Source organism: Sciurus carolinensis, chromosome 16, assembly GCF_902686445.1.
Source record: "Sciurus carolinensis chromosome 16, mSciCar1.2, whole genome shotgun sequence".
Taxonomy (NCBI): Eukaryota; Metazoa; Chordata; class Mammalia; order Rodentia; family Sciuridae; genus Sciurus; species Sciurus carolinensis.
In genome coordinates, this window is record NC_062228.1 from 49,956,028 (window position 1) to 50,235,971 (window position 279,944).

General features: G+C 51.0%; 11 protein-coding genes, 1 long non-coding RNA gene and 3 other non-coding genes across 29 annotated transcripts in view; 6 read left to right on the forward strand and 9 right to left on the reverse strand.

Annotated features, from left to right (window-relative positions):
- Positions 1-15,072: 15,072 nt before the first annotated feature.
- Positions 15,073-34,558, reverse strand: C16H19orf47 (chromosome 16 C19orf47 homolog). Of its 5 annotated transcripts, none has more exons than XM_047530007.1 (11): positions 34,451-34,558; positions 32,536-32,653; positions 30,317-30,368; positions 25,929-26,016; positions 25,707-25,821; positions 24,877-24,958; positions 21,048-21,185; positions 19,665-19,814; positions 17,929-17,999; positions 15,999-16,347; positions 15,073-15,355 (listed from the first exon to the last, which is right to left on the reverse strand). In XM_047530007.1, exons 2-11 carry the CDS (start codon positions 32,578-32,580, stop codon positions 15,258-15,260), a joined length of 1,188 nt encoding a protein of 395 aa, XP_047385963.1. In that variant the 5' UTR covers positions 32,581-32,653; positions 34,451-34,558; the 3' UTR covers positions 15,073-15,257. The 5 variants fall into 5 exon arrangements, with proteins under 5 accessions (XP_047385963.1, XP_047385962.1, XP_047385959.1 ...); XM_047530006.1 differs by having other exon boundaries at positions 19,665-19,817; XM_047530003.1 differs by lacking the exon at positions 15,073-15,355 and having other exon boundaries at positions 15,362-16,347.
- A 159-nt stretch (positions 34,559-34,717) lies between these two features.
- On the forward strand, positions 34,718-54,178 carry Pld3 (phospholipase D family member 3). Of its 5 annotated transcripts, none has more exons than XM_047529461.1 (13): positions 34,720-34,838; positions 44,902-44,934; positions 45,824-45,915; positions 46,020-46,094; positions 46,182-46,324; positions 46,769-46,952; positions 48,916-49,036; positions 49,114-49,241; positions 50,309-50,509; positions 51,938-52,077; positions 52,644-52,809; positions 53,483-53,582; positions 53,676-54,178. In XM_047529461.1, exons 3-13 carry the CDS (start codon positions 45,889-45,891, stop codon positions 53,861-53,863), a joined length of 1,473 nt encoding a protein of 490 aa, XP_047385417.1. In that variant the 5' UTR covers positions 34,720-34,838; positions 44,902-44,934; positions 45,824-45,888; the 3' UTR covers positions 53,864-54,178. The 5 variants fall into 5 exon arrangements, with proteins under 5 accessions (XP_047385420.1, XP_047385417.1, XP_047385419.1 ...); XM_047529463.1 differs by lacking the exon at positions 34,720-34,838 and adding an exon at positions 43,036-43,092; XM_047529464.1 differs by lacking the exon at positions 44,902-44,934 and having other exon boundaries at positions 34,718-34,838.
- A 705-nt stretch (positions 54,179-54,883) lies between these two features.
- On the reverse strand, positions 54,884-60,141 carry Hipk4 (homeodomain interacting protein kinase 4). Its single transcript, XM_047529832.1, has 4 exons — positions 59,677-60,141; positions 57,533-57,889; positions 55,741-56,592; positions 54,884-55,336 (listed from the first exon to the last, which is right to left on the reverse strand). Exons 1-4 carry the CDS (start codon positions 60,139-60,141, stop codon positions 55,157-55,159), a joined length of 1,854 nt encoding a protein of 617 aa, XP_047385788.1. The 3' UTR covers positions 54,884-55,156.
- Positions 60,142-62,435: 2,294 nt separating this feature from the next.
- Prx (periaxin) lies at positions 62,436-73,590 on the reverse strand. Its single transcript, XM_047530076.1, is given in 8 exon segments — positions 62,436-65,413; positions 65,416-66,297; positions 66,300-66,447; positions 67,003-67,199; positions 71,039-71,195; positions 73,117-73,241; positions 73,366-73,461; positions 73,547-73,590. Coding segments are annotated over 6 exon segments (4,221 nt in total). The 5' UTR covers positions 73,144-73,241; positions 73,366-73,461; positions 73,547-73,590; the 3' UTR covers positions 62,436-62,603.
- A 9,278-nt stretch (positions 73,591-82,868) lies between these two features.
- Positions 82,869-85,821, reverse strand: Sertad1 (SERTA domain containing 1). Its single transcript, XM_047529140.1, has 2 exons — positions 85,666-85,821; positions 82,869-83,950 (listed from the first exon to the last, which is right to left on the reverse strand). The coding sequence occupies exon 2, from the start codon at positions 83,945-83,947 to the stop codon at positions 83,216-83,218; it is 732 nt and encodes a 243-aa protein (XP_047385096.1). The 5' UTR covers positions 83,948-83,950; positions 85,666-85,821; the 3' UTR covers positions 82,869-83,215.
- A 6,753-nt stretch (positions 85,822-92,574) lies between these two features.
- Sertad3 (SERTA domain containing 3) lies at positions 92,575-96,490 on the reverse strand. The gene is made up of 2 exons (XM_047528945.1): positions 96,325-96,490; positions 92,575-93,745 (listed from the first exon to the last, which is right to left on the reverse strand). Exon 2 carries the CDS (start codon positions 93,737-93,739, stop codon positions 93,143-93,145), a length of 597 nt encoding a protein of 198 aa, XP_047384901.1. The 5' UTR covers positions 93,740-93,745; positions 96,325-96,490; the 3' UTR covers positions 92,575-93,142.
- A 1,462-nt stretch (positions 96,491-97,952) lies between these two features.
- Blvrb (biliverdin reductase B) lies at positions 97,953-116,017 on the reverse strand. The gene is made up of 5 exons (XM_047528671.1): positions 115,774-116,017; positions 107,422-107,586; positions 107,193-107,282; positions 102,889-103,017; positions 97,953-99,297 (listed from the first exon to the last, which is right to left on the reverse strand). Exons 1-5 carry the CDS (start codon positions 115,850-115,852, stop codon positions 99,140-99,142), a joined length of 621 nt encoding a protein of 206 aa, XP_047384627.1. The 5' UTR covers positions 115,853-116,017; the 3' UTR covers positions 97,953-99,139.
- Positions 116,018-117,332: 1,315 nt separating this feature from the next.
- Positions 117,333-192,109, forward strand: Sptbn4 (spectrin beta, non-erythrocytic 4). Of its 2 annotated transcripts, XM_047529002.1 has the most exons (36): positions 117,333-117,431; positions 119,919-120,105; positions 131,820-131,971; positions 133,244-133,417; positions 136,688-136,779; positions 137,552-137,632; positions 139,267-139,382; positions 141,433-141,545; positions 141,632-141,819; positions 141,893-142,010; positions 142,284-142,442; positions 143,200-143,502; positions 144,229-144,379; positions 147,446-148,382; positions 149,721-149,858; positions 152,503-153,253; positions 154,648-154,850; positions 158,341-158,431; positions 161,915-162,061; positions 163,522-163,785; positions 174,961-175,185; positions 176,060-176,149; positions 177,796-178,074; positions 178,166-178,296; positions 179,134-179,338; positions 179,731-180,111; positions 181,505-181,749; positions 184,770-184,908; positions 185,004-185,088; positions 185,438-185,634; positions 186,408-187,027; positions 188,046-188,118; positions 188,705-188,997; positions 190,175-190,348; positions 190,498-190,540; positions 191,067-192,109. In XM_047529002.1, exons 2-36 carry the CDS (start codon positions 119,934-119,936, stop codon positions 191,223-191,225), a joined length of 7,689 nt encoding a protein of 2,562 aa, XP_047384958.1. In that variant the 5' UTR covers positions 117,333-117,431; positions 119,919-119,933; the 3' UTR covers positions 191,226-192,109. The 2 variants fall into 2 exon arrangements, 1 of the variants encoding a protein (XP_047384958.1); XR_007105452.1 differs by lacking the exon at positions 188,705-188,997 and having other exon boundaries at positions 191,067-191,164.
- Trnag-ccc (transfer RNA glycine (anticodon CCC)) lies at positions 146,519-146,591 on the reverse strand. The gene has a single exon. It is a non-coding gene; the product is annotated as a tRNA-Gly (tRNA).
- Trnam-cau (transfer RNA methionine (anticodon CAU)) lies at positions 173,377-173,450 on the reverse strand. Its single transcript has one exon. It is a non-coding gene; the product is annotated as a tRNA-Met (tRNA).
- Positions 192,110-192,489: 380 nt separating the features above from the next.
- On the forward strand, positions 192,490-203,723 carry Shkbp1 (SH3KBP1 binding protein 1). Its single transcript, XM_047528479.1, has 18 exons — positions 192,490-192,616; positions 192,851-192,904; positions 193,017-193,062; positions 193,169-193,242; positions 193,779-193,837; positions 194,074-194,154; positions 195,128-195,289; positions 195,379-195,469; positions 195,565-195,755; positions 196,329-196,444; positions 197,148-197,235; positions 197,317-197,433; positions 199,076-199,246; positions 201,017-201,172; positions 201,589-201,685; positions 202,627-202,805; positions 203,086-203,200; positions 203,306-203,723. Exons 1-18 carry the CDS (start codon positions 192,531-192,533, stop codon positions 203,535-203,537), a joined length of 2,115 nt encoding a protein of 704 aa, XP_047384435.1. The 5' UTR covers positions 192,490-192,530; the 3' UTR covers positions 203,538-203,723.
- Positions 203,724-207,353: 3,630 nt separating this feature from the next.
- On the forward strand, positions 207,354-234,098 carry Ltbp4 (latent transforming growth factor beta binding protein 4). Of its 4 annotated transcripts, none has more exons than XM_047528470.1 (33): positions 207,354-207,532; positions 209,325-209,383; positions 209,556-209,691; positions 209,965-210,074; positions 214,891-215,082; positions 215,253-215,500; positions 215,577-215,679; positions 216,048-216,122; positions 216,210-216,332; positions 216,798-216,962; positions 217,614-217,763; positions 217,882-218,013; positions 218,728-218,859; positions 218,945-219,070; positions 219,801-219,926; positions 220,401-220,643; positions 221,110-221,235; positions 221,324-221,443; positions 222,244-222,372; positions 222,784-222,909; positions 223,305-223,427; positions 223,617-223,748; positions 225,331-225,462; positions 225,543-225,668; positions 226,983-227,129; positions 228,362-228,628; positions 228,909-228,980; positions 229,198-229,326; positions 229,537-229,683; positions 230,705-230,857; positions 231,715-232,095; positions 232,459-232,611; positions 233,691-234,098. In XM_047528470.1, the coding sequence occupies exons 1-33, from the start codon at positions 207,369-207,371 to the stop codon at positions 233,843-233,845; spliced, it is 4,902 nt and encodes a 1,633-aa protein (XP_047384426.1). In that variant the 5' UTR covers positions 207,354-207,368; the 3' UTR covers positions 233,846-234,098. The 4 variants fall into 4 exon arrangements, with proteins under 4 accessions (XP_047384426.1, XP_047384427.1, XP_047384428.1 ...); XM_047528471.1 differs by having other exon boundaries at positions 209,351-209,383; positions 209,566-209,691; XM_047528472.1 differs by lacking the exon at positions 207,354-207,532 and adding an exon at positions 209,055-209,108 and having other exon boundaries at positions 209,566-209,691.
- Positions 234,099-255,787: 21,689 nt separating this feature from the next.
- On the forward strand, positions 255,788-255,858 carry Trnaa-agc (transfer RNA alanine (anticodon AGC)). The gene has a single exon. It is a non-coding gene; the product is annotated as a tRNA-Ala (tRNA).
- A 1,632-nt stretch (positions 255,859-257,490) lies between these two features.
- Positions 257,491-266,233, forward strand: LOC124967564 (uncharacterized). The gene is made up of 3 exons (XR_007105549.1): positions 257,491-257,531; positions 261,581-261,990; positions 265,475-266,233. It is a non-coding gene; the product is annotated as an uncharacterized LOC124967564 (long non-coding RNA).
- Positions 259,115-279,944, reverse strand: part of Numbl (NUMB like endocytic adaptor protein) — a 24,788-nt gene continuing 3,958 nt past the window's right edge. For 2 of the 3 annotated variants that reach the window (XM_047529998.1, XM_047530000.1), the window contains exons 3-10: positions 278,102-278,241; positions 276,918-276,992; positions 276,754-276,828; positions 275,587-275,727; positions 266,551-266,740; positions 264,364-264,669; positions 261,871-261,993; positions 259,115-261,162 (exon numbers count right to left, since the gene is read on the reverse strand). In XM_047529998.1, coding sequence (XP_047385954.1) covers positions 260,501-261,162; positions 261,871-261,993; positions 264,364-264,669; positions 266,551-266,740; positions 275,587-275,727; positions 276,754-276,828; positions 276,918-276,992; positions 278,102-278,241 — 1,712 coding nt within the window. In that variant the 3' untranslated portion in view covers positions 259,115-260,500. The remainder of the gene's footprint in view (positions 261,163-261,870; positions 261,994-264,363; positions 264,670-266,550; positions 266,741-275,586; positions 275,728-276,753; positions 276,829-276,917; positions 276,993-278,101; positions 278,242-279,944) is intronic. The other variant, XM_047529999.1, reaches the window with a different exon arrangement.

The window sequence follows — 279,944 nt, forward strand, 5'->3', positions numbered from 1 at the left end:
CCCAGCCCAGAATGTGGTTTTACTAAGATTAAAAGCTCTGTACTGGTCTGATTTTTATTACGCATCTGAACTGGTCAACTCATGAAAAATTGAAATGAACAACTAAAGCAACATCCTAGCCTTTATTGAAGAATTTCCATGTATCAGGCACAGTATTAGGAACTATATCCACAACATTTTAAATTTTTCTTTCTTTTTTGCTTTTTGTTTGTTGTTGTTTTTTGGTTTTTGGTACCAAGGATTGAACCCGGAGGTGCTTAACCACTGAGCCACATTCCCAGCCCCTTTCTATATTTTATTTAGAAACAGGGTCTCACTGAGTTGCTTAGGGCCTCTCTAAATTGCTGAGGTTGGTCTTGAATTTGAGATCCTCCTGCTTCAGCCTCCCAAGTCACTGGGATTATAGGCATGTGCTACCACACCCAGCTCCACAACGTTTTTAAGTGTTCCTCTGGCAGAAGTCTCTAAGGCTGATTTTGCAGAAGTAAACACAGACTCAGAGAGGAACAATCTCCTGCTAAAGATCACACAGCCAAAACGTCATGATTCCCAGATTATCCTCAAAGATGTCTCAGGCCAAGCCCAACCTTCTACCCGCAGCACTGTGGGTCCAGATTTGAGATACAGCAAAGTCTCATTTGTGTTAAGCTAAAGTACATAATTTGAAAATAGTGAAATACTTAAAACTACCCTATTATGAAAAATTAAAATATCAACCACTTTTTAAAATATCATCAAGAAGGGCAGGGGCTGGGAGATAGCTCAGTCGGTAGAGTGCTTGCCTTGTAAGCACAAGGCCCTGGTTCGATCCCCAGCACCAAAAAAAAAAAAAAAAAAAGAAGAAGAATAAGGGGGACTCTGAGAAAAAGCTCACACAGGCAAGAATCCCCTTCTACCCTCTTGGGTGGACAGCGGCTGCCACCGTGGGTAAAGGAGACCCCAACAAGCCAAGGGGCAAAATGTCCTCATACGCCTTCTCCGTGCATACCTGCTGGGAAGAGCACAAGAAGAAGCACCCGGACTCTTCTGTCAACTTCACCAAATTCTCCAGGAAATGGAAGACCATGTCTGCAAAGGAAAAGTCGAAATTGAAGATATGGCAAAGAGTGGCAAAGCCTGCTATGATAGGGGGAGGAACGTAATTTTTCATCAGGAGGATGAGGAATAAATGGCTGTCCTGTAACCATGCGTGTGGGGTGTGTGCATGCTCAGGCAACTGTTTTGCTAAGAATGTGAATTCAAGTGCAGCTCAACATTAGCTTCAGTATAAAAACTGTACAGATTTTTGTATAGTTGATAAGATTCTTTGTAAATACTTTTATTTAAAACATGCAGATTGTAGCTTTTTGAAGGGCTACTACATACAGTTAGATTCTAAAGCTTCTGGTGTTGAATGTTCCTAAATATTTAATTGTTTCTTGTGTATGGTAGCACAGCAGACTGGTAGGAATTAGTATCAGTAGTAAATTTTGGGTTTTTTAAGATGTTGGATTTTGGGTTTTTTTTTTTTTTAAGTTTGTAATAAAATTATATTTAAAAATGTCATCAAGAAGGGAAGTACCATTTGCCTCTAATCCCAGCTTCTTGGGAAACTGAGGCAGGAGAATCATGAGTTCAAGGCCAGCCTGGATATCTTTGTGAGACCTGTCTTATAATGAAATAAATAGGGCTGGGATGTAGTTCAGTGTACAGAACCCCTGGGTTCAATCCCTAGTACTGCAAAAACAGGAAATAATTTCACAGATACTGGGGTGATGTATTAATTCTATTCACAGTAGTGCCACAAGATGGCGCCACATGAGCTGGCCAACCCTGCTTAAACCCGCTGACTAGGTATCAAGAATAATCGTGGGGACCTTTGTCCCCTCTGTGTTACTTCAACATTCACTGTACAAAAGGAAGTTCTCATAAGACACCTAAATGCAACATTTGATTCTAAACTGCATTTCCCACCCCAGGTGGGGCAGTAACAATAAGGAACATTATTCAGACAGCTGATGAAACTGGAGCATGAATTGTGGATTTGAGTACTGTTTCTGTGTTAAATTTGTTTTTCTTGTTGCTTTTGTTTTGTTTTGTTGTGATGTTAGGGATGTGCTAGCTAGGCAAAGGCTCTACCACTGAGCTACCTCCCCGGCCCAATTTCTTGATTTCAATAGCTGTGTTGTACTTAGGAAAGAGAATGTTCTTGGACTACGATGCTCAGTGGTAGAGCACTTGCCTAGAGTGCGGACAGGCTCTGGGTTCCTTCCCGAGATCCCCGCGAAAAATAGAGAATGTCCAAGGTAAAGGGCGCAGTTTCTGACTTAACTCTCAAATGTTTTATATCAGGATATGCGTCTATGTGTGACTCCTTGGGGAGGGGAGAAGTGACAACAGCAAGACAAGCAGAGCAAATTACATAAACACTGGCAAATCAGCGTATAGATGTGCTGCTTTTCTTTTTTCTCCTTTTTGGTACTGGAGATTTTACCCAGGGCTCTTAGTCGCTGAGCCACATCCCCAGTCCTTTTTGGTTCTGCTTAGAGTCAGGGTCTAATTGAGCTGCTTAGGGCCTCGCTAAGTTGCTGAGGCTGGCCTTGAACTTGCCCTCATTCGGTCTCGGCCTCCTGAGTCACTGGGATTAAAGGTGTGCACCACCATGCGCAGCTTGTTCCTGCCTCTCCTCTAAACGTTTACAATTATATTAAATTTTTAAAAATCAAAAAACCTTTTTTTTTTCTTTAAATAACCTATAAGAATGTCATTACAGGTTTTTTCAGTGGTGGTGCCAATGCCAGTGCTGAAAATCATCAGTTTTGGAGATAAAGCTAGATAACACTATGTGCCCCGCACTGTTTTAAGCCCTTTATGCACATTGACTCATTCAGTTCTCACAATCATTCTGTGGGGGAGGTGCTATTATTAATCCTCCCATCTTAGTGAAGAAGTTGAAACATAGGTCGAGTAATTTGTTCAAGATTACACAGTTGAGCTGGGCACAGTGGCGCATGCCTGTAGTCCCAGCAGTTTGGGAGGTTGAAGCAGGAGGACTACGAGTTCAAAGCCAGCCTCAGAAACGTAGCAAGACCCTAAGCAACTCAGTGAGACCCTGTCTCTAAATAAAATAGGGCTGGGTTGTGGCTCAGTGGTCCAGGGTCCCTGAGTTCGATCCTGGGTGCCCCCACCCAAAAAAAAAAGATCACACAGTTGTAGCGCTTAATTCTTAAATAATAACACCGTCAAGAAGGTCATACAATGGGACTGGGGTTGTGGCTCAGTGGTAGAGCACTTGCCTAGCATGTGTGAGGCACTGGGTTTGATTCTCAGCACCACATATAAATAAATGAATAAAATAAAGGTCTACCAACATCTAAAAAAGAAATATATATAATGTGTATATATACATATATATATATATATATATATATATATATAATTTTTTTTTAAGCCAAACAAGCCAGATGCAGGATTCAGGAGGCTAAAGCAGGAGGATCACAAGTTCCAGGCTGTAGCAAGACCCTATCTCAGGGAAGAAAAAAAAAAAAGAGGTAAGAGAGCTGAGATGTGGCTCAGTAGCAGAGAGCACCTGGGTTCAATCCCCAGGACCATTAAAAACAAAAACCGAACAAGGGGCTAGGGTGTGCTCAGGGGCGTGTGCGCTTAGCACATATGGGCCCTAAGCTCAATCCCCAGCACAAAAAAGCAAAAATTATATGGCAAAGAAGGCCAAATAGTCTCCAGAATACATGATACAAAATATGAAGGGGTAGAAAAGGCAGCTTGAGGGGAAGACTTTGCTACAACAAATGTAGGTTGATGTGTTCTGAATCCACTGCCTCAAACTAACATTCAATCCATACCCAGTTTAGCCAAAATAAAACAGGGGAAAAATAAAATAAATAAAATAGGGAGATAATGTGACTGCTGATGATGCGAGTGAACCCACTAACCATTATTATAGAGGAAAAATCAGAATGCCCCTCAAACAAACCTGGTTATTCTATTTTTTTAAAAATATTTTTTAGTTGTTGATGGACCTTTATTTTTATTTATTTATTTACTTACTTACTTACTTATATGTGGTGCTGAGAATGGAACCCAGTGCCTCACACATGCTAGGCAAGCGCTCTACCACTGAGCTACAACCCCAGCCCAAACCTGGTTATTCTTAATGTCTACTTTTAAATACACAAATGGCATAAATTCAAAGCTTTAAAACATAGGAAATTCCCTTTGACCTTTGCGATTTTATCCCTGGGCATTTACCCTATGGGCATGTTCACACATGAACAAAATATGATGTGCATAAGAGGCACTGTCCACGAGAGCGAAGCATCAGGACACCAGCCATCCCAGCGGCCAGTGCGATGCCAGTTAAACACACCACAGTGCAGCCACTTGAGGGGATACTAGGCAGTTATTTTTAAAGGAAGTTCTTTCCAATAAGCATGCTAAAAGGCATTTACCACTATTAGCCATCAGGGAAACAAATGCATATCAAAACCACAATAATAAGCTACCACTCTGCACCAGGATAACTATAATAAAAAATTCATGAAGGCACAGTGGCACCTGCCTGTGATCCCAGCAGTCTTGAGATGCTGAAACAGGAAGAGCAGAAGTTTGAGGCCAGCCTCGGCAATCTAGTGAGACCCTAAGGAACTTAGTGGGACCTGTCTTAAAAAAATAAAAAAGGAGTCAGGTGCCGTGGTGCACGCCTGTAATCCTAGCAGCTTGGGAGGCTGAGGTAGGAGGACTGCAAGTTCAAAGCCAGTCTCAGCAATTTAGTGAGGCCCTAAGCAACTCAGCAAGACCCTGTCTCAAAATAAAATATAAAAAGTGCTGGGGATGTGGCTCAGAGGTTATGAGCCCCTGGAGTCAATCCCAGGAAGGAAGGAAGAAAGGAAGCAAGGGAGGGAGGGAAGGAGGAAAGAAAGAAGCTCATTGGTAAAGCACCCTGCATTAGATCCCTAGAACCCCCAGAAAATTTCAAATAAGTACTAGGGATATAGCTCAGTGGCCAAGCATGTGCTAAGCATGCTTGCTTGAGACCCTGGGTTGGATCCCCAGCACCACAAAAACAAACAAAACAAAAAATACTTAAGTAATAATAAATATCAGCAAGAATGTAGAGAAATTGGAGCCCTCGCACACTCCTGATAGAAAGGTAAAACGGTACAGCCACTTTAGAAAACAGTCTAGCATTCCCTCAAATGGTTAAAAATAGAATTACTAATGAGCCATCCATTTCAATTCTGGTATCTTCCCCAAAGAATTAAAATAGGAGCTGGGGATGTAGTTCAGTGGTAGAGTACTTACCTAGCACGTGCAGGCCCTGGGTTCCATCCCCAGACACGCACACACGCACAAATTGAAAACATGTCCAAGACAGAGCTGGGAGCAGCGGCACATGTCTATAATCCCAGTAGCTCTGGAGGCTGAGGCAGGAGGACTGCAAGTTCAAAGCCAGCCTCAGCAACTTAGCGAGGCCCTAAGCAACTCAACGAGACCCTGTCTCTAATAAAATAAAATATAAAAAAGGACTGGAGATGTGGCTCAGTGGTTAAGCGCCTCTGGGTTCAATCCCCAGTACCAAAAAAAAAGAAGAAAAATAAACTGTCCAAGATAGGATAGATGGCACATGCCTGGAACCCTCGGACTTGGGAGGCTGAAACAGGAGACCACATGTTCAAGGCCAGCCTCAGCAACTGAGGGATACCCTATCTCACAATAAAAACTAAAAAGGGCTGAGGATATAGTTTAGTGGTAAATCACTCCTAGACCCAATCACCAGTACCAGGGCCTAGAGTTGTGGCTCAGTGTTAGAGCCACATAAAAACAAATAAATATAGGTATTGTGTCCATCTACAACCAAAAATGTATTTTAAAAAAATCACCAATACCACAAGAAAAAAAGTGTCGGTACAACTGTCACATGAATGCTCATAGTAGTAGTATTATTCATGATAGCCCAAAGTGTAACAACCCAAATCAGATAGATGTCCATCAACTGATGAATGGATAAACAAACTGATATACATTCCATACAATGGAATATTATTCAGCCATATAAAGGAATACACGCTAAAACCTGGATGAACCTTGAAAACATGCTACATAAAATAAGCCATATATTGTACAATTCATTTATATATGTTTGGAATAGGCAAATCTATAGAGATGAAAAACAGATTAATGGTTGCCTCAGACTGGAGGAGGGGCAAGGATGGAAGACTTGGGGAATGATGTTTAGAGGGTGCAGGATTTGGGGGTAATGAAATGTCCTAAAATTGATTGGTGATTGCTGCCCAGCTCTGAATAACTAAAAGCCAATGAATTGTGTACTTTAAATAGGTGAATTGTCTGGCATGCAAATTATGTATCAATACAGCTGTTTAAAAGGAAGCTGTTTACATACTGATATGAAATGATCTCCAAAATATATTAAGTGAAAAAAAGTAATATGCAAAACTATTATTTATGCAACAGACTGAGTGGGAAAATACACTGTGTGTAAAGGTACAGGATATTTCTGGAAGGACACAGAAAACTCCAGTGACAGTGATTGCCTCTAGGATGGGAAACTGGGCAACTGAGGGACCCAGAGTAAGAGACGGAATTGCGAATTTTAAATAAAACACACCTAGGAAAGTATAAAGAATAACAATGAACAACCATGTGCCCACCAACTGCCTTTATTTTTTTTAACTTTTTTCTACCGGGTATGAACCCAGGAGTGCTTTACCACACTGAGCTACATCCTTAGACCTTTTTATCTTTGTTATTTTGAGAAAGGGTCTCACTAAGTTCTGAGGGTCTCACTAAATTGCTGGTCTTGAACTTGTGATCCTCCTGACTCAGTCCCCCAGTCTCTGGGATTACATGTGTGTGGCACCATGCCCAGGCCTCACCACCTGACTTTAAAGGTGGTGCATACCTGTAATCTCAGCTATTCAGGAGGCTGAGTTAAAGGATCGTAAGTTCAAGACCAGGTTCAGCAACTTAGCAAAACCTTGTCTCAAAATAAAAATAAAAGGGCTTGGGATGTAGCTCAGTGGTAGAGCACTTACCTAGCATGAGTGAAGCCCAGTTCAATACCCAGTAACACAGACACACACACAAAATGTCTTTACTATACTGTTGTTGAATCTTCATGTGACCTTCTCCAATCACATCCCACCTATCTCTGGAGGGAACTATTGTCCTATATTTGGGGTTTATCATTCCCATGCATTTTATACATTCACTATACTTTAAGTATTCCTAATCAATATTGCATGTTTAAACTATACATATTCATCTACAATTGCTTTTTTCATTTTTTTTGGTATATTCATATTGATATATGCAATTTAGTTTGTTTTCATTGCGTATAATATTCCACCCAATAGATAATAATCCAACATTGATGTCTAATTTTTCCAAGATGGAATGCATGTCTCATCCCACATGCTCTTATTACAATGACCCTGACACTCTTCTCACTGACTGGTAAGGTTTATGATCCCTCCCTTGAATTTGAGTGGGCCAGTCACTGTGGCAAAAGTAGAGTGCTGTGATTTCCAATGCTACATTAGAAGAGATAATAGTTTCCTCTGACTCTTGAGAAGCTCCCTCTTGGAACCTAGCTGTCATGTTTTAAGAAAGCGCAGGCCACATGGAGAAGCCATGCATAGGCTGAGGTTCCAGCTTAGGAACAGCACTGGTTAACCACCAGATGTGTGAAGAATCTTTTTTTAAAATTTTTTTAATTGTTGATGAATCTTCATTTTGTTTTTTATTTATCTGCGGTGCTGAGAATCAAACTCAGTGCCTCACACATGCTAGGCAAGTGCTCTTAACACTGAGCCACAACCCCAGTCCTGTGAAGAATCTTTAAGAGGACATCAACCCCAGCTAACATCTTACTGCAAACGCGGGACAGCCTACAAGTGGCAACAACCCTGCTGAACCCAGTCAACTGCCACTACCATAAAGATCTTAAAAAATGATCACTGTCTCAGGCAACTAAGATGTGGGTGATTCGTTCGGCATTAGGCAATGGACACGTCACAGTCTGTCCATTCTCCAGCTGATGGATATTTAGGTTGCTTCCAAGTTTATACTACTACAAATAGCACTTCTATAAATACTCATGCATGTCTCTCTGTGTGTGGAAGTTTCTCCAGGGGATAGTCCTAGGAAAACCATTGCTGGGTTAGAGAAGAGAGTATGTCAACTTCAACTTTACCAAGGCCCATCAAATTATTTCCAAAGCACTGGGCACAAACTTGTGTCCCAACAGCAGCGTACTCTCATTACTCCAAATCCTCCCGACACTTGAGGCATAGATTTTTGCCAGTCTATTGAACACAGAATGGTCTCACTGTGTAATTTTTTTCTTTCCCCAGCACTGGGTATTGAACCCAAGGATGTTCAACCATTGAGCTACATTCCCCAGCCCTTTTTTTTGTTTGTTTGTTTTTGAGACAGGGTCTCATTAAGTTGCTGAGGCTGGCCTTGAACTTGAAATCTTCCAGCTCAACCTCCTGAGTTGCTGAGATGACAGGTATGCACCACCATGTCTAGCAGTGTATGTCCTTTTGAACCTTTGCATTTTACCCTGTTTGCATGAATTAATTCAAAATAAGTACTTCAATGTATGTGAATAAGTGCCTTTCTGTTTTAAACATGTGGTATATATTTGGGTGCCAGACTAAGGTTTCATTTTTCAAAAAAAGTTGTTCTAGTAGCAAAAACTACATCTCACACCTAGACATTGGTGTCTCTCTCTCTTTTGTTTTTTTAGTGCTGGCGCAAAACCCAGGGCCTCATGCATACTAACCATGCACTTTACCACTGAGCTACACCGCCAGTCCCAAGATCTTCATTTCTTTTTTTTTTTTTTTTTTGGTGCTGGGGATCGAACTCAGGGCCTTGTGCTTGCAAGGCAAGCACTCTACCAGCTGAGCTATTTCCCCAGCCCCCAAGATCTTCATTTCTGATACTGCTCAGCAATAAAAGAAATTGGGCTTCTTGAAGAAATGGTCAACTCTGGAAATAGGGCAGGAAATATACAAGATGAACTGGAGCATCATGTATTGCCAGAAGGTAAGGCTGTGTGGAAAAACAAAAGCCAGGTGTGGGGGCGCACACCTGTAATCCCAGAGGCTTGGGAGGCTGAGGCAGGAGGATCATGAGTTCAAGGCCAGACTCAGAAACTTAGGGAGGCCCTAAGCAACTCAGTGAGACCCTATCTCTAAATAAAATGTAAAAAGGGAGTAGGGATGTGGCTCAGTGGTTAAGTGCCCCGGGGTTCAATCCCCAGTACCCCCCCCCAAAAAAAAAAGAAACTCAGGGAGACCCTGTCTCAAAATAAAAAATAAAATGGGTGGAAGTACATCAAGTCAAAGGGACACAATAGCCACTGAAAGCACCAGTGGCCAAACCCAGAGTAATGCAAAAAAAAAAAAAAAAAAAAAAAAAGTCATATGGGTTTATAACTTAAAATAAATATCCATGAGTCTGGATAAATAAATAAATTGCTGGTCAGGTATGGTGGTACCTGCCCATAATCCCAGAGACCTAGGACTCCACAGCAGGAGGATCACAAGTCTGAGACCACTCTTGACAATTTGGTGAGACCTTGTCTCAAAATAAAACATAAACCAGGGGCTGGGAATATAGTTCAGAGGTAGAGCGTCCCCACTTAAATTAATGAATTAAGAATCCCCAGGTTTTTGTTTGTTTGTTTTTACTTTTTTGTGGTGTGGTACTGGGGATTGAACCCAGGGCACTTTACCACTGAGCTACATCTCCAGCTGTTTAATTTTTATTTTGAGACAGGATCTTTTCAAGTTGTTGAGGGTGGCCTCAAGCTTACCATCCTCCTGCCTCAGTCTCCAGAGTCACTGGGATTATGGGTGTGCACCACAGTCCCAGCCCAGTTTAAAAATAATTCATAAAATATTAAATTAGGGGCTGGAGCTGGGGCTCAGTGGCAGAGAGCCTGCCTAGCACGTGTGAGGCACTGGGTTTGATCCTCAGCACCACATATAAATAAATGAATAAAATAAAGGTCCATCAACATCTAAAAAATTATTTTTAAAAAATTAAATTAAATCACTGAGTAAATTAATAAATCAGAAGACGGATCTTGTAGAGTTCCATATAATTTACACGGGTACTTTGCCCTCAAGAAGGAGAGTGCAGGGCTGGCATTGTGGCTCAGTGGTGGGCTCTGGGGCTGATCTTCAGCACCACATAAATACAAACAAACAAATAAAGGTACTGTGTCCATCTGCAACTTAAAACATATATTTAGGGGGGAAAAAAAAAAGGAGAGCACAACACCTCCTCCAGCTCCTTAGGTGTGGACTGTGCGGAGTGTTTTCCTTGCAAAAATCACAAGATGTAAAGGGAGAAAGAAGAGTAACTTTACAAAGCAAGGAACTTGACAACAGTGTTAACGCGGGCTGAGTGTGAACCCTTGATATGACGACGAAGTGGCACTGGATCGGTAAGGTCTTCGGAAGAGCACCTGACCCCAGTCTAATCTTGAAAACACATCAGGTGAATTCCAATCAAGAGGCATCCTATAATTACCTGACCAGCACGTTTCAAAACTATCAAGGTCATCACCCAAACCAAGCAGTCTGAGAAACTGTGCGGCTAAGAGAAGCCTAAGGAGACATGCAGTTCCTTATTTGGTGACAATGTCAAATTTGACAAAGTAAATGTAATATGGTATCCTGAATGGGATCCTGGAACAGAAGACATGAGATAAAACTAAGGCCACTGGAACAAACTTTGGACTTTAGTTAATACTAATGAGTCAACATTGGTACATTAATTGTAACAAATGTACCATGCCAAGGTACTATGTTAATAACAGGGAAAATTGGGGACAGGACATATGGCAACTCTCTGTACTATCTTCTCAATTTTTCTAGAACTCTAAAAGTACTTCAAAAAATACTAAGGCCTATTATTAAAAAAATGAAAGAAAGAAGGGAAGAAGAAATGGAAGAAAGGAAGAAAAAAAAAAGATTTTGCTGTCTCAAGTCTGTGAAGTTCTGGTTTGGAGTTCAAGGTAGGGAAATGTCTCTTCTCTGGGACTCTCAGACCTTCCAAGGCAGGTCTATAGAAGCAGTGTTACCAAACTAAGTCAGCTCAGGTTCCCAAAGCAGGGGTCAAGGTCATGGCAGCTCAACTCCTAGCTCATCTCAGGCACTAGAGGAAGGGACAGGGAATGGCCTGCACCCTGACTGCCTTGCACGGGTTCTGCAAGTTCCTGTTTTGTTTAGTACCCACTGATGTGAGCCACCAAAGGAGATGACATGTCCAGAGGGGACTTCATCCCAAGACCACCACCCAAACAGAATCATTCTGCTGGACTGTCTCGGAACTGGCCCTGGCCCTGGCCCTGGGCTCCTGTCTCTTCATCTGCTCACCTGATGAGAACAGGAAGGCCTGCCCTTCATGGTGCTGCCCTTGCGATTCAACAAGCCCACTGACTTAGCCAGACGCTCATTTAGTACTTCCTAGCACGAAGGTAGTGGTCAGGGCTAGCTCTTAGCATCACTGACCCAATTTCTCAAGGAAGTCTCTGATTAGAAGAGTCCAAATGCTTTTCATTCCTTTTTATCTTTATTTTTATTTATTTATTTATTTTATTTATTTTTTTTGTGGTGCTGGGAATTGAACCCGTGGCCTTGTGCTTACAAGGCAAGCACTTTACCAACTGAGCTATCTCCCCAGCCCTATTATTATTATTATTATTATATTTTTTATTTTTTTTTTTTGGCAGTACTCGGGATTGAACCCAGGGGTGCAGCTATATTGAGCTCCATCCCCAGCCCTTTTTATTTTGTATTTTGAGACAGGGTCTCACTGAGTTGTCAGGCTGGCCTTGAACTTGTGATCTTCCTGCCTCAGCCTTCCAAGTAGCTGGATTATAAGTGTGCAACCACTGCATCCATCTTTTCCTTTTTTTTTTTTTAATTGTTTTTTGTAGTCCCAGGTGGACAGCATGCCTTCATTTTTTTTTTTTTTTTTTTTAATGTGGTGCTAAGGTTCCAACCCAGTGCCTCACACATGCCAGGTAAGCACTCTGTCACTGAGCTACAGCCCCAGCCCCTTTCATTCCTTTTTGAAATGGGGTGGTCACTATAAAAGTATGCCACCTGAAGAACACCAATAATCTTGGGGGACAGCCTAGCCTAGGTCAGATCTGCTATTTATCCACCATCGGTATTTGCACTTTAAGGATGTCATTGGAGCAGGGCACAGAGGTGCAGGCCTGTAATCCCACTACTCCAGAGGCTAAGGCAGGAGGATTGCAATTCAAGGGCAGCCACGGCAACCTAACAAGACTTCGGTGGTAGAACACTTTTCTGGCAGGCATCAGTCCTTTGGTTCAACGCCCAGAAGCTTAAAAAAAAAAAAAAACCTAGGCCTGCATGGTGGTGCACGTCTACAACCCAGCACTCAAGAAGCTGAGGCAGAAGGATCACAGGTTCAAGGCCAGCTGGGTAACCTAGCAAGACCGGGTCTCAAAGTAAAAAACAAAAAGGGTTGGGGATGGAGTTTGGTGGTAGAGAGCCTCTGGGTTCAAGCCCCAGCACCACCACCAAAAAAAGATCACTGGAGTTCTTCAAATTCCCCCCAGAACTGATCCCACATGTCATTTGTCAGCACTACTGACAGCAAAAAATGGGAAACAATGTGAATTTGCTTTTAAAAGGAACTGGTTAAATGAGACTGTTAGTATGTGTGTGTGCTTGTTTGTGTGTACTGTCCTTTCTCTGGCCTATGTATGTATTGTATATGTAGCTTGTGTGTGAGAGAGAGACATACAGCTCTGTAATGCTCACATAAGAAATCAGAAAACTTGGTGACCTCTGAGGAAGGGATGGGGTGCTAGGAGACATGGGAAGACTCTCACTCTCGTTCTTCTACCTTTTCCATTTTGAACCATGTGAGTATATTACTTATGCTCAAAAATGCTTAATAGAATCAGGAAAAGAATGGTCCAGCCCTGTGGGGCACAGCTGTTGGGGTTGATTTGGTGGAATCTCCGTCAAGGGCATGGGACCCTGCAGCCCTGAAGAGGCTGGGAGGTGGAGAAGGCGTCAGTTCTGGTTGTTCAGCAGACAGTGGCAGGACAGGGCGGGACTCCCAAGGCCAATGGCATCTTAGAGCTACAAATGCTTCCTATGAGAAGTTGATGGGGTGTTGGGGACATGTTCACACAGATAACGCTTAGTCACTGTTCTAGGGATGGGGCTGGGGCTCAGTGGTAGAGCGTTTGCCTAGCACGTGTGAGGCACTGGGTTTGATCCTCAGCGCCAATTAAAAATAAATAAATAAAATAAAGGTATTGTGTCCACCTTCAACTAAAAAAATTAAAAATAAATAAATAAATGAAACCAATGTCCTAGGACCCTGCCCCTCCCCCAAAGGGTCACGTTTCAAACATGGAATGGAGGGTCAAGGTTAAGGATCCTAGAGTCAGCTCCCTGAGGCTAACCCATCCAGGCAAATGCCAGCTGGCTGAGGCCTTCAGCAATTCGCTGCCCTCTGTGAGCCTCTGTAAAAAGCAACAATGGCAGAACTTACCTGTGGTGCAGGTGAGCCTTATGTGTAAGTGAGCTAGGTATGTTTTTCTATCATGTAGTTCCTATTAAACATCAAGAAATCACAAGGGCTGGGGTGTAGCTCAGTGGTACAGCACTTGTCTCGCATGTGTGAGTTCACAGGTTCAATCCCCAGGACCACAAAAGAAAACAAATAAAATAAAATAAAAATAAACACGTAAATGATGAGATCTAGCCTGATTGTCACTGGCTCTCTTAGATCTCTTCCAAACCCCCTGCCCCGTCCTGGGATGACTCCTTTATCAGATCCTGTCCTCTCAATGGCAAAGGGGCCACCCAGTCTCCTCTGGGGCCCTCTGGATCTTTTGCTCTTTCCAGTTGGTATTGCTGGGCCCTCGGCTTTGACTCCAGCCTACAACCTGCCAGGTACCACCCTTTCCACATGATCAGAACGAAGCTGCCGGCTTCCCAGCCTGCTCTTCTCTCCTGCCTCCCCGTCTCTGGCAACAGCTACACCCCAGAGTCCCAGGGATAAAGTCTGGGCGGGACCATGAGTCCCTTCTTCCAATCCGTGTCTGCTGCCATTCCTCCACAGCACACCCCAATCACTGGTTTCTCTGCTGCCCCACTGCCATGGCCTCAGGACAGGCCACCTTCATTTCCCACCTGGAAGCCTCGGGGCCAACACCTCTGTCCTTCCAATAAGGCACTCTCCTCACAGCAACCAGTGCCACCAGTTGTCACACAAGGCAACTCAGTTCACTGCCCAGCTTCAAGCCTCCAAAACTCAACGTCCTCAGCCTAAGTCCTCAACCTGAGTCCCAAAGCCCCAGAGCATCTGCTTTCTGTCTACCCGTCCCCACCTCGTGGTGGACAGGCACCCCTCACCTGCAGCCCCATGGTCTTCTTCATGTTCCTGGACCCATCTCAAGGCCTTTGCCCCCAGTTGTCCCTATGCTAGAATGTTCCTCCTGAACTCCACAGTCACTTCTATTCCAGTTCAGCCCACATGTCACCTCTCTGAAAGGCTTTCCCATCCCCTACACCTGCAGTGGCCCTGGCCACTTTCTCCCATCCCTCCAAATTTTTGGACAGCACCATCCTGTGGCCACCCTCTCCCTCCATAGGGAGGTTAAGCACGAGGCCACCTGTTAGGAAGGCCGGGCACAGAGGCGGGCTGCAGAGTTGGGGGGTGAACAACTGAATCAACAGGAACTCATTTCCTCACAAATGGAGCCCACAGTTTGGACAGTTGCAATGGGCAGAGAGGCAGAAACAGGTGGAATTGTGGGGGGAGGGGCGGAGTGGCAGAAGAGTGGCAGCACACTGGGGGAGGAGGTGGCCTGACTGAATGGTGACTGTGACCATTATGCCCCTTCTCGAGGCCCACACGTGTGCAGGAGCTTGACCTTCAGAGACAGAGCCCAACCCTTGGCCTGGCCCCCTACCCACACCAGGCTTGGAGTGAAAACCAGACCTGTAGCTCACCCTGAAGGAGGGGAGAGAAACGGTGTGGAAGTCACAAAAATATATTAAAACAGCCATTGTCTTCTCTCTCCAAACTGGCCTCCCTTCCCAATGCTCCTTGCCCACCGCCCACCACAGACTTTTAGGGAAAAACATGCCCAGGGCAGGAAATGGAGATGCCCAGGTGTAGCCCAGGGCCTGGGAGGTCCCTTCAGTGGGTGTAGAGGGCAGCTAACAGTCTCTAGAGGCTCGACGCCACCGTCGACGAGGGGGCCGCTGGGAGGCCGGAGGTGCAGGAGGGTCAGGCAGGACGCAGCGGACAGTCGGGCCTTGCCACAGGGACAGAAAACAGAAGAGAAATGAACAGAGTGAAGAGGAAGAAAGAGCAGTTACAGCAAGGGGGAGGGGCAGAGGAGGGAGAAAAGCTGGGTGTGGGGAGGAGGGAGACCCCCAGGGACACCCACTCGAGTGTGGCAGGCGAAAGAGCTAAGGAGCTGGGGTTTGAGGCAGCACTGCTGCTGAGAGGAAGGAAGGGGCCGCAGGAGGGACGAACGGCACTTGGCACTTGGAAGAGGTAGAAAAGTGGATCCTGCCAAGGCCGTGGCCAGAGAGTGGGGAACAGAGGGCGGGCAAGGAGTCCCAGAGCCCGTGGAGCAGTGGTGCCATCCCGCGTGCTCAGGCCCAGTGTGCGTGCTGAGGGAGACAAGCAGTGTCACCAGGAGCTGGCAGGTGGGCAGGCAGGCCCTCGAGGGCAGCTCTGAAGGGGCCAGGAGAGGGGCCGAGGCACGCCGGCAATTCTGCCATCTGCGCCCGGCCCGCACGTGGGCTAGAAGGTCCTGCGGCCCAGTCTTTTGAACACGCTCACAGTGCCTGCGTGGTCCATCTGGGCACCAAGGCCCTCAGTGGAGCTGCTCCCCCGGGGCCCCACCAGAGTCCTCTTAATGGTGACCTTGACCTCAGCCGAGGACTTACTCTTGGTGCTTGTGACCTGGCTGTCCTGGGCCTCAGGCACAAGGGTGGCCTTGCCCAGTCTCTGAATGATGCTGACTTTGGACAGGGACTCCGGCTTCCTCTCAAGTGCAGGGCGTGAGGAAAGAGTCAGGCGACGCACTGTTGGGGTAGCAGCCGTTGTCACTGAGCTTGTGGCCTTGGCTTTGACAGTCAGTGCTGGCTGGGGACTGGCCTGGGCTGGGCCCCGTCCTAGCTTCTTGAGGACCCCAGCATACTGCAGGACAGAGCTGCTGCTGTCATTGTCACTGTCCCACGCCAGATCCTCATCCAACTCTGGGGTGGCCCCGAGGCGACTGAAAACTCCTGTGGGCTGTGGACATCAAAGACGGGACAGTGAGTCACTTAGTCACTCAACATACTGCCTTCCTGGAACTCACCGTTGGAAGAAACCTTTCAGTGACACCCTAGTTAGTGGTGGCAGTCATGGGGGGTGAGGATGACAGGGGAGAAGAGCCCAGAGGAAGCACCCAGCCTTGCCCGGAAGTTCAGGGAAGGCTCCCTGGAAGAGGACACAGCTGAGCTGCGACCTGAACAGTGAAAGAAGCGGGTCCAATGACACAGGGGTGTGCCACACAGATGGACGACACTGGCAAGCTCTACGGGGAGCATGCGGAAAGTCACCAGGCCATTTACTCAGCAAATGTACCCGGAACCCCAACTCTGGACCTGGCCCTAAACCGAGCAGTGCTGGGGATACAGAGATGGCCAGACAGTCCAGGCCTGCTCCCAAGGGCTCAGTCCAGTGGGGAAGACAGGCTTGGCCCCAAAGTATGACACCAATAACTGTAAGCAGGACAGTGAGGCGTTCCGTAGGAGCAGTGCTGGGGGAGGAGCTAGGCACAGCTCACCCCACTTAGAGTTCAGAGGGACTTCCCAAACTCCAGCTTTCCAGCCGGCCCTGCAGGATGAGTGAGCAGAGGGATGCCTAGGACAGGAACAATGACACTGATCGAGCATTCACTGTGTGACAAACCCTCAACATGGCTGGATCCTTCAGCCACGTGACGCTGAGCGTGATTACCGCCCCTGTGGTAAGATTCTAGGAGGTGAGAGACAGCCAGAGCAGTTGCACCTGGGGAGCAAGGGAGGGAGGGAAGAGGCACAGTCAAGGACATCAAAGGTTCACTGAAGGTGACACGGGCTCACCACATACCCGATGCCCTCGCCATGCGGACTCTCACTCATGCCTCATGACCACCCTATGAGCGGTACTGTATAGATGAGAACCTGAGGCACAAAGGGCTTAAGAGAATGTCCAAGGTGACCTCGCCAGCCACAGTGGATCCAGGTGTGCTCTGAACCACACACCACACCTGGGGCCCGGGAACTGCAGCCCATTGCAAGATGGTGGGCTCCGACACAGGTACAGGGAAGAGCCGCAGAGGGTTTCCAGCAGGAGGAAGCCAGCCCGTGCTGGGGGCAGCATGCCCTGCTGCTGCGGAGACAGGAGCTGCAGGGGGTTAACAGCAGCTGTTGAGAACAGTTCGGAGGTTGTCACCCTATCCAGGCAGGGAGAGGTGGCAGCAGAGGTAGACAGGTAGTCACCGAACTCAGGGACTAACTGGAATGGAGGTAGGGGACATCCCTGAGGAGGGGTCCTAAAAGAGGAATGGCGTTGGAGGAAGATGCTGAGGATGGTTTGGGACAATGAGGACAGGAGGCAACCAGCAGAAATCAGGACAGATTAGGACCAGGGCTGGAAAGAAAGACACAGAGAGACACCAGGGCAGAAGACAAAGGGGAAAGACAGCGAGCAAAGATGGGAGCAGGCTAGGAAGGTGGGGAGACGGTGCCAGGGCCCAGAATGGGTGAGATGCAGGAGAATCAGGAACGACATCCAGGGAAGACAAGAGCTTTCCAGTCCCGAGAGGCTCCACCAGCCCCAACTCACTTTATTCCCGGTTGTCGTGTCTGCCTTAGTCTCAGCACCGAGGCGGTCAAACACAGACGTTCTGTGGACACCTGCAATGGAAATGAAGCCATGAGACAGTACCTGTAGAGCAGCCCTGGGGACCCAGGCCCAAGCTGAGCAAGACAGGCACTGAGGCAAGCACGCCGAGGCCAGCAGACACTAGCCAGCCCTGCTGTGGCAGGGACAGCCGGTGCCGTGTCAGGCTTTGCACCTATACTGTTGGTATTGTTGACCTTCACCCATACACATCTGGCTTGAGTCAATGTGGAAAGGTCATCGCAAACCCACAGCCTGACACCCCAAACTCCTTACACCTTAGTACAAGTTCATGAAGTGTGTGTAGGGAAGAGTCCTTAATCCCTATTCGTTCCTTTCTCTTTGGGAGTCCTGGGACACTCTGATGAATGGTAATGAGTCCTCTCACCAAATAATAAGTGAAATCTCTACTGATGGGGTGTTTACTAAATCATGGTCCATAAATACTATGGAAACAAATGACCATTAAAATGGAATGAAGAGCCAGGCACAGTGGTACACACCTGTAATCCCAGCAACTCAGGAAGCTGAGGCAGGAGAATCACAAGTTCAAGACCAGTCTGGGCAACTTAGTGAGACCATCTCAACATAAAAAAAAATTTTTTAAATATTTTTTTAGTTATAGAGGAACCCAATACCTTTATTTTATTTACTTTATTTTTATGTGGTGCTGAGGATTGAACCCAGTGCCTCACATGTGCTATGCAAGTGCTCTACTACTGAGCTAAAACCCCAGCCATCAACATAAAATTTTTAAAAGGGCTGGAGACATGGTTCAGTAGTACAGTAGTAGAGCACCTGGCTAGCATGCTTGAGGCTCTGGGCTCAATCCCCAATACCAAAAATAAACAAATTTTTAAAAAGTAAGATGATGCTATTTGTGTTAAAGAAACAAAAATTTAAAAAAATAAAAAAAAAAAGAAAAAGAAAAAAAAATGTCCATATATGTGCAGATGCATACAAGTTCACAGATGTTGCCCTGGGCAGGTTAACAGCAGCCATGGAATACAGAAGTGATAGGGAACAGTCTTTTTACTATATGATTCTGCACCATCTGAAAGTTTTCCACGAGAACAAACACAACATTCTTTTTTTTTTTTTTTTTTTTGGTACCAGGGATTGAACACAAGGGCACTTAGCCACTGAGTCACATTCCTAGCCCTCCTTTTTTAAATTTTGAAACAGGTAAGGTGATGAGCCCTACAGGGGAGCTGAGGTTTGTCTTTGAACTTGTGGTCCTCCTACCTCAGCCTCCCGAGTTGCTGGGATTACAGGCCTGCACCACTGCCCTTGGCCTCAAAGGCAACATTCTAAAACAATCCTACCATAATGAAGCTCGTCTTCATGCCACCAGCCCCAGTGTGCACTGGGTCTCACTCGGATTTCTCCGGCTCATTGTGACAGTGCCTGCTTTGGGGCACCTGCCAGGCATGGGCATTCACTTTCCAGGCAGCCATCACGGACTCCTTGCCCATGCCCCTCAGGAGCCTGGCTACGCCAACTGCAGGATGACAGGGCACAGGTAATGTGTTCCCCTCCTCTATGGCCACTGCTGCTGTCCCCTTGGCCCGAGGCCCCCCGAGTCCATGAGTCTACTTCTCAGCCACCACCTCCAGGGCATGGTGGACGTCTACGATGTAGCCAAGGGGAAACGGTCTCCAGGCCACACAGGCCAGTACCTTTTGCCGCCTGCTGCTGCTCTAGGATCTTGCGGGTCCGAGGGGTGGTGCCCTTGGGCATGTTGATGATGTATTTCCCCTCCATCTCAGCAGTGACCCGGCGACGCTTGGTGGGAACACCCAGGCTTTCCTCCTCCCTGCGGGCCAGGGCTGCTGAAGGAGGAGAGCAAGGGCCAGACATCAGGCAAAGGGTGCACATGTCCTTTAGCTCCACATTCGCATGACTGGACTCTCTTAGTGCCCAGTGGTACCCATCACCACCAACTGAGCCCTGAGGAACCCAAAGGTCTGGGATCTCCAGGCAGCAGTGGGCATCCCAGGCTCTCTGTGGTTCACCCAAGTTCAGGCCAAAAGCCCTCGGATGGGGATCCTTCTGGGTGATGGGAAGGCTCTACACTTTCACAACTGTGCTTGGTTTTTTTTTTTTTCCTTTTTCTGATGCTCGCTTTATAACAACTAATAAAGTTGTATACTCAGCACTTGGGCATTGTACATAACTATATTACACTTTAATTAAAAAAAAAAATTCCTCAGATGTGTCCAGGGGTAAAAGTGCCAGTCACCATTATTTTAATTCCTTATAAACTAACTGTAGCCTTCTTATTTGTGGCACATAGATCAAGGCCAGAGGGGACATGGCACTTCTAAACAAACAAGGCAAAGGGGAGCCCATGTGACAGGTGGAAAGGATATGATGAAACTGACCTGGGAAAAATGCAGTCTCTCCCTGGCCTCAGTTTCCACAGAGCCAATGACACCACAATGTGGGGCCAGGGCCAAACAAGGCACAAGAGAATGGCAGAGGAGGGCTTGGGTGTCCAAAGGCTTGAGTCCCACTCTCAGCTTTTAAGCTGAGACTGGGAAGGAGGAACATGGGGCAGCCACAGAAAACCCTTAGCAGAGTGCGCCAAGTCCAGGGAACGTCAGGGGCAGAGGCCTACTATAAGGAGGAGGCCAGAGAGGTACTAAGCCAGAGTGGACTTCATTATCAGAAATGGGAAGCCTGGAGGATTGCAGACACAGGCTCAGACGGAGGTCTTAAAGGATTTCTGACTGCTGGAAGGAGCAGCAGGTTCTTTACCTTTGACCCCAGGCACTAAGCACAGGGTCAGCACTAATGGGGCTCAATAAACAGCTGCTAGAACAGACTGAGCCACCGAGTGCAAGGGCAAAGCACACCTGCTTCAAGCCATTCTCCCAGCTGGAGACATGGAAAGTGAGCCCCACCTGACCAAGTTCACACAGGTGACTTAAGTCCAAAGGTTTTGAACACACTGCAGTCTTCGAAGCACCTTGTGATGTTGGGGACAGACCCCCTAAATACCTTCTGCCAACACATATTTCACCTCCAGCTCTGCCCACCACCTGCCCGAGTCCCCTCACCAGCAGCCTTGGCACTCTTTGCTGCCATCTTGTTGGACACGGTGACGGAGATCTTGGAAGTGCTGGTGTCTGGCCGTCTGGCGGGAGTGCTGGGTGGGGAATCATGGTTCAAGCTGTTGGCGATCATTCGGGAGGCGGCTGAGGGGAGAAAGGAGGGGAGTTCAGTCAGGGGGGGGCCCTGAAGCCGGCAGTCTCAGGCCAGAGTGGAGAAGGCGGGCACTGGACTGCATGAGGAAGGGGCAGCCCAGGTCACTCTGCGGCTGCACTCTCCACATGATGGGAATGCTTGCAGGGGGCTTCACCTTCCCGGTGAAGCTCACCCCTCCCAATGCCCTAGACCAGACTGGTTCCCATCACACTACCCAGCCCTGTGCTGAGCTCACTCCTCCCCTCCCCACGCTGCCTCGGCCATGACAGTCTCCAGGATCTTCCTCACCTAGCAAGTGGGTGCCTCCTTGGGGCATTTACAGTTCCTCCTTCCTAGAATGCTGCTCCCCAAGTACCAACAGGCTCACTCGTCTCTTCACTCAGGTCTCCGCTCAGCAGCTCCTCAGTCAGCACCCCATCACCTCGACTGCCCCCACGCGCACTGTACTTTCTTTTTCTTACAGCCTTTAATGCTGCTTGATAGTCAATGACATCTGTGTACTGGCGCACCCCCCGCAAGACTGCGTGCTCTGTGAGGAGGCATGGTCTGTAACCTCAGTGTCCCCCGTGCCTAAAATGGTTTCTGTCCTTCGTACGTCCTCAGTGAACGTCTACTGAAGAGAGGAGCACCGTCACTGACACCAACATTCCCACCGCACGGGACCCGCCACGCACCAACTAGTTCTACAGATGAGGGAACAGGGACTCGGGAGGGGAGTCGCTCAGCCAGGCCCTTGAGCAATGTGGGTCTGGCTCCAGTTGTGCTGGGGCAAGAAAGGTGGCCGCCTTCTGGCGATGGGTGGGCAGGCTCTGGCAGTCTGTCGCCTGTGGAGCAGGAGGGGGCATGCCTGGGGCGCGAGGGTGGGAGCTATAGCATGCCCACCGGAGGGCCAACCCCAGAAGGAAGAAGACGGTTTTGCCTGGGGTGTAGTTGCTGCTAGTTCTAGGGTTCTTGGGGAGCCCCTGCAGGGGAGGGAAGAGGGAAAATCTTCATGCTACCATTGCTTTCTGGCAAGTCCCAGCAGCCTCACCTCAACCCCCACCTCCCCCAACTGGCTTTCAAATCGTATTTTAGGGGGTTGTTTTTTCCAGGTGCTGGGGATGGAATCCAGGGCCCTGTGCTTGCTAGGCAAGCACTTTGCCCCTGAGCTACATCCCCATCCCCAGACTTCAGTATTTTGTCCCACTACCCTCCCAAAGTCTTCTTTTCTTGTTAGGAACTTTCTTGCCCATAATGATCCTCAACACACTGTTATAATTATCTATTGCTTTTTTTTTTTTTTTTTTTTTGCGGTACTGGGGATCGAACTCAGGGCCTTGTGCTTGCAAGGCAAGCACTCTACCAGCTGAGCTATCTCCCCAGCCCTATCTATTGCTTTTTTAAAAAAATTTTTAGTTGTAGATGGACACAATACCTTTATTTTATTTTTATGTGGTGCTGAGGATTAAATCCAGTGTCTCACGCATGCTAGGCAAGTGCTCTACCACTGAGCTACGATCACAGCCCAATTGCTTATTTTTTAAAAAACAATAACTATAGCATATAGAAAACTATATTAAACCTACACAGGCCATTTAATAAAAGGTGATCCCCACCACCCCCAGCACCCAGGTCTGGAAGCAAAGCGACACTTGTCCCCCAAAATCCTAGAACTAGAGCTGGGCATGTTAATGCAAACCTACAATCCCAGCAACTTGGGAGACTGAGGCAGAAGGATTCTAAGTTTGAGGTCAGCCTGGGCAACTTGGTGAGACCCTATCTCAAAAATAAAACAAAAAAGGCTGGGAATGTAGTTCAGTGGTAGAGAAGCCCTGGGTCCAATCCCCAGTGCCACACACACAAACAAACAGGTCCCAGTCCTTCCCTATCAGACCATCTCCCTCTCTCCAGGGAGAAATGGCTAGTTTCAATCCTGCTCTCTTCTCTGCTAAGGCTGTGGAATCTACCCACGGTCAATTTTCCAAAGATATCTCTCCAGCTGTTCCTTCAGCTGGATGGGGTGGCATTATGACCAGCAGCTGCAAACTCGTAGGCTGTGTAGAATCTGTCCCAGCGCAGCCTCCACTCATAGCACTTTACCTGGCCAGGTGCGCTGTGATCAGGACCTTCTGCAATAAAAGGAAGGCAGCTGACAGGGCCCTGCTTCTTGTACTGACACAGAGGGATGCATATTGCCAACAGAGGCCAGAGACTTGCTGCTTTATCACCACGACAGCCAAGCACTGTTTGAGTGGAGGTAAAACCACTCTGTGTTGGCTCCACTGAATTTTTGCTTTATTATTGTTTTGAGATGGGCTCTAGTTATGTTGTCCAGGCTGGTCTTCAACTACGGGGCTCAAGCAATCTCCCTGCCTCAGTCTCCCAAGTTGCTGGGACTACAGGCATGCTTCAGTCTGCCTGGTTTTCATTGAACTTGAGTTGTAGTCAGGATGTCAGAGTACAAAGAACTGTCCTCCCTCCTGCCCCATAGAGATGACGTGGTGGATGCTATGAAGTGCACACAAGGGATCTTAGTAGGCATGCTGTTTTGGAGAACTCTTCCCCACCCATTTCTTTCTTACTTTGCCTGTTTCCCCTTCTCAACTGCCTACTTCTTTCACTAGTTCTTAGTCTCACTAAGTTGCCCAGGCTGGCTTTGAACGTGGGATCCTACTGCCTCAGTCTCCCAAGTAGCTGGGATTATAGGTGTGCACAACCTGGCTAATTTTATTTTAAACTATTAATGACATTCAGAAGGTATGAAAATGTCATCATTGAAGATTTGAAAGGATACTGGGGTTGTAGTTCAGTGACCAAGTACTTGCCTAGCATGCATGAGGCACTGGATTTGATCCTCAGCACTGCATAAAAGTAAGTATATAAATTGAAGGTATTGTGTCCATCTACAGCTTAAAAAATTTTTTTTGAAATTCTGGCAAAAATAATCTATGCTATCAGGGCAGTGATACCCCAGAGAGGGGAAGTGACTGGGAAGACCTCAGGGGGATTCTGGGAGGCCGGTCATGATTGTTTCTGCGTTTGGATGCTGGCAACACAGGAGTCCTGCACGTAAGTCATTCAGTTATACCATGATGACCAAACCTTTTCCTGTATATATGCTGTGGGACTATTGTAAAAATCCTCACTGATTTGTTCAGCTTCCCTGAATCCATGCCTTTGGGTTGGCCCTGCCTACACTGATTCTGGCCTTAGCATGTGCTTACTCTAGCCAACTGGGAAGAGCAAATATTACGCAAGCAGAGGCTAAAGATGTCCTTTGCACACTGAGGACTCCCTCTTATACTGCTTTTGAGAACCCTGTAACAAATCTGCAGTGAATAAAAAAGCACTGTAAGAACAGTCACTCACTACCCAGTTTATTTTTCTCCCTTAAAGGGGGATGCAGATAGCTGGGCACTGTGGCACATGCCTGTAATCCCAGCAACGTGGGAAGCTGAGGGAGGAGGCCAGCCTGGACAACTGAGCAAGACCCTGTCTCAAACTAATAAAAAGGGATGGAGGTGTAGCTCAATGGCAGAGGTCCCCTGGACTCGACCCCCAGTCCTGCAAAATAGAAGAAGGCCTGAGATGGCTTTGCTTCCACCTCTGCAAAATACAGAAGTGAAGCGATGGATAATGGGTGTGTCCTTTTTGCTGATAAGAGTGTGAAGAGAAAAAGAGGCCTGAATAAGGAAGACTCACCACTAGAGGCACCACGGCGCAGCTCGCCTGGGAGCGGGCTGGGGCTACAGGGCACCGACTCAGTGGCAGCTTTACACATGTCCTGTAAAAAACAGGGACCTGGGTTAGCACAACAGAACCAGGGACAGGGAGATCTGAGCAACATGCAGAAGGACCAGAACCTGACTGCCAGAGAAGGTTAAGTTCAAACATTTCCTTCGTGACCAGGAAAAAGCATCATTCACACCCAAACTGAGGGACATCCCACAAAGTATCTGACCAGTACGCTTTGAAGCTATCCAGGAAGAGGGCTGAGGCTGCAGCTCAGTGGTAGAGTGCTTGCCTTGCACAAGACCCTGTGTTCAACCCCGCCAAAAAAAAAAAAAAAAGCGCCAGGGTTGGGCTTGGGGTGTGACTCAGTGGTACAGCACCTGCCTAGTATGCACAAGGCCCTGGGTTACACCTCCAGCACTGCAAAATCAAAGCAAAACAAAACAAAACCCTGCTGTCCTAGGAACAGATGGGGTTCTAGAAATGGAGGATGATAATGGGGAAGATGAGAATTCACAATAATGACAAAAGTTAGAGCCTTTACTGAGGCTCTGCTTCAGGCAGAGTACACTGTGCTAGCCCAACCACACTTCGAGATGAGTCACCTCTCTGCTTTTTATAGGCGAGAACATAAGAGGCTGAGAGGTTAGGCCGTATGTTACAGTCACATAGCAAATGGCTGAATCAGCCTCAGAACCCAAGTCCACCTGCCTGTGCTCCCAGGTCTCCTGCTGGATCTGCGTCTGCCCCTCCACTGCCATGCCAAACCCAGGGACAGAGCAGGTAGGCAGAGCACCCACCTGGCGGTGTACCACCTTGGCATGCTTTAGGATGGCAATGATGTCACCCACCACAGTCACGCCCAGCTCATTCATGATTTCCTTGTTGAGATCCAGCAGCATGCTCTTTTGGATCCTGCAGGGAAGGGTCAGCAGTGAGGCCCAAGGTGGGCCAACGTCAGGGGAGAGCCAGTTCCCTGCCTCCCCCCACCAAGTTCAGCCCTATCCCCTCAGCCACCTCACCTATTATCCACAAACATCACAGCATAATTAACAGCAGGTCCTGGAGGAATGCCGGCTTCCTTAAAGAACTGGATCCACTCGGAAGTGGCTGGGGAGTTGAAGAGAGTTTGTTATTCATGTGATTCTCTTGAGGGAAGAGCAGTGGCGAAACCGCAACAGCAGTGGCTCCCTCGGGTGACAAGCTCACCACCTCCAGGCCTCGCGCTGAGTGCTCTGCACACACCATGGGAGGAAGCCGTCCCCTGACCACCCCGAGTTAAGCGCTATTAAGACGCTCCCACGTGCCAAGGAGGAAGCGAAACCTAGGCTGGGAGAGGTTGGGCCCCCCACCCCAGGGCACAAAGCTAACCAGGAACGGAGGGCCCAAACCTTCCACCTTCTCCGCAGCTCTGCCCTGCCCTCGAGCTGCGAGGGCAATCCCGGCACTTGGGCAATGACTAATTTGCAAGACCTGGGACCTGGGGTTCTCTGCCCTTCCCCTCCTCAAGCCAGGGAAAAGGGTCACAGAGCCAGCCCACAAGCTTCAGCAAGCCCCTGCCCGCCACAGGAGCAGCACTGCCTCAGAAAGAGGTATGCAAGGAGCCAGCATAAGCTCTGGAGTCTGGGTTCAAATCCCAGCTCCGCCACTTCCTGGCTAAGGCAAGTCAGTGCTCAGCGCCTCGGTTTCCTCATCTATAAATTTGGGAAAATACTCTACACTTAACAAGTATCGACTGTGTACTTGGCACAGTTGAGGTTCTGTTCCAAGCACTGGGAGTACCACAGGGGACAAAATGCAGTCTGTTCTCATGGAGCTGACATTTTAGTGGTGGCAGCACCAACATCCTTGGGTGACTGTGCAGACTCAATGAGAAAATCCACATAAAGGCCTTTAAATGGTTATTGGTCCAGAAGACATCCTCACCCAGTCTTATATTTTTATTATTTATGTATTTATTTATTTATTATTACTGTTATTACTAGTCTTCCTCCCTCTCACCACCACTGAACATGAGCAGCAGAGAGCACACAGTACTGGCCTGAGAGTTCCATCCCCAGCGCCAAAGAAACGACAAAACAAAAAACCACGGAGCCATGGGCAGACTCCACCATGAAGCATATTATTCCTCAACTTCTTTTCCTGACCCTGACTTGTCAGGCCAGGTGGGAGATAAGATCAGTGATTCCAAGGGCTCAGGGTGTGGCTCAGTGGTAAGGTGATGAAAGCCCTGGTTCAACACAACAAAACAAAAACACACAAGATCAACAGTTCCTTGCAGGGTGTGCTCAGTGACTATAATCCCAGTGGCTCGGGAGGCTGAGGCAGGAGGATCACAAATTCAAGGTCAGCCTCAGCAATTTAGTGAGACCCTAAGCAACTTAGGGAGACCCTGTTTTAAAATAAAAATTCAAAAATAAATAAATAAATAAATAAACAAGGGCTGAGGATGTAGCTCAGTGGTTAGGCACCCCTAGGTTCAATTCCCTGGTACAAAAAGAAAAAAAAAAAGTTTCTAAGTAGGACATTTTATTTTTCACATTTTAATACCTCTGAAATGAAGATCTACCTCATAATTGATAGTGTGCCAGTGTCACTGGCAACTTCTTTTTCTTTCGTGTGACAACGGTACACCTAACGATTCATGCTATTTTAGATTAGAAAAGATTTGGGTCAGGCTTGGCAGGGCACATCTGTAATTCCAGCAGCTCAGGAGGCTGAGGCAGGAGGATTGCACGTTCCAGGCCAGCCTCAGCAATTCAGTGAGGCCCTAAGCAACCGAGCAAGACCCTGTCTCAAAATAAAACATACAAAAGGCTAGGGACGCGGCTCAGTGGTTACGTGCCCCTAGGTTCAATGCCCGGTACAAAAACAAAAAAGATTTAGTACTCCTTCACTCACTCTCCTTTTAAAACTGAGCTCAGAGTGGAGAAAAAGACACCCCAGGATCAGACTCTGCATGGGTGGCATGCAGGACCATGGGTCACACCTTGCCCAGGAGGACTCTGCCCAGCCACTATCTTTCAGGACACTAGTGGCCTAAGCCCTGGGGGCTAGAGAACAGGCAAGGAGCCCATGACCTGAAGGCTTCCTCCACCAGCCCACAGGCAAAAGGAGAGGTTGCCCTCTCTGCACAGGCGCTATCCACCTGCCTCGCCACAGGGCTCTGGGTGCCATCAGCCCACGTGGGCACCTGTGTCTACGCATCAAAAAGCACCACGTGATGATTCCACTCCCTCAAAATGTCTGCAGCAGGCAAATTCAGAGACAGAGCAGATTAGTGGTGGCCAGGAACTGGGAGGAAAGGAAGGGTGGGTGCTAACGGGCATGAGGTTTTCTTGGAGGGTAATAAACAGGTTTTGAAATTGACTGTGGTAATGGCTGTACCACTCTGTGAATAGAGTCTAGAAAAAACATTAAATGTGTACACTTTAAATGGTAAAATGTATGATCTATGAATTGTATCTTAATTATTCTGTCTGTTCTTAAGCAAGGAAAAAGCATCACATAGGTTGGAAGTAACTCTCTGCCTGAGAAAAAGTCTGTAATTTTAACCATAAGATTATTGAAACCCAGTGTCCAAGGAACTGCACAATGCCCCACATCCAGCACACACCATCACCTCGTGTATTACTAAGAAGGAAAACAAGCCGCCAATTAAACCCTCATAAACCGCTGGTTGTTAAGTTGTAGCCCAGCTTCAGAAATGTTAACTGGGCAACAATGTGTCTTGGAATGGGTGTGAGGGTGCTTGCTGCACACACCAGGAGACAGATACAAGAAAATCCATGGCAGGGCTGGAGTTGTAGATCAGTGGTAGAGTGCTTACCTAGCATGTGTGAGTCACTGGGATCAATTCTCAGCACCACATATAAATAAATAAATAAATAAATAAATAAATAGTCCATCAATGACTAAAAAAAAAAAATTAAAAGAAAAAAATATCCATGACAACATGTCTGTCAGAGTTTCAGCCCTTGATGGTGGCATTAAAAACAAACTGCCACCTGGTGAAATACTACACAGCAGTGAAAAAGAAAGGACAACAGTTATGATCAGTCACAGAGATGACCCTCAAATGTGTTTCACAAAGGAAGTCAGACACCAAAGAACATACAGTGAGACTTTGTTGCATAAGTTAAAAACCCTAGTACAGGAGTTGGGAGTGTAGCTCAGTGGTGGAGTGCTTGCTAGCATGTACCAGGTTCAATCCCCAGCACTGCCAAAAAACAAAAACAAAAACAAAAACAAAAAAATCTGTTGTATGTTTCCACTAGTGAAACTACTACACATAGAAAGGTAAGGAAAAATGTCCACAAAAGATCAGAGAGTGGTTTACTCCACTTCCACCTGGAGGAGGGGTAGGACCAAGGCAGGACCCTCAGACATCTGGCAATATTTCCCTTCCTAACACAGAAGGTTAGAGGGAGTTTGGTTTTTCAGTCATTTTATTGTACTATGTATAGGCTAATAGATTTTCTTAAAGCAAACACACCCATGTAACCAGTACTCTGATCAAGATATAAAATATTCCTAATACCCCAGATTCTCTTGGGTTTTCCCTGTTGCCACTATTCCCTCTTCCCAAGGGCAACCACTACCTTCTAAAACAATGGGTTGGTTTGCCAGCTTCCATGCTGTATTTAAATGGGATTCTAAAGGATATACTCAGATATTTGCTTTTTGTTTTAAAACCATAGGAGCCAGGTGTGGTGACACATGCCTATGATCCCAGTGACTCAGGAGGCTGAGACAGGAGAAGCTCATGTTTAAGGTCAGCCTTAGCAACTTAGAGAGACCCTCAGCAACGCAGCAAGACTCTCAAAATTTAAAACTAAAAAAGGACCAGGGAAGTAGTTCAGTGATTAAGCACTCCTGGGTTTAAGTTCCAGTACCAAAAACAAAAACAAATATCATGTTAATATGATTTTTTGTACTTCACTATATGTATAGTAAATCTCAAAATTCTCCAAAGCAACCATTTAATTCCTGTGTCCTGGCAATCCTGAAATTCAGAGCGTAAAGAAAATCAGGTGATACAGTTCATGAAAATCACAACGGTTAATATTTTTTGAGATCTTATGTTCAAGAAATGACCTGTGGTAATCTCTAAATGCCAGGAATCAAGGAGTATTATTATCTCCATTTCAGAGGTGAGAAAACCAAGGCTCTGAGAGCCATGTAGGAGATCTGCCAGACTTCATAACGCAAGTTCTTTACGGCTAAAATACGCAGTCAGTAGATCCAGATACACAGAAGGGGCAGGCGGCCTTGAACTGGCCCCAGCCCTGCCCCCAACCTTCATCAGAGTACAGCTGTCCCTGCCAGTGTCCCAGGCCTCCCTGCCCCTCCCAGACCATACCTCAGAAAGGGCAGTGGGGAGAGGGGGCCATGCAGAGGTCAGACTCACCCATAGTCACTGAGACCATTGTCTCCCTGGCCCCGACCCTGCTCCCTGGAGCCTGGAAGAGAGAATGAAAGAAGGCCCATGAGTCGCCACCACTGTGCGCATATGTCCCTCTCCTGGTGCCTGCCTGCCTGCCTGCCTGCCAGGGGAGCATTCCTGGGCTAGGGGCTCACAGTCCAGGAATAGCCCAGAGCAACTGGCAGAACGTCAGCCTCGAAGAGAGCTGCCACATCTATTGCTTGTGCCTGGGACAAGTCACAGGGACAGCCAATGTCTACAGCTCCGATCACACACACCGCAAAGGTCTGACTAGAATAGCAATGGGACAGAAAAAGACACCTCCTGCCCCAAAAAATTCACCATAAACACCCGATCACTCAACCATCTAAACAAGATTTACTGAGAACCTACTGTGTGAGGCGCTTAGAACACTGAGATGAACAAAACATGAAGCCTAGCATGAGGCTGGGGACGGGGAAGGAAGACGAGAGTCAACAAGCAAAACAGCTAACAGTGCAGTGTGTTCAAAGCTGTCAGTGTTACGGAGAAAACATGTAGGGCTTGGGAAGGGACATCACACTCTTCAATAGGTGATCAGAGAAGACCTAAAGTGACATGTAGAGACCTGAAAAGGGGAGGGAGGGAGCTGCGTGGTTTTACAGAGACGGTCCAGTGAGTCCAGTGCCTGAGCCAGGAGCTCTGCTGGCAGGTCTGAAGGGTGAGGAGCCAATGTGGCTGCAATGGAGTGAGCCAGAGCAGCAGGGGACGGGTCGGACAGGAGCGGGGCCAGAGAAATGGAAAGCCAATTCCACTTGGATAAGACCAGCAGATGCTGAAAGGCATGAAAGACACATCAGCACCAATGGAAACTCCAGGCATGAAAGGCAGTGAAGAAAGACAAGGAAATGACGTTCTCACATGCTCCCTGCCTCCGGGACCACCTGGCCACGCTGGCCTAGGCCAAGCTTACTTCCTCTCTTCCACTCTCTGCCTTCTCCATTCACTCTGCACCCTTTGACCAGGCTCAGTGCCAATACTGAGGCTTCTCCCTCATCCCTCCCTTCTGACGGTGTAACAGAGAGGTCAAGAGTAAGGACTCTGGAGCCAGGCATGGTGACACAACACACCTGCAATCCCAGCAACTTGGGAGGCTGAGGCAGAAGGACTGTAAGTTTGAGGGCAGCCTCAGCAACTTATGTCTTAAAATAAAAAATAAAAAGGGCTGGAGATGCAGCTCGCTTATAGAGTGGCTGAGTACCACAGAGGGGGAAAAAAAGGAAAAAAGAAGAGTAAGGACTCTGGAACTAGACTGCGGGGGGTCAACTCTAGCTCTACCACTCACTAGCTGTGTGGCCTTGGCAGGTTACTTCTGCAGTCCAGTCTCAGGTCCCCATCTGTGCACTGGTGTGGCACAGATGTTACTTCCCTGGAGGACTGTTGGGAGGGTGCAGTGGGCTTCTATGTACAAAGGCCTGGGAGGGACTAAGACAGGACTTGGTGCATACTACAAGGCCTGGAAGGGGCGCTCCTGGACTCATCCTCTGGTCTCCCAGGGGCTTTACCTGCCTCTCAGTTTTGTTTTGTTTCACTTTGAGATGGGGCCTCACTACGTTGTCCAGGCTGGTCTTGAACTCCTGGGCTCAAGTGATCCTCCCACCGTAGCCTGCCTGAGTAGCTGGGACTACAGGCATGTGCCTCTGATCCCAGCTTGCCTCCCAGTTTCCACACAGGATGTCACGTGTGCCTGGAATGCCTATCTCCCATCATCCTCCTGGCAAGCTCTTCTTCCCTCTGTTGGCTATCCCCTGCTTTGGGAAGCTTTCCCTAAATTCCTACATATGAGACTCTCTCCTCTACCCTGCTTAGTGTTTATCTCGCCCTTTTCTGGCTTCTGCTGATTCGGATTGATGAATATGACCAGACGTCACTCTGCCCTGCACCTGACACTCATATTCACTTTCCCTTCTAGATTTTACCACTGGACAAAGACAATACAACATGTATCCCTCAAACAGCAGGGCATGGAGAGACTTCAGTAAGCTGGACAGAACAGCAGCTCACAAACCAAGCACTAACTATGAACCAGGACCAAAGCCAAGCATCATACTCATGCCTCACAACAGCCTCAGGAGCAAAGACTATGATTAGCCCTATTTTAATCAATCAAAAAACTGACTCACTAAGGAGCAGTCATTTATCAAATGTCACATCTAGCAACTGACCTTACTGGGATTCAAAAACAAGTTCTCCCTGATTCCGATGCCCATGGAGTAAGGTCCTTTTGAGTGTTTTCTACATGCCAGGAACACAGTATATAGTCAGTGACTTCCCACAGCCAGCCTGGGAAAAAAAGTAAAAATGAGCAAAAAAGTAAAAAAACAAATGACAGCAGCAGGTTTAAGGTTCACACAGCAAACTAACAGCAGGGCTAGGAACTGAACTCAGGCTGGGGTTAATGCCAAACAAGGCGCTGTGGTCTGTCTCTGCAACATCTCAACTAATGCTTATCTGAATTCTTTTTTTTTTTTAATTTTTCTTTTCTGAATCCTTCGAGTACTGATATTCTTTCCCACTATTGTGGAATTCCCTCTTAAACTCAATATCCTTTTTCTATGACCTTTAAAAGCTCATCTCCAGTGCATTCTTCATAGTTGAAATCAACAAAATTTTTTAAAAATTTAAAGAAATTAACAAAATAGAAATTTTTAAAATTAGCAGCTCCCAAAACTCAAGTCATTACTATGTACCAGATTCCATGTGCTCACCCTTAGATTTGGATCTAAATCCCAATTTTACCTCTTCCTAACCCTGGGCAAGTAGCTCAACCTTTCTGGAACTCATTTTCCTCAAGTGTACAATAAGAGTACCTATTGTTAAAGGAGTTAGAGGGATTAAATGAACCAATAAACTTGAAGCTCTTGGAACAATATTCAGCAAGTGGTAAGTGTGTAACAAAAAAAAAAATAAATCTTCAGTAAGCTAGGTTCAGGGTGAGACATGTCAGTTTCATGCCAAATGTGAGTAGGAAACCAATTTATAAGACTATTTGATCAGAAATTGAGGCAGAGGATTACAAGTTCAAGGCCAGCCTGGACAACTTTGCAAGACCCTGTCTCAACATAAAAAAAGTAAAAGGGCTGGCATATAACTCAGTGATAGAACGTATGCCTACCTGGGGGGCCCTGGGTTCAATCTCCATTACTACCAAAAAAACAAAAACAAAAATAAAAAACTATTTGATGGAATCCACCAGAATCTAACAACATGAACTCACAGAATATAAATTATCCTCTTTTCGGTTACATTTCACTCACTGTCTACAATTTAATGAACTGTTCTGTTTCCATTGTATTTCAGATTGTTTTCCTTCTCCTGGCAAGCAATGTTAGTTTTCCATTAGAACAGAAATGAAAATTTTCTTCTCAAATTAATGACAGAGGAACATGCACCAATCATTTTCAAACAAATTAAAAATCTATACTACAAGACTGGGCAAAATTAGCCAGATAAGGAGTAGCAGAATGTCGATTTTCCCAGCTGTGATTCTGTTTTTCCTATTGCTTTCTCTGAGATTCCTTCCTCCTCTACTTTATTGGAATTCCCAGTTACACCAATGACTCTCTGAATCATTACCATTATAGTCCCAATCTACTGAGCTCTTGCTATGCTAAATGCTTTCCATACACAGCTCATCACAATACGCAAAACGACCGTAAGATATCGAGACTATCAGCGCTGGAGACTGCGCTTCAGGGAGGTGAAGGCACGGGCCCACTGCCACACAGAGGAGCTGGGACTTGAACCCAAATCAGCAGGCCTCCAAGTCCAACAATCTCTTCAGCCCAACGAAACATCATCAATGCCAACAACAATGGTATAGAAAGGCAGCGAGCACTAGGTACAAGCTCTGAGCTGGGGCCGCGACAGGCAAGAGCTAACTTCTCATTCAATCCATAGAGCGGGTGCTACAGTCCTATTCTGACCCCCATTCTACAGAGGAGGAAACTGAGGCTCAGAGAAAGACATCACTCGTCCGGAGTCGCACAGCGGAGTCCAGACTGTGATTCCAGAGCCCGGAACGCCCTCCGAGCACACCGCATTCGGCCCAGGCCCACCTCCCCGCGGCCCTTGCCTCACCTGGCCTACCGGCCCCGCGCCCATTCGCCCCGCCCGCCGTCCCTCCCGGCGGCGCCAACTGTCAGACACTCCTCTTTCGTCCCGGATCGCCCGCCCCGGAAGTCCGCCCTCGGCGCCGGAAGACTGACGGACCGATCGTGACCGCTCTAGCCCGCCGGGCCGTCACCAGCGAGAGAACGGCGGGTCGTCACGTGATCGAGCCCTGTCTCCCTGACGTTTTCCTCCGCTCGACGCTAGCGAGGAGCTCGGCCAATGAGAAAGGCGCAGGCCCGGCCCCCGCCTTCCCGCAGTCCAGCAGGAATGCGCCTGCGCGCAGGTGGGGCAGGAAGGCGGGGCTCCAGCCTAGAAGGTGCGTGCGGGGTCCTGGAGTGGAAGACCTGGAGTGCAGGTACTGCGCCATCCGAGGCACGGCGCCTCCGCTGCCCTCCTTGTATTATCTTCTTTTCTATAATGCACCCCTCCTCTTATGTCGTCCTTGTTCTTTTTATGGCACCCATTTCTTCTCATGCCGTACCCCACTTAAATCGTCACCATTCCCCTTGTGTTGCCATCACCCTCCTTCCGTAACCACCAATCCCTTTAATTCGCTTTCCTTCCTCTTAAGTCCTCATTGCCATGATAGGTACAGTTGCTCTCTTTAAGTCGTCATCGCTTTATGTCGCCTGCATCCCTCTTTTTTGCCGTTTCACCTTTCTGAAATCCTCACTTCTAAATCGTCACCTTCGCACACCCCTATCACCATGGCCCCCTTAGACATTTATCGCCCTTTCCTTATGTCATCGTTCCTCCCCTGCCACCATTGCTCCTTTGACAGTCGCCATCTGTGCTTCATGCTCCTAGTTTTCTCCATAAAAAGACCACTGGCCTCACAGTTGATTCTCTTCCCTCATTTTCTCCATCATTTCCAGAGGTCGGTTTCATATTCCACCATACAGGGTACAGAGTTTGTCATTTGGGGTGTGTCAGTACCCGGACTCCACCTCTAAACCCTGGGGTAACCTGGACCAGCTTATCACTCCTCTCCAATCCCTTTTTCCTCATCTGTGAAATACACACAAGGACACCCATGCCAAGGATGAGTGTGGAGAATCTGCAAATTAATTCTTATGACATGCTCAGCTTGACATGATGTTTGGGCTCCTATTGTCATTAACCATGTCATCTGCGTCCAGTCACCTTCATCACCTTCTCAGGATGGATCCTCCCCCTTCCCAGCTGCACTCATTCCTGTGGTGTCTTCCCTCCTCATTGTTGTGACATGCTCTGCCACGGCAGCCACACCACCTCTGGATCTTCAAATTAACCTCACATCTGCCATGATTACCACACATGAACCTTGCTTCTGTAAATACTTAATCCTTGTCTCTTTATTTTGTTGGATTGAGTGACCCCACCCCCAAAATGAGAGCATTTAGCTAGAACTGTGGGAGTAGAGTTTGGCAGGGGAGACTATAGTTATTTTAGACTCAGATCTCCTGGGTCTTAGTCCCAGATTTAGCAGTCCTGAGTCCTCAGAGAGCCTGAGTCTTATTCACTCATCTTATCTTAGGCAAAGTAGTACAGTGGTTAGCGGTGTGAGCCTTGGGGCTGAAACACCCTGGTTCACTTTAGCACTTAGCACTTAGTACTTAAAGAGCTGCATGACTTTGGGCATGTGGCTTAACCTAACTCTGCCTCAGTGTATCTGCAATACAGAATGAAGACCCAAGTTATTCATTCAACATGTTTCTCAAGCATGTGCTGTGTGTTCAACACAGTGCTGGGCTTTGGAGACAAATCAGTGAACAAAATAGAAAAATCTGTACCACCATGCCTGGCTAGCCTGTGGTTTTATATAGGATGGTGAAATAGCCAGGCTCTGTGGCACACGTCTGTAATCCCAGCAGCTCGGGAGGCTGAGGCAGGAGGATCTCAAGTTCAAAACCAGCCTCAGCAATTTAGCAAGGCCTTGAGCAACTTAGCAAGATCCTGTCTCTAAATAAAATTTTAAAAAAGGCTGGAGATGTGGCTCAGTGTTAAGTACCCTGGCCCTGGTACCAAAATAAATAAATAAATAGATAAATAAGATGGTCTGGGAAAGTTTTCTGACATTTTAACAAAAACTTGCAGGAGAGGAGAGAGTGGTGTGGCTATCTCAGGGAAGGGCGTTCTAGGCTTAGAGAACAGCAAATGCAAAGGCCCTGAGGTAGGAAAGTACCCGGAATATGTAAGGAGTAGCAGAAGGCCAGTGAGAGGGAGATTTGTGAGGCCTCATTAGCCACAGAGAAGACTGGCTTTTATTCTGAGTGAGGTGGGAGCCACAGGAGGATTTGGAGCAGAGGAGGAACACAGTCCAATGTGACATGAAGCTCGCCCTGAGCACCAGCAGCTCCAGAACTTCTACCCAGGATGGATTGGCAAGAGGCGGCCTTGTTGAAAAGATATCCTTTATATTTGGACAAAGCTTCAAATACCCCCATCAGATTTTTGGAGGGGGAGTGGGGTATTGGTGATGTTTTTGAGAGGCAAAAGCCACTACTGGTTCATGGTATCAGGGAGGGCAGGTGGGTGGGCAGCTAGGATCTACAGATTATAAACAAAAGGAAAGGCAGTTGTCATGGGGCCTCTGTCCCTGGAACCCTGAGACAGCCTGGGTTCGAATCCTGGCTCACCGTTTCCTAACACGTAGCCAACCATGCTACGTGTCAGCCTTTAGTTCTCTTGTCTGTTAAGTGAGATTTTAGAAAGGACTGTTGTGAAAATTAAGGATAGAAAGTTCTCTGAGCAAAGCTGCTCCTAATGTGGGAGCCTATCCTGTCCCCCACACCCTGCACCTTCACAGGCTCACACCTCCCTGAGGGTAGCTGGGTCCGTCGCAGGAGGTGATGACAGGAGATCTGCTGCATTTTATCTGCTCGTGAATTGGTTTCAGCAGTGTACTGTCCTCAAACGGGACTGAGTTCTGGGTTCAGATTCCCCAGCTGACCAACCAGTACTGCTTCCCTGAATCCTGACACCCATCTGAAAAACAGGGGTGGTGATAATATTCCTTGCCGAGACTCGTCCTGTGTTATTTTTTTAACTAGAACGCTACCAGTTTCAGTTGCGATGCCACTTTCCCTCCACTGCTTTATTTTTCTCCAAGTCATGTACCATATATTACTCCTTCATTCTTGCTTACCCAGGAGAATTTCATTATTAGAGGGATTTTCTTTTCTTTTTGGGAGGGGTACTGGGGATTGAACCCAGGGGCACTTGACCACTGAGCCACATCCCCAACCCTTTTTATATTTTATTTAGAGACGGGGTCTTGCTGAGTTACTAGGGCTGGCTTTGAACTTGCAATCCTCCTGCCTCAGCTTCCTGAACTGCTAGGATTACAGGCATGTGCCACCACACCCCAGCTTGTATGGCTTGTATCCCCATTTTTGAGAGGAGGGTTTGTCAATGAGTGGTCACTGAATAAGTGTAGTTGACTGAATAGATGAATGAGCTGACCTCCGAACACCTGGTAGGTACTGTTCCTATGCTCACTGGTGCTAGGGACACAGTGGTCATGGAGATGACCTGGCCCTGCCTCATAGAACTCATTAGCCCAGTGAAAGAGATAGACATGTCACCAGGTAGTGCCAGCCCAGAGAGATCAGGGCCAAGATGAAGGAGACAGGGGCAGAGTGTCAGGAATGGGATGGGGAGGGACTGGGGACTGTGGGACCCCCTGAGGAGATGCCTAATCCAGCCGTAGGGGTTAAGGGGTGTTCCGTGGAGGAGGCGGATCGTGGGCTGAGGCGGGTGTGCCGCGTGGAGAGGAGGGAAAGGTGCGGCCAGCAGGAGAAGCAGCACTGAGGGTTGGTGATGTGTGTGGCTGCAGTGAGAAAATGAACTAAAGCAAAGCCAGGAGAAGATCATCCCAGGCCCGGAGCACAGTGGGGAGCTGGGACTGTGTTCTGAGGATGCTGGGGAGCCACACAGAGTTTCTGAGCTGGGATGGACAAGTCAGGTTCAGATGGAAGGAGGCTTGGAAGGTTTAGTTAAAGCTGGGAGCCGTGGGAGGTGACCAAAGTGAGGACCCAGGTGGCAGAGGCCAGGTTGGAGCTGGGCGAGGGGTGGGTGGGGAGGGATCATCAGGAGGCCAAGTGGGGTCTTGGACAAGGCCCAGGACTGAAAGAGTCAGGGATGGCTTCCTGGAAGAAGTGGCATCCAGGCGGAGACCTGAAGAACGAGTGGGAGAACTCTCCTTGAAATGAATACCCGAGGCTGGGGCTCAGTGGCGGAGCACTTGCCTAGCGTGTGTGAGGCACTGGGTTCCATCCTCAGCACCACATGTAAATAAATGAATGAAATAAGGTTCATTAACATCTAAAAAAAATTTATTTTTTTAAATGAATATCTGGGCTGGGCACAGTGGTGCATGCCTGTAATCCATTGGGGATGGTTTTTGGACTTATTTAATTGTTTTTCAGACCAAGTATCCTCTCTCCCTACAGGGGTACTTATCTTAAAGGGTTCTTTGAAATAAAAGATCTGTTTTTTAAAAAAAGAAAACTGTTTGCCAAAACTAGAGTACTGTTTTCTGTAGAACTGGCCATCAACTATTGATTGTTCAGTCCAAAAGGATCTGTCCCATCAAGTGAAAGAATGAGTGGGATAATTTTCCTTAAAATGAATACCTGGACCGGGCACAGTAGCACACACCTATAATCCTAGCGGCTCAAGAGGCTGAGGCGGGAGGATTGAGAGTTCTAAACCAGCCTCAGCAAAACAAGGTGCTAAATAAAATACAAAATAGGGCTGGGGATGTGGCTCAGTGGTCAAGTGCCCCTGCGTTCAATCCCCGGTACCAAAAAGTAAAAATAAAAATTAAAAAATTAAAAAACTTGAGGATATTTTTGTCTTAAACCATTTGGAAGACCTGTCAATTTCTCGATGATTCATATACGCCTCAGCAGTGCCTTGCTCTTTTTTTTTAAATTGTTTTTTCTTAGTATACTTGACAGTAGAATCCATTTTGATAACATTATACAAGTATGGAATATATCTTATTCTAATTAGGACCCCATTCTTGTGGATGGACAAAATGCTGGGGTCCACTTAGGTATTTTTGAATGTGCCCTGCTCTTTATTTTCTGCTGGCTTGACTCCACCTTGAACTTCCCCCGCTGTCAGCTGACATGCAATTATCTGCACCCACCCAATCTGGTCTGGGCCTAGAACACAAGCCGGTTATCATTGTGAATAAAACAAGTGTCATTCAGTCTATAAAGACATCTAGGAAAGTCTTCCCTCAAAGTTTTCTATTCTCCTGTATTTCTTCTGCTTTCAACAAACATTTATGGAGAGATTCCAGTGTGCAAGGCCCTGAGAGAAAGGAATAAATCAGATACAGACTGTAGCTCTTTCAGGGGCACGTGAATCTCTTATTGGTGATGGCAGTGTGTACACGGTACTAGGGTCGGTCACACAGACCTAACCAACCAGCATGTATCAGGATTGAACTTGGAGTCTGCTGTTCATGATCTCATTGACCTTTTTTAATTTAATTTTTGTGTGTGTGTATTAGGGACTAAACCCAGGGGCACTTTACAACTGAGCTACATCCCTAGCCCTTTATATTTTTATTTTGACACAGGGTCTTGCCAGATTGTCCAGGCTGACCTGAAACTTGGGATCCTTGTGCCTCAGCCTCTAGAGTCGCTGGGATTACAGGCATGCAGCACCAGGCCAGCTTGATCTCATTGATTCTTCCCAACAATGTGATGTTGGTATTATTTATCTCCAGTTGATCAGAGAATGAAAGGGGCTCAGAGATGGGAGTCTCTTATTCAGAACCAAGCCCTGAGCCAGCAGGGCTGTGGACTCGCCCACGTAACCATTTGGAGATCCCCGTTTAATAGATGAGGCCAGCAGAGATCAAAGAAGTAAAGCCCATCCATGCCCAAGGTCACTTGGGAAGAAAGTGGCAAAGGCTTTGAACTTGAACTCTTAGATCCCAAGTGCTGCTGGTGAAGGAGAGATCAAAGCTCCCACGGTCACTCTCGCAGGGACGTGGGATGCTCAGGAAGCACATATCTGAAAAGCCCAGAGGGTTTTGCTTCCTCCTTTTCTGTGGGCTGTGGTATCACACCTCAAGGAGGCCATGACCACAAGCCAAGGGGCCTCAGGGGTATTCTGTGGGCTGGAAGGGGACAGGCTTCCTGGCTGTGGTGTGCTCCACATCATCAAGACAGCAGAGCACAAGGATTATCCTGGCTGGGTTGCGCAGGAGCCCTGTGAGGGTTCTGGGGTCCTGGGAACACAGGCACCAAGGAGGGCTAAGCAGAAACGCCAATACCCACCACAGGGTCTAATTCAGTTTTACTGCTTAACCCATCTGAGGGTGGAGGGAGCCAGATTCCTTCTCCCTGTACAGGCTGGGATGCCCAGCTAGGAGCCCGGGCCTCATTATAATTTAATTTCTATAGAAATTATGCATATTCAAGCCAAACTTGATGGTACACACCCCTTTTTTTCTTTAGCCACACTGGGAATTGAACCTAGGGGTACTCTACCACTGAGCCCAAAAGTTCCCAGCCCTTTTTATTTTTTATTTTGACACAGGGCTTCTCTAAGTTGGCTAGGCTGGCCTTGAACTTGCTATCCTCCTGCCTCAGCCTCCCAAGTTGCTGGGGTTACTGGTGTGAGCCACCACACCTGGCTTCAGTGGCTCTTCTTACACTTGACCTTTTTTGGGGGGTGGCACTGTGGGTGAAACACAAGGCCTCGCACATGCTAGGCAAGCTCGTCATCTTGAATTTTATATGTTCAAAACCACACCCCTGATCTTTTCCCCAGACATACTCCTCCTTAGTCTTCCCCTGACCAGAGCACCTCTGTTCTTCCCTTGGCACAGGCCAAAACCCTTAGAGCCGTCTGGATGCCTTCCTTGTTCTGAACACACACCCAGTACAGAAACCCCAGCCGATCCACAGTCAGAAAATATCCAGAACCCACCTGTCCTCCCCTGGGTGTCCCCATGGTCCTGTCCACCCTCATCTGCCTGAGTGCTCCCAGCAGCCTCCCTGGCCCCGCACAGCCAGGGGGAGCCATGAAAACCTGTGCTAGCGTCTTAGCGCTGCGGTAATGACAGCTTGAAACAAAGAAACTGTGTTCTCCCAGTTTCGGAGGCCAGAAATCTAAAATCTCAAGGTGGTGGTGGCAGGGCCACACTCCCACCAAAAGATTTAGGGGAGAGTCTGTCCCTTGCCTTGCTGAGTTTCTGATGGCTCCCTGTATCCCTGGGCTCGTGGCCACATCACCCCCATCTCAGCTTCCCTGGTCACATGCCTCCTAGTTATATTCTGTCTCATAAGGACATTTGTCACTGTGTTTAGGGCCTACCCAAATAATCCAGGATGATCTCATCTCAAGATCCTAAATTTAATGACATCTACTTTTTTCAAATAAGGTCACACAAGTTTCAGAGGTTATGCCACTGGTCATATCTTTTTTTTTTTTTTTTTTTTTTTATTCTGGGGATAGAACCCAGGGGCCCTCACTATTGAGATACATCCCCAGCACTGTTTATTTTTTATTTTGAGATAGGGTCTCACAAAGTTGCCCAGGCTGGCCTCAAATTGGGATCCTCCTGCCCCAGCCTCCCAGTTGCTGCAATTACACAGGTTTGTGCCACTGTGCCCTGCTCAGACATATCTTTTTTCAAAGCCACCATTCAACCCACTGCTGCACCCCATATGCACCTAATTCTCCTGGGAACACACCTTGACCCTGTCCTACTCTCCACAGTCCAAGTGGCCCTGCAGGATCTGGCTCTGTCACGTCTCTGACTCATTTCCCTCTCTCCCCAGCCTGTTCCACCACAGATACACTGTCCTCCTCGCGCTTCCCATCCACACCTGGCCAGCTCCTGCCTTGGCCTTGGTACTGACCCTTTCTCCCCCGGAAGTCCATGTAGTACCCTCCCTCCTTCCCTGAAGTTTTTCTCTGGTATTCCCAACTCAGTGAGGCCTTACTGACCTCCTTGTTAAAATGGCACACCATTCCACCCCACCCCTCTTCCCCAATTCTCCACAGCAGATATTGCCTCCTAGAATATTCCATTCATCTTCAGCATCTAGGGGGCAAGTGTTGGCTCCACGAACCCAGGGATACCAAGATGTTCATATGTTCAAATCCCTTGTATAAAATGAGGTACGACTTGCATACAACATACCCACATCCTCCTGTACACTTCAAATCTTCTCTAGATGTAGTATCTAATACAATGTAAATGCTACCAAAATAATGGTTATACTGTATTGTTGGGGAATAATGGCAATGAAAAAGTCTATACATGATCAGTACAAACATGATGTTTTTGTAATATTTCCAATCCACAGTTGGATGAATCAGCAGATACAGAACCCATGAATACCGAGGGCCAATTTAGTATCTTACTGGTTGTGTCTTCCCTCGTGTCTGTTTTATTCACAGCTATGTCCCTCAGTGCCTGAAACAACACTTGGTGCACAGCAGATACTTAATAAATATGTGTGAAATTAATGAACCTAATGAAAAAGACACTATTTTCACCATGCCCATTTTGCAGAAAGGGAAACTGAGGCTTGGAGGCATTACCACTTCTCCTAAGTCAAAAAGTCATGCAGAAGTACTGAAGCTCAGGTTCAGTTAAGTATCTGACTCCAGCACCCACCCTTTTAACTGCCTTGCCAATCTAATCAGATCTAAACTGCCACTCTGTGGTATTAGGAAGGTCTTTGGTATATTGTTTTGATTAAAAAAAAAAAATAGAACTACAATTAGATACCCATCCTTACAGACCCGTAACCACTGTACAACTTGAAAGCCAAAGGGCGCTTACAATGTGAATAGTGCGTCTGTTCTCTTCCTGTCCTTGGCCTATCCTGGCCATTCCAGTTCCCAATGCCCCTCTGTTTTATTTTTATTCATCGTGGCTCCCCTAATTTCACTTCACCTGCTGTTTCAACCCCACATTCTTAAATAAAACATTTCTCACCAATGCCTTCAAAAATTGAAGTCTGATATCTCCTGCCCCCCCCTCCCCACGACACTCTGGCCCACTGTTACCTTCTGGTTCTGATAGCCTCCTCAGTTTCAGATAACCTTGGGCTATTGCCCTTTTTCTTGCAGGATCCTTTTTAACCCATCCCTCTTTGGTAAAGGAAGAGTTCTGGAATTCTGCCCTCCACTATTGAGATCAGATGCTAATGGAGAGGGGTTTTCCAGTTACTCCTTCAGATCTGGGCTGGATCTTAGAGTGAGGGGAGACCCTAGCTACCTTTTTGAGATTTTCTTCTTCTTCTAAAAAAAAGAAAGCAAGCATTGCATTCCTCTAATTAAAAAAAAAAAAAAAAAAAAAACTAAAACCAGCAACACCTGTGTTCAATTTATACTTTTTTTTTTTTTTTTTTTCCTGGTACCAGGTATTGAATCTAGGGGTACTTAACCACTGAGCCACATCCCCAACCCTTTTTCATGATTTTTATTTTGAGCCAGGGTCTTGCTAAGTTGCTTAGGGCGTCCCTATGTTGCTGAAGCTAGCTTTGGATTTGTGATCCTCCTGCCTCAGCCTCCCTGGTTGCTTGGATTACAAGCCTGTGCCTCCGCACCCGGCTATACTTATTTCTTAACCTGTTCTGAGATGTTTTCTATAATTCTCTGTAAGTAACATTTCATAATTTTCATAATTTGAAAATATTTCATAATTTTCAAAAAGAAAACAGTCCTAGTACTGTGGCATAGGCCTGTAATCCCTGCTACCCTCAAAGTTGAGGCAGGAGGATGGCAAGTTCTCAAAATTTTAAAAAGCTCAGTGGCAGAGTGCTTGCCTGCCATGAAACCCTGGGTTCAATCCCAAACACTGCCAAAAACAAAATAAAATTTAAAAAAGGAAATAAAGAGGAAGAAAGGAAATAGATTTATAAAAGAAAATAGATTTATTAAAAAAAAAAAAAGAAGAAGAAGCAATTCCGAAACCCTCCCCAAATCCCACTCTTTTTTAGGCAACCACTTGTGACCCTTGTTTCTCTCAATAATATTCCTTTTCTGCAGGTATCTGTTGACTTCCTGTGTGTTTAAGACACGGGTTGAGAGGAGAGAGAAGGGAGGGGGAAAGGGGTCTCCAATTTATTTCTACAGCTGTGGCTTTAAATCCTGCTTGGGAGATATGAGATTGGATCCAGAAGCCTAGACCTCAAAAATATTTTTGTCTTAATCCCTATAAAAATATCAGTTGGCTTGAAAAAAAAAAAAAATCAAACACTGTAATCCACACAGACTCCGACAGAAAATCTACCACTACCTTCCTCCACCTCTCTTCCCATCCCTAGCGTGGGCTGGGTCTTCTGCTGATTTTGTCGCTTCATCTCCAAATTAGGCTATTCAACCTTGATTTTCCCCATCTTATTTTATAAACGTTTTAATTATTAATTTTTATGTATTTATTTCTTGACTAGGTAATGCATGCCCACGGTACAAAAATTCACAAGGTTTGTAGACCAGAAAAGATGTGGGGTCCCCATTTTTCTGTGGTCTTCCTGCCCCTCCTGGGGGATTGGGGTGGAGTGTGGCAAAGTCCATCCCCCAGCCACACACGCCCCTACCCGGGCCAGGTTGGCGGACTGCATCTGGGGGGCCGAGCCCCCCTTTTCGCTGCAGTGAGTTGGGGCTGCCGCTCGCACTGCGCAGACTCCCCGCTGCAGTGGGCGGGGCCTATGGGACCCCGCCCCTCTCCTCCTTACCTCCCGCCCCTGCTCAGCCTGTTGGGGCAGAAGCTGGGGCCCCGCGGAGGTAGCAGCAGACGCCTGCCGAGTAAGGCCGAGGTCCTTCAGGGGAAGGGTGTGCGGGGGATGGGCTAAGCGGTGGTGGGGAGGCCCTGGTGGTCCTGGGCTCGGAGCCTGAGCTGCCTTTTGGGGTGGGTACCTAAGGGCGCGGGCAGAGGAGCCACCTGGAAAGTGCCCTGAGTGGTCCCCAGGGTTAAAAAAAAACAGGCACAAAGACTAGGGGCTCCGCAGACCCCATCCAGGGCAGTCTTTTGGAGAATGTCTAGATTAGAGCTCAGAGGAGGGATAAAGGAGGGTGCTAGTGGGGAGCAGCGTGGTGGCAAGTGGGGGGGGGGGCAGGGTGGACGCCAAAGGCGGGCAGGGGTAATACAGTGATGTGAAGAAAGCAGAGGCATTGAATCTTAAGGGATTTCGAAATCCCTGCTGACCAGCGACCAGCTTCCTCTTTTGGGGGTGGCAGGCATGGTGCCAAGGGCCCCCGTGATCATGGGCAGAGGGACTCAGTGAATCCCACAAGCCCAAGACTAATCTGCCTTCTGTGATGTCCCTCAAAAGCCCAGAACAACCCACACAGTGCCTGCTTTTGTTCCCCCAGTTCGGAGACCCTGACACACCCACCTTTCCTCCCGGGCTCCGCATATCCCATAGCTGCAAAGCAAGATGAAGCCTAAATTGATGTACCAGGAGGTAGGTGGATGGGGACTAGTGGGGATGGGCTGGGTGCAGTGGAGGGTTGGAGACCCTCGGAGCCACGCTGTCGCCCCCCTCCCATCCCCATCCCCATCTCCCAGCTGAAGGTGCCTGTTGAGGAGCCAGCCAACGAGCTGCCCATGAATGAGATTGAGGCATGGAAGGCTGCCGAGAAGGTAGGAGCCCTCCGCTACGCTTGATCTATCTCAGGGGTGGGTCGAGCTGCCCACCATGGGTGGCTGACTGCCTCCTCTTCCCCACAGAAAGCCCGCTGGGTCCTGCTAGTCCTCATCCTGGCGGTGGTGGGCTTCGGCGCCCTGATGACTCAGCTGTTTCTATGGGAATACGGGGACTTGCATCTCTTTGGGCCCAACCAGCGCCCAGCCCCCTGCTATGACCCCTGCGAGTAAGTGGGAAGGGGAAGCTGGATGGAGGGGAGGAACCCTGTGAGGTTAGGGACACTTGAACACACCCTAAGCAGGACCTGCACCCAGCTGCACCCAATGCAGTGAGAGAGGGAAGAGATTGCAGGAACCCAAGTGCATGCCCACCCCGCTTTCCCCCACACGCAGTTTCCATGACAGCCACAGCGTCATCTTCTATGCAGGTCTGTGAACAAATAGACAAGCAAAGCACACCATCTTCCATCCACATCTGTGAACGAAGACATCCACTCACGCAGTCTTCCTACCACATCTCTGAACAGATAAATGCCCAGACACAATCACGAGTAGAAGCACAAACACAAATACACACAGCCTTCTTTCCATGTCCCTGGGCAGACAGGTGAGCGCTCATCCCAGCCAGTCCTCTCCAGGCTCATGGCTGATACTGTCCCCACCACCCCCAGAGCAGTGCTGGTGGAGAGCATTCCTGAGGGCCTGGACTTCCCCAATGCCACCACGAGCAACCCCTCTACTAGCCAGGCTTGGCTGGGCCTGCTCGCCGGTGCTCACAGCAGCCTGGACATCGCCTCCTTCTACTGGACCCTTACCAACAATGACACCCACACGCAGGAGCCCTCTGCCCAGCAGGTACCTGGTAGCCTGGGCCCTGGCTGGCAATGGAGGGTGGTGGTAATGGGAAGAACAAAGGGGTTTCCCCTGATGCCCCAGGAACAGATGGGCATGTCTCATGTGGCAGATTGGACACAGGTGTTTGGAAGCAACTGTCTGCACGTGGCCTTCTGGACTGAGGCCGTTTGTCACGATCATCTGGAGGCCTCTGAATGTCAGGGTGCGGGTTTGGTTACGAGGAATTAGCGTGGCAGATGTCACTTGTCCACAAGCTGTCCTGACCCCCTCACACAAAAAAGTAGAAGAGAAAGGCAAGTAACAACCTAGCCTTGAGTCAGGCTGCCACCTCCTAGCTGTGTGACCTTGGGCGGGTCACCTCTCCTCTCAAACTTCAGATTCCTTATTTGTAAAATGGGACCAACAGCTGGGCATGCCTGTAAACCCAGTCACGTGGGAGGCTGAGGCAGGAGGATGGAGTTCAGCCTCAGCAATTGCTCGAGGCCCTAAGCAACTCAGTGAGACCCTGTCTCTAAATAAAATATATAAAAGGCCTAGGGATGGACTCAGTGGTTAAGCACCCCTGGGGGTCAATCCCTGGTGCCTAAAAAGTAATAAAATAAAATGGGGCCAACATATAGCACCTATTTGTGCAAATTTTAGCACAGTGCCTGGCACAGAATCTGCCCTTTGTGAGCATTGTCATTAAGACACCCTCATTACGGGCCGGGCTTGATGGCACACCTGCAGTCCCAGGGATTTGGGAGGCTGAGGTGGGGGGATCATAAGTTTGAGGCCAGGCTGGGTAAGTTAGTGAAACCCTGTCTCCAAATAAAAAAATAAAAAGGGCTGGGGTTGTAGCTCAGTGGTAGAGCACCCTGGGGTTCAGTAGTCAGTACTATTAAAAAAAAAAAAAAACACACACACACACACAGAAATTCTCATTAGGTTTGCAGACAAACTTTAAAAATCAAAAAAGCTTCATAACTTGAAACAACCTAGGTAGATAACCCCTACTGTTGAAAACCATGAGCACGTGATCCTTCTGATTTCTTCCCCCTGCTGCCTCTGTTTGTGAGAGGTAGACTTAAAATTTACTAAAATCTCAGGGGGCCTTAAATACTACCTTAAAAAATAAAGTTAAAAACCGTATGAATTGCCAAGCATGGTGACACACACCTGTACTCCTAGTGACTAGGGGGGCTGAGGCAAAAGGATCCCAAGTTTGAGTTCAGCCTCAGCAACTTGATGAGACCTTGTCTCAAAATACAAAATAAAAATGGCTGGGGGTGTAGCTCAGTGGTAACATGCCCCTCAGTTCAATCCTCAGTACTGCAGAAGACAAAAACCATATGAGCTCACACCCTTTGGGGGCCCCCGCTGAAGTGGATTGGAGCACCCACCTGGAAGCAGATTGCTCAGGTTCCAATTTCCTTTCACCGCTGCATTCTCCAATTCTGTTTCCTCTTCTGCACCTGGGGGATTGTAAGCAGCTCTGCTTCAGGGTTGTGAGAATTCAGTGAGATCAGGCATAAAGGGGCCTAGGGTGGGGGCTGGTGTACAGAAGGCACCAGGGAATTGTTGGTTCTTTCTGTCATTGGGGTCAGTGTGCCTCAGTCGGTAGTTTCCTGGACCCCCGCAGCCGGAGCTTGCCCCAGTGCCCTGTGTGATGCCTGGAGACCCCTGCATTGACATTTCCAATGTGCTGCATCTTGGGAAGGTCCCTGGAGGGGCAGAAGGTTCAGAGAATCCTGGGGGCACAGATCTGAGCAGCCAGTGACTTAAAGAGGTAGATGTTTAAGACAGATAAAGAAGCGTTTGAATATTTTCATTTGTAAGGGTTTTTTAATTTATACAGGCAAACGTAAAACCTATTGATTATTAATCATATCTCAAAGCCAGAGCTCCAAACAATGCCGTTGAGGTGCCTTGTGGGTTTGACACTCTGGCTGGCCCCACTCCTCCAAAACTCCCCTCCCTGCAGGGTGAGGAGGTCCTCCGGCAACTGCAGACCCTGGCGCCTCGAGGGGTGAAGGTGCGCGTCGCTGTGAGCAAGCCCAATGGGCCCCAGCCACAGGCGGACCTGCAGACCCTGCTGCAGAGCGGTGAGCAGGGCGTGGCAGGGGTGGCAGGCCCGGTGCTGCCCACCTTGGCCCCTGACTACTGCCCCTGTCCGTCACAGGTGCCCAGGTCCGCATGGTGGACATGCAGAAGCTGACCCACGGCGTCCTGCACACCAAGTTCTGGGTGGTGGACCAGACCCACTTCTACCTGGGCAGTGCTAACATGGACTGGCGCTCACTGACCCAGGTCTGCATGCATCCCGCCCACCTTCCCTCCTAGACGCCTCCCTGTCTGCTGATCATCCAGCCTCTAGCTGTACCCCTCCACGGTCCAGCATCCTCTCTGCCCATTCTCTGCAGTAGTTTCCTTCCTGCCTCATACTAGAGCTCCCTAAATATTCCCCTTGCCAGCCCTCTGTTGCTCTCCCCCTGGGGTTCCCTCTGGTCCCTGATGGCAGCTGCCAACTGCATACAGGGCATTCAAGGCCCTGTCTACCCATTTGGCCTTCAGTACACATTCCCTGCATGCCTGTTCTGAACCCAGCTCTATCCTGGGTGGTGCTGGGAGCATGTGCTAACAGGTGGACGTCACTGGAACTCCAGTTCAGTATGGAGCCTGACCTGTCACCAGGCAGTGAGCCCAGAGGGCTCAGGGATGGAATGGGGGAAATAACTGTGGAAGCCCACAGGAGACATCTGACCCAAAGTGGGATGTGAAGAGAGTTTTCCCCAAGAAGGTGATAACTAATCTGATATCTAGAGGATCAACAGGAATTGGCACAAGACAGGGAAGAGGAAATCAGCTTAGGCAGTGATGTGAGGGTAAGAGAAGACAGGACATGAACTCACTAATTCATTTCAATGAATAGTTCTCCAAATCCCTAGTCTTATCAATTACGCAGGGAGCTGCTGAAGATACTGTGACTGAGACATCTCTGTGCCTGTCCTTCCCACTGGGGAGATGGGTTTGTCACCAGAAAGAATGGTGAGGGAAGAATACTAGGAGAGCCAGGGGGGTGCATGGGCAGTTCAGGGAGGCTTCCTGGAGGAGGAAACACATCAGCCTGGACCTAAGAATGAGCAGGAGCTGGCTCTGTGCAGGGTTGAAGCTGCAGCACATGCAAAAGTTCAGGAAACCTGGAACTCTGGAATAACTAAATGATTTTCTTCAAAACTCAAGTTCACGCCTATGAATTTCAGTCGGGGTGGGATGGGGGAAACAGTGGGCAGAGCACAGCTATTCAGTGTAGGGGAGCAGACCAAGAAGCAGACTGGTCTGGGGGTGTCCCTGGACTCAGTACTGCCCTCCCGCAGGTCAAGGAGCTAGGCATAGTCATGTACAACTGCAGCTGCCTGGCTCGAGACTTGACCAAGATCTTCGAGGCCTACTGGTTCCTGGGCCAGGCAGGCAGCTCCATCCCGTCCACCTGGCCCCGACCCTATGATACCCGCTACAACCAAGAGACACCAATGGAGATCTGCCTCAATGGAACCCCTGCTCTGGCCTACCTGGCGGTGAGTCTGGGAAAAGCAGGACCTGTCACGTCCTGGCTTGTGTCACCCAGAGCCTCCGGCTAGCCCTGCCTGGTGATTTGGGGGGAGGGGTGTCCTGACTTACTGGCCCCCACCCCTGCTCACTCTGCTTCCTCAGAGGCCCTGGGTCTGTGTCTCAACTTCCTTGAACCTTGGTTTCACTAAGAAAATGGGTCTCCTAGTATTTCCAACATCTGGGTAGGGGATAACCGGTTTCACGCACACCAAGCTCTCCATGTGGTCCAGGGCAGCCACAGGCAGTTCTTTCCATTTAAATTCTTTAAAATTAGAGGCAGATGTGGAGTCGCACGCCTATAATCCCAGAGTCCCAGAGACTCGGGAGGCTGAGGCAGGAGGATCACCAGCTCAAAGCCAGTCTTAAAATAAGCATTACAAGATGTGCATCATGTATAAGTGATTAGAACAGTAAAAAAAAGAAAAAGAAAAACCAGATCAGTGATTAAGTGCCCCTGGGTTCAATTCCCGGTACCCAAACAAATAAATAAAATCTATGAATTAATTTATATTAAACATAATGAACAACTCAAATCCTCAGTCACATGAGTCACATTTCAAGTGCTCAGTAGCCACATGTGGCAAGTGGCTACCACGTTGGACAGTGTGGATGCAGGACATTTCTGTCACCTTAGAAGGTTCTGTCAGGCGGCCCTGACTCTTCCGGTAGTGGATGCGGAGCACTTTAGATAAGGGGCTGCTGTATTAGCTGCTGATATTGTCTCTAGTTGGGGGGCCACCTGGATCCTCCGAGCAAGTCACCTGGCTAAGACCTGAGTTACCGTGGGAGCTTGGTTCATTGGGGTCCTCAGCTACAGTGGTCTCCACGGAGTCAGGGCTTCCTCCATGTCCACTTCCCCTTCTAGAGCCTCAGTTTCCTCACCTATTCTGAAGATTGAAGGAGCTAGCCGAAGGGCCTGGGGTTGCACTAGACATTGAGTTGCCCAGTCAGAGCCGGCTAGGAGACAGGGAAGAAGAGTGGGATAGAGCTGAGGTCCTCAAACCTGTGTGTACCCCAGAATCTCTTGATGCTGCACTCTGGTTCAGGATACTGTGTGCAGAAAGGCACAGGAATTTGCATTGTACAAGTTTCCAAGTGATGTTACTGCTGGTGGATCAGAGAAGTGCCAGGTCAGAGCATAAATTCTGGGACCAGGCATCCTGGTCTCAAATCCTGGGTCCATTTATCAGCTGTGTGACCTTAAGCAACAGCTGTCTGTTCTTAAGCAGAACCTGTCTGGTTCTGTCTCCTCACCTGAAACAGAGCAAGCCTCTCTCCCCTGCGCGGAGGCTGAGAATTCAGATCTACAAGACTAGGCTCATGGTGAGCTGTCCCTATACAGGATCCACTGTGACCTGGCAGGAAAATTGTCTTGACTCTCCCTTCACCCCCAGAGTGCACCCCCACCCTTGTGTCCGAGCGGACGCACCCCAGACCTGAAGGCCCTGCTCAATGTGGTGGACAGCGCCCGGAGTTTCATCTACATTGCGGTCATGAACTACCTGCCCACCATGGAGTTCTCCCACCCGCGCAGGTAACGCTGGGCACGTGGACAGGGCGGCTGGGGCAGGGAGTCCCTGCGCGGGCGGGCAGAGGGGTGATGGCTCCATGGGAACCCCCAGCAGAGGAGAGACGGGGAGGTCACAGGAGACAGGGCTGGTGCCTGAGGCGGGAGAAAAAGGGGTTACCAGGGGGTGAGGATGCGGGTGGGGGGAAGCATGGGTGTCGGGCCGGGGCAGGAGCAGGCTGGAGGCCTGCGGCAGGGGTGCCGGGGAGGGGCAGCGAGGCAGGGGCACAAACTGGAAATGGGAGGAGGGTCTGGGGAGAAGGCCAGGGGTCCTGGGCTTGGGGCACAGGGCTGGGTGTGATCTGGGATCCGGGGGATGGTGGCTGGAGGGCGGTGAGGTGGAAGGCCGGGCTTGGGGTGCAGTATGGACAGCAGGAGCAGGAGACCAGGGAGCAGTGGAGGCGGGAACGGGGCTGGGAGTCCACGACGGGCGCTCCAGAGGTCCGGGGCCTCTGGAGTCGACGCAGGGCCCAAGCGGGGGTCCCGAGGCTGAGGACGGAGCCTGTGGAAACGGCCGCCCCGCTCTCCCCCAGGTTCTGGCCTGCCATCGACGACGGGCTCCGGCGGGCTGCCTACGAGCGGGGCGTCAAGGTGCGCCTGCTCATCAGCTGCTGGGGACACTCTGAGCCCTCCATGCGGTCCTTCCTGCTCTCCCTGGCCGCCCTGCGGGACAACCACACCCACTCCGACATCCAGGTGGTGAGCACCCACCCCGGACCACCCACCTCGGCCCCCGTGCAGGGCAGTGCTAGGGACACAGCCCACATGGAGCTTTCGTGACATCTGACGAGGAAGACCCAGAGCCAGCCATGCCGTGAGGGAGGAACCATGGGTCATGGCTGAATGGGGAAGCACTACTTCTCTGAGGCTGAGGGGTCAAGGGGTCAAGGAAGACTTTTTGGAAAAGTAGACACCCAGCTGGGTGTGTTGGCCCACGCCTGTAATCCCAGCTGCCTGGGAGGCTGAGGCAGGAGGATCCCAAGGTCGAGGCCAGCCTTGGCAATTTAGAAGAGACCATGTCTCTTCTAAAAATAAAAAGGACTGGGGATGGAGCTCAGTGGTAGAGTGGATTCGATTCCCAGGACTGAAAAAAGAAAAGGATGGAAGGAAGGGAGGGAGGGAAAAGAGCATAAGAGATGAGATTTCGGGGCTGAACGGGAGTCACTCCAGGGAGAGCAGGGCTGCAGGTGGGACAAGGTCCTCCCTTCAGCCGGCATTACTAAGGACCCACTATGCTGGGCCCTGCTTTGGCCGCAGGGATCCCCCAGGCCTGCAGACCTGGTTACACACCTGTCTGATCCTGGGGCTTCTCTGACTCCTCACCTGCATCTCATGCTCATGCCATCCCCCACCCCTGCCATATTCTCTGCAGAAACTCTTTGTGGTCCCTGCGGATGAGGCCCAGGCCCGAATCCCGTATGCCCGTGTCAACCACAACAAGTACATGGTGACTGAGCGTGCCACCTACATTGGTGAGTGTCCCGAGTACCTCCAGGGATCTGAAGAAGGGAAGTCCCTGCACCAGGGCCTGGCCACCACAGGGCCTTACTCTCCGCCCTCCCTAGGAACCTCCAACTGGTCTGGCAGCTACTTCACGGAGACGGCGGGCACCTCGCTGCTGGTGACGCAGAATGGGCGCGGTGGCCTGCGCAGCCAGCTGGAGGCTGTTTTCCTGAGGGACTGGGACTCCCCTTATAGCCACGACCTGGACACCGCAGCAGACAGTGTGGGCAATGCCTGTCGCCTGCTGTGAGGCCTGATCCAGAGGACAGGCTGAGGCCTGCGAGGCCCCATGGCCCCAGATGCTCTGGGTCCTGGTCCCTGTCCCCGTGACCCCGCTTCTGTCTGCCCCATCGTGGCTCCACAGGCTCTCCCCTGCGCTCCCGCCTCTACCTCCACCCCCAGTGGCCTGATGCTGTGGCCCCGGGACCTAGCAGAGCTGGGGGAGGGATCAGCCCCCAAAGGAGTGGGGGTGCATGCTGGGCCTGGATCCCTGGCCCACCCCCCTTTCCAGGGCAAAGAGGGCCCAAGATTATAATAAGAAGTAAATAATTGTCTGTATAGCCTGCGCCTGATTGAGTGGTGTGAGATGGGGTGTAGGGTAGGGACGGCTGGCATGGGCCTCTGCTGAGGCCCATGGTTCACCACACAGTGGGCTGATATGTGCTAAGCCCTCAGTGTGTGACCAGTGTGGCCTGGCATGTGCCACACACGGGCTGGCGTGTGCTCAGCATGCGGCGTGACCATGTGGCCTGGCACGGACTGAGCACCTGTGTAGCCAGCATGGGGTGGCATGTGCTAACACTGAGCATGCTCCCAGGTGATCAGCCTGGGCGGAGCCATCACCGTCCCAAGGGTGGCTGGACAGCATGCTGGATGCTGGAGCGCTGCCCGGCCTGAACCCGCTCCTGCCAGGCGCACTCCCACTTAGCACATGCCGAGCACGGGTGAGTGCATGCCCAGCCCAGAACACGAGGACGGACGAGGCACCGAGAGCCTCGGCATTTGGCGAACTCAGATGAGCGTGTGCTGAACACAGGGCGTTCTCAGGGGAGGTTCCTAGGTGCCCAGCGCTTGGCATGTTCAGGGAACCGATAGTGTGCCAAGCTCTCCTTGCAGCGCCGTAGCCTCCTGTGTGAGCCGCCTGGGCACTGCATCGCAGAGCCACGTCCTGGGTGCCAGCCTCGGACCCCACCCTGCGCTGGTGTGGGCCTCAGGCAGTGAGGACAGGCGGAGGCAGGACTGCCGAACGTTTCTTTATTGAACTAGACGGAGGCAGCGGGGCCAAGGGCGAGCTCAGGGCCAGTGGGGTGCAGCCTTCTTCCTGCCGTCCCTGGCCAAGGGGGCCATGAGCCAGACCCTGAGGGCCACCTGTGGGTGGTGCAGGCATGCACTATGGGTGGGGATATGGGGAATTTCTGGATAATTATCTTTTCTGTAAGAATAATTTGTGGGTTCAGGGGTGGCACTGTGGAGCAGTTCAGATCGAGAGGGATGCCAGCCCAGCTAGCGCAGCCCCCAGCAGCAGGCAGGGGGGGCCTTGCCATCAGTGGTGCCCGCCAACGTGCTGCAGAAAGCTGGTGGCCCGGGGCGGACCATGCGGGTGGGGGTGGCGGGCTGGGAGCCCCTGAGCCCGTGGCCCCCTGACTCCCTCCAGGGTCCAGTCGGGCTCGCTCAGCCATTCTCCAGGACAGCTGCTGGGGTCGAAGAGCTCAGGGCCTGACCTCTGTGGGGACAAGAGAGGGCTATCAGCAAGTGGTGCTGGTGCCTGCCAGGCCTGAGTCCCATCTTCCTGAGCGGGGCAAGCATGCACTAAGGGCTTGTCCAGTCTGGGCCTTGGCTTCTCCTAGGAGGTCACTGGGTCACAGCCTGAAGGTAGGGTAGTATGGCAGAGCCATGTCCTGTCCTGAGGGTGTTTGTGTGCTGAGCTTGATGTTGACTGGTCCTTATGTCCAAAACCTGGGTTAGTGTGCCAAGTCTTGTCACATCCTGAGGGTGGGTCAGTGTGTGTCTGTACCAGCTGCAGGTGTGCGGGAGGCCAGGCCTGTTACCTGTGCCCCCGTCTTGGAGCCGGCTCGAGGGGAGGCCCTGACCCAGCACTGCCACCCGCCACCCACCCGGCTGGCTTACCTCAGCGTCCATGGCCATGTCCTTGATGTTGGGCCCATCTCCCTCCCGCTGCGGGATGGCGGGCGGCTCAGCAGAGGCCCCTTGGCACTCTCCTTCCTCCCAGCCACTTCCCCGGCAGGGCCCGTCGTCCTCGGGCGAGGCCTGGCTCAGCCGGATGAGGTTGCTGAAGTTGGAGTCGGACTTGGAGCCCGCAGGCGGCTTGCGGGCCTTGTGGCGGCCTGCCAGGCGACTGCCGTAAAAAGCCAGGATGGGCTCTGGGCCAGAGTCAGCCACCCGGCGGCCAGTGGTGGCTGCCTTGAGAGGGGCCAGCATGTCGGAGACCACGTCGGGCCGGGTCTCCCCCCACAGCCCGCGCCCGGCCTCCTGCAGGCTCAGGTCATCCAGCTGGTCGATGGCTCTCTGTACGGCCGGGGCCTTCTCCTCCCGGAAGAAGGTCCCACTGCCCGCCACACCGCCCAGGCCCACGGCTGTCTCCTCCTCCTCAGCCAGACGGTAGTAAGGGGGCCCGTCTTCTGTGGTGGCCACGACGGGTGGGGGTGGCTTGCCCTCCACCTGCAGCGAGAGGCGGCAGCCACGCAGGGAGAGCTGGTAGTACCGCGTGGTCTCGTGGGCGCTGCGCAGCTGCTGCATGGACACGAAGGGGTGGCGCAGGGCCGCACTGGGGCTGATGCGCTCGTGGGACTCCCACGTCAGCATGCGCTTGATCAGTTCCACCATGCTCTTGAGGTCCGCGTGCTCGGCCAGCGCCTCCCGGTCCGGGAAGGTCAGCCGGCTGGCAGCCCCACCGCCATTCACTGTCTCGATCTGGTCCAAGGACTTGAGCATGTACTTGCGACGCTCCAGTGGGCGCACCTGGTAGGGCATGGGGACATCGGGTTGGCCTGCATCTGGCCTGGAGCCCCAGACACGCCCCTTCCCTACCTTTGACCCCGGACTTCCAGTTCTGCCCGGGATCTGATTGGGGCTCTCCTGCTGCTCAGACAGACACACCGGATCCCTCCCATCAGATGCCTTCTTGTCTAATCCAAGCCTCTCCTGCCACTGCCGGAAGGACACCTGACTGCTTGTTTTTCCTGCTCTCACCTCCCCAGAGCCCTCAGTGACCCAGGCTCCACACCTCACCCCAGCCCTCCAGCCCTCTCCAGAGCCTGGCTTCAGCCCCTACCAGCTGCCGCCCTAAACCTCTAGTCCTCCCTGGAAATGCAGGTCCCTCTTGCTGCTGCAGCCTCCACTCCGGATCCTGGCTCTCCAGACCTCTCAGGGGTCAAATCCAGACCCTTACACACGAGTTTGACAACCCCCAGCATGGAGCCATCAGAGGAACTGCCATACTTTTTCAGTTCCACCTTGGATCTCACCCAGATCCTTCTTGCTATGAAAGCTGCCATAGCTGGCCCCGAACTTCTGGTCCCCTCTGCCACCTAACCCAGATTCTCTTGCTACACAGGTTTGATGACTACCACTCTAGAGGTAGCAGACGGACTGCCCTCAAGTTCTCGTCCCACCTGGCGTCTCACTCACATCCCTCTTTCTGTTGGAACTCACACCAAACCCCACACCCCACAGTTTCAGTTTGGCTTAACCCAAATCCCTCATTGCTACACAAGATGCTGAGCCCAGAGCCCAATTTCCAGTCCCTCTTTTGGTCTCTCCCAGCTCTTTCTGTGACAAGCCTCACAGCTGATCCCCCAAGTTTCGAGTCCTCCCCTGAGGTCTAACCTAGATTGTTCTTGATGTAGCAGCGCCCCCGCCGCCCCCTGCCAGCGCACGCCCTCACCCCACCTGCCCCTACCTTGGTCTCAGCCAGGTAGTCAGCTGAGGACTTGAGCTGCCAGGGGTTGGCGGCATCGGGGTGGGGGTTCCGCTTGAAGAAGTGGTGGGCCTTGCGGGAGGCGTGCAGCAGGTGCGGCTTGGGCAGACCCTGGGTCTCACAGATGTAGCGCACCTGATCATACTCGTTGTTGCCCGGGTAGAGGGGCCAGCCCAGGTGCAGTTCAGCCATGACGCAGCCCAGCGACCACACGTCGACCTTCTCACAGAAGGGCAGCCCCAGCAGAATCTCAGGGGCCCGGTAGAAGCGGGACTGGATGTACGGCTCCTTCACGTAGCGCACCTCACTGAAAATGCTGGCTGAGCCGAAGTCAATCACCTGTTGAGGGGAGGGGCAGGTGGCTGGCGGAGCAGCAGGCAGCCACTTGGGCCTCCCCTGGTCTCTCTCACCTGGAGTCCGTTTGCATAGGTTTGGACTGTCTCTGTCCCTGTGAGACTTCATTTCTTGTGTGTGTCCCTATCTCCATGTCTTCTAGCCCTTCTCTCTGGTTTGCGTGTCTGGCTCTGTGTCTGACTCTCTGCCCCAGAACTTGTGCCTAGGGCTGGGGGTGTAGCTCAGTGGTAGAGCCCTTGCCTACATGTGCTTGGCCCTGGGTTCCACCCCCAGCACCAAAAGGAGAACAAAACTCCTGCCTGTGAGGGTTTGGATGCCCCTCTTCCCCTTACCCCACACCTTGCTTGGCCCCACCTTCTAAACAGACCCAGAGTCTGCTTACTCTGCCTTGCGTCTGCAGCCCCCACCCTGGTCCTCTCCCTGATTGTCCCCTGCCTCAGATTAACAGCCCATCCTCCTTACTGGTCTCCCTGCACCACCTGTGCACCCTCCATTCTGCCCCTTGACTGCATCCAGAGGAATCTCGTGGCCACCTGAGTCAGATCGCTGCCTCCCCTGCCTACGTCCACATCCCTGGATAAAAGCCAGGAACCTCGTCATGCTTCACAAGGCCCGGGATCCGCCCTGCCACTTCTCTGCCTTCACCTGCACCCCGCTGACCCTCCAGCCACATGGACTCCTCACTGTCCCTTAAGCCAGACACGTCCCTGGCTCAGGGCATGGTTTCCCTCTGCCTGGGATGCTCTTCCCCACGAGGCTCCTTCCCCTCCTTTAGGTCACTTCTCCATGGGGCCTCCCTGGCCATCCTGTCAGGCGGCAGCCCCACCCTCCCGTGCCCCCTAGCGCTCTGCTTTTTGCCTACTCTTAACACCAAGTCGCGTTATTTTACTCTTCTATCAAGTTCATCTGTTTTTCTCCCCAACTAAGGATACCAGTTTCGCGAGGTCAGGATTTTGTCAGCTTTGTTCAATGTTCTGTGTCTCCAGAGGCCCAGGACAGTGCCTGGGACCCAGCAGGGGCCCGGGCAGTCAGTGAACAAATGGGCTTCAAATCCCCGCCATTCCTCATTCCTCTCTCTCTCCCCCGATGGTGACGGCAATGGAACCCAGAGCCTTACGCTTGCTAGGCAGATGCTCCACCGAACCACAACCCCCGTCCGCCCGGTTTTTCTTTGCAACTGCTTCTTCATGGCTTGTCTCTTGTCTCTGTGTCCCTCTCTGTCTTCATCTCTTTGTCACCCACTAGAAAGACACCACCCGAAGGCCCGGTCTTCTGTCTTCACCACCAGGCCCTGTTGACACCCCGCCGGGCCCTGGGTCTGTGACAGGTACTTGGGGATCTCGGGACCTGCACTGTCTTTCACCTTGTCTCTGGGTAAAGTCATTCGCCATTTTCATGCTGAATTTCCAGGACCCTCTCTCTCTCTGTTGAGCCCTTGACTTCCCCTGAGTTTCTTTACTTTTGATTCAGCTATCCCTGACTTTCCATTCGCAAGAGGCAGTATCATGAAACAGTCATTAATCTGAACTCGGAGCCCCGACCTGTGGGATCTACTCCCTGAGAGCTTGGTGACTGTCCCCACCATTAGAACGGCAGCCCCACAAGGACAGGCCAGGCCAGAGGGACTGAGAATGGAACAGGAGGGGGAGGCCTCAGGTCTGGGATGGAGAGATGGAGGGATGTGGGTCATCAGGAGGGGAGAGCTGGGGGCCATGAGGTGAGATGACAGAGACCTCCGTGCCCGAAGGGTGCCCCCGGGCAGCCGCGCTCACCTTGACCCTGAAGGGGCAGCGGGTCTGGTCCACCAGCATGATGTTCTCGGGCTTGAGGTCGGCGTGGATGATGGCCAGCTCCTTGAGCCGCGCCAGGGCTCGGAGCACCTGCAGGGTGACCGTCCGGATGTGACGGGCAGGGAGGGGTGCGAAGTTGTTCTCCTTCTGGAACTCGAAGAGGTTTTGCTCCAGCAGCTCGAAGACCAGGTAGAACTTGAGGGCGTCATGGAAGAATTCGAGGAAGCGGATGATGTGGGCCTCGTCGGGGTCCAGGCCCCGCATGCAGCGCAGCAGCTTCAGCTCGTTCTTGATGATGCGGCTGCGGTAGGCGTCGTTCTTGAGGATCTTGATGGCCACCATCTCGCCCGTGCTTCGTCGCCAGCCCTTGGCCACCTCCCCAAAGGTGCCCTTGCCCAGCACCTCAATGATGTCATAGCAGTCGGTCTCCGACTGGATGGTGGCCATGGTGGCCCTGCTGCCGGACACTGCCCTGCCCTGACACCGGAACCACAGGCTCTGCCTCCGAGGTCTCCCGCCTCTCCGACGGCCCCGCGGCCCCCCCAGTGGGGGAAAGAGAACTGCGCTCGTGCCTCCCCCTACAAGATGGGTCCCCACCTCCCTGGCACCCCTCGGCCCCCTCGGCCACACGACAAGTCTACCAGGGGCTGCACCCCTCCCCCAAAGCCCTCCTGGCTTGGGATGAGGGGCCCCAGGCCCCCCAAATGGGTTCCAGCGTTGCTGAGTGCCTCTGGTTCTGTTGTTGGAGACCTGAGCCCCGGGCTGGAGTGGGGGGTGGGGTGCCAGGCTGGGCCCCCTCCCCCACCCAGCGGCGGAACCCTGGAGAGGCTGGCTGAGGAAGGGTTGACCCAGGGACTCTGATCACAGGTCTACAGGCACGGGGGCTTACCTGCAGGCGGGTGAGGAGAGGCAGACGTTTGGAGTTAGGGGGATGTGTGTCTGTGTGTGTGTGTGTGTGTGTGTGTGTGTGGCCAGAAAGCACCTGCCCCCCACCTGGGGCTGGGAGGTGTGACTGGGACAGAGCCAGGTTGTGAAAGGTCCCGGACACAGGCTAAGAAGTCTGGATTTTTTTTTTCCTGAGGGCACTGGGGAGCCACAGAAGGGCTTGGAGCAAGGGAGGCTAGGATCTGAGTGTCAGGAACAAAGTGGAGGGGGCAAGAGTGGAGGCCCCAAACCCAGAGAGGAGACCAGGGCAGGGCCCAGGTGGGAAAGGTTGGGGAACGGCACAGGAGGGCAGGCCAAATTGGGTGAAAAGGAGGAATCGGAGCAGGGCAAGGCCCAGCGCAGTCTCTGAGGTGGGAACATGGAGAAGGAGCAGTTTGGGGGAGAAGATGCTGGGGCCAGATTAAGAAGTAAACATTAAGACGTTTCAGCACAAAATAGAGTAGGAATTGTACGGAAGAGAGAATCCAGGCACAAAGAAGTGGGGTCGTTTGTTTGTTTTTTGGTACCAGGGACCGAACCTAGGGATGCTTAACCACTGGGGCACATCCCCAGCCCTTTTGAGTTTTTGTTTTGAGACAGGGTCTCACTAAGTTGCTGAGGCTGACCTCAAACTTGTGATCCTTCTGCTTCAGCGTCCTGAGTAGCTGGAATTACAGGTGTACACCACCGTGTCTGGCCCAAAGAAGTTTTTAAAATACCTAAAAAGTCACTCAGTGCGGTGCCAGAGAGAGGCTTTGACCCTGAGGTCAGTCGAGCTCTGAAACGCGCCCCCCCAACAGCCTCCGAGTGTCCAAGGAGGGAGGCTGCAGAGGCCACTGGCTCCTCAGGTGGATGCAGGAGAGAGTCTGGGAATTGCCAGCACAGAGTGAGGCCTGGAAGCCACAGGAGAAAGGGGACAAAGCCCAGAGAGGGAGTGGGGGTGGACCAGCGCCTGGGAGGAGCCCTGGGGACCCAGGGGCAGGAGGAGAAAGAGTTGCCGGGAAGGGAGACAAGAGCCAGTGTCAGGAGATACACGTTCCCTTGGGCAGCCAGGAAAAACGGCAGGGGAAGCCACAGAGAAGCCCCTGCGAATGCCAAGGGGCAAATGAAGCGGAGGGCAAACCAGCCTGCGGTGTGTGCGGGGCTGGCTGGCTGGAAGAAGGTGCTCTAGCGAGTGGGGCCTGTGTCCCTCGTCCCGAGACGGGAGCGGGAGGTGTGAGGGACCGGGCAGGGTAGTGTCCTGCTATATCACGACAGAAACGTGCGTAGTACGAAGGCCCCGGTGGGGGCTCAGATCCTGAGTGGGGACTGGGCGGAGGGGCGGGTGGCTCAGGATCCCAAGGCCCAGCGCTGACAGGTGGCAGCCAGGTATTTGGTGTGGCGGTTCTGAATCCATGGTTCTGAGGAGAGACCAGGACTGGCCTTCCTGGGTGGGGCCAGGTGGATGGGGCAGTCAAACCAGCCTGACAGGAAAGAAGGCAGGGTGTCCAGGACTGTGCAGGGAGCAGGGCAGCCCTGGTAGGAGTGGGTCCCCCAGGACAGCAGATTCCCTGGCAAAGAGGCCGGTCCCCTGCTGAGCTCTGCTGGGGAACTACCCCAAGTCCTCCCAAAGGCCTCTGGGGACTCTGAAGGGCTCCAGCAGGCCCCCTTCCACCAGGGCTATCTAACACTGGGGTGGCCTGATTCTCCCTCGCACCCCAGGATCCCCCAGCATGGGTTCAAGTTCCCGGCCCCCAGGACCCGCTTTCTCTTCCCCGTCCCACCGCCTCCACTCCCACCGCACACACAGAGGAAACCGGACACGTGGCTACCTTTGGATTATTTTATTCACATGGCTTGGAATGATACAGGCACTCCTGCCGAGGAGAGGCCCAGGCCTCCGCCCTGCCCTGGTCAAGTCGCCCACCTCCTGGCCCTCTGAGGGTTAGTGCTAGTTATCTCACACACAAAACGAGGGGAGGGGATGTCTCCGTCTGCCCAGGGCTTCAGACGGCAGCAGCCTGGGCCCCCTCCATCCTGGTGGGGCCTGGAGCCCCTGTCTCAGAAAACCCCACACTGGGCAGGCGGACCCTGAACCCACCCTCTTCCTGGTCCCCACTTCCACTCCGGGCCTTAGGGCTTAGAGACACCCTGGGGAAGCGGAACTTGGGCGACTTCTCCCCAACAGGGGACTTGGAGGCTGCATCGCCCTCCTGTCCCCTAGAGGCCTTTGAAGGGGCTGCTAGGCCCACGCGGGGCAAGCGGACCCTGACCCGGCCCCGGCGTCCCGAGACCCCTTCCCCACCGCCCTCCTCTTCCTCCTCCTCGGGGCTGGGGGAACCTTCTCTGGGGACAGACTCACTCTGGCTGAAGCCCACCCGGGGGAGCCTGAGCTTGGGGCTTTTGGCCTTCTCACCCTCCTCCACCCCCTCCTTGGCTCGCACCAGGCCAAACCGGGGCAGCCGCACCTTAAGTTTCTGGGCAGTGTCTCCGTCACCCCCTGCCACCTGGTACTCGGCGTGGCTGCCCACAGCAGGTGGTGAGAGCTCCACTTCTGGCAGAGAGAGGCGGAAGGTGTGCTCGGCCCCTTGGGACTGGTCCTCAGTCCCCTCTCCCCTGGCTCCTGCCCCGAGTGTGGGCAGCTTCAGCCTCGCACCCCCCTCCCCTGTGGCCACCTCAGGCGCCTGGGCCTCCCGGTTCAGCCCCACGTCCAACTCGAGCTGGGGCACGGTCACAGTGGGCATCTTGAAGATGCCTTCACCCACTAACAGCTCACCACCTGCCACCTGGCTTCCAGGTAGAGACAGGCTCACCTGGGGCACCTGGACTTTGTAGCCCGCTGGGCCTTCTGCTGGAGGGGTCATGCTCTTGGCCTGCTGCCCTGGGGTGCCCGCCTCCCCAAAGCTGGTTAGTTCTACCTGGGGCAGGGAGATGCCCAGTGGAGGCATCCTCAGCACCCCCTCATGGCCCTCAGTGGCCACTGGCCCTGTCGTGGACACCTGCAGACCTGATGACCTCACTCCACTCACTGTCACTGCTCCTTCTGCCCCCGCTTCCTCCTGGGTCCCCAGGGTGACCAACTCCACCTCAGGGATCTTAAGCTGCCCAGCTACGGACCCTGGCTTTTCCCCAGGGCTGATGGGCCCACCCTGGACTTCTGCTTCCTTCCCTCGGGCCAGCCCAAAAGAGGGCATCTTCAGCTTGGGCATCTTGACCTTCCCATCCCAGCCCCAGCCCTTGCCCTCCAACTCAGCTATCCCCGGCGCTAGTTCTCCCGGCTCAGCGTCCCGGCCTTTGACCCCAAACTTGGGCAGAGCAAACCTGGGCCCCTTGAGCTTGACATCGGCCCCTGCCACCTCCACCTTGCCCGAGGGCAGATGGGCATCCAGACCGATCTGTGGAATTGACAGATCGAGGGCAGGCAGCAGGCCTCCCTCCCCCGCCTCTTTGGCCTCAGCTTCGGTCCCCATCCGTGCCTTGGGGAGTGAGATAGCAAACTTGGACACCTTCAGCTTGGTGGCTCGTCCAGCCCCCTCAGCCTCTGCCTTGGCCACCTTTGGCCCTGAGAGTCCAAACTTGGGCAGGGAGAACTTGGAGGAGGGTTTGGCCTTCATTTCCATCATCTCTGGTCGTCCTTCCTCAGCTTCCACCGTGGGCAGCTGAGGAGTGACAATCTCAACAGAGGGCACTCGGAAGCCCACTTCCCCAACCCCTGCTGCTGCCTGGGGACCCTCTGGCTGCTCCACCTTGCCCACTTTGGCCGCCTGAACCTGTCCCTCGAGGCCGAGGGCCCCTGGCAGGTCTAGTTCCACAGAAGGCAGAGTGAGAGAGGGGACACCCACACGGGCCTCATCGCGCACCTCTGGCTGCAGACAGGGAAGTGTCACCAGCTTTCCCGAGACCTCCGCCCCTGCCTCGCCTGGTCTGCCTTGGGACGGAGACCCCACTCTCCCCAACTTGGGCATGGTCATCTTGGGCATCTTGAAGCCAAACTCTGTCCCCTCTGCCTGCTCTGCCCCAGCAGCTTTTAGCTTCATCTCCGGTGCCTTGGGAGCTGCCAGCTGTACATCTGGTACCTTTGGCACTTGCATTTCTGGCAGCCGAATCTCTGACACTTTGGGCAGCTGCACCTCTGGGAGCTGCACATCGGGCACGGTCATCTCGGGCACTTTGGGAAGTTTCATCTCTGACACTTTGGGTAGCTGCACCTCCGGAAGTCGGACCTCGGGCACGGCCATCTCAGGCACCTTGGGGAGCTTCATCTCTGACACTTTGGGTAGCTGTACCTCTGGAAGTCGAACCTCTGGCACAACCATCTCGGGCATCTTCGGGAGCTTCATCTCGGACACTTTGGGCAGCTGCACCTCCGGAAGTCGGACCTCGGGCACGGCCATCTCGGGCACCTTGGGGAGCTTCATCTCGGACACCTTGGGCAGCTGCACTTCTGGCAGGTGCACGTCGGGCACGGCCATCTCGGGCACCTTCGGGAGTTTCATCTCAGGGAGCTTCATCTCGGGCACCTTTGGGAGTTTCATCTCTGGAACCTTCGGGAGCTGCACTTCTGGCAGGTGCACGTCAGGCACGGCCATCTCGGGCACCTTGGGGAGCTTCATCTCGGGGAGTTTCATCTCTGGAACCTTCGGGAGCTGCACTTCTGGCAGGTGCACGTCAGGCACGGCCATCTCGGGCACCTTAGGGAGCTTCATCTCGGGGACTTTCATCTCTGGTACTTTGGGCAGCTGCACCTCTGGGAGTCGAACCTCAGGCACAGCCACCTCGGGCACCTTGGGGAGTTTCATCTCTGACACTTTGGGAGCTGCACCTCTGGGAGTCGCACGTCCGGGAGGGCTGCCTCAGGCATTTTGGGGAGCTTGATCTCAGGGACCTTGGGGAGCTTCACTTCAGGCCCTTTGGGCACCTTGACCTCAGGCCCTGCGACTCCGATGCCAAAGGAGGGCATTTTGATGGTGGGCAGTTTCAACTTGCTCTCAACAATGGCTTCAGGGGCAGAGGGCCGGGGCTCCAGAAGAGAAAGCCCAAAGGTGGGCATTCGAAGTCTGGGACCCTTCACCCTGGCCTCCGGACTGCCCTTGGTCACCTTGGCCTCAGCAACTTCTTTCCCTCGGGTCCCGAATCGGGGGAAACTGAGGCGGGGCATCTTCAGGGCCACCTCAGGCACCTCTCCCCTGGCCTCTGCCTCTTTGCCTGGCAAGGCCAGGTCCACCCCCACGGTAGGTGCTGCTACATCCAAGGTGGGCACCGTCACCGTCACCGCCCCTTCCCGGGTCTCCAGGCAAGGAAGTGTGGGCAAAGTGGGTAGTGAGGGCAAGGTGGGCAGCTCCACTTGGGGAACCTGGATCCCTACGGCTGGAGGCTCCACAACAGGTGCAGCAGGGGCTCCCAGCCCAAGGGTGGGCAGGTGGAGGGCTAAGCCACTGGGTGCCTCTGCTGAGGGGGCCACCTTGGGGGCTGAGACCTGAGGGACACCCACCTCAGCACCTGGCAGCCGGGGTCCAACCAGCTCCACCTGAGGGGCTGTGAAACGGGCTCCTGCTGCCACCTCTGCCTCTGCCTTGGCCTTCCTGGGGGGAGGAGCAGCAGCAGCCAACCGGGCTACCTGGGCCTCTTCGGCCACTTCTCTTACACGCAGCCGAGGCAGCTGGAGGCGCCGGCGGGCAGGGGCAGCTGGGACAGGACCTTGACAGCCTCAGCTTTGAGGCCTCGACGCAGACGGGAGAACTTGGGAAAGGAGAACTCGACGTCAACGGGGGCCAGGTCTGCAGGGGCCCCCAGGGCCCCGGGCACCACCACCATCTTCTTCTTCTTCACGGGGGACAGACTCTGGATGTTCTGGGGAGAGAGGAGAGAGGCAGGAGGCGGTGGGACAGTGGGAGGCCGGGAGAAAACAGGAAGAGCCCCACCGGTATTGTACCAGGATGGAGATATTCTGGGTAGAGTGTCTTGTCCCCCAAAACCATCCCCACTTCCTGCCTGTCATTTCACCCCCAGAAAGCAAAGACATTCATTCAGAATCAACAGGAGTATGGGAACTGGGACCCAAGACGTCTAGGTCCTTATCTAGGAATTTCCCCAGCACCCTCATGGTACAGATGGGGATACAGCAGCACTCAGGCTGGAACCTGGCCTTCCTGGTTCCAAATACCCGCTAATTGGCCTGAATCCGATGGTGGGAATATCTCTTCAAGACGGTAGAGGACCAAGGTCTGAGATAGGTGGAGCCCCCTCCCCGAGGGAGGAGTTTAAGGACAAAGAACGAGGGTAGGGTTAGCGTTACGTTAGTGACAAGACAGAGGGCAAGGATGGCCCACGCCGGAGTGGGGCTCACGGCGCAGAGACAGGATCGCTGGGGCTATCCAGGACCGGGGCCGGGCTAAGCACGCGTACCAGCTTGGCCACCTTGGCCCGCGGCCCCTTGATCTCGTAGCCAGCCACGGTCCCGGGCCGCAGCGCCAGGTCTCCGGTGGGCACAGTGCGCTTCAGGCAGAAGGAGACCTTGTAAGGTTCGGCGCATTGCAGCAGGCGAAGTGCGTCCTCGTACTTGAAGTTCTCAAAGAACACGCGGGCGCTCAGGAGCTGGTCCCCTGCAGGCGAGGTGGAGGTAGGCAGGGCGTGGGCATCTCCCTGCTCCGCCCGGGTCTGGTTCCACCCACTTCCATGGAGCCAGTGCAACGAGGCCCCGCCCCAAGTTCTAGCCCTCCTATCCGGAGCGCAGGCTTGAGAGGTGTCCCACCCCGACCAGGGCGCAGACCCTGATGACGCAGCCCCGCCCCCGCTTTAGCGCCGCCTCGCCCGCTCTGCGCTGAGCAAACCCACAACGCTCAAGTCTCGCTGGTCGCCTTTCCACTCTCCTGCCCCATCCCCACCACTCAGATGATGACGGAGAGAACAAAATCAGAAGGTAACTTCCGCAAGTTCCCACACCAACTGTTTCTAGGGATGGACTGTCCTCACTTCTGGCTCAGGTCAGTCCCTCGGCTGCCTTCCCAGCGATTCTCCTCTTTTCCCACATCACCTTGTGCCCCCCCCCTTTTTTTCTACATTATCCTATCAACATACCAACATGCTGCTTCTCCCATAAGAAAGGATGTCTTGGAGCTGGGGTTGTGGTTTAGTGGTAGAGCGCTCGCTCCCCTAGCATGTGTGAGGCACTGGGTTCACTTCTCAGCACCACATATAAATAATGAATAAAATAAAGGTCTATATCTAAAAAACTATTTTAAAAAAAGAATAGAAAGAATGTCTTGACCTCACAGCCTGGAGCACCTTCCCCATAGAGCTGTTTACCTCGAGGGCAAAAATACAGTGGCATTACTACAATTCTGCAATCCTACTTTCCACCCTTCTCCTAGTGACCTGCCTGGCCCCACATACCTGAACTGCTCCTCTCAAGGTACCAGGCAGCGACCCCCGTGCAGTTTAGTAGTCCAACCCAGACTTCAATGCTTGGACCATTCTCCATTGGACCCAACTTTACTTTTTCCTCACCTACTTGCTTCAGTTGGTTTTGGGGGTGTCACACCCTTGACCTCTCTGGAGGTTCCTTCTCAGCCTCTGTGGATGGTTCCTTCCCATTCTTCCTGAAATTTTTTTCTTTCACACTTGGAATTGAACCCACGGGGCACTCTACCAGTGAGTGACACCCCCCCCCTTTCTTTTTATTTTGAGACAGTCTCAGGAAGTTCCTGAGGCTAGCCTTGACCTTGTGATTCTCCTACTTCAGCTTTCCAAGTAACTGGGATTACAGCGTGCGACACCACACCCAGTTCATCTTCCTGAGCTCTTTTTTCCCTTCTTTCTTTTTTTTTGGTAGTGGGGATATTGATTATTGAACTCAGGGGCACTTTACCACTGAGTCCTTTTTTAAAATATTTTTAAGTTGTCAATGGACCTGTATATTTTATTTATTTATATGTGGTGCTGAGAATGGAACCCAGTGCCTCACACATACTAGGCAAGCACTCTACCAGTGAGCCCCAAGCCCAGCCCCTCCTTTTTCTTTTTTTCTTTTTAATATTTTTTAGTTGTAGAGAGAGACAATACCTTTATTTATTTTTATGTGCTGCTGAGGATTGAAACCCAGCGCCTCACATGTGCTAGGTAAGCACTCTACCACTGAGTGACAATGCCAGCCCCCATCCTTTTTCTTTTTTGAGACATGATCACATTAAGTTGCTGAGGCTAGCCTCAAACTTGGGATCCTCCTGTTTCAGCCTCCCAGGTTGCTGGGATTACAGGCATGTGCCACCACGCCCAGCCATCTTCCTGAACTCTTAAAGACACACTGTCTCAGGGCTCAGGCCTTGGACCTCTTCTCTTGACCATATACATGCACCACTCTCCACTGGGGAATCTTGGGAAGCTCATCCAGATACAGGAGTTCAAGGATCATAGGTCTGCTGACAGCTCCCAAGTGCATCTCTTCAGTCAAGCGCTCCCTCCTCCACTCTGGACTAAGAGTAAGACCCCTCTGTATCTGCATGGGATTGGTTCCAGGTCCTCTCCTCCTAGATATCAAAAATCTATGGATCAGCTGGGGATATAGCTCAGTTGGAAGAGTGCCTGCCTCGAATTTACAAGGCCCTGGGTTCAATCCCCAGCATCACACACACACCCACACACACACAAAAATTATGGATTTTTTTCAAGTCTTTATGTAAAACAGCATAATATTTTCATATAAGCTACATACATCCTCCCACATATATAAAATCAGATCTAGATTACTTGTAATAGCTAATGCAATGTAAATGGTATAAATAGTTGTTACACTGTTTAGGGAATAATGACAAGAAAACGTCTGATACGTTCAGGTGCAATTTTTAAAAATATTTTCAATCTTTGGTTAACTCCTCAGATGCAGAACCCAAAAATACAGAGGTTGGACTGTGTATCCAACTGCCACTCTGCATCACCTGGGTGTCCAACAGATACCTCTCATTTAAGAGATCCAAACTGCATACCTGGTCTCCTTTTCCAAACAAGCACCAGCCCTCAGTGTTCTCCATTTGCAGGACTAGCAGCTTCATCCTCAGGTCAAAAATCCCTGGATGCATCCTTGACCCCTCTCTCCATCACATCCCACATCCAATCCTGAAGGTTTCTCTCTTCACCTCCAACAACGCTATTTTAGTCCTGAGCATCACCATCTCTTACCTGGATAATCGAAGTAGCCACCTTGTTCTCCCTGCTCCCAACCCTGTCCCCTATGGTCTGTTGTTAATGTAGCAGTCTGACATGTTTCATTCCTGTTCCTCCTCTGCTTACAACACTCACAGAATAAAATTCAAAGTCTCCCCAGCAGCTCAGGGAGGCTCCCGAGTTCTTAGCCAGCATCAGCACTTAGTGAGGCCCTAAGCAACTCAGTGAGACCCTGTCTCTAAAATAAATTTTAAAAGGGATGGGCATGTGGCTCAGTGGTTAAGCACCCCTGGGTCAATCTCTGTTACAAAGGGGGAAAAAAAGTCTCTGAATAAATAAGAATTAGTCAGTCTCACCATGGCCTATAAAGTCTTTCAGAACTGCTCCCTCGCACCTCTCCGACATCGTGTCTTACCCTTCACTTATTGCATACGCTGGTTTCCATGTACTTCCTCCAACTAAGCATGCTCCCACCTTGGGATGTTTGCTCTGGCTGTTCCCTCTGCCTGGAATGCTTTTTCCAGATGTCCACATAGCTTGTTTCCTTACTTCCTTGCACACTGCCACCCTTCCTAGCCCACCTTGTGTCAAAATGCAGTTTTCTCCAGGCATCTGTAGCACATACTCCCTTTAATTTACCAGAGAGTTTACTTATTTTAACTGTCCCCACTAGATCATAAATTCCAAGTGCAGGGATCATAAGTGCAGGGACTACTGTCTATTTGTTCACTACTGCAGTCCAAGCACCTACGTAATGCCTGAAATAGAAGGCCCTTAATAAAGAGTTGCTTTATGAATAAATATGAGCTTCACTCACATTTCCTAAAACATCCCTTGCTTACTGAACTCCCCTCTCCAACCTCTCCAAGTTATTAACTCCTTTTCTCCTGCCCCAACACTCAAATATTAGCAATTACTTAGTGCTTACCATGTGCTACTTAGCTGTGTGTTGTCTTCAAATACTGACTAATTTAATCTACATAATAAACCCATGAGGTCAGTACTAGTTATTCCCATTTTAAAGATGAGAAAATGGAGGCACAGAAAGATCACGAGCTAGTGAAGGGGGGATCTGGGATTCAAACTCAGACAATGAGCCTGCAGAGTCCACTCTGAACAATCACAAATACCAACGAAGCCCCTGTGGGCCCCAGGCCCTGAGCCCCGCCTACTTAACGCCACGCCCACAACCTCCAAGTGTCAGTTTCAACCTCTGGGTCAAAGGCAGATTCCTAGCTCCACCCCCGCAGGCCGGCCCCGCCCACGCCCCGGCCGCGCCCACCTTCCTGTAGGCTGAGGCTCCTGGCGGCGGGTGAGTCCTCGCGCAGCTCGCGGACGAAGATTCCCTCTTTGCCGCCGCCCGCTACGTTGATGCCGCTGACTCCGGTCTGCGCCTCGGTTTCCACAATAATCTCCACCAACTCCGCTCGCCTCAGCTCCTGCAGACGGCGGCGAGGGGTCGCCATGGGACTCCAGGCTAGACCTCGTCCGGAGGTCGCCCTCGCGCTTAAAAGCGGCTCTGAGGCGGGTTCTCGGGGCACATGCCCCTAGGCGCGGCCCAGGCTGGACGTCCGGGCCACTCATCCCGCACCTCTTAGCACGCGCGCGGGCGGCACTACAGTTAAACAGCTCGGCGGGCGGGAGCGCCCCTGCGAGCCCCCACTGCTGCCGTCCCAGGGGCGGGGTTAGAAGAGGCGGGACGCGGTGGGGCTGGACCAGGTAGTGGGACCGGGCCGTTGGGGAACCCGGGACTAGGAGTTTGAGTGGCATCAGAGAGCACTGTCAAGGTAGGGAGCAAATGGAGTGTGGCAGAGTGCCGGAGATGAGGAGAATGGCCGCAGTTTAGGTTTCTTTTGGGGGTTGGGGCAGTGACCTATATTCTAAGGGTGGGATTGAACCATGACGAAAGGACTCTAATAACAGCAGAATAAGAGGTGAGGTTGAGGATGGGATTCCTACGAAAGGGTTGAACCCTTAAGCCGTGCAGGATGAGGGAATGAGGAGTGGGACTTGCCCCCTGGCCCTGCAGGCTTGAATGTGTGTGACTGTGCTCATTTGTGGACTCTATAACCTCAAGACCTGCATAACGCCCACCAGAGAGGGAATCTAACCAAGTGTGGGGTGGGGGTCGGTGCGTGGGTAAATGAATGGTGGACCAACAGTCGTGGTATTCCTGGTATTTACTGTAAATGGTGCAGACTGGCCCTGGCCCAGCAGCACACTGTGTGATTGACATCGTTCCCAGAAGAGGAAGTGAGAGACCTGACTTCTGTCTAGGAATCCAATCTGCCGTGTGTCTCTGGGGAGCACCTTGCCCTCCCTGAACCCGTTTCTCTGCTGTGTACTAGAGGGAGTCTGTGACTGTGAGCTGTGACCTAAAGGAGCACGGATCAGAGGGAACAGGACAGGGCATTGAGACCAGTAAGTACTGGAATTGAATTTAGGGCTTGAAGCCGGGAAAGCAGTTCTGGGCCAGATGCCCCACTGCAGTGGCTCCAAGAGGCTAGAGGACTGGGCGGGGCAATGCCAGGAGTAGGAGGAGCTGGACAGGGCGGCCTGGCATAGCTGACCATCCCCACCCTTTGACTGTGCAGGCCCTGCTCTAAGCACTGCTCTGTTCAGCCTCTCATTTCATCCCCACCATGGCCTTGGGCAGTCACAGAGGAGGACCCTGAAGCCCAGAAAGGTAGTAAGTCTTGCCTGATGTTACACAGCAAGTTAAACAGTTGGGCCTTGACCTTGGGTCTGTGGTCCCAGAACCCACAGGCCATCCTGAAGACAGTGACCCCCCTCGCCTGCCACCCCCAGCCTCAGCTTGGCTCCTATAAAGCCGACCTGCCCTGTGCCTGCATACAGTGGGGCACAGTCAATGCCATCGCCCCATTTCCATAATAACCAGAGTATCTACCATTAGAGGAGGATTCCTCAGTGCCAGACTCTGCAGATGGCCTAAGGGTGAGTGCTCAGACCATTACCCTGTTTCACCAATGGGGAATTGGAGGCTCAAAGAGACGAGGTCACGTGTCCAGGACTGCACTGCTGAAGTGGTGGGCAGTGGGATTGAGCCCATAGGTCCAGATGCTTGTCTTTAACCCCTATACTACACTGCCTCTTCTGATGAAGGTTTCCCGCTAGGTTTCCTTAGCTATTCTCAACTCCTTATGAACCAGTGAATCAGCCGTTTTGCATCCATCTGTACCAGACACTACACTGAGCACTTCACATCATTATTATTTGCCCCTCGATTACATTTCCATTTCACAGATGGGGAGACTGAGGTACAGAGAAGCCAGGAAGTGCCTCCTTGCTGTCCTAGTCTGTGCTCCCCTAACATACCCTGCAGGACCTGGGGGCACTCACCTCAGCACTCCGGCTCCTGGCCTCCATGGCACCGCTGGGGGACACCTGAGCCCCAGGCTCCTGCTTCCTCTCCCCCTTCTGCTGCAGAACCAACTTCAGTTCTGCATGGAGCAGCTGCCTCTGAGGCCTGGGGGACAGGGATGGAGGTTTGAGGCCAGGAGGGGATGAGTGATACAAGCCCAGCTACAGGGGAAGGGCAAGGTGAGCATCAGAAGGAAAGAAGGGCCCTGCACCCCAGCTGTCCCCTCACCGCTGCCTGGGCACAGGTATTCCCTCCTAACAGGAGCCCGGTCCGAGGTGCCACACAGCTGTCGGCAGGGCTCCCTGCCTTCCGCTGGGGTCTTGCTGCCTGCCAGAAAAGATCAAGGCATGAGGCTCCAGGTAGGCAGAAAGGGGCAAGGAGGGGCGTGTGGCACCAGCCAGGGCTCACCTGAGGGTCACCTTCAGCTCCGTGGGCCTCCTGGGTCCGGGGCTCTAAGAAGAATAACGGGAGCAGTATTATCAGCTAACACCCACTGTTGCTTCCAGAGTGTGTGACCCTCCCTACTCTCTGTCAATGTCCGGTCCCAATAATGCAGGTGGGGACACTGAGGTTCAGAAGACCTTTCCAGACAGCTGGAAAACAAACAGTAAAGTTCAAGCTGACTCCTAGGCCTGTTCAACTGCAGAACCCCAGGGCCAACCACCTGGACCAAACACAAGATGACAGTCACTCCCACGTGCTCCCAGGGAGCACAGCCCCTCACCTCCTGGTGCTTTTTTATAAAGTGGGGAGGAGCAGCACGCCCACCTTGAGGGGCTGTCCTGTGGATCAAATGACTTCATAGGTATAAAGTGGCCCGCAGGAGGCAGGTGCTTATAAGTGCTTGCTATTATAACTCTAAGACTGTCCTATGGTCCTGACCTGTGTCCTGTCCCATAGGCATCGTTGCACATGGATCTCAGAACAGCTCGGTGAGGTCAGTACTGTACTGAGCCTCTTGCAGAGGAGACACCTGAGGCCGGGGCAGGCAGGCATATACCCGGTGCATATATGGCCGAGCTGGGACTTGAGCTTGTCTGACATCTCTAGCCCCTTATATGGCTAACTAATGGTTATTGAGTGGTTATTATTTGCCATTCCTTGGGCCGAGACCTTCACCTTCTACCTCACCCTGTCCCCTCAGAGAGGCCAAGAGAACTTGGGGCGCACACGTAGGGAGGAGGAGCAGAGCTAGGGGTCACATGCAGCCCTTGGCCAGGCTCTCCTGGGAAATGGGCCCCAGATACTGTCTCCCCACCCCCAACTCCTGGCCTGTCCTCACAGCCCCCACCTGGCATGCCAACACGCCAACCCCTGCTGCAGAGGGAAAGGTCAGACCTCACGCGGCACATTCCCTCACACAATGGCCCATCTGCTGGGCCCCAGGCCACATTCCACCCTGCCCACCCACCCACGGCTGCACCAATGGCCCTTCATAGCCCACCAGCAGCCAGGACAGAGGACACAGGGACCCCCTCAACATCCCGCAGCAACCACTCCACTGGCGGGACCCCCACAGTGTTGGAGGGCCCCTTCCTGGATCTCCTAGGGGTCCTGGTTTTCTGTGTTCATTCCCAGCCTCCCCTCTGAGCCCCGACCCCTCCGAGTAGGGTCAGATCTCTCCCAGTGCTGGCTCTCGTATCTGGGTGTGTTCCTCTGAACTAGAGCCCTGCGTTAGCAACCACGGGCCTCAATGTCACCCTGGATGACGGTGGCTGTTACAAGGGTGGAAACCAAGGCTCAGAGGGAAAAGTGTCCTGTCCAGAGTTAGATAACCAGGAAGGGGCAGAGCTAGGCCTGTGCCCTGACCCTACTTAGTACCTAACTTGCGCTGATAGTTCTGAGACCCGAGCCACAAAACAGGACGAGGGGCAGGGGGACTGTGAATGCATTTCAGAGTGACCCCATTGGTGCCAGACCTGGCTGCCTTGATCCCAGGGGACCCCCCATTTTACTGAGGCAGAAGGGAGTTAAGAGGCAGGACTTCACAAGTGAGCCCAGGTATGAAAGCTAACCAGGTCCATGACACAGCACAGGATCCTGAGCTGGGGCGTGCGGGGAGATGGCCGTGCAGGCGGTGGCCGATGTTGGGGAGGGTCCCTGGGTGGCAAGCTCTCTGCTCTAGGCACTGGCAGTGAGAGTCACACCCAGAACCTGATACAGGAAACCCAAGCAGGGCAGGGACAAGAGAGTGCCCTCCTTCCTCTTCCCTACTGGGACAGCTGCCCAGCCGAGGTTATATTTAGCTCAGAAGTGCCCTTCCTGAGCCACATACCCAGCTCCTGGGGTGGGGTGGGGGCAGCTTCGGAAGGAAACCCACTCCACCCCAGGCACTCTGTGTTCCCAGTGATGCCCATCCTAGCAGGCGGGGGTAGCGGGTGGGTAGACTCTCTGGGAGTCCCTGACTTGTGTCAAGGGAAGATCTAATGGGGTCCCCTGGTGAATCAAGGCGAGGCAGAGCCTTCTAGTTGCCAATAGCCCATTTCTCGAATGGTGACTGAGACCCTGTCCTGGTTCATGCCTGACTTCCCAGAATTTGCAAAGTTCCTATTTCTTGAGCACTTACTATGTGCTTGGGCTCATTCAATCCCCCTAACACCTCCATGAGGCAGGTACAACTTAGATATCCACTTAGATGCTACTGAGGCTCTTCAGAGTGCTGGGAGTGAGGACTTATCATCTGAGCCCTGCCCTCCAGCTGAGCTAGGTCCACTGAGGAGTCTACTGAAGGCTTTGCCCTTCCAGCCAGCCCTCCTTCCTCAATGGCTGCCACCAACCTCATTTGGGAATTCTGAGTCTCAGCTTCCCCAGTCACCTGTGACCTGGTGTCCTCAGCAGTGGGAGTTGGGGGTGACCCAACTCGTCCTGGCACATGGACATTATCTGAGGCCACCCAGTGGGGCCAAGGGGGCATGTAAGCAGTGGCCTCGGCTGCCTTAGTGAGTCCCTGTTACAGCACTTGCCAGGTGTGAAAACAGGCAAAGTCCTTCTCACCCAGGGCCTCAGTTTCTTATCTGTAAAATGGTGCCAGTAAAAATGGCTCTGAAGATTTGTGAGAGAAGAGCAGGTCCTTAGAACATCCCAGTATAAAATGCTCATTAACAGGGTGTATCTGGGAGGCGCTGCATCTCTCAGGGTCTCACATCCAGCCTTTGCTCCCCAACAGCCCCCACCTTCCCCCCAAACCAAAGGGGAACTTTGGGACAGAGGCAAAATCCAGCCAGCTTGGGCACCATCCTCCCACCAGGAAGATCACCACCACCATGCTGGGCGCGGTGCCGCAGGCCTGTAATCCAGCGGCTCAGGAGGCTGAGGCAGGAGGATTACAGGTGAAAGCCAGCCTCAGCAACTTAGCAAGGCCCTAAGCAACTCAGTGAGACCCTGTCTCTAAAATACAAAAAAGGGCTGGGGATGTGGCTCAGTGGTTAAGCGCCCCTGGGTTCCATCCCCAGTACCAAAAAATAAATAAATAAATAAAAAAAAAAAACAACAAAAAAAACCCACCACCACCACCTCTCCAGCATCCTATTCCAGAACCAGAAAGCCTCCCCAGCTCTTCACTGAGAGTAACTCATTTACTCTCATTCCATCCTGTGAGGTGGCCTCTGGCAGCCCATTTTAGAGATGAGCAAGTGGAGGCACAAAGGCTGCACAGCCAGAAAGAGGGGGGCAGTTGGATTCAGGACTGGCTCCAAAGTCCTGCTTCCGGGGCCTCAGGCACCCTCCCAGACCTCCCAGGCCCTGGGTCTCGTTCCCACAGATTCTCAGCCTGGCCCGGGGAGGACACTGGCTGGCTGATCTCTTACCGCTGGGCCTCCAGACACAATCGAGAGCTCCCGGTCCGTCTGTTCAGTTCCCAGCCCTAGGCTGGGGGGGAAAAGGAATGGGGAGGGGTAGGAGGGAAAGACCCCAGCCATTGGCTGCTGCAATATGATGTCACCAGAGGGTGGGTGGTGGGGAAACAAACATCCCTTCTCCAGCTACATCCATGTGCAAGGGGTGGGGACCGGCGGCCACCGCCTATCCCTGGCCTGAGCCCGGAGCCCCACTTCTGAATCTGCACCTTGTCCCTCCAACTTGGAGACTCAGCACCCCACCCCCACTGGCTCCTGGCCCCACACAGGGCCCTCATGTTTCCCGGGGTCCCCAAGACAAACTCCTTCCTGCCCTCTCCCTCACAATTTTAGTTCGAATCCCAGTTTGGCCACTCCTGGTTGCACGACCTCCTTCCAGCAAGTCACAGCTTCTTGTGGGCCTCAGTGTCCCCATATCTAAAATGGAGCTTGTAACAGAGCAAGCACTGCCTGTACATGTTTTGTTATTGTTACACAAATTAAAGGGCCAGCTGGTCTTCTCAGGGGGCTTGGGAACCCTTCTGGTAAGACTGGGCACAGCAGAACCCTACTTCTCTGTTAATGAAGTTGCTATCTGGGGGCACCTTCCATGTGCTAAACACTACGCGGAGCACCCAAAGCTCTGCTTCCAATGTACGCGGAGCACCCAAAGCTCTGCTTCCAATGTAAGGAGGGTTCATTAGACCCAATATTTAGCTACAGGAGGTGGTGGAGCCAGGCTTCTGCTGGACCCTAAAGACCCTGCTACACGCTCCTATCCCTCCAATTCACAGACAAGGAGACAGAGAAGGTCAGTGACTCACCCAAGGTAGCACGGCAGGTAATTGGCAGTGGCCCAGCTTTTAATCCAGACCTGCCCAACTCCCAAACCAAGGCCACCAGGCCTCACCCCGATCCTCTGGCCCCTGACCCGGCCCCCAGCCTGCCTGACTCACCAGACCCCGGGGGGCGGCACAGGGAGCACAGGTATCCCCACATGCCCCTCGCACCACCCGGCTGCCGCCTCGGATGCTCGTGGCTTTCTGAGCCTGGGCCTGGGGCTGGGCTGGGCTGAGGCTGGGGGATTACCCCCAAAGCACGAGTCAGCAGCTTCTGCCCCATTGTCCCACCAGGCGCCAGCACCAGGCCCTCGGGTGCACCCGGGCCCTCACGCCAGCCTGGGTGCCCCTCTGTGGACCTGTCCCCCACCCTGCCCCTAGGGGTTGGGGACTACTCTTGAGGGTGTGGGGTGCAGAAACGGGATGGCTAGAGCCCAGAATACTGGGGCCTCCCCTTCTCTCTGAAATGCCCCCTGCCCACTCAGCCACCAGGGAAGCAGGAATGTGCTGAGCTCTGGGAAATGCCTTCCCGGCCTGGCAGCCACCAACGGTAGGGGTGTGGCCGGAACCCCGCCAGCACCCTCCTCCTGAGCTGGGCGGGTGGAAGGGCCCTGTGCTCAGGGCTGCCCTCAGGCCTGAGACCCTTGCTTTATTGCAACCTCTTCCTCTCATTCATCCACCTCAAGCTTCATGTGTTCATTTCCTCATTCAAGAGACATTCACAAGCCCTTGCCCAGTGGCAGGTGCTTTGGGGCCACCAACAGACCCACATCTACCCCGGGGGGGGGGCAGACTCCGGGAAAGATTCCTGTAAAGCTAACTTCGAAAGTCAAACAGGAGGTTGAGGCTGAGGGAGAGGGCAGAGGAGAGGGTTCCGGGCAGAGGGTCTCTGTGATGGGGAATCCCAGGCGGAGTGGTCAGGGAGGGCTTCCTGGAGGAAGTGCCGTTTGGGCTGAACCTGTAGGATACATAGGAGTTAATACAGAGCAATGGTGGTGAATGAATGAGAGGTAGAGGGAATACCTGGCATTGGCCCTTTGAGAATGTGGTTAACTGAGAGACTGGGGGTGTGGGGGGGGGCAAGCAGAGGTCTAGGGCTCAGCCAGGCAATGAGGAAGGACTGAGACTTTGTACTGGTCAGCTATGGAAGGGACACTGTGGAACTGAGTTTGTTGTTTTTAGTACTGAAAAGGGGCTGAAGTACCAGGGGCGCTGGGCGTGGTGGTGCACACCTGTAATCCTCAAGACTTGGGAGGCTGAGGCAAGAAGATCCCAAGTTCAAGCCAGCCTCAGCAACTTAGCAAGGCCCTAAGCAACTCAGTGAGAGCCTGTCTCTAAATAAAATATAAAAACGGGCTGGGGATGTGGCTCAGTGGTTAAACACCCCTGGTTCAATCCCTGGTACAAACAAAACACTCTGTCACTGAGCTACATCCCCAGGCCTGTATTTTATTTTGAACAGCATCTTGCTAAGTTGCCTCAAAGGTGTAATCCTCCTGCCTCATACTCCCCAGTTGCTGGGGTTACAGGTCTGTGCCACCAATCCCTCGCTCAAGGTGATCTGTTCAGTGCTTGATGGTGGACACAGTTTGAGCTACAGGCCAGGCCAGTGCGAGGATGAAAATCGGCCTCTCTCTGCTCGCCAAACAGAAAATAGAGCTTGGACACACTGTCCTCTGTGTCTCTCACAGCAGAGAGCCTTGCTGTCCCCAGTCTTAGGGAAAGAGCTTCAGTCTCTAGTCATTAAATATGAAGCGAAAGAGCTGGAGTGGAGGTCATAGCACTTGACTAGCCCGTGCAAGGCCCTCAGTTCCACCCCAGTACAGAAAAAAGGAGAAGCCACAGCAGCAGCAGCGGGGTGGCACTGATATGTCCCAGCACTCAGGAGGTCGAGGCCGGAGAAGTACTGGATCCCAGGAGTTTGAGACCAGCCTGACAACACAGCAGATGTGGTGAGACCACATCTTAAAAAATAAACAAAAATTGATGCTAGCTGTACATTTTTTGTCCTTCCTCAGATTAAAGAAAGCCCCTTTCCTGGTTTGCCATGGGTTTTTATCGTGGATGGCATGTCTGTCTAGGTCTTGGTTCCTCTCTTTCTCTCTGTCCTTATTCCTTGTCTCTGTCTCATACCATGCCTGTTCTCTCTCTCTTTCGGTCTGTACTGCTTTCTCACCCACGGGGGTGTGGCCATGGGAAGTTGAGTTTAGGGGGTGGCACCAGTGTCCTGGTTCCGGTCAAGGCCACCTCAGTAAACACAGGACATCCTGTGGGGCTGGGGAAGGAGGTAGAAGTGGCTCCTCATGGACCAACCTCTCTGAATCCAGCCTGAGCGGAGGAGGAGCTTCAGCCTGCCCTGCCCTGCCCCACGGCTGGGCCCCACCAGTCCAGCTGGGGGGTCACTGATGTCTCCCTCACCCCCAACCCTTCCTGCCCATTCCCCCTCGGCTCCAGACCCGTGGCCCAACAGCTTCCTTACCTCCCTTTAGGGTCCCCCACACCCGTCACACCCACCGTAGCCCTTCCTGACCTCCAGCATCAACCCAGACCTGCTTTTTCCCCTGGTCACAGTCCCAGAGGACTATTTCCTGGCCCCTTGGTTAAAACCCTGAGCCTCTTCCTAGATCCCTGTTCCAGCCAAACCCAGAAACTTAGAGAACCCTGAAGATGTGTAGGGCCCCTCACCCCTTGCATATGCTATTTCCCTTTCCCCAGAATGGCCTCCCTTTGGGGTGGGTACTATTATTGTTCCAGTTTACAGATGAGGACTTGGAGGCCCAGAGAAGTTTAAGAGCCAGAGTGGCAAAGCTGGGTTAAACCCAGGAGGTCTGGATTTCAAGCATGACCTCTTCTCTTTCAAGCACAGCAGCTCACTGACTCAATACCATCTGTGAGCATCGTTTCTGTAGCACGTTTTCCCCTGTGTCTCTTTGGTCACTGATGCCCCCTTTCTCCAGTGCCTCTGGGTAGAGTTGTACAGGTTGTGCACTGCACATTGGTTCCATATTTAAGAGGTTTGTTCCAGGTACTATGCATTCACATACTTATTATGACAATTTTCTGACAGATGGAGGTCAAGTGCCTGGAGGAAGGGTGTGTCTTTTGCACAAAAGCACCATAAGGGCTAGATCACCCCTGATCCCATCGCCTTGGCATCTCGGGTATATGATGGGCTTGGGCCTGAGGACCTGCTCCTCTTTCTCCGCATCTGACCCCCTGGATGACTTCGTAGACTCTGGTGTGCCACTCCACCCTCAGGCTCGACCCTAGGAGGCCACACCACGTCAGCCAGCAGATTCCAGGGCCCCACCATTCCGAACTGAGTCGCCAGTCCTGGCGCTGCCACTGCTTTTTACAGAGCCTTTGTGTATTCTGGCCATGACACCCCCCAGGCCAGCTTCCTTCTACAGGAATTCACAGGGAACCCCACCACACACTTCCCTGACACCCGGGAGGGTGCGAGCCACTGCCCTGGGCCACCTTCTCCTCACTCCTTCCCTTCTTTTTTCCTTCCCTTATTTGGCAAAGACTTCTGGTACCTACGTGTGCCTGGCCCTAGGTAAAAGGTAAACCTGACCGTGTCTCCTTCACAGATGGGCTGGCAGCTGCAGCTGTGGGCTTCACAGACTACCCCAGTTCGGCCCCTGGGATGGAAGAAACAACCCCGGCATGCCGTAAGCCGAGGGCGTGGGGTTGGCTGCCCGACCCCGCCGGACCTCCCGGGGCAACCCCCGCCCCCGCACAGGACGGACAGATCGCCGTCGGGAGCGTCCCAACCTCCACACTGGGCACCAGGGGGCGCTGCCGAGCCCGGCCGAGGCCCCAAGGTTTCCATCTGGGACAAAAAGCCTGAGTCGGGTTGCCCAGGCGTCGGGATCACCAGGGGTCGGGTCAGGACCCTGAAAGACCCTGGACCTGGGCACCGGCTCCCCGCGGTCACTCCCACCCCGCCGCCCCGACCCGCCTCCTCCACTTCCAGAAATGGGCACCGCTTCCTCTGCTCCTCCAGGAAGCCGCGCTCCGCCCGCCTCCCGGCCCGCGGCCGCCCGCGCCCCCCGCCTCCCCGGCTCTGCCCGCCGCGGCTCCGAGGCTTCCGGCCCGCGGCCCGCGGCCCCCGCCGGCGCTGCTGGGTCGCCGCCCGGCCCCGCGCCGGCCCGGCCCCGCCCGCGCGTCCACGGCGACACGCCCTCCCCGCCGTGCCCGGCCGCCCTGCCCCCACGGCCGCCAGGAAGACGCGGCCCGGGTCCCGTGCCAGGCCTGTGAGTGTGCGGCCCCGCCCAGCGGGCCAGGAATGCGGCCGGACCGCGGGGGCGGCCCAGACACCCGGCGCGGCTCCGGCCGGCCACCTCACGGGCAGGCAGGTGGCCCCGGCTTGCCTGGGCCTGGTGTCTTCTAGAAGGAAAGGCAACTGGCTGCCCCCGAGGGCGCTCCCTTCGGCCCAGCCACCAAGCCTGGTGACTTTATTTTGGAGGCTGCCTCTCAGCTGCCCTGTCCTTTGCCCGAAGAGAGACGGGGAGTGGGTTTCATTTTTAAAAACGGGCGGGCACCTCCCCTTCTTTCACCATTGTCCTGGGGAACCGACCGTCAGCCGCTCCCAGAGGCACCTCTGTCCAGCCCCCAGCTTTGTGGTGTTTTCAATTCTGGGCCACTCTGGAAGCCTCCTCCCCCTCTCCCCTCAGATACACGAGGAAGGACTCGGTTCATTTTTAAAAGGTGGCCCGGAGCTTATGCACACACAGGCAAAAAAGGAAACAGAGTTGAGCATGTCCTTGGGAGTTTGGCCAGTTGCCAGACCAGTTAGTCTGCTTTTGGCTCAATTCAGCAGTAAAGTTCATGATATGAAACCCACCTCCTCCAATGATGACCTCCCAGAGTCTCGGTTTTCTCCCCTGTAGAATGGGTCATAATAATAATACCCATCTTGTGAGGTTGTTATAGGATTAAATTAACACATGTCAAGTGCTTAGAGGTGTGTCTGGTAACCGGTTCATGCGCCACAAATGTTAGATGTTACTATCTCACCCTTGCATTAGCCATGACACAAAGAAACACACAGACTTGAGACTTCCCAGGGCTGGTTTTAATTTCAAAAAATGAGTTGTTATCTCCCCATATCAGGGAAGGAATAGCCCAGGCTATGACCCCAGAGGATTCAGTCTAGTATGAGGCCTTGCCCTGGCCCAATCACACTCCAGCCACCAGGCTCTGTCATTCCATCACTAGGGGTCAATCCTCCTCCACCAGCCTCAACACAGAGGGTGCATGTAATGTTGCCCAGGACTGGATTCAGTCTCTCCAAAGTGGCCCAAGCCCCGCTCTCTGTGGTAGGGAGTCAGCTATGTCTTTCCAAGGAGGGTTGGTCCAGCCATCAGGCTTGATTCAGATGCCAGACAACCATTGCAGTCCTAGGGATCAACGCCTGGCCCTGGCGGCCGCTCCAGCGCCTGTGTGCCCACCAGCACGTCCATGAGGTAGTCCAGCTCAGCCTCGTCCAACTCTGGAGCCTCCTCCTTGCCTGGCCCATCCTCAGGGCCAGGTTTGAAGCCCTCAGAGGCTGGTGCCCAAAGTTCACTGTCATACATGGAGGTGTCAATGTCCTCAAACAGGCCCTCGAGCCCATCGTCCAACAGACAGCCCGTGGCTGGGCCTAGCAGGTCCAAGGCACCCAGACTGGGTGGGGCTCCTCCAATGGGGCGACCTGGAGGCACCTCGTCTGCTGGTGGTTGTGGGGCCTGGCTCAGGTCCTCAATATGGCTGAGGTCCTCCAGGAGGCTGGCCACAGAGGCCGAGAGGCCGGCATCAGAGCTGGCCACCAGGTTATCATCCATGCTGGGAGTTGGGTGCAGGTTGGGCACAGATGGCAGGGCAGCCGTGGGTGCCATTGATGCCTGGATACGCCGTAGGGTGTTCACCACCAGCACTAGGTGCCGCAAGTCCGGTTCACTCTGTCTCAGGCTGTGGTGAAGTTTGATCACAGAGAGGTCAAAGAGGGAGCTGGAAGCCACAGTTGGGGGTGCCTGTGCCACAGCTGGGTGGCCAGGATCCAGCCACCAGGCATCCACTGCCAGGGTTTCCTTCTCCTCCTCCTCCTCCTCCTCCTCCTCCTCCCGCTTGCGCTTCAGACCCTTGCTCAGCATTGTCTGCAGGGAGGGAGAAGCCCTTCAGTTAAGGCAAGCAAAGATGACATTTATACTCAGGCTCTGACAACTGCTGATGCTGTGATCTGGAGCAAAGTATCTAACCTCTCTGAGCCTAGGAACTTTTAAGTTATGGGGATAATAATGTCTCTTAGTTATTTTAAGGATTAAGTGAGATAAACAAAAGGCACAACAGTGCCTGGTACAGGATAATTACTCAATATTATTGTTTGTTTCTTCAGTGGACCATGTGGAATGACCAATATTCAGCCTTTTTAAAGAATTTACAGGGGCTGGGGAGATAGCTCAGTCGGTAGAGTGCTTGCCTTGTAAGCACAAGGCCCTGGGCTTGATCCCCAGCACCAAAAAAAAAAAAAAAAAAGAATTTACAAAAGCAGCTATTTTGTACAGCATATTTATTGAGTGTCTACTATGAGTCAAATAATACACAAATACAGGAAATAAACAGGGACAGGAAGATACTTAAAGGTCCTGGAGATGATCAGCACAGGCTCCTGTGAGGAGCTGACACTGAAATTGAGCCCTGATGTATGAGAAGGTGTCAGCCATGGAAGGGCCAGGGGAAAACATTCCAGAAAGAAGGAACAACAGCAAAGGCAAAGAAAGACCCACAGGCCGGATAGGCCTGAACTGAAAAAAAAAAAAAAAACAAAAAAAAAAAACCCAGTGTGATTGGAGCCCAGGGAGTGACAAGTAGGAGTCCAGGTGGGGGTGGGGAGCAGGCAGAAGAGGAGTGCGGATTTTAAGTGTGGCGGGGAGTCACTGAGGGGGGTTGAGCAGGGAGGGGAGTGGTGCTGGGAGCTGATTAGGTTTCCAGAAGATCCCCCTTGGGGGTGGGGGGCTGTGGGTGGGCCTGAGACCTATTCAGTGGCTGCTGCACTAGTAGGGACCTGAGATGCTGATGGCTTGAGTAGAAACTGGCATTGGGCATGGAAGGAAGTTGGTCGAGTCGGGAGACAGAGGAGACGGGGCTTGCCGCGAAATCCTGATGGACACGGTGGGTCAGTCATTGAGACGTTGGGGACTCACACTCTTCCCAGAGAGGGGAGGACCCGGAGTTTTGGACCCCTGACCCAGCCTACTTTGGGGGCCACGAAGACTGCAGGGTCCAGTCCCCGGGACGCTGCCTAGCCAGATCCTCAGGGTGAACCACCGCACTACTCAAAACTGGATCTTTGCCGCCTTTCCCCAAGACCTGGAGTCCGGAACCACAGGAATTCAGCCCCCACCCCGACTCCGCCCCCGGCTCCCTGCGCCCCCTAGCGGCGCCCCGGCCGGCTTTCCCCCGGGGATTCCGGTCCTTCTGACCCTGACTCTTTACACGGCCCCGCGTCCTGCCTACGGATCCTGCCTGCCACCCGGGGCCGTGCAAGCCGAGACCCCAGCCGGCTGTTCTGCCTCCTGGCCTCCCCTCGTTTCCGGAAGGCAGTGGAGGCGGCTCCTCCTGCAGCGGCGGCGGCGGGGGCGGGTGAGTCACGCAGCCGGAGCCAGGGAGCCGGCGCCTCCGCCCCCTTCTAGAGCTGCGGCGTGATTCACCCAGCCGGCTGGGGCGGGCGGCACGTAGAAGCCCGAGCGTCTCGAGCCCGGGCATCTCGATCCGGGCAGCCCCGATACGCATCTGCCTGACCCGGGGATCGAACACACAGAAGACCGGTCACCAGTACCCCTTCTTTCCCCAGGCCCCTTCATTTACATACCCAGCTCACTCGCTGCCAATCAGGACAAAGAGGTAGCCATCCGCAGCCAATCAGAAAGTGGCGGCGGCAGCATCGCTTGTTCGCTCTCCTTCAGCAACCGGCGCCTGGGTCGGGAGACGCAGCTCTGACTCTGGAGCACGACTCGGCACTCCTGACTACCCTTAGCCACCGCCCACTCGCGTGGCGGCCCCGCCCTTCACCCCAGGGATAGGCCCTGGACGGCGATGGGCGGAGCCTGCATGGGCCCGATTCAAAAGGAGGGGCGGTTGTCTTCAAGGCGCATGCCCGGGCAACTGCGTGCGGAAAGCGGGTACAGACCGGTGGCTCTTTGCCCTGGGGGACGGTGGCGCACAGGGGTTTTTCGGCCTTTCAAAGTACAGGCCTTTCACATCTCCCCGTGCACTTGTCAGGCCGAGAAATTGAGGTTGTTACGTACACAGCCCCAATAGGGTTCTACACTCTAGACCGGATTCGCCTAGATTCAGATTCTGTTTCACCACTCGCTAGATGTGTGTGACCTTGGAAAAATACCTGACCTCTCTGAGCCATACACGGTCTGTTAAATGGGGATTCTCTTGCCTAACTTTTAAGCGTTAGGAAAGTTAGGTGGGCGCGGTGGCCCGCAGCTGTAATCCCAGAGACTGTGGAGGCTGAGACAAGAGAATCGCAAATTCAAGGCCAGCCTCAGCAACTTGGCGAGGCCCTAGGTAATTTAGTGAGTTTGTCTCAAAAATAAGAAATAAAAAGGACCGGGTGTGTAGCTCAGTGGTAAAGTGCCCCTGGGTTCGATTCCCAGGACGGGGGTGGGGGGACAAAAAACACGAGTTAGGAAAGTTATCGAATCTGCGAAGAGCACTATACCAGTCTCAGCAAAGACTGGACAATTGAATTCAGTTGTGGTTAAAGAGGACGAAGTGAAGTGGGAATGGAGTATCCCTGTCACATCTTGGTCTCTATTCCCTAAGTAGCTATGTGACAAGTGTTTTGATCTCTTAGAGTCTCTGTGTCCTCCTCTTTAAAATGAGGATACCGGCATCTGGTTCAGAAGTGGAATTTTTGTTTGTTTGGATTTTTTTGTTGTTGTTTTGTTGGTACTGGGGATTGAACCTAGGAGTGCTTTACCACTGAGCTATGTCCCTAAGCCTTTGTATTTTTAATTTTTTTTATTTTTTGCGGTGCTGGGGATTGAACCCAGGGCCTTGTGCTTGTGAGCCAAACGCTCTACCAACTGAGCTATATTTCCAGCCCCTATTTTTTATTTTGATACAGGTTTGCTGAGTTGCTGATCTCCAACTTGGAATTCTTCTGTCTCAGTCTCCCAAGTTGCTGGAATTACAGGTGTGTGTCTCTTCACCATCTCATGTTCTTTTGTGATATTGGAGATGAAACCCAGGGCTTCACATATGCTAGGCAAGCACTCTACCACCAAGCTATATCCCCAGCCCCATGTTCTTATTATATAATTATTTATTGGTACCAGGAATGGAACCCAGGGGCGCTTAACCACTGAGACACATCCCCAGCCTGCATGATATTTTATTTTGAGACACTGTCTCCCTAAGTTGCTTAGGACCTCCCTAAGTTGCTGAGGCTGGCTTTGAACTTGCGATCCTGCTGCCTCAGCCTCCCTAGTTGGTGGGATTACAGATGTGCGCTGCTGCCTCTGACTCCATGTTCTTATTCTTTTAAAAAAAATTAATTTTATTAAAAAAAAATTTTTTTTGGAGGGGGTACTGGGAATTGAACTCAGGGGCACTCAGCCACTGAGCCACATCCCCAGTCCTTTTTTGTATTTTATTTAGAGAAAGGGTCTCACTCAGTTGCTTAGTGCCTCGATTTTGCTAAGCTGGCTTTGAACTCACTATCCTCCTGCCTCCATCTCCCGAGCCGCTGGGATTACAGGCCTGCACCATCACACCCCGCCTGCCACTTTCCTATTCTAAGAGATGCCTAGGTTAGGGGTGCAGCTCAATGGTAGGGCATTTGCCTTGCATGTGCAAGGCCCTAGGTTCAATTCCCAAAACTGGGGGTGGGGGGAGGTAGAGTTTCAAGATTTCTGCAATTTATCCTCTATTGGTTTAGCAAAAACAATAACATTCCCCCATAAAAAACAAATATATGTGCTTGTGTAGATAAAGGCAACTTAGTGAAATGTTAACAAGTATTATTCCAGTTGGAGGGCATTTGTGTGCTCAGAATATTTTTTTCCCTTATCTTTTCTATGTGCTTGAATAAAATGCTAATTTGAACCAGGCTCTTGCTAGGCAAATCCCTATAATTCTCCCCACAATCCATTTTTATGACCTGGCAAAAAAGAAGGCTCAGAGTCTCCAAGTGGCTCCTTCCAGGCCATATACTGAAGCAATAGGAATCATTTGATTAACGTGTACTTACTGAGCACCTAGTATGGATGGGCACCGTGGATGACAGGGTTACAGCACTGGATGGGCCACACATCTCATGGATCCCAGGAGGGGGTGTAGAGAGAAAAGAAATATGAAAGCAAACGTATTCACTGATCCACAAACCTTTCTGCATTGAGCCTCTTCTGTAGACCAGTGCTGTAGGTACTGAAGATTTGACAGTGAAATTGTAGATCAAAATCCTGGTAGGAGGAGATGGACCATAAACTTAAATTACATAGTGCTTTAGGAGCTGATGAGTACAATAGCACAGGGAGGTCGGAATGAAAGGTAGTGCAACTTTGGGGCGGGGAAAGGGGTTCTCTGAACGGGTGGCATTTGAGCAGAGTCCCGATGAAATGAGAGAGGTAGTAAACTCCCGGTGGAAGGAAGAGGAAGAGCCGTGCCAAAGCCCTGGGGTGCGGTTGGTGGTGAGGCCAGTGTAACTGGACTGGGAGCTGCTGAGGAGGAGGAGAGGTCTCCTGCCTTTTTAGACCAATCTATGGACCTTGCTCCTTGTGCGATTCGAAGACTCTGGAAGATGAATGAATGAGAAAAATAATTTCTGATTTGAAGAAAATAAAATAGGCCGGAATGACAGAGGCCTGTAGTAGGAAGCCTCCCCGAGGAGGTGACAGTGGAGATGGAACCAGAAAGTGGAGAAGGAGCCAGGAATTCAAAGGGAGGGAGAAAGAGAAGGACGGGGCCTTGGGAAGGAAACCAGAAGCGAAGCCACCAGGCCCGGCTGGCCGGCCGGCGAACAGCCACCGCCAGCTGGGAGGGAGGAAGGGAGGGAGAAGGGTGGTCAGGGGAGCGTCCCGCCCCCAGCCCGCCGCCCCGCCCGGCCTCTGGGGAGGGAGGAGGCGCCAGGCCGGCTCCAGGCCGCGGCCGCCTCCCGGGTGCCCCGCGGGCAGGCCAGCCCCGGCCGGCCGAGGGGGGCAGGTGGGAGGGACCGGGCCTCCTTGCCACGCCCCGAGGGGGCGACCCGGCCCATCCCCACCTCGCGCAGGACAGCGCAGGAGGCAGGTTGGGGAACGTGGACTCTGCCCTCAGGGATACCTCTGTAGGGCCAGCCTTTCCACTTCTGTGGCCAGTTCTTCAACAGGTGCGACGCTGGGGAAGGAGCTGGGCCTCTCAGAGCCTCAGTTCGTTCACCTGGACAGTGGGGGTGCTCCTGGTACTGGCTTCACCCGGTTACTGACAATCTCCAGGATTTCCCCTTTTCCTCTTTAAGGAAGTCAAAGACAGTTCTAAGAAAAAGGTGAGTCAGGTCTCATGCCTCCTCTGCTGAACATCCTCCCCTGGCTTCCAAGTCACCCAGGATAAAACTAAAGTGGTTACAGTAGGACTTCCTGATTAGCCTCCTCACCTCTTACACCTCTTCTCCTGGTATTCTGGCCCCCTGCTCGCTCTGCTGCAGCCGCCTGATCCTGTAGACTGTCCCACAAACCTTCTACTCATGCTTTGACCTCAGGGCCTTTGCACTGGCTATTTCCTCTGCCTGAGCAGTGATCACCTGGCTCACCCCTTACCTCCTCCAGTCTTTACCCAAGTGTCACTTTGTCTGTGAAGCCATCACTGGCCATCTCATCTGAATAGCAACACCCCATCTCTTCCCTGTTTTCTTTTCAGCATTTATCATCACCTGACAGTCTACATTTTTTTATTTTTTTTTTTTTTTTTTTTTTTTTTTGGTACTGGGGTTAAAACCCAGGGGTGCTCAACCCTGAGCCACATCCATGGTTCTTTTTATTTTATTTTTTATTTTGAGACAGGGCCTCACTAAGTTGCTGAGGCTGGCTTTGAACTTGTGATCCTCCTGCCTCAGTTTCCCAAGGTCCCTGGGATTACAGGGATTACAGTGGCTTTAACTTCAACTCCTTCTCCTTTTTTTTTTTTCCTGGTACTGGAGATTGAACCTAGAAGCACTTAGCCACTGAGCCACACCCCAGTCCTTTTATTTTATTTTTTAATTTTTATTTTGAGACAAGTTCTCACTGAGTTGCCCAGCTTTTAACTTTTTTCTTTTTAATAATTTTTTAGTTGATGGACACAACACCTTTTTTTAAAGTCACTTATTTTTCTGTGGTGCTGGGGTTCAAACGCAGTGCCTCACACATGCCAGGTAAGCGCTCTACCACTGAGCCCCAACCCCAGCCCCTTGACTTCTTTTTAAAGTTTATTTCACTTTCCCACCCTGATCGTACTTTTGCCAACGGGACGTGTCTGTTTTATTCATGTGCCTCCCGGAAGAGTGACAGGCCTGCAGCAGACATGCGACAAATCCGAGCCATAAATGGAGTCCCAGGTGTGCATCGGGCTCCTCTTACACATGTTCCTCACCGTGCTTCTGCAGTGGTGGCCTTTGAGGACTAGCAGGGACTGGTGTGGCCAGAGCACAGGAGTAATGTGTGTGAAAGGTGAGTTCTGAGAGGTGGGAGGGAAGGGTGGCTATTGCAAAGTTGGGAGGGTTTTTTTCCCCAATGTCAACAAATAGTTTTTGGTTACCCACCTGTGCCCAGCGTAGTAATAGGCCCTGGGTGATCGGGGAGGATACAGCTGGACAAAACCCAGTACAACTTCTTCTCGAGGTTTCCAACAGAGAGGTGGAGGCTAGGAAGGCTAGCCATAAATGGATAATAAATAACTTGGGATTGGGTAGGTAGGTGCTACTAAGACAATTGAACAGGAGGGCGTGGTGGCCCACACCTGTAATCCCAGCAACTCAGGAGGCTGAGGCGGGAGGAATGCAAGTTTGAGGATAGCCTCAGTAACTTAGGGAGACCCTGCCTCAAAAAAAAAAAAAAAAAAAAAAAAAGGGCTGGGGACAGAATTCAGGGAAGAGTACTGGGTTCCAGCCCCAGTCCTGAAAAAAAAAAAAAAAGAAAGAAGAAATAAGGGAAAATCAAACAGGACGTGTTATAGTGTGGTGGTACCCTTGGCCATGTCACGCTAGGAAGGGTAAGCAGCACTGGGGTTGGCGAAGCTGTGGGGGTGTCCTCTGGGCAGATTTACCAGCAAACGCAAAAGGCCCTGGGGTGGAAAATGAGCGTGGGGTCTGAAGAGACCAGCATTAGAGTCGAGTGGAGAGTGAAGTTGTCAGGAGTGAGTTTCAGTCAGGCTTCACAGACGTCAGTGGAGTTGGGGTTTTATTCTGAATAGGACAAGAAATTACTGGAGCTTCAGGAACAGGAAGACATGATTCGGTGGGACATCCATCTTGGAAGGCAAGCTCAGGTGCTCCCCTAATCACTTCCTCCCTCCTTCTCTTGACTGACATCTACTTTCAGGTAACCTGTCTACTTTTGAACTTAACTATAGTGCCCCCCTCAGGGTGAGATATTTGGATGAGCCAGAAACCACAGGCAAATCCTCATCCTCTCTTGGCCCACGGATCATATACTCAGCTGTGGTTCCTGCTTGCCATTCTTCCAGAAAATTCACTTTGTTCTTTTTTGTCCTGGGGATTGAACACAGGGGCAGTCTACCCCTGAGTTATACCTCTAACCTTTTATTTTGCCCTGGCTGTCCTTGAATTTGCAGTCAGTCCTCCTGCTTCAGCTTCCTGAGTACCTGGGATTACAGGTGTGCTCCAGTGCCTGGGTCAAAAAAGTCCCTAATGCTGCATAAACTCACCAGGGAATGGTCACCTGAGAGTGTAAGACATTGCCTTCCCCCTGGCTTCCCTTCTTTTTGTCCTCACTCTCTCAAGCCGAGCCGGAGCTTGTACCTCCCAAAGTATCTGTTCCTTAACTCAAGCAGGGCTGTGCTTCCTGGCAGTCTCCTGAAAAGATCTGCTTTCAGTACTGGGAGTGTGGGGTGTCCGTGGACATGTTCTTTCCCTCTGGGCCTCAACAGCATAGTTCCAAACAGAGAAAAGCTTAGCTTTTAAGTTCTGTGACATATACTGCATGTGCCAGCCCACACCACTGGGACGTTTAAATCTACCAAGGAGCATCATAAACACAATACTTAAGGGCAAAGCTCTTGCTGTGGACGTAACTCAGTGCAGAGCACTTAACCTGGCACGCCAGGGACCTGGGTTCCATCCCCAGTGCCGCAAAACAACCAAAAGTAAAGCTCTGGAACCAACTAACTTTGAACCCTACCTCCTTAGTCCTTGGTCTTCCTAAACTGGGACCTTGAACAAGTGACTTAGCCTCTGAATTTCATTTATGTTTTTGCAGTGCCCAGGGCCTCGCCCATGTTAGGCAAGCACTCTACTGCTGAGCCACGCCCTCAGCCCGAGTTGTAGTTTTCTATGTAAAATGTGATAACAGAAGTACTTCTATATAATCCTTAGGATTAAAGACTTAATTCAAATAATGTGGGTAAAACAGCACTCTTAACAAGCACTTAGTAACTCTTCAGGGAAAGGGTGCAGGTGCCTAGGAAACTTCCAGGTCCCTCCCATCACCCCAGTGAAGTTTAGAAACTTAAGGCAACAACATTCCTTTCAAAATACTTTTATTTAAAATAAAAAATTACAAACAATCAAAAAAAAAAAAAAAAAAAAAAAAGCCACCACAAACCCTGCCTTTCTTTTAAATCCCGTGGCACGGAGCAGTTTGGTTTCCACCCTATTGCACGTGGTCCGGCCTGGTTCTGAATCAGGAGGCTGCTGGGGCTGGGGTCCTGCCAAGGAAGTGGGGTTCAGCCTGGGGGAAGGAGACCAGCCCCTCCCGCTCCCTCAAGGGGCAGATCCTGGGTTTCTAGAGCCACCGGCAGCACACCCCCACTGGCGCCAGGCCCTACTGTATCTTCCCTGAGGCCCCAGCGGTCACAAGGGGAGCGGGAACTGGAGGGAAAGGCAGAAGAAACGTGTGAGCGAGAGGTCAGACTCCCAGAAACAGAGTCTCGTTAAGGCATTTGGAACAGATAAATTAAGGAAGACCCGCCCTTCACAGAAGGTGGGGGTAACCAGACACACACACATGCAAGTTTGTGGAACCCTGACATGGGAGGAAAGGAGCACAGTCACTCTCTGGAGCCCCCATCAACACACACACGAGTCGCATCCAGGGATCCAGCCCACTGAGGCCGCTGTGAGGAAGGGTTCTGCCTCCACCGTAGTTTTAGGACCCCAGAATGATTTCCATGATGTGATCTAGTTCATTCCATTCCCAGGACCCTGGGGCACAAAAGAGGTTGTGAGGAGGTTCTGGGGGGGCCAGCACAGGCTCCTTTTCCACTGCAGATGTGTCAATGTCCAGAAAGAAGTCATCTAGGCCAGAGTCCCCTAGGTACCGGGAGCTCAGAGCTTCTAAGAAGACTGGGTCAGGTTGCGGTAGCACTTCATTCTGGAGGCCCGGGGGAGCCACTGGATTCTGAGGAGCTTCCGTCTCGTCCATGGATGTCTCGAGCTCCCTGAGGATAGAGCCAATGGTGGTGGACAGGGAGAAATCTTCTTCGCCCAGGAAGAGGGGCTCGGGGGGCAGGGCAGGTGCTGGAGCCAGGTGAATGGCAGCCTGGAGTTGCTGTAGGGTGTTGTGGATGAGGACATGCCTGCGGAGACTGGGTGCCCGGGGGCCCAGGCTGCGCTGGACTTTGTCTAGGGAGATGCGGAGCAAAGCTTGCTGGCAGCTCCGCAGGCTTGCTGGACTCCAGTCCCACTTCTCGTCCTCTTCCTCCTCTTCCAAATCCGAGTGTTTCCTCTTCAGACCTCCCACCATGATGCCCTGTGGAGAAAAGAGGGGCAAGAACAGAGACATGGTCATTCGGATCCCACTCTCTCAGGCAGGACCGTAGAGCTGTGAGTGAGTTTTAAAATGCACATAGTCAGAATCCTACAAATCGAAGGAGATGAGTAAACGCGTGCGATTAAGAACATAAGGTGGGAGTCCAAGTTCCAAGACAGTCTGTGCAATTTAGTGAGGACCCTGCCTCAAAATAAAAATAAGAAAGGCTGGGGACGTAGGTCAGAGGAAGAGCGTCCCTGGGTTTCCACCTCAGTACCAAAAAAAAAAAAAAAAAAAAAAAGAAAGAAAGAAAGAAAACAACATGTGGACTTTTAAACATAGATGGGTTTGACTTACTTGCCTATTTGTGGGCTCAAACTGAATTTACATCCATAAGAATCAATCTCATCTGCATAGTAAGGATCCTAACCCAAGTCCTTCAGAGGTTATTTTTTATAAATAATTTAATCTTTGTTTTTATGTGTGCTAAGGATAGAACCCAGTGCCTCACCCATGCTAGAAAAACCGCTCTACCACTGAGCTACAACCCCAGCCGGCCCTTCAGAGTTTTAATAAAACTATTCTCCACAATAATGATTTCTTCAAATATGTCATCCACCAGATAGGTGTGGAGTACAGAGATCTGGAAAAGAAGTAGAGAATTCCGGGTTTGAACTCTGCCTTGGACACTGCTCAGCTGTGTGATCTTGGGAAATGATGTGAGGGTCACTTCTCTGGTCCTCATTTGTAAAATGGGGATTGTAAAATACTTTTCACCACATAGGCAAGGAGACACGTATGTGTAATATGCACAGGGCACAGCACACGCAGAAAATACTTAATGAACAAGAATTATTTGTTCAATAGTCTCTCCCTCCCTTCACCCACCTCTACGCCATGCAGGGGGGCGGAATCCCAAGGGCCTGTGCACTCTAGGCAAAAGCTCCACCACTGAGCCCCGATCCCAGGTCGATAGTTTTTGTTTTTGTTACTGGGCACCCAGGAGCATTCTACCATCGAGCCACATTCCCCAGTCCTTTTTTTTTTTTTTTTCCGGTGGTGCTGGAGATTGAACCCAGGGCCTTGTGCTTGTAAGGCAAGCCACTCTACCAAACTGAGCTACATCCCCAGCCCCTCCCCAGTCCTTTTTTCACTTTGAGACAGGGTCTCTCCGAGTTGCTCTGGCTGGACTCAAAATTGCCTTCCTGCTGCTTTAGCCTTCTGAGCCGCAGGGATTACAGGCTTGCGCCACTGCGCCCAGCTCAGTAGTTTTATTCCTTGAGTGCATTATATTCGTGCCACCTGGAGAATGTTAGTGAACCTATTTTGTCGGTTCTTTTTCTTACAGGGAGGATATTTCTGTTCATAGTCTCTCCCTTAACTGCCTGGGAGCGCTCCCAAGAGCAAGGGAAGGAGGGCCTTCCTCATTCCTTCCATCTGCGCCTTCAGCTTCCCCCAAAGCGCACCCCACAGGAAAACTTGCTAGAACTCAAGTAACGCCAAGACCCGCCCCCTAGCGATCCACCCAATTAGACCTTGGCGTTTGACAGGCTCCGCCCCTCCTTGGGTCTCTATTCAGCACCCAGGAACGCCCCAACTGGGCCCAGGTGCTTCTGGGAAATGTGGACCAATAGCCGCCACGCACAAACACCGACCTAGACTTCACACTACAATCCCCAGAGGGCTCTTGGCCATCGGGAAGAAGCCACGCCCACTGCCGCCCTTAGGGCATGCGCACAGGGGCTCCGGTTGTTGGGGGAAGGGAACCCGGACGTCCAGCTGCCGGGCGCCAGCAGAGCCCCGCCCTCTATTGCCTCCGGGGCGGCGGGTCTGAGCTCCACGCCCGGAACACCCCTCCCCCACCCAACTCAACTCTAAAACTGCTTTCTCCCAGTTCCTAAAACCCCAGCAGGTCGGGGATTCTTCCTCAGACTGCTCTCGCGACCAGAGACCCAGGCCCCAGCACACCACTCAAAGACGACAGATGTTCTTATATGCACCCCGTTGGGAAGACAGAGCATATCAATTTCGAGACTTCCCTCAACTCTCCTAGTATTCTCCCCTTTGAAACGGTTCTAGATCTCAGCTTCAAACTCTCCGTCCGGCTTCAAGAACCGAACACTGAACTCTCCGTGAGCACTTCTTCCCCGCCACGGCGTCTTGGACTCTTTAGATCCCTTGACTCTAGTTCTCTAGTTTCTCCAAATGCTCATGATCCCAGCCTTAAAATTCTCACACCTTAACCAGAACACTATGGAGCCCCGAACTCAGCCCATCGGTGAAACCCGAACTGTCTTCTAATCTTTAGACACCCTGCCCCAAAAGTTCCTTCCCCGTGTTCTCTGGCTTCTCCAATTACTCCATGTCGCAGCTTCAAATTTCCTCTACTTGAAAATCCTGCCTCGCCTCCCGTCCTGGATCGCAGGCTCAGTCTCTGGTCCTAAAACTCTCCAAACCTTATCAGTCACCTTTAATCTGCGCCCTCCACTCCCTCCCGGACCCCGCCTCCGCCAATCTCTGGAGCGCACCTCCACCTCCCCCAACCCAAGGTAAATCCCAATCAGGTGGCCACTCCTCACCTCGGCTGCCAGGATCGCAGCGACCACCTCCTGGAAAGCCTACCGTGTTGCGACCCACCAGTACCGGGTAGAGACCTAGCTCACCTCCCGGGGGCCTCTCCGCCTGGCCTCAAACCACCCAGCTCCGCCCCGGAGCCTAGCCGCGAGCCGCGATTGGTTGGAACCCTGCCCACCGCGGGGCGCCGATTGGCTGGGCGGAGCCACCGCCGGACGCCAGGAGCCACCGGACCCGCCCGACCCGCCCTTCCCTCCCCTACGCCCCTGACCATTTAAAGGATTCCGATGGGTCAGGGACCGACTACATCTCTAGGACCGAGGGCTGAGGGCCGAGGGTGGTGGAGAGCGGTCAAAGCCGCTCCCTTCAATTTAGCTACGATCCTCGCACCAAGATCGTCAGTATTGCTCTCTACGGTCCCTTTATACCAGACCAGATCCCATCGCCGAGCAAGACCGGTTGGCACCCACTCCGGTCCCTGTCTTTCAGGCGGGCGGGGCTGAGCCACTGGCGGAGGCCCCGCCCTGGGTGTTCCAAAGGCTGACACTGAGTAGCGAAGGGGGATGACGCTACTAAAGGCCAGCCAATAGTTCCGCGCGGCTTGTGTTGCCTGGGTGACCACGGCCCCGCCCCTTCGCTGCCCAGGTCCTCCCGCCCTGCCTGACACTTAAGAAGTTGCGGCCCTGTCTCACTCCTGCACACTTCTCAGCACGGCCTCTGGTGGTCCCTCCTGGAAACCCTCCTGCACTCCATCCTTCGTCTCTCGGAATGGCCCCTCTGCTGCTGGAAACGTTTCATGGCCCCCCACAACCCTGGAAAGTCTAAACTCCTTAAGCTTTTGCCCCAAACCCCTTCACGATCTGGCCTGTGATCCTCTCCTGGTTGCTGGCTACCTTACTTTCAGTTTTTCTAAAACTTTCACTTTCAGTTTTCCTAAAATGGCTCCACCACTCTTCCCTCAGCACAACTCAGGGATTTTGTCTGCAATTCTTTGCTGCTTTACTTCCAGTGCCTGCAACATGCCAGTTCCGTAGCAAGCACTCAAACGAGAATGAACGGCCTCTGGGACTCTAATTTGTTTCCTCGTCCTGAAAATGTAGCCTCATTCCTAGGCTGCCTCTCCTAAGACTCCCATCTCTCAATCAGGCCCATGTCATCCAGGAGGATGACAAATTCAAGGCCAGTCTTGGAAATTTAGTGAAAACCTGTTTCAAAATAAAAAATAATCAGGGCTGGAAATGTCGCTTAGCCGTGGAGCACCCCGGGGGGTCCGTCCCCAGTACTGCAAAACATAAAACAAAACCAAAAATTCCAAGGTTTCCTCTTCCCAGAAGCCCTCACCGATAAGTCTAGATTGGGCCAATTTTGGGTTCCCGTGGCTTTCCTGACTCCTCACCCTGCCCGGGCCCTTCTGCCATCTCAGTCCTGGGCCATCACTGTCTGAACTGTGGGTCCCTGAGAATGGGTTCCAAGGTTGTCTCTATCTCCGGCGGCTTGTTCTGCAGCATCATCCTCCCCTGGAAAGTGGGGGCTGGTGGGGGGGAGGGGCATGCCATACTGTCTTGCTCCATGATGGGTTCCAGGCCCTGTATCCTGATGTAAAGGGATGACAGCAACAGTGACAATGTTGTTGGGAGGCCACAGAGCTCATACACAGTGGAAGTTCATTAAATGCTTGGGTAATGTGACAGAGAAATGGGGAGCACAGACTAGAATCCTGCTGGCTTCCTGAGAGACTACACCAGCGATGTCCCAGCCCCTCCAGAAGTGTCCACAAAGGGGAGAGGGAGGCAGTTTCTCTAGACGTCTGTAGAAGGGAGGAGGTTTAGGTCTCCTCAGATCAGTTCTCCAGTCTTGGAATTTGTCAACCAAGTCATCCTGCTGCTTGCAGTGCAGAACTGGAAAGGATTTCTTAGGGCTACAGAGGTGGGGAAATAGGTGGTAAGTGGGGTGGATTAATTCCTGCTGAGTAGTCCTCCCTCCCTTCTCCACAGACTGTCCGTCCAGGCTCCTGAGGGCTCCTTCCACCCCTGCCTTGGTTCAACTCTCCCATCCTCCACCGTCCTCCTCCTATGGATCCACCTCCACATAGTAGCCAAAGAGAGCTTTAAAAAACACGCACCTGTATCCCCACCCCTCTCCTGCATGAAACCTCAGAATGAAACTTCAACTTTTTACAATGACTTTGCACAGTTTAGCCTCCATAATCCAGCCTCTTAGATCTGACCATTCTCACCTCAGAACAGCAGTATTACTAACTGTAGGGGACAGATTTTGACTCTTCTAAGGAGCTTTCTGGCCTCCTGGCCTTTGCTGCTGCTGTTTCTTCTGCCCTAGAAACTTCTCTTGGATTATTCTTATGGAACCAGGTCTCAGGTTGAACATATATCCCTCTCCACAAAACCTTTCTTGCTCTTTAAGCTGGTCAGGGACCCCTTAGGAATGCCACTCTTCCATGTACTCTGTGCATCCGAGCTCTGACCAAGCAGGGTTGTCACTGTCAGTGGCAGGGCTGTCTTTCTCACGCTCTATGAGATACATGACAGCAGAGAAAGCAGGAATCCCGGCTACTTTGGTCACCACTGGGCTCTCAGCACAGGGGCTGGGCACAGAGGAGGGACTTGATAAACCATTACTGAACAAATGAATGAGTACCTAGGACACTGTACGCAGAGACACTGAAATTCTCAAAGGCAGGGAGAGGAGGAGTCCTATTGTGGGGTTGTCTGGAATAATTTCAAGCTCTTGGCTCAAGTTTTATTGTTCCTTTCTTTGTGCCTCGTATTCTAGAATGCTGTCCTCCTGGATGGGGCCAGGGTCCTAGTCGTACTGGTGGGAGGGGTAGGTGCTGTGGCCGTCGTACTCATCAGTAGTGAGGCAGCGCAGCATGAAGTGGCCCAGGTCATGTTTGGAGATGACCCTTGAGGGTCCTCGTCCATCCAGGGTCACTGTGTAGGCCCCAGTTAGCGGCTGGTCCCCTGTGAGGTAAAGACAGAGAGAGTGGCTGAAGCAAACGTCTTTTCCCACTCCCAGTGCGTGGCTACTGCAAAGCCCTTGGCAGTGCCACCTGTGCCCTGCCAGGCAGCACAACGGGCGAGAGGGACTTCCCACATGCAGGCCCTTATCTGTACCCTTTGCTTCATTTGTTCAACAGCTCCTTGTTTATTTCCTATTATGCATCAGTGTGGTGCACTCAGTATGGGACAAAACTGACAGGAATCCCAGGAGACATTCATTCATTAGAAGAAGGCAACTAAGGCAAACAAGTAAAAGAGACAATGTTAGGTGGAGAGGAAGACTCAGAGGTCAGGCTGGGACCTAGGGTTACAAATGGCCAGCTGAGCCTTAGGGAGAGGAAGTCACCTCCCAGGGGTGTGGGGTGCCACTCTCCAGTGGCAAGGGCTGGATTAGTTATGGATTCCCCCCAACCCTGGGTGCTCTCCTGTCTCTGGACCCCACTAGGAGGACTGAGTGACAGGTCTCAAGTATGGTTCTGTGTTCTCCAGGCCCTGGAAGAAGAGACACATCTGTGAACAACGGACTGGTGTGTCCAATGCCAGGGATACGACTAGGTCTTTCTTTTTTACTTCATGGTGCTGGGGATAGCATTCAGGGCCTTGTGCACACCAGGCAAATACACTACCACTAAGCCACACCCCGGCCCCAGCCAGGACTTCCTTAGTAAGGGACAGTAGACAGGCATAACCTGATGGTTCAGAGGGCATCATCTAGTGGTTACACTATGATAATTAAAAATGATATCTGACAGCAACCGTCTCAATGTAGGGATTGGATGTAGTATCACCCGGCCGGGGGCAGCCCGAAGTCATGTGCAATAAGGACCACGTGGCATTCCTGCCACGAATGTTTAATATGAATCCAAGAAAATAACCAGACAAATCTAGAACATGGGACATTTAAAAAGACACCCAAGTCAGGCATGGTGGTATGAACCCGTAGTGCCAGCTAGTCAGGAGGGCAAGATGGAAGGGTCTCTTGAGCCCAGGAATTAGAGACCAGCCTTGGCAATACAGTGAGACTCCCATTTCAAAAAATAAAATAGGGCTGGGTTTTTGGCCCAGTGGCAGAGCACTTGCCTAGTATGTGTGAGGTACTGGGTTCAATTCCCAGCACCACATATAAATAAATAAATAAGGTCCATCAACAACTAAAAAATAAAACAAAGTGGCTTGTGATCCTCCTGCCTCAGCCTCCCGAGTCGCTGGCAAATGTGTCTCTCTCTCTCTCCCCGTGGTTTATCTATCCCCACTAGAAATGTCTGCCTCACGAGAACAGGGCCCGCATCACCAGCGCTTATATGGCCACCAGGCACACATTCACAGGCAAGAGGCATTTGTTGAATGAATACGCCTCTCCCTAGGCCTGACTCAGTTGCTCTTAGAATGGGTTCCAGACCTGAGAAGGGAAAAAGGGTGCAGCTGTGGTTTTGCTTTTCCTTCTCCTTATGGTTCGTGCCTGGACTGTCCCCCAAAGTCTCAGGTGTTGAAGGCTCGGTTCCTAGAGCAGCAGTACTCAGGGGTGGGGCCTTGGGGAAGGTGACTGAATCTTGAGGGTTTGCGCCTCATTAGTAGATTAACCCATTGGTGGAGTCATAACTTGATGGCATTATTGGAGGTGGCAGAAACTTTGGGAGGGCCTAGTTGGAGGAGGTATGTCACTGGGGACAAGACCTGGAGGGGTCTACCTTTCTTTTTGTTTTTAGCTCCCAGGCATTCTACCTCTGAGCTACAGCCCCAGCTCTTTTATTTTTTATTTTGAGACAAGGTCTCACTAAGTTGCTGAGTTTGAACTTGAACATGTGAACCTCCTGTGTCAGCCTGCAGACTAGCTGGGCTTACAGGTGTGTGCCAGCAACCTGGCTGGAAGGGTATATCTTGTCCCCAGCCCCTTTTGCTCTCTTTCTGCTTCCTGGCTGTCATGAGGTGAGCAGCTTCCCTCTGCCATTATGTTTCTAACTCTTTATAGGCCTAAAAGTAAGGATCCAGGTGACTACGGACTGAAATCTCCGAAACCGTCAGTCAACATAGACCTTTCCTTCTTTGAATTGCTTTTCTCAGGTATTTGGTCACAGTGACAAAAAGTTGACTAACATGCTCTACGACAGGACCACAAGTGTTTCCCCACATTAGTTCACCTGACAACTACTAAGCACCTACAACATGCCAGGCCCTGTAAGAGGCATCAGGAATACAGTTGTGAGAAACGAGACAAAACCCCTGCTTAGGTGATGGTGGGATGTGTCGCTCAGTGGAACAGCCCTGGCCTAGCAAGTTCAAGGCCCTGGGTTCCATCCCACAAACAAAAACCCTATGCTGTCAAAAAGCTGACATTTCAGTGAGGGATACACATACTAAATCAGATAAAGCAAGAATGTATCTTCTATGTGTGGTAAATTTAAGTTCCCTCTCCTTGATTTGTATCAGCCCTAATAACTTGTGGCCCCACCCCATCCCCATCCCCCCCCCCTTGCCTCTGGCCCCAGGTGCTGGGGATTGAATCTAGTAGGTCTTGGGCATGCGAGGCAAGTGTAATAACTTGCTTCTAATCAACAACATGCAGTGGAAGTAGCACTAAGGGACTTTTGACACAAGGTCATAGAGATGATGTAGCTTCCATAGGTCCCCTCTGGAAACTCTTACCCTGGGGGCCCAGATTCCATGGTGTGAGGAAGCCCTGGCCACATGTGGAGGCCACCTGCAGGTATCCAGCTGATGTCTGCATCAACCAGCAGGTGTATCTATAAGGAAGTCTTCCATGTGACACTGGGCCCCGCCACCATGTGACCGTACCATATGAGACCCCAAAGAAGAGTCACCCACTGAGCCTAGTCACCTCCAGGTACTGGAATACAGTCACCATAAGCACGGTTGTTTCACATTTCTACATTCGGGTGTTTTGTTAAGCAGAGATAACAGCCTGTCGGCAGGTTCAGAAGGGAGATTAAGTAAAGCAGGGAAGGGTAGGAAGCACGTTCGCCTTTTTTTTTTTTTTTCTCTTTTGGAGGGGCACCTGAATATGAACTGGGAATTTCTTTCTCTTTTGGTACCGGGGATTGAACTCAGGGTGATTACTAAGCCACATCCCCAGCACCCACCCCTTCTTTTCCTTTTTTAAAATATTTAACTGTCAATGGACCTTTATTTATTTGTATGAGGTGCTGAGAATCAAACCCAGTGCCTCACGCATGATAGGCAAGTGCTCTGCCACTGAGCCACAACCCCAGTCCCCAGCCCCTTCTTATATTTTATTTATTGCTTTGCAGTACTGGGGATTAGAACCCAGGGCCTCTGTACTTGCAAGGCAAACACTCTACCAACTGCACTGTATCCCCAGCCCACTTATATCTTATTTAGAGACAGGGTCTCACTGAGTTGCTTAGGGTCTTGCTAAGTTGCCGAGGCTGGCTTTGAGCTTGCGATCCTCCTGCCTCAGCCTCCTGTGCTGCTGGGATGACAGGTATGTGCACTGATGTGCAATTTTAGGGTCGCCAGAGGGCAGGTGGGAATAGGCTGGTGGTGACAGGGCTGCTGGGTCCCAGCTCCACTCACCTATGTGCGGTGGCATCACAGCCACGTACTTCAGGCCTGACTCCTTCAGCACCTTGTGCATCCGGATGTGGTCGTCAGTCACGTCCTGCAGTTGTGGGGGTACCTTGGCTGGGTCCCATAGCAGGAAGGCTGATGGGGAGACAGGGCAAGGTCAGCCTGTGCTATTGGGTCTTGGTCCCAGGGCAAAAATGCTACAGGGGCTCGCCGCAGCCTCACAGTTGCAAGAATGGGATTCTTCCAGTCACTTCTCTCTCAAACCCCACCCAGAGCAGTCTGCAGATCACAGTCATTCTAAATCTGACCTTTTCTTACCCCTCCCAGTCCTATCCACTGTGACCGCTTGTTCTTCCCTGGTCTCCTTGTCCCTGACCCCCATCCCTCCCAGTCAAGGGAGCGTGCGAACACCTGACTCAGATCCTGTCCATGGTGCTCCATCTCACTCAGGGTGAAAGCCAAGCCCTCTTCAGGTTCCACCCGACTGGCCCCATCAACCCCCTGACATCACGGCCTGGCACTTTCCCTTCCAATTACCCTGTGCCAGCCAGGCTCCGGCTGGCAGCCTTTGCAACTGCTGGTCTCTCCGCCCCAGTGCGATTCCCTCTCAACTCCCTGCTTTTCCCTACACACTTTGGTTAAAGGTCACGCATCAGTGCAACTTTTCCTGACCATTCTATTTAAAATTGCACCCCACCCTGACAATCCCCTTTACTTTGCCTGTATTTTCCCCTTAGTATCCTTCTCTGCTTTCAAACCAAAAAGTCACCCTTGGGCCTAATATACTTTGTCCCTCCTCCCCTAGAACATTAGCTCCACAGGCAGGAACTTTGTTATGTTCACTCCTGCATTCCCAGCCCTTAGAAGGGCCTGGAACACTGTCGGCGTTCAGTGCATATTCGAAGGCATTACATAGCCCCACCAAGGCTATCATACAAGCTCAGATTTTTAGAATACAAACCATGTCCCAACCATGCTAAATTTTTTTTTTTTTGGGTACTGGGGATTGAATTCAGGGTCACTCAACCACTGAGCCACATCCCCAGCCCTTTTTCTTTTCTTTTCTTTTCTTTTGGGTGCTGGGGATCGAACCCAGGGCCTTGTGCTTGCAAGGCAACCACTCTACCAACTGAGCTATCTCCCCAGCCCCCCCAGCCCTTTTTCTACATTTTATTTAGACAGGGTCTCACTAAGTTGCTGAGGCTGGTTTTGAACTCGTAATCCTCCTGCCTCAGTGCCTCAGCCTCCCAAGCTGCTGGGATAATAGGTGTGCGCCACCATGCTTGGCCAACCATGCTAAATGTTTTAGGAGCAGTTTGGTAAGATGATTAAGAGCTCGGGTTGCATCTAGGTAGAAGTTCTCGGTCCACCACTGGCCTCTGTTTCTTCATATGTGAACGGAGATGAGAGAAGCTAGAGTCAGGGCTGGGACATTGCTCAGTAGTAGAGCAGGTGCTCAGCATGCACAAAGCCCTGGATTCATTCCCAGGACCAAAAGGAAGAACTGTGTTGCAGTTAAGCTGATGGTTGCAATGAGATCTGACACAGAGTCAAACTGGATCACTGGTCACTGTGATTGTCCCACTGGTTCGTGGACAGCAGGATTCCCTCTTTACAGAAGAGAAAACCAAGTCTGAAGTGGGCGTCCAAGGCCACACAGCAAGGGCCTCCCTCCTCATTCAGCACTGAGGACAGCCTCTGCCTCTAGGGGGCAATCATGAGTCCATTCTGTCTTCTGGGGATTTCTTTCTAATCCTCTCAGAAAACCCTTTAAAAAACAACCCTCCCAGCTCAGGCAGTTCCAGCCAATCCAAGGCTGAGGCAGGAGGATCCTGAGTTCAAAGCCAGCCTAAGCAATTTAGCAAGGCCCTAAGCAACTCAGTCAGACCCCGACTAAATAAATACAAAATAAGGCTGGGGATATGGCTCAGTGGTTAAGTGCCCCAGAGTTCAATTCCCCGTATCCGCACCCCCCACGGAAAAAAAAAACCCTTTCCCAAACTGTGATGGATTAACTCCAAGCTCCTAAGAGGCCAGGATCTTTCTAATCTTGAAATCTGAACCTGGAGGAACTATTTAACACTAAGATTTAGGGACTAGATGAGGTCTAGAGTTCGTTTCCTTGGCTGTGACAACAGCACTGTGTTCTAGAAGACAAAGTCCCTTTCTTAGGAGTTGCTCAAGGGCTCCCTGGGTATGTAACAGCGCATCAAATAGTTTAGGAAAAGAAAAACAAAAATATTTGTGTGCATGTGTTTGTATACAGATAAACCAATTATGATAAATATTAATGATTTTTTTGGCAGTAATAGGGTTTGAACCCAGAGCCTCACACATGCCAGGCATGCACTCTACCACGGAGCCACATCCCCACTCCTTTTAAAATTTTATTTTGAGACAGGGTCTTGCCAAGTTGCCCAGGCTGGCCTTGGACTTTCAATCCTCCTGCTTCAGCCTCTGGAGTTGCTGGGATTGTAGGTGTGTGCCACTGTGCCTGGCAATATTAATAATTTTTGAATCAAGGTGGCAACAATGTAGGTGTTCATTTTACTATTTTGTTTCTTCGGTTTGAATTTTTTTATAAGCCAGGCATGATGGTGCACACCTATAATCCTAGTGACTCAGTAGGTTGAGGCAGGACTATTGCAAGTTTGAGGTCAGTCTGGGCAACTTGGTAGGATCCTGCCTTAAAAAAAAGTAAAATAAAATAAAGGGCTGGACTGTAACTCAGTAGTAGAGCTTTTGATTAGCATGTGAAAGGCTCTGGGTTTAATCCCCAGTACTAATTAATTAATTAACTAATTAATAATAATAAATATGGAAGATTGGTGTGGTGCATGGGCTTGTAGTGCCAGCTATTTGGGAGGCTGAGGCTGCAAGGTCACTTGAACCCAGGAGTTTGAGACCTCATCTCAAATTGCATGCAGGAGGGCACACAAACACAAAGAAAAGGAAAAAAAGAAGAGAGAGAGAGAAATCAAGAGTAGACCATTCTAAAATTACAGGTCTGAAGTAATTTCTCCATTTCAAAAAGCTTGAAGGAAGAAAAGCCTTAAGTGATTTTACTTCCTGCCCTCCAGCTGGGCGTGGCTGCCAGGTCCTGGGGCTTGCTGCCCTGCTACCTGGAGAACCACTATTTTATATATATATATATATATATATATATATATATATATATATATATATATATATATGGATCTTTATTTTATTTATTTTTATGTGGTGCTGAGATTGAACCCAGTGCCTCACACATGCTAGGCAAGCGCTCTACCACTGAGTCACAACCCCAGCCCGCTCCTCAGCCCTTTTAGTATTCTATTCAGGGACGGGTTTTTGTTGAGTTGCTTAGGGCCTTGCTAAGTTGCTGAGGCTGGCTTTGAACTTTTGATCCTCCTGCCTCAGTCTCCCCAGCCACTGGGCTACAGGTGTGTGCCACAGGGCTGGCAAGTGGCTTCATCTCTAAGGGGTACAGACAGTACTTAGCATCCAGTAAATGCTGTTAGCATTGTTCTTTTTTTTTTTTTTAATTGAGCATTGAACCAGGGGTGCTTTACCACTGAGCTACTACCCCAGCCCTTTTTAATTTTTAATTTTGAGACAGGATCTCCCTAAATTGTTCAGGGCCTGGCTAAGTTTCTAAGGCTGGCCTTGAACTTGCGATTCTCCTGTCTCAGCTTCTCAAGTCACTGGGATCACAGTTGTGTACCACCAAGTCTAGCTAGCATTAATTGTTCTCGTTATGCACCCTGTAACTTTCTTTTTGGATTACTCAGGACAACTATTATCATTATTGTTATTATTTTGTGGTGCTGGGGACAGAACCCAGGCCTCGCACATGCCAGGCCAAGTACTCTGCCACTGAGCCACATCCCCAGCCCCTCAGGACAACTACTTGCTTAATGTCCAACTCTAACTCTCCATAACTGGGAGCTCAGGGGTAGAGAGCTGGTGTGTGTCCATGCTCTCTCATTCTGCAAGGTTCCCCTGACCTCTCTTGGGCTGGGTCTCCTTTGGGCTCCCGTATTCCTCCCAGGCTTCTCCTAACCTGGCCCTGACCCTCTGCCTGCTCCTTCTCCAGCCCACCCTGTTCATCTGGGATGTCCGCTTGATCATGAACCTGTTTACCACCTCTCTCATTTGGGAGTCCTGCAATCGCAAAGTCCAGGACTGTGTTGGTCACTACTATGTCCCCAGCATCATTCAGCAAGGTGAAGGCACACAGCACAGTAACTCAGAACTGCTTCAATGTCACTTTCAGAGGGCCTTGGGATGCCCGTCCAGTACCCACCCTCCATGACCCCACCACCCACCCGAGGTGCAGGCCACGACCTTGTCCACTCCATGAGCCTTCATGGCTGCCACAATGTTCCGGGTGCCCTCAGACATCACTGTAGTGGGACCTTAGAGGGGACAGAGAGTGGCTGTCACTGGTGGGTGGCGGTGGCGGCGGCAGGGGTGGCAGGGGTGGGGCTGGGGGCGGGAGTGGTGCTGGGGGCCGAGGTACAGGAAGGGGCCGCGGACAGAGAGGGGGCTCAGTACTGAGATCAGTGCCAGTGCCCAGCAGCACGATGACAGCATCCTGCCCAGCTACGGTCTTGTCCACGTCAGGTGCCTGCCGAACGTCACCCACTACCACGTGGTGCGGCTGGGGCCCCTCAGATGGCAGCCTGGAGGTGTCCCGAACCAGCACAGTCACCTCATAACCTGTGGGCAAAGGGAGCAGAGAGGAAGGTCAGCGGGCTTGTGGGCTGGCACTCGGGCTCCAGGGTGCCATGAGCCCCAAGGTCATCCCCTGGTTCCTGTTCTGAGCTCTTCCCACGTTTTTGCTGGCACACCCACGGCTGAACTTGGGCGACGCCTTCCTGCCCACCCACGCACTCTGCAGGAGAGGCCTCCCCACGCCCCACCCCTCCCCGCCCTCCAGCACGCAAGGCTGACGTCTGGCAGGGCACCGCTCTGTGCTGCCCATCATGGTCCCGGAGGAACCCGGGGGACAGAGCTGCCCCTGAACTGACCTCTGCAAGACTGGTCCCAGACCCTGACCCCAGGCCTCACTTCTAGAGGCCCAGCCTTCCGTTAGTGGTCATTAAAGATTCTGAATATCACCTCGGTATGTCCCCTCCCAAAAGAATTTTAGCTAACTCTGTCTCCCTGGACTCCAGCGCGCGCGCGCGCGCACACACACACACACACACACACACACACACACACACTTTTTAAAGTTCACAACTAATATATTCCTTCTTCTTCCTTTGTTTTAAACAAAGGCAAAGGAACTTAATGTTTTGGTGTATTGTAATGTAGATATATATATAAATACTTTTTAGTTGTAAATGGACACAATACCTTTATTTTATTTATTTACTTTTGTGTGGTGCTGAGGATCAAACTCAGTGCCTCACACGTGCTAGCAAGTGCTCTAACACAGCTGCAACCCCAGCCCCGTAATGGTTATATTTTAAAAATAAAATGATTAATTGTGATTTCTGTTATGTACTGAATGTTTCTGACCTCTCGAATTCAGGTGTTGAAGCCTTAGCCCCCAACATGTTCTATTAGGAGGTAAGGCTTTTGGGAGGCAATTGGGTTTAGATGAAGCCAGGAGGCAGGGTCCCCATGATGGGTTTACTGTTCTTTTTTGTTACAAAGGATTGAACTCAGGGGTGCTTAACCACTGAGTCATACCCCCAGCCCTTTTTCATATTTTATTTTGTGACAGGGTCTTGCTAATTTGCTTAGGGCCTCACTAAGTTGCTGAAGTTGGCTTCCAACCTGTAATCCTCCTGCCTCAGCCTCCCCAGCCACTGGGATTGGGATTACTATTCTCATAAAAGGAAGAGAGACCAGAGCACTCTCTCTCTCCCCCTACCAAGTAAGGACACAGCAAGAAGGCCATCTGCAAGCTAGGATATGGACCCTTCCCAGGGACTAAATATGCAGTACCTTGATCTTAGAGTTTCCAGACTCAAATGGCGAGCAAGGTATGTCCATTGTTTATGGCCCTCAGTCTATGATATCTTCTTGTGGCTGCTCAAGCTGAAGTCTAAAGATCATTCCCTGAAAAATGGACCCAGAGCTCCTTGAAGAAAAGACTGACAGGAGGACCCAGTCAGGAAGGGACAAGATGAGGCTGTGAATCTTGCAGTACTAGAGGTAAGCCAGGGCTTCAAGAGTGAAGGGGCCGTGTGGAAATGACACCGTGAGGGCCTGGATCTGGAATGTCCCCCAAAGGCTCATGTGTTGCAGGTTTGGTCTCCCATGCTTCAGGGTTCGAAGGTGAAGCTTTTGGAAAGTACTGGAGCACGAGGGCTCTGATCTAATCAATGGGTTTATCCACCAATAGATTCTCATAACTTGATGGCATTATTGGGAGGTGGTGGAAACTGTAGTTGTGGGAGCTAGTTGAAGGGGGACATGCCCTTCAGGACTATAACTTGTCTCAGGCCCCCTCCTTTGGATTAGACAATGGTTTCTTTTTTCCCTCCCTCTCTCTTTCCCTCCTTCCCTCCTCTTCTCTCTTCCTCTTTCTCTTTTTCTCTCTTTGAGACAAGGTCTTATTAAGTTGTCCATGCTGGCCCCAAACTCCTAGGTGCAAACAATCCACTAGCCCCAGTCTCCTGAGCAGCCGGGATTACAAGCACACACCACACCAAAAGCATAACCAACAAAAGCAAAAACAGATAAACTGGACATCATCAAAATTAAAGCCTTTTGTCCTTCAAAGGACACCGTCAAGAAAGTAAAAACATAGCCGGTGTAATGGCACAGGTCTGTAATCCCAGCAGAGAGAGGCTGAGGCAGGAGGATCTACAGTTCAAAGCCAGCCTCAGCAAAAGTGGGGCCCTAAGAAACTCAAAGAGACCTTGTCTCTAAATAAAATGCAAAATAGGGGTTAGGATGTGGCTCAGTGGTGGAGTACCCCTGAGCTCAATCCCTGTTTACCCAACCCCCCCAAAACAAAAGTAAAAATACGACCTACAGAATAGAAGAAAAATTTTGCAATCATATCTGATAAGGGACTTGCATTTAGAATACATAAAAGGACTCTTAAAACACAACATTAGGGCTGGGCTTGTGGCTCAGTGGTAGAGCACTTGCCTAGCATGTGTGAGGCACTGGGTTTGATTCTCAGAACCACCTATATATAAATAAATAAAATGAAGGTCCATGAACAACTAAAAAAAATTAAAAACAAAACAAAACACAATGTTAAAAACAAATGATCCAACTAAATAGATGTACAACATCATTTAAATAAGATGGACAAATGGCCAACGAGCACATGAAAATAGGCTCAATACCATTAGTCGTCATGGAATGCAAATCAAACCAGGAGATCACTTCACACCCACCAGGATGGCTAGAGTAAAGAGAGATGTATGCCAGTGACCGTGTGAGGACAAGAGCCCTCAGACACTGCTGCTGGCCACGCAGAACAGAACAGTGCAGCTGCTCTGGCAATCAGCCCCGAAGGTCTTCAGTAGATCAAACACAGCGCTGCATATCACCCAGCATTCTGAGATCTCTGCCCAGGAGAAACGAAAACATGTTTCCACGCAAAACTTGCACGTGTATGTTTACAGTAGCATTATTCATAACATCTATCAACTGGTTAATGAATAAATGGGATATCCTTTGGTAATATAAGGAAATGACATGCTACAACATGCACCTTGAAAAAAAAATTTTTTTTTTCCCAAATGAAAGAAGACAGTTACAAAGAACCAACATTGTATGATTCCATTAATGAATGGAATAATAAAAACAGAACAGGCAAATCCATACAAACAGGAAGTAAGGGAGTGCTTTTCTGGGGTTGGGGACGGGTTGGGTAGGAAAACAGGATTGATTGATTGATTGATTGATTGATTTTTGGTGCTGAGGATTTAACCCAGGGCCTTGCTACCAACTGAACTATATCCCCAACCCCTCGGGTTTATTTTTTGGCTGATAAAAATGTTTTTCTTGTACTGGGGATTGAACACAGGGTCACTCAATCCCTGAGACACATCCCCACCCCTTTTTATTTTTTATTTTGAGACAGGGTCTTGCTAAGTTGCTTAGGGCTTGGATAAGTTACTGAGGCCAGCTTTGGATTTGTGATCCTCCTGCCTCAGCCTCCTGAGCCACTGGGATTACAGGTGTGCACCCAGTGTCAAAATGTTCTAAGTTGATTGTGAGAATACTTGCACAACTCTGAATATGCAGAACCACTGAATGGTATATTTTAAATAGGTGAATTATGTAGCATATGAATTATAGCTCTATAGTGCTGTTATAAAAAAATGCAAAAGTGCTGGTCATGCCTGAAATCCCAGCAGCATGGGAGGTTGAGGCAGGAGGATTGCAAGTTCAAAGCCAGCCTCAGCAATTTAGCGAGGCCCTAAGCAACTTAGAAAGACCCTGTCTCAAAACAAAAAATAAAGGCTGGGAATGCAGCCCAATGGTTACACACCCCTGGGTTCAATCCCTGGTACCAAAAAACTAAAACAAAAAAACGCAAAAGCAAAACCAAGACAAATGAACCAAAAGTTTAGCATAGCACCTCACACTGACATAAGCCCCATCTCATTGTTCGCTGTCATGCCTTTTGATCATCCTACAGTTTTATCCCTTGGCCTGGACCAGCCCTGAGTCTTGTTCCTGGCCCCTTCCACGCCTCCTTTAAGCTCCTGTGCCCTGGTCTGCTCCCTCCAACCACATTGCACAAGGCAGTCACAACCTTCCAGTTAAGAGCCTCTGCTCAGATGCCTCCCACGACCCCGAAGCCCACAGCAGACAAGTCCTGAGACCGACTCAGGGCCCTCAGGACCTGACCTTCCTCCTCTCCAGCCACCACTGCCCTCTCTGTACCCACTGCATTTTTTTCAGTTCCTCAAACACAACCCACTGCCTCCTGCCTCCTGGCCTTTGCGCTCTGCCTGGAGCACTCTTTGCCCTCTCTCACCTGGTCCCCTGGTCACTTGCACTTCCTCTGTCATGGGACTCCTGCTGCTGACCTGGAGTGAACCACCAGCCCTGAGTCCAGGGGCTGTCCCATTCACTGCCATCTCCCTGACCTGTTACAAATGTGAAAACTCAGGCTATACTGTCCCACGGACCCAGGTTCAGACTCTAGCCCTACCACTCTCTGGCCGAGGAACCTTGTGCAGCCCCCTCCTGGATCAGACCTCAACTTCCTGGTCTCTGAAAGGAGACCACCACACCCGGCCTCCCCATCCCTTATGATCCCCTTCTCATGGAGGGCGACACCAACATGGTGGGAGCCGACCTGGCCATTGCCCAACTGCCACTACCAATTCAAACAAACCCCAGTGGGTCGGGGACGTAGCTCAGGTGGTGACCTGCTGGCCTGGCACCTGGCTTCAATCCCCAGCACCACACAAAATAAGCCACTACCGAACCCTAAAGGTTGTGCACATGTCTTTCTTTCTTATTTTTCTTTTTTAAGTACTACTTATTAAGAGGCGCTCTACCACTGAGATAACATTCCCATCCCCTTTTCATTTTGAGACAGGGTCTTGCTGAATTGCAGAGTCTGGCCTTGAAATTGTGATCTTCCTCCCGCCTCAGTCTCCTGTGTGGCTGGGATTGCAGGCATGTGTCACCAGGCGTACATCTTTTATCTTTTTAATTTTGGATGTACTGGAAATTGAATGGAGGGGTGCTTCCTCACTGAGCCACAACTCCAGCCCTTCCTACTTTTTATTTTGAGACAGGGGCTGACAGGGTCTCACCAAATTGCTTAGGGCCTGTCCAAGTTGTGAAGTCTGGCCTTGAACCTGTGATCCTCTTACCTCAGCCTCCCAAATCACTGGGATTACAGGCATGTCCCAACATGCACGTATCTTTTTTAGAAACATGTTGTTATGGTCTGAATGTTTGTGTTTCCTCCGAAATGCATCTGTTGAAAGCTAATCACCAAGGTGATGAAGGTAGGCCTTTGGGAGGTGGGTTATGAGGACCCTGCTCTCATGAGTTAGAATTGTGCCCATATCAAAGAAACCCCAGAGAGCTAGCAAGTGGGGACACAGCTGGAAGCACCATCTACCAGCAGTGCCTTGAGTCTTCCAGACTCCAGAACTGTGCACAGTGCATTTCTGTTGTTTATAATCACAGAGATAAGGTGTTTGTTAGAGAAGCCCAAACAGACCCAGACACGTTCTCCCAACCATGAGAGCTTTGAACACAGGCACAGCATAAGGGTCCTGTGGGTGCTGACATTATTAGTGATGAGTGGCAACACTCATAAAGATCCCCCAAATGCCTTCTATAAATAAATGAGTAAATGGGGTGTTTTTTTAAAAAGAATTTTTAGATCCCCAGCATCACACACACAAATTTTTTAAAACTTAATTCACATTTATCTTTTCTTTTTGCGGTACTGGGGACTGAATCCAGGGGTGCTGCTCTGTTACTGAGTCACACCCCCAGACTTTAATTTTATTTTGAGACAGGATCTCACTGAGAGTGGTCTCAAAACTTGACTTGTGGGCTGGGGTTGTGGCTCAGCGGTAGAGCACTTGCCTAGCAGGTGTGAGGCGCTGGGTTTGATTCTCAGCACCACATATAAATAAATAAATAAATAAATAAATAAAATAAAGGTTCATTGACTACTAAAAAATAATTTAAAAAAAAATTTGACTTGTGATCCTCCCATCTCAGCCTCATAACTCACATTTAAATTTAAAGAACCAGATGTGGCCAGTAGCTATCATATCAAATAGTATGGCTTCATACATTTACCCTTTATAAAGAACAAGAGTCTTCTAGAGATATTTCCAAGCTTTTTTTTTTAAGAAATCCCTTCCCTTATTTACATTTTTCTGTTAATTTTATTTTGAAATAAATAGACCTATAGAGAAGTTGCAAGACCCAGATTCTTCATTTTTGCTTTTGCCTTATTCATCTCTCTTTAAATTTAACATGCATAACTACATGCATTTGCATATAAATATATTTATACATGTACATAGAGAAATACATGCATTTTCCACCAATTATAAGAATAAGTTGCAGAGGTCAAGTCCCTTTAAAGCTTTTTTGATCTCAATCTTCAATATAAAATGGATTTCACTGTCTAACCCAGGGCACACAAACACAAACACACACACACACACACACATAATTAAAACAAAAGTTTCACTAAGCTAAAAATATGTGATACATTTTGATACTGCTGTGATTTACATACTTCTGAACCCATTATGACCTACAGTTTGACATGCACTGGATTACAACACTACAAAGTAGCTATTATCATGCCTATTCTGAAGATGGGAAACTCAGACACAACTTTAGGTAAATGGGCCAATGCCACACAGCTAATACGTAGAGAAGGTAAAATTTTTACTTAAGCAACTGATCCAGAGTCTGCAGAATTCAGAGCTAGGCTATAATGTGAATTCAATCAACCAAGGTGTATTTACTCATCACCAGCTATCAATGGCTATGGTTCTAAGCACTTCCCACACAGTAACTAATTTAATCATTGTAAGTGACCCAGGGCAAGTACTAGTAATCTCAAGTCCATTTTACAGATATCTAGGCACACAGTTCTAGATGACAAAGCATATGGTCACACAGGTGTTAAGTGGCAGAGTTGGCCACCTGAATGCAGGCAGGCTGACACTTGTTTGTGCTTGTCAGGACTCTTGGTCTTGCTTGAATCACACAAAGATAAATAAAACCTCAATTCAATTTTAGGGCAGGGCTTTCCCTAGACTCCAACTCATTCCCCTGGGAGCAGTCCCAGTTGTGACCAGCAGGGTGGGCCAGCGGACCCCAGTGGCACTGGGGATTAAAGGTGAAGAAAACATGGAAATCCCGGTATTCAGGATGACTCAGCACTTTCCAACTTCTCCCTTTTCCTTCCCCACGCCTACCCTAGAAATGCTGATCAGCAAATGGGTTTTCGCTGTTCTTCCTGCCCCCAAGTCAAGATCCTCACAAGATCCCCAGGGAGGAGGTCAGCCTGCCCAATGAGGAAGTTTCAGAAGAGGCCCAAGGGAGGGCTGGGCTGGGAGACAACAAAGTGGGATACTGGTGGTGGCCTCCACCCTTTTGGGGCATGGAGATAGTCAATATCTTCAGAGTCACCAATGCTTGAACGGGTGGGGCTCTATATCTTGAAGTCCCAGGCCCAGCTGGAAGACTGGACGGGAGAGGCTGTGGGATCCTGCACCCTCTTCTGGAGCAACTCTGAATTTTCAGCCCTGGGTGACTTTCCTAGGACTAGTGCTCCAGAGTCTTGCTCCTGTCTCAGTGACCTCTTTCTGCTAGATGCTCACAGCAACCTGCCTCCTGAACTTTTCTATTTCCTGCTCTTGTGTCCAAGCCAAAGCCCATGGACATTTTTGGAGTATGAACTGGGTTCAGATCCCAGCACTGCCTCTCACCAGCTGTGATATTGGGGCAAGTCATTTCTGGGTTCAGTTTTCTCATCTGTCAAAGGAGGAACGGAATACTAGTCCCCACTCCAAATGAGGGCTGCCGGGATTTAACTCATGTAGAGAGAAGGCACTGCTGAGCAGCAAACCCTTGCTAGCTTAGTAAACCCTCTCAGGATGTGCTAAAGACCACCCCCACCGCAATCACAACCACAATCACATTTCATAACACCTCTGGGTTTACACATAACTGTGTCACAAGGAGTCTCCTAGGCTCCCATAGCTAATTTCTGTGCCTTGGACTCCCATAAAACGGAGTATCGTAGTCTCCCCTATTTCTGCCCCAGCACCCCCGCATTTGTTTCGCTCCCTGAATCTCCACACAACCTGGTTGGGGCACTGATGACCCCAACCAGCCTCTGCCCGGCTCCAGCACCCTGATGTCTCTTCCTAGTGCTCTGCGGGTGTACCCTGTGACTCCCCCACCCGCCCCGGCTCATGCCTGCTTGCACCGCCTGCGCCATGGTGGTGAGCCCGGTCCTGCCAGTGGCGCCGAAGATCGCGATCTTCTTGACAGCCATTTTTCGGGGTCCTGGGTATGCAAGGCCCGAGACTCAGGACGCGCGGGAACCCTGTGACTGCTGGGCTGCACTCTCCGCGCTTCCCTGTCGGAGGGACGGGGCGGAGTCGGCTCCGAGGGGCCGGCCTCGGCCCGCCCCGCCCCCTGCCCAAGTCAACTGGGTGGGAGGTGGAGGTTAACAGGCCTCGCCCCCCGCTGGGAGGAACGCTGGAGTCAACTTGCGGTTTTTTTTTTTCTACCGCCTAGCACCACCCTTTCCGACCACCCTTTAGACTTGGAGGAACGCCTCCAGCCAGAAAGGGAGCAAGTGGGCGGGGCCAGGAGAGGTGTCGCTCGGCGCCCCGCCTCCGCGATCCCACCGGGGGAGGGGCGGAGCGACGAGCCACGCCCACCGGGCTTTTCTGGCTCACGCATTCTCAGCGCTTGCGGGCAGTGGTGGTACTTGCACTACTGTCAAGGATCTCCTACAACAAACAAGGGGAGAAGTGAGGGAGGACAGTGTGGGTGTGTGGGGGTAATGCATGTCTACGCACCTGTGTGACCCTAAGTAACCACAAGGGAGAGCACGATTGTGGATGACAGCTTGAACCTTTCTTGTGTTACGGTGTGTCTGTGACTCCACGTGTGGTCAGCATTTTTGCTGCTCTTTTGTGACATTGTGGTGACACTGTGGAGACACTGTGGATGACACTGTGTCAGCCTGTGTGATATAGTGTGTGAGATTTGTATGAGGTCAGTTATAATAGAGTGTGAGACTATCAGATTGTGACTGTGTAACACCACATGTGTCATGTAAGGGTGTGTGACTATTATCATTCAAGTACATGACTATGGGTGTTACTGTCGCTGCGATGCTATTCGTGGCTGGTAACTGTGTGATGTGAGTGTGCAGCAGTGCAGGATGTGTCACCCCGTGTGATTGGGTGACTGGTGTGACAAGTTTGCGTGTGTAAAATTGTATGTCACTGTGTGATTGTGAAGCTGTGCATGATGTGTGAGTATATAACAATTTGTGATCCTCGGGGAATGTGTGGCAGTGTGTGACACGCGTGGTTGTGTGTACCACCACATTGGTGGTGGCGGCATAATGCATGTGTGTCGTGGTGTGGAAGGCTGTGTGTGACTTCGTGTGGCATTTTGAAGGTTTGACCCTGTGTGACTCCATATGAGGGAGTGACACTGTGTGGATGTGGGGAGTGTGTGTGTGACGTTGCAAGTGACCCCGTGTGTGGCCGTGTGGGAGTGTGGACTGTGCGTGACGCTACCTCTGCCCCTCTGCTACCTCTGCTACCTCAGCGGTGTATAAACGCGAGGCTGGGTGTGCCAGTGCGGGGACCCGGGCCGCAGGCGACCGGGGCCGCGGGGCCCGCGGCGGGAGGGGGTCCCGGGGGCGCGCGGAGCGCGGCGGCGGCGCGAGCTGGGGGAGGCGCGGCGACGGCGGCGGCGCATGCGGATCTGGCGGAGCAGCGGGCCGGCGGGGCAGAGCAGAGCCGGGCCCGGCCCGGCGGCGGACGCCGACAGGGGAGGCTGTCGGGCGCGGCGAGCAGCGGGGACAGCAGCGGCGGCGGCCGCTGGCTCAGGTGAGCGGCGTTACGGCCCATGGCCCCTCCCCCAGAACCTCTCCACCTGCCTGAGCATCCTCCCCCGCGCCTTGGGTACGTCCTGAGCTCCTGGGGTCTCCCTTGTTGGGTGCAGGCAGGAGATCGGAGGCAGAACCAACCCCTAATCCCCAGCCTAGTCCAGCCTCCATGCGTGGGTCTTCCCTGGGGCCTGGTCCTTCCCAGGCCCCCCTCCTCGGGTACGGTGACTGGACCACCGCAGCTAGAGAGGCGCGGCTTTGGAAGGGTTAAAGCATTCAATCCCACCCGAAGCCCGGTGCCGGTGCCGGGCCAGCCTTTGCCGAGGCCGGGCAGGACAACCCTTCCCACCTCCCCCATCGCCTTCTCTCTTCTTTCTCCATTCAATCACCATGTAAAGGCCAGAGCTGCTCTCCCGACCTGTCAGAAAGCTCACCAAGTGCTAAGCGACTCCCCATCCCCAAGTATCATTGAGGAAACAGTTGTGACCCCCGTTTAACAGGGAAGGAAACCGAGGCCAGGTTAAAGATGCAGGGAGAATAAAGTAGGACTGAACTAATTTCTGTAGGACTCCAGAACAGGCACTTGGAATTGCTAAGATGTGATAAGAGGATGGAGAGAAATAGTGGGCTGGGGGTGTAGCTCAGTGGTAGACGGTTTTTCTAGCATGTGTGAGGCCCTGTGTTCTGTTCCCAGCACCACAGGAGGGGAAAAGAACAGCAAGAAACATGTATTGAGGGTTTGCTGGGTACCTGGTACCATGTTCCCTTTATCATTAACTCATCTTCAAACACTCCTAGGGTTTGCACAGATGAACAAACTGAAGCTCAGAGAGGGGAAGTGACTTGACCAAGGTTACACAAGTGGTGGGTAACCATGTGCCCACTTACAACTTGCCATGGAAGAAGAGAAGAATAACAATGGATTTTGGTGTGCCCACCAAAAGGGATTATCTCTACCACACTTACCACAACCCAGGCCCTGGCTGCCTTCCTGAAATCTAGTGGGTTAAAAGCCCAGCACAGAGACACATTCTTGTAATCCCAGCAACTCAGGAATCTGAGGCAGGAGGATTGCAAGTTTGAGACCAGCCTGAGCAACTTGTCAAGATTTTTTCTCAAAATTTAAAAAAGGGCTGGGAATGTGACCCAATGGTAAAACACTCCTGGGTTCAATCCCCAGTACTGCAACAAACCAAAACACAACCTAGTGGGTTAGCAACGGCCTGGGTCTTTTGAGGAGGCCATTGGTCTAATCCCCTCCATTCTTAGTCTTAGAACCAGGCCAGAGGTCCAGGAGGGTGGAGATGTACCTGATAACACCCACTTCTTTAGAGTTCCTATTGACAATCTAGTGTGTTCTAAAGCATAACTCTGAATTCAGACGTGTCAGTTGACTATTGTCACAATAATGCTGCATAACAAATCACCCCCAATCTCAGTTCTTAAAACCCATTTGTTTAGCCATTGAGTCTGAGCTCAGTGACTTGGGCTATACCCAGCTGAGCAGTCCCGCTTGTCTCTGCTGGGTGCACTTCAATGTTGAGATCACAGAGAGGCACTGCTCTTGCTGACCTTGGCTGGCATGGCTGGGGTCTTAGACCTGGTCTAGCCTAAGTGTGTCTTTCTCATGGCCAAGGTCAAGCACAAGCAGAGCACATTAGATCTCTTGGGTGAGGCTCAGAACTGGCACACCAGCACTTCCACCCAATTCTCTTAACCAAAGCAAGTCAATGACAAAGGGTGTGGCTTCAAGGGTGAAGAATTAGGGCCACTAATACTGTTGTTCTATCACAGTGCCTGTGTTTGAACTCTAGCTACTTCCTGGTTGTATTACTTGAACAAACAACTTAATCCCTTTGTACCTCTGTTTTCTTCTTTGCAAAATAGGCCCAATAATAACCCATCACTAGGGAATTAAATTTGTGAGAATTAAATAGGAGAATGCATATAAAGTACTGAGCACAAGACAAATGTTCATATTGTTATTAGTACTGCATTATAGAGTTCTAGTGATAACAAAGTGACTGTTCTGATAATAATAACAGTGACAATTGCTGAGCCTCAACCCTGTGCCAGGCATTAAGTCAAGTACTTTACTGCAGTCCTGTGAAGTCGTCAGGGTAAACTTATCATCATTATTATTGCAAGACAGAGAAACTGAGGGTGAGAGAGGACACAGGACTTATAGCTACTCATTGTTAGAAGGGACTCCTCTGATTCCGTGTGGTGGCTTGTGCCTTTAATCCTGTGACTTGAGAGGCCGAGGCAGGAGGATGGCAAGTTTGAGGCCAGTCTCAGTAACTTAGCGAGACCCTGTCTCAAAAAAAAGAAAAAGAAATGAAAAGGGCTGAGAATGTAGTTCATTGGTAAAGTGCTCCTGGGTTCAATAACCAGTACCATGCAAAAAGACAAAAAACAAAAAACCCAAAACTGGGCTGTCTGAGCTCAGGCCCGTTTCCAGTCCTAACCTGCCTCTCCCTATCCCCAGGCCTCAGCTTCCCCAATGGCGCAGGTTCCAGGGGAGGTGGACAACATGGAGGGCCTGCCCGCCCCCAACAACAACAACCCTGCGGCTCGCTGGGAGAGTCCAGATCGGGGCTGGGAGCGGGAACCTCCAGCTGCTTCCACAGCAGCCGCTTCTCTCTTCGAGTGCTCGAGGATCAAGGCCTTGGCAGGTACCGGGGAGGGCTGGGTGGGCCAGAGTGTGGAAGTTGAGGGGCTACTGGGGAGGCATCTGTGCATCTTAGAGCCTGAGTCCTGACAGCTCGGAGTGTGGGAAGGAGTGGTACTAAGTGCTTGAATCTCCAGGCCAGCTGTGGCCAACAGAACTCTCCACCATGACGGCAGTGGTCTGTATCTGTGGCGTCCAGTATAGTAACCGCTAGTGTATATGGCTTGAGCGCTGAAATGTGCCCAGTGCCACTTGAGGGACTGTGTTACATTTTATTTAGTGTTTTTTTTTTTTTTTTTTTGGATGCTGGGGATTGAACCCAGGGCCTTGTGCTTGCGAGGCAGGCACTCTACCAACTGAGCTATCTCCCCAGCCCTTATTTAGTTTTAATTAATTTAGATTTGAATAGCCATTTGTGGCTTATGGCTTCTGTATGGGGCAGCACAGCCTTAGAACTTTTGAAATGTATAATCCCAGAAATATGAGACTTTGAAAGCAATGTCTTGGGATCCTCAAATGCAGAACAGTTGAACTTGAAGACTCTGAAAGGTCACACTTAGAGATTCTTCAAAACTGAGACCTTTAGAGATGGAGACCCTTGTCACAGACCTTACATATTTTAATCATTGACCTCTAGGGTCTTAAAGCCTTAGAAACCTAAACCCTAGCAGGCATAGAGGTGTACACCTGTAATTCCAGTGATACAGGAGGCTGAGGCAGGAGGATTGTAAGGTTGAGGCCAGCCTCAGTAACTTAGTGGGACTCTGTATCAAAATAAAATAAAAAGGGCTGGGGTTGTAGCTCAGTGATAGAGCTATATTTTCTTTTGTCATAGTTTTTAGACTACATCATCTAGGGAATAATGACAAGAAAAGAAGTCCTATACATGTCTGGTATGGATATAGGTTTTTTTTCTTACATTTTCAATCCCTAATTTGATGAATTACCAGATTAGGAGGCCTAATAATACTGAAATTAATGGAATTTCTGAGGTTTTGAGCAAGGATATCAAACTCAAAGTCCTCTAGGAAGTTGGTGACATACATGAGTAAGTGGACTGGGGGCTCTGGTCAACTGGTCCCTGGTCACCAGCTCCAGCCATGAGAAAATATGAACCCAAAATTATTAGGTCTGATATTGATACAAAATTTCCCAATTTAAAAAAAAATACATGCCACAAAGTATGCACCAGATTCAACCCACGGATTGCCAGCATTTTCTAATCTGGAAACCTAGACTGATATAAACATACAGTTATAGAAACTTAAACTTAGAATTTTACTTTTAGGCACTTAGAACCCTAAAAATGTAGGACTGGAGTTGTGACTCAGTGGCAGAGTACTTGCCTGGCATGTGTGAGACACTGGGTTGGAGTCTCAGCACCACATATAAATAAATAAAATAAAGGCCCATTGCCAACTAAAAAAAGTATTTAAAAAAAAACCCTAAAAACGTAGGAACACATCAACTTAGAATTCTAGACTTTATTATTCTATGCCTACTCTGTGCCTGGCCCGTGCTGGGCAATAACAGCTGTTCATTCAGCCAACCTTGGTCCTGCCCTTTCAGGGTCCTCAGTCCAGTGGGGACTGACTTAGATCCAGCCAATAATGAGTCAGGGTCAGGGTGAAGGAGGCACAGGCAGAAGGTTATGATGGGGAGCACAGGAACCCAGAGGAGATACCTGATCTAGCCTAGAAAATTAAGGTGGGCTTCCTGGAGGAGGAGATGTCTAAGTTGAGGCCTAAGGGATGAATAGGATGAATTCTGGAGTGGAGAGTGGAGGAATGTTCTAGACAGAAGGAACAGCCTATACAGCGGTTGGGAGTGGTGTGAGAGAGGAGGCTGCAAGAGAGGAGCCCAAGAAGGGCGTGGGGCGGTGGGAGTCAGCCTTACAGGCCTCGTGGGGCACTGGGGAGCCCTGGAAAGATTTTAAGTGGAGTGGGATGTAGGAAGATAAGAATTGAGCATTCTTCACACCTAAGACCCAGGCATGCTTCAGAGAGCATCTAACCCGGGGAAATGTAGGAATCCCCCCTTTATTTATTTATTTATTTAGATGTTGATGGGCCCTTATTTTATTCATTTATTTATATGCGGTGCTAAGAATTGAACCCAGTGCCTCAGACATGCTAGGCAAGTGCTCCACCACTGACCCCAGTTCAAGGAATCCCCTTTAAAGGGAAAAAAATAAAATTTCCCTTGTCCACTTAAATGACTGTCGTGCAGACTCCATTAAAATCTCCTGTGCCTGAATTTTCCTATCACTCTGCAACTAAGACACATGTGCAAAGGAACTCCAGACCCAAACCACAAAACCAGCAGCAACCAGCTTTCTCGCTCCACTCCGGCTGCTCAAAATGCAAACAGGCGATGGGCCACTGATGTGCATGTCTTTCCCTCCTGGATGGAACCCAGGGCCTCGGGCATGCCAGGCAAGCGCCTGACCACCGAGTCCCAGCCCCGCCCAGTTGCATTTCTTTTGCATCCCTTTGCCCACTTCTCTCACCGGTTTTCTCTGTTCACACTGAGGCAGGACCTTTGATGGGAGTCCCCTACCATGTGATCTTGCATGAAGATGCTCAAAGATGTTTTGAGGACCTCATGTTCAGGGAGTTTCATTCCCCAAGCCACAGTTGGTGGCTCTCTCTCATCATTGGTGTGTGTGAGGCCCCTCTCCTCTTTCATTTTTATGTCTCATCTTGATTCCTTCTCCCCCACGGGCAGCCATTTGAATAGTTTTAATGCGAATTCTCTCCTTTGAATGAGGATGACTTTACAAAATGTGTGTTGCTAATTATCGTACATGCGTGTGTGTATAGCATTTCTTTTCTTTCTTTCTTTCTTTTTTTTTTGTACCAGGCATTGAACTTGGGGGCGCTTAATCACTGAGCCACATCCCCAGCCCTTTTTTGCATTTTCTTTAGAGATAGGGCCTCACTAAGTTGTTGAGGTTGGCTCTGAACTCGTGATTCTCCTGCCTCAGCCTCCTGAGCCACTGGGATTACAGGGGTGCACCACCATGCCTGGTGTGTGTGTGTGTAGTTAATTTTTTTTTTTTTTTGGTACTGGGGATCGAACCCAGGGCCTTGTGCTTACAAGGCAAGCACTCTACCGACTGAGCTATCTCCCCAGCCCCTTAATTTTTTATTATTGTAAATAATGTAGTACATATACCCAGAATGGCAGAAAAAGTTCAGATTAAGAATGCTCACTGTTTCCACAAATGAGCACTTTCTTTTTAACTAGCATTCATATTGTTATTCAGTTTTCCATCACTGTAACAAAATGCCAATCAACTTGTAAAGAGAAAATGTTTGTTTTGGATCATGGTTTTAAAGGTTTCAGCCCATGGTCAGTTGACCCTGTTGCTTCTGGTCATCCACAGGGGAGGAAACAACCATGGTAGGGAGCCTATTGTGAAGCAAAGAAAGGAGAAGGGATTAGGGTCCCAATATTCCCTTCAAGGGTATGCCCCCAATGACTGAGAGATCTTCCACTAGGCTCCACCTCTTAAAGGTCCTACCACCTCCCAATAGGGCTGTGATCTGGAACCAATCCTTCACCACACGGGCCTTTGGGAGACAATTATTCAAAGCATGGCACATATCAAGAAACAGAATATGGCTGGGCACAGAGGTGCATGCTTGTAATCCCAGTGACTTGTGAGGGGGAGGCAGGAGGATTGCATGTTCAAGGTCAACCTAAGTAACTTAGCGAGACACTGTCTCAAAATAAAAATGAAAAGGAGTGGGAATGTAGTTCAAAGGCAAAGTACCCCTGGGTTCAATCCCAATACCAAAATGATGATGATACTACTATTAACAATAATAAATGAATTAAATAAAAAATAAAAAAATGGCAGTCCCTGGGAAGTCCCATTGGGCTACCTCCCTATTAGTACCATCCACGTATAAACACTCTTGTGACTTTTAACAGCAGGAGCTTGTTTTACTAGTGTTCAACCTGACATAAGAGGAACCATGCATCGTGTACACTTCAGTGTGTCGCTTTATTCACCCAACATCATGCTGAGAGATTTCTTCATATCTTTTGTACTTACAGGCTATTCCTTCTTATTGCTGTATAGTATTCCTTGGTGATGTGCACTTGAGTTGCTTCTAGTTGGAGGTCACAGTGTAGGCTTTGGTGGGCAAAAGCTGTCATTTATGGTGGTTAATAGTTACCCAGGAGTGAAACTGTTGGGTCATAGAGCAAGTGTATGTCTAACTTTAGTAGAAACTGATGGTTTATATTGTTTTACATTCCTACCGGTGCTGTATGAGAGATTCAGTTGCAGTACAACCAACCCCTGACATAGCTAGTCTTCTTAATTTTAGCCATCCTGGCAGGTGTGCATTCTTTTGTGGGTTTCTTTCTTTTTTTCTGTTTCTTTTTTTTTTAAACCAGGGATTGAATCCAGGGGTGCTTAACCACATCCCCAGCCCTTTCTTTTAAATTTGTTTTTATTGTAAACAAATGGGATACATCTTATTTCTCTGTGTGTACATGAAGTAGAGGCATACCATTTGTGTAATCATACATTTACCTAGGGTAATAGTTTTTGATTCATTCTGATATTTTTTTCCTTCCCCTCCCCCAGCCATTTTTTTATATTTTATTAAAGGCAGGGTCTCCCTGAGCTGCTTAAGGCCTCACTAAGATGCTGAGGCTGGGTTTGAACTCTTGATCTTCTTGCCTCAGCCTCCTGAGCTGCTGGGATTATGGGGGTGCACCACCTCACCGGGCTTCTATTGTGCTTTCTTTGCACTTTCCTGATGACTAATACCAACTCCTGAGGTGGAGCGTGTTTGCATAAGTTTACTCCTGTGAAGAGCCCTTTCAAGTCTTTCACCCTTTTTCTTATTAAATTCTCTGTCTTTTTCTTATGGTTTTGCAAGAGTACAACTCCTTCACCAGATTTATATGCTGTGAATTTTTTCTTCCACTTGGTGGTTTGTCTTTCACTCTCTTAATGGGGCCTATATGTATATTTTTTTTTCTTTTTTTTTTTTTTTTTTTGCACCAGAGATTGAACCCAGGGGTGCTTAACCATTGAGCCACCTCCTTAATGGGGCCTTTTGATGGGCAAAATTTCTTGATTTTTAATGCATTTTAATAATTATTAAATAATTATTTCTAGATTAGGGATGTAGCTCAATGGTAGAGCACTTGTCTAGCATGCATAGGGCCCTGGGTTCTGTCCCCAGCACTGCAAAAATAAATAAATAAATAAATAAAATAAAAACTAAAACAAATGAACATACACAAAACAGGAAAGAAAGAAATCTTTGTCTCCTCCCAGGTCCTGGAGAGATATCCTATCATGTTTTTTCCTGAAAGTTTTACTGTATTCCTTTTACATTTAGACTACTAACTGAATATTTATTATTGTGTACAGTGTGGGTCAAAGTTCCTTTTTCTCCCATGTGGAGTTGACTCAGCTCCATTTATTGAGGACTGTGCTTTCTCTACTGAACTGCAATGTCACTTTGTCATGATCTGGGTCCTGTGTATCTATGGGCTTTGTGTATGCAAGTATTGGTAACTGATGCAAATTTTAGCATGTTCTAGCTTGTATTCTTTTTGTTATTTTCATTCAGCACTGAGCCCTAGCGCTCATATATGCGGATCCATGAGTAGCTCTAATCTGCTGCTCCTAGACACTGCAGGAGGTCTGTCTTAGTCCATTTTCTATTGCAATAACAGAATACCTGGGACTGAGTAGTTCATAAAGAATAGAGGATTCTGGAAGCTGGAAAATTCAAATGGATGTTCAGTGGATGCCTGAAATTGCCAGTAGTATCAAACCATAAGCATATTATGTTTTTTCCTGTATATACCAATGACAAAGTTTAATATGTAAATTAGGCATAGTAAAACACTACCAATAAATACTAATAAAATAGAACAATTATGACAGTATACTGTTATAAAAGTAATTTAAAACATCAATTGTCTATTTCTAGAATTTCCAATTTAATATTTTCAGCTCACTGTTGACCATGGGTATTGAAACTGAAGAAAATAAAATTTTGAATAAATAGGGACTACTGCATACTTAGGAGTAGAATTCCTGGGTCATATGTAACTCTGTGTTTAACTTTTAAAAATAAATTTTTTTTAGTTGTAGATGGACACAATACCTTTATTTTACTTATTTATTTTTACGTGGTGCTGAGGATCGAACCCAGTGCCTCATGTGTGCTAGGCAAGTGCTCTACCACTGAGCTATAACCCCAGCCCCATGTTTAACTTTTTAAGAAACCACCAAACTATTTTACTAACTCATGGTACCAGTTTATATTCTCATGATCAATGTACAAGTGTTCCAATCCCATATCTTTGCTAATATTTAGTATCCCTTTCTTTTTATTATGATCATCCTAGTGGGTATGAAGTGATACTTCATTACAGTTTTGATTGGTATTTCCCTAATGGCTAATGGTGCCAAGCATCTTTTTAATGTTCAGATTGGTCATTTGTACATCTTCTTTGGATAAATATCTATTCAAATCTTTCATCCATTTTTAAATCGAGTTTTTTTTTTTTTTATCATCTGTACAATTATTGAAACATCCTATGAACCTGTAGTTATTTCATAATTAAAAGTTTTTTCAAAAAGGCCAGGAATGATGATACACTCCTGTAATCCCAGCAGCTTGGGAGGCTGAGGCAAGAGGATTACAAGTTCAAGGCCAGCCTCAGCAACTTAGCAAGCGAACATGGCCTGTCTGGCCTCTGTGGGCATCTCCACTCTTGACCCCTGCTTCATGACAAGGAAATCATGATCGCAAACAACTTAGCAAGGCTCTTTCTCAAAATAAAAAATAAAAAGGGCTGGGGATGTGGCTTAGTGGTAGACTGCCTCCAGTTTCAATCCCTGGTTACCCCCCCCCCCAAAATGTCAAAAAAATTGCTGCCTGGCCTTCCTTTTCTTCCCTGACTTCTATTAGCTGAAACACCAAGATCCACAGAGTCCAGGAAGGAAGGAACATGGAATTCACATTGACTTCCTTGCTAGTCTCCCTGACAACTGGGCTACTCATTTTAAAATTATCCAGGTCGAAGAAATAAGCTTATATCTTCTTTATGCTGCTCTATCATTAGGCCTATTTGTTATAGCACCTTAGCATATGCAGTTACTGGTAAAATTCCATTACTGAATAATAGTCACAGTTTTTAGTTTCCTATTAGTGCAGAAATAAAGATGCCTACTTTCTTTTTGAACCTTTTGAAATCTCTCAATAATGACCTGTTTGTAGAATGCGTCTTCTGTTATACCCTTGAGCATTGCGTTTTACACTAGCAGTAGAAAATATACATTGACTGATCTTTTTTTTTTTCAGAAAAGACATCGAGTTAGCTATTCTTTATTCTGCTTTCTAACAGCCAATGCTGATGCCAAGCAGCAGATTCTGGCTCAGAGTAAGGTCAAAGTTGAACCAGAATGAGAACAAAGGGATTCAGGCCTGCCTCCACTCCTGGTCATCTCCCCTCTCTGGGCCTCTGTCTTCACATTTGTATAATGAGGGGTTTAGGCAAGATCTGCATTTCTTCCGTGTGTTCTGGATCCCTGGGTGCCTGGGATCTGATGCTTCGGGAGCTAGATCCACGGCAGCCTTCGTTATTATATCATTGTATTTCAATACCACCCAAAGAAAATCGATGGGAACCTATCCCGGACCACCGGGATGACAACATCGTAAAGGACAGTGCTGTGAGGTTCTGGGTTTTGTGATCATCATCTCCTTAGCATGAAGCAGGGGTCAGGAGTGGAGAGGCCCACAGAGGCCAGACAGGCCGTGTTCACTGAGAGAACTATGGGGTTCCCCAAAGTGGGCAGCGGCCTCCGCAGGGAGGCCCAGTGCTGCTGTATCATGGGAAGAAGCCAAAAATCTGGATTTTTTGAAAAGACAAAACATCTGTTTTTAAATGTTGGTGACTGATGTATGTTTTTATAAAACACAGTGGAGGAGGGCCAACAAATATGTCTCAGGGTGCCATTCTGACCTGCGGTGACACCAAGTGTGTCCTGTGGTGAAGGGCGGAGTGTTCTCCTTGTCCCTCAGGTGCCGCCATACCCTCCTGTGCACCTGCTCTGGGCCCAGCGAGGCTGCCCAGTGTGGGACTCTGAACGGGCTCCTGGTGCTCAGAGACCCTCTGGCGTCCTGTCCCGATGGGTTTGGCCAGCAGGACATTGGAGAAGAGATGAGGAGTCAAGGAATTTATGACTTCCTGCTCCCTCCCTGCCTGACCCATGTCTGCCGGTGCCGGGTTCTCTCCCTACATCCCCAGCTCCTAGCTGGATGCCTCCCTCCCCTCTTCTCAGCCCCCTCCCTGCCCCAGTCCCTGGGGGTCTCCCTGGCCCTGGGGAGTTCCCTCTGCCCTGCCCACCCCTCTGTAAGCATTCTCTTCGTTGCTTCCTGCCAGAGCCCTAGCTGACACAGTTCCCTGGGTTGTCAAGACTCCAGGACAAATGACAACTGTCCTGCTTTTGCCTCTGTGCTCATATCGAGTGCTTTTCCCATTGACTTATTCTTCTCCGCCGTGGTCATCACTAATCCCAAGGAAAAGAGATTTCCTTGGAATCAGACTTTAATTTATTCCTAGACTTAATACTTTGAGACTTTCACAAAGCAAGGGAATAATTACTCTTTTATCCTTTGCTGGCTAAACGGGGAAAAGATAGAGACTTAGTGTGTAAAGTCGTGTGTTTGGCCGTTAGTCTGGAGAGAGAGGAAGGGGAGACTCCCCAGTAGTGGTTCACATGTGGGGTTACCACAGCCCTCGTACTGCTGGGAAGTAGAGACTGGTAGGGCTACTCGGAAAGCTACCTGACGCGCTAGGTCAAGTGAAATTAGAGCAGGTCCCCCTCAGACAGCAATCTGGTCACTGTGTAACATTTCCAAAGACTTTTTTTCACAAGGAGCCATGCGAGCATGTTTAGTGAGGGCTCTCTGTTGCTGGAAGGAGGTTCAAGGTCAAGGGCAGCCTGAGTGCCCATCCCTGGGGATGGATCAAAGGTTGTGAGTGCACACGGAGCTCCCTGTTATGGTCTGAAAATAGTTTATCCTCTCTGAAACTCCTGTTGAAAGCTGGTCCTCAATGCAGCAGTGTCAAGAGGTAGTGGGGCCTTCACGGGTGACTGGTCCTTGAGAGAGACTATGGCCTCGCTGGGTTCAGTTGCCCAATCCTGTAATCCCAGCAACTTGGGAATCTGATACTGAGCATCTCAGAATGTATCCCCCAGGGATAAAGGGGCACTATGCCTGAGATATTTAAAAACTTATGTTCACCCAAAGATCTGTACCCAAAGGTTCATAACAGTCTTATTCATAAGAGCTAAAAAGCAGAAGTAACCCAAATGCCTATTAGCTTCTGAATGGATAAAATATAGTATATCCATATCATGGAATATTATTTGGCCATGAAAAGGAAATACAGTACTGATTCCTGATACAATATAAATGACTCTTTAAAACATATGCTAAATAAAAGAAGTCAGACACACAAAAGGCCATATAATATGATTTAATTTATATGAAATGTCCAGAAGAGGCAAATCCATAGAAACAGAAAGTAAATTAGTGGTCACCAGGAACTGGGGGAAGTAAAGGGGGTTGACTGCAATGGGTCTGGGGTTTCTTTTTAGGGTAACGAAAATGTTCTGATATGAGAACTGATGGCCACATCACTCTGTGAATATATTACAATTATTGACTTCACATGTTTAAAGGGCAAATTTTGTAGTATGTGAATTATAGCTCATACTGATGCTGTTATAAAAAAACTTCTGGCTTCCCTTCCTCCCCTGTCTGGTCTATCCCCTACACAGCAACCAGAGAAATGCCTGACACACACCTCTCCTCCTTGCCCTCGTTTTCATCACTGTGACCAAAGGATGTGGGCTGTAATCCCAGCAACTCAGGAGGATAGAAAGTTCAAAGCCAGCCTCAGCAGTTTAGCAAGGCCCCAAGCAATTCAGCAAGACCCTGTCTCAAAGTAAAATACTTAAAAAATTTTTTTAAAAAGCCAGGGATGTGGCTCAGTGGTTAAGTGTCCCTGGGTTCAATCCCTGGTACTACCACTAGTACTAACAATAATAATAAAAATTTGTAAACGACAGGAAGGAGTTGGGCACAGTGGCACACATCTGTAATCCCAGTGGCTTGGGAGGCTGAGACAGAAGGATGGCAAGTTCAAAGCCAGCCTCAGCAACTCAGCAAGGCCCTAAGCAACTCAGTGAGACCCCATCTCTAAATAAAATATAAAAAGGGCTGAGGATGTGGCTCAGTGGTTAAGCACCCCTGGGTTCAATCCCTGGTACCAAAAAATAAAATAAAATAAAATAAAAATAAAAATAAAAAAGAAAGATCCCAGACAATTTCCTGGTAAGCAGGAGAGGAAGAAGCTGTGCATCCTTTCCACTCCCTTGCCCCACCCTGGGGGGGAGGGGCTGAAGTGCAGTCAGTGCCCCCAGCGCTGTTGCTGAATGATGGAGGAAACTTTGTCTTCCAGGAGCAGCTTGGTCTAGCTTACTCCTTCTTGGTCTTCACTTCCCACAGCCTGTCAGTGGCTGTCTTTCCTTTAATTTCTAATCGAGTCTCCAACATGCCCCCTGCTCCCATTCCCCCTGCTTCTGCCCTGGCCCTTTCGCCAGGCTTCTCCCTGGGCTTCTGCTGCCCTTCCTCCCCTCTCTGGTCTGCCCCCTACACAGCAACCAGAGAAATGCCTGACACGCACCTCTCCTCCTTGCCGTCTGTTTTCATCACTGTGACCAAACGATGTGGGCTCAGGGTTTCAGAGGTCTCAGCCCACAGAAGGCCGACCCCCTAGCTGTGGGCCCCAGGTCGGGCTGAGCACCACAGGGGAAGGGCGTGGAGGAGGAAAGCAGCTCCTCACGGCATCAGGAAAAAGGCAGAGGAAGAGGGCAGCTCTGCTCACCAGGGCGAAGTACAGACCCCAGGGCGTGTTCCCAGTGACCTCCTTCTTCCAGCCGCACCGTGGGCCCACAGTCAAGTCAGGGTGATCCTTAGCCCTGGATTAATGCGCTGATTAGGTTAAGGCTCTCTCAGACCAATCACTTCACCTCTGAACTTTTTTTTTGTAAATATATTTTTTAGTTGTTGGCGGACACAATACATTTATTTTACTTTTTATGTGATGCTGAGGATCCAATTCAGGGCCTCTCACGTGCTCGGCAAGCACGCTACCCCTGAGCCACAACCCCAACCCTGAACTTTCTTGTATTGCCTTACACATGAGCTTTGGGGGGATACTCCATATCTAAACCATAGCACCTTCCCCTTCCTTAAACCCTGCATGACTCCGCAGGGTTCACTGGTGTGTGTGTGTGTGTGTGTGTGTGTGTGTGTTTGTTTGTTTATTTATTTATTTATTTATTTATTTATCTGTGCCCCAACTAAACTAAGTTCTGGGAACAGGAAAAGAATGGCTACGCAAATATTGAATGAACGGACGAATGAATAGGGCCACCGACGGTGGCAAAACAGGGAAGGCTTCCTGTGTAAGTGACAGCGCATGAAAACTCTGAAGGACAGGGACCCTCTTGCCAAGTGGGCAGCAGAGGGTAGGGGGAGGAGTGCCTGTGCCAAGCTCCCACCTGACCAGGGTTTGGCGGGCGGTGGGGGGATGGGAGAAGGTGGAAGGGGAGCTGCGGCCCTGCGTGGGGGCTCACCAAGGCCTGTTCTCCAGATGAGCGGGAGGCCGTGCAGAAGAAGACCTTCACCAAGTGGGTGAACTCGCACCTCGCCCGCGTGGGCTGCCACATCGCGGACCTCTATGCGGACCTCCGGGATGGCTTTGTGCTGACGCGGCTCCTGGAAGTGCTGTCGGGGGAGCAGCTGGTGAGGGCCTGGAGGGCTGGGGAAAGAGGGTGGCTCTGCGGTCTCGCGATGGGGCGTGGACATCGCTGGATTCTACGGGGCCTGGCTGGGGGCCTGGCAGAACGCGGTGGAAGGGTCCTTTATTCCGATGGTGGGGCTGTGGGGCAGGGGCGGAGCTTGGTTCAGAGGCGCCTAGGTGGGAGGTTTAGAGTGGAAGCACCGTCCTGTCAAATAGCTGGCCGTGATTCGTGATTCGGAATCCAGTTACACGGGGTGGGGCCGTGCTGGAGGGGGTGGGGCTCCATTGGAGGGCTAGCGACGGAGGAGGAGATTTATTAGAAGGCCCCGCCAGGAGTTATTAGATTGCAAGGGGCAGGACTGTAAAACGGGCAGAAGTCAGTTGCAGAATGTCAGCGGTTGAGGATGCAGGGCTCTAAGCTGGAGGCAGAGTCCCATGGCAGGGTGAGAGCCAGCCGCGGGGGTCTGGGGATGCAGACGGCATGGCATGGATTTGGCTTGATGTATGGGTTAAGTATCTGGGATCGGATGGAATTCCATTCCAAAGGGTAGGGTTCCGATGGGTAGAGATTCACTGACGAACTAGTCTGGAGCTTGCAGTCTGTAGGATCATAGTTGTGTAGCAACAAATGCCTTTGGACACAACCGAGCTACGAATAAGGGGGAGAGTCGTGGACTATGTCGGGGCTTGGTTGGAATGGTTCTAGACCTGAAAGGGAGGCGGTGAGGGGTGTGGTCACGGGATCAGTGGCAACTCTTGTGAATTGATGCAGAGTTCCAATGGAAGGGGCGGGGCTTCACAGTGAGGGGCGTGGTCATCAGGTTGGAGGTGAGCATCATTGGAGGAGATGAGGTCAGGAATTTGAATAAAACCGGGCGTGGTGGCTCACACCTGTCATCCCAGGGGCTCCGAAGGCTGAGGCAGGAGGATCGTGAGTTCAAAGCCAGCCTTAGCATCAGTGAGGTGCTAAGCAATTCAGTGAGACCCAGTTTCTAAATAAAATACAAAATATCGTTGGGGATGTGGCTCAGTGGTTAAGTGCCCCTGAGTTCAATCCCCGGTACTGGAAAAAAAAAAGGGGGGGGGGATTTGAATAAGGCATGAAAAGATGCGACCCTTGAAGGGCTCTGGCGGTGAGAAGGAATAAGGACTTCCTTAGAATAATTGAGGTCCGGATCTTAGAGAAGATGGAAGGGGCTTGGCTATGTGAGAGGCCGACCAAGGGAGCATTGCCCTTGGCCCAGCCTGCATTGCCCAACGCCCTTCCGCTCCAGCCCAGGCCCACACGTGGCCGCATGCGGATCCACTCCCTGGAGAACGTGGACAAGGCCCTGCAGTTCCTGAAGGAGCAGCGCGTGCACCTGGAAAACGTGGGCTCCCATGACATTGTGGATGGGAATCACCGACTTACGCTAGGGTTGGTCTGGACCATCATCCTGCGCTTCCAGGTGATCCCCAAGTAACCCCTGTCCCGTCTGGCCCCCACGGTGGGGGCCTTAGGAGGTGTCCCTCACCCATTCACCCATTCCTTCCTTCATTAAAGCATTGCTAATATGTTCCAGGTGGGAGGGATGAAAATAATGAAACAAAAAATTGTCATTACCACCCCATCAGTGTGATCATCAAGTCTGTATAGTTTACTCGGATCTATGGACTGTGCTAACACTTGACATTTAATTCACACAATCCCTAAATTGGGTACTATTTATTTATTTTAAAAAAATTTTTTTAGATTTTGATAGACCTTTATTTTATTCATTTATTTATATGCAGTACTGAGAAGGGAACCCAGTGCCTCACATGTGCTAGGCAAGCGCTCTACCACTGAGCCACAACCCCAGCCCTAGGTACTATTTATTATTCCATTTTACCAATGAGACAACTGGTAGGTGAAGTAATATACTCAAAGTCGCACAAGTAGCATGGATTGGAAATGTAACTCAGAGCCACACAATCTTACTTCAGTGCAGAAAGAAAAAGACAATTTTTCTGCTTTTATGAAGCTTACATTTTAATAAGGGAGACATATGATAAACAAATGAATAAACAGGTAAATAAGACATGCCTAGGAAAAGACAGCTATAGGCAGAGGAGAATTTTAAAAAGCTCTTCAGAAAAAAAATAGATTACTAAAAAAGCAGTAAAAGAAATAGAAATATAAAATATAGGGTTGGTGTCGCGATTTTAGACATGGTAGTCAGAAAAGTGCTGAGAAGCTGGTGACTGAATGACATAAGAGGAAGGGACAGCCAGGCATGGTGGTGCATGCCTGTAATCCCAGCCATTCAGGAGGCTGAGGCAGGAGGATCACAAGATTGAGGGCAATCTCAGCAACTTAATGAGACCCTGTCTTGAAATAAAGAAGGGCTGGGGACAATGGTCAGTGGTAGAGTGAGTCCCCCTAGGTTCACTCCCCAGTACCAGAAAAAAGCAATAAAGAAAAACAAAACAAAACAAAAAAACCATGGAGAAGTCATTCCAGGCAGGGGACATGGCAGATGCAAAGGCCCTGGGGTGGGAATTGCTGGGCATGTTGGAAGTTCAGAAGGAGAAGGTAGGGAGGAAATGAGTCAAAGGGTCAGTGATCTGTGATAGGGATTTGGATTTTATTCCATTGGAGATAGGGAGAGCCTGGAGAGTTTTATCAAGGGAAATGCATAATCGGATTTAGAAATATCCCTCTGGATTGGAGGTGGTCACCCAATTGGTGGTCAAGAGCCCAGGGAAGAGACTAGGTTTAGACCAGGGTGGGGTATCCGGAGGTAAAGAGGGGCCAGGAGGGAAGCACACTCGGAAGATGGAATGGGCAGGCCATAAGGAGGGGAGGGGAGAGGTGTCCAGGAGGAAGCTTCTGAGCTCTGGCCTGGGGACTAGGGGATGGTAAGGCTGCCCTGGGACAGGACAGGAAGGAGGGGCAGGTTTGAGGAAGATACTGAGACCTGTTTGGACACCATCGTGGATCTAGGATATCAGGGTAGGGAGGGCATCTAGCAAGCCGCGGGACCCTGGGATGGAGCTCGGAGGATAGGCAGGGACTGGAGGTGGGTCTGGATATCCTCAGACTGTGGGGGGCAGTCACGGCTCACTCACCCCAGGCTCTAGGACCCGCTCTAGATTTTCTGTGCCACTAGAGTGTTCCCAACACCCACCGAGCCGCAGGCAGCAGTGAACAAAGTCGGTAAACGTGGCTGCACCCTGGCAGTGGGGAGACGGTAAACCTCCCGAGCAATGAAACGTGTGGGTGGCGAGGAGGTACCAGAGCAGGCCAGGAGGGCGTGGGATTTGGATGTGCGCTGAGATTTAAAACCAAGTGGCAGGCAAAGGCCTCACTGAGCCCTTTAGTAAAGACCTGAGGGAGAGCTGGGCACGGTGGCACAGGCCGTAATCCCAGAAGCTCTGGAGGCTGAGGCAGGAGGATGGCAGATTCAAAGCCAGCTTCAGCAGTGTTTCAAGGACCCGCTCTAGATTTTCTGTGCCACTAGAGTGTACCCAACACCCACCGAGCCGCATGCTTTCAAGGCCCTAAGCAACTCAGTGAGACCCTGTCTCTAAATAAAATATTTAAAAAGGGCTGGGGATGTGACTCAGTGGTTAAGTGCCCCTGGGTTCCATCCCTAGTACCAAAGGGTAGAGGGGAAGACTTAAGGGAGAGAGAGCCTGGTGTGGAGGTGCCTGCCTGTAGTCCCAGTGACTCAGGAAAACTGTGACAAGAAGATTGCAAGTTCAAGAGCAGCTTAGGCAACTTGGTGAGAACCTATCTCAAAATAAAATAAAAGGACTGGGGACATAGCTCAGTGGTAGGGTTCTTGCCCACTATGTGTGAGGTCCTGGGGTCAACCCCAGTACTGAAACAAACAAACAAACATACAAAACAACCCAAAATACAAACAAAGACCTGAGCCAGGGAAGGTACAGTGGTGCAGGCTTGGAATCCCAGCCATTCAGGAGGCTCAGCCAGGAGGATGGTGAATTCAAAGCCAGCCTCAGCAATTCAGTGAGGCTGTAAGCAACCTAGGGAGACCCTGTCTAAAAATAAAAAATAAAAAGGGCTGTGGAAGTGGCTTAGTGGATGAGAGCCCATGGTACAAAAACAAAACAAAACAAAACAATCTGAAGGAGGAGTGGAGTCATGCAGGGATTTGGGAATTTGGGGGAAAGATGTCCCAGGCAGAGGGATAATCAGTGTGAAGACACCAAGATGGGGACCAGGGTGATCTGGCAAAGATGCCAGTGGGTTCTAGGGAGCAGAGAGCTGTTGAGGTGGGGTCCTGGCCTGAGCCGGGAGGTCAGGAGGACTTGCCCTTTACCTGAGAGGACTGGGGCCTCAGAGGGCTTTGAGGAGCGAGGCAGGGTCTGACTTGACAATTCCCAGGTCCCTCTCCCTGCCACATGGGGTGGAGACTGTGGCCTGGGGCCAGAGAGGTCAGCATGAAGGCCACCACACTAGCTCAGGTAGGAGAGGACAGTGGCTTGGACCTGGACAGTGGCCCGGACACTCAGTTCAGAGGCTTCCCTGGATGTGCGACCTGAGTCCACCACCACTTCCCCCAATTGTGGGTCTCCTGGTTCACTCCAGAGCTCACACTCCTGAACCCCCACCTCGACCCTGCCTAGAGCTGCCCCCCGTCACCTGCCATTCTCCCTGGTGGCAAGATGCAGGGGACCACCCAGTCCCAAGCCCTGTAGGCCCTGGTCGCCATGTTTTTGTATCCTCCCAGATTCAAGTCATCAAAATTGAGACCGAGGACAACAGAGAGACGCGCTCGGCCAAGGACGCTCTGCTCCTGTGGTGCCAGATGAAGACGGCCGGGTGAGCCCCCTCCTCAGGGGCGGTGGGCCTTTGAGACAAGAGAGCTCAGGTGGAACCTGTGACCTCAGGGTCAACTGAAACTCAATCCGATGAGCTGGTCAGAACGAATGATGACCACTTCTCTCAACTCGCCAAACAAGCTGGGAGGCCGGGTTCAGAGCAGGACTCCCAGGCAACTCGGGGAGCAGTGCAGGAAAGCAGGGGGCTGTCCCTGGCCTCCGCTTCTCTCTGACCCTTGCCCCTTCTTATCCTGCCTCTCTGGAGATTCCTCGGGCACCTGTGTGGCGCCCCTACCCTGTGTTCAAGCCCTGGCCACCCGGCCTCGGAGAACGGCCACGCCTCCATCTGGGAGGGCCCTGCAGGGCTCGGCCTGGGCAGCCACGTTCAGGGTCCTGGGAGAAGCTGGGGTGGGCCCAGGCTCTAGTGCGCGTGTCCCTGGGCCCCAGCCCTCTGCCCAGCTGCCTTCTGGAGAGCAGCCCCAGAAGGAAGGCGGCGGGCAGGCTGGGGTGGAGGCGGGCTGTTTGGCTGCCATGCCTCTGGGGCCGTCTGTCTGTGATGCACGCGTCCGTCTTCTCTGTTTTCCCAGTGACCACCACCCGCCCTTTCTCCCTCCCTCCTTTCTCTCCACATCTCTCTCCCTCTCCCCGCTCTCCTCGCCTCCCTTTGCCTCTTTTTCTCTGCCCTGTCTTTGTTCGTCTGTCCGTCCTGTCTATGGATGTGTCCATCCATCCATCTTTCCACGCCCTTCCTCCCTCTCTTTCCCTCTCTGCAGTTACCCGGAGGTAAACATCCAGAATTTCACCACCAGCTGGCGGGATGGCTTGGCCTTCAATGCCCTCATCCATCGGCACAGGTACCACCTGGCCATGTCCCCCAACTGCTGCCCGCCTGCATGTGTGTCCTTAGAGTCCGCGCACAGAGGGCCCGCCCTTCGCCGGTGCGCATGCGTACACGTTCACCTCCTCTTGTGTTCCTGCCTTTCACATTGTCACACAGGTATACACACACACACACACACACACACACACACACACACACATACTCCTGCCTAGGCCACATACCCTGTGCGCACCAGGACACATGTGTGCTATTGCACAGATGTGTGCATGCATATGCGGTTGCCTAGGCACAAACACAGCCAGAACCTACTGCTTAGATGTCCCAGGGTGGGGAGCTCACGATGCTGTGATTGGTCCATTCTGGTGTGTATGTGGTGCTTTCCCATCTCCCTCCTCGAGTGGTACATATACACAATGGAATATTATTCAGTCATAAAGAAGAATGAAACTATGGCATCTGGTAAATGGATGGAGCTGGAGAGCATCATGCTCTGTGAAATAAGCCACCCCCCCAAAAAAAAAGGTCAGATGTCCTCTCTGATTTGCGATGCTAACACACTGAGGAGGTGGGGGATAGGGAGGGACAGAAGTATTTTGGATTAGACAAAGGAGAATGATGGGGAGAGGGAGTGGGAAGAGGAAAGACAGTGGAATGAGTCAGACGTTACTGTCCTATGTGCATATACCAATGTCATTCTACACCATGTACAACCAGAAGAATGAGAAAGTATACTCCATATATGTGTGATATGCCAAAACGCATTCCACTGTCATGTACAACTAATAAGAACAAATTAAAAAATATTTTTTAAAAAGGAAGTCCCTCCTCGAGGGGAGCTCCTGAGTCCCCCTTCCCAGTTCCCTGCACACTCACATATTCATACCTCAGGGCCTGGCCCAAACCCACTGAAGGTCAGACACCCACAAAAAGTATGCCATGTCATGATTGTCCACGTGACAGATTGGGGAGACCGAGGCCTGAGGCTGGAGGAGCTTGGTCAGGTATGGCAGAGGCCAGTGCGCGCCTTAGCCTGCTGGGGCCCCGTGTTCCCCCAGACCCTGGCCTCTCACACGAACACATGCTCATCTGCACGGGGAGGCCCAGACGCCCTCCTCGCCGGCCGCGGAAACTGCGAGCTGAAGCCTGGGCTTGTGCTGACCACGGCAGCGTTCGCCAAGCGAGTCGGTAAACGGCTTCGCGCTAGAGCTCCTCACCAAGGCACCGAGTGTTCGGTGACCTGCGAGGCCTCCGCTGTGATCATCCCTGTTTTGCAACTGAGGAAGCCAAGGCACAGGGAAAGGAGGCACGTGCCCAGTGGAAGTTGGGATGGGGCTCAAACACCAGCCGGTGGTCCCCGGGCCTGACCCTTGTGGTCACTGCACAGTAGTGTGTGACACAGGACAGGGCTGTAGACACTCGTGTTGTTGGGCACACGGGCTGACCCCCCACCCTGTGCCCACAGGCTGGCTCACACGTCGGGTGTGAAATGCACACACGCCTTCGCAGGCTCCTCACACACAGGCGCAGGCTGCCAGCACGCCCAGCACTCCCCTTTGCTGGGTGACCCCTCGGCCCTGGCCCTGGGTGGGGCTCAGACAGGATGCTCTTGGCCTGCCTGCTGCCTGCCCGCTCTGTGTCCCTGCCCAGGCCCGATCTCGTGGACTTCAGCAAACTCACCAAATCCAACGCCAACTACAACCTGCAGAGAGCCTTCCGCACGGCTGAGCAGCACCTGGGGCTGGCGCGCCTGCTGGACCCTGAGGGTGAGCCCTGCACGGCCTGGCCTGGGCCGCTGCTTCCCAGGACTCCCAGCTCCACAGCTGTCTCCATCCCGAGCCCTAAGGCCATTGCAATCCACCTCCCTCCCCTTCCCCGTCTCCAGCCTCTCCCCCTTCCCACACCCACATCCCTCCCTCTCTCCATCCCCAACCCCAACCCCATCCCCACTGCAATCCCAGCTAACCCCCTCTCCCCATCACTAACTCTCTACCCAACCCCGTCCTCCACCATCTCCTCCAGACCCGAATCCCTTTCCCTGAATCCCAGCTCCAAACCCAACACCACCTCCCATCCATTCTCAAAATTGTCCCCATCCTCCAACACATCTTCAAATTCCAACTCCATTCCTGAGCCCATATCCAGTCCCTTGTCTAGTCTCATCCACAGCTCGACTCCTACCCCATCTCAGTCTGTTCTCACCCCCACCCCTGACTTCAACCTCGCTCCCAGTCTGTGGTCCCTCACAACACCACCCCCATCTCTGAGGTAATGGCTGCTCCCTTTTTCTGAGCATCTGCTATGTGCCCAGCACGGACTGAGAATGTTATCAGAAATGTTCCCTTCCATTCTCACGCTGCCAAGCTGGGGAGAATTGAAGACTCAGAGAAGTGAAGTCACTTTCCCAGAGTCACATTGAAAAGTGGTCATCGGGGCTGGATCACCCCAGAATTCAGGGTCTCAGTGGGTCCTCTACTCTGCTTCTGAGAGCTGTATTCTGGGCTCAGTGCCTGGCATGTAGTACGTGCTCATGGATGTCAGTCTCAAGAGGTGGCAAAGAACAAGGGACAAGAAAAATCTGCATTTGATGAGAAACTTTAAATGAGATCAGGATTTGTTGTGTGCCTCCTGTGTGCCAGTATATTTTTTTGAATATTACAGTGTTCCTAGGAATCAGGAACCATTATTCTTGCTATAACAGTGGGGAAACTGAGGCTCAGAGAGGTTAAGTTCATTTTCTAAGGACATAGAGCAAGTGGCTGAGATTCAAGTGCAGGCTGCCTCCAAAGTCTAGGTCCTTGATTTTATACCTCATTCATTGCTCTTATAATTAGTGTATATTTATTAAGCTCCTGTTGCATGCCATGCAGAAACCATGGTTTAAGAAAGGACAGGCATAGGGGTTGTGGCTCCGTGATAAGTGCTTGCCTAGCACGTGTGAGGCATTGGGTTTGATCTTAAGCACCACATAAAAATAAATAAAAGTATTGTGTCCATCTATAACTAAAAACCAAAAATTGAAAAAAAAAAAGACAGGCATAGTTTCTGTCTCCTTGGAAGTCAGACTCTAGATAACCATGTACTCACATCCCTAAATATTAATTATAACTTGTGATGACTTCTGGGAAAGGAGTGATAAGATGTTATGAGAGAAAAAACTCGAGGAGACCAGCTGTAGGCAGGGTGAATGAGGAGGCTTGTTTGAGGAAATTTGAGTTCAGCCCTGAGTAGGATTTAGGCAGAGAAGGGAATGGTATTAGAATGGCATTTGCAAAGGCCCTGAGGTAGAAGGTAGTATGGTGTGTTCAAGGGATAATTACAGGGGAGGATCACAGCTTGAGTCGTGTCAGGCACTTAGGGAGACCCTGTCTCAAAAGATGAAAAGATCTGGGGATGCGACTTAGAGTTCAAGCCTGCTTGAGTTCAATCCCTAGTACAAAAAGAAAGAAAAGAAAAGGATAAAAACAAAAAACAAAGAAAGAAAAGCAAAGAAAGGAAGGACAGGGACATGGCCATATAGATGCATAAGTTAGTCTTAAGAAGGAGGAGGAGGGGTGGAAGAGGAGGAAAGGAGGGGAGGAGAGAGAGAAGAGAGAAAGGCAGAAGAGACAAGAGAGAAAGAGACGTGGAGTGGGGGAGAGAGAGAGAATGGATCAAAAAAATAATTACAGATAATTGATCCTTGGCTTATCTATGTCAGGCAGTATTTAATCCTATGAGGCAGATCTCCTTGGGCAGATACAAAAACTGAGAAACCGAGATCCCAAGACCACACGATTGGCAGGAGTCATTACATGCCCCCCCTTCACCCCCCAGATGTGAACATGGAGGCTCCGGATGAGAAGTCCATCCTCACCTACGTGGTCTCTTTCTACCACTACTTCTCCAAGATGAAGGCTCTGGCTGTGGAGGGGAAGCGGATTGGGAAGGTATAAGAGTCAAAAGATGGGGTGGGTGGAGCCTGGGAACCCCACATGTGGCATGAGGCTGGCCTGAGCCTCCTTTGCTGGGTCAGGTTCTGGACCAGGTGTTGGAGGTAGGGAAGATCATAGAGCGCTACGAGGAGCTGGCGGCTGAGCTGCTGGCTTGGATCCACCGCACCGTGGGCCTCATCAGCAACCAGAAGTTTGCCAACTCGCTGAGTGGGGTGCAGCAGCAGCTCCAGGCCTTCACAGCCTATTGCACGCTGGAGAAGCCCGTCAAGTGAGAGCCAGCACAGAACGGGGGTGGCGGCTAGAAGCATCAGGACAAGGCTCCTGAGCTCATGCCCCTTCAGGTTTCAGGAGAAGGGGAACCTGGAGGTATTGCTCTTCAGCATCCAGAGCAAACTGCGTGCCTGTAATCGTCGCCTCTTTGTGCCTCGGGAGGGCTGTGGCATCTGGGATATCGACAAGGTGAGGTTGTGGATGAGGAGAGAAACAAGATTGCTTTGTGTAGTTGTATAGGTTGTGCACTGCTCAAGGGAGCCATAACGTAACCATCATGGATTGGCTATGATTCTGACAATTTTCCAGCCGTAGTATCCCTGAGGAAGCAACTTTTATTTTTTCTAATTTTCATAAAGATGCCATATATACTATGAGTGGCCTCAGTCACAGAAATGAGGTCTGTTAAATGTGTGGGGGGGAAGTTTTTGGAATCTGACTACCTCCTCTTGTCACCTCTAGGCATGGGGCCAGCTAGAGAAGGCAGAGCATGAGCGGGAGGCTGCCCTGAGGGCTGAGCTGATCCGGCAGGAGAAGCTGGAACTCCTGGCTCAGAGGTTTGACCACAAGGTGGCCATGAGGGAGAGCTGGCTGAATGAGAACCAGCGCCTGGTCTCTCAGGTACAGGTCTAGGGCTTGGCTCCGGGGGAAAGGGAGGGAGGACAGGGCTGATGTCTCTGAGGCTACAAAGGGAGACTTGATCTCCTAAGCAACAGAGAAGGGCTGGATCAGTCTCCTAGGTAATAAATGAGGGCAGGCAGGGAACCCCAAGTGATTGGTGGGTGAGGGGAGTGGGTCTGATCTCCAAGGTAACAGGAGAGTGAGGCTGGTCTCCAGGGTAACTCGAGAGGGCAGAATTCATCTCTTTGAAAATAGGGGGAGTGTTCAACTCAGCTCTTAAGTGAGAAGGAGGTTGTATCTGTTGTCCAGGATAACTTAGGAGGGTAGAACTTTTTTCCTAAGTAACAAAATAGTGTAGACCTGGTCTCCAGTCTCCAGAACTATGGAAATATGGGGCATGTTTCCTGGGTAACAAGTTAAGGGTTAGCAATGTAACAGGTCTCCAGGGCAACTGGGAAAGGCAGGCTGGTCTCTAGAGTAACAGGGGAGGATGGGACCGGTTTCCAGAGTAGAAGGGGAAGTGGCACTGAGTTTCAGGGTAACTGGAGAGGATTTGGCTGGTTTCCAGGGCAACAGAGGAAAGTGGGACTGGTCTTGAGGTAACTGGGAAAGGCTGACTGGTCTCTCAGGCAATGAGGCAGGCAGGCCTGGTCCCTCAAGGGCAATGGAGGGGAGGGGTTCCAGGGTCACTCAGGGTCAAGGTAACAGGTGCTGCTGAGGCAGCACAGGTGAGAGTCTGTGGCCTACACTGCCCCAGGACAACTTTGGGTATGAGTTGCCAGCAGTGGAGGCAGCCATGAAGAAGCATGAAGCGATCGAGGCAGACATTGCAGCCTATGAGGAGCGGGTGCAGGGCGTGGCAGAACTGGCCCAGGCATTGGCAGCCGAAGGCTACTATGATGCCCGGCGAGTGGCAGCCCAGCGTGACAGTGTCCTGCGACAGTGGGCCCTGCTGACTGGGCTGGTAGGCGCCCGGCGGACCCGGCTTGAGCAGAATCTGGCCCTGCAGAAGGTCTTCCAGGAGATGGTCTACATGGTGGACTGGATGGAGGAGATGCAGGTGAGGATCAGCACAGGGGCCAGGGATGGCGGTGGGTGTCAGGAGGACAGGGAGGCGGGTGGACCCTGCAAAACTGTCAAAAAGGTGGAAATGGTGGGGGAAAGACAGAAAAGGAAAAAGAGAAAGCCAGAGAGGACGAGAGAGAGTAATAGACATAGGGTTAGACGAGAGAGGCAGAAAGAGAACAAGGGAGAGAGACAGAGACAGAGATGAGATATAAAAAAGAGAAATGCAGAGATGGAGAAATCCAGGGACAGAGACAGATTAATCCAGAGGGAGATAGTGACAGTTTGGGAGAGAAAGAGAAATAAAAGAAAAAGAGTGAGCCAGACCCAAGGGGCAGAGGAAATATCGACTTCCACAAAGAATGAGCAGGGAGAGTCAATTTGAGAGAGACGCCTGCCAGAGAGAGATGGGTGCAGAGAGACATAGGACAGAGTGACCAAGAGAATGAGATAGGAGTGGAGACGGAGCTAGAGGGGGGCGGAGAGAGAAGCAGAGAGAGATGGGGAGAGAGAGGGATGAAGGCAGATGGGACACTGTGACAGAGAAGGAGCCCGGAAACGTGGAGACGATGTGAAATGGAAGCCCTGAGGAAGAGGGACAGGGAATGACAGACACGGGGAACAAGACAGATCAGATTCCAGACAACGGCGCCCGGCAGCGGAGGGCTGAGGCCGGGGCAGGGCCGGCGCAGACGTGTGCTTAGGCTGTCCTCACTGGCAGGCTCAACTGCTGTCCCGGGAGTGTGGCCAGCACCTGGTGGAGGCGGATGACCTGCTGCAGAAGCACGGGCTGCTGGAGGGGGACATTGCTGCCCAGAGCGAGCGGGTGGAGGCCCTCAACGCCGCAGCCCTGCGTTTCTCCCACCTGCAGGGTGAGTCCAGGAGCGGGTGGGGTGGAGACTCTCCTGACAGGGCTGACAGCGGCAAGAATGACTTCCGAGAGGCGGAAGCAAGGAGCCGGTGAGCATCTGAATGGATACGAGGGCCACACGCCATTAGGGAATCCACAGGGTGGGGACTGTGCCCTGCTCAGCACCCCGAGCGGGACCCTGGACCACTACTCAGATTCTTCCGGCATTGAGAGTCTGCACTATCGGTTCACAGTTCTTGAACATTTATATACTAGACCCTTCGTGGCTTGATCTCAGTGAATAGCATTTTTTAAAAAACTGTGTAAGGGGCTGGAGGTGTGGTTCAGTGCGGGGGCTCTGGCCCAGGATGCTCGAGGCCCTGGTTTTGGTCTGCGGCATTGCAAAATGAACACCAGAAAAACTGTGTAAAGTAATGTACAGTCAGAGCCTGTTCAGCAGCGAGTGATGGAAACTCAGTTCACTTGGCGTCAGGGGTGGCGAGGAAGGTGTTTGCTTATGTAACTAAAATATCTGGGAAGGGAAGGTTGGACTTCAGGCATGGCTGAATCCGGGAATGGTTCTTGATGGTTTTAGGACTCTCTCTCTGTCCCTAGTTGTTTGTGTCGGTGTTGCTGTTGGGCAGTCCCTCCCCTTGTGCTGTAAACCTGGGGTCATTCAGCCTCATGTCGATAACCCAACAACTTAACAGGCCAGAAACCCCTTTTTCCCCCAATTGTTCTAGCAAAAGGTTCAAGGAAAACTTTCATTGACCCACCGTATCCTATCCCCGCTGCTCAGCCCATCATCGTGGCATTAGCCCCCACAAGGATTCGAACTGAGAAAGAGAGGGGTGGGAACTCCCTGCTGGAAACAGGGCACGGATGCTGATAGGCAAGACCGACTGGCACTAGAAGGTTCCCAGCTGGGTCTTTGCCTGCACCACAGGGAGCCCTGGGGCTCTCAGTAAGAGCGCTCCAGGGGCTTGTCGGTGGGATGTGGGCGTGGGCTAGGTGTTGGGGTGTGATTCTGTACTGTGTGGTTTACTGTGAACCGGAAGCTGTCAGGACATGGGGGGAATCAAATGGCCCAGCATCTCAATCATTTCGCCCAGATGGTGGGAGGAACAGGGGATTGCCCTTCATTGGCAGCCGTTATTCACCTCAGTGGGGCAAGGGGCACGTGTGGTCACTTGTGTGGTTTGCTGCGTGACCTGGGTTTTGTCTGTGGCCAGGCATGACGGTGGCGTGGTTTTGTCCTACTCCCTGCCGTCACCGCACGCCCTGTCTGAGGTGTTCTGTGAGATTTCCGGTACCCTTCAGCCGGCTGGGAGCGCTGACAGCAGTCAGGGCTGCTTTTTCTTCTTTCTCACTGATGAGGAAACTGAGGTCCCCGCCCCGGAGCTTGCAGGATGACAGAGTTTCCAACCCACCTGGGGCCGTGTCGCATCCTAAGAACAAACACTGCTGTTTCCATCCAAGCCCAGGGGAGGATATCCCCATCTTGGCTCAGCCCCCCTCACCTGCGTCACACCCAGGGAAGCTGTTGGGACTCTCTTCTTTGTCTGAAGGACGTTTGTCCCAGGAGGCTCCTTCTGTCATTCTCCTTTTGAAATTCCAGCTCCTGGAGACAACAAGTAGCATTGAGGAGGCAGCAGTGTGGGGTGTGTGCCGTCCTGGTGACTGGATAGGCCACTCATTCCTGGGTCCTCAGCCAGCTGTTTCTCCTGCCTCAGCCTCAGTTTCCTTGTCTATAAAATGGACTCAGTGAGGATACTGGTCCCATAGGATGGCTGTGAGGATTCAATGACATTGTGTCAGAGTGAGGGCTGGATACATGGAAGCTGTGTTGCTTTAAACTGTTTTCGATTGGATGCCTTGACATTTGCAAACATCCGTGAATGTCCGTTACTGCAGAAGTCCTGCATTCCCTCTAGGGCATGTCTCCCACACTTATTTGACTCAGTAAGAAATACACCTTCCTCATGACCCAGAGTTCACACACACACACACACACACACACACACATACATACACACAGATACAAAAGTTTTATAAAGCAATACAGAACTAGCTGAGCATGGTGGCACACATCCATCATCCCAGCAACCCAGAGGCTGAGACAGGAGGATCCCAAGGTCAAGGCCAGTCTTTTTTTTCCTTTTGGTGGTGCTGGGGATTGAACCCAGGGCCTTGTGCATGGGAGGCAAGCACTCTACCAACTGAGCTATATCCCCAGCCCAAGTCCAGTCCTAACAACTGAATGAGACCCTGTCTCAAAATTCCAAAAATATAAGATAAGGAAATCTGGGGATGTAGCTCAGTGGTAAAGCACTCCGGGGTTCAATCCCCAGTACCAATAATGATAATAATAATATAATGTAATAATTATTATTCTTCTTCAGTACTCCACCTTACCTCATATGTTGAATTCTGATTTTGTCTATTTTGTTCTATTCTAATTCACTAAAGAAATGCTGCCTATGACTTATTAAATAAATTTTAGAGTTGTCTAGTTACAAACCAGAGATCCAAGAGGAAGGTGAAATATTCCAGAAAAAAAAAAGAAAGTTGAGGTTATCCCTGGAGTTAGTAGAAAAGGTAACAGAGGCAGAGAACCCAGAAACATGATTTAAGAGCAAGGAAGTTTCCTTTGGTCCAACTCCGATGGAAACACAATTTACTGTCTAATATACAAATTTGAGATGCTCTGAATCCATCCGTCATTCAGCCATATCCCACCCTGTTGGCCAGGCTACAGTTGGGCTCCACCCGTGATGAACAGCGGTGAGAATACCGAGTGACCCAAGAAAGTCCTAGGCCCTGCCCTCAGGGAGCTCCTAATCAGTGGGAGACCAAACAGGTAATGGCAGCCCAGAGTAGTCAGGCTGGGGTGGGGGAAGCAGAGAAACCTGAGTCTAGAGAAGGTGCTTGCTCCAACCGTGGGGTTTCAGGAAGAGTCGCCCGAAGGAGGGGAGGCGTGACATGGCCACTGATGAAGTCAAGCCAAGGACAGGGTAGGTAGCCCGCATCGCACCACCTTCCCCTGGGCTCGTGCCTGACCTGGGACCCTCCCCTTCTCCTGGCCCAGGCTACCAGCCCTGCGACCCGCAGGTCATCTGCAACCGCGTGAACCACGTGCACGGCTGTCTGGCGGAGCTGCAGGAGCAGGCGTCGCGGCGTCGCGCGGAGCTGGAGGCCTCGCGGAGCCTCTGGGCGCTGCTGCAGGAGCTGGAGGAGGCGGAGAGCTGGGCGCGCGACAAGGAGCGCCTCCTAGAGGCGGCGGGCGGCGGCGGCGGCGGCGCGGCAGGTGCGGCGGGTGGCGCGCACGACCTGTCCAGCACCGCGCGCCTCCTGGCGCAGCACAAGATCTTGCAGGGCGAGCTGGGCGGGCGGCGGGCGCTGCTGCAGCAGGCCCTGCGGCGTGGCGAGGAGCTGGCTGCGGCCGGCGGCGCCGTGGGCCCGGGCGCCGAGACGGTGCAGCTGGCGGGCCTGGCGGAGCGTGCGGCAAGCGCGCGGCGCCGCTGGCAGCGGCTGGAGGAGGCGGCGGCGCGGCGGGAGAGGCGGCTGCAGGAGGCCCGGGCACTGCATCAGTTTGGCGCCGACCTCGACGCCCTGCTGGACTGGCTTCGCGACGCTTACCGCCTGGCAGCCGCCGGCGACTTCGGCCACGATGAAGCGTCCAGTCGCCGCCTGGCGCGCCAGCACCGCGCTCTCACCGGGGAGGTGGAGGCGCATCGCGGGCCGGTGGGCGGCCTGCGGCGCCAGCTAGCAACACTGGGGGGCGCCAGCGGTGCCGGACCTCTGGTGGTGGCACTACAGGTGCGTGTGGTGGAGGCCGAGCAGTTGTTCGCTGAGGTGACCGAGGTGGCCGCGCTGCGGCGCCAGTGGCTGCGGGACGCGCTCGCCGTGTACCGAATGTTCGGCGAGGTGCACGCGTGTGAGCTGTGGATCGGTGAGAAGGAGCAGTGGTTACTCGCCATGCGTGTGCCGGATTCCCTGGACGACGTTGAGGTGGTACAGCACCGGTGAGCACTGCGCTTGTAGAACTCCCGGGTTCCTGTCCCCCGCGAGACCCCTCTGGGGTCCACAGTTCACATGTTCTCTCAGGTGGACCCAGAGGTTCCAATCTCAGCTTCACTCGTGTCCAGCTTTGTGACAGTTCTGTAACTTGCCTAACCTCTCTGAACCTGTTTGCCCATTTGTAAAATGGTGTTGATAAGAGTCCAAAGTCACAGGCTTGTGAACAGAAAGCCAGTACATATCCATGAAACACTTAGCAAATGCCTGGGGTACAGGGAGCACTCCACCTACATTTGCTATTATTACTATGAGGTTCATATACACCTGGCATGAAATTACCCACCTAAAGTCCTCCACCAATACCCAACCTCACCCTGCCCCGGGACTAGAGATGCACAAATGCCATTTCTAGCTAATAAAATAGCTCCAATCCTTGTCACTTTTGCTTCTCTCACCTGCTTTACACTTCTTCATAGCCATCCCCCTGTGACATGTCACACACTGATTTGTGTGCTGGCTGACAGCCACCAGTGTTAAATTCGTGGGTGAACAATGCCTGCTTTCCCTCTGCCCCTGTCCTCTGAGCCTCCTGTCTATCCATCTGTGCATTCAGCAGGAGTGTATTGAGTGCTTGCTCCACTCCAGGTCTTGTGCTGGAAACAGGCTGCCCCTTGCCCAAACCATAGCCATAGCTGCCCAGCTGTTTTAAACCAGGGAGAACCCAATTTAAAAAGATCTAGCCTGCCATGTGGCAGGCAGGGTGGAGGGGGTGAGAGGGGTGTCTGGAAACCCAGAGAACCAACTGGGTTGGGGGCTCAGATGGCAGGGGACAGGCCTGGGCCAGAGCAGGAGACCAAGAGGACAAGTCATGGACTGACAGGCTAGGTTATTGTTCAAAACAAAACCCAGGGGTCAGATCTGAGGGATAGTGGGACAGTCCCCTGGCTGTGGATCCAGAGAAAGACCAAGATCATGGGGAGATGTTGTCACAAGGCTGAGTCACAGTGGGTCTGAGAGCCCCAGGGAGGTATTTAAGGTTGGAGACAAGTTCACAAGGAAGGAGGTGGAGGCTGAGGTGAGATGTGGAGGCCTGGGATTCAGGGGCATGGATGGAGTCTGTGGGGAGGGTGGGATGGCTCTTTGGGGTGTGAGGGAAGACTTGGGGACCCAGGACAGAGTGCTGAGGAATCTAACATTTAAGCAGGCAGTAGAAGAGGAGGAGCAAGCATAGGCGCCTGAGCAGTGAGGCTGTAGAGCCAGGAGCAGAACCAGGAGAAGCAGGCCAAGAAGTGGGCAGGTCCCTGGGGGCCAGGCCTCTGAGCACCTCTGTCCTCCTTCTGCAGATTCGAGAGCCTAGACCAGGAGATGAACAGTCTGATGGGCCGAGTCCTGGATGTGAACCACACGGTCCAGGAGCTCGTGGAAGGGGGTCACCCCAGCTCAGATGAGGTGCGCTCCTGCCAGGACCACCTCAACAGTAGGTAGGTGGGGCTGGGGCTTCTCCCTATCTCATATCAGTCACTCAATCATAGAAATCAAAGATGTGTGATTTCAAACCCCTGAGATGTTAATGAAGAATGCATTTCAGTTGACTGCTGATTTGTTCAGAAAGGATTTATTGTATATCCACTATCTGCCAGTTTTTCCAAGCACTGTATTTTTAAAATATTTTTTAGTTGTCAATGGACCTTTATTTAATTAATTTATTTATTTATATGTGGTGCTGAGAATAGAACCCAGTGCCTCACACATGCCAGGCAAGCGCTCTACCTCTGAGCCACAACCCCAGCTCCCCAAGCACTTTAGGTACCTTGTTTCATCTCCCAGTATCCCAACTTCCACAATGAAGCTTCAGAATTTAGAACTCTTTAAGAATAGCAATGAAGTAATCTTTTCTCCTGAGACAACCAGTAATTCTCTGTATGAGTAGGGTTCATAGATGGGGATGCAGAACTGAAGAGGTGAAATCCAGCCAGGCATGCTTCTAGTCCCAGCTCCTTGGGAAGCTGAGACAAGATGATCACTCAATCCCAGAGGTTCTAGGCCAGCCTGAGCAACAGAGTAAGATCCAGTCTCAAAACAAACAAAAAACAAAGAAAACAAACAAAAAACAAAGAAACGGACCCCAAGACATGAAATTGTCATCAAGGATTATCAATCTAATAAGTAGGAGTCAAACCCAATTCTGTCTGAATCCAGAGCTGGGGTTCTTTATCACGTATTTTCAGTCTTCCCAGCAATCCTATGGGATAGAAATTGTCCTATGTAAATATGGCTCAGAGAGATGAAGATACTGACCCAAAGTCACACAGCAAGTTAGGGAAGGAAGCATGGATTTGAAGTTGAATATGTTTGACTCCAGAGACTGCCTCCCCCTCCCCCGCCCGCCCCAGTGCTGAGAATGGAACCAGGCCTTGCGCATGCTAGGCAAGTGCTCCACCACTGAGGTAGGCCCTCATCCCCCAAAGACGCTCTTAACTGCTGTCTTGTAAAATTCCAATATCATGAAATTTAAAAGCCTCTGTAGCTTTGACAGTCCCACAGCATCGGGACCTAAAAAGACAACAACAATACTAAATTACAGTATTTAGTGAGATCTGTATGCCAGGTGCTAGCCATATGCTCTCCTTGAACATGAAATGAAGAGGACATTATTGTCCTCATTTTCCAGATGAGGAAACCAAGGATCAGAGAGGGAAATTATTTACCCTAGGTCATGTGGGGAATCTGGCCAGAACAGAACTTGAACTCAAGTTCCTCCTATTTAGACTCCTCATATCTCCCCTATTTAGTGTGTCCATTCTAGAGAAGACAGAGTTAAATAAACAAACAAATGATCAAGATATTAGAAAATAGTAAAGCTTTATGGAAGAAAGGGAGTGACCTGGTAGAGCATGCCCAGGACTGGGGGGAAGGCAAGGGAGGGCAGAGAATATTCTAGGCAGCAAGCGTAGCCTAGGCAATGTCCCTGAGGCGGAAAACGGCTTCATGTCTTCCCAGAGATTGTCCTTGCTCAATGGTAGTAGCCAACAAGTACTGCTATAAGAACTTCATAAATTGTAACTCGTTTGACCCTTACACAGTCTCTCTCTGAGGTAGGCGCTGTGTTCAATAGCTATTTGTTGGACCCTGATGTTGTCAGCTACCAAGTTTGCACACTCTGGCCTCAGAGCCCCTTTGCTCTCATAAAAAACCATTGAGAAAAAAACAAAACGAAACATTGAGGACCCAAAGAGTTTGTTTTGGTGACTTTAATCTATCAATGCATACCGTCTTAGAACTTAATACTAAGAAATTTTAAACTGTTGTCATTAAAAATTAATAAACCTATTTTGGGAGGAATACTGGGGATTGAACCCCGGAGTGTTGCACCACTGAGCTATATTCCCAGTCCTTTTTATTTCTTAATTTTTAGGCAGGTTCTCACTAAATGACTAAGTGAGGGTCCTGCTAAGTGACTGACTGGTGCTGGCCTCCAACTTGCCATCCTCCTGCCTCAGCCTCCTGAGTAACTGAGATTACAGGCATACACCATCCGCCCAGCTATAACAATTAATAAATAAGTTTATGTTTGTTTTTCTGGTACTGGGAATGGAGCCAGGGTCTGGGGCATGCTAGGCAAATGTTCTACTTCTGGGCCACACCCAGAGATAGAACCCAAAGTACCTGTTTTTCAGTTACTTTTCACTTTATTTTGTATTTCACGGAAAATATAGTGAAAAGAGTGCCATTGTTTTGTGCTTTTGCAAATCTCTTTAATGTCTGGCTTGAGAAAGAAGCTTGGCTCTCAGAGCTGCTTCTACATTCATTCTCTGACATGTGACCTCTGGAAGACTTCACCGAACCCCGGGAGAGGAGAGTGACTGGCAATGGCATCCTGGTGTGATTGTGAGGGTCATGGGATCTTCTCATACTACACGTTGAGAACCGCTGCTCTGAGCGAATGTGCCGGGTGGCGGTCCATTTTACACAGGCAGAAGCTAGGGCTCAGTATGATAAAGGGACTTTCCAAGGTCTAACAATGGCTGACTGGCCAGGGACAGGATTCCGTGGGTGGGTGGGTCCTCCCCGTCCAAGAGGAGTCCCTGCCCTCCTCAAGTCGTTCTCTTTCTTTCCCCTGGGCAGGTGGAACCGCATCGTGGAGCTGGTGGAACAGCGCAAAGAGGAGATGAGTGCGGTGCTGCTGGTGGAGAACCACGTGCTGGAGGTAGCCGAGGTGCGCGCCCAGGTGCGCGAGAAGAGGCGCGCGGTGGAGAGCGCACCCCGCGCGGGCGGCGCCCTGCAGTGGCGTCTCAGCGGCTTAGAGGCTGCTTTGCAAGCTCTCGAGCCGCGCCAGGCGGCCCTTCTGGAGGAGGCAGCCCTGCTGGCCGAGCGATTCCCCTCGCAGGCAACGCGGCTTCACCAGGGCGCGGAGGAACTGGGTGCCGAGTGGGGCGCGCTGGCCAGCGCAGCTCAGGCCTGCGGCGAGGCGGTGGCGGCGGCCGGGCGCCTACAGCGTTTCCTGCATGACCTGGACGCTTTCCTGGACTGGCTCGTGCGCGCCCAGGAGGCGGCGGGCGGCGGCGAGGGGCCACTGCCCAGCAGCCTGGAAGAGGCGGACGCGTTGTTGGCGCGCCACGCTGCGCTCAAGGAGGAGGTCGACCAGCGCGAGGAGGACTATGCGCGCATTGTGGCGGCCAGCGAAGCGCTGCTGGCGGCAGACGGCGCCGAGCTCGGCCCAGGCCTGGCGCTCGACGAGTGGCTGCCACACCTCGAACTTGGCTGGCACAAACTGCTCGGCTTGTGGGAGGCGCGCAGGGAGGCGCTGGTCCAGGCGCACGTCTACCAGCTCTTCCTGCGCGACCTACGCCAAGCGCTCGCGGTGCTGCGCAACCAGGTGCCCGCTGGCGGTGCTCGGGGTGGGGGCCCAAGGCCGCGGGAGGTGGCGGGTTGGCGGGGGCGGGAGGTCAGGAAAGGCTTGGGAGGCATGGTTGCCCGGGTCACTGGGCTCGTGGCTTATTTGAGATGGGTGGGAGTGGCGGGGTAGCCATTTATCAGAAAGGCTGGATTTTGCATCATCCAATGTGAGTACGTAGGGTGTGTTAACAATTTTAGGTTCATGTTGAGTGGGCTGGCTTGGGACTTTTTGGAGGTGACAGTTTGTGGACGATTCCAAATGAGTAGTGCATTTGGATATGTATTGGCGTGGCTCCATGGATGTGTGGATTATTTGGAAAGAAATAAGAATATGAGGTTGATAGGTGATGGTTAAATAGGGTTCAAAGACGATCTGGGGTAAATAACAAGCTGAGAGGTTAGGAGAGTCAGAAAATGACTGTAGATTGATTGCATAGCTATGGGTGACCAAGATAGCAAATTGTCCTCCTTATTGGGAATGACGATGGTGGGTTCTCTGGAGAAGGTGACTGTAGCTTAAGGAACTGTGTTTGGCAATAGAACACCCAATTTTCAGATTGTCCAAAAGGAAGTACCCCAATGATCTTAGAGAGGTAACCACCTGTGCTGGTTAACTGGGCAATGCTGATCTATGAGGGGGAGTATTGTAAAGGTGTGTGTGAGGGGGTAGTGCTAGATATCCCTTGAATCATGAGGTTATTAAATATGAAGCCCTTTCTGATTCACTCATCAGTTAGAGAACTAACCCCAGAGAGGGGAAGAATTTCCTTGAGGTCACACAGCACCCAATTTAGTCCTTATCAATTAACCAAAAAATTCTCTGATGAACTGGGGTTATAGCTCAGTGGTAAGATACTTGCCTAGCATGCATGAGGCCCTGGGTTCCATCTCTAGCACCATCAAGAACAAACACACACACAAAAGTCTCCTGAGTGTCCCTTCTGTGCCAGGCACTATCTTTGCACTGGGTACATCTCAGGAGACCAATCACAAAATCCCACTCTCATAAGGTTGACATTCAAGTGCACGTGGGGGAGGGCAGTAAACAAGCTATGCGCACACATTCCATCAGGTGTATGCTATCAGAAAGAAAGCAGGGTAAAGCAGCTGCCGGGGACGCGAGGGGGGGGGGGTGATTGTTTTGGCAAGGTGGTGAGAGACCTGAAGAAAGGAAAGGTGCAGCCACGTGGTATCTGGAGGGACAGGCTGCCAGGCAGAGGGACCAGCGTGAGCAAAGGCCCTGAGGTGGGACCATGCCTGGCACGTTCGTTCCATACCAGCACGGGGAAGGAGCAGAGTGGCAAGCCAGACTGGCAACCACTCCAGGTCCTGGAAAGAAGCGGGGCTGATGCGCCTACCCCTCCGCCTTCCCAGGAGGTGGCCCTGTCTGGTGTGGAGCTCCCAGGGACAGTGGAGTCAGTGGAAGAGGCGATAAAAAGGCACCGGGACTTTCTCACCACAATGGAGCTGAACCAGCAGAAGATGCAGGTGGCCGTGCAGGCCGCCGAGGGCCTGCTGAGGCAGGGCAACGCCTACGGGGAGCAGGCCCAGGAGGCAGTGGCCCGGCTGCTGGAGAAGTAGGTCCCCCAGACCCCAGGGGCACAGAAGGTGGGGTCTTGGCAAAGGGGAAGGGTTAGGCAGACCAGGATCCACCTCCTTTTGCTCACGGTTTTGCTGCTTCTCTGCCCGTCTTGGATTTCTGTTTAATTCCATACTGTCTTACATTTCATTGAAATAGATATTTTGTGAAAAGATAACAGGAAGTTGTAAACCAGAAAGATACAGAGGATATACAATGCAAAGTTTCTCTCGAGAGCTTGCCTCAGCACAGGGACATCCCAACCTGTAGTTAACTGTGAACTCGTTAGCTGGGCCCTGGGATGCATGCTTGTAATCCCAGCGACTTCGCCAGTTCTGGGGCCGGCATCAGCAATTTAGTGAGACCCTGTTTCCAAATAAAAAAGGGCTGGAGATGATGCTCAGTATAGAGCACCCCTGAAGTCAATCCCCAGCACCCCTCCCTGGGAACCCCCACACCTCTCCAGATCCCATAGCCAGAGAGCAGGCTCAACATGGGTTCCAGCTTTCCAGAGTGGATGGTGATGTCCCCTGCCATACTGGTTGTCAAATATGTTGACTATGCTCCTGCCTGGCCCCAGGCACCCAGTTCTCTGGGAAGCACCTGGCCTGTGTTCATGTGTCTCTTTCACACTTCTCTTGCACCTCATTCTCTGCTTCTGTCACCGTCTGTCACCACTGCCCTTTTTTGTCCTTGCACTAATGGAGCAAATCATTTATTGAGCATCTACTGTGTTCCAGATGCTATTCTAGGCCTGAACAAACAGGACCGATGGTTCCCCCAAATCCCCACCTCACAGAGTGAACTTGTAGGATCTCCTTCAGACCCAGCTCTTTCTCTCATGTCACTGTCAAGTTTTCTGGTCCCCCTGGGGGCAAGATTTGTCTTGTGTCATGATCCAGCCGTAAGAAGACCCCCTCCTGTCTTCCTGTCTTCTGACGGCAAGTGAACCTTGTCAGTTCACTCCACCACTCATGCACCTGAGAGCTGAGCCCCTTTTCTGTTTCAGGCATTCTTCCCCCCAGATGCCTCTGAGATAAGGCTGGAGGTGTCTCGAGGGACCTGTGGTGGGGATCCTGGCTCTGGGGGTGAAACCCTGTGCTCTAGGCTCCCCTTTCCAGCCCGGGATCCTTCCTTTGACCCACATTGCTTGGGCACCTGCATGTGCCAGGCTCTGCAGAATGAGCAGGAGGGGCCCAGGGGACTGTCAATCCCTGGCTACTCATTCATTCCTTTCCAGTCATTCATTAATTGCTCCTTTCATCTCTCTGATTTTTCACTTAATCTTCAATCAGTTAAACACACTGAGCCCCGGCCCTGTGTGGGACAGCGCTTGGCGCACAACCTGCGAGGTCCGGGGTGAGTCCCTGTCTCCTGCACTGCAGCTCCCCGGGGACCTGGCCCAGCCTGGTGTGTGAGGTCCCTTTCTCAGCTACAGATTTTGCCCACGAGGTTCAGAGGGGAAGTAGCTTGCTCGAGGTTCCAGCCAGGATGTGACATAGCCACAGTTGCTTTCTCAGCATCACGGGGAGGAGGACTTTTCCTCATCTCTAGGACTGCTGCATGACTGGCTGGTGGAGGCCCGGAGGATTGACTGCGGATCGATTTCAGAGGCATTTCCTATTTTCTGGCTCTGCAGCCGAGTCAGGGCAGAAGGCAGTGTATCTTTCGCTGACTCCTCTCAGGCCCTTCCTGCTATTCCTTCCCGTCTGCCTCTGGGTCTCTCTAGAAGTGTCCCCCACACACTGTCTCTTTGCCCCCTGTCTGTTTATTTCTATGTCTGTTTCCTGCCCTGCCTCCATTTCCATTTCCCTTCATTTGCATATCTGTCTTTTCTTCTGCTTTTCTCTCTTAGACATTGTATTTTTCTCCTCTCTTTCTCTCTGCCACTGGGTCTCTCCTTCCTTCCTTCCTTCCTTCCTCCCTTCTTCCTGCCTTCCAGCATGCATTCATTCAACAAAGATACACTGAGCACCTACTATGTGCCAGGCTTTACCTAGGTATGGGACCTTCAGTGGTGAACAAAACAGACAAAAATCCCTGCCTTCACGAAGGTGACACCCCACTGTGGGAGGACAAGGTAAAAAGGAACATACACAGTGTGTTAGGTAGTGTCACAGTGTCACGGAGAAAACTGAAGAAAGAAACCCAGCAAGTGTCAGGGAGTGGTCAGGAGGGATCTCTCGAGGAAGGTGGCATTCGGCCAGATACTGGGGAAAGACCATTCCAGGCAGAGACAGCTGGGCCCTGAGGTGGGAGCAGCTTGTTCAAGACGTAGCAAGGAGGCCACCAGAGTTGTGGCCGAGCGGGTGGGGGGAGAGTGGGAGAAGAGGGCAGGGGACATGTGTGTGTACCATATGTAAGGCCCCACAAGGCCAGGGTGGGCTGGGAGGGAGACCTGGAAAGGACAATCTCATTCTTTTGCTCCCTCTCTCTCTCTCTCTTATTTTTCCCCTGGGGGAGAGAGAAGGCAACAGGACAGAAGTGCACCCAAGCTGATGTGGGATGACCTTGAACCCTCAGACCTTTTGGGCACGTGACCTTGAACATTAACCTGAGGCCAGGCTCCCGGAAGCGGGGGTGTTGAGGCGCAGGTCCAACCTGGCCAGTTCACTTAGGTCAAGGACCTTCCCTGTGGCTCCCTCTACCCTTCTCTCTGGTGCCCACCAGGTCTGTCTGAGTCTGTCAGGCAGTGTCTTTACTGGTGGCATCTTGCCACATCTCTGCCTGACCCTCTCTGAGTTCCCCCTGCCCAGACTCCCTGGGTCTTTCCCTCCCTCTGCTCCTCTTTTTCATTGTCTCAAGCTCTCTGTTCCTCTGTCTGTCTCTGGCACCCCCTTCTCCAGTTCTTTCGTTGTCCTCCCCTACTGTCTTGTTCTCTGGCTCTCTTTCTCTTTGTCCATGTCTCTCTGGGTCTTTGTCAATAATTCCCTCTTGAGGTCTCTGTTTATCTTTTTGTCTTTGGTCCTGCGTCTATGAGTTTATGTCCGTTTATCTCTCACACTTGGTCTTTTTTTTTTTCACCTGTCTGTCTCTCTCTGCATCTCACATCCTCAATTTGTGTGTGTGTGTGTGTGTGTGTGTGTGCGTGTGTGTGTGTGTGTGTGTTTTGCTGGAAATGGAACCCAGGGTCTCCATATGCTAGGCCAGCACTCTAACCTGGAGCCCTACCTCAGCCCCTGCCTCTGAGTGCCTCTTGCTCTGTTATCCCTGGGCCTCTGCCTATCTACCAGTCCATATCTATCTCTGTCACTTTCTCTCCACCTCCATCTGCTTTCTGTCCATCTGCTTCTCTCTCCCTCTCTTTCTGTCTCTCTCTGGTTCTGTCCCTGGCTCTATTCCACTAATGTTTCTTTGCCTTTTCCCACGTTCCCACCTTGGTCTCTTTCCCCCTCTCTTCCATGCCCCTACCCACCCTGACACCCTCCACGGTCCTGCTGCCAGTGCCTCCCTGGGCCTCTCCCCAGCCCTTCTCTCCCCATCCCTAGGAGCCAAGAAAATCAGCTACGGGCTCAGCAGTGGATGCAGAAGCTACACGACCAGCTTGTGTTGCAGCATTTCCTCCGAGACTGCCACGAGGTAGGACCTCTAGCTGTGCTGGGGACTGCAATGCCCCCTTTCAAAGGGAAAGAAGCACTTCCAGGGAGAGGTGCGGGGCGGGAACGCCCCGTCTAAGTGGGTCGCAGTGCGATGTTCACTCTCTGCCGCCAGGAGGCGCGCGGAGCTGGGTCTCAATCAATGCGCAAGCTCCCCAGGTCCCAGCCCGCCCACGCGGGCTCAGCCGGGAGGTGGGGGGAAGGAGGGGCCCCAGGCGCCCCTGGCAACGGCGCGCGTCCGCGCCAACGGGTCCCGCGGGGACGAGCGCTGATCTCACCTTTTTCTCCCGAGATCTGTGAGAAGCGCTCTGCTCCGGGAGCGGGGCGGAGTAGGGTGAGGGTAGGGGTTGGAGCCTCTGGAGTTTGGGAGTGGGCCAGCTGCCAAGAGCATTTCTGTCACAGATGGTCCTGAACAATGCCTTCGCCCCTTAAAGGGTCTCCAGGAATCAAGCTCTTTCTCCATAGGGATGATCTACACACACACACACACACACACACACACACACACACACACACACACACGTAGGAATGGGCCCAGATCAGAGATGGTCCAACTTCCTTCCCCAGTGGAGATGGTTCAGGAGCTTCGCTGCTTTGCCCTCCTTCCCCGATACTCCACAGACACTGTTCCACACCATTCCGGGGTCCAACCACATCATGTGGCCCACTAACCATTTTCTTAACTCCACGAAAAGAGGTGGGTCTGGCCCCAAGTTCCTCCATCTCTGTGACCCAGGATCATTTCATCCCCTCATGATGACCCAGGAACCAAGTTTTCCTCAACCAAAGATGGTTCAGGAACCAGATCCCTGCCCTCTTCCCACTCCAACGAAAGATGGTTTGACCCCCTCCATGTTGAACCCCGATGGGAGATTATTCTCCCCAGAAATGGAAACGACTAGAGCCTCCACACCCCTCCCGCATGGCTGAGGTAGGCCAGGATTCAAGCCCCTTAGCTGGGTTCAGGACTCCCATGTTCCTTCTTCCCACTGGAGACTGTTCTGAACTGAAGTATAAGAGATGTCCCAGGTCGCCCCTCCCATATTCCTTACACCCATATGGTGGCCAGAAACCTGAGCTTCGACCCATTAGACATGGTTCGGGGGCCCCTCCAGCTGCTCTTCATAGTCCCCACCCTTACATAGCTGAGGTAGTCAGGGACTCAAGTCCCCCTCCCGCCATTACTCCAGGAGGCCCCCCTTGCCCTGACATGCTGGACCACGGAGCAATGATCTGAGATGGCGCACAAGTCCCCCCAGCCCGAAGCTCGGAGAGGGTGGTGATTCCTCCTCCACCCCCAACCAGGGCCCCGCAAAGAGGCGGGCATGGAGGCAGGCAGGGGGCGCGCGCGGGCGGGCGCGCTGCCGCGGCGCGGGGGCGAGGGAGGGGGCGCGCGTCCGCCGGAGCCTCAGCTGTCGCCGCCGCCGCCGCTGCCGCCGCCGTCGCAGTGGAGGGGCGAGTGCCCGCCCGCCCGCCGCAGGGACGCCCCGCCAACGCCTCCGCAGCTTCAGGTCTCGGGGGCGCCAGGGGAGGGGGCTGGCGCGCGCCCCCGCCGAGATGGGCGGGGGGAAGGGGCTCGGGCGCGTGCTCGCCCGCCGGGGCCGCGGGAGGGAGGGGCGGGGGCGGCGCGGGGGCGGGCCGGGCCGGCTCCGGGACCCCAGCCCTGGGGGAGGGGCAAGGACGCCGGGAGCTGTCCGCGGTGCTGGTGTTGGCAGGACTGAGGGCCCGGACCCCAGGGAGGGAAGAGGAAGAGGGGGACTTCCAAGGCTACTCCTAGGGTAGTCTGGATTTGCCGTGGGGGTCGAGGGGGTCTCCGCCTCTGTAGGGTGCACTTCTCTGAGTATTGAGAGGGGTCTGATATTTACCCTGGAGTTGGAGGATTCGCAGTCTTTGGGGGCTTGCATCCCTGGTTCCTTTGGTGTCTGTCAGCCTTGGATGTTGGGGGCTTGTCACTTTTGGGGAGCTCTTAGGCTAAAAGTCTTGGATTTGCTCCAGGTCTGAGGGGCTCTGATTTGGGGGGCCTTTTCCTTGGTTGTTGAGGAGTCAGGTTTTGCTCTCAGTGATGACAGGGGGCAATTGTTTTGGGGGGGCGGTTACCTTGAAGACAGGGTACCATCTCCTTTAGGGGCTTTGCCTTCACTGTGGGCTGTGGTTGTCATTGGACTTTTCCTTGCGTGTTGGGAACCTGTGAATTGAGTTTGGGAATCCAGCATTTGATTTGGCGTGTGTGTGTGTGTGTGTGTGTGTGTGTGTGTGTTATGAGGAAATGTGAAGCTCTCCTGGACCCCTGGGGAGCCCTTGCTCCCAGGATATGGGGTGGGGTTTGACCAGCTTGGGGTTTGTCCTTGGCTATGACTGCATTTGCCTCCCGAGACTGCTGAGCTGGAGTCTTTTTTTTTTTTTTTTCAAAGAGGGAGGAGGAATATCTTGTGACTGGAGGGGGAGGAGAAGAGGGAGGAGCAAACTGTCCCAGGTGCCAGGTTTGGTCATGAGTGGGGAGGTTCTGGCTTGGGGAACAAGTTTTTCCTTGATAGGGAGGAGGTTTCAGAAACCAGGACTGTGATTGGTCCTGTCTAGTGACCGGAGCCACTCTTAGTGCTTGCGGTTTGGATGATTGGTTTTGTTGTAGACAGGAGAACTAGAATTAGCTCTAGTTTGGGGATTGCCTGATCCACACTGGGGAGTCCAGGTTAGATTGTGGGGCAGGCAGTTTCTGGAATCTGGAAGGCATCCTTGTTACTCAAATCTGGGGAATTGGTTTGGGTTGGAAGCTTGAACTGGTCATGGTTTGGAGAACTGTGGTCTTAAAGTCCCAGGGCTAGATTTGGAGAGTGCTGTGTACTCATTAGGGGTACTGGATCTTCATTTTAGGAGATGCGTTTACTCCAGATTGGAAGGCTGTTTTTTTCAGGAGCTAGGTTTGGCAATAGTTGGGAAGTTGTTCTGGAAGTTGATCTGGCCATGATGGAGGGCTGAGGCTGGATATGGGAACTTCAGGTGATACTCCCAGGAATCAGTTGAGGATCTTGAATTGGTCCTTATTAGGGGCGGCTACGTTGAAGGGTCTAAGTTTTACTACGGGTGGGGCTGGGGCTGAATTGGAAGTTAGCTAACTTAGGTTTGGAGGGCTTATCTTGATTTTCCCCCAGTGGGAGGATATGACTGAGGAGTCCCACCTTGGGGTCTTTCAGGGTAGAGGAATGCTGCCCCCAGGACAGCAAAGAACTTGGTGTTTGGGGGCCTCCCATTCATCTTCCACCCAAGAAGAGATTAAGTTGCCCTCCCCAACATAAAGCCCTCCCCAACATAAAGGCCTCACTTGCAAAGGTTTTTCCATTTCTTCCTCCTCCCCTGACTCCCACCCCTAGCAGCCCAGGTCCTGAACCTGGGACTTCCTGGAGGGGATGGGGGGACTGTGCCTGGGTGGTGGGGGACCAGCTGAGCCCTCCTACCCTGCCCTGTATAGCTGGATGGCTGGATCCATGAGAAGATGCTGATGGCGCGGGATGGTACTCGGGAAGACAGCCACAAGCTGCATAAGCGATGGCTCCGGCACCAGGCATTCATGGCCGAGCTGGCTCAGAATAAGGAGTGGCTGGAGAAGATCGAGAGGGTGAGGATGTGGGGGGCCGCCCTGTCCTCCCACATGCTGCAGGCCTTCAGGGAACTCGTGAATCACCTCCTACACCCTCTACTGCCTCATACCCCTGAACTGGTCCAAACCCACTTCCTGTCTGCTTCTGGCTGTGACCTGAAGTGATTCATGTAACCTCTTCAAGACTCAGTTTGCCTATCTATAAAATGGCCAGATCTCTTCTAAATGGTGCTCATGGCCTCCTGTTTGTTAACTATCTTACCCATTCTTTTTTTAAAAAAAATTTAAATTGTAGATGGATATGATACCTTTACTTTATCTATTTATTTTTTATGTGGTGCGAGGATCAAACCCAGTACCTCACACTTGTGAAGCAAGCACTTTACCACTGAGCCATGACCCCAGCCCTTACTCATTCTTATGACCTCCTCCACCAGACTTCCTTCCACACCACTTCTGGAATCTAAGATAGAAGGTCAAGGAGAGGCTGGTGCATGCCTGGGAAGTGAACTTTGAATTCTGTCAGCCCTGAGTTCTAACCTTTTACTAGCTGTGAGGCCTTGGAGAATTGTGTTAACCTCTTTGAGCCTCAGTTTACTCTTCTGCAAATTTAAGGAAATAATAAATTAGCTACTTCCCTGGGCTTTTGTGTACACAAAGTGCTTAACCCAAGGCCAGGCACCTAGGAGCTATAATTACTATGGTTTTGTTATTTTTTGTTTTGTTTTGTTTTGCTGGCAATGGAAGCCAGGGCCTTGTGCGCGCATTAGGCAAGTACTTTCCACTGAGCCACATCCTCATCCTCCTATTGTTATTTTCAATGTGTAATGTATGTAGCTCTGGGCCAACAAGGAGCTTGAGTTTGGACGGACCCAAAGATTTTTTTTTTTTTTTCTGTAAGCTTCAGCTCCCAGAATTTTTCCTACTCTGTCTGAATCCCTAAATCTGTAGCTGTGGACACCCCAGCTCTTCTAACTCAGACAGAGATACCTAGATTGGCCTTATACCCTTAAACAGTCATTGATACCCTATAAATGGTGGCACCTAGCAAAGCCAGTCTTCTTGACTTTGAGTTTAATGGAAGTTCATTCTCTCTCTCTGCCTCTCTCACCCTTTCTGTTTTCCTTCTGTTTCTGTCTCTCCTGTCTTATGGTTCTCTCCCCATGGTCCTGACTGTACATTCATGTCTCTGTTTCCATCACTCTACTTATTGGTCTCTCCCTGTTCCCTTCCCATGCCTGTGTTCGCGTCTCTGCCTTCCTCCCTGTATTCCTGTCTGTCTCTGTCTTTCTTGACTCTCTTCCTTGATTCCCTCTATCTCTGGGCCTATCTCTGTATCCACGCTTCTGTCCCTAACTCCCTGCCTCTGTCTCTCTCCCCATATATCTCCCTGTGTCCGGTTGCCTACCCCCATTTCCCTCCCTCCCCATCACCCACCCCTTTCTCCTCACCTTCTACTGTCTGCTTACCTGGGCCAGGAGGGCCAGCAACTGATGCAGGAGAAGCCAGAGTTGGCAGCCTCTGTGCGGAAGAAGCTGGGTGAGATCCGGCAGTGCTGGGCCGAACTGGAGAGCACCACCCAGGCCAAGGCCCGGCAGCTCTTTGAAGCCAGCAAGGCAGACCAGCTGGTGCAGAGCTTCGCTGAACTGGACAAGAAGCTCCTTCACATGGAAAGCCAGCTGCAAGATGTGGACCCTGGTGGGGACCTGGCTACTGTCAACAGCCAGCTCAAGAAATTGCAGGTATGGACAGGCTGGCCAGATGGGGGCTCCTTGCACTGCTGTGGGGTAAGCAAGGGTCAAACTCCACCTGAGAGACTTCAAACTGAGGGAATCTAACACAGGAGTTTATTTCAAATGTATGGAAGGGGCTGGAAGAGCAGAAAGGGTGTACCAAGGCTATCCAGCTAATAGTAACTGTTGGAAGCATCCACCTCCCACCTGGACCTGGGGCACAAAGGAAAGAGTGGGGATTTAGAGCCAAGAAGCCGTGGGTGAATAACCAGCACACTGAAGGTGTCTCAGGATCCTGGCCCTATTTTCAAGTTTGGAGAAACAAAGGTGCAGAGGTGAGGGAGTTGCTTTGCACAGGGTCATGTAACAGTGGAGAGCTTCCCTACCTGTCAGTCTAAGGGCTGAGTCCTCTCTGACTCCTCCCAGCAATCCTCGGAGATTGGTACTATTATTAGCCCTGTTTTACCAGTGGAGAAACAGGCACAGAAGGTGGAATGCTTGGCCCTCTGACAAACAGTCACAGTTGGTAGCTGGCAGATACCCAGGACACGATGGTCTGACGTGGAATGGTGGCTTGAAGGTGGGTGCAGGTGTTGCTTCTCTCCTCCCAAAGTGTACTGGCTCCTGTCTTTATGTGCCAGGAGCAATGCCTGACTGTGGCCAGTGAGAAACTGAGGCCCCGAGAGGTGGACTTCCTTGTCTAGAGTGGTAGTGGCAGAGCTCGGATTCCAATCTGGGTCTCTTGGTTCCTTGCTGTGTGTACCTTTTGGATGTGTCTCTGCACAGTTTAGTTTATAAAGCACTTGGCATAGAATGTACCAAAAAAAAGAAAAAATTAAAAAAACAAAACCCCAGGCTGGGGATATAGCTCAGTTGGCAGAGTGCTTGCCTTGCAAGCACAAGGCCCTGGGTTCGATCCCCAGCAAAAATAAAATAAAATAAAATAAAATCCCTAAAGTATGCCCATAATCCCAGTGACTTGGGAGCCTGAGGCAGAAGGATTACAAGTTTAAGTTCAGCCTGGGCAACTTAGCGAGATCCTGTCTCAAAATGAAAAATAGAAGGGCTGGAGTAAGCCAGTGGTCAAATGCCATGGGCTCAATCCACATACCATAAAAAAGAAAAAAAAACATAAATAGACTAATAATAAAAACGTAAGACACTGATTAGTATTTGTTTATTCATTTATGCATTAAATATTTATTAGGCACCTACTGGTGTTGGAATACAGCAGGAGACAAAATGGATGAAAAGCTACTGACTTCACAGGGCTTGTGTCCTGGTGGGGAAGACAGGCAAAGAAGCAAAGAGAAAAGCAGATCTGAATACGGTGGCCTGTGAGGTCAGGACTTGATACAGCAGTGGTTCTCACATCTTCATCTCCTCCCTTAGACACTTAGGAGTAATTAGATCTTCAAAGGGCCCTTGTTTGTGTGGATTGGACCTATTGATATTTACCATGTGAACAGCAGAAACAGAAATGTTCCAGTTATTGATTCACTTTAAAATGATTTAAAATCCATCACATTAACCCCAGTAGCCCTCTTTCATGAGCAAAAGCTGTATTTTCCAAACCAAAAATAGAAAAGGTAGTGAGAAGATTGGTATTTCCATGTTTGCAACTTGCAAGTCTGGACGAGAAGAGCTGGCCTCCCACCAGCCCCCAGGCCCAGTCCATTGCTACCCGTTGGTCATCTGGTCTCTGAGAAACCCCACTGTACACTCGAGGCAAGATGAGGATGCTACAGTCCAGTAACACCTTAGCGATTTTATCCAAGTGGTTGTAACCTTGCAGAGGCCTGGAAAAGATCTTGAGGACCCCAAGGGTCCCCAGACCACAGTGAGAGAGTGCAGACGTAGGCTGTATGCTAGGCACTTTGAACCGCTCTCTCCTAGCTGCAGCCCCGTGAGGGAGGTTCTCTCATCCTCAGGTACCCTTGAGAAAGCCACAGCACAGAAAGGATTCATGACAAGCCCAGGGTCACACAGCCACCAAGTGGCCGTTCAATACCACGTTTAGCTCCTGTCCACCCTTCTCCCTCAACACTCCCAAGACCACAGTGACCATCTCGCTGGCTTCGGAAATCAGTCATACTGAGGTGTGGACCCCACCAGTTGGACAGGCAGTGGACACACAGGGGTGACTCAGACACAAGTCTGCTCTGAGGGACTCTCCCAAAATATTGGCAGAGACAACAGTGGCCAGTGACCTAGGTGGTCAGACAGAGGACAGTGTAATCAGAAAAAGCAGCTGAAGACCACAAGAGCTTGGGCAGTGGAAGCAGAGAGATTTGGGTTTGGATTCCAGCTCTGACCAGTGCTCTGTCCCTCCCTGAGCCTCATTTGCCACCAGAAGAAGAACCCAGGGGCAGGTAAGGTTGTGCACAGAAAGGATGCAGTTAGTGCAAGGGACGTGATGAGGGCTTAAGAATTGGGACTCTGATTGTCAGAGTCTCCACCAGAAGCAGAGGTCATGCTCTATGGAGGAAGAGGGGCATGAGAAGGATGGGGAGCCACCAGGAGATCAGCGCTCTGTATCTGAAGGCAGGAGCCTCGATCTCCCCATGAGGAGGCAGGGAAGGAACTATGGGGACTAGGAAGGAGAGAGTCACCAAACAGAAGCTGGGACCCTTAGTCAGGCAGAGCAGCCAGCCCGTGGTGCCACTACAGGGAACAGCTGGGAAATAATACCTCACCTCACTCTCCTCCTTCCTTCCTGTCCCTTGCTGGCTCCCCTAAGTCCACCAGGACCAGCTTCAGGGACACTCAGCCAGGACCAACAGGGCTACACACTTGCTTTAATTCCTTGCTGTCGCTTCCTGGAAAAAAATTTTGGTACCCCCCAAATACCCAGGATTGAACCTGGGGCTCTTAACCACTGAGCCCATGTACTTAGCCCTTTGTATTTTGTCTAGAGACAGGGTTTTGCTGAATTGCTTAGAGCCTCACTAAGTTGCTGAGGCTGGGTTTGAACTTAGGCTGAGGCGATCCTCCTGCCTCAGCCTCCTAAGCTACCAGGGTGTACGCCACCACACCAGGTTGGACATTCTCAGTGCTATTTGAACAAGGGATCCTGCATTTTCAGTTTGCACTGGACCCTGCCACTGATGTAGCCAATCCAGAGCCCAGCCTACCTAGAGGCCAGAGCCAGGAGCCAGTCCCTCCCTGTCTTAAAAATAGGTAAATCCTCTCCTCCCCTCCCCCTGCCCTGGAGCATAGAGCAGGGTGGAGAAGCTTGAACTGTGGGTCAAAAGGGGCAAAGAAAGACATCTGGCACCATAGCCATTATCACTAGGGTTATTACTTATTTTACCAAGGTCACTAATTCTTCTCCAGCAGCATATGAGAGGTCTCAGGCGGGCCTGAATTTGACTCGGCTTCACCTCTATCTGTGTAGTGCTAGGCAATTGACTGCCCCTCTCTCTAGCCTCAGGTGCCTCCTCTGATTAGTGGCAAGCACCCCAGTGCTAACCCACCCTTTGAAAACAGGACCATGGTGGGCAGTGCACCACAGTCAGGGGCATGAATACTGGCCTGGGGTCAATCCCCGACTCTGGGACTTAACCAATTGCGTGGCCTGGGGACCTTACTTATCACTTTGTGCCTCAGTTTCTTCTTCCACCCAATGGACCCGCTAATAGTCCTGACCTCCTGCACACCCTGTGAAAATGAAGATGCAGAATACAGAGTTTGAGAATTGCAGCCCCAGGGCTGGGGATACAGCTCAGTTGGTAGAGGGCTTGCCTTGCAAGCACAAGGCCTTGGGTTCAATCCCCAGCACCGCAAAAAAAAAAAAAAAAAAAAAAAAAAAAAAAAGAGAATTGCAGCCCCAGCAAATCTATCTGAGATGCAGTGTTTGTGCAGAGGTCTTGAATGTTAATTGTCTTCAACCTGAGGGTGTGGCCTCGCCATATGGAGTCCAGAAGTGGCTCGGGTTAGTTACCTGCCCCCCTTGGCTTTGGTTCTGTTTATGTGGTGCTTGGTCACTTCATCTGTTTCTGCTCATGCTCCGTGTGGGGCGTTACCCCTTCTCTGTGCCCATGTTCTTCTGCCAGCTGGTGCTCTCTCCCCGTTTCCTCCATCCTGGCGACTTTTTAGATTCTCCTCACCGTGGTGGGTGGGACATGATGACCCGCTGTGGCCTGAGTGTCTGTGTATTTTTCAGGTCTGGTGAACTTGGGCATCCTTGTCCCTCTTTTTGGCCATTAGGTTTCAGAAAGAGGATTTGAGGACTGTGGTTTCAGCTCGAGTGGAGTCAGCTTTTCCTCCCTGGGGGTGGGAGCATTAGTCCCAACCAAACCCAGCAGCCCATGAGATGGGGTCCCGTTGTCCAGAGGAGATGGGACAATGGGACGATGGACTGGCCAGCACTCAGCAGCCTGGGCCAGAGGCCATCCCAGCACAGGACTCCTGGGCTTTTCCCCAGCAGAGGGAGCCCAAGGCAGGGAGTGACCCAGTGGGCCACTGGCCCCCATGGAGCCCAGCTGGACCTCAGGAGCTGCATGGGGAGGGGAGGGGAAGGACCTCCTAAAGCCTGCTGTCCCTGGTGTCTGCAGGAGGGAGGGTCTCGGCCATCCAGCTGGGCCCTTGTCCTGGTTCCCCCACCCATCAGTCTTTGTCCTTCAGTCTCCATTTCTGTCTCTATTACTTTCTGTCCTACTTTCTCACTCTGTCTCATTTTATTTGAATTCTCTGTCTCTGCCACCCTCCCTTGATCCCCTTTGTGCTTCCCCTTGTCCTCTCAGCCACTGCAGCAGGGACCCCACCTCCCACGTCCAGGCCATGTGACCCAGAGTTCTCCCTCAGGGAAGCCTGCCCAACTGTCCTGACTGGTTGTGGACCAGATGGTGGAGTCCCAAGCCCGCTTCCCAGCCCTCAGGGACTGGCCAGCTGGTCTGGCTCAGCCAAAGACTCCTGCTTGGAGGGGTGGGGATTGGTTTCCTGCCATTGGAGGGGAACCAGCAGGAAAATGCACTGGAGGCTCTGCAGCTGCTGGGCTGAATCCCTGGGGACCCCTCACCATGCCCACCTCCACCCTACACAGGGCTCTTTCTCTAGCCAAGGAAACCCCTTCTGTCCCCTTTTTCTTCTCTGTCCCACTTTGTACGTCCAGCTGGGTGGCTTGGGGCAAGAATCCACATTCCCGAGCTCCATGATCCAGGGCTAGAATCCCCATTCCACTACTGTGTGATCCAGGGCACGCGACCACACTTTATGAGCCACACTGCCCGACTCTAGCGAAGCTTGGTTTTTGTGATCTGGTGATCCTAAGTTCAAATTTTGACTGGTAATTTCTACTCCTGGCCAGCAACTGCTCTTCTCTGAGCCTCAGTTTCTTCAACCAGAAACTGGGAAAGGCAGCAAGGTGGACCCAAGTCGGAATGAGGTTGCCCTGGGGGTCAGGGCTTGCTGCCCCCCACCTATGGTGTCGCTAGCACCCGAGGTCGTGCAGTTTGAACACCCATTTAATGTGAATCTTCTTTTTACAAACATGGATAAAAGATTCAGAAGCACAATGATCATTAAAAACACAAAGAATTGTCCACCTTCCTCTGTCATTAAAGATAATGCAAATTAAAATAATTATAAGCAAGAATCTCACCATTCAGATTGTCATGTTTTTAAAACTTTGATATCTTTTCAAAAAACGAGTCCAAAATTTATATTCTATATACCATATACCCTATATACCATAAAGTGCAAGTTTTAAAGTCACAATTCAGTGGTCTGTGGTAAGTTCACAACCCTCACCACTAGCAATTCCAGAACATTTTCATCATCCCCCAAAGAAACCCCGTATCCATATCCATGAACAATCACCCATTTTCCTTCTCCTTATCTCATTTGTAGCTCCGTGGCTTTGCCCATTCTAGACATTTCATATAAATGGAACCATACAGTATGTGATCCTTTGCATCTGACTTCTTTCACTTAACATAATGTTTTCAAGGGTCACCCGTGGTGTAGGAGGAATCACTACTTCATGGTTCCTCTGGTTTTATTTTTTACTTTTACTTTTTTTGTGTGTGGTGCCTTTTCAGTGTTGTGGTGAGAAGTTCAAATAGAAGGGAATAATATGAAAAGCAAGACACCCACCCTTTCCCTCCATGTGCCGTCCTGCTCCCCAGGGGTTTACTTGCTCTTAACACTTTCTTCTCTGTCTTTCTAGAAATATTTTATGCATGTGTGTGCACACACTCACGCATGATATGTGTACCATACTAGAACTTGCCTTTCTTACTCTGTAAAACATCCTGGGCATCCTTCCTTGTTCCAAACTATGGGTCAGGCACAGTGGCACATGCTGGTAATTCCAGTGGCTCAGGAGGCTGAGGCAGGAGGATTGAGGGTTCAAAGCCAGCCTCTGCAACTTAACAAGGCCCTAAGCAACTTAGCAAGACCCTGTCTCCAAATAAAATACAAAAAAGGGCTGGGAATGTGGATCAGTGGTTAAGTGCCCCTGGGTTTAATCACCAGTACATATCTATATATCTATAAATAGAGAGATATATAGAGATATACCCTGATCTTTTTAAAGTTTTTTTTTAATTGATGCTTAATGATTATACTGAATAGTGGATTTCATACTGGCATACTCATACATGCACATAACATAATTTGGTCTATTTAATTCCCCAGACCCTATTCTTTTAAACTATTGCATAATATTCTACAGGGTGGTTTGACAATCTCCTACCACTTCTTCACAATGTTGGGGATGGAACCCAGAGCTTTGCACATGCTAGTCTGTCTAGCCAGCTTTCTGTTCAGAGACTTCAGAGACCTTTGGGTTGTCCCAATCTTCTGCTTGTATAAATAGCTCTGCAGCAAGCATTCCTGTCCATATATATTTGCTCCTCTGTGCAAGTAAGTGTTTCTGTAGAAAATGGTCATCAAAGTAAAATTTTGGGGCCGAAAGGAATATTTTTATATCAATATTATATATTTTGATCGATATTGTCAGCTATTCTCCTGAGAAGACAGTGACCACACCTGTTGGTTGAGAACTGTCCTCTCCCCACACATTCACCATCATTAGATGATGCTGATCATCATCTCTGCCAATCTGAGAGGTGGGATCCCGGCTTGTGATTATGTTTATTAGCATTTTCCTTAATGGTGGAGGTTGAGCATCTTTTTGTGTGTTTAGTGACCATTGCACTTATGAATCTTTTACTCCGGTTTGCAGAAAAAAGATACATGTTGAATGGGTGTTCAAACTATGTAGCATTAAAAGAAATGTAGCATCCTTTGTGGGAATAGAAAAGTGTCAGTCCCTGGAATTAGTCCATCTCAGGTCACGAGGTCACTTGCTGGAGGGTTTTCTTCTAATGGGAAATTGGAGCTTATAACCATGACATCTCAGACCATCTCTGAGTTTCCTGAATTCTAATGCAGTTTACTGCTTCTGTTCATCACTATGATGATTTTTAGGAAGAACAATCCTTTGTGAAGGAGATTCTAAGATGACTATTCCTTCTTTCACTTCTGCTTCTTATAATCGCACCTTTTAAACTTCCATCTTTGTGGTGGTTATGATGTGTTATAACCTTTGCTGCTTTTTTTTAAGCCTATTTGTATTCCCTTATGAGTTGTGAACTGTGTCAGTTGGGACTCTGGGGTGGATTGATCATTTAAATCATATCCTCAGGAATCTCTTCACTTCTGAGTCCCGCTTTCCTGTGTTGGTCGCGTTCTCAGGGGGTCTCTTCCCTCATGGTGACAAGATGGTCCCTAGTATCCTAGGCCAACATCCTCCCAGAGTAGGAACCCCATGGGAGAAAAGAGTGCCTCTGCTGTGGCACACCCTTTCCTGGAAATAGTGGGAAGAGTTTTCATTAGCTCATCTGAGGTCACAGGCCCATCTCTTTGGATGGCCAAGGTGATTCCATGTTCTCATTGGCCAGACCTGAGTCACATGACTATTCTTAGACCATGGGGTTTTATCCCCCACCCCCACCCCAAGAAGCTGGAAGAGTTTTCTTTGACCCTGTTTAGGTATTCCTGCCCAATCCTGGTGACCAGGGTGAGTTCCTTGTTCTGACTGGCCACACTTGGGTCACAGTGGGACTTGAGGTTTTGTTGGTTCCTCAGGACCTGAGAGTAGGATTCCAGATGCTTGGAAGGAGGGACTTGATGTTGGAGAAGCCAAACCAACAGCTCTACACTCCAGATTCTTGGACTATAAGTCCTGACTTGGTTCTTGAGTTTTGAATTTTGGTTTGCAGTCATTTGCTATAATCTGTTACCACTTAATTTTATTATTATTTTGTTTTCTTCTCTAGCCTTCCTTCATCTGTTTAGAATCACATAATATGTAAATATATTCTTTTGGTAAAACGTCTTACTAACCTAGAAGTTTTCAGTAAAATACAAAGCCTCTCTTCAATTCACCTCTCTTCAATTCACCTAGTTATTGTTTTGTGTACATCTTTCTAGATCATTTTCTGTGCATTTACAAATGTGCCCATGTTTCGTTTGATTTATTTTCATGTTTAATTTGAATTTTTGAATAAATAAATTTTCATGGTTCAGACATCAAAAACTATATGAAAAAAAAAAACCTATGTGAAATTTCTTTCTATCCCTGTTATCTTTTCCCTAGGTCCTCATCCCCCCAATAGGTACCATCTGTTATTAATTTATTATTTACTCCAGGGAATTTTTATGCATGTGCAAGTCACTACAAATTTATATCATATGGAGGATCTAAATTGCTTTTTCTTCTTCACAAAAACTCTTGCCTATTATTCCATACTCATGAAGATTTGTTTAACCATTTCACTCTTTTTATTTTTTAAATTTTTTAAATGTATTGGTTCTTTTTTTCAGTATTTTTATTAGTTATTGATGGAATTTTATTTTTATTTACTTATTTAATATGCGGTGCTGAGAATTGAACCCAGTGCCTCACACATGCCAGGCAAGTGCTCTACCACTGAGCCACCACCCCAACCCCATTTCACTCTTTTTAAAAATATTTTTTTAGTTGTAGATGGACACAATGCCTTTATTTTATTTATTTATATGCAGTGCTAAGAATCAAACCCAGTGCCTCACACATGCTACGTGAGCACTGTACCACTGAGCCACCACTGACCCTAACTGCTTCACTCTTGATGGTTATTGTTTTTTCCAGTTTTTCTTCCCCATTACAAACTCCACGATGATGAAATCCTTGGATGCACATCTTTGTGCATATGTGCCAGTATTTCTTTAGATAGATTCCTAGAGGTGGAAGTGCAAGTGTTGGTCAATTGTATGCGTAGTTTACATTTTGATAGGACCTGCCAAAACAGCTCTTCCACTTAACACCAGCACCCACAGTGGCTGAGCGTGCCCTTCTCCCTGCATCTTTGCCAACACTAGATATTATCTGTTTTTTATAATTTTGCCAATCTGATGAGTAGAAAAGGATATCTTGTTTTAATTTTATTTTTCCCGTTGACTGATAAGAATGGGCATTTTTTCACACTCTTGTTCTGCATGTTGCCCATTTGCATCTGATGCATATTTCTTTTTTTGTAACATTTAAATTTTTTTATAGTTGTAGGTAGACACAATACCTTTAATTAATTAAGTAAGTAAGTAAGTAATTTTTTATGGTACTGGGGATTGAACCCAGGGCCTTGTGCTTATGAGGCTTACACTCTACCAACTGAGCTATATCCCCAGCCCTACTTATTTTTTAACCCAGTGCCTCACACGTGCTAGGCAAGCACTCTGCACTGAGCCACAACCTCAACCCTGATACCTATTTCTTTTTTATCCAGTCTTTTTTCTTTGCTGATGTCCCACTCTGAACAAATCCTAATGGAGGCCTGTTGTGTGCCAGGCACTGTTCTAGGCATAGCAGTGAACAGGACACAGCCCCTGCCTTCAGGGAGGTCACATTGTAGAAGCAGGAGAGCAATTAAAAGCTCATGAGTAGCTGGGTGCAGTGGCACACCTCTGTAATCCCAGTGACTCAGGAGGCTAAGTCAAGAGGATCACAAGCTCGAGGCCAGCCTCAACAACTTTGTGGGATCCTCAGCAACTTAGTGAGACCCTGTCTCAAAATAAAATATAAGGACTGGGGATATAGCTCAGTTTGTAGAGTGCTTGCCTCGCAAGCACAAGGCCCTGGGTTCAAATCCCCAGCTCCACAAAAAAATAAAATAAAATATAAGAAAGGGCTGGGGCATAGCTCAGTGGTAAAGTGCCCCTGGGTATAATCCCCAGTAAGTTATAATAATAATAATAATACACATGAGTAAAGACAGTCATCCCATGGTGGTGGCAAATGTGGAAATGAAAACAGAATAGAGGGGAATTCTCTGATTAAGGAAATCAGTTCCTTGTTCTAATACCTATCGAATTTTTTTTCAGGTTGTGATTTACATCTATGAAATTTTTTTGTGTGTGCAGAAGTATTTTTATGTGGTTAGATTTATAACTCTTTCCCTTTATGGTTTTACGCTTGGAAAGGTTTTCTCCATCACAAGATTATCAGTGCAGCTTGCCCAGGTTTTCTTATGGATCTACTTATTCCATTTACGTCTTTAATCCATCTGGAACTGTTTTCAGTGTAAGAGCAAGGAAGGGATGCAGCTCAGTTGGTTAGCCACTTGGCCCATGACCCCTCATTAAATTATCCATCTTTTCCTTGGGGATTTGTAATAGCATCTATAAAATATATGAATTCTCCTGTGTATTTAGGACTGCTTTTGTACTTTATGTGTATCCTTATGGCTCATCAACCATCCAAACCACTATAGCTTTGTATTTATTTTTTATATCTGGCAAGATTAGCTTTTTGGACAAACTACTCAATTTCTCTGGGCCTGTTTCCTCTTCTGTAAAACAGGGGTCCTATCAACCTTGAAGGGTTGTTCTGGCAATTAATGAATTAAGGGACCATTTTAGTGCCAGGGTCAGGTAAGCCTCTTTGAGAACGTATTATTTGAACTGAAATCTGCATGATCAGGAGGAGCGCGCCTGGCGGAGGAAAAAGATAAGGCCGGGCCTTGAAACAGGACCTAGTTTAGGGTGTTGCAGGATCCCGCAGAGGGGCGGCGGTGCTTCTGCAGGAGACGGAGTGGTACGGTTGGCCCCGGGTTTGGCCGTCATCATGAGGGTACTGGAGAGCCACAGTAGGATCAGGAGGGAAGGTGGACTCCGCTGACCCTGCCCCTGTTCCCACAGTCGATGGAGTCACAGGTGGAGGAGTGGTACCGCGAGGTAGGAGAGTTGCAGGCTCAGACAGCGGCGCTTCCTCTGGAGCCGGCGAGCAAGGAGCTGGTGGGCGAGCGGCAGAACGCGGTGGGCGAGCGGCTGGTGCGCTTGCTCGAACCGTTGCAGGAGCGCCGCCGCTTGCTGCTGGCCTCCAAGGAGCTGCATCAGGTGGCGCACGACCTAGACGACGAGCTGGTGAGGCTGGGCGCCAGGGGCCGGGGCGGGATCAGAATAACGAGGGGCGGAGGTTCGAGAATGGTGCGGGTGCGGGACGGGAGGAACTCTGGACGCGAGGATAGAGGACCCAGCGGGGATTGGCGGGGATGGGGCGGGTCTGAGAGTGGAGAGCAATGACAGACTCAGTCATTCAGTCCTTCACTCGCTCCTTCGCTCTTTCACATTCATGCTCACTTTCACTCACTCTTGGATTCATTCATGAAGTCACTCATGTCTAGACTCACTAGCTTACCCTTTATTTCTTCCTCCACGATTTACTTATTACTCATTATTCGCACACTATCTATTCATTTCCTTACTCACTTCCTGATTTGCTCCTTCATTCATTCACTTGCACTAATTTGCTAATGACTTGATCAGTCTGGGCCCAGCATGGTAAGCAATGCAGCCCCTGCTGCTGCGCATAGAAGGTTCAGAGTCCAAAGAGGAAAACAGACTTGTCCCACACAGTGACAATCCAGGGTGGTTAGGGGCATGGTGGTGAGTCCCAGGGGCAATAGGAACCCAGAAAAGGCAACTGTCCAAAGTTTAAAGTCAGGGAGGGTTTCCTGGAGGAGGGGCTGTCTGAGCTGAGACCTGAAGAGTATAAATGAGAAGGAATGGGAATGGAATTCCAGGAAGCAAGACCTGCATGTGCAAGAGCCAGAGATAAAGGAGGCTGGCCAAGTGCAGAAAGCAAGACAAAGCTTGTCACTAGAGGAGGCTGAAGATGTACCTGGGCTTTTAGGCCAGGAAGGCCATTGGATGCCAAGCAAAGGGCTTGAATGTTAGTTGGGATACAGCAGTCTTTGGGTCCATTGTCCCCTTGACCTACTCCTTGTATCCTCTCCAGGCATGGGTTCAGGAACGGCTACCACTGGCCATGCAGACAGAACGAGGCAGTGGGTTACAGGCTGTCCAGCAGCACATCAAAAAGAACCAGGTGAGCTGAGCCAGGTGAGGGAGTAAGTTAGGACACATTCGGATAACAAGTGACAGAAAACAACTCAAGGTGGTTAAACCTCCCAAAGAGAATTTATTAGCTCTTAGACTTTATTAGCTTGAAAAGACTGTGGACAGCAGGTCCAGCCATATCCAGGTGCTTCTAGATAGTGTCATGAATTTCTTCTCTCTCTCTCTCTCTCTTTTCTTCATATTAGCTTTGTTCTCAGGCCAACTCTCTTCTCTTTATCTGGTGATGAAAGGCCTCCAGCAGATTCAGATTACATCCCAGAAAAAAAAAAAAAAAAGAATTTCTTCCTCTCAAAAATTTCCATTAGTCCCAGGGATAACTCCTATTGGGTCATGTGACACAGCCTTCCCCCAGCCATGATGGCCAGGGATTTGGTTGTTTCCTTAGTCTAGCTAAGGCTAAGGGTCTGGAAGTTGCTGATAAAATGAGTCTTAACTAAATTAGCTGAACTGAGAAGGAGACAGGGGGTTCCCCAAAGGAAAATCAGGATCTTGTGACTAGAAGTAAGGTGAATGAATGGCTTTGGGGCAAGGAAAAAATCTACAAAGGAAACCTCAAAATGCCCATAGGGGCAAAGGACTGAGATAATCAGAGAGCAGGTGCTGACCCCTAAACTGAGCAAATTGGGGAAAAGAGCATTTGAACCCCCCAAATCTCTGGATCTCTGTTCACCTCCCTGGACCTCAGTTTCTATATCCAAATAAGTAGACAGTGGTCTAGAAAAGAGGTTCTCAAACTCTGTAGCAGAAGACCAAAGTCCGAAGTAAGGAACATAATAATAATAATGATAAAAAAATAATAAATTGATTAAAGACCTAAGAGCTAAATACTGTCCAGTGGGAGATATGTTGATTATTTAATTCTCTCAGTAACCCTATGAGATAGGTATTGTCATCTGCCCCATTTCACCAAAATATAAGTTGGGAGAATTCAACACTGTGAAGGATGTTGGGGAGGTGGGACCTCACACTCTTGAGAAGTTCATGATCATGTTGCATTAAATGGAGTTAAGAGATTGAAGTCTTTCTTAGACTTTACTTTTTTATCTTGATGAAAATACTGTAGGCTGTTGACAGTGTTGGGAACACACAACTGGATGGTCCTTGTCACAGTTGAGGAACCCAGTCAAGAGCACTTAATGTTTAAAATGGGGGTGGGCTGGGTCTACAGGGGCTGCTGAACAAATAATCAAAGCTCACAGTGCTTGAGCCAGGCATGCAGAATCGATAGATATGGACGGCCAATTACTTATAAATTATGCTTGGGCCAGTTTTTCAGGCCTGTGTTTTAATCTTTGGGTGTTGTATCACCAAATTTCTTGGCTCAGGGCGCAGTCTTTGGAGGCAGCCTTCTATGTTCAAATCCTGGCAGCCTTTAGTAGCTACTCGCACTTGGGATCCTAGCTTCTCTCCTTGTCTGCTTTCCCACCCGCAACATGGGGTAGTAGTTAGGGAGTGACGGCAAAATGCTTATGTGGTACGTGGTAGCTGCCCCGTGTACCCGGTAAGCGATCTGGATGTTTGCTCTTAGCTCCGTGGGCTGTGCCAGTCGCAGAGGCGAGCGTGGCCTTGCGGGGTCTCTGAACGCTGGTCTCCACCCGGACCTTCCAATCCCAGGCCCTGCGGCGGGAGATCCAGGCGCACGGGCCGCGCCTGGAAGAGGTATTGGAGCGCGCGGGCGCGCTGGCCTCGCTGCGCAGCCCGGAGGCGGAGGCCGTGCGCCGCGGCCTGGAGCAACTGCAGAGCGCCTGGGCAGGACTGCGCGAGGCGGCTGAGCGGCGGCAGCAAGTGCTGGACGCCGCCTTCCAGGTGGAACAGTACTACTTCGACGTGGCGGAGGTGGAGGCGTGGCTGGGCGAGCAGGAGCTGCTCATGATGAGTGAGGACAAGGGCAAGGTGCGCCCGGGCTGGGGGTGCGGGGGGCCTGGGGGCGCAGGAACCGGGGGCCGGCCGCTACCGCCTCATCGCGGGCGCCGTGTGCCCCCAGGATGAACAGAGCACCCTGCAGCTGCTCAAGAAGCACCTGCAGCTGGAGCAGGGCGTGGAGAACTACGAGGAAAGCATCGCGCAGCTGTCGCGCCAATGCCGGGCGCTGCTGGAGATGGGGCACCCAGACAGGTGGGCGGGCGGGGGCGGGGCCAGGCGGGGCGGGGCCAGCTTGTTGGGAAAGGACCTGCAGGATCAGGATCTGAAACTTCTCTCTTGGAACTCCCTGCAGGGCCCGAACTGGACATTGGGGTGGGAGGGACCCTCATTGCGGCAGGCTGGAGCCTTCGGATTTTGGCCAGAGGGAGGGACCAGAATAACCTCAACGGGTGTAGAGGGGGAGGTGATGTCTAAGACTGAGTTAGAGAAGTCATAGTCAGGGAAAGCAAAAGTCCTCTTTCTACCCAGTGTCTGGGCAGTGCTTGGGAGGACAGAAAAGCCTGGAATGCAGAGAGTGGACATGGGCATGGGGCCTGAGACCTCCTGGTATGACTAGTGTCGCCTCACCAAGCCTCTGAAAGGCCTGGTCTAGGAGTGGGATCTAAGAGGGGCACTGAGCAGGACCTATGTCCCAGAGAATCTAGAGATTAGGAATGGAGGTGGGGCGGCTTGGCTGGACATTGTAGGCTGGAGTTGGGAACCTCACCTAGGTCACTGGATGGGGGTGAAAAGGGACAAAGATAGAAACTGGGCGAAAACAACAACAAAAAAGACAAAAGCAGTAAAAGAAACTAGGCAGTCCCGGCTGGAGGTGAGCTTATCAGGCAAACCTCTCTGGGTGCTGAGATGTAAGTCTGTAGCTAACTGAATCTGAGACTTGCAGAAGGCAGTTCTGCAGGAGGGAAGCTGAGGGGAACTACCCTGCCTAGAGATTGGGGGAAATGCCTTGGGAGGGGGAGATCAGGAGGTCACAGCACTGCCCCAGAAGTCTCAGGGGGCTCTCCCCTGCCCCTCCCCATCCTCCATTAGCGAGCAGATCAGCCGGCGGCAATCTCAGGTGGACCGCCTGTACGTGGCGCTCAAGGAGCTGGGGGAGGAACGCAGGGTGGGCCTGGAGCAGCAGTACTGGCTGTACCAGCTCAGCCGCCAGGTGGATGAGCTGGAGCACTGGATTGCTGAGAAGGAGGTGGTGGCCGGTTCACCCGAGCTCGGCCAGGACTTCGAACATGTCTCGGTAAGCATCATTAGGAAAACGATGATACCAGTGGCCACTGTTCAAGCTACCAAGGTTCTCTGGGCCTCAATTTCCCCATCAGTAGCATGGGTATAATAGGAGCACTCATCTCCTGGCTCTGTTGTGAGACAAATGAATTAATATGACATAAAGTACTTAGAACCCTGCACAGCACACTCAGTGTCTAGCACAGGGTTTGTCACCAATACTGTACCATCATACTATTTTATTATTGTCATTTCTATTATTGCTACAGAGTGTTGGGTATTGTTTTTTTATTATATCGATGTTTGTTATTGTAATGACTCATACTGTCACAAGATAGCAAGTTGGAGGAACTGACATGCAGCACCTTTGCCCACTTGCTGTGCCCCCTCCCATCCTGGTGGCAGGTGCTGCAGGAAAAGTTCTCAGAGTTTGCCAGTGAAACGGGCACGGCAGGGCGTGAGCGGCTGGCAGCCGTGAACCAGATGGTGGATGAGCTGATCGAGTGTGGCCATACGGCAGCAGCCACCATGGCCGAGTGGAAGGATGGGCTGAATGAGGCCTGGGCTGAGTTGCTGGAGCTCATGGGTACTCGGGCCCAGCTGCTGGCCGCCTCTCGGGAGCTGCATAAATTCTTCAGTGATGCCCGAGAGCTTCAAGGACAAATTGAGGAGAAGCGGAGGCGACTGCCCCGCCTAACTGCTCCACCTGAGCCAAGACCCAGTGCCAGCTCCATGCAAAGGACCTTGCGAGCCTTTGAGCACGATCTGCAGCTCCTCGTGTCCCAGGTGGGGTGACAGTGGCCATTGGGCAAGGTGGGGGGGCATGTGGGCAGCAGAGCAGACAAAAGTCAGACTGTGAAGCAAGTCACAATTAGATGGTGGGACAAATAGAAAGTAGACCTCAGAATAGGAAGAAATTGGATAGAACATGGGCTTATTGTTTGGTGCATGGAAATGGGCTAGTGACCGAAAAAGGTGACGTAGTAGGGCTGGTAGAAATGATATGATGTTTCCAGTGGAGTTGGGCAGTGGTTCCAAGTGAATGGTAAGATTCCAGTAGGGTAAATTCAGATAGAGTATTTAAGTGGAATTTTGAGAGGTTTAGGAGAAATTTGGCTGTGGGCAGATAGAAATTAGACAGCAGGTCTCTGCTAGAAATCATTTTTCTGAAATTAGTTCTATGTGGGAGGATTGAATGGAAAAGGCAATACAACTAATAGAAATTAGGCAGAGGGTCTGACAGGAATTGGGATGTGGAAATGAATAAATTGGGTGGAAATGAAGTTGTGGGCCTAATGGAACTCAGGCAGCAGAACTGAAGGGAACTGGCTTGAAGGCCTCAAGGGAGATAGAAATTGGAGAACTGTTTTGACAAATCATACAGATGACTGTTAGAAATAAGACTGAGAGGTAGCAATTAAGTGGTAGATCTGTTAGAAATGGGGGTGGAGTGGGGAAGCAGGACACAGCGGTGCACACATGTAATCCCAGCAACTGGGAGACTGAGGCAGGAGCATGGAAAGTTTGAAGCCAATCTGGGCAACTTAGTGAGACCCTATCTCAAAATAAAAGACGAGAAGGGCTGGGCTGTAGCTCAGTGGTAAAGCACTTGCTTGGCATGGAGGTCCCGGATTTCATCCCCAGCACTGCCAAGGAAGGAAAGAAAGGGAGAAAGAACAGGAGACTGCAAACTGAAGAGTGTTCCGAAGGAACTGCTTCACTAGTTGACAGTGGGTTTGAAATGAAGGGCGTGCAGGTTGGGAAAGGTACCCAGTAGTCATCAGGGTGGAAAGGGGTTTCCTGGAAGAAATCAGATTGCTCTGAAGCGAGATAGAGGTGAGCCTGCCTGAAAACGGGTGAGAGATCAAAAGAAATTGGTCAATGGACTGAAAGAAACTGGAGGTAGATTTAAAAGAAGTCAAAGCCCAGGTTAGTCAAAAGAAGAATCAGGAAGTAGACATAGAGTAATGTGGTAGTGTACAAGAAGTCAGAGTGCAGCAACCAGAGCAATCAGAGAAGCAGTCTCACGGGATCACAGGGCGCAGTCGCCTAGTATCTGGAAGCTCCGCGCTCAACCTGCGGAAGGGAAGGAGAGGGTGGAGCCTGGGTGGCTCTCGGGTAAAGGGAGGGCGGAGCCTGGGCGGGGCGGACCTGGCGCCCGACCTGGCTTACCCCTCAGGTACGGCAGCTGCAGGAGGGGGCGGCCCAGCTGCGGACCGTGTATGCGGGCGAGCACGCCGAGGCCATCGCCAGCAGGGAGCAAGAAGTGCTGCAGGGCTGGAAAGAGCTGTTGGCAGCCTGCGAGGACGCCCGCCTGCACGTCAGCTCAACGGCGGACGCCCTGCGCTTCCACAGCCAGGCCCGCGACCTGCTCTCCTGGATGGACGGCATCGCGGGCCAGATCGGGGCAGCTGACAAGCCCAGGTGCCCCTCATCCCACCTCGGGCTTCCTAAGTGCCACTGGCAGCCTCTCTCAGCTGCCCCCTGCCCACCAACAGTCCCCTACCCATAGGAAACCACAAGAGTCAATATCCCCATGGCACCCATGTGCCTTGTACTATTCTAGATCCTTCACATGTGTTTGGACTGGCATTGGGTGCTCAGAGCATGGGGCATCTTGCTGCCCTCTGTCCTTCCCAGGTGTCCACGACTGCCCTCCATCTCTGAGTGTCACAGTATGGGATGGGCTGAGGCCAGGATAGGTTCAGGGGAGGTGTGGGCTCTGTTGGGGTACAGCAACACTGTAACAATTCCCACATCTTAGGGTTAACCTAGTAGGCACTGATTTATCTGCTCACATAATGGCACCATGTCATTGTCCAGCAGAAGCCCAGCCTGTCCAACAATGATTGGGAACCAGGATCCTGCCATTTAGGCCTTGAGGTCATTTGCTGAACCCCGCCCCTGAAAGGGGAAAAGACAGCAGGAGGGTCACATGGGAATTTAGGGACTCACATGCTGCTGGCAAGTTATCCAGTTTATCTCCCAGGGAGGCTGGAGACTGAGACCAGCAGTGTGCCCAGGAAGTAAAGGACCTGGAGAGTGTGACATGTGGCATTGTTTCTGTGCTCGTAGGCTGTGAGTCTTCATCCATTTACTCAGTGAATATTTATTAGGTGCTGGTGATTGGATCCCAGGGCCTCTCAAATGCTAAGCATATGCTCTTACCACTGAGCTGTGCCTCTCCAGCCCCTAACAAATATTTACCGAATGCTTGTTGTGGGTCACATAGTGAACAAGGTCAAGCCCTTGCCCTCCAAGGGTGGAGAGAGGCAAGAAACAAGCAAACCCCTAATATCATTTCAGAGAGTGAGAGGTGCCATCAGGAAACATAAAGCAAGTTAAGGGAAACAGGTGACAGCTGGCAAGGTCTCTCTGAGGATGGGAAGTTTGAGTGGAGGGAGACCTGAATGAAGTGCTGGGTGAGTCAGGTTAGGTATGGGGGAGAAGAGCTCTCCAAAGACTAAGCATGTCCACCTCATTGTGGCTGTATGGAGCAAAAGGAGGAAGAGTGAAGAGTGGCAGAAGTGAGGCCAGAGGGACAGTAGCGCCCTGGAGACCATGAGAAGTTTTGCCTTTTCCCTGAGTGAGATGGCAGTCATGGGAGAGTTTAGAGCAGCGAGTGACAAGTGCATCTGTGGGGAATAGACCCAGAAAGCAAAGATAGAAACAGGCAGACCAGTCAGGAGGCCCCTGCACTAATCCAGGTGGGAGCCATAGGTGGCTTGGACCAGAGTGGTGTTGATATACAGATGAAGAAGAAATCTTGATTTTTCAGACTTAAAATAGTACTATGAAAAAAATTTAAGCATCCAATACTAAAAAGTAGAGATAAAAATATAGCGAGCCTGCATGGGTATTGTGAACCGGTGACTCGAATAATCGACATCCAGCCAGTCTTATTTCAGCTGTCTACTCTCCTATTCTCCCTCCATTTATGCTGCACTGTTTCAAACAAACCTCAGGCTTCGTATCATTTTGCAGTATATATTTTAAAATTATAAGTGTCCAGTTTTCACTGATGGATTGGCTTCAGGGAGGAGAGAAAAGGAAATGAATAGTCATGGGTGAATGATGGATGAATTTACTGAGATGGAGAGGAGAGAGCACCTTTATGGGATGGCCAGAATCTGAAAGACCACTCAACGTGTTAAAATTCATTAAAATGTGGGACCTTCAGAAATAAGTCTGGATACATTGTCTTATAAAGCTATAATTGCTAACTGGTGAAACCCTTCAGAAATTTGGAATTTGTGTTGGACATTGGATAGTTTACAATGGCCCTGTCCAGTAGTTATATATTTCAAGCCACAAATGTGAGCCACATATATAATTTAAATTTTTCTTGTAACCACATTAACAAAGTAAAAGGAAGCAAATGAAAATGGATTTTAGCAATACTTTTTCTTTTCTTTTTTTTGGTACTGGGTACTGAGCCCCGAGGTGCTTTTACCACTGAGCCATGTCCCCAGCCCTTTTTATTTTTGATTTTGAGGCAAGGTCTTGCTAAGTTGCTTAGGACCTCCTGGAGTTGCTGAGGCTGACTTTGTTCTTGACCTCCTGTCTCAGTCTCCTGAGTCTCTGGGATTACAGGTGTGCCCCACCATGTCAAGCAGTAATACACCTTTTTTTTTTTTTTTCATATTGAAGATTGAACCCAGGGTGATTTCTCACTGAGCTATATCCCCAGCTGCACTCCTCCCCCCTCTTTTTTAAATTCTGAGACAGGATCTCACTAAATTATTGGGGCTGGCCTTGAACTTGGAATACTCCTGCCTCAGCCTCCTAAGTCACTGGGATTACAGGAACGCACCACTATGCCTGGATAGCAATACAAATTGGTTAACCCTATATGCTCAAGAGAGTCAATATCAACATTATCAATTAATGTTAATTAATTAGACTGGGCATGGTGGCATGGGTGTGAAGTCCCAGGTCCTCAGGAGGCTGAGATGGGAGGATAGCTTGAGCCTGCAACATAGCAAGATCCCATCTCAAAAACAAAACAAAATATTAATAAAAGAGTTTATTTTCATTTTACACTAAGTCCTCAAAATCTGGTGTGCACTTTCCATTTCAACATCTCTCAGTTCAGACCTACCACATTTCAAATGCTCAGTGGCAACACATATCTAGTGACTTCCACACTGGACAGCACAGACTCGTAAGGTAGTAGAAATTTCAGAAGCATAGCTATAGCAAGTTAGAAAAATTGGACTTTGAAATCCTAGAAGGTTAGAATCACAAGTGTGAAATTTGGCACCTTGGAAAATTGGAATCATTGATTAGTGAAGACCATTGGACCCTCAGAACTTGGCCATAGAAGGTAGGTATTCTGAGATGCCATGAAGCATCAGCCTCGAGGGACTGATGGGAACTGCATATATGGGGTGGGCTGAGGGTGACTTCCAGTGGCTCAAATCCCTGCTCACTGCCCACTGCAGGGATGTGTCATCGGTGGAGGTGCTCATGAACTACCACCAGGGCCTGAAGACTGAGCTGGAGGCACGGGTGCCTGAGCTGACCGCCTGCCAGGAGCTGGGGCGCTCCCTTCTGCTCAACAAGAGCGCAATGGCTGATGAGGTAGGGAAGGGCACCTGGTGTCCTCCTCTGCCCCTCGGGTTCCTTGAGGTGGGAGCCACTGCTGACACCCCTTCCCACCCACCCAACACACCCAGATCCAGGCTCAGCTGGACAAACTGGGAACCAGGAAGGAGGAGGTGTCAGACAAATGGGACCGCCATTGGGAGTGGCTGCAGCAGAGTGAGTAGGGACCCAGACACATGTGGCTCAAGGACACAGAGATATGCTCCAGCATGTTGAGCAAAGGCCCAGAGGATGACTTGACCATGTTTTGCACACCACCCAAGAAGCAAACAAGGACCTAGAGGGTGGAAAGGGGCTTGCTATTGAATCCCTGGTGGCAGACACCTAGGGCAGAAACTGGGACCTTCAAAACAACCCCAGCCCCTGTCACTCCCACAGAGCCCAGAATGGTCAGGGCTGGGACAGGGGGACCTGGAGGGGCATGGAAGGCCAAAGAGGACAACTGCTGCCCCACAAAGGGTCACTGTGTGTGCCCAGTGCCCTTACCCTGCATGTCTGCCCCCAGTGCTGGAAGTGCATCAGTTTGCCCAGGAGGCAGTGGTGGCTGACGCCTGGCTGACAGCCCAGGAGCCACTTCTGCAGAGCCGAGAGCTGGGCAGCAGCGTGGATGAGGTGGAGCAGCTTATCCGGAGACATGAGGCCTTCCGCAAAGCAGCTGCAGCCTGGGAAGAGAGGTTCAGCTCTCTACGACGCCTGACCACGGTGAGCACCCCAGATCCTGCCCTCTCCCCCAAACCCATCCTACATGAGACAGACACACCTGGACTTGGTGCCTAGTCCCTTGTTGAATGAGGGCTAAGAGATCTATATTGTGTTGCCAGTGGGGCAGGGAGACAGATCTGTCATCAGACATTGACAGTACAATGGATCGGGGATGTGATGCAGAAGTACAGGCAGATGGCGGGGGCTAGAGTGGGGGAGGCACAGGGCACCGTGGGAGCCTAGTGGGACTCCCACTAGGACCTGGGGGAGTCCCATCTGAGACTTGAATAAAGAAGAAATGCAGAGTGCGGTGACATATAACTAATCTCAGTGACTCTGGAGGCTGAAGCAGGAGGATCAAAAGTTCAAGTCCAGCTTCAAAATTTAGTGAGACCCTGTTTCAAAATTAAACATAAAAAGGCCTGGATGCGTAGCTCAGTAGTAGAGCATCCCTGGGTGCAATTCCCAGTACATGCAAGTGGCAAGAAGCGAGGCGAAGAGACCATTGTGATAAAAAGTTTTGAGTTCTTGGGCGGGGAAACGTGAAGGAAGTGGTAAAAAGGCACCCAGAGAAAATGATTTAGCTGATTCCTACAAGAGCAATAGGTGTTTGCTGTAAGAATGAAAATTAAGCTCTTGGCAGAAAGTAGGGCGGGGCGTTGGACATCTTGCTAATAGGTTGAGAGGTGAAGCAGAAAACGCAGAGTGCCTGCCCAGACCACTCCCTCTCCGTACCCCCGGCCCCATCCTCTCCCTGGTCCTTCTGTCCCCAGATTGAGAAACTCAAGGCGGAACAGAGCAAGCAACCACCTACTCCCCTGCTGGGGCGCAAGTTCTTCGGGGACCCTACGGAACTGGCGGCAAAGGCTGCGCCTCTACTGCGGCCAGGGGGCTATGAGAGGGGCTTGGAGCCCTTGGCCCGCCGGGCCTCGGACACGCTGTCGGCCGAGGTGCGGACCCGGGTGGGGTACGTGCGCCAGGAGCTCAAGCCCGAGCGCCTCCAGCCGCGCATTGACCGGCTGCCAGAGGTCCCCGGGAGGGTAGAGCCTGCGGCCCCTCCAGCCGCACAGGAGAACACGGTGGAGACCCCCGGGACCCCTGCGGCGGCAGAGCAGGTCCGGCCCAGATCGGAGCGCCAGGAGTCAGTAGATCGCGCGGAGGAGCTGCCCCGGAGGCGGCGACCCGAGCGCCAAGAATCGGCTGATCAACCCGAGGAGGCTTCGCGGAGGCGGCGACCCGAGCGGCAGGAATCTGCGGAACACGAGGCGGCACACAGCCTTACCCTGGGCCGCTATGAGCAGATGGAGCGGCGGCGAGAGAGGCGGGAGCGGCGGTTGGAGCGGCAGGAGTCCAGCGAACAGGAGACGCCCATAAGAGGAGACCTGGCCAAGGGGTGAGGCTCCTTATGTCCAGGGAGTGAGGGAAGCGGGTTAGCAATAGCTCCTAGCGCTGCCAGGGCCCCGTGGTGAGGCTTCTGGGCTTGGAGCTGCCTAAGGAGAGAGATACCTTCTTGGTATCCACTTTGCAGAGGTGTAAACTGAGGCCAAAAGAGAGTAGCAGAGATGCCCATTGTTCCAGAGGAGCAGCTCTTCCTGCTAAAGGAAAAGGCGGAGTACCTTCCTCCAGGGGCAGGTTTTCAGCCCCTGAGTCCTGCATCAAATCCCCTGGGTGTCGCCTGGCAGGGATTCTGTCTCCTCTGCACCCATTTCTCCACTGTCTTGAATGGAGAGAAGACCCTATATTACAACTCTCTCAACAGCATTATGATTTGGAAGCTGTTGTCATCGCCATTAAATGGATAGGACAACTGAGGCACAAAAAGGGCCAGTCATTTGGCTTGGATAAGCCAGGACTGGAGCCCAGGTCTTTCAGAATCCAGAGTTAACCAGAACATAGTGTGCAAATTAGTCCAATCTGCTGTGTCCCCAGATAGAGAACAGGAGACAATGGCTTCTTGACCCTTTTTAAAATGCCATGTTTTGTGAACAGTTGCTGAGTGTCTGCCTGACATGTGCTGGGGTAAGAGTGACCACACTAGTCCCAGTCCTGCCTTCGTGGTGCTCAATGTAGTGAGAGAAACAGACTTGTCATCCAGAAAGGGGGCAGGGGGTCCAGGAGACTTGGTAACTCAGGAGGTGGATGCAGAAAGGTGACAGTGTGTGTTCAAAGGCTTGAAGGAACTAGTTTACCTTTGTGCTGCTTAAAACTCAAAGGGGGAGAGGTTCAGTTTTCCATTCAGCAGCAGTGCCTGGGACACCCATAGGATGTAGGTGCAGTCTGCAGGAGACAGCTGAGAAGCAAACAAGGTCTTGGCATTTCAGGCTAAGGCATGAAGCTTCTGTCTAGCCAGGAAGGTCCCTGGGAGAAGGCACCTGAGTTCCACTAGGTCTTTCTGTTCCCTCCTCCCCCAGGAAGGCCACCCTGGCTGACATTGTGGAGCAGCTGCAGGAGAAAGAGGCAGGCCCGGGGCTCCCTGTTGGGGTGGTAAGTTGAACTAGAGGATGGGTGGGGGTATGAGGACCCCCTCTCAGAGCAGGAGTCAGGATCTCATAAGTAATCAGTGCCTAACCCTGAGCCCAATCTCCTAGCTGGATCCTGCCGAGTCAGCATAGACTCTCAGGACCCCCAGAAATCCTCCAAATCTGAAATTTTCTCCCTTAGAAAACTGGGATCACTGATCCAAAAGACCCTTCCATCCCCCCCACCACCACACACACATACATAAATAGGATCTAAGGTCTTCCTACATCTGTCCTGGATTCCCTATTTCCCTGCCCAGCGGGGTCCCAATTTTCATCACAGCCACAAACACACAGAAAGTCCAGATTTCTCCTCTGGGCCTTGCATCCCCACCTCTCGGATGTAGCGCCTTCCTCCCACGAGAGGAAGTCCAAACGGAGTTCTGAGGGAACTCAATACCCAGACCCGTTGGGCTCCAATCCAGAAATCCTCCCATACTCGTCTCCAAGACTGAGACCCCGCAGACGGATGGGACCCCAGACCCACGGGCTGCCCCAGACAGATGCCCCTCCCTGTGGACAGCACCCCTCTTCCCCCTCCCTTCACACAGCCGTCGCTGCCTCAGCCTCGCGAGCTTCCCCCCGGCCGCCTGCCCAACGGGCTTGAACCGCCCGAGCGGACACCTCGGCCGGATCGGCCGCGGGCGCGGGATCGGCCCAAGCCGCGACGGCGGCCGCGGCCACGAGAGGGTGGTGAGGGCGGGGGAAGCCGGCGCTCGCGCTCCGCCCCGGCCCAGGGCGGCTCCGCCCCCGCGCCTCCGCCACCGCCCACTCACACAGTGCAGCACGAGGGCTTCCTGCTGCGCAAGCGCGAGCTCGACGCTAACCGCAAGTCGTCCAACCGGTGAGCGTGTGGGCGGGGCTTTGGAAAGCGGTGGGGGGGGCCCCAAGCTCAGGGTGTCCAATCAGTGAATAGTTGGGCCAGGGAAGGGGCGGGCTCAGCTTCAGGGCCTCCCACCTGTGGGGGTTAGGTTGGAGCCAGAGGGAGGGCGGAGCTCGACTTCATGTAATTCAACGTGTGAACTTGAGGGGCATGGCCTACCTTGGTGCGTTCTATGGCTGAGTAAATGGAGCTCAGATGGAAGAGGGATGGACGTATTATGAAAGCGAACAAATTGGGACCCAACTCTTGTAGCGACCAACCCAGGAACTGAATATAGTTAAGGAGCAAGCTGGGAGCGAGTAGTCTATAGAGTTCCAGTGGTTTATGAAGTGGAGCCTCAAGATCTCATCCAACCAATGAGTGTGGTGGGTCGACCCTTGAAAGTTTTAAATGGGGTGGGGGTTGTCTAAGAAGATGCGGAGCCCATACACAGGGCTGAGTGGAGTGTGTGTTGGGGTAATGTCAAATAAGTTTCCAAATAAGGGGCTAACATTTTGTGTGTGTGATGTTTACTCTTGGAATCCAGTTTCTGGTTGTCCAACACCTTTTCCTTCAACTGGAGGTAGAGTCTGGGGATAGGTGAGCCAGAAAGGGTAACACTGGCTAATGAATGGATTGAGGCCTAGCCCTGAGACATGAAGTGGGCAGGACAGGTTCAGACTGTGCTAATGGGGTCTGGAGGTAGTCATTCTTCCTTGTCCCTAGGGAATAAACAGGGGCACCTGGTATATTTTGCTCTAAGAGGAATTCCTCCTGGATTGGGGCTTTGGCTAGATAGGAAGCAGGAATTCCTCATTCCAAACAGTAAACTAATAGATTTTCCTTGAAGGAACTCCATAGGGGTGAAGGAATTGGGCGGGGGGATGAGAGGAACAAAAGCTATGTAGGAGACAACTGAAGTCTTGCTTCAGGAAATTCAGTAAGAATAAGGAAAGGCAAGTCCAACAGGGGCCAGCCTGGGTACTGGGAGCTTTAGATGATCCTCTTAGATCAGGAACAGGCATAAGGAAAAGCATCCTTCCTGGTCATGTGGCCTCACTGGCTAAGGCAAAGGCCCAGAAGGCGGAAGTCGCAACATACTTAGGCCATGAATGTGTTAATGTGCAGTTCTGCCTTGAGCCCCATCTTGTTACCCCAGGTCATGGGTGAGCCTGTACTGCGTCCTCAGCAAGGGGGAGCTGGGCTTCTACAAGGACTCCAAAGGCCCAGCCTCAGGGGGCACACATGGTGGGGAGCCACTGCTCAGCCTGCACAAAGCCACCAGCGAGGTGGCTAGTGACTACAAGAAAAAGAAGCATGTCTTCAAGCTCCAGTGAGCCCCCCAATGGGCAGGAGGGAGGGATCCAAGGCCCAGCTTCCTCCTCCTAACAGGACCCTGACTCCCTTGAAGCACATTTGGGTTTGGGGGAGGTGGTCCTTGGTCTCTTGGAATCTCCTCAAGTCCTGTGTCCTCTCCTGCAGGACCCAGGATGGCAGCGAGTTTTTGCTCCAGGCTAAAGATGAGGTGAGATCTGGTCCTTTAAACCCCTTATGTGACCTCAAAATGACATAGTTGACTGACCGGCTCCTGGCCCAGAGTAATGGGACTGTAGAAGGGAAGCACACAGACGAGAGTTTTCAGGGATATAATGGGGAAACCCATGGGCAGTGAGAGCCCAGAGAAGGTTCTTAAGCCAGGAGTGTTGGAGAGGGGGGTTCAAGGAACCCTGATGATGAAATCCAAGGGTTAGCACAGGGCTTGGTTAAGTATCTGTGCTCTGTGTTTGACCCACGTACTTACACCTGTTTTTGTTGTTTACCTTTGTTGTGGGAGTTAAATATTGCATAAGTTTGAGTGAATGAATCTACAGAAGTGCTTAGAACAGACAGAGCCTAGCATATGCTATTTAACTATTTGCTTCCTCATTATTACCCCAATTTAATAGAGGAAGAAACTGTAGTTCAGAGAAGGCAGTCTGATTCAAGATTGATCTATTACTCCATCTTCTCTCTTCCAAATATGGACTCTGTATCCTATTTTCTTCCTTCAGGAGGAGATGAACGGTTGGTTAGAGGCTGTGGCTGCCTCAGTGACGGAACACGCAGAGATTGCACGCTGGGGTCAAACACTACCCACCACGTCCTCCACAGACGAGGGCAACCCGAAGCGCGAGGGAGGGGAGCGCAGAGCCAGTGGTCGCCGGAAGTGACTCTCCTACCCCCAGGACCTGTCAAGTCTCCCCGCCCCTCCTCTCTGCACTGTGGGCACAAAGACACTTTCTCTTCCGCAAGGGCAGGGCCAGAGTCCCTAGTTCCAGCACTGCGGACGCGCCACGACGGGCACTGGAAAGGAGGGGACTTCTCCTGCACCCCAAAATGTGGTGGGGGGATTGCCACCCCTATAGCCATATCTCGGCCCCTTCCCGCTCGCCATCCCCACCCCAGGTGCTGGGGCTCCATTATTTTTATGCAATAACTGAGCTTGGTGGGGGCGGATAGGGGGCCAGTTGAGCCAAGCCCCCTGCCCCCTATCCGCAGATCCTGCCCCAAAAAGCTGGGGTGGTGGGGGCGATAATTCCTGGCCTCCTCTCCGCCCTAAGGATGGGCACGGGGGCGCTGGTGAGGTCCCCTGGACCATCCAGGGTGCTAGGGGGTGGGGAGGGGACACTCCCTCCCCGCCTTTACCTCACTTCCAATGCTGCCTTGATCTCTGTCTGGGAGGGGAGAGTGAAGGCTAGCCCCTTCACTCTGTCGCCTCAGAGCCATGCGGTTAATTCCTTAGTTTATTTTTGCAAAACGTCGACCTCCCCCTCCCCCGCCCCGCATCCGCGAAGGCTTTTAATGGGAGGGGCGTCAAAGCTCAAAATTGTCTTCCTCTCTCCTCCCCCCTCCAGCTGTAAATGACACTTCACGAGGGGAGGGGTGAGGGGAAGCCCTCCCCCCTGCATGCTTCTGGCTGGAGCACCTCCCTGGGACTTGGGGGATCCGGGTTGTGGGCAGCCCCCCCATGGCCGCCTGGAGAAGTCGCTGGGGTCCGGGGGTGTGGGACGGTGTGGCGGGCGCACACTGTATGTACCTATAATAAACCTTTGGCTTTGACGGTCTAAGCTAGTTGTTCGCTTTTCTTTACTTGCACCGGCGAGGCTCAAAGGAAGGGCTGGTGGCGAGGGTGGGGGTGGGATGCAGAGAACATCTAGATGTACCCCATGGTGTGGGTTAATTTCGGAGTCTAAACATATGCATATCGTCAAATCACCTAGTACCATACCTAAAACCGGAAACCTCGAGGGACAGAGAAATAACCCAACTTCCCCAAAGGAACAGCCCAGCCCGCCCCGTCAAAGGCCAGGAAAGGCAGGCTCCTTTAAGGAGGGGAAGAACTTAACTGCGAGGAGCAAGCTCTTTGTCCAATCGCAGGCGTTTCCAGGAGTCTCCGGTCCAATGAGCAAGCGGTGAGGGCGGGGTTTAGGTGCACACCCGGAAGTGGGCGCAGGCCCTCTGGCTCGCCGGGGGCCATGGCTGCGGTGGCTACTGCTGCCGAAGGGGTCTCGGGTCGCGGGCCTCCGGGGGAAGTGATTCATCTGAACGTGGGAGGCAAGAGGTGAGTGTGGGAAACTCTTTTAGGCTTCACCCTTGGCAGCGGGGAGCCGAGTGGGAGTACCCGCCTCTCCTGGGGGGAATCCCTGTCCATCAAGAGTTGCTCCGCCCTCTGCTGGAGCGAGGAGCCTGGAAAAACGCCTGCGAGGTGGGAGAACTAAGTGAATTTTGCGGGAGTCTGCACCGTTCCTTTATTTCTCACCACTGTGTCTTGCATCCACTTACCTTCTTCTCTTAGATTCAGTACCTCTCGCCAGACTCTCACCTGGATCCCAGACTCCTTCTTCTCCAGGTGAACAGGAGAGCGAGTTTGGGGGTGGAAACGGGGGGCGGGGGTTGTGGAGAGCCCTAATTTTCACCACGTACCCACCTCCCCGCCCGGCCCCTGTTTCCCTTTCCTGTAGTCTTCTGAGCGGACGCATCTCGACACTGAAAGATGAGACCGGAGCGGTGAGTAGGGCAAGAGCTGAAATGGCTGGCCAATAGGAGAAGGAACAAGACCTCCACTCAGTTCTGCTCTTTGGCCTTGCCCATCCTTTGTCCTCCTTCCTCACAGATCTTCATCGACCGGGACCCCACCGTCTTTGCCCCCATCCTCAACTTCCTGCGCACCAAAGAGCTGGATCCCAGGTTGGTATGAATAAAGGGGTTTCCCCACCATCTTCGTCTCCTAAGGAGTCTTTTCTTCCTTTCAGAATGTTCACTTAAGCTCCATTCTATCAGAATTATTTGGAATCTTGATCATGTTTAAACTACTTGTCTTTAGCATTCCCCCAACACACCCACACATTTTCACCAATATCTTCGCTCCTTAGAATCTTGATTCTGTCAAAATTAGCTACCCTTCAACATTGTCAGTACAGTTTCGAAAAACTTCCTCTTCAAAATTCTCAGCCCTGCCTGGCCCCGTGGCACACACCTGTAATCCCAGTGGCTTGGGAGGCTGAGGCAGGAGGATCGTGAGTTCAAAACCAACTTCAACAACTTAATGAGACCCTGTCTCAAAATAGAAAATAAAAAGGGATGGTAATGTCATGACCCAGGGTCATGTCATGGTCATGAACACAGGGTTGGCCCTGGGTTCAGTTTCTGGTATTTAAAAAAAATAAAAACTCTGCCCATTCCCATACCCCAGACCCTGACCTTTAGTCAATTCTATGACCCAGGGGCGTCCATTGTTCCAGCCTGCTTCACGAAGCCCAGTTCTATGGACTCACTCCACTGGGTAAGTGGGGACTCCCAGTTAGCATCCTCATTGTATGGAAAACCATCTCTTTACTGAAGCTGCCTAAATATTCCCTGCCCTTTACCCTCTGTCCTGAAAGAGGGTTGGATTAGAGGTGAGAGCATTAGATTGATCCCTGGTTCTGAGGGAAGTAGTGGTGTTCTGTGGAGAAGGGAGGGGTCAAATGGGGCTACCTCCATACCTAACAACTCCAGCTGTGAGTCCTTCCTTTGCAGTTCGTCGCCTGCAGCTGAGGGAGGAGTTGGATCGATCTTCTTGTGGGAATGTTCTCTTCAATGGTTATCTGCCTCCACCAGGTGTGCACTCCCAATGGTTGGAGGGAAGAGAGGGTGGCCTAAAGACTACATTTCCCACAAGTCTTGCCCTTGGGTACCCATTCTGTGATCCCTTAGTTGTGATGGGAGTTGTCATTCTTTATCAATGCTTGGGCTGATTCTTGGAAAGGAAATAGGAAACGGCATTTTCCTTAAGACAATGGGCCAGTTAGTTGTCCTTGAAACTCAGAAACTTGTGCTAGAGCCTGATGGGTATTGTAGTTCAGGTTTGATTTCCTTGTGGGAAGGCTTTGAAAGAACTGGGGTCTTTTGCATAGAGGAGAGCACTATTAAAGGGGCGTTAGCCACTAGAATCCCCAGGAGACCTAGGTCAGCCAGTCCACCTCCTGTGAAAAGTGTGCCTCAGAGGTTGTTGGGAACTTTAGTCTGCTAGGCTTTGCTGATTGGCAGAAGGAACAGAGTGGGGAAATTTAAATGTATGGCTTTATATTTCTGTTCTCAGTCATTATCTACTACTTTCATGAAATTTGCTCAATGTAAAGACCTGTACTATTACTTTCCTTAGTTTTGCTCCATTTTTAATGAATATCATTTTAAACAGAAGCTTTATAACACTGCCTTTATACCACAAATAACAAGGCAAACACGAAAATAAAACCCAAACATAGCAGCATCGTTAGATTCTGGCTAGATGCTGTTGCTTGTCAAGGGTACAGGTTTCTATTTATTAGGAGGAAGATTAGCAGATATTGAAGAGGCGTTAATATCACAGCAGCACCAAACTGACCCTTGCTCTGTGATGGACTCAAGGACACTGAACAGGAAGTAACTGTTCAGTGAGACTCAATGGCATTGAATGCCGTGTCTTGGCACCATCTAAAACCTTTACCTCGAGACTATGTTCCACACTTGGGGAAATCCATATTTGTCATAGTTTAAGTGCTTGCAGCCATGATTAGAATTATTGTCACTCTGCTGCTTCCCCCTACTCTAGTGTTCCCAGTGAAACGGCGAAACAGGCATAGCCTCGTGGGGCCCCAGCAGGTAGGGGGACGCCCAGCCCCTGTTCGTCGGAGCAACACGATGCCACCCAACCTGGGCAATGCAGGGTTGCTGGGTCGAATGCTGGATGAGAAAGCCCCTCCCTCCCCCTCAGGTAAGTTTCTTTCTTTTGGGAGCCCAGAACAGCCAGTGGGCTCATAGGAGGCCCTGTGACCCTGCCCTGATCCTTCTCTTTCCCCCAAGGGCAACCAGAGGAGCCAGGAATGGTGCGCCTCGTGTGTGGACACCACAGCTGGATTGCGGTGGCCTATACCCAGTTCCTCGTCTGCTACAGGTGCTTGGGGAAGGGATGGCCAGGAGGCTCTGAGCCCTGTGGATGGACAGACAGGGCTGGAGATGAGGGTCACCGATATCCTTCCAATCCTGCAGGCTGAAGGAAGCATCTGGCTGGCAGCTGGTGTTTTCCAGCCCCCGTCTGGACTGGCCCATTGAGCGCCTGGCTCTCACAGCCCGCGTGCCTGGTGGGGCTTTGGGTGAGCATGACAAGATGGTGGCCGCAGCCACTGGCAGCGAGATCCTGCTGTGGGCTCTGCAAGCAGAAGGTGGTGGCTCTGAGATAGGTAAGGCCCCAGACCTTTTCTAGAACCCTCTGCCCTGTGGAATTTTGTGGCCTGTTAAAAAAACCTCCCTATAAAATTCTCAAACCCATAAGAATGTTCCATTTGATATCTTTGCCCCATTGAATGATCCAACCCTTCAGAATTCATTCAATTCCTCTTGAAATTCCCTGGTCTATTAGGAAAATCCACCCACTTGAAATTCTCTTCTCCTTTGGAGTCCTCTGCCCTGTTAGATCTCTTTGCTGTGTTGGAATGCCAGTAGAATCTCAGAACCTGTTAGAATTTGTGTTGCTTAGAATCTCTGACTTTTTAGACCAGTCTGATCCCCTAAAGCAATCCTCGTAAGAATCCTCGCCACCACTAGAGGTTTTTGCTTCGTTGGAAATCTAGAGGTTTTTGCTTCGTTGTTACAAGTTCACACCTCCCTAGAATTCCACATCCATCACAAACCCTCTGTTATTCCTGCTGGAATCCCCTGCCCTGTGAGGATTCTGTGGCCCAGTGGACTCTTCTGGCACTTGGCCTTCCCGCTGCCACTCTCCTCCCCACTGAAGTCCTCCTTTCTCCCTGCAGGGGTCTTCCACTTGGGGGTGCCTGTGGAGGCCTTGTTCTTTGTGGGGAACCAGCTCATTGCCACAAGCCACACAGGGCGCATCGGGGTGTGGAATGCCGTCACCAAGCACTGGCAGGTTAGAGTTCTGGCCAGTCTGGCTGTCCCCTTCCCAGATGTCCAGATTCTACAGACCCAGGAAGGGGTTCTTTTCTGTCCCACTGCCCCCAGAGAGAGGCAGAGAACCCAGGGGTGGACCAGAGCCTGGATGTATCTGATAAAGGCCTGTGGAGTTTTGGGGAGTCCTTCCTGGAGGAGGGGTGACAGAGCTCACGTGAAGGCTGGATGGGTTTGAAAGGAGGAGAGGGGATTCTCTGGGCCCTGGGTGGGAGGTGCTGGGAGGTGATGTAGAAGGCAGGCACCCAGAGAGACGTGCAAACATCCCTCACTCTGCACCACCGCAGGCCACGTCCAAAACGCTTTAAAAAAAAAAAAAAATTGACAGTATTTTTCTCCTACAAAACTGAGTGGGAGGCAGAAGAGACAAAGAGAAACAAACAGAAACAGAAAATCAGAATCAGAGGGAAGCTAGGACAGAATGACTGATGGGATGCAGAGACACAGGACGGGATGAATTAAAATCAGGAATAGAGAGTGGAAGAGAGGCCAGGAGACACTCAGGGACAGGCACGAAAGGGAGTCACAGGAAGAGCCAGAGGAAGACGGGCAGAGATAGGCTGGGGCTGGCAAGGCTGGGAGACGTGGGCTTTGGGGCCAAAGTAGGTTCTGGAGAGGCGAGAGGGCCCCCCAGCCACTGCATCCCTGTGCTGCCTGGCCCCCAGGTTCAGGAGGTGCAGCCCATCACAAGCTATGATGCAGCAGGCTCCTTCCTCCTCCTGGGATGCAGCAATGGCTCCATCTACTATGTGGGTGAGCAGCGGCAGCCCCGAATGTGGGAGGGCAGGGCCAGGGCAGGTACCCATGAACAGACCCACCCTCTGCCCATTCCAGATGTGCAGAAGTTCCCCCTGCGCATGAAGGACAATGACCTCCTTGTCAGCGAGCTCTACCGGGACCCTGCAGAGGATGGGGTCACTGCCCTCAGTGTCTACCTCACTCCCAAAACCAGTAAGCTATGCCCCAGCTTCCACCTCTGCCATTTCCTGCCAGCCCCAGCCTACAGCTGTCTCCCAGCATATGTGACATGTCATGGGATTTATCAGGAGGAGGGACAGATTTGGGTCTCCTTTAGTCATTCAACAAACATATACTAGGTATCTGTTGTGCATAAGCACTGTTCCAGGTGCTGGACTGACCTGCCTCTCGACCAGGGACACAGTGGACCACTGGCCATTTGTCTTTGTATTTCTTTTCCATCTCTGTGGTCAGGGCATGATGTGTGCATGTTCATAAAACCAAGAGGATGCATGTTTTGTAGTGGACAAATCCAGGTTCTTATTTAGGATAGTTTTTTGTTTTTTATTTTTGGTGCTGGGGATTGAATCCAGGGGTGCTTAATCACTGAGCCATATCCCCAGCCCTTTTTCGTATTTTATTTAGAGACAGGGTCTTGCTAAGTTGAACTCACCATCCTCCTGCCTCAGCCTCCCAAGTCACTGGGATTACAGGTGTGCACCACCACACCTAGCTTGTTTTATTTTCTTAATGTTAAGTGTAGAAGAAAAGAAAACTTTTGATTTTCAGACATTTTGCATACCATAAAAGTCACCTTTTTTTTTTTTTTTTTCGGCAGTGCTAAGGATCAAACCCAGGGATTTGCTAGACTCTACCACTGAGTTATACCCCAAGCCAAATCACCATTTTGAAGTGCATGATTCAGTGGGTTTTAGTATGTTGACAAAGTTGCGCAGCTATCCTCACTATCCAGTTCCAGAACTCACCAGTCCTCCCTCCTGACAGCCCTAGAAACCACTTATCTACTCTCTGTCCCTATGGATTTGCTCATTCTGGACATTCCGTGTAAATGGACTGAATCGTGCAGTACGTGGTCTTTTGTATCTGACATTTTTCACTTAGCATAATGGGTATTTTTTTTAATGGTTAATGCTTTCTGGTCTTAAAATATCTTTAATTTATCTATGCCAGGTTGCAAATTGAACTTTGCATCTCGAGTAAAAAGAATCTCACTTAGTTGCCTAGGCTGGCCTTGAACTTGCAATCTTCCTGGCTCCGCCTCCCTCCTAATGGGGATTACAGGTGTCGGCCACCCTGGCCTGGCCTGCCCAAGGTTTTGTACCTATGTGTGTTACTGGGTGTAAGACTAATTCACAGCCAGTGGGTATGGAATGAACGCAAAAATGTGGCAACCACATTTTACCTACCCACATTCCTTAACTTGGTACATTGAGTTTCTGAGACTCTCAAAATGGAAAGTCAGTTGCAGGGTGAGTCCCTCAGACACACTGGGTTACGTTCTCTTGTCTGTCTGTTGATGTGTCTGTTTCTGCCTCTTTCTCTGATGCCATCTCTGTTTCTCTCTCCATCTCTGTATCCGTCCGTGTGATTCCCTTTCTCAGTTCCCCTCTATTTTCCCACCTCTCTTCCCTCATTTAATGGCGCAGTCTCTGTCTCTGGGTCTGTCTGCCCCATACCTTTGTCTCCTGGTGCCTCCGTTTCCCAGATCCCCTCACCACTTTGCCCCCTCCCTTCTCCCTCTGGCTTTGGCTCTGCTCTGTGCCTCTGTCCTTCTCTCTGCCTCAGTTTCTGTCTCTCCATGACACAGGGCCTCTCTTTGTCCTTGGCTCACCAGGTGACAGTGGAAACTGGATCGAGATCGCCTATGGCACCAGCTCAGGGGGTGTACGGGTCATCGTGCAGCACCCTGAGACAGTGGGCTCAGGGCCCCAGCTCTTCCAGACCTTCACTGTGCACCGCAGCCCTGTCACCAAAATCATGCTGTCAGAAAAGCACCTCATCTCAGGTGGGTCTCCCCACGTGTGACCTGAGGCAGCACAGGTGAGAGCGTGAAGCTGGGAAGATACAGATTTTGTTGGAGGGGACACTGTGCAGGGAGAGAACTCTGCAGGGGAGAGAGCCCACCTGGGAGGGTAATTGCAGAAGTGATAGAAGACTGTTAAGAAACCAGTTGGAAGGAGAGTGGATTTTTAGAAGGTGAGGAAAGAACTCATTGGTTGAATGAGCATTTATTAAGCACCTATGGTGTGCCAGGCACAGGGGATACAGTGATGAGCAAGACAAACCAAGTCTCTGGCCTTGGGGAGTTAACAGGAGATAAATAAGTAAAACTATAGCTGGGGTTTAGCTCATTGGTGGAGTTCTTACCTGGCACGCTGAGACCCTTTGTTCTATCCCCAACACTGCTAAATAAAGAAATAAAGCTAGGCATGGTGACCCAGCTACTCCAGGGACCTGAGGCCAGACTGAGCAATGTAGCAAAACCCTTTCTCAAAAAAATAGAAACAAAATTAAAAAGTAATAAATAAGCACTGGGTGATGATAAGAGCCGTGAATAAAAACGAAGAGGTGGCCAGGTGCCGGGACACGCACCTGTGATACCAGCTACTGGGGAGCCTGAGGCAGGAGGATCATGGGTTTGAGGCCAGCCTGGCAAAATCCTGTCCCAAGAAGGGCTGGGGATGTTGCTCAGTGGTCACCAAAAAGCAAAGTGAAGTGGTATGTGGCTATAAAATGTCAACCTAAATAAAACAAATTCTTCAAAGAATCATGACAGGAATAGCCGAGCACTGCGGTGGGAAGAGTGGCATAGTGAACTCTTGGCATATTCCACAAGGTCCAGGCGAGGACCCCGCCCCCCACCACCATCTCCACCATACTGGGGATTGAACCCAGGGGTGCTCTACCACTGAACTGGGTTTCCAGCTTTTTAAATAAAAATTTTTGAGACAGAGCTTCGCCTCGCTAAGTTGCTGAGGCTGGCCTTAAACATGTGCTCCTCCTGTCTCTGCCTCCAGAGTCCCTGGGACTGGCAGCCTTAAGAACCCTTCCTCCACAGCCTCCGACCTTATTTACTCCTGCTGTTAGGGTTGACACAGGGACTGATTTTCACTCTAACTTTAACTTGTCCTTCACAAAAGCAAGGGTGTTATGGAGAGGGATGGTTCAGGGAGGGCCTGTCCGAGGAAGGAAGGGCCTTTGAGCAGACTTGAGGTGACGAGCAGTACAGATCAGCAGGCACAAGTGTTCCAGGCAGAGGAAACAGCACTGCAAAGACTCTGAGAGGACGTTTGATGTGTCTGAGGAGGAGCAGGGGACCCCTCTGCCTGCAGTGGAGTAAGCAACAAGGGAAATGCCAGATGAGGGCAGAGAGGTGACAGGCAGCAGCTGTGGCGGGGGTTGGGGGGCCCTGTGCAGGGGAGGGAGGTGGCTGGACTCAGGTGACCACAGGCCCTCTCTGCATGTGGGAGCAGACTGTGGGGACAGGATGGGGGGCACTACTGTGATGGTCCAGGCAGGAAATGAGAAGGACAGGACCAGGGTGAAGGCCGTGGACAGGGTACCATGAGATCAGGCTCTGGAACCATTTATGAGAAAGAGCCAGCAGAATTTTTGGCCATTTGGAATTCTGGGGAGAGAAAATTCTCTGAAAGGGAAAAATTAGGAGAAGGCTGGATCCTGACACCTCTGCAGGGGTCATCCTGGGGCTCAGGAAGCCTGGGCAGTGTAGGTACCACAGCCAGGCTCCACCTTCCGCTGTCCCCCTGCTCCTCAGTCTGTGCCGACAACAACCACGTGCGGACATGGTCTGTGACGCGATTCCGAGGCATGATCTCCACCCAGCCCGGCTCCACCCCACTTGCATCCTTCAAGATTCTGGCGCTGGAGTCAGCTGATGGGCATGGCGGCTGCAGTGCTGGCAACGACATTGGTGCCTACTGACCCCTGGCCCCCTCCTCACTGACATGCCGGACCCACTGGGCTCCCACTGACCCACTTACCTGACCTGCCCGGCTGACCGGGTCAACTTGCACTCCCATTGATTGTTGACCTCTTCGACTTCTACCTGACCTCTCTTGACCTCAGTTTACTCCTAAATGACCCCTGTGTTAACTCTGTCACCCCCATTGATTCCTACTGACAGCCAGTTGGCCCAGGACCCCTCATGGACCTAAACTCTCCTGACCATTGCGACCTGCCCCACCCTATCAGACCCTGCCCACCTCCAGAAGCCTGTGGGCAGGGCCTAGGTCTGGGAGGCTGCTCAGCAGTGGGAAGGGGCAGAGCCTGAGGGTCTGGGGGCTCAAAGGGCCCTGGCCAGCCCTGCGCCTGCTTCTGCCCTGCCAGGCCCCTACGGTGAGCGGGATGACCAGCAGGTGTTCATCCAGAAGGTGGTGCCAAGTGCCAGCCAGCTCTTTGTGCGTCTTTCATCCACTGGGCAGCGGTGAGAACTGTCCTGCCAAACAGGGAGGGTGGTCAGGGGAAAGACAAGGTGCAGCTGGGCCATAGAGGCCAGAAAGGGACACAGAAGGAGCAAAGGCTGGCAGGGTGAGCAGGCGGGCGCACTTGGGGACGGGAGGGATCAAAGGCGTGCAGGGCCTGCGGGAGGGGAAGCTGGAGAGTTCTCAGGCCATCATGCTGGAAGGGCGGGATCAGGAGGTGCAGGCCCAGCCCTGGCAAGATGGGGCACAGGAAGCTGTAGGAGCCCAGAGCTCATGCTCACTCCAGTCTGGAGGGTTTCTTGAAGAGAGGACTCTGAGCAGCGGCCACATTAAAGTGGCTGTTTAGGAATGAGCAGAAGAAAGAAGGGCAGGAGAGAGTGCCAGGGAGGAGGCGGGAGTGCCAGGGAGGAGGCAGGAGTGCGCTGACTCAGAAGGCCCCAAAGGCCCCAAAGGCCGATGCAGGCCACCCCTGGAACTGAGCAGAATCGGGGCGGGGTGAGGGCAGCAGTGGGCAGGGTCTCGTCAGTCACGTGGAAGAGCTGAGGCTTCATCCCGAGTGTACCGCGGACCTGAGGGTGAACAGGAGTTGCTCTGGAGGCCAAGACCCTGGGTGCCTGGTGCGAGGGGGAGGTGGCAGGTGTGGGAGAGATGCCAGGCGGCCGTGGGTAGCAAGTGGGGGAAGCCTCAGGATGAGGCTTGAAGAGGGGAACGGGAGATGGGGGAGTCTCCTGAGGCACACTGGGCATCATGGTGAGTGGACAGGCGGGATGTCCAAGAGGCTGCTGATGCTGAAGAAAAAAATCAATAAGGATTGGGGTAGTTATTAGAGAAGCAGTGACTGAAGCTATGTGGTGGGGCACCCAGGAAAGGGGTGAGGGTACAAGGGGCCAGGCTGGGCTCTGGCTGGGCCAGGGTAACCCCCTCACCCCCTTTGCCCCCTCAGTGTGTGCTCGGTGCGCTCTGTGGACGGCTCACCCACGACCGCCTTCACCGTGCTGGAGTGTGAGGGCTCCCGGCGCCTTGGCTCCCGTCCCCGACGCTACCTGCTCACTGGCCAGGCCAACGGCAGCCTGGCCATGTGGGACCTGACCACCGCCATGGATGGCCTTGGCCAGGCCCCTGGTACTCCCCACCCCACCCCAAACCCAGCTAACCCACATCACCCAGACTCAGGAATCTGGAACCTGCTTCAGCATGCTCTTCCCAAGCCCTTGCCCTCTGACCCTTTTCCTTCTCCCTTGACCCCTTTTCCTGGTCCTCCAACCCCCAGTGGCCCCTCTCTCAGCCTCTGACCCTATCCATCTGTCTCTGTGCCCTCTCACCTGTCCAGCTTGCAGTATAGCTCCTGTCCCTTGCCCCCCAGGCCTGTCTTCACCCTGAACCCCGTTTCCGTGCACCTCAGCAGGTGGCCTGACAGAGGAAGAGCTGATGGGACAGCTGGAGCAGTGTGAGCTGGCGCCCCCGGCTTCCTCTCGGAGCTCCCTCCCCAGCCCCTCTCCCCGGACCTCCCTCACCAGGTAGCTGCATTCTGCTACCTGTGCAGCGAGGGAGGGGAGAGCAGGGAGGCCTTAGGGGAGGCCCGCTGCCCCGTGACGCGGCACTGACCTTCCCCACCACCTCAGTCTCCACTCAGCCTCCAGCAGCACCTCCCTGTCTGGCCGCCGTGGGAGCCCCAGCCCCCCACAGGCAGAGGCGCGGCGCCGTGGGGGAGGCAGCTTCGTGGAACGCTGCCAGGAACTGGTTCGGAGTGCACCAGAGCCCCGGCGGCCACCAACACCAGCCCCTCGGCCCTCCGCAGGGCTCGCGGCTCCCCTCACACCTCCCAAGAAGAAGCTCAATGAAACTTCCTTTTGAACACAACCGCCATGGTGCCTTTGGATACCCTGGCCCCAGGGAACTCAGGTGCCTCCTCCTGGCTTTCTGTTGGAGTCCTGGGTTCAGGGCCAGGGCCTCCTCGGAGTGGTCATTGTTACTAAGTCCCAATCTTTCTCCTTTTCTGGAAGCCAAAGCTATCCTTTCCAATAAAATCCTCATTGCCAACTCCTTGTTTGCATTCTTGGTGGGTTTGGGGGTCCCCAGGGAAGGGATGAGGGAGAGGGAGACCCAACCAGGTTCCTGAATGTAAACTTCGGAAGAGCTGCCTCTCCTGATGTAAGCAAAAATCAGGACTTAAGCATTGTCTTCAGGCATGGCTGGATCCAGGCATTCAGGATGTCTTTCCATTTGTTGCCTTTGCTTTCCTCTGGGATGCATCATCTTCAGTCAGGTCCTCTCTGGGGCAAGATGATTTCCACGAAGCTCCTTAGCATATCTCCACCCACCTGTCTCTTTTATTTTTCTCTATCTCTCTTTCCCCCACCAACTAAAATCAAAGGACTGATTGTCATTGGCTTGAGTTGAGTCAGATGACTATTCCCAAACCAGTCACTCTGACCAGTGTGATGAAGGGCTTGTGTTGTCCCAGCCTGGGTCATGAGCCCTCATGAGCTAGGAGGTGGGGTCAACCCCATGTAAGCCGAGCAGAAGAGCCATTCCTGAAAAGAGAATTAGGGTAGAGTGTTACCACAGACAAGGACGGATGGCCACAGATAGGCAGAAACAGTGGAAGCTAAGTCATCGCTGTGCCCTTAACATTTGTATGCCAGAACTTGACACTCCAAACACCTTGCCCAGCATCCCTGGCTGCCCAGTCCCTCACTCCTTTCTTGGGTTGGGGACAGTTTCAGCTCAACTTAGCCTGACTTCTTTCTAATATTCTCTCTAAAAAATTATGCCAGTTCCTCTGGCCACTTCCTCAGGTTGGTTTTCTGCATCTTAAAGAGGAGAGAAAGTGGGCCAGAGTAGGAACAAGGGATTTTAGAATATGCTGATTCCAGAAACACACTGAAACATACTGGAGAGAGATCTAGAATGCTAGGGAATCTAGAACCTAGGGTTATTCTGGAGTGCTAGTGGATTAACAATATTAGGGTTCTTCTCTTCATATCAGAGAATCTAGACTGGCAATGTTTCTATCAAAAAGACCTGGAGTAAAGTCAATGATTCCAGAATAGGAGAGTATTGAGAAATATCTGTGACTCTCCACTAGTAGGAATATTTTATCTGGATTTCTAATATGGTATGAATTATTATAGGGCAGAGAAAGGAGTCTGAATTAATAGGATATCTTGAGAATGGGAGATATTCTGATGGTTAAGCCTTCCACAGCACTGGAGGGTTTGTTTGCCTTCCAGGAAATCTATATGGCATGAGGTTCTAGATTGTCAGAGTATTTAGAACACAAAAAGGAGACCTAAAAAGGCGAGTGATTCTAAAACCTGGGTGTTCCAGAATGCCTATGAATCACAAAATCTTGTGAACTTTTTTTTTTTTTCATGTGCCAGGACATTCAGAACACTGGGAGATGTTTGAATGTTAGGAATTCTAAAGAGTGTGTGTGGGGCTTAAAATGTCAGGAAATCTCAAATACAGAGGTGTTTTGTAATGTTCACAGATCTAGAATATTTAGGTCATTTTTTCCATGCCAGGGAACTCTTGTGTTTCTGGAATGCTTATGATTCTAGAAGTAATATAGCCATGGAATGTAGTCAAATATAGAACACTGAAGGTTTTTTTTTTTTTTTTTTTTTTTTTTTTTTTTTTTTTTTTTTTTTTTAAATCTAGTATTAGGGGAAAAAACAGTGTATTGAGAGGAAGAAGCTTCTGGAAGCTTCTGGAAAGCTGGATCTAGAACTTTGAGGACTTCTGAAGGGTTGAGATCAGATCAGGATCCAGCGATAATATAGTGAGAGATAGTGAGAGATTGGGAAACGGGGACTCCAAATTCTGGGGGGAAGGGAAGCTGATTCCATCCCCGGAAGTTGCAGTGGTGAGCCAGAGGCTGTTGCCTAGCAACGAGCATTGAAGATGCCCTGGATCCCAGGCAGAAGGGAGAAATTTCAGCAGCGCCCCCAGCAAATGCTTCAGACACAGGGTAGGAGGTGGGGAAGGAGGAAAAGATGAGGGACACTATGTCCCTCAGGGCCATGTGAGCAGGGATCTTGAGGTCACAGAAAGGTAGGGGGAACGGAGCACATTCAGGGGGCAGAGCGGAGCACTCCATCATCGCACTGGGTCAGTCCACGAATGGTCGTGAGTGAGGCTTGATTGCTATCTTTACTGCTCCAGGGGGCTGTGTGTCTCTGGATGGTGGGTGGGCCCAGATTTCTAGGTGTCAGTGTGGGATGGAGGTGTGGATTGCTGTAGGTGGCCATGATGGCGTGAGTGTGTCTATGTGAGTCATGTGTGTGTGCTGCTTCGTGGGGGAGGGGGCAGTAAAGGGATCTCCTGTCCGCGTGGTCCTGCACACCTTTCATTGGAAGGAGCAGGAGTAGGGGCTGGGAGGGAAGCTGGATCATTTTCTGTTCTAAGAGCCCTGCTGTCAGGGCGTGTGGCCTACTACCTCGTGTGGGCTCTGGTACACTGGGCTAACACTATAGATGTAGAGACCTTAAACATTAAACTGCTTTGAAAAAATGAGGCTTGGAACTGAGAAGTGGGACAAAAATGGAAAGTGGGGGGCTTGGGATCCTAAGTGAGGGACTGTATCCCAGTTCTCGGTAAGAAGGGGTGTGGCCTGAAGCTCAAAAAAGGCGACTGGGGGTGGGTCTGAAAGTCTAGGGCAGTGCCTTTGGGGAAGGGGTGGGGCTTGTGGTTTGGAGAAAAGAGAGTGAGACCTTGAATTTATGAAGGGAGGAATTGAACTTGAGACCCTATAAGTTTAGAGGCTGTGAGTAGGACCTGAAGCCTGGAATCCATTAAAGGGGGTGTGAATCAAGCCTAAGGTTCCTTGAGGCTTGGAATTTCTAACAGTGGAGGTCCTTAGGACTGGAACTCTCTAAGGAGAAAGTCTGCAATTCTGGGAATGGAAGTATGCTCTTGGGAGACTTTAAGGATCCAGGCAGGAAAGGGGGACTGGTATCTTCCAGGAGCGGGAGTAGAGATGAATACAGGAGGGGTCAGAGTTGGGAGCCCCCTGGGAACAGATTTGTGGGTCAGGGGAGGAGCAGAGCTTCGGAGGAACGAATTTTCACAGGGGTGAGCCTGGACCCATAAAGGACAGGGTCTTGGGAAGGCCTAATGTGGATCTGAGACACTCATATTAGCGGGACCTGGGGCCTAGTGCAGGATTAGCATTCATTCCCAGAATTTTAAGTCCCTCCGGCAGGAGGTGGGCTCACATGGGGGCTTCTACCCTCCACACCAGCGAGAGAGCTAAATTCTGACCAAGTTCCCCCAGAACTGTGAGTGAGGGATGACACGTGCCAGCGGGAGTCTTGATTAGGGGACCCTGCCCCGCCCTCGCATCCCTACCAATTGTAAGCATCCCTCATTTGGGGTCCCTGTTCCACGAGAAGGTTCACAGAGTCAGTACCTAATTCTTGATTTCCTCTCACCTCCTGAGAACTCGAGGCCTGCAGAGCCCCCGCCCGGCACCTGTCCGCCTGTCCCCTCCCCTGCCACCTCGGGATTGGCGGCGCGGGGAGCGCTGGCAGTTCAGGGCTCTGATTGGCGGGAAGTTCGCAGCCCGCGGCTTGGAGTGTGGAGAAAGTGAGTCGGCCTGGGGCGGGGGCGGGGGCGGGGCCGCGAGGAGCCGGACCCGCTGGACAGATCACCAGCCAGGAGCAGGACTCCGCGCCCGACAAGATGCGGCGCCCTGGCCCCAGAGGCCGCCGCCCCCTCCTGCTGGTGCTGCTGCTACCGCTCCTCTCAGCCACCGCCACCACCGCGGGCCCCAGCCCCAGCCCCAGCCCCAGCCCCAGTCCCAGCCAGGCCGTCGAGGTCGCGTTGGTCTCGGGTCGTCCCGCCGGGTAAGCCCCACCGTAGCTCCTTCTTCCTTGCGCCTCCTCCACTCAAAAGTCTGGTGGTCTGGGGGGACCAGGACTTTCAGATTAAGGGGAATACGAACCCACTGCTTCGGTGGGAGGATGCAAAAGCCAGGATTCCTGGATCTATTTAGGATCCCTGTTTTGTGGGAGTTAGGATCCGGGGAGTACTGAGATTTTAAGAGGAGGGAGTTTCTGCCAATGTGGTGGAGACAGATGAAGCTCCCGCGAATCCTGAGGTTTATTGGGGAAAGATCGCCCGCTGATATGGGGGTGGGGTTTTGAATTTTAGAATGACAAGAGAGATGGGTGGGGGATCCCTAAGTTTTTTTAGGTGCTCAAAAAGAAAGAGTATTAATTGGGAGCTTCCAGAGGGATTTTATGCTGGAGTTGAGATGTTCTGGATTTCTAGGGTTGGGGGGCACTGTATTAATTTAAAAGGAACTTTGGATTTTTCTAATAGAGTAGGAAGACGTGGACTCTTGGGTTGATGGCGGAGGGACTTGGGGAGAGGTGTGTTCGTGTGTGTGTGTGTGTGTGTGTGTGTGTGTGTGTGTTAGGAGGGGAGTTCTTCAGGTTTTGTTAAGGTTGGGGATGCTCTATTTCCCAGAATTAGAGAACTCTAGGTACCAGTGATTTCGCGGCAAGAGATCTGGGAAATCCTGTGGACTGTAGATTTGGGGGTTAGAGTCACCCCTACCGTTTGCGGGTGACGAGATCGAAGGAAAATCTGCCCAACACCCTCACCCCCGCCCGGCGGCCCTGCACTCGGTTACAAAGGCTCTGGGCTCTGCTCCCGCCTAGGTCTCTGCGAATGCGTTTAGTAACCTGAGCCGCGCGGGGGGCGGGGCCGGGAAGGGGTTAACCCGGAGAAAAGACGGGAGGGATAACGGCGGGATTGGGGGTCTCGGAGGCTTCCCGGACTCTGGCGGCCTCCGCTACTGGGCCCCGCTCGTCCGAAAGGGTGTCACATGGTGGATGTCCCTTTCTCAGAATCCTCCACTGGTTTCCCGGGGCCTGAACCCGCGCCCTTGACCCACGCCCCCCCCCTTAGCCTAGGGATAATGGACTTGTCTTGGGGGCCCTTTGCAACGCACTTGCGCCGAAGTTGGAGGCTGAGCCATTGAGACCCGCTGAGCGCTGAGCGACCCCTTCCTCCCGGTCAGGAAGAAAACAGGCCCAAAGATCAGGAGACGCTGGCTCCAGGACACCTAGCGTGGAAGGCAGGAATGGGCTAGAAGTTGATTCCCGGGATTCCCAGTCCTGAACTGTGACTTCTTCAGTATCCCCTTCCACCTCAGCACGGTGAACACACATTCGAAGGGGATGCCGCTGAGGTCTGTGGACGTGGCGCCACCTGCCGACCAGACTCAAGATGACGGCTGAGTCCCAGATAGGGACCTGAGGGAAGGCGCAGTTCTAGATCTCAGACAGCAGAGGCTTGGAAATGCACTTAAAAATCTTATTTGGTTATTTTCAAAAAATTTTTTTTGAAAAAGATTTTAAAATATATTTTCCAATAATGCCTAAATGCCAAACCTACTTCACAAGACACCTAAAAGTAAGTTTTCTCCACTCCTGAAGAATCTAAGCCAATATCCCTCTTAACATTGTATAGATGGGAAACTTAGATTTGCAGAGAAGTGTCCCAGGTTAGTCACACATCTATTTTGAGATTCCCTCAAGCCTTGTCGTGGTTTCCCCTCCCTCTGTAGACCTCCTTTGGGGAGTTCTGGGGTGCTAGGGGTCTGAGTAACTTCCATGCCCCTATTGATAGCGTTGCTGCTTGTCGCTGCTGCCTAGGCCAGACACCCAGGAGGAGCCGCTGCATCAGAGGTGGGTTCTTCTGAGTGGGTGGGGTATGTCAGGGGATGAAAGGAGGTAGGAGCAGAGGGGCAGGGGAGGGAGCTCCCTTCTGCCCTCATCCCAGTTGGAGAGCTGGATGCATTTGATGGAGGGAGAGATTCAGCCCTAGCTTTTCCCACTTAGTCCCTGGCTGTCTCCAAAGCCTCCTGCAGGGTCCGAAGCTGCCCACCTGAAAAGTGCATAGACCCTCAGCGGTGCCTTACCCCAATACCTCCAGTGCCAAGTCCCAGCCCCAGCACAAGGAAGAGACAGGTGTCCCTCAACTGGCAGCCACTGACGTGAGTGTGTGATTCCTCCTCTACTAGATCCTCCCTTGGGAACTCCTAACTTTCTCTCTCCTCCTCTCTTTTCTGTATTCCATAGTTTTTGTCTCAGTTTCTCTCCAAGAGTCTAAAGAACACTTAAGGCCTGTTCCCTATAAACCGGTTGTCGGGGGAGTGTTGGGCAAAGCCCTACTGGGAGAACTTCTCCAGGCGTGGGAGGCCCTTTCCTTGCGGATGGGGGTCGTCTTAACTGTGGTGATGGTCTCTTCTCCACCCCTTCCCACCCAGACTGCAGGAGGCCCGAGATCTGCTGAGGCGACGGCGGCCCCGAGGGCCAGGGAGCCGGGCGCTGCAGAAAAGGAGGCCCCCACAGCGCGCCCCTGCCGGCCAGGCCCGGGGTAAGAACATCCGCCCTTCCTCCGCCTGGGGGACTGGGGGTTCCGGGCCAGATAAAGCCGTCTGGTTCCCACGGTCCAGCAGCCACCTACCCGCACCCCCCACACGCCTCTCGGCATTGTAGCTGAGACCACCCCACCCCCCAGGACGTGGCCACCTCTAGGGACCCCCCGCGTCCGGCTGTGCGAGGTGAGCCCGGGACAGGACTAGACGCAGGCCAGAGGTGCTGACCCATTGGGGTGGAGATGGGTGGAGCCGGGAAGCCAGGCGTCCGGGCTCCCGCGGCCGAAGAGAAGGGCGCTGGCCCAGAAGGGAGCGAGGCTGAACCAGTCCAGACAACAAAAGCGATTGTGCGGGTTGGCGCCTGCCCGGGCACCTAAAGCCTGAGATTGCGGGACGTCTGGTGGCAACAGGCTCCCCCGCCCCCTCACCGCTTCCCCGAACCCTCCCCTGCTCCGGCTCTCCTCCTATAACTCCGGGCCCCCAGGCTAGAACACCCTCTAGTATCAGCCACCCTCAAAAGTCCTCCTCCTGCTGTGGCCTTCAGCCCAGATGTGTCCCCTCCTCCCTAAAGTCTTCCAGATGTGGGCCCGGGGCCAGATGTGAGGACCCGCGCCCACAGCCTCAATCCGTTCCTTCCCTGTATCCACTTTGACTTCTTCCACCTGGCGTGGGGGGTCTTGGCCAAATTTGGCTGCATCTTCAAGTGGGTCCCACCCCCATAGCTGCTTCTCCAGGATTCAGACCCCTAATTCCTTCATGTGCCCATGTGCACCGACCCTTCTCCCTCAGATATGCCACCTGGCTGCCCAGATGCGCCATAATAGTCCTCTATCTAGAGAAATCTCTCTCTCTGTGCCTAGGATGGAGAATCAGCCTTTAACTGTCTCCCCAGTGCGGCCCCCACTACCCTTTAAGAGTTTCCTCTTTATGGATTCAGCTCTGTCTGGGGGAAAAACTGCCCGCCCCCACCTGTTCCTTTCCCCGCCACTCCCCTGCGGGCCCCATCCACTTGTTGAAGCACGGGTGGGGACAGAGGGGGCGCCCCCTCCCCCTTGTGAGTCTAGCGCCCAGCCTTTGCGCCTCTGGCTAAGCGCCCAGCCCCACGCGCCCCCGCGCGGCCGCCGGGGAGGGAGTGGTGGGGAGGGGGGGGCCTGAGCGGGGGCGCGGCCGCCCTCCCCCGCGGGCGGGCGGGCGCGGCCGGGCCCCTCGGGCGGGCTGGGGCGGCGTCGCGGCGGAGCGCGGCGCTGCAGCCATGGCGGGCGGCGCGCGGCTGTTCTGGGTGCCGCTATTGGTGCTGCTAGCGCAACTCGGGCCGCAACCCGGGCTGGGCCGTCCCCGAGAGCGTCTCCGCGTGCGCTTCACCCCGGCGGTGTGCGGCCTGCGCTGCATCCATGGGCCCACCGGCTCCCACTGTACCCCGACCTGCGCGCCCCGCAACGCCACCAGCGTGGACAGCGGCGCGCCCGGCGGGGCGGCCCCCGGGGGACCGGGCTTCCGCGCCTGTGAGTGCGAGGTGTTGCTCCCGAGGGAGGGTTTCCCCAAGGGAGAAGGATCCCCGGAGATGGGAAGACAATCCCCCTGGGAGAAGGAGTCTAGATTCCGTGTGCAGGCGTGCTGGGGAAGCCCTGGGGAACTTAAGGAAGGGGGCTCCTAATTCCTGTTTGGGGGAGTTGGTCCGGAGGGTCCTGCTTTTGCAAGCAGTGTGTGTTCTCAGGGACCTGTGGTGTCCCACGTGAGGGGGTTGGGGCCGGCTTTCTACCTTCGAGTCAAAGCGGGGATCTCAGAATTCAGAAGCCTGGGAGCTTTGGAAAGGGAGCCCAAATTCTGAGACTCCGAGTAATGGGACCCCAGGCATCAGGGGAGAGTTTCAGGGCTGCACGGGGGATGTCTCGGTCTCTGTGTCCGGGTGGGAAGGATTAAGAGAGTCCGAATGGGATGCCTGTGAGGTGAGGACTTGGGATGAGGAGAGCTGAGAGGCAAAGGGCCCAGAGAAAATGTGTGTGGGAGGGTGTCTCTCAAGACCTGAGTTGCAGGGAACCCACGTGCGACCGAGATCCAGATAAGAGATCTGTGGAGGGGGCGCCCCCTGGGGGAAGAGGAGACAAGAGGAGTGTGCACCCGGCACCCCTAAACATGGGGAGCCATCAAAGGTTCAGGTGAGGTGGGGAGGGCGTGCCACCTGTTGTCCCAGAGTGAGGGAATAGGTAGGCTCTCCGGGATCGGGTCCTCCCTGCCCCCCACCCCTCAGGCCCTCTGAAGTGGGGAGTGGGGGCCCCTGGCGCCGAGAACTAGCCCAGCCTGGCCCCCAGCCAGCCCAACCTCGGCCCGGCCGGCGTGAGCTCATCTCCCGCCTGAGACCCCGCCCGCTGCCACTCCCTCTCTCCTCCCCTTCCTCCCTCCTTCCTTTACTCCCTCCCAGCCCAGCCCCAACGCGCCCGTGCCAGGCGCCTTGCCCAGGCGTGTGCCAAGCCCTTGGAGGCGCAAGGAGGGGCATGCGAAGGGGGGGGGGGACTGACCTCGGCAGGACCTCAATGTCCTCAACTCCCTGTTCTTTCAGAGTTTGGGGACGTGGTGTTGGCCTTGCCCATTCTGTGGCACACTGGGGTGTGGGCACCCTCAAGGAGCTGGGCTGGAGACCTTCACTCAGGCTGAGGAAGTGCTTTCCAAAACTAGGAAATGCTCCTAGACCTGGCTGACTTGCTACCACCCCATCAGAGACATTTCCCATTTTTTTAGATTCTTGCTTCCTGGGCCCAGCCACTCCAGGACCCCATTAGAATAACCGAAGTTCTGGTCTGACTCTCCAAACTCTGGGAACCCAGATCCTAAGCTCCCTCCCCACCCCTATCAACAGATCCTAGACACCAGTTCCTCTAGTAAAGTTCCCTCCCAGTCTTTTGAGGCAATCTCCTCAAACTGTGCAACTCACCAGAGAACCCTAGTATTGTTCCTCCACTACCTCTCCCTACTTCCAGGAGAAACCCTATATCACAAACCCTATGCAATGATAACTCCCCTCCCCAGCTGAATTCTCTTCCTACAAAAGTCTCCCATTTTCTTATATTTCCAGCTGAGCCTTCCCCAGTTCCATCACATTCCTAATTTCTGTCTAATCCTGTACTTCCAGCTGTTCTCCTCCCCAAGAACTTCAGATCCTATGTATTTTCAAAGAACCCTAGAGTTGGTCTGTATCAGGGATTCTCCCAAGAGGACTCCAGACATTGTGCTTCCCACTGGCAGCCATTAATGAAAAGACTGGGGCATCTAATCCCTTAGCTGTGAGGAGAGGTGGTTTCCACAGTATCTTAGGGTCCCAGCCAGTTGAGGCTCTTATGTTCTGGAGACTTCCAGGAATTCAATTTCTTCATCTAAGCCCTGTTCTCAACACCCTCAAACGCCACCCCCTAGAATGTACTGGAGTCCTGTTCTCTAGGTAACTCTCCCCAAAAGGACTTGAAAGACTCCTTTGGATGAGAGCCTCAGTTTCCTCTAAGTGAGCCTTTCCCCGATCTCAGAGACCTTGAACCATCTTTGAACCCCAGAGTACTGCCGTCCAGTTGCTCTCTTCCCAGAACTCCTGTCCCCTGACCCTTCTAAATTGAAGTGGCTTCCCCTGTGTTTTCCTCTCTAGAGTTGTGGCTCAGAATCCCATATTCGCCTCCCCGGACAGCCTCGGCCGCCTGCGCCCTCCCCTCCGCACAGCTGTCTCCAGCTGTTTTCGGCTACCCGGGGGGAGAAAGGGAGGGGGTGCCCTCGAAAGACACGTCCGGCCTCCTTTGGCTCAACGGTCTCGGGGCTCCCCAAGGGTTCGGAATGCGGAGCCGCCGCCCTTCCCCCGCCGCACCCCTCTCTTTGTTTACCCCGCCGCACAGCTGGCAGTGCCCCGCCCAGAGGTGGCCTGGGGCCCTGCGAGGACGCGCAGAGGGGAGAGGAGGCGCGTCCCCGCGTGTTGCTCCGCCCGGTGCTACCGGAGGCGGGAAGGCAGAGCTAGAACTTTGGAACCCAAGTCTGAGGGGAAGTGGGCGGAGACTAGGGCGGTGGGCGGGACCTAGACCCCATCCCGCCTGGAGGTGGAGTGGGAGGGGCGTGAGTGAGCCTGGGCAAATCAGAGTGAAGAAGGGGGTGGGCGGGGCTAAAGGTGTCTGGTTAGGCGCCTTGATTAGGCGGGGTTTAGAATCAGGCTGATGAAAGGTGAGGTGGGCGGGACTAAAGGGGGGCATGGCCAGTAGTCAGAGCTGGACTGGTTCTGAGGGAGTGTGGGCGGGCATAGAGTGCTAAGGAGACGGAGTTGGGAGCGGGGAATTGTGCCAAGGAGTAACTAAAATGCGGTTTGAGTTGATGGAAGGGACCAGAACTGACTTGGAGGGGCTGAAACAGCAAAGGTCCCAGCCAGGCGACGGAATGGGCAGGGCTAAATGCTAAGGAAGAGCTAGCGTGGGCTGGTGGAGGCTGAGCCAGTAGGTGGGAATAGAGCTGTCCGGGCGGAGCTATAACGCCGTGTACTCCACTAGAAAGTGGGATCGGTGGAACTCGAGGACAAATGAAAGGAAAGTGAATGAAGAGCCAGAGGGCGTGGGGTACCACCTACTGGGTGGGGCTATATCATAGATGGCTGAACAATTGGAATTGGCCAATACTGATGGACGGAGTTGGGGCGGGGACACAAGACAGCTAAAGCTGAGAGTTTTAGAGTGAGTGATGCTTTGAGGGACTACTTATAGTGTTGCGGTCTGAGCTAGCTTGGATGCAATGGCTTCAGGGGTATCTGCCAGGCGTAGTGCCCCCTCGAGTGTCCTCACTTTCTCCCCACTCCAGTCCTGTGTCCATTGATCTGTCACAACGGCGGCGTGTGCGTGAAGCCTGACCGCTGCCTCTGTCCCCCGGACTTCGCTGGCAAGTTCTGCCAGTTGCACTCTTCAGGCGCCCGACCCCCGGCCCCAGCCATGCCAGGCCTCACTCGTTCCGTGTACACCATGCCACTGGCCAACCATCGCGATGATGAACACGGTGAGGAGAGTGTGGCCAGAGTCCCCTTGATCCCTCTGCCAACCCACTGTTCTCCAACCCCAAATCTTGCTGCCTTCCGGAGTACTTTTCACCAGCTCACCCTCCCATTTCTAGTGCCAATGCATAAGAACCCTTGTGCACATCCTTTTGCCCGCTCTGCCTCCTTCCAGGCGTGGCGTCTATGGTGAGCGTGCATGTAGAGCACCCACAAGAGGCGTCGGTGGTGGTGCACCAGGTGGAGCGTGTGTCTGGCCCGTGGGAAGAGGCGGACGCCGAGGCAGTGGCTAGGGCTGAGGCGGTGGCGCGAGCGGAGGCGGCGGCGCCCTATACGGTGTTGGCACAGAGCGCGCCACGAGAGGACGGCTACTCCGACGTCTCAGGCTACGGTTATTGCTTTCGGGAGCTGCGCGGAAGCGAAGTGAGAATAGGCCGATGGGGAGGGGTCCCAAGTATGCCACCGCACGGGGGCGCGCTCACCCAACACTTCCCCACAGTGTGCGTCTCCGCTTCCCGGACTCCGGACTCAAGAGGTCTGCTGCCGAGGGACTGGCTTGGCCTGGGGGGTTCACGACTGTCAGCCTTGCTCAGAGCACCTGGGTAAGCCCCAAGACGTCCCCGAGGTGCTCGGAACCGGGGAGAGAGGAGAATTTCTTTCTCCCTACTCTGCCCATAGATAAATTCTGTTCACGAATTTTAGTTACCTCTACCCAGTTGTGGGGATCATTTCAAGTCTAGATCTATGCATACCTTTCTGGTATTAACTACCCCGTTTTCTAACTCTGGCAACTTCTTTTCTCAATCTGCCTTGGTCCCCATGCATTCACTTCTGGAGCCTCGGAATTTGCCTTCTCAGAACCAACTTAAGGCTGACTCTGCACTCGAACCTCACCCAACACCCTCAGTCCCTCCCACCATTTAGGCCGTGCCCAAATCTCGCCACGCCCACCTCTCCCCTTTATTCACAGGGAACTCCAACCGAGTGGGTGCCCCAGATGGACCTTGTCCGGCCGGCTTCGAGAGGGTTAATGGGTCCTGCGAAGGTGAGGAGCGTGGGAGAGAGGGTCTTGGCTCTAAGGATGGGGCTGAATCGAGTCCCCGACTTAAGATGACTTCCCCAACCTTCACAGATGTGGATGAGTGCGCTACAGGTGGGCGCTGCCAGCACGGCGAGTGTGCCAACACGCGCGGCGGGTACACGTGCGTGTGCCCCGATGGCTTTCTGCTTGATTCATCCCGCAGCAGTTGCATCTGTGAGCCGCCAGGAAGGGTCTGAGGCAGGGTCCCAAGCCCCCACCACACCTCGGACCACCTCCCAGAGCATTCCTGAACACTTAATTCCCTCAGACCCCCCTCCAGATCCTTCCAAAGTCCTATGCCCCTCCTCAGTTGGTCTTAGACCACACTCAGAACCTATCGTGAGTCTTCGGACCCTCCAGGAACCCCTCAAACCTTTTGGATCCAGATCCCTTCAGATTTTCAAACTTGCTTCAGTTCCTCTTAGACCTACAAACCCACCCTTTCCCCTCGACTACTAGATCATCTTGAGATACTGAGGGCCTTCTCAGGTTCTCTCCTTCACCCCTCAAACTCATCCCACAGTCCCCAGGCCTTCAGACGCTTAGGCCTCCCCCAAGTGCCCCCACCCCCTCATCTCCCAGATCCCTCAGTTCTGAAGCACTCCCCAGCCCCTGAAGAATTTCCTCCCCCTCCCCCAGCCCAGCACGTGATCTCAGAGGCCAAGGGGCCCTGCTTCCGCGTGCTCCACGATGGCGGCTGCTCGCTGCCCATTCTGCGCAACATCACCAAGCAGATCTGCTGCTGTAGCCGTGTGGGTAAGGCCTGGGGCCGAGGCTGCCAGCTCTGCCCACCTTTTGGCTCAGGTGAGTGCCTGTCTGTTCCTAGCCCAGCTTAGAGTGCTCAGTCTAAGCCCCACCCTCTTAACTCTGAGGCTCACTACTCTTTTAACCCCACTGGGCCAGGCCCTCAACCTCTGAGACCCGCTGGACTCCACCCAGGTCTCCATTCTTAGCCACACCCACTCCACCCTGAGACACACCACTCTAAAACTGGTCTGTCTCCTGAGGTCACCGTCAATCCCTGATATACACAACCCCATCCCCTAGCTTTGGCTAAGTCCCCAGCTTCTGAAACACTGCCTTCAGCTCAGGGTCCCCTTTTAGGCCCTTCCCTGAGACATGCCCCTCCTGGCATTCTAACTTCTGCTAAAACAGCCCCACAAGAGCTGTTTCCTGGCGTTCAACTCAGTTCCTGTAGGCCACAAACCACACTCTGCCCTCAATCCCAGTCCCTGCCCATCCCAAATGGGGAAAAACTCTTATGGTCCTACCTTTAGCCTCTGAGGTGGCAGATTCTTTGGCCAGGGCATCAGCCTATCCTAGCATCCAAGCCAAACCCCTGACACACTTCCACACCAAACCCCACCCCCAGCCAATGCCCACCTTTAGACTCCCTCTTTCTCATATCCCCCCTCTTTGGCCCTCTTTCTAACCTTCCCTCTTTCCTGTTCCTAGAGGGTTTTCGAGAGATCTGTCCAGCTGGCCCTGGTTACCACTACTCGGCCTCTGACCTCCGCTACAACACCAGACCCCTGGGCCAGGAACCACCTCGAGTATCCCTCAGCCAGCCACGTGCCCCACCAGTCACCCTTCGTCCACCCATAGGTGAGTTGGCTTCTGAAGGAGGGGATGTCATTTTCAAGGATTTTTCCCCAGGGAAAGGAAGAGAGAAATCAGGACACCAAATTCAGGTCTTCACTTCCTGATATCGCTTCCTTACCAGGCTTTCTGCCCACACATAGACCTGAGCCCCGGCCTGAGCCCCGGCCTGAGCCCCGGCCTGAGCCCCGGCCTGTCCCTGAGCTTCCCCTGCCCAGCATTCCTGCCTGGACTGGTCCTGAGATTCCTGAATCAGGTGCGGCAGAGAGATTTGAGGGTGTTAATGGGGTTGATACAGGTGAGATTCTGGGGGAAGAGGCTCCGAGGTAAAGATACTAAGAAAAAACAGAGGAATAAGAAATGGGGGGCTGGGGTTGTGGCTCAGTGTAGAGCTCTTGCCTGACACATGTGAGGCAGTGGGTTCAATCCTCAGCACCACAGAAAAATAAAAATGAATAAAAAAATAAAGGTTAAAAAGTGGGTAGGAAAAAAGAAGAATCAAAAGGGTTGGATAGTAGTTAGATCAGGTGCTGAATATGAATTGGGCTCAATTCTGTTAATTGAGCAAGTCATTTAAATTTTTTATGACTCAGTTTCTCATCCTGTAAAATCGGAGTCACTGAATTTTCCATTAGAGATTGCTCATGTATTGGGCACACAGTAAGTGCTTAGTTAATGTTAGATAAGAAATTATCTTTTTGCAAAGGGCAGTCAGAACCCACCTCAGACAGAGGATTCGAGAGCCAACTATTCAAAGATGGATACCTTGGGGTGGCATTGTGGGCAGAGGATTCTGGCAAAGGACCTGATGAGAATGTCCCATGATAAGGGAGAGCAGATTTCCATCTAAGATTGGGCTTGGGGAGGAGACCTGGATGAAGGTGTTTTAGGCAGGGGACTTGTACTGGAATGGAATGAACAAAGAGTTCAGAATTGCGGGAACCTGGCCTGACTGCGCCCCGCCACCCAGGTCCCTCTTCAGTCGTGTGTCAGCGCAACCCCCAGGTCTGTGGCCCAGGACGCTGCATACCTCGGCCCAGCGGTTACACTTGTGCGTGTGACTCGGGTTTCCGGCTCAGCCCCCAGGGCACCCGTTGCATCGGTGAGCTGGGCTTAGGGGCGGAGGCTGGACCGGGAGAGTGCTCTACCCTGTCACCTGGTGACCTGTCCTCCCTCCGTGCCCTCAGACGTGGATGAATGTCGGCGAGTACCCCCGCCTTGTGCTCCCGGGCGCTGCGAGAACACACCAGGCAGCTTCCGCTGCGTGTGCGGCCCGGGCTTCCGAGCCGGCCCGCGGGCTACGGAGTGCCTGGGTGAGAAATTCGCCCCGTGCAGCTCCAGGCCCCACCCAGCCTGAGTCTTGCTTCTGCTCTCCGTCCAGATCCGCTCCCGCCCTCCTTCGCCTCCCCACACCAGTCCAGTCCGTCTACTGCCCTGGCCTGACCCGCCTTGGATCTGCTCTCTCTTGGCTGTACCACTGCCCTGCGGCCAAACTGGCTCTTCTTTTCTACTGCCCAGCCAGGCTCCGCCCCCATTGGCCCCGCCCCTTTCCCATATCCGACGAGCTCCCCGCCCTCAGACCCCGCCTCTGTCCTAAAATTGCTACAGCCAATCCCCTGACCACGACCCCTGACCCACCCCTGTCACACCAGAGCCCCATCCCCAAAGTGCCCCTCCCTTCTTTTGCCCCGCTCCTGCCCTGCCTTTCTTTGCTGGTCCCCGAAGCTGCTCTTCCCACCCTTACCCTTCTCAGGCCCCGCCCTCCACAATTTGCCCCCTCTCACGGTCTCCCTTTCCGGCTGTGTCATGGGAGGGTGTCCCCAGTCCTTGCCCTGCCCTCCCGGCTCAGTCACCGTCTTCGATCTAAGCCCTTTCACCCCAAGCCCCACCCACCGCCCTTGCCCCCGCCCCAACCCGGCTCAGCCCCAAGCTGGGCCCCACCCCTGCTCTCCCCCACTACCTACCCCCAGCCACACACACCTCCCGCCCAGCTTCCAGTCTCCGAGGACTGTCTGAATCCCAGCTGCCCGGTTCTGCCCACAGACGTGGACGAGTGCCAGCGCGTGCCGCCGCCGTGTGACCGCGGGCGCTGCGAGAATACGCTAGGCAGCTTCTTGTGCGTGTGCCCCGCTGGGTACCAGGCAGCACCACACGGAGCCAGCTGCCAGGGTGAGGAACTGAGAGGGGCAGAAGGGAATGGGGTACAAGGGGAAGGGTATGGGGGCAGCGATGAGGGTTGGAGGGACTGAGCAATGTGGCAGAGGGAGGCTGACTAACAGAGACAGGCTGGGTTGAGAACCAGAGGTGTGGCCTAGTGTGACCTGGGTATGGAGAGGCCAGGTGATGAGAAACAAGGGCTGAATCATGGAAGCTAGAGAAGCAGAATGAGGAGGGATGGAGAGGTCAGTAATTGGGAAGAGGGACAGAGTTATGGAAGACGGAGGAGGCTAGAGAGGCAGAGTTTTAGGAGCTAGCCAGCTAGCTTAATCGGGATTGATGGAGGATGGAGAGTCCAAATGACATGGACAGGGAGGAGGAACAATGGAGCGTGTAAAGTCAGTGATGGAGGCCAGGGACATCAGGTGGATCATGGGGGGGGGGAGCAAAGAAAAGCAGTGATCTGGGTCCCCTTGCCTCACACAGATGTGGACGAGTGCACCCAGAGCCCAGGCCTATGTGGCCGAGGGGTCTGTGAGAACCTGTCCGGCTCTTTCCGCTGTGTTTGCCCGGCTGGCTTCCGGGGTTCGTCGTGTGAAGAAGATGTGGATGAGTGTGCCCAGGAGCCGCCACCCTGTGGGCCAGGCCGCTGTGACAACACGGCTGGCTCCTTTCACTGTGCCTGCCCCGCTGGCTTCCGCTCCAGAGGACCTGGGGCCCCCTGCCAAGGTGAGGATGCTGGGTCCAATCCTGCAGCCACTACTTGCTGTGGGGACTGAAGAGACATTGCACAGGCAGTGGTGGGGGTCAGAGGGATCAAGTGATGTGCTCGGTGATGGAGGCCAGGTGCAGAGGGGTGAGATACTGAGAAGGCAGGAGGATCTGACTCTAGTCTTTCTCAAAATGAGAGTGCTCCCATCCCTCTTCCCTTTTTGAATGATATCTTGTACTTGTGGGAACCCTGAAGAGTGAAGAACTCAGGTAGGGAAGGCAACATGGAGAAGGTGGTGCCTTAGCTTCTGTAGCAACTGGAGAGACCACTAAATAGGGAAATAAGGATGACTTTGTCCTGGGAGGAGAGGATAGTCTGGCAAAGTTCAGCAGGCTGGGTCAGGACTGAAATGGGGTGAGCAGGAGTGGCAATGGGAGGGAATCCAGGCCCCTTCCTCAGCCTGACTGATCTCCTCTGCCCCAGACGTGGATGAGTGTGCCCGTAGCCCCTCGCCTTGTGCCTACGGCCGGTGTGAGAACACAGAGGGCAGCTTCCAGTGCGTCTGCCCCACAGGCTTTCAACCCAATGCCGCTGGCTCTGAGTGCGAGGGTGAGGCCGGGGAGGGAGGGAGGTCCGTGGGTGGGCGAGGTGGGCGTGAGACTGTTTCTTCAAGGCCTCTTTCTCCCCTGCGCCTCAGATGTGGATGAATGTGAGAACCGCCTGGCATGTCCTGGACAGGAGTGTGTGAACTCGCCTGGCTCTTTCCAATGCAGGGCCTGTCCTGCTGGCCACCATCTGCATCGTGGCAGATGCACTGGTGAGATCAGACTCTGACCTGCAACCTGCATCATGATCCCCTGAGCCAGATGGTGACCCTGACCTGAGCTATAACTTCCTGACCAGTACCTCAGTCACCTTACCTGGATCCCAACTCCCACAGCCTGATTGTGACCTGACTAGCCCACAGACCCCTGAATAGACAGTAATCCCTTACCTGGTCCATGATCTCAACTCTGAATATGACCTCCTGACTCTGAACACTAAACTTGACTGTGACATTTGATCCTAACCTTTGCTCATAACCATGACAATTTTGATAGCAGTTAATCTCCTGACCCTGACTGTCACCTGACCGTGAATGTGACCTGTGATCCTAACTATAACCCTGACCCTTGAATGTGTCTCTCTTTCTGCCCCTGTCCTTTCTCAGAATTTCTTCCCTGGAACCTAGTTAGTTCTTCTCCCTGACCCTGACTCCTGACTTGAGGCAGAATCCTGGACTCTGACTGTAGCCTGTGGTTCTAATTACCCTCATTTCCAGTCATTGACTCTGATCCATTCATTATTCAGCAGAATCCCATAGATGGTCTTGATTTATGATCCCTGTGCCATTCCAGAGTCCCTTCCCTTTACCCCAGGATCCTGCCACAGGGAATTTCCAGACGCCAAACCCACAGGAATCTCAGTCCCCAGACCAGGAATGACATCTGCTATGGAGTCCTCACCCAGTTTTCTACTCAAGGCATTTTCCATCACCTCCCCCGACCCCTGTGCTCCAAGAGGATATGTTCAGTGTGCTCCTAGACTGGACCCCCTTTGAAACTCCCGCTCCCACAGATGTGGACGAATGCAGTTCTGGCGCCCCCTGCGGTCTCCATGGTCACTGCACTAACACCGAAGGCTCCTTCCGCTGCAGCTGTGCACCAGGGTACCGGGCCCCATCGGGTCTGCCTGGGCCCTGCGCAGGTGGGCAGGTTGGGGAGAACGGGAAAGCCTGGGAGTCGGTTCTGTGATTTGCCCACTGGGGACTTAGAAGTGCAGTAAAAGACTGTGGGAGCCGGGGGCTGTGGGTGCACCCGTGTAATCCCAGTGATCTGGGAGGCTGAAACAGGAGAATTGCAAGTTCAGGGTCAGCTTCAGCAACTTAGTGAGATCCTATCTCAAAAAGTAAAAAGGGCTTGGGATGTAGATCAGTGGTAAAGCGCCCCTGGGTTCGATCCGAGGTACCAAATAAATAAACTAAAAGTGTGTGTGGAGGGGTGCGGTGGAAGGAATTTAGGCATGGGTTATGTGGGGTGCTGTTTGGGGGCAGGGCCTAGTTCTGGGGGAATGGGTCGGGTGACCCCGCAGCCCAGCCGCATCGCAAGCATTCCCTAGATGTCAATGAGTGTCTGGAGGGCGACTTCTGTTTCCCTCACGGAGAGTGCCTCAACACCGATGGTTCCTTTGCCTGTACTTGTGCCCCCGGCTACCGGCCCGGACCCCGCGGAGCATCTTGTCTCGGTCGGTACTCAGGCTGCTCCTACCTAAGGAAAGGGGCGGCCTTATAGCAGGAAAAGGAGGGGTAGGGAGAAGAAAGTAGAATCCGGGTGTCTAAATTTTTTTGTCTGGAGTCGTCCTAAATCATGGGGGCGGGTCTATGGGGAGTTTCAGGTGCTGAGCGTGGGGGGGCGGGGCATGGGAAAGGGCGGGGTCTGCGTAGCTGGGCAGTGATTGGCAGGGACTGTCTTAAAACCCCGGGGGACAGGGCTTGTAGGCAAGGGCGGTGCCTGAGGCCGGTCAGGGAAGGCGTTACAGGCCTGGGAGCGTGGAGGGGCGGGGAAAGGGCCGCGGAGGGTGCGGTCTGGAATGAAAGCAGAGGAGGAGGTGGGTCCGGGTTTGCACGCTTTATCCCGCAGACGTGGATGAGTGCAGCGAGGAGGACCTTTGCCAGAGCGGCCTCTGTACCAACACCGACGGCTCCTTCGAGTGCGTCTGTCCCCCGGGACACCGCGCCGGCCCAGACCTCGCCTCCTGCCTGGGTGAGAGGTCCCGCTCCGGCCAGACGCCTCCTCGCCGCGCTCCTCTTTGCTTGCCACGCACCTTGCCGCTTCTTCCCTGCGCCTCTCTGCTCCCCCGCCTCCCCATTCTCCTTCCTGCTGCTTCTTGACTCCCTCACCTTGCTTGCCTCCTTTGCTTCCCCCATCTGACCGCCTTGCCTCCCTCCTCAGACATTGATGAATGTCGTGAGCGGGGCCCCGCCCTGTGCGGGTCTCAGCGCTGTGAGAACTCCCCCGGCTCCTACCGCTGTGTCCGGGACTGCGATCCGGGCTATCACGCGGGCCCCGAGGGCACCTGTGATGGTGAGACGAACCCCCGCCTCCGCCCCCTGCGAGGGCTTGCTGGAGTCTGCTCCCATGGGGACCGAGGAGGGACACCTTGCCCTGCAAACTTGGAGAAGGGGAAGGGGCCCCCAACCAACGCACCTTTTACAACCCCGTCTCGCCCTCTCTCTGGTGGGAAGAAGAAGTCACCCTCGGGTCACTGATTTTCTTGTGGAGGCCGGGGATGAGGGAGCTACACCTATCCCCAACCAGGGCAAGCCAGAAACTGCCTGTGCCCCACCTGTAGCTTGAGTCCATTTTTTAAGGAAATAACTCACAAAGCTATCGCTTGCCAGAATTGTTGGGACCTGCCCCTTCCAGTGGGCCCATGGATTAGAATTTCTGCACATGCCCTTTTCCCACCCTCCACCGCTCCTCTGCCTCTAGCTGCCCCTCCAAAGAGGCCCAGCCCTGACTGCCATCCTTTCGTCGTGTGAAATTCCCCCCAAATGTCTCCAAGCACTGGGTCTTGCCCCCTTTAAGCTCTGCTCTTCCATTCATCCTTCTTGACTCAGTTCTTTCCCATTCCACAGACGTCTGCAGCCCTTGGAAACACATAGGTCCACCCCTCCCCATCTCTCCTCTGCCTTTAGACCTACCCCATGGATACACTTCCATTTTGCAGGTCTTCCCTCCACTTCCCCCTATCCCTCCTTCCTCTCTGCCTCCATACCCTGCTTTCAGACTCCAGCAGAGGACTGATGGAGGCAGGATGGGGCTGGCTAATTTATATATATGTCTGTCTCACACACACACATATTTTCCTTTTCCTGGAACCCATGCAACAAAACAGCTGTAGGCTGCCTTTGGCTCTCTGGTTGCTAAACCTCTGACTCCTGGAACCCTAGTGTCATGAGATTCATTCATTCCACAAGAATTCTTTAAGTCCCTACTATGTGCCAGACAGGGGTCACAACAGGAAACAAGTCAAACAAAACCCCCTGTCTTCATGGATCTAACATTTGGTATATGTTTGTGTGGTAAACAGAGACTTCTTTCCTCCCTGCCTTAAGTATGTACATAAATTCAGGATTCATTCAAGAAATAGTTTTCGGGCACCACCTCTGCGTCAGGTTCTGTTCTCTGTCCTGAGGATACACCAAGGAGTAGGACAGACAGAGATCCCTGCCGATGTGGAGTTTGCGTTCTAGGAAGGCGATAGTGTCCATTCCAATAAGTAGGCAGATACAATATTAGGTTTAAGAAAGAAAACAAGGCAGGGTGAATGGACAGAGCTGACAGGCAGCTGGGGAGGGGCGTGAGGATGAGGAGGGTTTGACCTAGCTGCTGGTGAAGTGAGGGAGGGAGTCCTGCAGATAACTTGAGGAAGGTATGTACTTGGCAAGTACTTGGCCCTAGGTGGGACCATGTTTGGATTTTTTGAGAAATGGTGATGAGGACCTAAGAATTGTCCACCCTTGTTGATGTCAAGAAGCCCAGACTCCTGGAATACCAGAGTCATAGAGACTTCTGACTCTTGGGCATGGCAAGTGGCATTAGGAACCGGTGACTCCAAGCCTGTAATTCTCTTCCCCTCCATTTCCTCCTTGCTTTCTGGCAGATGTGGATGAATGCCAAGAATATGGCCCTGCAATTTGTGGAGCGCAGCGTTGTGAGAACACCCCTGGATCCTACCGCTGCGTGCCAGCCTGTGACCCCGGCTACCAGCCCACGCCAGGGGGTGGATGCCAGGGTGGGTACCCACTGGATGTTGGCTGAGATGGGTGGAAGGGGTGGAAGGTTCAGAAATAAGCTTACTATTGGTGATTGCAGATGTGGACGAGTGCCGGAACCGGTCCTTCTGTGGCGCCCATGCTGTGTGCCAGAACCTGCCTGGATCCTTTCAATGCCTCTGTGACCAGGGCTACGAGGGGGCGCGGGACGGGCGTCACTGCGTGGGTACGGGGCTCCAGAGGGTGGGGGAGAGCAGAGGGTAGGGGGAAAGGTGGGTCAGGCTCTGCCCCTCTCCGTACATCTGAACTTAGGGTCGTAGAATTTAGCTCTTGCAATATAAGATCAGCTTCATGTCAGTCAAAATTCTGCTAGTGGCAAGTGACAGAAGACTTATTCATCAAGTTTTATTTTTTTCTGTGTAGTTTTAAAAATATATCTCTCTCTAATGGGTTATGTGAAAGAGTGCTGAACACAACAAATTGAAAGAACTGTAAAATGTACACCTGTGATTTAGATTCTATTTTTATCATTTTTTTATAATTGTTTTCTCACACATCTATCCATAGATCCATCTAATTTTTTGGACAAATTTAAGAGTCAATTGTAAGCCAGGCATGGTGGTACACACCTGTAATTGTAGTGACGTAGGGGGCTGAGGCAGGGAGACCACAAGTTCAGGGTGGGTGGGCAAGTTGGTGAGACCTCAGTCTCAAAATAAAATATAAAAAAAAGGACTGGGGATGCAGCTCAATGGTAGAGCACTGGCCTAGCCCTGGGTTCAATCCCTAGGACGACACACACACACAAAGGTGAACTGTAGGCATCAATACATTTCCTCCTCAGTTCTTCAGTCTTCATATCATGAACCAGAGTTCAGTGTGTGTTCATAGATATTTTCATTTGAGGTCCAATTTACATACAGAGATGTGCATGAATCTTAATTACATATTCTCTGGGTTTTAAGAAACAGGCTTTCTTTCTTTAAAAAAGGAATTAAAATTGCAAAGTTCTGGGATATATTTGAACTTTGGGCATAACTGGATCCAGGAATTATAACGAAGCCATCTCTGTCTCTGTGTCCCTCTCTCAGCTCTGCTTCCCTCCGTGGGATTTATTTTTAGGCAGCCTCTCTCTTTACAATGACAGGGGTGGCCCTGGCGAGTCTAGGCTAGCATCCTTACCTGGACTGTGCTAGATGGCTAGAGATAAAGGGGAAGGTTCCTTTTCAGCATTTCCAGCAAAGTCCCCAAACTGGGTTTGACTGGCCCAGTGTGGTCACCGCCTGCCTCTGAACCAGAGAAATGCAGTGATCTGGTGAAGTCTGCCTCAGAGAAGATTTAGCCCTATTCAAAACACATTAGTTGAAATTGGAGAAGCACGGAACTCCCAAGGGAAAATCAGGATTCGTTACCAAAAGGAAAGATCCTGATGGGCTCATCATAAAGATTTCCATTATATTTGAAAGCTCAGACTTTCAGACTTTTGGAACCATAGAAGTTCATAACCATTGAATCCTTTTCCCTTATCTCCTGCTCACAGATGTGAATGAGTGTGAAACACTGCAGGGTGTTTGTGGAGCTGCCCTATGTGAAAATGTTGAAGGCTCCTTCCTGTGTGTCTGCCCTACCAGCCCTGAGGAATTTGACCCCATGACTGGACGCTGTATTCCCCCACGGACTTCTGCTGGTGAGACTAATATGGCTATTTAACTGATGGCTGCTGGTTGCACTTGAAGATGATATGCCCTGATGTGGACAGCTGCCACCAGTTAAATGCTTCTGCAATGAACCAGATGAACTAGATCCTGGAGAACTAGATTCTGGCCCCGACTCTGTCACATTCCTTCATTCAACAGTGTTCACAGGACATGCACTGTGTTCAGGTCCTATTCTGGGCACTGAGGACAGCAGTGACTGAGAAAGATAAGTCTCTGTCCATAAGAGGCACACAAGTCAATGGGGCAGACAGCGATATCACCAGAGAGTGACAACCCAGAGGAATCAGGGCTGGGAGGAAGGAAGCAAGGCCAGAAGGAACATGGCTGTGATGGGAAAAACCTAGGGGCTTTTGGAGGCGGTGCCTGGTCCAGCCTGAGAAAGGAGGAGAGGGTTTCCTGGAAGGAGACGAGGGCTGAACTTAGAGCAGGAGGGTGAGTGGAAATGAGGAGGTATGTGAGGGGTCTTCTGGGCAGAGGCCACAGCGAGAGGAAAGGCCTGCTAAGGCAGGAAAGTACCTGGCATGTTGAAGGAGCCGAATAAGCTCACCATGGTGTGATTTGGAGAGCAGAGGAAGGGGAGGGACCCTGCTAGAACATACTGGCTCATCACGGAGGTTGGACTTTGCCCCAGGGTGTCCTGGCACCTTGGAAGGGTTTTAAGCAGGAAAGGTGCATACTCCGATATTGAAACCTCCCTCTGAGAACTCTGTGAAAGTGAAGAGGGGTAACGCTGGAGGCTGGGGCAGGGATCCAGAGAGGAGAGGACAGGTTTGGACCAAGGCAGGGGCCAGGGGAAGGGAGGGAGAGTGGGCAGGAGAGACACCCAAAAGGCGGTGTGGACATCTTTTGGGGCTGCCTGGGTGCAGAGGCTGCAGGACTAGGCCTCAGTGTGGGGATGAAGACTGGGAGCCAGTTTGTGGGATGTGAAGGCGGTGAGGCCCCTAGGGGGCCAGGGAGGCACCCTCCCCACCCTCCTAGGTGGGAGGTGAGACACCTAGGAAGTGTAAGGCCGAGGCACAAGGTGTAGAGGGTCAGGTGACAGTGCTAGAAGGGTAGGTGGGGGAAGGGGTGGAGTCTGATTCTGCCACCGATGGCTGGCGCCCTCTGGGCCTCAGTTTTCCCATCTCTGACTTGGGGGCCTGGGAGGGGAGGGGTGCTGGGGACCCAACACAGCCTGAGCTAAAGCTCCTTGTTTCCCCAGCTGCATTTCCAGGTTCACAGCCCCAGGCACCTGCCAGCCCCAACCTGCCGGCCAGGCCACCCCCACCATCCCCACCCCGCAGACCCAGCACACCTAGGCAGGGTCCCGTGGGCAGCGGGCGCCGGGAGTGTTACTTTGACACAGCAGCCCCAGATGCATGTGACAACATCCTGGCCCGGAACGTGACGTGGCAGGAGTGCTGCTGTACCGTGGGCGAGGGCTGGGGCAGTGGCTGCCGCATCCAGCAGTGCCCAAGCACGGAGACAGGTGGGTGGTAGGCTGGTGGGTGGACACAGGGCTGAAGGCTTGGGTGGGAGTAGAGTGGCATGGGAGTAGGAAGGGGGACACATTTGGACACGGCCCTGGGCTGCTGATACTGCCAGGGAAAGAATGAGCCACCAGCCACCAGGTGGGTGTGGGTGGGCATGAGGCTGAGAAGTGGTCACTATCTGGCAGAGAGCCTGAACGCTTGGGCAGGGGGTAAAGGTAAGCCCAGGGCAGGGACTGGGACTTGGGGGTCCTGGCTCAGCCTTTTCTCTCTGTGCAGCTGAATATCAGTCATTGTGCCCCCACGGCCGGGGCTATCTGGCGCCCAGTGGAGACCTAAGTCTAAGGAGAGGTGAGACCAGACTTCAACCCCCTGAACCCTGTCGGACACCAGACTGACCCACCCTGCCTGTCTCTTCCTGTTTATCTCTGTCTCTGGCCCTATTTCTCTGTCTCAGTCTCCATCTCCCGACCCCCTGCCATCACACATACGCTGCCATCACACACTTCCCTCGCCCAGCTGATCCCACACCCGGGCCTGCCCCCATCTCTCTTCACCCTTCCTGCAGATGTGGACGAATGTCAACTCTTCCGAGACCAGGTGTGCAAGAGCGGGGTCTGCGTGAACACGGCCCCAGGCTACTCGTGTTATTGCAGCAACGGATACTACTACCATGCTCAGCGGCTGGAGTGTGTTGGTATGAGCCCCATTCACCATCATCTTCCCTTTCAATTCCTGGCCATGCCAGCCCCAACTCGGAATGCGGCCATAACAGCGGGAAGTCCTTCCTGGAGTCTAGACTCCATCTATCACAGTGTCACAATGCACCGAGGAGAAAGAGAACTTGAAAAGGGGGTAGGTGGGTGGAGAGGGCTGCCTCTTAACCACCCCTTCTACGCCTCCCTAGATAATGACGAGTGCGCTGACGAGGAGCCAGCTTGTGAAGGAGGCCGCTGTGTCAACACGGTGGGCTCTTATCACTGCACGTGCGAGCCTCCGCTGGTGCTGGACGGCTCGCGGCGCCGCTGCGTCTCCAACGAGAGTCAGAGTCTGGGTAACTCCACCCCGGCCCGCCTCCGTGTGTTACGCCCCACCCTGGCCCTGCCCCCGCTCGGGGGCCAATCTCCTCTGGCTCCACCTCACGCCTGCACGGGCCACGCCTCCGTCAGGTCCACGCCCCTCGCGCTCTCGGAGAAGGCCACGCCCCCTCGGGCCCTGCGGGCTGTCTTTGTGTCTCAGATGCGAGCTTGCCTGGTGGTTAAGGGCGAAGGTTTTAGAGGCAGTCTGCCCCTCACTGACCTTGTGTACACGTGCATGTTGCATATCTCTTGGACCCAGTTTCCCTCTTGCACGTTGGGTGAAGAGCCCTTACCTTATAGTGTGGAACTTTGTTTGTAAGGGTAGAAGGGAGCCTCGCCTTACTAAGTGTTAAATGATTGCTACTTGTTCAGGTCTCTGTGGGTTTGTCTTTGGATTTTATTGCATTTCTGACACTCCGGATCTGTCTTTGTTTCCAGATCCCTTTGTCTTTGTTTCTCTGAATCTTTGTTTTCCTATTTCTTGGAGTCTTTGTCTCTTTGGATGTTTATCTCATTGGGTCCTTTCTTCCTCCCTCTCTCTCTAGACCTCTGTCAGTCTTTCTTGAGTTTCTCTCATGCGCTCTCTGTGTGTCTTCCCATCTGTTTTTGCCCTCTGGCCCAAAGTCTCTTCTCTCATTTTCTGTTCCTACAATATCCCCCACACCAAGAGACTTCAAACAATGCTCAGAGAAGGGAAGCAAGGGCCCCAAGGTCACAAAGCCCTCTAGAGCTGGATTTGGGTAGCACCTTTCAGATCCCATCTCCCAGGCCTCTTCTGTCCTCTCCTCCTACACAGCAGCCTCCTGCCAAAACAAGCTTTGTCCTTAATCCAGAACCCTGGACCTACCTCAAAGGGCTTCTGAGAGTCACATCACAGCTGAGGAGAAGAATCTGTTGATAGGCAGAAGGTGGCTGAGCTCCAGCAGGGGAGGGGGCTCAGCATCTGGGAGGATGCAAGTGCTTCTCCACCCTGATGCATCCTGTCACCACCTGCAGATGACAATCTGGGAGTGTGCTGGCAGGAAGTAGGGCCTGACCTCGTTTGTAGTCGCCCACGGCTGGACCGTCAGGCCACCTACACAGAGTGCTGTTGTCTCTATGGAGAAGCCTGGGGCATGGACTGTGCCCTCTGCCCTGCCCAGGACTCAGGTACTGCCACTGGCCTGGGCTGCACTCAGGGCCCTACCTCTTAGGCTTCTAATCCAGGCCCTTGGACTTCCCAGTCTTGGAACTACAGATCCCCCAATTGGTACCTTAACCCCCATATCATAGCCCATACCCAAATCTTAGTTCCCAAGTAAAATACCAAAGACTTCCAAGTCTCAATGACAGAAATCTTACGTCTAGATTCAGCAGATCCCAGAGTTCCAGCCCCATACGTTCCTGGGAGCTGGTTTCTTGTACCCTCAACTCCCGGTCTCTAAAACCCCAAGACACAACCTTTGAGATGCCCTCTCCCAAATCCTGGACCCTTAGACTTCAGATACCAGCTATGCAGACCCCACTATCCTGGCCCACAGTCTTCTAGGTCTTCAGATCTCCAAGCCCCAGTGGCTCAGACCCCTCCCATGCATCCTGGCCCCTTAGGGCCCTAGTGGTAATCCCTGGGGTTTCCTAGTCCTGATCCATAAAACACCTTTATCTCGTTTCTCCAGGTCCCTAGTCCTAGCTCCATGGGCCCCCCAAATTCTAGCACCTTGGATTCTAATTCATAGTTGTAGAATTCAGTACCCGATCCCAGTACCTCTGAATTAGTCTCAGCCCCCAGATCCTTGATCCTGACTCCAGACACCCATAATGCTGCCCCTCCAATCCAGCTCCCTCCTTTTAAGCCCCTCCCACCCAGGCCTCAGCCCAGGGCCCTTCCCATCCTCTGCTTTGGGCTTCTCTTCCCAGAGATGAGGGATGGAGGGATGGAGGGGTGGAGGGGTGGAGGGGTGGAGGGGGTGGAGGGGCGGGTACAGACGCATACAGAGATGATTGTGTGGCTTCGCTTCTGTTTGCAGATGACTTTGAGGCCCTGTGCAATGTGCTGCGCCCCCCTGCGTATGGCCCCCCTCGGCCAGGTGGCTTTGGGCTCCCTTATGAGTATGGCCCGGACATAGGTCCCCCTTACCAGGGCCTCCCCTATGGGCCCGAGTTGTACCCACCACCTGTGCTGCCCTATGACCCCTACCCACCCCCTCCTGGGCCCTTTGCCCGCCGGGAAGCCCCCTATGGGGCACCACCCTTCGACATGCCGGACTTTGAGGATGATGGTGGCCCGTATGGTGACTCTGAGGCTCCTGTGCCACCCAGCCGGGGCACCGGCTGGCCCTACCGGTCCCGAGACACCCGTGGCTCTTTCCCAGAGCCTGAGGAGTCCTCTGAAGGTCGAGGCTACACTGGTGAGCACCGTGGGCCAGTGTTGGACCAAGATGAGGAGGGAGACCTACAGAGACAAGAGGTGAGGGAGGGAGGGAGGGAGGAACCGAAAGAGAAGAAAGGAGGAGAGACGGGCAGAGGGGAGCAACAAAGAGGATCAGAGAAATACCAGGAGAACAATGGAGCAAGGGGGACAGGAAAGCTAGGCGAGCTAAGTGAGGTAAAGCCCATGGCCCCACAGTGTCCCCGAGCCCTGGAGCAGGAAGGGCAGCTTAGAATGAGACCCAGGGGCACCGACACTGGGACACTCGTGTGGAGTGTTGGGAGGGGGATGAGGAGACCAGAGGCAGAGGTCTTGACTCCTGGTGTCCCTGGGGTCTCCACAGACGCCCTGGCCGAGCCCTACGAGGGGCTGGAGGCCGAGGAGTGCGGGATCCTGGATGGCTGTGCCCACGGCCGCTGTGTGCGCGTTCCTGAGGGCTTCACCTGTGACTGTTTCGACGGCTACCGCCTGGACATAACCCGCATGGCCTGTGTCGGTGAGGGGCGGCCGGGAGAGGCAGGGCTCGCCCAGAGCGGGTGGGAGCCCCCATGGAGGTGGGTGGTCAAGAATACCTGGGAAAAGCCAGCTGGAAGGGAGTGAGTCCTAATTAGGGGTGGGGCTTGGCTGAGCAGATGAGGTCAGGGTTGGAGGAAGGCCAGGCTTGACCATAGGGCGGGTGGGGCTGGACCCAGAAGCAGAACGAGGAGTAGAGTCCTGCGGGTGCGATTCCTAAGGACTGCCAGTGCTACCTTGGGCAGTCTGCCTGGCCTCTTGGAAAGTCTGTCTTCCCACCTGTAAAATGGGAATGTCAATCATGTCTGCCTAGGCAGGGGTAAAGCCCAGCGATGGCACTCTGGAACTCCAGGGGAGTCTGACAGACCTGGCTCAGTCCAGCAGCTTGCTTTGTGACCCTGGGCAGGTCGCTGTCCCTTGCTTAGCTTTTCTCATCTGGAAAGTGGGTATAGTCAAAGAACCCATTTTACAGAAGAGTTGTGAGCACAGTCAACACTTTCCTAGTAACTGAGACCTATGTGTAAACTGAGGATCGGAGAAGAGAATTGAGTTCCCTGAGGTCTTACAACCAAGAAGTAGCAGGGGGCTGGGCACCCAGAGACTGGGAGAGATGGTCCCAGACCCACTGCCTGGTGTGGGCTTGCTGTGAGACACTGAGCAAGGGCCTTTCCCACGCTGGCCTCAGTTTATACACATGAAAAACAGGATGGCAGGAGCTACCTCACGGGGCTATTAGGAAGATAAGATTAATGCAGGTCGTGTGTTTACAGTAATGTCTGGTGTGAGGTAATAAGTGTTTACTGATGTTGATATCATCAGTATTATTTTCCTAGCAAAAACCTAGTGATGCAGCTACCATACCGATCTTGTAAGGTCCAGTTGAGACACAGAGCAGTTAAGCCACCTGCCAAGGCTCACACAGCCAGTAGGCCGGGTTCGAGTCCAAACAAGACAGGCTCATCAACCCACATCCATACTCCTGTCCCCACCAGTCCCATGGGCCAGGGAGGCCGGCTGCTGTGTCCAGAGCCTTCAGCAGCATTCCTTCAACCCCCTCCCCAGACATCAACGAGTGTGACGAGGCAGAGGCGGCCTCCCCGCTCTGTGTCAACGCGCGCTGCGTCAACACCGATGGCTCCTTTCGCTGTATTTGCCGCCCAGGATTTGCACCCACACACCAGCCACACCACTGCGCACCTGCGCGGCCCCGCGCCTGAAACCTACCCAACGCCTGCGCTTAGGACCATACCGCACGCACGTGCTGCCCGCTAGTGCGCATGCGCACCGGGAGTCTGCTGGGACTGAGATAATGGACATAGGATTAACAGACTCTAGGAGCACCCCTTCCCTGCTCCTGCCACCCCCAGCCCCTCTCACCCGCGCCCTGGGCCTGGCCTAGTCCTTGGTTCCCTTCACATTCTCTCTCCCTTTTATAAAATTTTCAATTAAAAACACCTATTTTGTACCTTTTGCCTCTGCCTGCCTGCCTTTCTTTCTTTCTTTCTTTCTTTTTTTTTTTCAGATTGTCTCCAGAGTCTGTTTTAAATTACACACACACTGATGCCATATCTAACTCAATTTCCATGACTCTGAATCTACAATCCGATGTGTGTGGTGCTGAAGATTGAATACATGCCAGGCTAGCACTCTGCCAACTGAGCTACATCCTCTCTCTCTCTCTGTACTGGGGATTGACCCAGGAGCTCCTAACCACTGAGCCACATCCCCTGCCCTTTTTTATTTGGAGACAGGATCTTGCTAAGTTGCTGAGACTGGCTTTGAACTTAGTCCTCCTGCCTCAACCTCTGGAGTGGCCACTGCCCAGCATCAGTCCTCTGTCTCTTTGTCTTGGCCGCTGCCTTTCTCCTATCTCTATTTCTCTTTGTCCTTCTTTTTGACTCATTTTCTTTGCCCAGCTTTCTGACTTTCCATCGCTCCGTGTCTGTCATTCTCTTTCTTTCATTTCTTGCCTCGGGATTTTTAATGCCTTCCACTGGCCCTCCTTCCACTGGGCCTCTGGAGCCTCTTCAGTCTGGAACCTCCGGAGGGAGAGAAGGGAGCCCTCGCACCCAGCTTTCTCAACTGGATGAGGGCCCAGATTTCCTTTAGTCCCCAAGGACGACTTAAGCCATTCTGGGACAAGTGGGGAATGGAGAGGGGCACGAGTCCCAGGAGAGGTGAACCTGACCGTCCAGCTGGGAATTGACTGTGGACAGATGAGGGAGCAGCAGTCCTGGCCTGTGGCCTGTGCTAGGACACGTGGAGGCGGGAATGAGCTGTGTGACGGTCAAGTCCCAGTACTCCTTGTCCCCTGCCTACTTCTTGTCCATGTGGGGAATTCAGACTCCTCCCTCCCTGAAAAAACAAGAACAGCTTGGCCTAGCAGAAGCTCAGGGCAGGGATGGGGGGTGTGGGCTAGGGGAGTGCAGGGGCCCACAGGCACTGGGACAGGCCGAACCCAAAGAACTACATGAGTCAAGTTCATCCACCCGTAAGTGCCTCTTTCTCCAATGTTTCAAACTCAGATGCTTGAGGGTCTCAACAAGTGATGTTAGAGGGTCACAGAAGCTGGACGAGAAAATCAAAGTATAATGAAAGACATTCCACCTAAGGGATGGGGGTGGAGCAGAAAGGGGAATCTCATTTTAAATAATAATGTATTTTTTACAACACATCTGGCCTGTGAGCCACCGGTTTTAATCCCAGGGGTCTAGCTCAGTTTGCATAAATGGGAAGGGAGGCTCCTTCTTGACCTGACCCCTGCCCACCTCGCAAGCTTTGGGAGGAGTTGAATTCCCAAGAGCCCCCTGTGTCCTATCAGGAATCAGACTACAAGTACTACTCTCCAGGATTGTCCGAGAGGTGGCTAAATAAATGGTTATATATGTTAAGTGCCCAGAATGTCACCCATCATATAGCAAGGGCTCAGTCACTGTTACAACCCTGGGCCTCCAAGAAGTGCTGAGTTCTTCCACTGGTCAGATGGTGAGGGCAGATGGCCAGGTCTTGTTCTTTACCAATTCTCTCTCCCAGGGTGGAGGAGGCGGCCAGACTCTAGCTCCTCCAACGGAACAGTGAGGAACACCAAGCACAGGGGCAGAGGTGGGAGGGGTGCCAGGACAAAGGGGAGCACACAACCCTGCACCAAAATCATGGACGCCTACATATCACATGGGTGAGTCGTGCAGTGTGTGGATCATAACTCAATAAAGCTGGGGAGAAAAACAAAACCACTCTACAAAGGGGGCCAGGAAGTGACGGCAGCTGACACTGGGAAGCCAACCCAAACACTAACCCTCACTCATTCATTCAACAAATATTTTCCATAATACTTGCTTTGTGAGTGTCGGGAACACAAACAAACTCTAACCCAACCCTAGGGGGTGGGAACTAGAGGAGCTGTCTGGGCTGAGACCTGAGCAAGGTTGGGAAGGAGCCAGATGAAGTGGTGGGGCATGGTGCTCTGGTGGCAGGCCCAGAGTCAACAAAGACCTTGGGGTAAGAAAGGCAAATAAAGGCCTCTCTTTTGGTGTGTCAGTTTTGTGTTGGACAATGCTGGTGAGTGACATTTGAGGTGCCTACGCAATCCCTGGCCTCTGCTTTTATGGTGCTGGAGATGCAGGCACAAGGCCACCCGCGCCACTCCTTGCTGAAGATGGAGGCTCCGGCAGAGAGGTGAGGGCTGTATGGGGAAGGTCAGAGGCACGCGGTGCTGGGAAGAGGTAACTGGTCTCACCTGACAGATGAAGAAAGGCTTCCTGGAGAAAGAGCCCCCCAGTCTGGGGTTCGCGATTCCTTTGGGAATCTGTGGAACAGTCTGGACATTCACAGAAGAAATCTCAAATGAATGTTGTAGGTAATTTCCAAATATTCCCATTCCTCCCTGGCAAGTTCCCGTGGCCATCCCATTTCCCCCACAGCTTGTTGCATGGATGGAACGGGAACAGTAGGGATCAACAGTGCTAGAAAACTCTGAGCTCGAATTTCAGCCTCCTGGGGATGGATGGAGATGTGGGAGCCGTCCTCTGAGCCACACATCCCTCACACCCCGGCTGGGCCTGGAGATTGTGCCAAGGATCTAGTTTTTCTCCTGCCTACGTCCCCCACATTAATCTCCAGCCCCGGCCCTGAGGCTTTTGGCACTGACCGGGATCGACGCGTACTCCTCTGGAATGTCCAAAGGGAACTTGTCCAGCCGGTCACAGCGCCCGCGGAACAAGCGCCACAGCGCCCCCTAATGGTCGCAACACGCTATTGCTCCCCAAGCCGGCAACGGCCCCTAGTGGCCGATGCTCATACAGTCATCAGCGAGCGCTGAGCAGGACAGCCCTTAGGTCTGCATAATGGGGTCCTTCTCTTGGTGGTGGGCATCGTCACCATCACCTTTTTTTTTTTTTTTTTTTTTTTTTTGCGGTGCTGGGGATCGAACCCAGGGCCCTCTGCTTGCAAAGCAAGCACTTTACCAACTGAGCTATCTCCCCAGCCCAGTCACCATCACCTTTAACAACAAACACATAAACAATGCTTTCTATGTGTCCGACACTACGCTAGTTTAAAATATCCTCTCATTTAATTCTCACATCAGCCGTAGTTGAGGGCTGATGGTAATATTATCATCCCCAGTTTGCCCATTGAGAGCCCAGAAAGGTAAGGAAATTTACCCAGGGTCACACAGCTACTAAGAGGCAAAGCATGGATTGAACTTAGGCAGAATCATTTACTGAAATATTCTAAAGTAATCATGAACCCTGCATGGGGTGGTGTGTCTGTAGTCCCTGCACTGGAGAGGCTGAGGCAGGAGAATCTCGAGTGGGCACTGAGTTTAAGACCAGCCTGGGCAACACAGCAACATCTCATCTTTTAAAAGAAAATCCTCTGGAATAGCTGAATCTCAAGATGGAAAGAACCTGGATCTCTGGATGCCCACACCGCCAACCTGACTCATTCTCCCCAGAGCATGATGTGAGAGAGAAATTAACTTTTTAATTTGAACATCAAGTTTTGAAATCTTTCTTACAGCTTGGCTGATTCTCGAGTTGAGTACACGAGAACCACCTGGAGGACTTGTGAAGACAGAATTTGGCTCCACCCCCAATAGCTCCCATGTGGAGACTGAGAATTTGTATTTCCAATAAACTCCCAGGGGTTGGGAGATGATGTGAGAGACCTGCACCTGACCCAGTCTTCAGCACCTGTGGGTCCAGCCATTCCCCAGAACTTTTCAGTAACGTGACATTTTTCCTCACATCAAATCTGTCAGCAATTTCTGTCAGTACTATGTACAAAAAACGATGTCCTATGGGACTGCAAATTGGTGCAACAACTCTGGGAAGCAGGTTAGAGGTTCCTCAGAAAACTGGGAATGGAATTGCCCTTTGACCCAGTTATCCCACTCCTTGGTATATACCCGAAGAACTTAAAATCAGTATACTACAGTGATGCAGCCACATCAATGTTTATAGCAGCTAAATCATAATAGCCAACCTATGGAACGAACCTAGGTGCCCTTCAGCAGATGAAGGGTAAAGAAAATGTGGAACATATACACAATGGAATACTGCTCAGCCATAAAGAAGAATGAAATTATGGCATTTGCCAGTAAATGAATAGAGCTGGAGAATATTGTGCTAAGTGAAATAAACTGATCCCCCCAAACCAAAGACTGAATGTTCTCTCTGATATGCAGAAGCTGACTCACAATGGGGGTGGGGAGTGGAGGTTCACCAGATTGGACAAGGAATTGTGGGGAAGGGAGAGTGGATGGGAATGGGAAGGATAGTGGAATGAATCAGTCATAACTTTCTTAAATTCATATATGAATGTACGACCAGTGAAACTCCACATCATGTACAACCACAAGAATGGGAAGTTATACTTCATGTATGTATGATATGTTAAAATACATTCTATGGTCAAAAGAATAAAAAATGGCATCTTATTCTGTATTGGAGGAAAAGAAAGGCTGCAAATCAAAATATTATCAACATTTTGTCATTCGAAAAAACTGGAATACAAATAGATTAGGAAAACATTGCCTATTAATGTCAAATTTACTGAAGTTGATCACTATGCTATTATTATATAAGAGAAAATCTTTCTCAGGGGCTGTGAAAAAAAAATCAGAGTCTCAAGCATGCAATGCACATGGTCTGTCCCTGAGCTGCACCCACAGCACAAGAATATCTCTATCTTTTTTGTGCGTGTGGTACTAGGGATTGAACCCAAGGATGACCTACCACTGAGCAACATCCCCAGCCCTTTGAATTTTTAAAATGTATTTTTATTTTGAAACAGGGTCTCCTTAAGTTGCTGAGACTGGCCTTAAAATAGTGATCTCCCTACCTCAGCCTCCTGAGTTGCCAGGATTATAGGCATGTGCCACTGTGTTCAACTAAAAATAACCCCATTCATAAGAAATAGAGGGGCTGGGGTTGTGGCTCAGTGGTAGAGTGCTTGCCTGGTATGTGTGAGGCATTGGGTTTGAATCTTAGCACCGCATATAAATAAATGAATACAATAAAAAATGCCCATCAACATCTTAAAAAAAAGAGAGAGAAATAGATACTTGCAGGATGGCACACAGTTGTGATCCCAGCAACTCAGGAGGCTGAGGCAGGAGGATTGCAAGCTTGAGGTCAATTGGGCAACTTTATCTCAAAATTTAAAAAAAAAATGCTGAGGATGTAGCTCAGTGGTACAGTGCTGGCCAGCACGGGTAAGGCCTGGGCTCAATCCTCAGTACCACACTGACACAAAAAGAAAAAGAAAGAAAGAAAGAAAAAAGAAAAACACTGAACATGGAAGTATTTAGGTGTGAAGGGCCGTGGCCTATGTAACCTTAGCCTCAAATGTTCACCAAAATGTCAGGGAAAAAAATGCATACATAATAGAGTAGAGAGCAAATGACAAATGAGGTAAGAAACTTTAACAACGGTGACCTTGAGTAAAAGGTAAATGATTATTCATACAAATTGTTGTCGGGGTTTCTAGAGCCCCCAGCCTTAGACATTGTCAAGATGGCGCCTGACGCTGAGCCAGAGGCGGCCAGCTATACAGTAAACAACCAGCGAATTCCAATGATTGGCTAGTTAACGATGTGACTAGAGCATGCCCCCTCGTGTACCCATCCTGCGCCTGCAGCTGTCCGCGTTTATCTCGTGTACTGTCCCCTGATTGATTGAAGTGTATATAAGCCTGGTGGGTGGGAGAGCGAGGGGGAAAACGGAACGAACGGAGCGGAGGAAGCTGCGGCGACGGCGGCGACGGCGGCCGCGGCAGCAGCGGGAGCGGAGCTGGAAGGAGGGAGTACGCGGGAGTGGAAGGAGCTGGGAAAAGGGAAGCTGAGAGTGTGCAGAAGCTAGGGGTAAGAGAAGCGTAGGAAAGAAACTGTGCACAATAAACTTCCAAAGCTTCAGACGTTTGCCGTGTCTCTCTCTGCGGCCAGAGGGGACCCGATAAATTGTTACTCACCTTGGAACACTTTTGTAAATTTAAAATCATTTCTAAAGAAAAAGTTGAGTTTCCAAGATGGCGGACTAGAGAGGCTGCGTTCCTTGTCACTCTTTAACTCAGGTTTCAAGCAGAGGATATCTGTTTCTTGGTGAGGCAATTTTTGCTGCTTATCGATCCCCTGCTGTTTACCCCATTTGTCTACTGCGATCGCCTGCAGTCTGCCAGCATATCAACTACATTTGAGTGCAGATTGCTCACTGACTGGTGTCTATCATCTGCCATTTGCCTACCTCTTGCCTGCCCATCACCTACCTTTCACCTACGAATCACCTACCTCCTGAGGTCCACCTGCCAATTGTCCACCAGTAGCCAGCAGACGGACCGTAGACTATTGGTGGATCACCAGCTGCCTGCTGTTGCCTGTAAGTCCACAGTCACAGTACCTGCATGTTTGGTTACACGTGGCTGCTGCCATTTTGAGACAACAGTCAGGACCTGTAGGAACCCCTACTGGACTGACTGAGCTCAGTCTTCAGGACCCCTCAACCAAACAGACCACACCTGGCTTCCAGGACCCCCAGCTGACCATGCCCACACTCCAAGCTGCAGCTCCTCATTTGCCAAAACATTTGGAAACCAGAGAGGCCATCTTGGATTCTCCTGGAAGCAGAAGTTCCCGTCTTTAGGTGGGGCAAATCCCATCCTGAGACGCCTGCTGGACACTGGAAGTTCATTGTCAGGTACCTCTCATGCATCAGGCTACTGAAGACTGGAAGGTTTGAATACTATAGGACTGTTATAGTGTAGATTTTCTTTTTTCTCCTTATTGAAAAATTTTAAGTTTTTATTTCTTTACTTTTCTCACTCTCTTTTCCTTTTTGTTTACCTGTTCCCTCAGAGTCTCTTTCTCCCTTTTCACATGCTAAAATCCAACTTCTTTTGATTACACTTTCACCAATCCTATGACCTAGAACTTCTATATACTCCTTTCTTATCCCATTAACAGTTACATCCTACACTCCTCCCCATCCTCTTTGTCCTCTATTAGAAACTGCAGACCTTATTGCAAATCTATTTGTTATACTCTAAGTAATAATTGAATTCATCCTCTCTGTTTTTTATGACAATATTGTTAACATCTTCATAGGGGCTATTTGGTTTAGGGCTCCATATTGTCTCTACTGGGCACTGCTAATGTTGATCTCCCCCTTAAAGAAAAGATTTTGGGAACCTATAGGATCACTATAAGCCTATGGGGGGAAACTAAAATACCCCAGATCTGCACTGCTAGAGGGGAAGATACATGAATAACATGAAAGAACAAGAGAAGAAAATGTTCCAAATAAACCTAGATTCTACATTAATAGAATCCAGTGACAGCATGATAGAAGAAATATCAGAAAAGGAGTTCAGAATATACATAATTAAAATGATGTGTGAAGCAAAGGATGAGATAAGAACAAATGCAGGCAATGAATGATCACTCCAATAAGCAATTGAAAGAGCAACTGCAGGAAGCAAAAGATCATTTCAACAAAGAGATAGAGATTCTCAAAAAACAAACAAACAAACAGAAATCCTTGAAATGAAGGAAACAATAAACCAAATTAAAAACTCAATGGAAAGCATCACCAACAGATTAGATCACTTGGAAGACAGAACGTCAGACAATGAAGACAAAATATCTAATCTTGAAAATAAAGTTGACCAAACAGAGAAGATGCTAAGAAATTATGAACGGAACCTCCAAGAACTATGGGACATCATGAAAAGATCAAATTTAAGAATTATTGGGATTGAGAAAAGCACAGAGATACAAACCAGAGGAACGAACAACCTATTCAATTTGAAATCATATCAGAAAATTTCCCAAACCTGAAAAACAAAATGGAAAATCAAATACAAGAGGCTTACAGAACACCAAATGCACAAAATTACAACAGATTCACAGCAAGGCACATTATAATAAAAATGCCTAACATACAAAATAAAGACAGGATTTTGAAGGCTGTGAGAGAAAAGTATCAGATTACATATAGGGGACACCAATACAGATATCAGCAGATTTCTCAGCCCAGACCCTAAAAGCTAGAAGGACCTGGAACAACATATTTCAAGCTCCGAAAGAACATGGTTGCCATCCAAGAATCCTATACCCAGCAAAACTAACCTTCAGATTTGAAGATGAAATAAAATCCTTCCATGATAAACAAAAGTTAAAAGAATTTACAAATAGAAAACCTGCACTAAAGAATATTCTCAGCAAAATATTTCATGAGGAGGAAATAAAAAACAACAATGTAGGTCAGCAAAGGGAGGAACTACCTTAAAGGAAAAACCAATCAAAGGAGAAACCAAGTCAAGTTAAAAACCAAAAATAAACCCAAATGACTGGGAATACAAATCATATCTCAATAATAACCCTGAATGTTAATGGCCTAAACTCACCAATCAAAAGACAGAGTATAACAGATTGGATTAAAAAGAAAGATCCAACAATATGCTGCCTTCAAGAGACTCATCTCATAGATAAGGACTTCCACAGACTAAAGGTGAAAGGATGGAAAAAAACCTACCACACACATGGACTCAGTAAAACAGTGGGGGTTTCCATCCTTCTTTCAGATAAAGTAGACTTCAAGCTAAAGTTAGTCAGAAGGGATAAAGAAGGACATTTTCATACTGCTTAAGGGAACAGTATTATAAATCAGGAAGGCATAACGATTGTAAATATTTATGCCCCAAAACAACAGCACATCCATGTACATCGAACAAATCCTTCTCAATTCCAGGAATCAAATAGACCACAACACAATAATTCTGGGTGATTTTAACACACCGCCGTCACCACTGGATAGATCTTCCAAACAAAAACTAAACAAAGAAACCATAGAACTCAATAACACAATCAATAACTGAGAATTAAAAGATGTATATAGAATATCCCATCCATCAATGAGCAATTACACTTTCTTCTCAGCAGCACATGGAAACTTCTCAAAAATAGACCATATGTTATGCCACATAGCAACCCTTAAGAAATGCAAAAAAATAGAGATACTGCTTTGTGTTCTACCAGACCATAATGGAATGAAATTAGAAATCAATAACAAAATAAAAAACAGAAATTACTCCAACATCTGGAGACTAAATAATATGCTATTGAATGAAGCAAGGATAACAGAAAATATCAGGGAGTAGATAAAAAAAATTCTTAGAGGTCAATGAGAATGATGATAACAACATATCAAAATCTCTGGGACACTATGAAAGCAATACTAAGAGGAAAATTCATTGCATGGGGTGCATTCAAGAAAAGAAGAAAAAGTCAACAACTAAATGACCTAACATTACAGCTCAAAGCCCTAGAAAAAGAAGAACAGAATAACAGCAAAGGTAGTAGAAGACAGGAAATAATTAAAATCAGAGCTGAAATCAATGACATTGAAACAAAAGAAACAATTCAAAAAATTGACAAAATGAAAAGTTGGTTCTTTGAGAAAGTAAACAAAATAGACAAATCCTTAGCCACACTAACAAAGAGAAGGAGAGAGAAAACTCAAATTACTAAAATTCATGATGAAAACAGAAATATCATGATAGAAACCACTGAAATACATAACATAATGAAAAGCTACTTTGAAAATCTATACTCCAACAAAATAGAAAATATCAAAGACATTGACAAATTTCTAGAGACATATGATGTTCCCAAAGTGAACCAGGAAGACATATATAATTTAAACAGATAAATTTCAAGCAATGAAATAGAAGAAGACATCAAAAGCCTACCAACCAAGAAAAGCCCAGGACCAGACAGATTCTCAGTCGATTTCTACAAGACCTTCAAAGAAGAACTCATTCCAAAGTATTTTGGGAAATAGAAAAGGAGGGAACCCTGCCAAACTCATTCTATGAAGCTAGTATCACCGTCATACCCAAACCAGGCAAAGACACATCAAGGAAGGAAAATCTTAGACTGATATCTCTGATAAATATAGACGCAAAAATCCTTAACAAAATCCTGGCAAATTGCGTACAAAAACATATTAAGAAGATAGTGCACCATGATCAAATGGGGTTCATCCTGGGAATGCAAGATTGGTTTAACATCTGGAAATCAATAAATGTAATTCATCAGATCAATAGACTTAAGGTTAAGAATCATATGATTATTTCAATTGACTGAGAAAAAGCATTCGACAAACTACAACACCCCTTCATGCTCAAAACACTAGAAAAAATAGCGATAGTAAGAACATACCTGAACATTGTAAAGGCTATTTATGCTAAGCCCACAGCCAACATCATTCTTAGTGGAGAAAAACTGAAAGCATTCCCTTTAAAAGCAGGAACAAGACAGGGATGCCCTCTTTGACCACTTCTATTCAACATTGTCCTCGAAATACTAGCCAGAGCAATTAGACAGACTAAAGAAATTAAAGGGATATGAATAGGAAAAGAGGAACTTGAGCTGTCACTATTTACTGATGACATAGTTCTATATTTGGAGGATCCAAAAATCTCCACTAGAAAACTTCTAGAACTAATTAATGAATTCAGCAAAGTAGCAGAATATAAACTCAATACACGTAAATCTAAAGCATTTTTATTCGTAAGCGATGAAACATCTGAAAGGGAAATGAGGAAAACAACTCCATTCACAATAGCCTCAAAAAAAAAAAAAAAAACTTGGGAATCAATTAACCAAAGAGGTAAAAGATCTCTACAATGAAAACTACAGAACATTAAAGAAAGAAATTGAGGAAGACCTTAGAAGATGAAAAGATCTCCTGTGTTCTTGGACAGGCAGAATTAATATTATCAAAATGGTCATACTTCCAAAGGTGCTATACAGATTTAACACAATTCCAATTAAAATCCCAATGACATTTCTCATAGAAATAGAGAAAGCAATCATGAAATTCATCTGGAAGAACAAAAGACCCAGAATAGCCAAAGCAATCCTGGGCAGGAAGAGTGATGCAGGAGGTATCACAATACCAGACCTTAAACTCTACTATAGAGCAATAGTAACAAAAATGGCATGGGACTGGCACCAAAATAGACAGGTAGACCAATGGTACAGAATAGAAGACACTGAGATATGCCCACATAAGTACAGTAACCTCATACTAGACAAAGGTGCCAAAAACTTACAATGGAGAAAAGATAGCTTCTTCAACAAATGGTGCTGGCAAAACTGGAAATCCATATGCAGTAAAATGAAACTAAACCCCTGAACAAAACTCAACTCAAAATGGATCAAGGATCTAGGAATTAGACCTGAGACCCTTCACCAAATAGAAGGAAAAGTAGGCCCGAATCTCCATCACGGTGGCTTAGGACCAGACTTCCTTAACAAGACCCCCATAGCCCAAGAAATAAAAGCAAGAATCAATAAATGGGACAGATTCAAACTAAAAAGTTTTTTCTCAATAAAAGAATCAATAATGTGAAAAGAGAGCCTACAGAGTGGGAGAAAATCTTTTCCACACACACTTCAGACAGAGCACTCATCTCTAAAGTTTATAAAGAACTTAAAAAGTGAACTGGGGAGATAGCTCAGCTGGTAGAGTGCTTGCCTTGCAAGCACAAGGCCCTGAGTTCGATCCCCAGTACCGCAAAAAAAAAAAAAAAAAAAAAAAAACTTAAAAAGTTACACCCAAAATACAAAAAACCCAATCAATAAATGGGCTAAGGAACTGGGCAGATACTTCACAGAAGAAGATATACAGGTGATCAACAAATATATGAAAAAGTGATCATCATCTCTAGTAATTAGAGAAATGCAAATTAAAACCACCCTAAGATTTCATCTAACTCCAATTAGAATGGCTATCATCAAGAACTGAAGCAATAATAAGTGTTGGTGTGGATGTGGGGAAAAATACACACTCATACATTGCTGGTGGAGTTGCAAATTGGTGCAGCCACTCGTATGGAGATTCCTCAGGAAACTTGGAATGGACCCACCATTTGACCCAGCTATCCCACTCCTCAGTTTATACCCAATGGACTTAAAATCAGCATACTACAGTGACACAGTCACATCAGTGTTCACAGCAGTTCAATTCACAATGGCTAGATTGTGAAACCAATCGAGATGCCCTTCAATTGATGAATGGATAAAGAAACTGTGGTATGTACACAATGGAATATTACTCAGTCATAAAAAAGAATAAAATTATGACATTTGCTGGTAAATGGATGAAGTTGGAAAATATCATGCTAAGTGAAAACCAAAGGCTGAATGTTTTCTCTGATAAATGGATGATGATATATAATGAGGTGGGGTGATGGGGGGAAGAGAAGAATGAAGGAACTTTGGAAGATGTAGAGGAAAATGGGGTGGGAGGGAGTGGGGGACAGATAGATAGTAGAATGAAACAAACAGTATTACCCTATATATATGTATGATTACATGAATGGTGTGAATCTACATTGTGTCCAACCATAGAAATGAAAAGTTGTACCCCATTTGTGTACAATGAATCAAAATGCGATCTGTAAAAATTTTTAAAAAGGAAGGAAAAAAAAAGAAAAGAAAAAGTTAAGGAGACGGGCACGGTGGTGCACACCTATAATCTCAGCCTCTCCCAAGGCTGAGGCAGGAGGATTGCAAGTTCAAAGCCAGCCTCAGGGGTCTGAGGTTGTGGCTCAGTGGTGGAGCACTTGCCTGGCATGTGTGAGGCACTGGGTTTGATTCTCAGCACTGCATATACATAAATAAGTAAATAAGATAAAGATTCATCACCAAAAATCAAAACAAGACAAAACAAAAGACTAGCCTCCACAACTTAGTGAGACCCTGTCTGTAAATAAAATATAGTAAAGGGCTGTACCTGTGATTCAGAGGTTAAGTCCCCTGTGTTCAATCCCTGGTACCAAAAATAAATAAATAAAAGTCAAGGGGTTGGGTGTGACTCCATGGTAGAACACTTGCCCAGAAGGCCCCTGGGTTTGAGCCCCAACACTGGGGAAAAAAGGGAAAGAAATGACAAATGAGGAGAACAGGATCTGAGGTTGTGGCTCAGTGGTGGAGCGCTTGCCTGGCATGTGTGAGGCCCTGGGTTCGATCTCAGCACTGCATATGATTAAGTTAATAAAATAAAATAAAGATCCATTGACAACTAAAAAACGTTTTTAAAAAAATGAGAAAGCAAAGGAAAATGATAGGAGTGGATGAAATACACAGTTGGTCCTGTGCACACACAAAGCTGGCTTCGGGGTCAAGCACTTCTTGCCACCTCTACTGCTTCTACCCTTGTTTGTCCCTCCTGCTGGGCCTCTGGCTGCCACCCCCACCCCTCGTGCAGCAAGAAGATGTGCGCAGATGAGCATCCAACTTGAACAGAGTTCCTCTCCCGCTTGGAAATTTCCCAGGGTTCCATCTCACTCAGAGTAAAAGCCAAAGTCCCTATAAGACTCTGCGCCATCCCTAGCCCTGCCAAAAAAAGAAAGAAAAAAAAAAAGACTGCACCATCTGCTTCTTGTTCCCTCTCTGACCTCATCTCGCCCCATGTCCTCTCTTGCTCACTTCTCTCCAGTCACATGAATCTAAAATACCAGACATGTTCCTACCTCAGGACCTTTGCACTGGCTGTTCCCTCTGCCTGGAGTTGGGGCACTCCTTTCCCTTGGCTCACCTCCTCACCACCAACAGAAAATGGATGAATAAGTTGGGTACAGTCCCACCGAGGAGTTGCGTGCTGCAACGAGAATACCTGTAAGTACTACACACAACAATCAGGATGATTTTTCTCACCTTGTTGAGTTTTGAAAAGAGCCAGACAGTATCGAGGACATATTTTCTGCTTCTGTTCATATAAAATTCAAAACAGTCACCATCCATCTATGCAGTCAGAAGTCAGAATAACGGTGACCTTGGTGGGAGGGGAAAGGACTGAAAGGAGCCAGGAGGAGACTTCTGGAAATGTTTCATGGTCTGGAAACGAGGGACACAGGTACAGTTGGTGGTGAGGATTCATCCAGCTGTTGCACGGATGGCCTGCACTTTTGGATGTGAATCTACTGCAGTAAACAGTTGCAAAAACCAGGAGTCCTTCCCACCAGCTTAGGAAAGAGACCAGTCTTAGCCCCAGGCGCCTCGCTCCCTTTACACTGGGCTTTTATATCAGCGAGGACCCTGCCTGCCTGTCCCTGCATGCTCAGCAGTCACCCTGGTACGTGTTCCAGATTGCCCCACAGAGGTCCAGGAGAGACCTCAGGCAGTGGAAGAACTCAGGGGAGAGCAGGGGACTGGGCTTCCCCATGGAACTGGGGCAGGGGACGTGATATTTCTCAGACACCCCACCCTGAGCTAAGTCCTGTTAAGGGGTGGGAGAACTTTACAGCTGTCCCCAAGTGCCCAGACCCCGGGGTCTGAGGGTCTTACTCTGCTCTCTTGTCTCTCCTTCTCCCTCGCACTGTCTCTCTTCTCAAAAAAACAAAAAGGTAAAAAAATCCCTCACAATTATTTACATAAGTCTTGTTATATTAGACTGTAACCACAGGATCCAAGTTCAAACTTTGAATTTTTCAATAAGCTTTGGATAAATACTAATGCTTGTTATTAGTTTTTGGTACGGTAATGCATATTTAAAAATTCTTTTTTACTGGCAGGGGCTTTGTATACACGAGGTTCAAGAAGAGAAAATGTTCACAGTTGGCCTTTCTTTGCTGGACGGTAATATTGTCTGTTTTATTTCCTGGCTCTCGTTGGAAATAATTTTGTCATATAAGGAAGAGAGGTGCTTGGCAGCCCTCTGGGTCATCATTTGGGATATGGGAGGATGAAGTCAGATTTGAGAAGCCCAAGTGGGTGGCTGAGTGGGAGGGGACCCAGAAGACACAAGGGGGGGAGGGCAGGAGCTGGGGGAGGCAGGCAGGGCAGGGACCAGGCAGCAGAGAGGCGCAGGCCTGCGAGGAGGCCAGGAGAGACATGGGAGACAGACCCAGGAACTTCAGGCCCGGGAGGGGGTGACTTTGAATGCTATTGAAAGCAGAAACCATGGAACTGTCAGGTTGGTGGGGGTGGGAGGGGCCAAGCTTGCCCTGGGCCAAGAGAGGACACAGCCTCAGGGTCTATGAATAAAGAGGGAAATGCAGCTCAGACCACCTGCTGCTATAATTGAGAGCTTCCTGGATGCTTTTCCTAACTCCCAGGGACCCCACAGCACCCACTTTACAGATGTGGAAACTGAGTCTCAGTGATGGTAAGGCCCAGAGCCAGAGAGCTGGCCAGGTGCCCACAGCTTCTCCTGCCTAACTCCAGGTTCTTGCTGCTGGATTGTGGATCTTGAGACCCTTCAGGTCCCAAACGATCTGCCATGATTATTTTTTCTCCCATTGGAAAAAGAAATGCAGAGATATAAAAACCAAATACACTCGACTACAAAACCAGAGGGAATTTTCAGGGCAATACAATTGCCTGGAACCCTGATGTGTCAAAACTCCTAGAACCCAGCGCCCAGGCACACACACACATGAAATTTACTGTTTGCAAATAATAATAATAATAATAAAAGAAACTCAGTATAATGAATGTGCTTTGCCTGCATCCAATTCAAACAAAACAATTGCAAAAGTTTGTTTTTGAGACACTTGGAGAAATTTGAACATGAAACCATGCTATGTAAGGAAATGAACCCCTTCTTCTCCTTCTCATTTTTTTTTTAGATGCTCATTAAAATATTCTAAAATGAAACAACGGGGCTGTGGTGTAGCTCCATGGTAGCATGCCAGCTTAGCATGCGTGAGACCTTGGGTTCAATCCCCAGCACCACAAAAACAACAAACAAGGAGAGTTTGGTGTTCGTTAAACACAATTTAGAAATTACAGACAGCTAAAGATACGCATGCCCTTCACCCACCCCATTCTCCATCTCTTTTATTGTTAAAATTGTGACGTATTTGCATTCAGCCTTTTCTATCCTATGTGAGCTTTTTCTATGTGCATGAGTGTGAGTGTGCGTGTGTGTGCTTTACATAACTGTGAACCGATTGTTTATACAATCCTGTTTTTTCCCTTCTCAAAATGTAAGCTGTTCCTGTGTTAAAATCTCTCTGTGTAAACACAAGCTCTAATGTTTGCACTATGTTTACTCAACAGGGCAGTGCTGCCAGACATTGAAGCTGTTCCCAATTTCCTCCCATTATAAATAATGCCCCAATGCACATCCTTGTGGGTCCCAGAGGCGGGATTCCTAGGCCAAAGGGTGCGGACGCTTTGGCAGCGCAAGGACCAAAATCTCCGCAGAGTCTCTGCCTGAGCTGAAGCTAAAGTGACCTCAGACAGTGAGATTACACTGCTGTTTGTTATTTCCATCTTTGATTCATGACTCAGGTTCATGAGAGGATGTCTTCCTTCCTTCCTTTCTTCCTTCCTTCCTTCCCTCCCTTCTTCCTTCCTTCTTTTCCTAGAAGTGCTCAGTTCCAAGAAACAGACATTCATTCATACTAGCTCATGTCAGAAAGGACTTGTATTCATTAGCAAGTAACACTAATACAGTAGAGCCCCTTATCTACCAAAGGGATAATTTTAAGACCTCCCAGGAATGCCTGAAATTGCAGATAGCAACAAGACCCTATATACAACACTGCAATACCAAGACAGCCGATTTGATAACAGAGATGGCTACTAAGTAACAGGCAAGTAGTATATACAGGGTGGATACATTGAATAAAGGGGGTTTTCACATCCAGATTCAAGGGAATGTGAGAATTTCATGAGGCTTCATTGTTACTCAGAACATCATGCAATTTAAAACTTATGACTTGTTTATCTGGAATTTTTTATTTAATATCTTTTCACCATGGTTGACCATAGGTAACAAAGCCAAGAAAGTGAAACGGCAGATAAGGGGGAATGCCTGTATTCAGATTGGAGAAGCTATCTTGGCTACGTTGATTATTGAAATACTAAAGTATTTCTGTATTGATTGGTGAAACAGGCTGCCTCAAGCCCTTCACGTGTCTCCCGCCATGACCATGCCAGCTGTCCTGGTCCCTCTTGCAGAACTTCCCAGACCGCCCGCCTCCCCCACCCCGCCACCACCGCAATTCAGCAAGAAAAGGGCAAATGTTTGGCACATGGTGAACCATTCTAATTGTTCAATGCCCAAAGTACTGGTTGTTAAATATTTTGATGATTTGTCTAGATGCAAAGAACAGAAAAGCTGACTCAAAGGGCTTAAACTGTAAAGGGAGTCTGTAACTGGAAAATCCACACTTGGGTTGACTTCGGCCAAAGTTGACACAAGAGCTCAGCAATGTCACTAAACACCACATTTATTTTCATCTCTCTGCTTCATCTTTTCCAGTAGGAGCTCTCAGGAAGACTGCCACCAGCCTGCCGCCACAGGAAACCTCTTTCGTACCCCGCAGTCAAAGGAGGGCATTTGGGGCGAAGATTTCCCACCTACGTAATGAGGCTGACTCTGATTGGCCCGCTGAGGTCATGTGCCCATGCCAGAGCCAATCACCGTGGTCTGGCGTGCGGGTGGGAAGGGACGGAATGTTCGGATTGGCTGAGGCAAGTCCCAGGGACTTCGCTAGTAAGGGGTAGAGTTGACTGAGGGCTGCTGAAGCCACACCTGGGTTCAGAGTCCATTCTAGGCCAGTTCCTAGCTGTCCTTTCTGCCCTGTTTCTGTCAATAAAGTAGAGATCATAATTACACTTGCCTTTTAGAGTTTCTGTGAGGATTAACGGCGGAACACTCAGAATGGGGTTCGTACCCGGCAAGTGTTTATATAGTAGCTGCTGGTACTGTCCATATATGGTCATCCTCAGCTCTCAAAGCTACTTTTCTCTGCAAGCTCCTTTCTTTCTGCAGTCCATGCTCTTTGTAGTTGCTTTGTTGGGCAACAGATCACTCAGAGTCATGGTAGCCTAAAAGAACATCCACCATCCTATTACCTCTCAGCATTGATGTGAGATATTTGGGGCGGCCCCAGATGGGCAGTTCAGACTTGGAATTTTATGATTGCAATCAGTTCGTGGATCTGAGACTGGGAAGAGGCTGGTTTTCAAGTGGGCAACCTCCCCCTCTACCTCCGCCCATGTTGTTTTCTTCAGGGTTTCTCCATGTGGTCTCTACATGTGGACTGATTCAGGCTCCCTCACCTCACTGTGGCCTCGGTTGGGGTAGTCAGACTCCTTACCTGGAGCTCAGGCCCCCAATGCAAGTGATTCACAAGAGGCAGGGTCGTCTCTTCCAATTCAGCCTTGAAAACCATCACTTATCACCTCTGCCACATGGGGTTGGGTACCAGCAAGTCACACGCCTGGGGGAGTGCACACAAACACCACTTCTCTATAGGAAGAGTGTGGAGGTTCTAGAAGAAATGAGAGGGTAGACATTTCTACAGCCATCTTTGGAAACTGCCTTCTGGCTCCTGCCTATACTGATTTAAATTTCATCCATACAGTTCAATTCCATCCACCTGGGGTTTAGCCACGTCCCACCTATAAATGGAAATAGTTTATAGAGCAGTCTCAAGTCCTTCGGATCAAAAATATGATCCTAAGTTTCCTTTTGTATTTCAGTGATTGCCCTCCCCATCCCACCTGCTATCTATTTTAATTTCCTTTTTCCTGCTGGGTAAAGACTACAGGGAACCCTAAATACAATTTCACCAGATTGTCTAATGTTTCTCTCATTGTTATTCATTTAAAAGTACAGTCTGGGGTTGGGTGTGTAGCTCGGTGGTAGAGCACTTGCCTAGCAGGCATGAGGTACCAGCACTGGGAAAAAAAATCTTAGCTGGTTACCCATGCTAGGAGTCCCAGTTACTCAGGAAACTGAGGCAGGAGGATCTCTTGAGACCAGGAGTTTGAGGCCAATCTGGGCAATACAGCAAGATCCCATTAAAAATTAAAAATAGCCAGGCCTGTAATCCCAGCAACTCCATAGGCTGAGGCAGGAGGATGGCCAGTTCAAGGCAGCCTCAGCAACTTAGCAAGGCCCTAAGCAACTTAGATTTTCTCTCAAAATAAAAAATAAAAAGGACTTGGGATGTGGCTCAGAGGTAAAGCACCCTTGGGTTCAAAAAACAAAACAAAACAAAGAACTCCAAAGACCAAAAGGTTCTAGAATTGAGTAATGGGTTGTAGCTCAGGGTAGGTAAACACTTGCCTAGCTGACATGAGGTCCTCAGTTCAATCCCCAGCAAAAAATTCTGGAACAGTCATTCCTAGATAGTGGCCCTTTCCCAAGTCACTGTGGCACTCACCAAGACCCTACGCTTCTAAATATTTCCCTGGTCACAGCCCCTGGGTGGGAATCACCCACCAATCTCTGGAGTTCAGAGATTGTCAAACTGGATTTTCCCCAGAACTTCCGGTACTGCTACTAAGGCTCAAAGCTAAGAACAAAAACCTAAAGTGGCTGCTATTGGAACCAGCCACCTACCCAAGAACTTAGAAGGCGCAGGGCTGGCCCCAGGGAGGAACAGAGAAGGGAAAAACAATTAGCCTGTTTGGAAGAAAATGACAGAGGAGAGCTCTGGAGAGTGGCTGGGCCTTTAAGTATCTGCCTAAATTTTCTTCCTTCAAATATTTGTTATGAGAAATTTAAATTTATGGAAAAGTTGAGAGAATAATACAACAAATCCCATTCCAGAAACCCTCACCCAGAATTATGCGATTTGTTTTTCCTCTCTCTCCCCCTCCATCCCTCCCACCCTTCTCTTCTTTTCTGAATACTTCCACATGAACAGTTTCTCCACTATCCCAATGGTTGACCCCTAAATATTTGAACATGCACCCGCCCCTAAGAATAATAAGGACTGCTGGGCACAGTGGCACACGCCTGTAATCTCAGCAACTTGGGAGGCTGAGGCAGGAGGATAGAAAGTTCAAGGCCAGCCTCAGCAACTTAGTGAGGCCCTAAGCAACTGAGCAAGACTCTCAAAATCGGTAATAAAAAGGGCTGGGAATGTGGCCCCTGGGTTCAATCCCTGCTACCAATATAATAAATTAAATAATTAATTAAAAATAAATAAAAATATAGTCTTGGATACCAAATCACATTGCAAAGCTGCCATTTCATTTTTTAAGTGTAATGATGGTATTGTGATTCTTCCTGTATGAGAATGTCATTATGATGATGATGATGATGATGATGATGCCAGGGATTGAACCCAGAGGCACTTAACCATGGAGCCACATCCCAGCCCTTTTCATTTTTTATTTTGAGAGTCTTGCGCAGTTGCTTAGGACCTTGCTAAGTTGCTGAGGCTGGCCTTGAACTTTCAATCCTCCTGCCTCAGCCTCCTGAGCTGCTGGGATTACAGGCGTATGCCACCATGCCTAGCTCTTTTACAATCTGAAACATATTGAGGACTCTAAAGAACTTTTATTTGCGTGGGCTGCAACTATTGATATTCACCACATTAGAACTTAGACTGATGATTTTAAGTATAAGAATCCCCATGGACATGTTCCATCAGCTGGCAGAGTAATGACGCCATTGCATGTCATGGAGTCTCTGGAAAGGTCCATTGTGCACTTGTGAGAAAATGAGAACAAAATAGGAATTTTTAAAAGTCCTACGACTGTCATGAAAGTATTTTTAGCTTTGTGGACAAAGGGTCTTAGTGATCCCCAGGGGAGCCTGGACCCAACTTTGAGACCTGCTGTAAAGACAATTATAAGCCTAGGATGACAAGGCCTGCTCAGTATGTTGGAATGCAGGGGACAGGGGACAAAACAGCTCCAAAAATCAAAAGCACCCCTTTGGATGGAGTGGTATCCTTTGGCGCAGTTACCTGTGGCCTGGAGGGGTCCCTTATGCACAAAGAGGACTGAGGGCAGGATGGGGTGGAGGAATCTCAATCACAGTGCTCACTGTGTACTCTGGAAATTAAAACTACTTAGAGACTCTGGAGCTGCTGCTGGGTTCTGCTCCTCATCTGTTGCTTTCTAGCTGTGTGACTTTGGCACTCAGTTTCTCATCTGAACAGTGGAGAAAATAACAGTGTCTTAGCTGGGTGTGGTGGTGCAAGCCTGTAATCCCAGTGACCTGGGAGGCTGAGGCAGGAGGATCACATGTTTGAGGCCAACCTCAGCAATTTAGCAAGACCCTGTCTCAAAATAAAAAGAACTGGGAGGTTGGGGATGTAGCTCAGTGGTAGAGAGCTTGCCTAGCACGCATGAGGCCCTGGGTTCAATCTCCAGCACTGCAAATGAAAGGAAAAAAAAAAAAAAAAAAAGAACTGGGGATGTGGCTCAGTGGTAAAGCCTCTCTGGGTTCAATCCCCAGGACCAAAAAAAAAAAAAAGGAGTGCCTACCTCCCAGGGTTGTTATAGGAGTTAACCTGGCACATGGTGAGTGTTACCCACGTGTTTGCTCTTAGTACTGCGGTCACTTTGGTGCTCACTCAAATCCAAGAGGCCTTCAGATCACCAAGACAGGGAAAGGTGTCACATGATCATTTGGAAGGCAGTCCTGATTTCAGAGGTGCTAAAAAGTGGGGGGAATGGGGGGGGGTCAGTAAAAATGGTTTTATTATGTGTACAGAAGAACTCAGCAACGTGATATCCACCACCATAGCACTGCTTATAATAGCAAATCATGCAAAAACCCTGACCTTCATGGAGTCATTGCACAGGTTACAGCACAGCCACAAAGTGTTGTGGATATTGGCGTTTTCAAAATGTCTATGAAGATCCTGCGGGTGCTCAAGAGTAAATACTGGGGGCCGGGGTTGTGGCTCAGTGGTAGAGCGCCCGCCTAGCATGCGTGAGGCCCTGGGTTCGATCCTCAGCACCACATAAAAATAAAATAAAGGTATTGTATCCACCTACGACTATACATATATAAAGAAAGAGTGAAAAGTGAATCAGTTTCTCTGTGTGTGTGCCCAGGCACGAAAACCACATAGTGGGTAATGAGCAGGTGATGTGTGTGAAGAAAAATCTCTGGAAAATAGGTCCAACCCCAGCCTACTGCTTTCTGGCCCCATTGCTCAGCGAATGAAGCATGTGCTCCAAGCTCACCCACTCCTCGGCTGCGACCTCATCAGAGGCTTCCCTTTTGTGAACTAGAAGGCAAACCCAGACTCTTACCATGGCGTCCAAGGTCCTACCTGATGTGGCTCATGTGGTCTCTCACTTCAGCTCTGACTGCCCTCCCTCATGACGCTCCAGAGCACTGACCTTTGGCTGGTTCTCACCTCAGGGTCTTTGCACTGGCTGTTGCCCCTGCCAGGGACACCGTTTCCCAGACATGGCCATGATTCTTCACTTTGATCAGGTCTGATTAAATGCATTTCTTCTCAGGGACATGCTCACTAACCATCCTGTCTAAAATCTCACTCCATTCTTTCCCCTTCTTCTTTATTTGTCTTCATAATGCTCATCATAAGCAGTCGTTATATTATATATGTTTATTTCTTTATTTTTTCATCCTCTTGTTAAAATAGAAACTCCAGCCAAACAGAGGTTTTTATCTTTTTTTCTCCTCCACTGCTATATCCTCAGAGCCTAGAATAGTGCCTGGCAGATGGTAGGTGAGCTCTTGCTCTCTCTCTCTCTCCATATGTGTGTGTGTGTGTGTGTGTGTGTGTGTGTGTGTGTGCATGCACACACACACATGTGTGTGTGTATGTGTGTGTGTGTGTGGTGTACACTCTTTATTTTTAACCAGGGATTGCGCCCAGGAGTGCTTAACCACTGAATCATATCCCCAGTCCTTTTTATTTTTTGAGATAAGGTTTCACGAAGTTGCTTAGGGTTTCTCTAAGTTGCTGAGGCTGGTTTTGAACCTGTGATCCTCCTCCTGTCTCAACTTGTGGAATAGCTGGGATTACAGGCTGCACCCGCACACCTGGCCCTGTAAATGTTTTTGAACGAATGAATAAATGAATAAATGAGTGAGTGTACATATTTCGCCATTCGCTCTGGCCTCCACCAGGCTTTGAGTGCCCTGAGAGCAGGGTCTGTGTGTCATTGTGTATCCTCAGCGCTGAACAGCTGAGAAAAATAAGACTTTGAAAAAGGCTTGTGAGAAGAAAAGCATACTTAAGAGAGAGAAAGTGGATCGGCGGTGGCCTGGGGCTGGGGGCGGGATGGAGAGTGACTGCGCATGGCAGAAGAGATCTTTTTAGAGTGACGTTAATGTTCTAAAATGAATGGTGGTGATGGATTCTTAACTGTAAAATCACTCAAAGTCGTTCAAAAATGAGTGCATTTTACAAGTAGATCTACCTTAATAAAGCTGTTAAACACATGAAATAAAATATGGGATGAGGGGGTAATACTCCCCAGGGGGTGCGCTGCCTCTCAGTGATGGTGCTGGGAGACACTGGGGACACAGTGGTGACCGAGACAGCCCTTGCCCCTGTTATCACAGGGCTTTCTGTGGTAGGGTGAAGGTCCAACTCATTGTGACAGTGACAGGCTAGAGGGATGGGGGAGGGATGGCGAGGTCCGGGACGCGCAGGCAGGTATGCTGGAGCAGAGGAGCCCAGAGGAGTCAAACTGGGGGAATCAGGGAGGACTTCCCAGAGGAGGGGACGGCTGAGCTGAGGCCTGAAGGGTAATGTTCATTGCTGCGATGCCAGTCCCGGTTCCCCGGCCCGGCCGCCCACGGTTTTCCGCCTTGCAGCCTCCGCTGGGCTCCAGCTCAGAGCCACGAGTCGGGCCCTGGGACCGCCGCGCGGGGGCGCTGTCCCGTGGCCCCGCGGGAGCGCGGATGGAATGTCGTCTCCCAATCGCAACCGCTGAGGTGGTGGTGGCCACGCGTGGGGCGGTGGAAGCAGCGGGTCAGGAGGCGCCGGGGAGGCCGGAAACCCAGGCAGCGCAGCGGCGCGCGGAGCTTGACCCCCGGGACCGAGATCGAGCAGCCCGTGCTGCCCCTGGCAACTCCGAGGAGAAGGGGACACGAGGGGCGGGGTTTTCCAAAGAGCCTGGAGAGGGGAGCGGGACCCGGGCGAGAGAACATTCCCTCAAAATGACCCCGATGCTTGCGAGCTGCACGAGGCGTTTGCGGGGCGATGAGGCGACCCTTGTCGGTTGGAGCCTAAAGTCGGGTTTCCGCTCCTATTCTCAGGGGGCCTAAGCCTGGAGGGGGCACAGGAAGGTATACTGAGGTCTGCGTCCTCTGCAGAGAAGCGCTGTGAAGAGTGAGGGTCTCCGTCCAGGGCTTTGTGGGGCAAGATGGTGAATCTGGCCAAGAGGAGCCCGTTGAAGTCCTCGGGAGATGTGGACTGTGGCACTGCCTAGAGGGTTCCCCTTGCCACCTGCACCTGTGGGATTGCTGTGCGGGGAGACCTGGGAAAGATCACCTGGGACCCAGGAAGAATAGTCCCTGTGATTCGTGGGGGACTGGTGGCTGGCCTTGACCCTATCCCTGATGACCGGATGCTGCAGCCCTCCCTTCCCCTTCTGTCCCGCAGCTCCAACAATGTCTGATCTAGTTTTAGGCCCTTTCCAGCCCACTAAGTCCCCAGTGACTGGCAGAGGTGTGCACCTGAGACTGCATTTTCTGAGCCTGGCCCTGTGCCGGGATGCAGCAGAGATTGGGACAGCCCAGGACCCTCCCCTCTCCACACTCCTGTGGGACAGACATGCCACAGGATAGTGACAGCCCAGAATGAGTCAGGGCCTGGATGGGGGAGGTACAGGTAAAGAGGGTCAGGGTGGGGATGGGGGAAGCACAGGGAGTGATCAGTTGGGTTGGGGAGGCACGAGGGCCTAAAGGGTACTCCTGATTCAGTCTGAAGTGTGAAAGGGCTGTCTGAGCGAGACTAAAAGGATGGAATGGGTTCCAGGCCTTGGAAGAGATATTTGAATTGAGGCCTGAAGTGTGTCTTCCTGGAAAAGGTGCAGTGTGGGGAAAGGGTGTCCAGGAAGAGAAAAGAAAAAAAACAGATCCTAAGGTGTGTTTCCCGGCCTAGTGGCTTAACAAAGGGCCCAAGGTGAGCCAGAGGCTGGGTTTAAATCCCAGCTCCTGAGACCTTGGGCCACTTACTCCACCTACCCAGCTCTCAAATGGGGATAGAACATTGAGTTGCACAAAATCAATCACCTCATTTTAAAGAGCTATAATTAAACATATAATTTGTTACATGTTTTTAAAAAATCTATTTTATAGATTTTATCAAGGAACCCAGAAGACAATAGAGAGATTTAAAAATAACATGCTGCCACATCAGGTGAAAAGTCTGGCTTAAAGTATGGAAAATGCAACTGACAAGACAAGAATTTGCCAGTGTGGTCAAAGACACATTATTACAAACCAATTATTTAGGTGGTTTTGTTTTTTGAGACAGGTTCTCCCTCATGTTGCCCAGGCTGAACCAGACTTCCTGGCCTCAAGTGATCCTCCTGCTTCAGCCTCCCAAATAGTTGAGCCTACGGTGGTGCCACCATGCCCAGCTCTAGAATGTTTATACTGAAGCAATTAGCAGCAGTTCAGAACTTGTGATTTTTATACCTTGGTCTAGAAACAGGGCGATTAATTTTGGGCTTCCCTTAGCACCCACGTGGAGGGTGTTGAGTCAGTGGTACCTGATCCCTAGCTATGACTCAGAGGTTATTGCTCAGGGAGACCCTTTTCCTTGCTCCTGTTTTAGACGATGACTCAGGAGGAAAGGCTCTGTGGCCACACCCCCTACACACACACCCTGCCTTCCCGGGGGCACCATTATATTCTTCCTTTATTGGCTGTCCTTGTATAATACAAATCTGCAAGTTTAGATACAAAAAAAATCTGGAAATAAAAGATAGAAAAGTACCCGCCAGGCACCCCTTCCCATTCTTCTGGGACCCCACCCCAGCGGGTACCAACATGAGGTAACTGAGCATCTTCTTCCCTCCCCCCTCCCTCAGCTCTGGGCCCCCAGCTTGGCCCTGCCCCCATGAGACCTTGGCCCCCTGGAAGACAGATGTGGGCCCCGAGTGGGGGTGAGCACAGCATTGGCAGTGAACGCAGCGAGGGCAGAGGGGAGCCCTCACTTGTGCTGTGTATGGGGGAGGAGGTGACCAGACTTGGGGTGGGCACGCTTGTGGGGCCCAGGAGAGCCCCTACATGGGTATCCCTCCTTCATCCTGCCCAACACTGGAAGGTGAAAGGTCAGCAACAGAAACTGGGAAATGGAGCTTGAACCATGGCATCCTTGGGAATGTGGCCATCCCGGTGTCCGGGCAGGGGAGGGTGCATGGCCAGCCTACATCTGGCAGTGACATGGCTCCCTTAGCCAGGCTGGGTCCATCCCTGAATTCCATCCTGTCGCAACCTGGGCTTCACAACGTTGGTTCTGTAGTGGTGTGGGAGTGGTGCAGAGGAGGGCTTAGAAGGGGCATTGAGGGGCGTGGCCCCAGGGAGCAGGACTAGGGGAGAAGTTGTGCCTCCATTCCCAGGTGTGGTGCACCTGGGGGTGACAGGGTGGCGGGGTGGGCAGGGCAGCTTGAGCTACAGTTCAATCTCAAAGGTCTTCTGCAGGTCTCCAGAGAAGGGATTGGAGGGCTTCTCCACAGTGGGTTTGCCCTCCAATGCTGCCCACTGGGCCTCAAAGGGGTCCAACTCAGGGGCGGGGGCTGGCGCAGGTTCTGGGGGCCAGGAGGCCCCATTGGGGCGTGGACGGGCCTGGCCCCCAGTGGTACTGGGTGCAGCAGGGGGTGGGAAGACCCCAGCTTTCCCAAGCAGGGTGGCAGGCTGGGGCTGGAGCTGGGCAGCAGAGCAGAAGGCATTGGCCACCATCTGCGAGGGTGTGATGCCCACCACAGGCACCCGGGGCATGGGTGGGTAGCCCAGGCCTGGGTAGGCAGGTACAAATGGGGGCTGCATGTGTGGGGGTGGCAAGAACACGGCCACCTGGGCAGGTGCTGTGTCAAAGGGCCCCACAGGGGCAGGGAAGGGCTGCAGGGCAGGGGGTATGGTGGACACTGGGGGCACCGAGGCTGCTTGCTGCTGCTGTTGCTGCTGCTGCTGCTGCTGCTGTTGCTGCTGCTGTTGGGCCTTGGCCACCTGGGACACCTCCTCCAGCCATCGCTCAGCCTCTGAAGGTGTCCGCTTGTGCCCAGGCTGGAAGGCAGTTGCAGGGGACACGGACGGCTCGCCCCAGGCAGAAGTCCCTGGAGAGAGGACAGGGGCAGGTGAGGGACAAAGGCTGCAGTGGAAGAATCCTAGGCTGGGAACAGGGGTGGCCTGGGATGAGAGCATAGGTTCTGGAGCCAGATGTCTGCCTTTGAGAGCCAGCTCAGCTCCTTGCTGGCTGTGCTGAGCTTGGGCAAGTGACTTGACTACTCTGGACCACAAAATAGGTCTGCAGAACACAGTTCTGGGGCTCTGTGCCCCATGTTCACCAGCCCCACCGCTCTTCTCACTGGTCAGCGCCACACCTGACAGTAACCACTCTGAGCATCACCTCTGATTCTAATAATCTGAGAATGTTATTTTATAAGGCTAAGATTCTAAGGCTGCATGGATCTCTCTCAGTTTACTGCTCCAGCACAGTGAGACTCAACAGTTTTAAGTCTGTGTTTTCTACAGGTCGAGAGGTCTACATTCACACTGTGTGAGATTCTGAGGTTCAAGGAGGACCCGCGTCTTTGAGTGTCACTGTCACGGGCACCATGTTCTAAGATGATCCTACAGGACTAAGCTGATCCACGGTTCTAAGCCAATCCCATTGTTCTACATTGATCCGTGGCTCTAAGATGACTGATGATTCCAACCCTGAACCTTTCAGGATCCCTGGGGTTTCCAAGGCAGCCCTGAACAGAGAAGAGGAATGCAGGAGGCACTGCTTTGTCCTGCGGGGCGACACCCAAAGGATTCACCTGTCGTGGCAGATGGTGGTCCCGATGCTGCTGCTCCGGCACTGGCGAAAGACGAGCTGATCTGTGTGCAGAGAGCATTGATGCTGTCGCTGTCACTGGCACCAGGAGGCTCCATCTCAGGTACTGGGAGGTCAGGAAAGGCAGAGGTCAACACAGGCCTGGGCACTGCTGCAGCCCTGCCCTTTCCCTGCACCAAGGTGTGTGGGTTGGCAGGGCCACCCTATAGTCATTGTGTGTGTGTGTGTGTGTGTGTGTGTGTGACATTGGAGTGGTAAACGGTCAAGTCGGTATGTGATATTTGATGACTGACAGTGGCACAGACCCCAAATCAAGAAACCCAAGATCTATGCAAGTGGCCACAAACCAGAGAGATGTTTAAAATGAACGTTTAACAGGCTGGGCACAGTAATGCACCTGTAATCCCAGCTGCTCACACGTTTGAGGCCAGCCCCAGCAACTTAGTGAGATCCTGTCTTAAAATAAAAAAGTAAAAAGGGCTGGGGACGCAGCTCAGTGGTAGAATGCCCCTGGGTTCGATCCCACTACGCCCTCCTCCCATTAAATAAATAAAATGTTTAACAACATGTATTAATTTAAAAAATGCATTCCACTGCCCGTGTGGCAGGAGCGTGGATGCTGGCCCACGTTGTTCATTGCCTGGGGATCACGTGTCCTACTGGCCACCCATGCAGCCGCCTGACACACACATCATGAGGCAGTGGTGCACCTATGCCAGCAAGAGAGGACACCGAGCAGGCCCGGTGGCCCACTGAGGGCTTGGGAGGAATGAAGGCACCCTCTAAATAAGCAAAGGGCTGCCACGGGTGATGCATGACAAGCATCTGTGACATTTTAGCAAGTGACTATCTCCAAGTGGGCATGTGGGATGCAGAAAGAAGAGACTGCAGCACTTGTGGCAGCACGTGTGACGTGAGGACCAGGTGGGGGCCATGTGGTTTCCAGGTCACTATCCACGAAGACAGTGTGTCCATGCAAACAGGCGTGTGGCGCTGAGTGGGACTGGAATTCCGTGTGTGGCATTCTGACGTGCCATTCCTGCGTGTGAATGTGAGTGACTTCGCCTGTGTGATGGAGAGGGGTGTGTGTGTATGTGAGTCTGCACGAATCTACATGGGTAGCTTCCAAGTGTGTGTGAATCCAGATGTGTAGTTTGCATGTGTAAATCTGGGCATGTGACTTCTGAGCATGTGGCATTTCTGCACGTTTGTAACTAAGTCTGTGACTTCCAAGTGTGTGTGACATGTGTGCAAGATTGTGACATTGTGTGTCTGAAATTTCTACCTGGCAAGTTCAAGCGAGTGTGCAGCGGGCTACAGGGACGTGAGGCTCCTGGACAGAGCCCGCAAGCCTGCGCTCCTCAGGGAGCCTGGTGAGGGCCCTGGTGGCGTTTAATGTCAGGCTGCCAGAGGACAGCATATGCGAGGGTGTGACAGCCTGGAATGCTGCGGGGCGCAGAGCAAGCGTGCGTCATCCTCAGTGTGCACTGGCATCTGCTCAACAGCGGACACAGATCAACACCCTCCACACCAATCCCCAAGCCATAAGGGGCAGAAGCCCCAGATTTGACATTTGGAAGCGGGAGAGTGGGACAGAGCACATGGCTTCCCAGACTGCTGGGAGAGCAAGCAGACCTCTCTTGGGCAAAACCCTGCCACCTCTCTCCTTTCCCCAGCCCGTGGCAGACGATAATCAAATACAATGCTATTTTCCCCACTGAGTTCCTTGTTCACCTTGCCCCTTACCTGGCCAGATCTCATGGCTCCACTGACCAAATTCTGAGTTTTTCCTTTGGGCAAAGGCACAACACCGGCTAGTCTCTCTTCTCCCCAGCCCGTGGCAAACTTTGCTAACTAATCATGTAGTAAGCCAACTCTCTTCTTTTTCTTGTTAACGGCAGACATTATTAGGAGTTCATGATCGATGCCATTCTCCTGCCTTAGGCAGACAATGCTAATCCATCACAATCCTCCTCTGCTCTGGGCCTGAGGACCTCTATCCTTCACCTGGCCAGAGCTCATGGCTCTACTGGCCAAATGCTTGGGAAGAGCATTAGACTATGATGCTTGAGTCTACTCCCGAGTAAGAAAGGACACCTGTGCTCCTTCTCTTCTTTCCCTTGCCCATGGAAACTTCTCTGCCGATAGCAAATTTTCCTAACCAATCATGACATGCGCCATTTTGCTCCCTTCCCTCAACCCCAGCAGATACTGCTAACCGATCATACTGGTGACACCTTTCTGCTATCCCTCCCCACAGCAACCATGGCCAAAAAATCAAGACTTGTGCTACCTAGCTTCCATTCCTTGCCCTTGTCAGACATTGTTAATTGATCATGACTCATCCCATCTGCCTAGCCCTTGCCCCTGGCAGACAGTGCTACTCAGGGACGATGTGTACCACCTCTCCTCTACCCCTTGCCCACGTCAAATACTGCTGATTCTGAAGCCCCTTCCCACTGAGCCCAGGGCTCACCTGTGCCCTTCACCTGGAAGTCAGTGCGGCGCTGCAGGGTGGACGGCAGCTCATTCAGCCGTAGGCTCAGCTGCCGTTTGAAAGGCGAGTTCTTCTGACTGAGTGCTGGGAACCCACGAAAGGAGCCCTGGCGAACCAGCTGCTCCAGAGGGGCGTGGCGCCGGGGGATGGCAGCTGCAGTGGTGCCTGTGGCCACTGGGGTGCCTGCCTCGCCCTTCTCACCAGGGGACGTGGTGGCTGGTGTCGGGGACACATGCCCAGGCTGGGCAGGGCCGGGAGCCGCGGTGGGGGCAGCTGCTGCCTCTGCTGGAGACACAGGGAGTCTGGGGTTAGATGTCTCACCTGCAGTCAAGGCCTCTCCCGCAGGGCCTCTTGCCCCTTCCCCGAGGCTGTCTTCCTTGCTGCGTGCCCTCAAGACAGAGCCCTGAAATGTCCCTCACCCCACCCAAGTTAAGATCACCTTTCCGAGGAGGCCCCTGTAGAACCATTCCCCAAATGGTTGACCCTCTGTGTCTCTCTAGCTTTCTGTCCCTGATCCGTCTTCCTCCACTGCTCTGGTCATTTCTCCCTCGGAGACTATCTTCTTTTTGATAATTTACAAACACTTATTTGATGTGCAAACAAGTATCAGGGGCTTCACAAGTATTCATTCACTCAACCCACATGACCACCCACCGGGTCCAGGTCACTGTTGGTTTACAGATGTGGAAACCGAGTCAACAAAGCCAGTGACTTGCCCAAGTGACCCCACTAGGTCAGGGCAGGCTACCTCTGGCGTCTGTGCTTCACATGCCGCCTCACCTGCCCCTGCAGGTCTCGGCTGATCTTCCCTCAGCGTGCGGTTTTTCTGTCTCTCTCACTCTGTCCCTATCTTCATTTCCCTGCCTCTCACCCTCTTCCTTCCCTTGCCACCAGTCATTCTAGACCGGGCCTGGTGCGCTTCGTCCTCTGGGAAGCTTTCCAGCTTGTTCCAGCCCCTCACTCTGAGCTCCCTCTACTCTGGGACTGTCCTTTGGGAAACCTGGTTTCCCACTTGGCATGACAGGCAGGCTCCTCAAGGGCAGGTTCCTACTCTCTACACCAAGCCACAAACACACACTCCTCCAAACAGGACCTCACCAGAGCTGTACCCGCTGGAGGGATGTCACCCAGGACACGTCTTCCATCATGAGGTGATGAGCCTACCCAGATGCGCCAGGGCCATGGAAACAACAGCTCAGGACAAGCTGGACCGGGAAACCACCTCTTCCTGCATCTCACTGTGTGACCTCAGGAAGTCCCTTCCCCTCTCTGGGCTCCAGTTTCCCAACTAGAGACCTGGGATAAACATCCCTAGGCTACCTCCCCAAGCCTCCTGGGAAGGTCAGTTAAGGTAGTGAACGTTCAATGCTCTGGAATCCAACAAAAGCTTCATAAACAACTCTGTGGACAGTGCTCTGCTTCAGAGCTGTTAAAACGCAGTGCCTCCAGGCGGTGATTCAGCGCAGCCGCAGAAGCAGCAGCAGGAGCAGCACACTGTGAGATGTGCAGCAAATCAGACCTCACTGTAAACTCCTGTTTGTCTGTGCAAACAGTGAAGTGCCTTTTGCGATGCAAAGTACCTGAAAATTAGCATGTCCTTTGGGAACAAACCCTTTGCAAATTCAAAAGCACCTAACAACATTCTTTGTTAAGTTCTGACATCCTATGTAAATGGTAAAAGAAACGTTTGTAAACAGAAGCACTGCACCTTGAGCATTGTTTCTTATTTATTTCTGTCACATCCCCTGCTCTCATTCTTTCTGAATAGCAACTCCAAGTAAGATATAAAGTGAGATATATCTTTTATATGTTAACCCATCCACACACAATGAAATAAATGTACCATTATATCATACTTAACCTGGATAGGCACTGTACTCTGATATTTTCTATTCTATAGCATTTTATAAACGCTGGCCATCATCCAGCCAGTGGACTCTGCAGGTCCTGATACTCCTGATAGGCCAGGAGCCCTGGGGCACCAAGACTTGAACTCTGCCTGGGTCCTGGCCTGCAGCACTCTGCTCCAAGACTGAACTCAGACTGAAGAGCCTTTATAAACTAAAACCAAACTTTGCAGCCAGCAGCAGAGTGCCTTTGCCTTGTTACTTGACCCCAGCAAACGGGGAGCCCACCTGTGTCCGCTCCATGCCAGGCAGCACCCACCTTTCTTCTTGTCCGCCGCCTCGCGTTCTGCCGGCCGCCCGCTCCCGGACAGGCGGAAGGAGCCCTCGCGGGCGAAGCTGGTGCGGCTGGCGTCGAAGGCGGCGGTGACCCCGCATTCCTTCTCTCGTCGCTGTTTGCGCTCCAGGCAGGCAGCGAAAGCGCAGCCCACGGCATGGCTCAGCCTCTCACCCTGTGCGGAGAGGTGGCTGGGATTAGAGACACATGTCCCACAGACGGGAGGGCTGGAGGCCAGGAGTCCAGGGTTCCGCCATTAGAAGGTGGAGCTCATCTGCCCCCCAGATGAGTCCCTTCCCCTCTCTGGGCCTCGTGCTCAGGATTACAAATTGCAGTCCTTTGGGTTGGCGGTTTAGATCGGTGGTAGAGTGCTTGCCTAATGCTTGTCAAGGCCCTGGGTTCCATCCCCAGCACCACAAAAGGAATGAAAGGGAAAAAAAAAAAAAAAAAAGTCAGCGTAGTCCCAGCAACTCAGGAGGCTGAGGCAGGAAGATTACTTGACGCCGGGAGTTCCAGACCAGCTTGAGCAACAGCGAAACCACTGCTCAAAGCAAACAGCCAGGCCAAGTCTGTAATCTTGCTGTAGGGGAGGCTGATGCAGGAGGAGCACAAGTTCAAAGCCAGCCTCACTAAGCACTCAGCCTTAGTAAGGCCCTAAGCAACTCAGTTAGACCCTGTCTCAAAATTAAAGAAAAAAAAAGGCCGGGTAGGTAGGGGGCATGGGGAGCTGGGGATGTGGCTCAGTGCTGAAGCGCCCCCTGAGTTCAATCCCTGGTACTCCCCAGTAACAAATAAAATCATACTGAGTGTATCCCAGGTACTCTGGTGGCTATCTTAGGGTCAAGGCCAGCCTCAGCAATTTAGTGAGACCCTGCTGCGGGTGTAGTTCAATGGTAGAGTGCCCTGGTGCAATCCCAGCACAGAGGGGGAAAGAAAAGTTCAGAAAGACAAATGCAGCCCCTCACAAAAAGAAGCCAGACGCGGCTCTACTCACGTAAAATTCTAGAAGTGGCAAAAGAGGGAAAGCAAAGATAAACATCCTTGCTTCAGGAGAGGGGTCAGGATGGCCCTGGCAGGGCACGAGCGGCTATTCTGGAGTGGTGGGAATGTTCTAGACCTTGACAGGGGCTGGTCACACAGACGTATGCAGCGGTCAGAACTCAGCAAATGTGCATAGCGTTGCTATGGACTGAATGTTTGTGTCCCCTTTCAGATTCATTTTTTTTTGAGGGGGGTATTGGGGACTGAACTCAGGGGCACTCAACCACTGAGCCACATCCCCAACCCTATTTTGTATTTTATTTAGAGACAGGGTCTCATTGAGCTGCTTAGTACCAATGCTGAGGCTGGCTGTGAACTCACGATCCTCCTGCCTCCGCCTCCCAAGTTGCTGGGATCACAGGCGTGCGCCACGGCGCCTGGCCAGATTCGTATGTTGAAGCCCTAATACCTCAATGCAGTGGTATGTGGAGGTGACAGCGAGGGTGATTAGGATATGAGGTGGGGTCCCTGTGATGAGATCAGCAGCCTTAGAAAAAGAAAAAGAGGAGATCCCCCCCCACCTCCATGCAAGGAGTCCATGTCAAACCAGGAAGAGAATCCTCACCACGTTGGCACTCTGATCTTGGGCTTCTAGGCTCCAGACCTGTGAGAATCAAATGCTTGTGTTTTTAAGCCACCCAGTCTGTGGTATTTGGTTACAGCAGGCTGAACTGACCAAGACAAGCATGTATTTTACTTTGAAAGAAAAATATGAATCCTACCTAATGGAACACATGCTGAAGTGTTTAGGGTGAAGATTTTGATGTCTGCAGCTTGGAAATGCATATAAGATGGCCAGATGTGTGGTAAAGCAAGCCCAGGCAAATGTTAACAGCAAGAGCTGGGGTGGGCGACTGTACAAGTCCATCGACTTTGTTGCATGCTTGGAAAAACTTTATAATAAAATATTGGGGAGAAATGTCAGCTACCATTCTTGAGAGCCCATTTGTGAGGTTCCAGCGCCCAGCAGCTTGGGAATGATGCTGGCTTCCCACTTCCCAGCTATGTTCTCGAGAAAATCACTTCACCTCCCAATATCAGTCTCCTCCCTATAAAACATGGGTTACAACAGTGCCTATTTCGCAGAGTTGTATCAAGAATTATGTGAACTAATATATGCCAGGCATTCAGCACAAAGCTGGGCACAGGAAATACCACATAGATGTCAGCATAAATTTGTCCAGCCCTGGGTTGAACCCTGATGTGCAATCTCTCTTGGGATCCTCCCAACAGAGCTAGGCAGTGAACCCTCTTGTGAACCCATTTTACAGATGAGGAAACTGGGGCTCAGATGAGACAGCAACACATCCGTTTCAATGACTACCATGGCATTTTATCTAACTCAGGTTTCTTAACCAAGAATGCTCAGCCATCTCTGAAAGTTAAACGAAGACAAAAATCCTCAACAAAATATTAGCAAGTTGAACCCAGCAGCATACTAAAAGGGTTACACACTATGACCAAGTGGGATTTACTAGCAATGCAAGGTTGGTTCAACATGAGAAAATCGATCAATGTAATGCTCCAAATTAAGAGGAAGTAAACCACATGAGGGGGGAAAAAAGTAACTATCTCAATTGATACAGAAAAAACACTTGACAAAACTTGATGTCCTTTTATGACAGACACTCAACAAAGCAGGAATAGAAGGAAACTTGCACAACCTCATGAGGGATATCTATAAAAAGCTCACAACTAATATGGTACTCCATGGTGAAGGACAGAACTTTCCATCTAAGATTGGGAGCAGACGAGATTGCCTGATTTCATCAATACTCTTAATTTGTGGTGCCAGGGATCAGACCCAGGGAGGGGAGTGCTCTACCACTGAGCTACACCTCCAAATCCTCCCCACCCCCACTTTTTAAAGAAATGGATGTCTCACTATGTTGCCCAGGCTGGCCCTGGACTCCTGGGTCAGGTGACTCTCCTGACTCGGCCTCAGGAGCAGCTTAGACTAATCACTGGCCACCCACCATGCCCAGCTCCGACTTTACCAATTCTATTTGTTATTAAGTTCTAGTAAGAACAATTAGAGCCATGGGCAGTGTGACCCCAGTGACTTGGAGGTTGAGGCAGGAGAATCACAGATTTGAGGCTAACCTGGACAACTTAGTGAGACGCTGTCTCAAATAAAATTTAAGGCTGTGGACGTAGCTTAGTGGCAAGCACTTGCCTAGCATATGTGAGCCCTGGACTCTATCTCCAGAACTGCAAGCGGGGAATAAGAAAGAGAAATTTGATAAGAAAAGGAAAAGGCATCCAAACTGGAAAGGGGGAAGTAAAATGATCCCTGTTTGCCAAAGATATGGTATTATATATAGAAAATCCTGAAAGATTCCACAATTATTGCTAATAAATTTAGTAACATTGCAGAATATGAGATCAACACACAAAACTAAGTTGTATGTCTACATGCTAGCAATGAATAATCCAAAAATGAAATTAAGACAATTCTGTTTATAAGAATATTTAAAAGAATAAAATGGTTATGAATAAATGTTTTCAATGTACATGTCTTGCACTTGTACACTGAAAACTACAAACCATTGCTGAAAGAAATTAAAAATGATCTAAATAAACAGAAAGATATTCTGTGTTCATAAATTAGAAGATTTAATATGATTAAGATGGCAATATTCCCCAAAGTGATCTACAGATTTAATGAAATCCCTGTCAAAATCCCAATGGGAGTTGGGTACTGTGGCGCACAAGGGTAGTCTCATTGGCTTGGGAGGCTGAGGCAGGAGGACTGTGAGTTCAAAGCCAGCCTCAGCAACTTAGCGAGGCCCTAAGCAACTTAGCAAGACCTATCTCCAAATAAAATATAAAAAAGGGCTGGGGATGTGGCTCAGTGGTTAAGTATCCTGGGTTCAATCCCCAGTAAAAACAAACAAACAAACAAAAAACCCAATGGGCTCCTTTCAGAAATGGAAAAACTGATTCTAAAATTCCTATGGGACTCTAAGAATCCAGAATAGCCAAAAAAAATTTGAAAAGGAATAAAGTAGAAGAATCATACTTCCTGATTTCAAAACTTATTGCACTGCTAATCATAGTCAAAACAGCATGGACTGACATAAGGACAGACCCACAGACAAATGAAATAGAGTTGAGAGCCCAGAAATAAGCCCATCTGTCTATGGTCAATTGATTTTTTTTTTTTTTTTTTGCGGTACTTGGGGATAGAACCTAGAGCCTTGCGCTTGCAAGGCAAGCACTCTTCCAACTGAGCTATCTCCCCAGCCCTACTGGTCAATTGATTTTTAACAAGACTACCAAGACTGTTCAACGGGGAAAAATAGCTTCTCCAACAAATGGTGCTTGGAAAATTGGATATCCATATGGAAAAAAAAAAAAAAAAGTTGACCCCATATCTGACATCATATGCAAAAATTAATTCAAGGGCTGGGGATGTAGCTGAGTGGTAGAGCATTGGCCTAGCACGTGTGAGACCTGAGTTCAATCCCCAGCACTGCAAGGCAAAAATGCACTTCAAGTGGATCACATACCAAAATGTAAGAAAACCACAGACAAGTTGTATTTCAGCAATATTAAAAAACAATGGTGGGGATTGGGGATGTAGCTCAGTTGGTAGAGTGCTTGCCTTGCAAGCACAAGGCCCTGGATTCAAATCCCCAGCACCACAAAACAAAACAAAACAAAACAAAACAAAACAAAACAAACAAAACAATTGTGGGGCTGTGGCTGTGGCTTGGCTTAGTGGTAGAGCACTTGTCTGGCATGTATGAGGCACAGGATTTGATCCTCAGCACCACATAAAAATAAACAAAATAAAGGTATTGTATCCATCTACAACTAAAAAAGAAAATTAAAAGAAATATTTGTGTATCAAAGGATACTCAAGAAAGTGAAAATGAAATGGCAAAATGGGGTGAAATATTTACAAGTCATATATGTGATAAGGATCTAGTATCCAAAAATACAAAGAACTCTTACAATTGAACACCAAAATGAAATCGACCCAATTTAAGAATGGGTAAAGGAATGGAATAGGCATTTCTCCAGAGAAGACATGATGGCCAATAAACACATAAAAAACATACTCAATGTCATTAGCCATCATAGAAATGCAAATCAAACTACAATGAGATGCTGCTTCACACCTAGGATGGTTATGATTTTATAAAAGGAATATAAGAAGTGTCAACAAGGATGCAGAGAAACTGGAACCCTGATTCATTGCAGGTGTGGATGCAAAATGGTGTCGCTGCTGTGGAAAATAATTTGGTCATTTCTCAAGAAATTACATGGGCAGCTGGGTTAGTGGCTCAGTGGCAGAGCGCTCGCCTAGCAAGTGTGAGGCACTGGGTTCAATTCTCAGCACTACATATAAATAAATAAAATATAGGCATTGTGTCCATCCACAACAAAAAAACATAAAAAAAGATATCAATAAATTGAACTTCATCGAAATTCAAAATTTTAAGAACAAGAAATTACATAGGGAGTTATCATATAACCACCAACTCCACTACTAAGTACATACCCAAAAGAACTGAACACAGATTTTCAACCAAATACTTGCACACAAATGTCCACAGCAGCACTGCTCACAATACCAAAGGGCAAAAGCACCCGCAATGTCCATGGAGGGATGAATAGATAAACAAAATGTGTCCACATGCACACAATGCCATGTTATTCAGCTATAAAAAGGACTGGCGCTCTGAGTCACACCGCAACGTGGAGGAACCTTGAAAACATGCTAAGTGAAAGAAGCCAGACAGAAAAGGTCACATGTCACAAGATTCCGCTAAATGGAATATCCCAAACAGGTAATAGAGGAAGGCAGAAGATGAGCAGTTTCCAGGGGCTCTCTTGGGGTGAGGAAAATGTCTTGGAACTAGACGGAGGTGACAGCTAAGCCTCATTGTGAATGTAGTAAATGCCACTGCACCATACAATTTAAAATGACTGGCTTTATGTGAATTTCACCTAAGAAAAAAAGAGGTTAAGGAATCTTGGGGATTCCACTGCTAATTTTTAAAACCTCAAGGTTGGAAGTGGGAAGAATTCACCCACAGTCACATTCTCTACCCAGAGCAGATGGTCTTGCTCTTCTCTAGCTTTGATTCTCATCCCCAAATAGCTTGAGTCTCCCTCCTAAATAGTCCAACTTATTGAACCCTTTGCTTCTGGACTCTGCTTAGAACTTTCTGTGTGTGATCTTAATGAAGCCTCCACAATGAACCTGTGAGCAACCACCGCTATTATCCCCAGAGGGGAGACGTCATTTGTGCCCACAGTCCCACACACGGCCAGGTGGTTGGACACTGAATCCACCCCTAACCACATGGCAGTGGGCAGTTCCAAAAATAGCCATGACAAATTTCTGGCTCACATGCTCTTCCAGAACTTTTCACTTTCCCATCAAAGGTGAAGTCTTGTGTCCTTTTCCCCTTACCCGGGAGGACCTCTGTGACTGAATGGACAAATGGCAGTACCAAGGGAGCCACGCTGGTGACGTTCAAGAGGGAGTCCAGTGATGATACCGCTTCCTCTCTATCTCCCCCCACCTCCTTTCTCCCCCTGCTTCCTCGTTCTTCCTCTCTTGAAACTCACTTTGGAGCCATGAGGTCTTCTGAATGCTCCATGCTGGAAAGATGCCTGTAATTTCCACTACTCAGGAGGCTGAGGTAGGAAGACCACAAGTTCAAGGCCAGCCTGGACAACTTGTCTCAAATAAAAACTAAAAAGGCCTGGGAATGTAGCTCAGTGGCAGAGCACACCTGGATTCAACAAAGGAAAAGAAAAGAAAGACCCTGTGGAAAGGTCCTGAGACTACAGCCCCAGGCACTGTCTGAAACAGTGGCATCAGAGACCCTGGATCCAGAACCACCTGGCTGAACTTTCCCCCAAATTCCTGATCTATCAGGTATTCAAACAAATACTTGTCCCCAAATGTCCATAGCAGCACTGTTCACAACAGCCAAAGGCAAAAACAACCCAAATGTTCACGGAGGGATAAAAAGATCATCATGGTACACATTCATAGAATGGAATATTATTCAGCTATAAAAAGGATGGAAGCTCTGATTCATGCCACAGCATGGTTGAACTTTGAAAACATACCAAGTGAAAGAAGCCAGAAGTGAAAGGTCACATACTACATGATTCCATTAAGTGAAATATCCAGAATAGGTAAATCCAAAGAAAGCAGATTTGCAGTTGCCAGGAACTTTGGGGGTGGGGATAGGGACAAGGAGTAAGAACTTAATGGTTATGGGATTTCTCTCAGGAGTGAGAAAAATGTTTTGGAACCAGATTTGTTTCAGAAACCATGAAAGGTAACAACTGAGTGGTGTAAGTTTAAGCCACAATGTTCCTGAGAAATCAATAATTGATATGACCACTACTTGTTCTGCTGGGCTCAGCAAACAGCAGTCGCCATGGTCTCTGGGTTTCTGATACCTCTACACCGGACCCCAGGAGGCACCACGCAATACACAATACCAACTAATCAATAGTGATGCTCTCAAATTTGTTTTCTACCTCTGATTTCAGTTCTCAAAGTCTCAGTTCTAGGGAGGTCTGGGGCTCAAAGCTCTTTAGATTGGAGATATCTGAAACATGAAGGAAAGAAAATGCAGAACACCTAGTGGAGGACGGTAGGATCTATGAAGGGCAGGTGTGGCGTCACTTGCCAGCATCTACTCCCCCTGCTTTTGATAACGGGTCCGTTTCCCTTTGGGGATGTCCTCTTCGACACTATGTACGCCAACCCAGGTGCTCCACCCTCTCTGGGCCAAGGGAAAACAGTGACCCAAGTTAGGCTAATTCCATGCTCTCTCATTAGAATCGAAAACCAGAGTGTTGTAGATTTCTTTCACCATAGCACCCTGAAGAAGCTTCCCTCTGCCATAATGTCCCAAGGCCGCTCTGCTCTCTCCCTTTCTGACACATGGTGTTTCTGAGTACCCTTCAGTTTTGTGTGATTCCTCATATCCTTCCATGAATCTCATTCTGGGTTTAAATTAGCCAGGTTAGGTTGTATTGCTAGCAACCAGGGAACATGAGCTAATGTAGGAGAAAGAGACGGGCTTCTTACGAGAGTTGCGTAGGGTTTGAAGTCAGGGACCAGGGGACAGGATATAACAAAGACTAAATTTTCCACCATCTTTTGCAGCTGGTAATTTCCATGTGACTAGGTACTGTCCAATGGGATGTAACTGGAAGGGCTATGCACCTCCTAAAGAGGTGAAGGCTTGCCCATCCTCATGCCTCTCCTTTGTGCTGACTGGAATGAAGACGTGAAGGCTGGATCGCATGCATCCATCTTGGATTCCAAAGCAGAGCCACACTCTGCAGGAGCCACACCAGTGCTGCTCTCCTGTGTGTGGATTTCCTTCACATGGAACAGAAACAAACTTCTATTTTGCTGAAATCACAGTATCTGAGAGTCTTTTGTCACCAGCCTCAGTAGCCTAACTCTGTAGAATACTTCTGAAAAGAGGGTCCGTTTCCTGCTTTCATCAGATTTTCAGAGGGGACTGGATGCCCCTAAAATATGAAGAATCACGGGGTGAATGTACTGAGGCTGAATGAAGAGCAGATGCCCTGGGGGTGTTGTTTGAGAAGGACCCAGGAGAGCCGTCTGGGGGCAGGAAACTATAACTTGATCTGGGTCAGGTTTATACATAAGCCAAAATTCACAGCTGTGCACTGACCATCTGTGCCTTTATGACACACACGAAGAACTACTGGTAACGAGGGAGATGATAACTGAGTTTTCCTAAGTGCTTGGTCTGTGCCAGGCACCGCTCCCAATGCTTTGTATGAACCCACACAAGTCCCACGAGAATCTTCTAAGTTAGAAACTATGAGGACACCCCATCTCCAGATGAGAAAACCGGGCACAGAGAGGTGAGCAACTTGGCAGAGTCCATGCAGCTGCTGGGACTCCAGGACATGCCAGAGAAAGGCGGGGAGGAGTTGATGGCCTTTGGTGATACTCACAGAGTCCTTGAGCGCCAAGAAACAGTGGCAGATCCAGCGGCGGGTGGTGCCGTCCCGGCAGATATAGGAGAAGGCCTTGTCCAGGTTGCGGTCAGGAGCACAAAAGGAGACCTTCTCGATGGTCTGGTCTACCAGCAGATCCTGGGAGGGGCCGGGAGGCCAGGAGAGCATGTGAACTGTCTTTCAGGTATTCATGCAACACTCCCTTAGTGTCTGTGCTAAATCATCCTGAACAGGTGGGAACCCAGCAGTCACGGAGACACTGTGGGCCCTGTCTGCCAGAGGCTCCCACTTCAGTGGGGAAGTCAGATCCACCACGAGGTGGAGACGGCCCAGAGTCACAACCAAACTCTAATAAGGGAGGCACAGACAGGTGGGTCAGGGCCTGGATGGGAGGCACTGAGGTTCTGCAGGAGCCAAGAACCGGTGCTTGTGGGGAATTAGGCAAAGCTTCCGGGAGAGGTATTAACGAGGCAAAAAGGCAGGGAACAGTGTTCAGTGTGTACAAAACTATTTTTGGCCGTGCAACTCTCAGCATGTCCTGGGTCCCTCCTCGGGCAGTCTCTGTGCTGGAAGCACAATGGAAAACACAGATACCTAGGGCTAGGGGTGTAGCTCAGTGGTAGAGCACTTGCCTAGCATGCAAGAAGCCCTGGGTTGCACCCCCAGCTCCACAAAACAAGGGAAAAAGAAACAAAGACAGATACCAAGTTCCTGGTCCCATGATGCTCCTGTCTGGCTGGGCAGACTGACAACAAACACATAACAGCTAACGTTTATGGGCAGGAGCACTTACAATGCGCCAGGCAGTGGTTTAAACAGTTTGCTTGTACTTTCTCATTTGATGGAGGGTCTGTTATGAGCCACACTCTTTAGATGAGGCAAAGGATGGTTAAATCTCCTGCCCAGGGTCCCCCAGCTGGTGTGTGGGTGGGTTGGTGCTGAGGTCCATGCTCTCACCCACTCGATACCAACTCACAAATAACCATAGTCCTCATTCCTAAATTAGGACTCTGACGAGAGCCAAGTTGTTGCAGGAACACATGGTGTAGTCTAGGAGGCTCCTGAGGGAGGGACATCCCAGAGTGGGTGGGAAGGTGTCCTCAGCCCCAATTTGAGCAGGAGAGGTGCCCAGTGGTGCCCACCCCACCCCCGCAGGCCTCCTACCTTGGTCTTGTCATCCACCACTCGGAGTCCATCGGCTGACACCCACAGGACAGACTTCACGGACTTCCGGCCCATCTGGGGTGGGGGTGGGGGAGGGAAGCCTGGTTAGGGCTGCCTCTTTCTGGCAGACCTGTCTCCCTCCTTGGCTCCAGCCCCTCACTCACCGCCTTCAGCTTTTTCACAGCATCTTCACACACGTGCATTCCCCGGGATTCCTCCACCTCCACGTGGCCCAGGTACTTGGGTGGGGGATGGGAGAACGAGATAAGCATAGTGATCAATAGTGCTCAGTGTTCACTGAGCATCCACCACGCATCAGGCAGTGTTCTAGGCACACCATCTGCCTTAATTCATTTACTCTGCACTTCAGCTCTACCAGGAGGACATTCTATTCCTAGCCCATATATGCAGACCAGAAACCAAAGCACCTTGTATGGTCAGGGTTCCTGTCCTGCTATGTCCCCAGGCCTTAACCCGTCAGTGTTATTCTGAGTGTCAGTGTTTGCATCTCTGTGCCTGAGGATGTCAGGCTGCTATTCTCATCCCACCCCAGGTAGAAAGAGCCTGGGCCAGTGCCCCCTCCCCCTGCAGTGACTGATGGGAGGTGGGGGCACACATGTCCCAACTCCCTCCTGAGCAGGTGGGGTGACTGCTTCTCAGGTTCCTCAGAGGGATTAAGTTCAGCTGCCCAGGTTGACCCAGTGATGTGCTAATCCCAGAGATTTGGGAGGCCAAGGCAGGAGGTTCACAAGTTTGAGGCCAGCCTTGGCAAAATATCCAAAGGGCTGGGGGTGGAGCTCAGAGGTAGAGTGCCCCTGGGTTCAACCCGAGTGCCAAGGGCCAGGGAAGCTGAACTGCCCCAGTTATAGTTCAATAACACAGTTTTTATTGGCCACCTTCCCTCCTACCCTCCTTGCCACCAGCACTTCCTGCACCTCCCAGATGAACCCCTCACACTCAGGGCCTGCTTCTGGGGAGGGGAAAATCAGGCAAAGGAGAAAGATCAACTCCCAGCCAGGAAGAGCCCATGCCCTGAATCCTGCTGTCTCCCAGAGTGTGGTGTATACTGTAAAGGACTGTGGCTGTCTAAGCCAGAAAGCCCGGGGCGGCGGGGAGCTTTGCAAATGCCACAAAAAAACTGTGAGCCCCCACTGAATAGGATGACCCTCGCAGGAGGTCCTGGCTTTTAATACCAGCTTCGAAGGCTCCACTCGAATGGGCTCCACAGGTAATTGAGAACGTAAGGTCTCCAGTTCACAGCACAGGGCCTTTAGGGATCTGGCCCAGAACCCCAGGATACCAAGTGCGCAAAGCAGGCCCCGCCCCTCTCTGTGCCCCGCCCACTCACCCTGACCGGGAAGCTGCACGTGCCCTTGCGCACCGCATCCTCATCTGCCTGCCACTGGTGCGGGCGCGATGCCTCAGGAACGTAGGCTGGCTTCCTCCGCCGCAGGCTCTGCCGTAACTTGTTCATGGTGCCTGCCCCGTCTAGTGACGCGGGCCAGCGGTGTGGGTCAAGGAAGGAGGGCAGAACGTAAACAGATCAGATAACTTGAGTAGGGTTAAGGGGCTAGAAAACATGGCATTTAGGGGACATGTGACCAGCAGCTCCAGCCAGGGACACGAGAAAGAGGAATTCGAGAGTTGTGTAATAGGGATTAAAAAATGTGGGACTAAGAGGCAAAGAGGCCTGAGGCAGGGGGTTGGGGGTCACAGACTTGGGGATTTGGAGTTTGGAAATGTGACCGACATGAGGATCCAAAGGAGGGGAGGTCAAGGCACTGGAAAGCATGGGGGTTAGAGGGCATAGAGGTCAGGGGTCACAAGGTCCTGAGTTTTAGGTCAGGCGATGGGACGATCAGAGGGCCTGGGTGTGGGGGTTGCATGGGTCAGGGATGGGTGGTGTGGGAGTCTGGAGGTTCAGAAGGTCCAGGGTAGGGAGATGGGGGCTTGTCTTTGTACCGCTGAGACAACAGCTCCTCTTTGGAATCTGTGTCAAGATGAGGCAAGGCCTCTTGGGTGGTGTGTGCCTGCAACAGTCAGAGGTAAGACTGTGTGTGTGTGTGTATGGGGGACGGTGATGAGGGTGGAGGTGGCCACCTGCTAGGGCAGTCTTTGTTGACTGATAAGCCATTATGATGGACAGTTCCAGGAAGAGGGTGAGGGGACACCCAGGACTGGAAACACCAGTGGCAGATGGGGACTCTCTATGCTTATGAAAGCAAGTGTGTGATGGTATATCCGGAATGGTGTCCACGAGGGAGTCTAGCTGAGTGTGCAACCACTGCCTGTGAACGTGTGTACACTGTTCAAAAGGCGGTCCAGAAGGATCCATGTCTGAGGATGGACGTTTTCAAGGGTGTGTATCTGTGAATACTGTGAGGGGTTCTGTATCCAACAGTTGGTTCTATTGTCCTTGATGACTGTAGCCTCTGAATACGGTTTGTGACAGATATTCACAAGACCGTGCTGATTTCCAAGAGGAGAGCGGTTGTTGGTGAGACTGTATGACTGTGGCTATGGTTTGTGAGGGTGTGTCTGTGTCAGAGTATGTGGTGTTGTCTTAGTGTGGGTATCTGAGTGTTGTTCTGAGGATATGTCTGTAATTCAATGGTGCATGTGTGAAGGTGTGCATACTTTTGCGACTGTGTTCATGACTTGTGACTACTGTCTATGGGAGAACTAACTGTTGTTTGTAAGACTGGGTACCTAAGTGTAGCTTTTTTGGAAAGCCTGGGCCCATGAGTGCTGTTTGTGAGGCTGTGTCCAAAAGTGTGGCTGTTGTCTATAAAACTGTAGGTCTGGGGTGGGGCTGTAGCTCAGTGACAGAGCACTTGCCTAGCATGTGTAAGGCACTGGGTTCCACCCTTAGCCCCACATAAAAATAAACATATAAAATAAAGGCATGCTATCCATCTATACTATAAAAATTTTTTTAAAAACCCTGTAGGTCTGTGTATGTTGTCTGGGGGACTGTGTCCACGTACATTTCTCAAGAGCACGTATCTGACAGTGTGCACCTGGCAAGTGCCTGTGGCTGCCTGTGAGTCTTGGTGTTGTCTGGGGATGTGTGTGCAGATCAGTGCACGTGAGCACGTGTCTGCATGCTAGTGTGAATGAAGAGCTCCTAAGCACACCTTCAGGTGTGCCTGTCACTGTTAGCATGTCTGCAGATTGAAGAGATCATCGCC

Excerpts from the sequence above, each read along its gene's own strand:
- C16H19orf47 (XM_047530002.1), bottom strand. The coding sequence starts at position 32,580 with ATGGGCATCGGAATCAGGGAGAACTTGTTTTTGAATCCCAGTAAG. Across the intron at positions 24,959-25,706 it reads CCAAGGTGGTACACCGCCAG|GACATGTGTAAAGCTGCCAC; the intron begins GTGGGTGCTCTG and ends TGTTTTTTACAG. Across the intron at positions 19,818-21,047 it reads AAAGAGTGCCAAGGCTGCTG|CAGCCCTGGCCCGCAGGGAG; the intron begins GTGAGGGGACTC and ends CTCCTCCTTCAG.
- Pld3 (XM_047529464.1), top strand. The coding sequence starts at position 45,889 with ATGAAGCCTAAATTGATGTACCAGGAG. Across the intron at positions 46,325-46,768 it reads CCCTGCTATGACCCCTGCGA|AGCAGTGCTGGTGGAGAGCA; the intron begins GTAAGTGGGAAG and ends CACCACCCCCAG. Across the intron at positions 49,242-50,308 it reads ACTGGCGCTCACTGACCCAG|GTCAAGGAGCTAGGCATAGT; the intron begins GTCTGCATGCAT and ends GCCCTCCCGCAG.
- Hipk4 (XM_047529832.1), bottom strand. The coding sequence starts at position 60,141 with ATGGCCACCATCCAGTCGGAGACCGACTGCTATGACATCATTGAGGTG. Across the intron at positions 57,890-59,676 it reads GCTGCCCCTTCAGGGTCAAG|GTGATTGACTTCGGCTCAGC; the intron begins GTGAGCGCGGCT and ends TCCCCTCAACAG. Across the intron at positions 56,593-57,532 it reads ACTACCTGGCTGAGACCAAG|GTGCGCCCACTGGAGCGTCG; the intron begins GTAGGGGCAGGT and ends ATGCCCTACCAG.
- Sertad1 (XM_047529140.1), bottom strand. The coding sequence starts at position 83,947 with ATGCTGAGCAAGGGTCTGAAGCGCAAGCGGGAGGAGGAGGAGGAGGAG.
- Sertad3 (XM_047528945.1), bottom strand. The coding sequence starts at position 93,739 with ATGGTGGGAGGTCTGAAGAGGAAACACTCGGATTTGGAAGAGGAGGAA.
- Blvrb (XM_047528671.1), bottom strand. The coding sequence starts at position 115,852 with ATGGCTGTCAAGAAGATCGCGATCTTCGGCGCCACTGGCAGGACCGGG. Across the intron at positions 107,587-115,773 it reads GGCGCAGGCGGTGCAAGCAG|GTTATGAGGTGACTGTGCTG; the intron begins GCATGAGCCGGG and ends CTTTGCCCACAG. Across the intron at positions 103,018-107,192 it reads GGTCGTGGCCTGCACCTCGG|CCTTCCTGCTATGGGACCCA; the intron begins GTGGGTGGTGGG and ends TCTCCCCATCAG.
- Sptbn4 (XM_047529002.1), top strand. The coding sequence starts at position 119,934 with ATGGCGCAGGTTCCAGGGGAGGTGGACAACATGGAGGGCCTGCCCGCC. Across the intron at positions 149,859-152,502 it reads CAGGACCACCTCAACAGTAG|GTGGAACCGCATCGTGGAGC; the intron begins GTAGGTGGGGCT and ends TCCCCTGGGCAG. Across the intron at positions 158,432-161,914 it reads TCCTCCGAGACTGCCACGAG|CTGGATGGCTGGATCCATGA; the intron begins GTAGGACCTCTA and ends TGCCCTGTATAG.
- Shkbp1 (XM_047528479.1), top strand. The coding sequence starts at position 192,531 with ATGGCTGCGGTGGCTACTGCTGCCGAAGGGGTCTCGGGTCGCGGGCCT. Across the intron at positions 193,243-193,778 it reads ACCAAAGAGCTGGATCCCAG|GGGCGTCCATTGTTCCAGCC; the intron begins GTTGGTATGAAT and ends TCTATGACCCAG. Across the intron at positions 199,247-201,016 it reads AGAAAAGCACCTCATCTCAG|TCTGTGCCGACAACAACCAC; the intron begins GTGGGTCTCCCC and ends CCTGCTCCTCAG.
- Ltbp4 (XM_047528470.1), top strand. The coding sequence starts at position 207,369 with ATGCGGCGCCCTGGCCCCAGAGGCCGCCGCCCCCTCCTGCTGGTGCTG. Across the intron at positions 218,860-218,944 it reads CCAGGGCACCCGTTGCATCG|ACGTGGATGAATGTCGGCGA; the intron begins GTGAGCTGGGCT and ends CCGTGCCCTCAG. Across the intron at positions 230,858-231,714 it reads CTGCCCTGCCCAGGACTCAG|ATGACTTTGAGGCCCTGTGC; the intron begins GTACTGCCACTG and ends TTCTGTTTGCAG.